Consider the following 284,425-nt stretch of genomic DNA (forward strand, 5'->3'; position numbering starts at 1 on the left):
TATTACCACCTTGTTGCTCATTTTCATCATACCATGACAGTCCCAGTTTGACCATGTAGGGACAAGAAAACTCCCCCACCCGACGTGGAGGAGGTGGAGGAGCTGATGATGGAAGCTTGATGTCTACTCAAGAATGAGGAAGAAGGCGGTCTTCTCCCCCTCCCCACTTTTCCTTTGATTATAAAACTGTAGCCCACTAAGTTCTCGGCGTGGCATCCTCTTGCCCGCCCACTTGTAAACCTCACGAGTGCTCTATTCTAATAAATCACTTCTTATCATGTTGCCTCTCACTGAATTCTTTCTGCGTTGAGACATAAAGAACCAGAGCTCCTTGGAGCCCCCCGAAATGCATTGTTATGGTTTCATCCCCAGTACCTAGCATACTGTCAGCCTCATGAGGAGTGAATGGATAGGTAAGAGATACTATGCCACTGTTAAAGAGACTGAGGTAGAACACCACCCTCACCTCCCTCAATCCCCTTTACTCTTTCTTATTCTTTTCTCTATAGCACACAACACCTTCTAATATATCATTCACTTGTTAATGATATTATTTGTCATCTCTTTCCTCCTGCTAAAATGTAAGCTCCATGAGGGCAAGGATCTTTGGCTATTTTTAAAACTTTTTAGTTTTTCTTTTTGTTGTTGTTGTTTTTTAATGTATTTTTTCTTATTCTTTTTAAAAAATTTATTTCATTTTCTTGTTTGTATGTTTGGCTGTTTTGTTCATGAATGTACTCTAAGAGACTAGAATAGTGCCTGGCACATGGCAATGCTCAATAAATATTGATTCAGTGAATGACTGGATAGATCTATATTTGCTGAATGTTTAGCCTATATTAGTGAATGAAAAAGCAAGTTGCCAATCTGTTTTCCAAAATGCCTGTTGCATTTATTTATTTTATTTGTTTATTTTTGGCTGCGTTGGGTCTTCATTGCTGCATGTAGGCTTTCTCTAGTTTCGGCGAGTGGGGGCTACTCTTCATTGCGGTGCACGGGCTTCTCACTGCGGTGGCTTCTCTTGTTGCGGAGCATGGGCTCTAGGCGTGTGGGCTTCAGTAGTTATGGCTCTCCGGCTCTAGAGCACAGGCTCAGTAGTTGTGGCGCACAGGCTTAGTTGCTCCGCGGCATGTGGGATCTTCCCAGAACAGGCCTCGAACCCGTGTCCCCTGCCTTGGCAGGCGGATTCTTAACCACTGCGCCACCAGGGAAGCCCGCACTTTACATTTCTATCAGCAGTATATGAGAGTTTCAGTTGCTCCACATAATTGCCAACATTTGGTATTGTTGATCTTTTTATTATTAACCGCTCCAGTGGATGTGTCGCAACATTTCACTGTGGTTTAATACGCAGTGCTGTTGGTCATCTTTTCATGTGCTTATTTGCTATTTGTGTATCTTTGATGAAGTGTCTACTCAAATCTTTTGCCCATGTTTTTTATTGGATTGCTTGCAAAAGTATGTTGGTAAATGTTTAAAAAAGACCCTCTAAGTGTAGTTCTGAAGTTTGATATTTTCATTTATATTAACGAGTAAGATGTAACTGAAACTTTAGAATTGACTTCTTTTCTGAATGGGATAATAGTTTTCAAACAGGAGAAGAATATTTCCTCAAGTTTTTGTGCTATTGACAATGTGAAATTGATCCACGCGATATACTTCTAAGTTTAATCTCTATTAACATTTTCTCCAACATTAAGTTTACACAGTAGCAAAGCAATAAGTCAAGCTCTGGTCTGTAGCATGTGCTGATTGCATTGGGTAAATATTCCCATTGTAGTCAAAATTCAGCTATCAATGTTACTGGGAAGAGATCTGTAGTAGCACACCATGATATAAGATTTTCACTATTTAGATACTATAAATATAAGCTACCACAAAAACACAGATGATGGTAAAATACAGCAAAATAATTAGGAAATGATGACTTTGGTTTTCAATATACTTTATTTCATTGTACGTGCGTATAGTTTAATTTTTCTAAATAGCTGTATTTAACAACCAATTTGCAAAATTCCTTTTATTTATATATATGTTTATTGAAGTATAGTTAATTTACAATGTTGTGTTAGTTTCTGCTGTACAGCAAACTGATTCAGTTATACATATATACTCTTTTTCATATTCCTTTCCATTTTGTTTTATTACAGGATATTGAATACTGTTCCCTGTGCTATACAATAGGACCTTGTTGTTTATCAAAATTCCTGATAAATTTAACAGTTGACTCTCCCAAGCCAGTATGAGGCTTCAGCATATTGGTTGTCTTATTACTGAGTTGGAAGAGTTCTTTATATATTCTAGATCAGTGCTGTCCAATAGAATTTTCTGTGGTAATGGAAATGTTCTATAATTCTGCACGGTACAACATGATCTCCACCAGCCACATGTGGCTACTGAGTGCTTGAGATGTGGTAAGTATAACTGACAAACTGAATTTTTAATTTTAATTAATTTAAATTCAAATTAAAATATCCACATATTTAATGGCTAGTATACCATACCCAACAGCACAGTACCAGACATAGAAAGAACTGACTCTCCCTTATTTGGGATAGTAATATCCGGGACACTAATTATAGTAAGAGTTATCGCATAGTGAATACTTTATATGGTCATAATAGTTAAAAGCACAGATTATGGAGTCAGACTGTCTGGGTTCAAATATTTTAGTTTCCTTCTCTATAAAATGGGAATACAAATAGTGCATATTGCACAGAATGGTGATGAGGAGTAAATGAAATAGTGTACGTGGAGTGCTCAGTACACTGTCGGGCTATCCCGTAAACGCCCAATAATCGGAGTTAGCTATTATTGAGTTCTTAGATAAGTCACTTCCTTTTTTGAGCCTGTTACTTCGTCTGTAAAATTGGGCTAATATTCTCCTCATACAAATGCTGTGCAAATCAGTAAAAAATCACTCGTAGGTCAGTTATTAAGAACCGAAACAATCTTTGGAGAAAGTTGCCATAATTTTCTAATGAAAAGTTGCCAGAATTTTTAATTTTCTAATAAAACCCAAAACCCCTCGAACGTTGCTGGCCCTTCCCCACCGGACCCTTCCTATTCCTTTAAAATCGGCCGGGCTGCAGAGAGACGACTGAGTGACAGTGCAATTGGCCAATCACAGGAGGCCACGTATGAAGCCCGCTCCAAGGCGTCGTCCAACCGCGTGCCGGCAGCGCCCGGAATGGGACTGTTGCGAGGCGGTCGGTTCCAAGTGGGCCAGGGCGCGGGGGGAAAGCGGGCCTGTACTCGAGGACTGCAGCGCACTGTGCGCGCGAGGACTGGAATTCCGGTCGCAGCTGCTGGGAGCTGCCCGGCCCAGCGGGACGGCGGAGACTGACCTGTGCCTAGAGCCCATCCCAGCACGCGGGGTCTGCCGCGAATCCCTGGCGTCCCCTCCGGCGCACTCTTGGAGCCACTTTCCCGAGCGGAAGTCCGCCTGTGTCTCGGGCCCTGGTGGGACCTGCTAGGAGGAATGGCGCCGCCGGGTGAGGCGTTGCGCATGGCTCGGCAACGGGGTCCCGCGGCCCGCAGGCCTTGGCGAATGGGCTCTCGCCCGCGGGAGACTAGTGCTCGCCACGCAGGAGCCGGCTAGGCGGGAACCCCTTCCCCTGCGGGGCAGGGGCATGGGCTCGGGCTCGGGCTCTTGGGGTGGAGGGTCAGATGAAGGGTTGGCCAGCGGGTGGGACTGCCGCGGAGGAGGGGTTGGGTAGGGGTGCGGCGCGGGGCTACGGGTCCCCCCGAGGCCCAGCCAGGGGCCGCGGCCGCGGATAACGTTCGGGCTGGCATAACTCATTCATTTGACTTGCGCGGGCTTCCGGGCCCGGAGGCGTAAGCGTGAGCTTTTGGCCAAATCGTCCTTTTTTTGGACCATGGTTTCCTCTTTAATGAAAGGGGCAAGACAATCAGTCAGCTCTCTTTGGGAGCTTAGAGCATGAGTCTTGAAGTTAGAGTCTCCGGTACAGACTTGCAGTCTGCCACGTATTCGTTAATGTGACCCTGTGCAAGTTGCTTAACTTCTCTGCCCCTCAGTTTCTCATCTGTAAAATAGGTTAGTCAAGTTATCTACCTCATGAATTACGGTGAGTGTTAAATCAGATAATCTCCTTGCATAGCGTAGAGCAGTGCGGCACTAAGTAAGCACTCAGTAAGCTTAACTATATTGCTAGGTATTTAGTGGGCACTGTGCAGGATGGAACCTCATGTAGTCTCACAACAACTTGGGAAACGTGTACTGTTATTATTTCCATTTGACAGACGGAATATCAGAGAAGGGAAGTAACTTGCCCCAGGTAACAGTGAATAAGTCAGTGAGCTCGCTGCTCCATTATTTGAGAGGTTGAGGATAATAGAGTTCCTACAGTTTGGTTCTCAGCTAGTTGTGTGTCTTAGGGCAGGTAACTATTTCTGAGACTCAATTTCATGGTCTGTAAACTGCACTCAGTTGGATGTTGTGAGGATTTAATGACTAAATAGATGCAAACTACTTAGCATAGTGTGGGCATACCGTACACATGCTAAGTGCTCAAATTTTAGACCCCGCAGTTGTTATGATTAATATGAGGTGGGAATATCAGGATTCTGGCACAGATGCTGTGTTAGGGGAACTTACAGTCGAGCTGGCAAAAGCTAGTCATAGTTACTCACTAGATCTTAAGGTATTGAGTGTGTGCATATATTCAAGGCACTGGGGATTTAGCATAAGTATCTTGATTCCTCTTTTACATCTTTCGACCCATTATCAATTCTGGCTTTAACTTTGAATTCTAGCCAGACTTCAACCATTTCTCAGTACCTCCATTGCTGTCACCCTGGCTTAGACCACCAACATCTTTTTTCCTGGGTTATGGCAGTAGTCTTCTATCCTTACTTCTCTATAACCTCAACACATTATTGTTTATTCTCAACACAAAGTTCCTTTTAAAATGTAAGTCGAGGGCTTCCCTGGTGGCGCAGTGGTTGAGAACCTGCCTGCTAATGCAGGAGACGCAGGTTCGGGCCCTGGCCTGGGAAGATCCCACGTGCCGCGGAGCGGCTGGGCCCGTGAGCCACAGTTGCTGAGCCTGCGCGTCTGGAGCCTGTGCTCCGCAGCGGGAGAGGCCGCGATGGTGAGAGGCCTGCGCAGCGCGATGAAGAGTGGCCCCCACTTGCCACAACTAGAGAAAGCCCTCGCACAGAAACGAAGACCCAGCACAGCCAAAAATAAAAATAAATAAATAAATTAATTAATTAAAAAAAAAAAAAAGTAACTGAAGTGAAAAACCAATTGAGGACACAAAACAAGGCAAAAATATAAAAAAAAAAAAAAAAATGTAAGTCGAGTCACTCCTCTGCTCAAGATTTTCCCGTGGCTCCCATCTCACTTTATAAAAGCCAAAGTCCCTATAATGCCCTCTGGATTTGGCCTCTGCTACGTCTGTTACCTCTCCCTACTTCTCACCCCTTGCTTAATTCTCTCCAGCCATATTGTTCTCTTTGCTAATGCAGAAAACACCATCTGCACTCCTGATTCAGGGTATTTGCCCTTGCTTTTCTTGGGATAGTTTCCCTCCAAATATCTTTATGACTTGCTCCTTCTTTTCCTTCAGGTTTACACACAATATCTTTATTTCTTAGGGCTTCACAGGCTACCATATTTAAAATTACAGCTCTTCCCGGATATTCCTTCTGTGCTTTATTTTTCTCCATAGCACTTTTCACCTTCTAAGATGATAAATAATGTTTCATAATTATTTTGTGTAATGTCTTTCTTTTCCAACTAGAATGTAAGCTCCATGAGTTTAGGGGTTTTTGTTCTGTTTCCTGTTGTGTTTTTATTTTTATTTTTATTTTTTTAATTTTTTTTAATTTCATGGCTGTGTTGGATCTTCGTTTCTGTGCGAGGGCTTTCTCTAGTTGGGGCAGGCGGGGGCCACTCTCCATCGCGGTGCGCGGGCCTCTCACTATCGCGGCCTCTCTTGTTGCGGAGCACAGGCTCCAGATGTGCAGGCTCAGTAATTGTGGCTCAGCGGCCCAGTTGCTCCGCGGCATGTGGAATCTTCCCAGACCAGGGCTCGAACCCGTGTCCCCTGCATTGGCAGGCAGATTCTCAACCACTGCGCCACCAGGGAAGCCCTCCTGTTGTGTTTTTAACACCAAAAATAGTGCTTGGTACATAGTAGGTTTTTAATAAATATTTGATGAATGATGATCCACATTATAGATCTCTTTCTAGTTTTTTTCAAGAGCTTTTGCATTCTTTAGGTTATTTAACACACACGAGGACTTAAATAGCACTAACACTCATGCCCCTAGTGTAGGCATCCCTTCTACAACATTCTGTAAAAACTAGTGGAGTGCGAACTCCATAGATAGACCTGGGTTTGAGTCCAAGATTGGCTATCTCCAAGCTGTTCTGGTCCTCAGTTTTTTTTATTTATAAAATACCTTTTTTAAGGGGTTCTAGTTCAAACTAAATTTGACGCTATAGGCAAAGGAACATTAATCATTAATGTTAACTGTGATTACTGTTACTTGGAAGGCAGACTGTTCATGAAGCTGCCTATTTGAAAGTGTTTTTTCCAAATGAAAAGTAGAAATGTTCCACTCCTATGATTTCTCTCTGTCCCCTGGGGCATAATGGATGAGGATTGAGTTTTCCATTTATTCAGCAAATATTAATTCAGTACTGCTATGTGCCAAGCAATGTGCAAGACCTGGAATTACTGGGATGAATAAAAGCAACGGTCTCTATCCTCATGAAGCTTACAGTTTAGCAGAGGAATCAGACATTACTAATTTTCGTTGTGAAAAAGTCTACATAGAAGTGCAGGTTGCTGTGAGCGGATATAGGAACAACAACAACAATAATGTAATAGAAGGAGTAGCTAACATTTATATAGCACTTATCTGTATATGTGCCAGTCACTAACATTTTCTGTATTAACGCATGTAATCCTAACAACCCTGAGGTAGATACTGTTATTATCGCACTTTACACTTGAGAAAACTGAGGCACAGCTGGTCACATTGTAACTGCCATGGCCACCTTGCTAAGAAGTGACAGAGCTAGGATTTAAACCTGGCCCCAGAAACCTCGTTCTTTGCTACTTTATAGTACCGGGACCTCATCCAAAGGAGGGCTGTTGGGAGGCTTCTTAAGGAAGAGATACTCGAAATCTGAAAGTCGAAATTAAGCAGGAGAAGGCATGCAAAAGAGCTGGGTGGGAAAGAACACGACTACTTAGAGGAACAGAGAGGAGGGCAGAGAGCAACAGATGAAAGAGTGGGGGAGGAGATCTGGTTGGGAGACGGGCAAGGCCACGGGGAGGATTCAGGATTGGGTTTGTCCTAAGAGGCATATGAGTTACAAATGTACTTGAGATGGGAATGCCATGATGAGTCCCTTGCTAGAGGCACAGAGCCTGCTGGGAGGACTGTCGTTCAGAGAGTTGAAGACCATGCCCACCACTTCCCCAAGGCATGTCTCCAGGTTGAACCTCCCAGTTCCCTCACCCTTCCTCACATAATTTGGTTCCCAGACCTTGGTGTGCCTCATCATTGGAACTTTGTATAGAACTTTGGAATAGTGTGGAGTGTATTTATTTAATAGTCGTTTCCCCCCAAGGTTCAAGCACTGTCTTCCTGTTGGCCCTGACAATCATAGCCAGCGCCCATGCTCTGACGCCCACTCACTACCTCACTAGGCATGATGTGGAGAGACTGAAAGCCTCGCTGGATCGCCCTTTCACAAGTTTGGAATCTGCTTTCTACTCCATCGTGGGACTCAGCAGCCTTGGTGCCCAGGTGCCAGATGTAAAGGTAAAGACCACTTTTGTCTTGGTGGTCTCATCCCTTCACTGGATTTCTTTTGTGTACTTCAAAACTAACTCTTGCTCATTTGAGGATAACCAAGGCTGACCCAATATAATTAATATTTATATCAATCTGACAGATCCCTTTTTTTTTGTTTTTTGAATGCCTAATATATGTTAGGACCGTGCCAGGTGTTTTAGTAGAATATAAAGGAGAGCAAGTCATAGATTCTTTAGAAACTTTTACTGTAGCTTTTACTGAAACGTTTACAGTGAGACTGTACTTGTTAAGTGTCCTATGTGTGTCCCTAATAAATAATAAAGGAGTTCAAGATGGGGAGCATTCACCTTTATTGAACACTGACAGTCACAGCATCAGGCATTTCGATATACTTTTTGGACCTTTGAGGAGGAAAATGCATCATAACTGAAACCTTTCTTGGATTTAGGAACAATCTTAAGCTGTGAATTTACATTTTATTCATTACAGCAGCACAGACAGCTAGGGTAAGGAATTAGCGCCAGGTTTCTCACATAAACCTTGTGTATTAGTTTTCTAAGGTTGTGTAACAAATTACTATAAACTTAGTGATTTAAAACAACATTCATTTATGACCGGATAGTTCCGTAGGTCAGAAGTCCAGGCAGGCTTGGCCAGGCTCTCTGCTTAGTGTCTCATGGGTCGAAATGAAGGTGTTGGCCAGGCTGGGCTCTTACCTGGAGGCTCTGGGGAAGAATCTACTTCAAGCTCCTTCAGGTGGTTGGCAGAATCCACTTCCTTGTGGTTGTAGGTCTCAGGTCCCCGTTTTCTTGCTGGCTGTGAAGCCAAGGACTGCTCTCTGCTCCTCAAGGCACCGAATTTCTTCTCATCTTCCCCCTCCCCATTTAAGTCAGTAATGGCATGTCAAGTCCTTCTTACTCTTCAAGTCTCTCTGACCTCCTGCTCCCAGTCGGAGAAAACTCTGCTGTTAAAGGACTTACCTGCTTGGGTCAGGCCTACCTGGATAATCTCTAAATTTTAAGGTCAGCTGATTTGGGGCTTTAATTACACCTGCAAAATCCCTTCATGGCAGTTGTCTATTAGTTTAAATAAATAATCAGTAGATGGATATCTAAAGATGGCATCTTTAGAATTCTGCCTCTCCTTTCTTGTATTAGTGTAGAAATGACCCCAAATCTGAATGACTTATGACTAAAGTTTATTTTTTGCTATTACTGTATGGCCATCAAGGGTCAGCTGGGGCTTTGCTCCATGTTTCTTCAGTCTAAGATTTAGCCTGGGGACTTCGCTGGCGGTCCAGTGGTTAAGACTCCACACTCCCAATACAGGGGGCGCGGGTTTGATCCCTGGTCAGAGAACTAAGATTCCGCATGCCACAGGGCGTGGGCACCACCCCCACCAAAGGAAAAATAAAAGGGATTTAGCCTGATGGAGGAGTCTCTTTCTGGACTGTGTACAAATGAAAGCATGGCTTTTAAAACTTCTGCTCAGAAGAGATACTTGCCACTTCTTTTATCTTTATTTCTTTGCCTAAAGCAAGTCCCTTGGCCATGCCTGGGTTCAACAGGTTAGGGAAATGTAATCTTCTGCAGAGGACAGTGCATTTTAGTGAGCAGTAACTTGTCTAATTAGCCGCTTAGTCCCTTTGCCTCAGGCCTGTCCTGGGATCCTCCCTGGCTCTCAAAGCTCCCTCCCTTTGCTTCCCTCAAGATCAATGGTTCTTCTTGTGAGGAGGGTGGTGAGTACCTGACCCACTGGATTGACAGTTTAGCTCACTTTTGTATGAACTACTATTGCTAGGTTGTTTACTGCCCTGGGCTAGGCCCTGGGCATGCAGTGATGGATCAACCAGTCAAAATCACTGCCTTCAGAGAGCTTACAGTCTAGTTCGACTTAAAAGAACAACAGCTCTTTTTGTTTCAATCTTTTATTATGGAAGTTTGCAAACATTCACAAAAGTGGTGGGAACATATAATGAGCTCTTCTCATACCATTTGCCAGTTTGAACAAGTGTTCACATTTTGCCATTTTTATTACATTTACTCTCCCTCTGCTTATTTATTTTATTTTTTTTGCTGGTGTGTTTTATAGCAAATACCAGACATATTTGACTTACATCTATACTTTTTTTTAACATGACAGTCCTTTTATTTCACCTAGCAAGATTAATAATAATTCTTTAATGTCATTTAATTCCCAGTCTGTGTTTAGTCATCTTGAGCTAACAAAAAATGTTGGTTTGAATCAGGGTCTAAACAAGGTCCACACATTGCATTTGTTGATGTTTCTCAAGACCCTTTTCATCTACAACAATTCCCGCCCCCATCTTTTATTTATGGAACAAGCCAGGTCACTTGTCCTGGAGAATTTTCCACATTCTGCTTTTGATTGATTGCATCCGCATGCTGTTTTTGAACATATTTCCTTATCTCTTTAATTCCTATAAACTGATAGTTAGCTCTTGAGGCTTAATTATAATCAGGGTCAGTTTTCTTGGCAGAAATAGTTCATAGGCAGTGCTGTGTGCTTCCTATCAGTGGATGCATAATGTCTGATTGTTTCATTTTTAGTTATGATAAAGTTGAATCAGTGGATTCAGGTGTTGTCACACTAATCTATCTCTTGTACACAGTGTATAGTAGGGACTTGTTTTTTATCCATTCTGGCAATCTCTGTCTTTTAATTGGGGATTTAGTTCATTTATATTTTTTTGTAACTATACTGTTGGGTTTAAGTTTACCATCTTGTTTTCTATTTGTTTATCCATTTTTTTCCTCCTCCTTTCCTGTCTTAGATTGAATCTTTTTTTTTTTTTAATATTCCAGTTTATCTCTTCTATTGGCTTTTTAGCTTACTTATTTTTTTAGAGGTTGCTCTAGAGATTGTAATATGCATCTTAACTTATCACAGTATACTTTGAATTATTATTTTGCCACATCACGAATAAGGAAGGGACCTTATAACAATATATTTCTCTTTAGACTCCCATCATTTGTACTATTGTCATACTTTTTACATTCTTTCAAGGGTCACGGCCTTGTCCTGTCTGTTGTCCAGCATCTCAGCTTCGTCTATTTTGTTCAGTTTTACAGTTATTTATGACAGGCTGGTAAATTCAGTACATTTATTTCTGTCCTGGTCAGAACTGGTAGTCCCTGTTGATGTCTTGCAATCTATTGCAATTGTTATTGTTTTTGATGCTCAAAATGTCCCATTTTTGCCAGTGGGCCAGAATGTCTCTCTGTGTGTGTTTTGTTTGTTTCTATGTAATCCAGTAGTCTTTGAGGGTTTCTGATGTCCTTGGCTTAAATATTTTCTGGCCGAGACTAGAATCAGTAATTGTTACTATTTATTGAATGTCTCATATGTGCCAGGTACCCTGGATATGTTATCTTGAGTTGTCTTCATTCTATATGGTCAGAAATATCATCCTGTAATAGAGGAGGAAATGCAAGCTCAGAAAGGTTAAGACAATTGTCCAGTGTCTGCCAACCATCATCTGAATAATGGCCCCCAGGGTCAAATCCAGCTTGAAGCCTGTTTTTGTAAATAAAAGTTTACTGGAACACAGCCACGCCCATCACTCACATATTGCTGTGGCTGCTTTTGCACTTTAACAGTAGAGTTGAGTAATTACTGAAGAGACTTATCTGGCCCCAAAAGCCTAATATTTACTCTCTGGCCCTTTACAGAAAGTTTGCTAATCCCTGCTATATGAGAGCTGTGCTTATTCAGATTTCTTCCTGACAGCTATCTCTTGTTGCTGCCCAATATTTCCTTCCTGTTTGTGACTGTTCATGAAACAGACTTCCCGCATGTTGTTGTTGTTGTTTTTTTAACACTTGATTTTTATTATTTTTTAATTTATTTTATTTATTTTTGGCTGTGTTGGGTCTTCGTTTCTGTGCGAGGGCTTTCTCTAGTTGCGGCAAGTGGGGGCCACTCTTCATCGCAGTGTGCGGGCCTCTCACTGTTGCGGCCTCCCTTGTTGCGGAGCACAGGCTCCAGACGCGCAGGCTCAGTAGTTGTGGCTCACAGGCCCAGTTGCTCTGCGGCATGTGGGATCTTCCCGGACCAGGGCTTGAACCCGTGTCCCCTGCATTGGCAGGCAGACTCTCAACCACTGTGCCCCCAGGGAAGCCCCCCTCATGTTGTTTTAGACCTTCCAGGTCAATGTACCTCCTAATAAAATTAGTTTTGTTCAAGAGAAAAGAGTACAGGCAGCAGAGTCACTAGCCCAAGTTTTTAATTCTGGCTCCATCTCTCTGTAAAATGGGAGTTGTGATGCCTTCCTCATGGGATCATTGTAAAGATAAAGTGAAATCATATTATGCCTAGTAAGTGACTGGCCCACGAAAGGCCCTTTGAATGGTAGCTATTATTATAATTAATATTTTAAAAGTTTTGCTTCTATTTATAATTTATTCAGGTGAGTTCAGACAGTGCTGGTGCAGATACTGTATGGAAGGCCCACAGTGTCTGTAAAGGGCTTGGGAAAGAGAGAGAACAGACAATTGGGAGACATAGGGTGGAGCAGTCTTGACCAGTAGAGGTTTTGTATCGTAAGGTGTAGGAGATAAAATTGGAATATTAGGCTAATGTTAAATTTTGGCAGATCTGAATGCAGGATGAGAGTTTTCTGCTGGTCTGTTTCAAAATTCTGTGGGACCATAGGATTCCATCCAGGGGCCTCCTGGAGGAGTGAGGAGTGAGGCACTCTCACTCTAACTGAAATGATACTTTTTAAAATTAACTAATCAATCAGTTAATTAATTTTTGGCTGCGCTGGGTCTTTGTTGCTGCACGTGGGCTTTCTCTAGTTGCAGTGAGCGGGGGCTACTCTTTGTTGCGGTGCATGGGCTTCTCATTGCAGTGGCTTCTCTTGTTGCAGAGCATGGGCTCTAGGCGCACGGGCTTCAGTAGTTGTGGTACGCGGGCTCAGTAGTTGTGGCTCGCTGGCTCTAGAGCACAGGCTCAGTAGTTGTGGTGCATGGGCTTAGTTGCTTCGCGGTGTGTGGGATCTTCCCGGACCAGGGCTCGAACCCGTGTCCCCTGCATTGGCAGGCCAATTCTTAATCACTGTGCCACCAGGGAAGCCTCAAATGATGCCTTTGTATCTGTCTCATGATTTAGAGCTGCACGTGGATTTAGGTTGAACTCATGCCCCTATAGGTGTTCTCTGCTGATGTAATGAGTTTGAGGGCACGTTGGTCAGGGCTGAAGACGTAGGCTGAAGCCATCCAGACAGCTGCAGTGCAGTGTGATTTGGTGGTAATTGCGTGATTAGCTGTGGACTTTTTGCTCATAATACAGACTCTAAAGTCACATTGGTTGGCTTCAAGATCTTGACTTCACAACTACACCACTGAGTAGCCTGTGCAGCTTACCAAACCTTTCAGAATCTTTGTTTTCTCATCTGTAAGATGGAGATAGTTATAGTACTCAGCTCACAAGTGATGGATGTAGGTTGGTTGGCATGGTGATGGCATGTAGTAATGGGTGTAATCAGTATTAGCTCTTAGTAGTACTATTACATGGTAGTAGTGGTAAATGTATGTTGATTGACATTTTATTTTTTCTCCTACTGTCATCCCCATTGCTTAATGCCTAATGAAGAGGGTGTTCCACAAATATTTGTTGAATGAATGAATTGTAAACTTTAGCTTAATAGAAATGAAAACTCTTTAAATGTGCCTCTTAATCGGAAAATAAATGGGTTAATCACGTACTTCATTCTAATCACTTATGAAATGTGCTGTGGTGATGGTGTGATGTGTACATTGTAAGCAGTGGAAGGAAGGGAGTTGTATGGACATTTTGGAGCTGGTGAATTTCCTTATTAGAGGTGCACACTAAAGAAATCCATTGAGAGAGAGTCTCTGTTACTGTCGCTTCCATGTAGTGGGACGTGTCCTGCTCAGCTGTTGTTGCTTTCAGCTGAGTAGAGAGAACTCCCTCAGTTCTGCTAGATGCACTGAGTTGGTTGTTCTCACAGATAGATCATTAGGGGAGATTTTGGTTATTTTGTCAAAAGAGACTCAGCAGCAGAACTGAGAGGAATGGGGTCTAATAAGAATATGAGAGTAGAGCGCAGCTCTGGGAACAGTGGAGTGTGGAATGAAAGTTGATTTTAGGTGTTATGAAGACTGAACATCTTTCATTTTGGTATCAAGTACTGTGTATGTATATTTTAAAAACATAAGCACATGAGAATGGCGATTTTATAGATTTTTAAAAAAATAAATTTATGTTATTTATTTATTTTTTGGCTGTGTTGGGTCTTCGCTGCTGCACGCGGGCCCTCTCTAGCTGCTGTGAGCGGGGGCCACTCTTCGTTGCGGTGTGCTGGCCTCTCATTGCGGCGGCCTCCCCTGTTGTGGAGCATGGGCTCCAGGCATGCAGCTTCAGCAGCTGTGGCACATGGGCCCAGCAGTTGTGGCTCTCGGGCTCTAGAGCGCAGGCTCAGTAGGTGTGGTGCACGGGCTTAGTTGCTCCGTGGCATGTGGGATCTTCCCAGACCAGGGATCAAAGCTATGTTACCTTGTGGGGTTAAGAATCCCCACAGGCGGATTCTTAACCACTGTGCCACCAGGGAAGTCCCTATAGATATTATTGCTTAGCTTTTTATAAGACTTAGGAACATTGAGGGTTATTTTGTATTCGTTTTAATGAAAATATTAAGTAAATGGGCGACATACTATGCAAAAATTGTGATGGTAGATTAGATTCTAATGACTGAAATCAGGACACATTAGACAGTGTTCACAGGTTGTCAGTCAATCAGGCACTTTCCTGATCTGTGAAAGGGGATAAGAATATCTACCTTATAGAGTTGTTGTGAGAATTAAATGTGATAATAAGTGTAAAGTGCTTAGCTCAGTATCTGGCACATGGTGAGTCCAAGGTAAGCATATCTGTATCCATTCAACAAGTACTGAGTGCTTGTTGAGGGCCAGGCACTCAGCCAGTTACTGGGAATAGCAGAGAAGCAGGCCTCCTTCAGGCAGTAATCATTTTATGGAGCATCTGCTATGTGCAAGGTATTATGCTAAGTGCAGAGGAGCTCATTATCTAGTGAGAGACAGGAACCATAACAGAGAGACCAGGTGTGAGTACAGAGACACATGTAACGTGTAGTGCCTGGAAAGTGCCAGGGGAGTCCAGAAGAGAGAGCTGCTCACTCACCCGGTCTGCTGAGAACACTTACTCTTAGTCCCAACCTTGTACAGGGGGAATTACCGTCTGTGCTGGCTGCTACACGATTCCTTTAGTCATTCATCAGATGTCTAGTGAGTTTCTGCTGTGTGCTGAGCATGATGCTAGGCACCGGAGATTCAGTATTGAACAACAAAGAGAGCGCCTGCCTTTTGGAATGTATCCTCTAATAGTGGAGATAAGCATTAGTCGTGTAATAAATACATACATGAATATTTATAACAATGGTAAGTTTTATGAAGGTGAGATGTATGGTGTTATAGGTGTGAAATAGGGGACTTTGACCTGGTCAGGGAAGGCACTTCTAAAGAAATCTCTGAACTTAAATCTCACTCTATATACCCCTAAATTACAACTCCTTGAGGGCAGGAACTTTGTTGATTTCATTTGTTGTGTATTTCCAGTACCTAGAGAGCACCTGGCAGGTGGTAGTACTCAATAGCTGTTTATTAAATGAAGGGATGATGGATCTGAATTTTAAAGGGAAAGTAGGACTTAACCAGGAGACGGGGAGGGAAGGGACTTTAGCCAGAGGAAATAGCATGTACAAAGGACCTGTGCAGTTAGGGAGCAGATTACATTTGAGAGACTGAGAGGAGGTTGTGTAAGAACAGAGAATGCGAGAAAGCTAGAGAGGAAGGCTGGGGCTAAGCCTCCGTGCCTTGCTAGTCAGAGGGAAGATTTTGCTTTTTCTCTAAAGAGAAGTTGATTTTAAGCAGCAAGTATCAGGATCTAGTTTTCATTTTGGAAAGGTTTCTCTCCTGCCTTGTGGAGGACAGACTTTCGCAGGGGAATATGGGGCAAGATTGAATGCTGGCGGGGTACAAAAGATAACACCTGGACTTCTGGCTTTTGCCACATGGATGGATGGTTGGGCCATTCCTTAGGATAGGAACACAGGAAGAGAATTAGGTTTGTGCAGGAAAGATCATAAATTCGATCTTAAAGATGCTGAGCTTAAAATGCCTTTGAATCATGTAAGTGGCCTTTGAGAGGAGTCTGGGCTGGGGGTACAAATCTGAGAATTATCTGCATAGCGGTTCTGGATGAAGCCATGGGCATGATTGAGATCGCCTAGGAAGAGAGGGGATGGATGAGAAGTTGGCCTAGGAGTTGAAAAACTCCAGTGTTAAATGGTCAGGCAGAAGAGGATGAAACTTGAGGAGCAGCTGAGAAGGAGGAAGAGAGCCGGGGGAGGGCAGGGGAATCCCGGAAGTGAAGGGAAGGGAATGTTTTAGAACAGGGAAGGCTCTATCCAGTGTTAAGGGCATGAGCATTGGAAAATGTCCTTTGGCTTCCATAATTTGGAGGTCACTGGTGGGAAGAGGGAGAAGGTAGCAGCTGGAGGGGAGAGAAGGATCAAGGTAAGTTTTACTTTCAAATCAGTCTTGAGTTTTGTTGATACGTTAGGAGTTACCAGTCGAGAGGGAGAAGCTGAACTGACGAGATGGATGGGCTTCCTGATGGAGAGAACAGCCCGTACTAAGCCTAGAGGCTTAGAAGTGCTTGTTGTGTTGTGGGGGCCGTGAGTTGGCTGGAGCAGAGGGGTGGTCAGAGCGCACGTGGAAAAAGCCGGCCCAGCTACCAAGACCTGGTGTGGACGGGGAGGCTGTCGCCAGCGTGTGCCGCAGTAGCCTGACACAGAGTCTGGCGAGATTACAAAGCCTAGGCTGAGAGGAGACGGGAGTTGGGGGCTGCTACTGGGGAGGAAAGGGCAGATGAGAGAGAGATTTACTGTCTTCTTGGTTGCTGATTCGGGCTGGGGAGTTGTAGGGAAGAATGGACTGAGAAAAGCACTGACGTCCTTCACTCAGGATATTTAGATAGTTGGGCACAGAAAGTTGGAGGGGAACAGATAGGGGATGGACGTTTAGGAGGCGATTTTCAGCCTTCACTTGCGAGGGTGAGTGTGGAACTAGGGCAGCAGGAGTTGGAGTTACAGATCCCCTGCAAGCGGCCAGCTGAAGCCTCAGATCTGGGTGGGCTTCCTGAGGGTCCAGAATATGTTTTGTGAGGTCCCTCATTTTTGCCACTATTAAAACTAAGCTGTCGACATTTTGAGCTTTGAAGCCACAGACCCTTGGTACTGTTTACCTAGATCTGTCTGTGCAAACGAGTAGGCATGATGCTGGTTTTATTCAGGAACTGGTCGTTTTTAATAGTCCCTTGAGAGAGAGAGACAGGTTGTATAGCTCAGACTCTGGAGCCAGGCTGCCTGGGTCTGAATTCCAGCTCCTCCATTAAGAGCTGAGTGACCTTGGACAAGTCAGCTTCCTCTCTAATGCCCCAGTTTTCTTGTCTGTAAACTTAAGGTAATAGGAGGACCTAATGCATAGATCCCTTTATTAAATGAGAAATGCGTATGCAGAACTTGTCAACAGTGCTTGGCACATTTTAAGTGCTCAAAAATTGGTAACAATGACCATAATCATTGTTTGGGGCCTTGGGTGTTGTTCTATTGCTAAAGCACCAGATGGCGACAAAGCACACGTCTTAAGCTTGCCCACATTCTGCTGAAAGGATTCCTTGAATAGGTTGTTTTCTTCAGATCCCTAATTTGTGCAGTATGAAGTATTTTGTTTCTTTTCTTTTTCTCTTTGGATTCTTTCAGACTTCTGGTTGAAACTCATTTGTTTGAGACTCTTATTTAAGTGTTATTCATAAAATTAAAAACAAAAGTTTTTTGGTTGAAGTAGCGCATGCATACAGTAAAATACCAGATAATACAGAACAGCTATTAGTGAAAAGCAACCGTCCATCCCGTGGCCCACCTTGTCCTACTCCTGGGAAGCACCCACTTTTAACTGTTTTTATTACCATTTAATTTTGAATAGCTGAATTTTATGTTACCTCAACCAAAGTATTTAGTGCTATAACTAGCTATTAAAATGTTATTTCTTGATATAGTAGGAATAGCATGGGTTTTCTTATGTGCCCACTCTGTGCCAGGCACTGTGGTGGGAGTTCCTCAAAGTCTCTGCTCTCAAGTAACTAGTCCCTGGGGGGGAGGTAGTTAGTACAGTGTGGTAAGTGCTTTGGGGGAGTGCTTGGGAGGGAAGGCACCTGTCCTGTCCTGGATGAATGTCAGTGAAGGTTCTCTGGAAAAGGTGACATCTGAGCAGAGATGAAGATGGGACCTGGTTTGGCAGGCAAGAAGGACAAGGGAGAGGTGCTCCTGGCACGGGGTGGGGGGTAGCAGGGTCAGGAATATAAATGGTGAGAGCATGTTATGTCTGGGGAGCTGCAGTGGGGTGGAGGGTAAGATTTTGGAGTTGGAGGTGGGGCTGTGGTGAGGAAGCTGGCACAGAGAGTGAGGGTCAGTCATGAGGGCATTTTTTTTTTTAATATATATATAAATTTATTTATTTATTTTTTTTTGGCTCTGTTAGGTCTTTGTTGCTGCACGCGGGCTTTCTCTAGTTGCAGCGAGCAGGGGCTGCTCTTCGTTGTGGTGCACAGGTTTCTCATTGCGGTGGCTTCTCTTGTTGCAGAGCATGGGCTCTAGGCGCGCGGGCTTCAGCATTTGTGGTGTGCAGGCTCAGTAATTGTGGCTCACAGGCTCTAGAGCGCAGGCTCAGTAGTTGTAGCACAGGCTTAGTTGCTCCGCGGCATGTGGGATCTTCCCGGACCAGGGCTCGAACCCGTGTCCCCTGCATTGGCAGGTGGATTCTCAACCACTGTGCCACCAGGGAAGTCCCAGTCATGAGGGCATTTTATGTCAGATCAGAAACTTTGAGTCTTGTTCTGAGAAGGATAAGGAACCACCCAAGGGTTTTAATAGCAGAGTAAGGTGGATACACTTGTTACCAAGACAAAGCTTGTGCTGCTGGCTGCATGACAGGCCAATAATCAAGAGATGAGGTGTTGGGGCAAGGAATAACGACTTTGTTCAGAAACCCGGCAGACCGAGAAGATGGTGGGCTCGTGCCCCAAAGATCTATCTTGTCTGAGTTAGGATTCAGGTTCCTTTTATAGTAAAAGGGGTGGGAGTAAAGTCAAACACTTCCCGGTTCCCATCAGCCTCCAGAGGGGTTGTGTTAATTTCTTCCTCCCTGCAGTCATTCACAGGTGGGCCTGGTCAGGATGTTTCCTGTGAGCTAAACAGAGATATTTTAGCTTAATGCTCATTGCCTGGGAGGTCATTCCGAGAGTTGGGTCATCATGTATAATTTAAGCTTACAGTCAGCATCCCTTTAGTGATTAACTTGTAATAGGACACAAAAGGTTCTTCCCTATTACACTTTTGCACCTTGTAAAGATCGCTCTTGAAGCAGTATGCAGAATGGATTGCATGACTTGAGACCAGTTAGGAGATGAGTGTAACAGTCTCCATGAGAAATGGCAGGGGCCTGACATAAGGCAAGGAGGGAAGCCAGAGAGTGGGGATCGGGTTTGAGAGACTCGACAGGCTTGGAGGGTGAGGGAAAAGTCGAGAATGAGTCCTAGGTTTCTGATTTAGGTAGTAGGTGCATGGTGATGCCTGTACATGAGCCAGAAGGTCCAGATGAAGAAATAGAAGGTTTCTAGCTTATGTTAGATGTGTTGAACCTGACTTAGCTTTGGAGACATCGAAGTGGAGACACTGCCATTTATTAGCTTCGTCACCTTCATTACATTACTTACCAACTCCAAGCATCAGTTTCTTATTCTGTTAAATGGGGATGATAGTATCTACCACAGGGTCCTTATGTTCATTAAAAGGAAGAGCATCATAAACACCCCACACAGGTTATGGCCAGAGCAGGTGATCAGTGGAAGTGGTTCCTTTCCTTCCTTTTCTAGGTTCAGAAGGACGCGAGTGCCTTCAGGTTTGTTGCTCTTTCTATGAAGTTAGCATTTTGGGATAATACAGTGTTCTGTTGAAAATATCTGCTTGAAAATTGAAATCTTGTGTAGCTCTCATACTTTAAGCCATCATGGATTGCTGAGAATTTTATTTGTCATCCAAAAAACGCGTACAGTTTTCCTAATCACTGTGTATTTCACCACTTATCATTGACTTTCTCCCCTGTTTAGCAAGCATGCACCTTCATTAAATCAAACCTTGATCCGAGCAACGTGGATTCCCTTTTCTATGCTGCCCAGTCCAGCCAGGCCCTCTCAGGGTGTGAGGTGAGTCCAGCTTCTTACATTTACATTTACTTTAAACTGTAAAGTGTATTTTTAAAAAGGGAAAGTCATGTCAGAATATTTTTTTTTTAGCAGTGAGACCCCCATTAAGTGTGGGTGGGAATTCCATTCTTGTGATTTTTTTTCTTAAAGAAATAGACTTTTTATTTTTCCCAAGTTTTCACTTTTCATGAGTTTTAAATAACTTTTTCCTATAGTTGCCTCTCTTCTGGGAAGTCTTATTTTTTTCTTTCAGTCTCCCTTTAACGTTTAAAAGTATTTAAAGCAACAGAAGAATGCCCCCATGCCAGATTTCTGGAAATCCATTTTTTTGAACACAGGAGAACCATATCAGTAGACAAGTGACTTGCCAGAATCTTTTCAAAAGTGTTATGCTGAGGTTTTACAGATATTTAATTCTGGCATCTGAGATGTCAAAGAGGGGTGATCACAGCCCAGGCGGGTGGTGTGACCTCGGCAGTTGCTCTGCCTGCCATCTTTGGTGTGCCTACCTCAGGCTGGCAGCACATGTTCTAAACTCTGTGTCTACCCATCCTTTCTTAGATCTCTATTTCAAATGAGACCAAAGATCTGCTTCTGGCAGCTGTCAGTGAAGACTCCTCCGTGGCCCAGATCTACCATGCAGTTGCAGCCCTAAGTGGCTTTGGCCTTCCTCTGGCTTCCCAAGAAGTGCTCGGTGCCCTTACCTCTCGCCTCAGCAAGGAGGAGACCGTGCTCGCGTAAGTCACAATCTTGAGCGCTTCTCAGGCTACTATCCTGAGAGGCTTCATCCACTGGTTCCACAGGTATTGTCTGGGCACCTGCTGTGTGCCAGGTGCTCTGCTGGCACTGCAGACGTCGTATTGTGCTAAGGCAGGTAAGGTCCGTGTCCTCGTGCAGCTCACCAAGACACAGGCTCCCTCAAGCTGCTCCAGCAGGGACAAATACTGAGTCCGAGCATAAACACACTGCCACAGAGACACGACTGCCTTTGAGGTTAGGGCTGAAGCAAGGGTAGGGGTGACCGAGGGAGAGTGAGGCCAGAGACCCACATGCGTCTCTTACTGCGGCTTGGCCAGGCCATGGTGAGATGTTGGCATTGGAGGCTCCACCCTGGAGGAGAGCTCACGGGGTCCCTTGGAGGAGTGGGAGACAGCACCTGGTGGGGGAAGTAGGGCCTCAGAGGGGAGAGTATTCTAGGGATCAGCCCCTGCTCCTCTGCAAAAGGCTCAGGTGAAGGAGAAGCACCTTATAGGAAGGAACTATACATTTAAATGTTGCAGCTGACTTAAGGATGTTTACTAAAGTTAAAAGTAATAGTATACGTAGTTTGTTTTTTTTTTCCTTTGACACTGAACTCCTCATTTAACACAGTATATGTATTTTTTGTTTTCTATGTGTCCCCCATTTAACTGCAACCCTGAGACAGATTGGAGCACCTGGACTCCTGTTCATTGTTCAGCAAGATGTTAGTGACACCAGTTCCCTACTGCAGAATAGTTCAGTTGTTTCCCAGGGTTTTTTCTTGTTTTTGCTAAGAACCAAAATGTTTCTAAACTTGAAGCTTTGTTAAGGGCAGGGCTCACAGTCAGTTGACTTTCTCCCTGTCACTCTCATGCCCTACTCATATTCACGTGGTCAGTAATCAGTGACTTTGGGGCTGGTACGTTTCTCAGGAATGACATTTTGCGCACCCTTTGCCCAGTGCTTGGCCTTTGTGGTCCTCCTGTTTCAGGTTACATTACTTTGATCTCGTCCCATAATCCCTTGTGGAATGCCTCTGCAACCACTACCATATCCCATATCTCCTGTCATGAGATCACTGTCAGTGCCTTACTCTGATGCCACCTTCTACAGAAAAATCTTTCCCTTTCTCTCTGAGCAAAAAAGAATATCTCCCTCCTCTAAACCCCATAACAGAAAGAAGTACAAAGAAAGTGCATCCATTTTGGAGTCAGTTAGACTTGGGTTTGAACACCAGCTCTGTTTCTTCCTTGCTGTGTGACTTTTGGCAAGTTAGTAACCTCTCTGAGCCTCATCTGTAAAACATTACCAACAATCCTTACATCATAGAACAAATGTCAAGATTAAGTAAGATAATACATGTGATGAGCCTAGTGCAGTGCCTGGTCTTAGTGGGCATGGGACAAATGGAGTTTGTGCTCTACAGCATTTCCTTCTTAGGTCCCTTTCTTAGGGAGCTGGTTACTTCCTTGGTTGTATTGTAGTTTTTTCTGTATTAGATTTTAAGCTTCTTTACTTATAGTGCTCAGAGAGCCTGGCACATGGTAGATGCCCAAGAAGGAGTTAATAAAGGCTGAAACTATACTTTTTTTTTTTTTTTTTTTTTAAAGGATTTTTCTTATTTATTTATTTTATTTATTTATTTATTTATTTTGGCTGTGTTGGGTCTTCGGTTCGTGCGAGGGCTTTCTCCAGTTGCGGCAAGCGGGGGCCACTCTTCATCGCGGTGCGGGGACCGCTCTTCATCGCGGTGCGCGGGCCTTTCTCTATCGCGGCCCCTCCCGTCGCGGGGCACAGGCTCCAGACGCGCAGGCTCAGCAATTGTGGCTCACGGGCCCAGCTGCTCCGCGGCACGTGGGATCTTCCCAGACCAGGGCTCGAACCCGCGTCCCCTGCATTAGCAGGCAGACTCCCAACCACTGCGCCACCAGGGAAGCCCTGAAACTATACTTTTGTGTTTCTATTCTATCCTCTTGTAAAAAGCTTCAGGTAGAAAGACCACACGCTTGGGGTGAGAGAACTGTGTCCAGACTCTTCCACTTAATACCTCTGTGGCCATGAGCAGGGTGTTTAACCTCCCTAAACCTCAGTGTTTCCATATGCAAAACAGGGAGAATGATATCTGTCTCATAGGGTTATTGTGAAGCTCAAACTGGCAGGATGCCTTATATAATATTGCTACTAATTTGCCCTATTTAAGCAAATCTGATATAGATTAGGACTCTTCTAAATGGGCCTTCTACATTTAACTGGACTTATTCTGGGAAACAAATGTTCATAAACTTGTCTAGAATGGTAAAAAACATTAGTAGCTTTGAATGAACAATTTGAAAAGATGCTTTTGTGGTCTCTCATAACCCAATTTCTTTGAATCATCTGCTGTTTATTAGCAAGACAGGATCTGCTTTCTTAGGGTTTGAATATAGTGCTCCAGAGGGAGAGAAATTGCTGACTGGAGTATAAGTAATTAAAGCCAATGACAAAACTTTTCAAAAGCTAAGTGGATTAATTTCATTCTAAAAACTTCTGAGGTTGTTACCAGCATGACGCTCACTCGTTCCAAAGAAGAGAAAAATGATATCTTAATTGAAAAGTTCTTTCTAGGCTATCCTAGCAGCCTTTTCTGGGCTCAGCATTTATCACGGGCAGATGTGGGATTTTTATCTTGTTTGGGAATTCAGGTTTCATTTTCTCAAGTCTGTTCTAACAACAAGCATCCCAGAGGGGTCATTGAACACTCTGGGGCTTCCCTCTCTGTGAATTGTGACTCCTCTGTTTACCAGCTTACCATCTTAATGGAATTCGTTTTCCATGGAGGGAATCTAAATTGCTCTGATTGTGACGAAAGCAGACAAATTCTCGCTCTACATTCCCCAACACACTGACTTGATAAATGGTGGTTTTACACAAAGGCCGGGTCATCTCTTGGGGATTAGGGAACCTTTCTGGGGTTGACCGGCAGTCGGCTTAACCACCAGGGGTCCTCAGCTTTCTCCTTTCCACCCTGAGAAGCATCATTTCTATTTTTCAAGTTATCCACATTAGGAGAATAGAACCTAATAAAAAACCTTATGTGGACGTACTTAACTACATTCCGCCTTAAAAAGTTTATCTTACAGAAATACACTCATAAGTGGATAAAAATATATGAATAAACCATAAAAAAGAATGAGGTATTGATACATGTTACAGAATGGATGAGGCTTGAAAATGTTATGCTAAGTGAAAGAAGCTAGACACAAAGGGTCACATTTGTATGATTCCATTTATATGAAATATCCAGAATAGGTAAATCCATAGAGACAGAACACAGGTTGCCAGGGGCTATTGGGGAGGGGAGAGGGCAGGGGATGGGAAATGGAATGAAGCTGTTTTAAGGGGTATGGGGTTTTATTTTGGACTGATGGAAATGTTTTAGGACTAGATAGAGGTGGTGATTGCGCAACATTGTGAAATATACTAAATGCCACTGAATTGTTCACTTTCAAATGGCTAACTTTATGTGAATTCACTTCAGTAAATTAAAATGTATATATACATATACAGCCATGAATAAGGGTTAACAGTTACAGCATTGTATGACCTAGTAAAACATAATGTTCATCAATTGGAGATTAAGTGAGTAAATTATGGTTCATCTAAGCAGTACAATATTATGTCGTTGTTAATAAGGATGAAATATATTTATATGTCCTCACGGAAAGATCTGTACAATCTAAATAAATTGCAGGACAGTTATCTTTTAGGGGTAGGCATTACAGGAATTTTAACTTTCTCCTTTAGTAATGTATTTGAATTTTTGACAAATATGTACTTTTATAATCAGGAGTAAATAGTAGGAAAAGAGAAAAAGAATAGACGCTGGTTTGAGAACCAGATCTTCTATTCCTTTCATCTTATTTAATGCCTAAAGGACGGGTGGCTTTCAGGTCTCCGAGCAGGATGGTGACAGCACAAGCGTTAGCTGAGTGTTTACCTAATGCTTCCTGTTTATAGTGCATTAATCTGGTTTCAGAAAAGTTGCTCCAAATTCTGCCCAACAACCTACATATGTGGATTCCACAGTGCTTCTTTGGTTTTGGAGTAAGAAAAGTAGAAAAGAGGCAGCCAACCTCTGCCCAGCACAGTGCCTCTTACAACATGGGGATGCCAAATATACCTTCATTCGATGAATTGGCTCCTCTTCTCCCTCAAAGTGTATCTCTTCTAAATCTAATTGAGTCTTAGTCTGGTGTTCAATATGTGGTGCCATTAGGAACCAAACAGATTTTCAGAGGGGGGTGACCTGGTGCACCCTCTCTTCTCTCCGCCCTCAGTACTTACGTGGATCCTGCTGCCCCGATTGCCTTCTCTCTAGCTGCAGTGAACTTTGTAATGTAATGGTCTTTTTTTGGGTGGGGGGGGCGCTGCGTCACGCGGCTTATAAAATGTTAGTTACCTGACCAGGGATCGACCCTGGGGCCCTGGCAATGAGAGTGCAGATTCCTAACCACTGGACCACCAGGGAATTCCCTGTAATGTAATGGTCTCTGTTACATCTTTCCCTAGATTGTAAACAAGCTCCTTCGGGGCCGAGGCTGTCTTATAGTTCTAAAGAACAAGAGCGGGATATTTGTGTAGGTATCCCAATACAGGAAGGGGAAATGGAGACTTGCCATTCATTGGGGGTCTATTCTCTACCTTTCAGAACAGTCCAGGCTCTACAGACGGCATCCTACCTGTCCCAGCAGGCTGACCTGAGAAGCATCGTGGAGGAGATTGAGGTACAAATTTATTTTGGCAAGTGAATTTCCCAGCTTCTGTCTTTGAAACCCTTTAGAAGAGTCTTGCAGATAGACATGAATGATTTGTTATGGCCAGTTACCTTTCTTTTCATATCCCTGGCACACTTTTGTTCTTTGTATCAGAGCAGTATTTCCTAGGGAATATTTGTTAGGCTCGTATAGTTACACCATCAGTTAGGCAACAAACCACTTCAGTCTTTTGTAGGTACAGTCTCATAGTCTACAGATTTTAGAGCCTAACAAACCTGAAATTAAAATTTTTTTCTACTTCTTACTACTTTGTAATCTCAGGCAAATTATTAATGTCTGAGCCTCAGTTTCCTTACGTGGTGGTGGTTAGGAACAAGCGAAGTTCTAAAGTGCCTAGTACAAAATTAGTGCTCAGCAAGTGGTCACTGTGGTTTTTGCTATTCCACTACCCTTTCCACTGCCCACGACCTCCTGCTGCTCCGAGACTGCTTCCATGGACCGCAGAGCCGGGGATGACAGGCACTCTGACAGTGTCATCGCTGGATGCCCCACAGGCACATTAGCTGCCTCGTCACGTTGCGCAGAGGAGCAGTATGTCTCTCTCCATCCTTTAGAGCATTGAATAAGAAAGAGAAATGCTCTGCTCTGGAGGTTGTATCCAAATGGATGGCCATCGAATCCATCTGTGTCACGATGCTTCCAGGGTGAACTGTGGCTGGGCCCGCTGGCCTTCTGCCCAGAGCAGTTGGTGCCTTCAGTGCCATGACTCCTGGGCTTGGGCTTGAGTCGAAGGGGTCAGGGAAGGAGCACTCCCAGAGCTGCAGAAGATACCGTTCTCTTCAAATGCCTATATGATATACTTTACTCTCCGCCTAAGCACCTTTTTTGAGAAAGCACTAAGTGACTGAGGTGGTCTGCGGACTTAGAGTGAGATTTCTCAAAACTGTGTCCGCACCGCGGTGACAGTGGTTTGTACATCTCATCTCTGTTATCACTTGACTTCCAATCTGCCTCTGTTTTGTTGTAACAGGACCTTGTTGCTCGCCTGGATGAACTGGGAGGTGTGTATCTTCAGTTTGAAGAGGGACTGGAAACAACGGCATTGTTTGTGGCTGCCACCTACAAGCTCATGGACCACGTGGGCACCGAGCCATCCATTAAGGAGGTGCCTGTCTATATAGCAGTTCTCGGGCGTGAAAACCAAAGGCATTGTTGGCTTTATCTGCTAAGGGTAGCTTTTTTCAGAGAGGGCAATTCAGTTAGCTTTGGGGTGTCTTAGGTTAGGCATTGAGAATGAGAAACAGAAAAATGTAAAGCCTGTTCCTGAGAAACTGGTTGTCAGTAGGATAGACATGTAAAGAAATTGTTATACTTGCTTTAAATGGGGTACGGACACGTCATGAGGTAGTGGCAAGAAGGCCAAGTGTATTACTCTCGATCCACCCCCCATTCCTTCCCGATGCTCCTTACTGCTTGTCTCATGAATGCTTTCCATGCTGGTGGCCTGTGCAAATCCTCTTTCTCTTGAGAAGTGCCCTGTACTTCAAAATTGCCTGTTCTCCTCTCTCCCCACTGACCCTCAGCAGTGCCTAAGTCTGCGCTAATCTGTGCTGATTGATGTAGTTCACTCAGAGGCATGTGTCTACCAGACGTCCACAGACGTTAATTCTTTTCTTTCTTTCTTTCAAGAGGAGCTTGTTAACCTGAAAGAACCTTTAGTTGGAATGTGTGTGGGAAGTCTTGTGAGTAGGACCCTCTTTGTACCACTTGTTTGTAAGGTTACCATCCCTTGATCTAAAGGACTTAAAATACAAGCTGCTGCTGTTTTAATTTTAGGAGGAAAGATTGGGGTTCCAAGTCAGAACTTTCACTTCTTTTGTGAATTATGAATGCATTGTGAGTTCTGTGCCGAGTTTCAAGTAAACAGTAAATAATTACCTGTCTTGAGTAATTTGAATTAATTTCGTATTTTCTCTGGAGGATATGATCTAATAATTTATTCATGTATTGGCATTTTTCTGTTGTCTTTTCCTTCATCCTAAGTTTAGGAGACCTAGAGATACCACGCTCTATTTAAATTTCTGTTATGGGTGAAAGTGCAAGAATGTGGGTCTTATGGTACAAATCATTTTGGGATTCTCCTATACACAGTACAGTACATGAATTGGCGATATTCTACATAAAACAACTTAAACTTTTTTTTGCTTTATTCCCAAGCTGCTACTAACCAGGTATTTGGCTGGGATAATTTTGCTGTCACTGCTTTTGACATAACGATTCTGGTGAACAGTCCCCCATTTTAACATGTCAACAGCTTACTGATGGAAAATGTAATTGGTACAATTAAAGAAAATTATTTCATGTCGACTGTGAATAACACTGTCGGGAACAGGGAACTCTTTTGTTAGATGGTAGATTTTAAAAAACAAAACTGATTGAAGTGGAAAATGTTTCCTCTTAAGCAAACAACCTCTAGAATTTTAATAATGCCTTTTAGGTTCTACTTTTTTAAAAAATTGCTTTCAGTTTTCCCCTCTAAGCAGCCCATTAGTTCTTAATGGAGAGTTATTTTAGTTTCTTTCTAATGTACACTTTGGCTGTGAAGTTTGGTCTTGTAAACACCAACTTAGCCCCAGCATACTGCATAGAGGTGGGTTGGCAAGGAAGGGAGCTTGGGTGGGAGGGTGAGGGGAATCAAGAAAGGACATATTTTATTGTGGAAGGACTTTGGAGACAAACAGACCTACATGTGAATTTTGGTCCTGCTTCTTTTTTTCTTTCCATCGTAACTTGTAGGAGTTACTTAACTTCCTTTAGCCTCAGTTTCCTTATTTGGAAACGATTGATATCAGTCTTTTCAGGATTTTTGTCAAGATTTGAGTTAGTGCTTGTAAAGCACCTGTCACAGTGCCTGGCACATATAGGTATGGAACAAATGGGTACTGCTGTAGGTGTTTTATAATATAGTTTCGTATCTCAGTAGTTATCTAGAAGTACCTTGCATTTGTATAGTAAGCATCCATAAATGGTTGACAAATAAATGCATTAATTTCAGTTTGTACTAGAAGATGGAAAAAACCAACCAAATTCAAGTTTTACGCTTAAATGCAGAATATGTGCTTCCCCCACCCCTACAAGTTTGGGTTAATGGCTAAAAGACCTTCCAAGTGAACACCTAGAAACAGATAAGGAATGACTTGAGCTAGGTGGGGAGGGAGGGGTGGTTGTCCCATCTGCCTGACTGCTGCATTTCCCTTTTCTTTCAGGATCAGGTCATCCAGCTAATGAATGCCATCTTCAGCAAGAAGAACTTTGAGTCACTCTCAGAAGCCTTCAGTGTGGCCTCTGCTGCCGCTGCACTCTCCCAGAATCGCTACCATGTGCCCGTTGTGGTTGTGCCTGAGGGCTCTCCTTCCTACACTCAGGAACAGGCTGTCCTACAGGTATGACTTCCATGCCCCACATGCGCTGCTTCGATTGCCATTTCCAGTGTAAGGCTTCCAGAAATCCAAAGACTGGTACACAGCTGACTGTAACCCCCGTGAGGACAGACCCCTTAAATGAAGAGCAAATGGGGATGGCCACTGGGTGAACTAGTCACAGAATCCTTCAAGCAAAAGTGTGGAGTCCTAACCACTGGATGGCCAGGGAATTACCATCAGAGTATTTTAAATAATATAGCTCTCACTAAATTAAGTGCTAGAAAATTGCATTTCTGGATTTGTAAGTCCAGATGTATAGAGAAGTCTTACTTCTAAAATGTATTTTCCAGTACCCAGACTTTCAAAATATGTTATTTTAAGACAGCGTTTTAAATTCCCAGGTAATTCTGGTACTTATAGTTGTTAAAATCAATATCGGGTCTCTTCCTTGGAGCCGACAGTGTATCTTTCTGCCTCTTCAGAGCATAGCCATCCCTCTCACTCAGCAATAAGCACGGACTGTTTTGGTGTGTTAACTCTCTGAACAGAGCAAAATGCACACGTTTAGAGTTTTCCATTCGTCATAATGAGGCATTTGTTGCTATTGTTTGGAAACCAGGTATAAGCTAAAATCTTTATAAAAAATTAGCATTTTATTTATGTCTAAACACACGGGTTCCACATAGGACAGTTCCATGTGTCCCCTAAGTTCTTCTGCTTCAGAGGACCCTACAGATACTCTCCTGAAGAAGTGCCCCGTATTCCAAAGTTGCCTCTTCTCTCCCTACCTACAAGTCACATCCCCTCATCAAAGACTGGGGTGAGAACTAACCTGATTAACATAGTTCACCATGAGTTAGGGGGAGCTAAGAGAGCAAAGTAGAAAAAAATACTGGCTTTTGAAGCTAGGTAGGCTGGGGTTTGAGTCCTTAGCCATGTGGCCTTTGGCAGTCTCGTAACCTCTTCGTGGCCTCAGTTTCTTCATCTGTAAAATAGAGATAGATTATGCTATGTCTCAGACGATCGGTGGGAGGATATATATAAGGGCCTAGCCTGGTATCTGGCAAGTAGTCGACTTTCAACAAATGAGTGTTATTACTGTTAGCCATATTACTTCAGTTTTCCCATTGCCCATACCGTCCTAAAGTATTTTTCTTGCTAATAATTTTTTTTTTTAAAGATACCGTAGTAGTGAAGTAGAGTGGGTAGATCAGGGGATCAGAGAGAAGGAAACATTAACTGTGTGATCTGGAGCCAGTCATTTTCTTTCTCTGGGCTCTGGTTTCCTCATCTGAAAAATGAGATCATTGGGTAAGATCATCTTTAAGATCTTCCCCACCTCTAACATTCTGTAATCTGTCCCATTCCCAAACTAATTGTGTTTTCCTGTATTTGATTTCCCATAGATAGTAGACCAAAGGTCAGTGATGGTTTCCTGAAACAAGATGGTTCTTTCCTGGCAGAGCTTGCTCCCTGTGGGTAAAGCACCGCCCTAGAGGGAAAATCTGTACTCCCTCAGCTTTTGTTGCTACAGATAATTTTAAAATTTATTTCCAGTTGCAGGTCACCAATGTTCTGTCCCAGCCTCTGACTCAGGCCACTGTTAAACTAGAACACGCTAAATCCGTTGCCTCCAGGGCCACAGTCCTCCAGAAGACATCGTTCACCCTTGTGGGGTAAGAACTGAGCACATCTCTGTAGGGTGCCAATATACTTGTTTTGGAAAGTTAGCCTGCAGCCAGTATAACCCAGATTTATGTGGTTATTACCACGATCATAAAACCAAATTTACCTAAATTTAGGATTATGCTTTATTTATAATAATATGAACATTTCCCCCATAGGATTAATATTCTTCTGTAGCCTTATCTTCAGTGGCTGTGTTATTGTTATGTAAATTTAAAAAAATTTAAGGATCAATTTTTATATGAAACTTTGTTAAGTATTAAATTAGTAAGTTAATGAGATTGGGAACTGTGAGTTTTAGAGAGAAAATGCATTTCTTACACAGTCGTAAAGATACATAGGCAATATGTGAAATTAAAAAGCAAAATCATTTTTACGAATGATCAGTAAAATGGTAAATGACATTGGGGGTTTTGCGATGTAGTTAGAGTTAAGAATTCTCTACCTTTTTTTTTCCCCTTTAAAATAAAAATTATTAATATTTTAAAATTAAAAGTAAGATGTGCCCTTTTTAGGAAATTCACAAAGCACAGGAAAGTAGAAATAATGCAGAAAATTACCTACAGTTATACTACCCTACACCAACCTCTTTGAACATTTCTACTCTTTTTTTTTTTTTTTTTTAATGTAATTGGTATCCTCCTGTAGACTTAGCTGTTTTGCATTTAATTGTGGAAGACTTACCCGAAGGAGGTGGGATTTTTAGGAGCTGAGAGGGGGAAAAAATGAAAAGAAGACTTTCGAGACTTGAAAAAGGAGGTCATTTTAGATTGTTTTGAAGTTTGCCCCTCATTATAATCTGTAACTGAGCAGGAGGTGGCCCAAGGCGGGTGGGAAGTTGAAAAGTGAAGAACTGGTGCAACCCTGGACCATCTCAAGGAATGCCTCACTTCGTAGGCCGTTTGTTATATTTGCGACTTTCCTATGTGAGTTCTTGCTAACCCCACTGTCATTCTTAACAGGGATGTTTTTGAGCTAAACTTTGTGAATGTCAAATTTTCCAGTGGCTATTATGACTTCTCTGTCAAAGTTGAAGGTGATAACCGTTATATTGCAAATACTGTAGAGGTAAGTGCTTTTCTTTTCGTCCCCATCGCCATGTTAATATACACAAGGAAATGACCAAACAGGCACATAGCATTAACCATCTGGTATATTGACTTCACTTATGACCAAGTTAACATGAATATGTTGAGAGGGATAGGTTTGAACTATGCTGTTTGACAGACTTAGCCAAGAACTTGATCATAGCAAGTTTTCTTTTATTTGTAAATTGTTCATTTTCCATTATAATTTAGCATTACTATCTTACATAAAATTTAGGAAGTAGAAAAAATTAAAATCACCCATAATTCCACTGAGATATAAATATTCTTGAGATGTTTTCTGTGGTTGGCCTTGATAGATTTATTTATTTATTTATTTTTAATAAAAAAATTTTTTTTTGTTTTATTATTCCCCATGATAGATTTAGAAAAGTGCTTGATGCTAATTAGGGGACCAAAAGCATCAAGTGACCTGTAGCACCATAGTGAGTCTGTCTGGGTAAAGTACAAAAGAAAATTGGTAATCCTTCCTAATGAACTATGTTTCAGATGTTTAGCTGACTCTAGTTTTGTTGAAGATCCACGTGGTTTTAAGGATGGAAGGCTATGCCTCATTTATCTGATGCTTTGTGGGAATGTGGTATTTCACATTAGTGGTTTTTCTAGCTAATTGAAGTTTGCCCCTTCAGGCACTGTGGCTTTCATTTTAACCTTTTTGGGTAGAAGTTTATTTAAGATGAATTACGTATTTTCCTACTTTTTTAAACTATGGGATATGGTTTAACCTCTTATTCTGGCTTAGGATCATAAGTGTGAACCCTTTATTGAAAGCCTGTGACATGAACAGTACAATTCTATGTGCTTTTGCTTATTTTATTCTTACAACAATCCTAGCAGATGCGTGGAGTCCTCTTCGTTTCACAGATGAGACCCAGAGGGGTAGAGTAACTTGTCCAAAACCTCCAGCCTGTCTGTGCTTGGGTGGATCCCCTGCACAATACTGGTTTAGTCACTGTGCCTTAGTGAATATTGAGCTAGCTTAGAGGCTGCAGAGCTGTGTGCAGCTCCAGCCACTGGCCTATTTATAATATTACTTTGTCCTTACTGCTGTCATTTCTCAATGTCTCTGCCACTGTGTCTTTGTTGCACCTACTTGACTACATTGTCACGCATTCTGTTGGGTCAGGGGAACTTGAAGTAGTACAGTGCCTTTCCCGAATAATTAAATATATGCTGTTTGTGACAGCTCTTTTCTTCGCTATTCAAATGTCATTTTCCCCTCACTTCTCTTTTTTAATGAAACTTTTTCATCTTGAAATAATTTCAATCTTAAGTTGTAAAAATAGTATGAAGAATTCCTGTATACCCTTTACACAGCTTCCCCAAATGTTAACATCTTATGTAACTGTAATATTATTGTCAATACAAGGAAATTAACAATGATACAATACTATTAATTAATCTATATAGCCTTAATTCAAATTCCACTAGGTATCTTACAAATGTCCCTTTTCTGGTCCCAGATTCAACCTGGGATCACATATTCCTTTAGTTGTCATGCCCTTTTACACTCCTCCAATTTAGGATAGTTTGTCTTTTGTGACCTTGACACTTTTGAAGAGTACTGGCCAGTTAGTTTGTAGAATGTCCCTCACTTTGGGTTTGTCTGATGTTTCCTCATAATTAAATTCAGGTCGTGCATTTTTGGCGAGAATACACCAAAAGTGATGCCCCTTCTCAGTGTATCCTATTAAGAAGTATATGCTGTTGATATGTCTCATTGCTGGTGATGTTAACCTTGATCACTTGTTAAGGTGGTGTCTGCTAGGTTTCTCCATTGTAAAGTTGCTGTTTATCTGCTTTATAATTAAGTGTCTGGTGGAGTGATATTTTGAGACTCTGCAAATATCCTGATGATCTTGCCTGTAAGAGTTATTAATGTGGTGTTTGCCAAGAGGTGATTTTCTCTTTCATTCTTTCTACATTTATTAATTGGAATTCTACTGTAAGAAAAAGCTGTCCCCCTTCCCCTGCATTTAGTTATTCAGTTACTTATAATACTTTGGATTCATGGATACTTATTTTACTCTGTAGGTTATAATCCATTACTGTCATCATTTATTTTTTTTGCTCATATTATCCCAAATTTGGCCTTTGGAGAGCTCCTCAGGTTGGCCCCTGTGTCACTTCCTTTTACTGAAAGGACAAGGCAGCTAGAAAGTTTGACCTTTTCAAAAGTGGGGCATTACTTAACATAGTTAGATCAAACATTTATATTAAAAGTTTGGCAGAAAGGAGGATATTTTCTGGAACTCTAGTCTCTCTGCCTTTTCTCTACCTCATGTCTGACCTTTTTGGGCAGGAGACATCTGATGCTAGTCCATTCACTAACACAAGATTTGGACAGAAATTATTGAACCTTGAAAATCCAGATTCTTTCAATTTTAGTTTCCTGCATTAAGGGGCCTTATTTGCAACTGAACACATTGAAAGGCAAACTTTTTTTTTTTTGGCCTGAAACCTCCTTCCTTCTACCTATACAATCTTGATAACAACATATCCAGTATAAGTGCCATACCCATACATCACAGCTGTTCTTAACCCTTCCTTTCTTTCCACTTCTGACTTCTGGTCAGTCACCATGCCCTGTTGATTCCACCTTTAAGTGTCTTTTGCATGATTCCTTTGTTTTTCAGCCTCAGTTTTCCTACTTGGGTAGATCCCAAGTAGGTAGATAGGTAGTTTCCAGCCAGTTTCACTGTCTTCAGTCTCTGCCCCTTCCATTTAATAAGCACCGTAAACACCACTAGAATGATAAAATCACAGTGTTCCCCTAGTTAAACATTTCTTTGGTTCTCTATTGCCTGTGAATAAGGTCTAGACTCCTCATTGTGGCTTTAGAAGGTCCTCCACAGAGCACATGTGCATCCTTCATTGTGGCTGCGTCCCCATCCCCTCAGCTCTAGCTGCTCTTGACCACATACTCGTCCTCATATACATTTTACGTGCCCAGTACACGTAAAGCCTTTGGACTTCTCTTGTTTCTTCCATGGGGAATGTTCTTCCCCTCCCTTGCTGAACTACTCATTCTGTAAGGTCTAGTTCAAATATTCCTCCTTCATCTGTGCTCCCATAGGATTTTAATTTAATTTAATTTAGTTTTTTATTTTGGGCTATTTAAAAGATACAGAAAAGAACAAAGAATAATATAATGATTGTCATATACCTACCGGCCACTCATCTCCCTCAAGCCCTAACATTTTGCTATATTTTTCTCCTTTGTTTTATTTTGGTAAGAAATAAAGCCCTATAGATTGAATTTAAGCTCTCTGTGTATTTCTCACTTTTTCTTCCTCTTTCCCCAGATTTGAGGTGTATGTTCCAATGCCAGTTTTTATATTTCTGCTACATATGTATTTTTAAGCAATTTATTGCATTGATTTGCATCTTACCAAAATTTATATGCTTCATTATACTATATGTATCCTCTTGCAATTTGCTTGATTTCACTCAATATTAAAGACAACTAGCCATATTTATGCACGTAGAACTAGAGCTATATGCATAAATATGAATAATTTTCATAAAATTGTCTTCCTTTTATGAATGCATCAGATTTATTAATTCATTTTCTGTTGTTGAACATTTAGACTTTCACTGTTACAGACAATGCTGCTGTGAATATCCTAGTACGTTTGCTTGTGCACATTTTGTTTATCTAGAATGAAGTTGTGGGATCGTAAGGTATGTTCATCTTCCAGCTTTATTAGGTTTTGCCAAATTGCTCTTTTCTTCATATTTGTACCAGTCTTTGCTATTATGAGTTTGGATAATCTGATGGATAGGAAATGGTATCTTGTTGTTTCAATGTTTTTCTTTAGTTTCTAGTGAGATTGAGCATCTTTTCTTGTGTCTTTGGCCCATTTAGGTTTCTTCTTCTGTGAATTGTGTATCTTTTGTCTTTTTCTTTTGGTTTGTTAGTCTTCTAATTATTGATTTTTAGGAGCTACATATATTCTGGAGCTATGTATATTAGTAAATCCCTAGTTATAAGCATCAGATATTGTCCCTCAGTGTTGCTTTATGGCATCTTTCAATGCACTGAAGTTCATTTCAGTGAAGCCTAATTTAAAAGTCTTTTTTTCCCTAGATTGTACTTTTTGTGTCTTCAAAAAATTCTATGCTGCTCCAAGATCAAAAAGATATTCTCTAATATTGTCTTCTAACAGTTTTAAAGTTTTTTTCCCCCATATATTTAGGGCTTGTCTACTTGGTTTATTTTTGTTACTGTAGTATTTTACACCCTGTCCATAATTGTTCTTACTGCATTGTATTACCATTGTTTGCTTATAAGTGTTGCTCTTTCATTGGGCTGGGTGCTCCCTATGGGCAGAGACCAAATCTTATTTTTTCAGTGCTTAGCTTCCATCTCAGACCACTTAAAAGAAGAAAAGAATGGAATGGTCTAAACATTAAAGATGTTTCCCCACATTCCAAGGCCCTTAGAACTATGGTAATTCATCTTCTAGGGGTGAGCCTTTTACCCTACACAAAGTAGCTTTTTTTTTTCTTTCAAATAACAGCTTTACTGAGGATATATGTAATTCACATACCATAAAATTACCCAGTAAAAGTATATAATTCAGCGTATTTAGTATATTTAGATGAGAGTTGTGCAACCACTACCACCATCTAATTCCAGAGCATTTTTACCACCGCCAAAAAGCAACCCTGTGTCTATTTGTAGACACTCCTTATGCTATAGGAATATATCCTCCTCCCAGTCCTGGCAACTACTAACCTACTTTTTGTCTCTATGGTTTGCCTATTTGGGACATTTCATGTAACTGGAATAATAAAATATGTAGCCGTTTGTGTTTTTAACTTAGCGTAATATTTTTAAGGTTCATTCATGCTGTAGCATGTATCAGTACTTTATTCCTTTTTATGGCTAAATAATTTAGTATTCCATCGTGTGGATATACTTCATTTTGTTTATCCGTTCATCACTTGATGGACATTTGGGGTATTTCCATGTTTTGGATATTATAAATAACGCTGCTATTTACATTCATGTACAGGTTTTTGTTTGAACACCTGTTTTCAGTTCTTTCAGGTTTATGCCTAGGAATGGAATTGCTGAGTCATATGATAACTCCATGTTTAACTTTTTGAGGAACTGGCAAACTCTTTCTCAAAGAAGCTGCACCATTTTACATCCCCACCAGCAATGTGTGAGGGTTCCAGTTTCTCTATATCCTTACCAACTCTTGTTATTTATTATCTGTCTGTTTCATTTTGGCCATGCTAGATGGGTGTGAAATAGTATCTCCTTGTGATTTGATTTGCATTTCTCTGATGGCTAATGATATTGAGCATCTTTTTATGTGCTATTTGGTCATTTATATATCTTTTTTGGAGAAATGTCTATTTAGGTCTTTTCCCCATTAAAAATATTTTATATTGTCTCTATTTCTTCCTTCCTAATGTATATACTTCTTTTTTCCTTTTCTTATTACATTGTTTGTCTTTTTATGTTCTTGGGTTATGAGTTCTGTATATATTCTTAATACAAGTTCTTTATCAGATATATGATTCACAGATATTTTCTCACAGTCTGTAGGTTGTCTTTTCCCTTTCTTGATGTTGTCTTCTGAAGCACAAAAGGTTTTAATTTTGATGAAGTCCAATATCTTTATTTTTCTTTCATTGATTGTGATTTAAGTGCCGTATCTAATAAACCGTTACCTAATCTGAGAGCATGAAGATTTACTCTTAAGTTTTCTTATAAGAATTTTATAATTTTAGCTCTTACATTTAGGTTTCTGATCAATTTTGAGTTAATTTTTGTATGTGCTGTGAGATAGGGGTTCAGCTTCCTCCTTTTGCATGTGGATGTGCAGTTGTCCCAGCACCATTTGTCAAAAAGACTGTTCTTTCCCTATTGACTTGTCTTGGCACCCCAGGTACTGTTTGACAGCTCCCCATTTGCTCTAGTTCCTGAAGAGAATAGGGCAGAGTCCCCACATTCTAGCCCTTTCCCCCTGATCCCTTTCCCTTTCCGGGACTCCCCCAATAAACTATTTTCGTGCCAGCTGCAAAAAAAAAAAAAAAATCAATGTGACCATAAATGGTTGCAGTTATATTCCATTAATCTATATTTTTATCCTTATGCCAATACTATGCTGTCTTGATTGTTGTAACAGCTTGGCTTTTTGTTACATCAAATTTGGTGTTTGCACAAGTGTTTCTATGGTCATTGGAAAAATTAAATAAGTACAAAATAACAGAAATGGCTAATAGCTGTTACTCATGCAATGATAATAAGCTCCCATCGAGGCCATTGCTGTCCTTTTCCTTCCCAGTGATGGAGTAAGCGTTAAAAATCTCCTCTCTTCATTATGTTAAGCTTTATGCATGTGTGTGCGTGTGTGTGTGTGTATGCCTGCCTATGTGCACATGCATGCTCTGACCTCTGTCACATATGCAACTTTACTTTGTAATTTCAGTAATAGTCATGCTTAGAGCCTCAGAGCGGGTCAGCAGGTCCTGTTTACTCTCCTGAGAGATGCTTGACATTGGTCAGAGTGCATTAATGGTGGTTTGGTGTGGAGGGCCTGTAATAGCACTCATTGACATTGGACTTGCTGTCAGGGGAAGCATGGGTTTTAGAAGCTGTCATTAGCATTAATTGCCCCTAATGCACCATCATTTTTGACAGTAATGAGCTAAACAGGGAGGTTATTACTCTCAGCAGAAAGACTGCATTTCCTGGCATTAAAACATTTTTTGAGGTGTATGTGGCGTGCAGTACAGGCAAAAGAAGGACTAGTTGATTCACTGTAAAGCAGGCTTAGCTGCGTTTAAAGTGGCTAAACAAGTCCCTTTCTTATTATAAAAACTAATCCTGCAGTGTTAGTTTGAAGGAAGAAGCAGCTAACCAACAGGGATCCTACTCTGAACTCTTTACAACAGGGTTTTGAAAAAACCTCAATTTGCTTTAAGAGAGTAGCATAAAAATGCTTTTCTTTTCAGTGTTTCCAGAGACCCATTTGTAGTAAGGTTTTAGGAGCGGAAGGACTTGTTTTAAATGGTTCCTTATTTAAGAACAGCCCTGCGGTGTTTCTGTGCAACACAGAAAGCTGTAACTTAGGAGGCCTTTTAAAATTAGGGCTGAGAGCAAACCCAAAATGACTTGAGTTCACTGCAGTTTGCCCTTTCATTATTCCATGTGTCTGTATTGTGAATGCTTATAATGTCTTCAGAACAAACATACAGTTGAATCTTGATTAGCAGGCTTTAGTGACCGTGTTATTATTGAAAGTTTATAGTCAGGATTCTAAGTAAAACCCCGCAAGTTGATGGCTTCCTTATCACTATAATTAGGATACACTGAGGAGCCTTACATAAGTCTTTAAACATGTTTGTGTTTATCCATCTGTTGAAAGGGAGAGTGATTGTCTTTTAAATCATATTTATTGGGTGGTACTTTCTTTTTGGCTGTACTGCATGGCATGTGGGATCTTAGTTCCCTCACCAGGGATCCAACCTGCATCCCCAGCATTGGAAGCGTAGAGTCTCAACCGCTGGCCACAAGGGAAGTCCCTGAGTGGTACTTTTTGATACAAAATCGTTTATAAAGAAGAAAGTATTTGTCACACAATGCCATTGCTCAGATAATCCCTATTTTATTTTTATTTATTTATTTATTATTATTTTTTTGGCTGCGTTGGGTCTTCACCGCTGAGCGCGGGCTTTCTCTAGTTGTGGTGAGCAGGGGCTACTCTTTGTTGCAGTGTGCGGGCTTCTCATCGCAGTGGCTTCTTTTGTGGAGCACGGGCTCTAAGGTGCGCTGGCTTCAGTAGTTGTGGCTCGTGGGCTCTAGAGCACAGGCTCAGTAGTTGTGGCACGTGGGCTCAGTAGTTGTGGCTCATGGGCTTAGTTGCTCCACAGTGTGTGGGATCTTCCTGGACCAGGACTTGAACCTGTGTCCCCTGCACGGGCAGGCAGATTCTTAACCACTGCGCCACCCGGGAAGTCCCAATCCCTATTTTAAAAAAAAAGGACTAAAATATGCATGTAGTTAAAAGAATTCAAACTGCAAAAAGGTATATAATGAAACATTAGAGCCTTCTCTCATCCCTTCAGTCCAGTCCCTCTCCTTAGAGCAGGGGTTCCCCACCGCCAGTACCACTCCGCGGCCTGTTAGGAGCCAGGTTGCACAGCAGGAGGTGAGCGGCTGAGCGAGCAAGAGAGGCTTCATCTGCCGCTCCCCATCATTCGCATTACCGCCTGAGCCACGCCATCCACCCGCCCACTCCCCCACCCCCACCCCCGTTCATGGAAAAATTGTCTTCCATGAAACTGGTCCCTGGTGCCAAATGGTTGAGGACCGCTGCCTTAGAGGAATCCATTAGTAACAGTTAACTGTGTATACTTTGAAAAAGAAGGATGCCCATATCATTGAATGTATGCACATCCTTTCTTATTTACACAAAAGTGATCATTCTATGAACAGTTGTATTCTTTGCTTTTGTTACAAAGTAGAGGCTCCCAGCTTTCCCCTTGGGGTCTATTCAACTTGATGGCCTCCCCCCACCCCTCATCCCCCCACTCCCCTGCCATAATTCACCCAGTTGCCTGGACTCAGTGACAGGCGATGTTAAATATAAATAGATTGCTGTGTATTCAAAAGTAGGTGGTGGTATCTCCATATCAGTCCATAGACACCTAGGTTGTTCTTTTTTTTTTTTTTTTTTTTTTAATGATGGTGGTTACCATAGAGCTTTAGTTTTTATTTATTTATTTATTTATTTATTTATTTATTTATTTATTTAAAAAATTTTTTTTTGGCTGTGTTGGGTCTTCGGTTCATGCGAGGGCTTTCTCTAGTTACGGCAAGTGGGGGCCACTCTTCATCGTGGTGCAGGGACCGCTCTTCATCGCGGTGCGCGGGCCTCTCACTATCGCGGCCCCTCCCGTTGCGGGGCACAGGCTCCAGACGCGCAGGCTCAGTAGCCGTGGCTCACGGGCCCAGCCGCTCCGTGGCATGTGGGATCTTCCCAGACCAGGGCTCGAACCCGCGTCCCCTGCATTAGCAGGCAGATTCTCAACCACTGCGCCACCAGGGAAACCCCGGTTGTTCTTTTTAATTGCTCCATAGTAGTTCAGAGTGTATGTGTATATATCATTATTTCTCTAACTGGTCTCCTCTTTATGGACATTTAGGTGGGATGATGATTTTAAAATCACATTTACAAATTAAATGAGTGAGTCCTTAAGAGAATGAGTCGCAGAAGTGAAGAGGGAATTACCTAGTTAATGTTGATGAAGATTGCAGAGTAATTACCCGTGAAAACAGATTATTTTTATAGCATGGAGTATTGCTAAACTCCTGCTTCTCCTGAAACTGGAGGACTGCCTAAGCCCTCCTGCTACACATTTCCCACTCCCCAAACAAGGGCTGCCCGAGGCTGACTTGGGTCACAGTTCCTTCTGCTGTGCTTCCATAGCACTTTGTCCATCCCTGCATTAAAGCAGCAGCCTGGTCTGTTATAATTTAGCTTTGCCTTTATGCTTCCCTTTAGGACAGGAAGTGCATCTTGCCATCTCTGTCTGTCCCTGCACCTAGGTGTTCCAGATGCTCTAGGGGGATATAGGGAAGTGGTCTCAGTGGGGTGTCTTGCTAAAAATCAAAGCTCTTTGGCTACTTCTTTGCTTGAGCCTTCCACTCCAGTTTTTCTTCAAATGGAAGTGCTGTCAGTGCCTCTGTGGGTTGAGCTTTATAATAGCAAAGTTGGCTCTGGTTCCAAGCCTTGTATGAGTTGTGAAGCTGTTTGCTCAGCAGAGTGCCCAGGAGCCAAAGTGGAGGATACCAGCTCTCTCCTTGGTGGTTTATTCAACTTGAAGGCCATTTGTTCCCCGCCCTCCCCCACCCCCCACCGTAGTTCACCCAGTTGCCTAGATTCAGTGACAAGCTATGATGCTAAATATAATTCTGCCAATAGGCGGCTGTGTATTCAAAAGTAGGAGGTAATAATATGCTTATAGCCTTCAGTAATCTTTTACATTTAGGGTTTTTTTTTTAAAGCAAAACAGAACACCCCTATTCAACCTGATAATTGAGGTTGTTGTCACAAAATAGTTATTATGGAGGCTGTTAAAAGGAATTACTTGATAACTATCTTTATCCCTTTTAAATTTTTCTTCTTTGCCCTTGGTTTGAGGTTCTCACACCTTGATAGTGCATTTTAGAAAAATGCTGAAGCTATCCTTCAATTATTTGCCCAGGCTTCTATCTCTATTCCTTGATCCTAACTTAGACTGTAAACCAGTGTATTTGGCAAGGATTTCTTTAAGCATTGCATTCAAGCTTATCAAATATTTGGAAGTCTCACAGATATGTTTACACATTAAAAGTGCCTTGGGATTGCATAATTTGCACATTCAAACTTAGATTTTAAATAAAAAATTTAAATAAAAAAAATAAAAAATTTCCCGAGTAGACTTTTAGCATGTTTTTTGTCTCTTTTGGAATTTTACGTTTATTTTAATCTAATTTTTAAAAATTTCTTGTTTACTAGCATTGGCTGGCCCCTCTTTGTGAAAATGTTTATAGGGAACGTATAGAATTTAAGCAACGTAAGAGTTAAGATGGACTGGTTTGTGCTTGTAACAAACTCCAAATCTCAGTGGCTTAAAACAACAAGTTTCTTTTTTGCCCATGCAAGGTATCGTTAATGTGTCAGCTGGAGACTCTGCTTCCCGTTGCCCTTACTCCAGGACCCAGGCTGAAGTAGCAAGCCCCTCTGTAGGTCGTCTATGTCCATGTCAGAGGAGAAGAGAATCACAAACCGACTCTTAAGCTTCCACTTGGAAGCAACACGCTTCTGGCCACAACCAGTCACATGGCCATACCTGACTCCAGGAGGGCAGGGAAGTCCATTTCTGCCACATGCTCAGAAGGAGAAGCAGAAGTACTTGGTGGATGGCACAGAAGACTGCCATAGCTTCTTAAATCTTCCTGGGCAGACCTATAGTCTGCTTGGCACAAACTTAAGTGTTGGCTGGGAAGTTGGACAGGAAGGTGCCTAAGAACATGGACTCTAAGTCAGGATGCCTGAGCCTGAACCCTGGCTCTGCCTTACTAGCTATCTGAACTTGAGTGAACGGCTTCATCACTCTAATCTTTAATTTCCTCATCTGAAATAGCACTACCTTAGAGTTGTGGTGAGGATGAAATGAGATCATCTTTAGAAGGCCAGTGTCTTTCACATAGTAAACACTCAATAAACATTAGCTGTCATTAGAATTGAGTACTTGTTGATTTAAATTATTTGAAGGTTACTACTTAAGGAGTTTCTCCCTTATTTATTTTAAAGTACGCATGAAGATACCTACTTTTTTCTTTTTGTTTCTTTTTAAATATATACCATTCATTCAAAGCCAAAGAAAGGAAGAAGGGATAAGAATCAAGGAGTTACTTTTAGGCCTCAAGATGGAAGAGGTAGAAATACTACCTGGATGGGTCAGTTTTACTAAAATCATTGAAGACTCCTGTCCTAGGATTTTTTTCATGCCTTTACTCACAAGTAAGAGAAAAATTTGGATATGTATATTAATTCCTGGTATACTCACCAGCTGACTTGGCGATTTTCTTCTGTGTTTCACCCTAGCTCAGAGTCAAGATTTCCACTGAAGTTGGCATCACAAATGTCGATCTCTCCACTGTGGATAAGGATCAGAGCATTGCACCCAAAACCACGCGGTAGGTGGGATGCCTCCTGGGCACAGGGAGAATCCAGGCTTGAGCTGGGCGGAGCATGCCTAGGCACCGAGCCCCTCCAGACGTCATTTCTGTGTCAGCAGTGACCCGGCTTGTACTCCAAATTTAAGAGGCTGTCATTCCTCTGGCACTGCATCAGGGGTGCTGCTTGGTATCCAGACAAATTTGGGGGTTGTCTATATCAGTGATCAGTCCCTGAGCAAACTGTTTATTAACAGTCCACAGCGAGGTAAGGAGCTTACCTCAGAATGTAAGTCTACGTCAGTCAGCTGTGTTACCAAGCACGTTGTTTAGTTCAGATGACAATTCTTTTTAAAACAAGACTTTCCTTGGGTTTTTTGTTTTGGCCTCACTGCATGGCTTTTGGGATCTTAGGTCCCCAACCAGGGATCTAACCCTTACCTTTGACAATGAAAGTGCAGAGTCTTAACCACTGGACCACCGGGGAATTCCCTAAAACAAGACTTTCTTAATGGAGGAAGCAGTGTATTAACTTATTTTCTGATGTCATCTCTTTATCTTCACAGTCTTGAACTTGCTTTTAGGGGCCTCATGGCAACTCTCTTTGGCCCACAGTGAGCCACTGCGAGTGAGTGACACTCACAGTGAGTGAGTGAGTATGCGTCTCACAGGTCCTTAGAAGTGAGATGGCAGATACCCAGCGCTAGGGCTGCGAGTCCCTTTCTCAAGTCCATGGAGGGCATCACTGATCAGTCACAGCATTTGTCCCTGCTGAACTCAGAATCTTTTTTTTTTTTTTTTTGGCCGCGCATGTGGCATGTGGGATCTTAGTTCCCCGACCAGGGATCGAACCCGTGCCCCTTGCATTGGGAGTACAGAGTCTTAACCACTGGACTGCCAGGGAAGTCCCTCAGAATCTTTTTTAACACAAACTTCTAGGTAACCATTAGTAATTGATCAGAGTTGGGCCAGAACATTGTATGAAGTCATTTCTCAGCCCTCTCCCAGATCCTCACTGGGTGCGGGGGGAGGGGGCATCTAGACATCTGGGTGTAGTTCAGACCCCAAATTTATTCAACTGGGGTGGCTATAGATGCCAAAGAAAGTAGGGGAACCTTCGAGGCTGTTTTGAAGATGGGATATTAGCCAGAGACTAGAAGCCAAGCATTCATTCCTTTTAAGTCACGTGGAAGGGCTAGGCTTTCTGCCTCTGGCTTGGATATTTTTATAGTGACATTGGAAATGAGAGCACTGTTGAGAATCCACTGAAATAATGTCTGTAAGAGTGCTTTGCAAAGTTTAATACTCTACATAGATAAAGAGTTGGTATTACTCATAAGTAAATATAAAGCCTAAGCATGAAACATGGCCCATTGTGAGCTCTATAATCATTTGGCTTGTTTTTTATCCCCTGGCCATCTTAACCTAAAATCCCAGCAGATAGCTGTGAAAAGAACAGTTTTCTCATCAAGCCTGCCTTTTGAGAGAATGACTTTTTAAAGCTCAATTTCAGGCAGAAAAATAAATTGAAACAGTGTCCAGGAAAAAAAATGCAGCATTAAAAAAAGAAAAAACTGTAAATACCCTTCTGTCCTTTGCGTCTCCTACCTCCTAGTCTCCCGACCCTGCTCACATATGCTGCTAACGACGATCCTGTGATTTTTTTTCTCCTTGTGGTTTTGCCAGCGCAGCCCTCCAGTCCGCTTGTGAGCTTGCATGGGGACACGTGAGCCCCACTGGTGCCTGACTTGGTTGAGTTGATATCCTTAGGTCCTTGAAGTGAAAGCCTGGAGCATCTGCACATAGCATTTTCCCCAGACGCTGATGAAAGTTTTCTCTGTGCTTTTCTCAGTCCTGGCTTTATCAGTCCAGTTTGCCCTCAGGCCACAGACAATTCTCCACTCTGTCCACAACAGAAAAGTGTTACAATTGGGAGAGGGAGGATTAGGCAATGAAGTGAAGTTTGTATTCTTCCCTCTTGTCTCAGAGATCTGCAGATCCTCCTCTCTGAAAACTTACCGTATAAATGTCTCTTTCAGGGTGACCTACCCAGCCAAAGCCAAGGGCACATTCATCGCAGACAGCCACCAGAACTTTGCTTTATTCTTCCAGCTGGTAGATGTGAACACTGGTGCTGAACTCACCCCTCACCAGGTCAGGAAAAAGCGCAGACGGTTCTCTTGGCCTGAAACATTGATGTACATGATAGTTGTTGATGTGGTATATAACACTGAGTCGAGAAAATTCCGAATTCCTGCTTTCAGATCTTCACTCTGAACCCTGAAAATCCATCGGGTTCTCCCACATGACACTGCCCCTCTTGTACTGGTTGTAACCCTGAACCTGGAATGCACTCTTCTTTTAAAGAGATTAGCTGGCATAGAAAAGATATATTTAAGGCAGATTAACACTTAATTGAGGCTTTTTTCTTTCTGACTAAAAAACATATATTAAAATAATTTTGAAAAAAGGAAAACCTAGGAAGTGAGCCCAAAGTATGCTTTTGTTCTGGCCAAAGCAGATTTTGTAGGAATCTGAAAACTAGCACTTTTTAACTTGTGCCTGCTTTGTGTTATGAAAGCAATAGGCTTCATTTTTGTTTTCCATATATAACATAATGATAATTATTATTTAAAAGATTTTCAAACCATATCTTTTCCCCAGAGAGTCTGATATGGCCCTTGTCCTCTCAGACACCTCCTTTCCTGCCTCTGTCATCCCACTTGATTGAGAATAACTGCTCTGAGCCCTGCCATATCCACGGTTGTATTGTAAAGGGAAATTCAGAGAAGTACTTTGAATGTGGAAAGATAGGAAAGAACGTGGGACCTAGTGGCCTTGGTTTAGGTGCTTTGTAGCAGTACTTTAGCAAGAGCTAGCAGACTTGTGTCCATGCTGAGGGGCAGCTTCAGAACAGACCATGGAGGTGAGTGGACTTAACTTGGAAACCTTTTTGCTTTCTGTTTCTTGTAGCTGCAGCTACTGTGCTTATGCCCAGGCCCCGAGTGGCTGCCGCCAGCACTGCCGTCCTGGCCCTTCTCTGCTTCTCCTCCCTCCACACCCAAGCTCCAGAGAGCTCGGTCAGGCCACTTAGCCACGACTGACTTTTCAGGCCCTTAGCACTTCCCAGCTCCTTCTCAGAATGGCATTTGCCAATGAAACAGCAGAAGGGAAGACAGAATATGAAGAGAAGTAATTACAAGACAAAATTGGTGGGATTAAGGTTAGGGCAGGAAGAGTTAGTGAGGAAGTGTAACTTTAACTGAATACTCGTCTCATCCAAGATTCAGTTTTGGAAACCCTGGCTTACAGACCTCCTAAGTAGAGATGACACTTTGTAGATGAGCCTGGCTGCTGCCTGTGCTTGGCTGTGACAGGAGGGAGATCAGGCGTCCAGGCTTCTAAATCCCATTCTTGGCCAAGACTGCTGGAGTCAGGAGGCTTCACAGCTCTGGGCCTCTTTCCCTAAACACTTTGATGGTTGTTCTTTGTTGCCTAGGTGTAGAGTAACAAATGAGATTTATGTTTTTTCTGTGGATCCAGCACTAGTTCTGTGACCATGGCAACTCATTTAAACTCCGTGCCTTATGATCTGTGAAATGGAACCAATCTACCTGCTTTGTTGAATTCTTTATTTTGAAACACTTGAAAGAAAAGCTGAGTGGATATTAAGTTTTGCTGCAGTTCTAATTTGCAGAAACCTTAGTTTCTTAGGCCATTGGGGGGATAAGGTGATTAGACTCATACCATCATTGATAAATGTTTGTTGACTAGCTAGTATATAGTGGGTCCTACGCTAAATGCTTTGCCTATGTTATTGTGACTCTTCACACAGATATACCACATGTAGAAGTTAATCTTTCTATCTTCAAGATGCAGAAATCAAGGCTCAAGGAGGTTAAGTAACCTGCTCAGCCAATAAGTAGTGTAACCAAATCTGTTTGTCTTCAATGCTCTCTCTGACACTGGGCTGCTCTGCTCCATTGGAACTCTGCCTTGCTATCAATCCCCAAGCCTTCTCTCCTAAGTCTTTAGCTGAAGGCACTAGGAAATTGAAAATGAGCTTCTTAAAGTTCCACCTCATTTCCCTTCTTTTCACCCTCTGGTGAAGAAGTTAATTGGGCAGCAAAGTGGCCAAAAGGCTGGCAGAAAGAAGAAATTACAGCAACAGCAAAGGGCTTAAATCATCCACAAACTGGGCATTCGGCCTACAAGTCATTGAGAATTGGCTGGACCCCTAAGTTAAATTTCTTATACTAGCAAAAAGTTATCTCTGATCTCTGAGCTAGTAAGCAGGGTGGGACGGCCACTCCTCCTGCTTTCTCGGGCAGGCCTGGCAGATCCGAGAGCTCCCACTGCGATGAAAGAGCTGACAGCCTGCTGCCTTGTTGATTTGATGTTGGGCCCGGAGGGAGTTTTGAAATTATCAGATGAAGGGTTGCGTTACTGTTCTATCCAGACATTTGTCCGACTCCATAACCAGAAGACTGGCCAGGAGGTGGTATTTGTTGCGGAGCCGGACAGCAAGAACGTGTACAAGTTTGAACTGGATACCTCTGAGAGAAAGCTCGAATTTGACTCTGCATCCGGTACCTACACTCTCTACTTGATCATCGGAGATGCTACTTTGAAGAACCCAATCCTGTGGAATGTGGTATGTGCCTCCATGTATCTTGACCCAGGCAAGAGCGGCTGTGCTGCAGTCAGCCCCAGACAGCTCCTCTCCAGGGCATGGGCTCCCTACCCTGGCCCGCCCTGCCACCCAGGGCGCACGCACTGTGAGGTGAGGGGCTGTGTGCTGTCCCCATTAGTAGTCGTAGGGGCATGCACATGGCCTGGCACGTCTTAGGGGTTTAATATATAGTGATTGAGGGAATGAATGATGTATAGATTTGCCCTCACGGGTTCTAGCAAATTTCTATAAAAGTAGTACTAGAAGAGGGTTTTCATAATACAGCAAATTACTATGGGGGGGGTACATAGATATGAGATAAAAGCTTTGGCCTTTGAGATATGGCGTGGCCTCACAGCGTGGGCCAGGGAGGGGCCTAAGATTTGAAATCCAATTCCAATTCAGGATGGTGTGGGACAGTGAATTGTGGGATATGCAAAATGCTAATTAACTAATAACCAACATCTGCAAGGTGTATTAATAGTTTACATAGTGTGTTTCACTTACATAACTCACTTTTGACTGGTGTGTTGAGAGAAAGCTTGAAAGACATGGCATTTGAACTAGGGAAGAATTGCAGGGGTTTATCAGAATAGTATCTGGGGGACTATAGATTGATTGCTGGGGTAACAGCCTCCAGAAAAGCTTGAGGTGCTTTCAGTGAGATATGAGTTGGGTCCATTTTGCTGGAGCACCTGAATCTGGTCAAGAGCAGTAGGCGGTGAGGTTGGAAAGGTAGCAGAGGCCAAATTGCAGGCCTTGAGTGGTGGTTGGCTCCCTTTGCAAGACAAAGGGGCAGCTGCATTTTCTTATGTTGTATTCAAAGCTCCTTTTCTTCTCTTGGACTTTGGGCTGCTTTTTGTATGAGAGCACATTTTCATTTCTTTTTTTTTTTTTTTTTTTTTTGGTCTGAGACTAAATTACACTTCCCAGGGACATGGAGCAGTTTCTGATTGCAACTGTAACAGCCTGAGTACCAGCTGGGATTTTTGTATTAGGTAGCTCTGTGGGGCTCACCAGACCAGTAGAAAATTGGAACTCTTGCTCTAAAAAGCATTTTCAACAAATACTTATTTTGTTCTTGAAATTTTTACTGCCTCAGTTTGTCGGCTAATGGATCAGAAGGGATTGGACTGCTTGGAACTTTTTTCAGTTATGGTCCTGGACGTGAGTTAGGAGATACTGTCCTGCTGATGAGTTTCACCTCCTTCTCTGCCCCTGTGCCTTTAATGGCTGCATTTATTTTTTTAGGCTGATGTGGTCATCAGGTTCCCTGAAGAAGATGCTCCGTCGACTGTCCTGTCCAAGAAACTTTTCACCCCCAAACAGGAAATTCAGGTAGATCCCAGAGGGGTTCTTCACTAAACATTGAAGAGAAATGTGAAATGGACACAGTGAGAGAGGGCAGCAGACCCCTGGACACTGGCTCTGGTCCCTTTTTTAACCTGTTTATATGATATTTTATAGTTTGGTCTTTGCCACCCTGTGGATCAGGCAGGGCAAATATCAGCCCCATCCTAGTGCTGAAAAAACAGGCTCAAGCTGCCCACTGACCAGCTCCCAGAAAACAGATATTTGGAGACAAAATCAGAACCCGAATCTGTTTTTCCTAAACATGCAGGAGGTTTAGCCCTCAGATCACTGCTTGATACTACAGCACAGATGGGTTTGGCTTTGTTCCCCTCTGCTGCTGCATAGACCAGGGCTGATGGAGCCCACAGGTGGACAACTCAACTGGAGAACAGGGCTTTCCTCCCCTAGGCAAGCCCTTCCTCTCTCCCGGAACTCACTTTCCTTGCATACAAATATTAGCAATCCCTGCCCAGCCCAGCCCATAGGACTGTTGTGAGGATCAAAATAGTTCACAGATAAGGAAAGAAAAGCTTTGAAAAGTTTCTAAAGCAGTTTACAAAATAAACAATAATTATTAAACAGTTTGAGCACTGGTTAAAGAAACTGAGGTAGAGCCACTCGGTGGACTGTTTTGCAATCGGACTGTTTTGCAATCGTGAGAAATGATCATACTGCAGTCACGGGGAAATCCCCATTTGAATTAATGTTGAAGTGTTCCAAGCAGACTACTTACTCTGATTTCACTGTTAGAAAAAGGACAAGGGCTTCCCTGGTGGCGCAGTGGTTGAGAATCTGCCTGCTAATGCAGGGGACACGGGTTCGAGCCCTGGTCTGGGAAGATCCCACATGCCACGGAGCAGCTGGGCCCGTGAGCCACAATTGCTGAGCCTGCGCGTCTGGAGCCTGTGCCCCGCGATGGGAGGGGCCGCGATAGAGAAAGGCCCGCGCACCGCGATGAAGAGCGGTCCCCGCACCGCGATGAAGAGTGGCCCCCGCTTGCCGCAACTGGAGAAAGCCCTCGCACGAACCGAAGACCCAACACAGCCAAAAATAAATAAATAAATAAATAAATAAGAAAATCCTTAAAAAAAAAAAAAAAAAAAAGAACATCTGCCTTTAAAAAAAAAAAAAAGAAAAAGGACAAGGGCCCAAAAGCTAGAGTAGTAGGATTTCTTTTTTAAAATCCTCCTAATGTTGTTATAGCATCGTTTAAGAATGTCAAATGCAGTTAAATAGTGGAAGGTATAAGCATGATGACAGAGGGTGCTGACTGATTTATAGGGTGGAGTAGGCAGCAGTGACTGCCACAGGCAATGTTAGAAGTCCCTTCATGACAGTGGCAGCAAAGAGGAGCTGAGGTTAAAATGTTGGGAACAGGAGTCTCAGGTGGAGGAGCTGCCTTGTTATGGAGCTGGGTTGGCTGGACATTGGCAAGCAAGAAAATTTTAAAATTTTAAATTATTATACACCAGTTAGCTAATTTAAGTTGGTTAGCAAAATATGATAATGCTTACCCTAGGAACCCAGAAGCATTATGAAATCCAGAGTCCTGCCTTGGATGTGTCACCCCAGCCATCCAAATACCCGGGCACCATCTTTGATACTAGGCAAATGCTGCTTGATAGGTTGCATTCTCCAACCTCTAAATAGCAATATGTCTTGGAGGGAAAAAGAGGGTTGGTCAGGAGTAGTGAACTGGTGTCCTGTCTTTGGAAGCAGACCTCTGGAAGCAGAAGCCCGTGTTGAGAAGAGGCAAAAGGCCAAGTGGCCACTCACAGCCAGGAGGTTTCAGCCTCTGGGAGGCATTTCCTCTTCTTGACTGTCATTGGCGTTTGGTTCCTAGTACATATACATGGCAGCCCCTGCTGGGAAGAGCACATTTTGAAATACTCCTGGCCTGTCTTCTTTTGGCAGCACCTGTTCCGCGAGCCGGAGAAGAGGCCCCCCACGGTCGTGTCCAATACGTTCACTGCCCTGATCCTCTCGCCCTTGCTCCTGCTCTTCGCTCTGGTGAGTAGCTGTAATTAGCATGGGCAGCGTGTGTCTGGCGCCAGACTCAGCAGATGTAGCTGTTCCAAAGGAGGCTTTGTGCTCTGGCCTCAGCACAGCTCCAGAGGGGTCCAGCAGCTGTGACCCAAACCGATGGTCAAAAAATTTTAGAATAACTAAAATTCCCCATTATGGGGGAGCAACGAGAAAAACTGATCCATTATCAAGGGGCCTGAGAAAGTACCCAATAACCATTAAAAATGGTAAAAGTGTATATAGATGGGGATGCTCTGTAGGAACGTTCAGATGAGGTCAAGTGTGAAAAAAGCAAGACCGGATGCTAATAGCTATAGAAAAAGTGTGTACAGGGGCTGTGTATTTCAGCACTGTTTGGAGCATAAAACTATAAACAACCTAAAGTCCTCATAAAAGCAAGTGTTAAATAAATTATGTACATCCATACAATGGAATACTATGCAACTCATTAAAAGAATGGATAGATTTATGTACTTAACCGATATGACAAGGTTGCCAAGATGTCCTATTGAGTGAAGAAGGCAAGGGGTAGGATAGTATGTTTAGTACAATGCTCTTTGTTTAAAAACCTTAAAAAGGCATCATCTATTAGTGTTGGTCACCTCTATGGAGGGGGCCTTTTAGGGAGTATAGAAGAAGGTCATTTTTACGTTTTATACTTTAATGTACTGTTTGAATTCTTTTTTTAACCAACTTTTTTTCCCCTTGTCTCTTTTTAAAAAATTATAAGCATAGATGCACATCCTCAAAGTTCAGAGAATTTTGAGAACTGTATGGAAAACTCATTAGATCTTACTTTTGGAAAGTTGCTTGTGTTCCTAATTCATTCATTGATTTTAATAAAAGAATTATTGGTCAATCTAAATCTGGAAGGCATGCCACAAGCTTTGAGGAACCAGACCTAGGGTATGGGCACCTGTTCCTTTGAGTGATCAGAATTTCAAAAAGCATGGAACCCACAGCCAGACCATGTGCATCCTCCCAACTGCCGGTGGGTTTATCTCACCAGTACTTAGAGAAATTAGCAGCGGTGCCAGTTACTTCATCACAAATACAGTTTCTGACCTTTCAGCCTCATGGTTTCACCTGTTTTAAAATAGAAAAGTTTGCTGTCATTAAAAATGATGTTCAGGTTTGAATTACCCAAGCGCATTTGAGAGCAGGTGTTGGAATGCCTTTCTGAAGAAAAAAGGGAACAGTTTTTCCTGAGGACTTATAATAGGGTGGTCGTCACTTGGAAAAATACCCTGTTCTTCAGGTATGCATGAACTTTTAAGCCCTTAGGGCTGTGTATTGGATTAGCATTGGCATGGCATGTGTTGCCTCCCTTTCAAGTTCTAATGTCTTTTTAATTTATTTCTCCCCATCGTTCAGTGGATCCGGATTGGTGCCAATGTCTCCAACTTCACTTTTGCTCCTAGTACGATTATCTTTCACCTGGGACATGCTGGTAAGCGCCCCAGGCTGCTAATTCCATTTAACCTCCTTTGACATTTTGCCTGCCTACGCAAAAGCCCTGTTAAGTAGACCCACAACCTATTAACTATAATGACTTAATAGCATAACATTTCCCTCTTCCTCCTGGCCTTTTACGACAGTTAATATGATGATAAACCTGTTTGGCCCATCAGCTTAGAACAGCTGTCATTATATTGGGTTTCATTGTACTAGGCTGCCGTTGGCAGGCCGTTTTACCCTTATTTAATAGCTCTGTTCATTTCCAGAGATTACTCACTTATTGTATCTTTACATTGAGCCATCTTCCTGAGTGAACAGCATTAATGCAGTTTCCAAAGGTTATCTTCCCCCAACGTATCCATCTTCACATTTGCTAGCGGCTGTGTCTGGACAGTAGTAGAAAACAGTCCCTTCCACAGTCAGACATGCTGTCTGCATTGTTCTCTTGAGAACTTAGAACCTAAATGTTACAAGACAGTAAATTCACAAATCAGTTAGGCATTTCAGAAACGTTTGATACTATTGAATTGGTGACCCTTGCATTTCACTGAGACTTTAATATTCTTTTCTGATTTCTTTGACTCTTTTAGGAGTCACCCTCTCCGTGTCCATAGTGTGCTGATTCTATAGGGGTCCACAGACGAATCCCTTGAAACTCTAGGCAAATGTGTATCTCTGTTTTCCTGGGGAAAGAGAGAGTCTGTAACTTTGATCAAAATTCTAACAGTGGTCCATGACCTCAGAAAGGGCTAAGAACCCCTGCTGTAGTTCATCTGTCATCCTTCTGGACAGAATTGACAGGATGACCTTTCTCTCCAGCCCAGTTAACTGAATTTGAGTGATAGCCCTCCCGGGTCAGGCTGAGAACAAAACCTGAATATAAATTTATTTAGAGCCATGACTTTTTTTGGCCAGAGTGCTTTTTGTGTACATTCCCTCATTTGATTCTCATCACAACCCTGATGGGGGTGACCAGGGTAGGAATTATGATCCTTGTTTGATGGGTGAGAGAATTTAGGCTCAGAGAAATTAAGTGGCTGCGAAGGGCAGAGCCTGGGCCAGAACCCAGGGTTCTCAGTGCCCAGACCTGAGCCCCTTTGACTAAACCTTCCTCCTCTGTCCTCCTTGCTTCCTTCCTAGTCACAGTGGCAAATTAGCCCTAAAAATTTTTTTAATGAAAAGAAAAATGATTCATTTCTTTAATCCTCTGGGATTTCATTCAGAATTTTAAAAATCAACTGAATCCCAAACATAACATGACATAACTTAAAAAACAAACAACAACAAAACCTGCGTTAAAGAACAAAGATGCAAGCTGGAACGTGGAACCAAGTTGCTGAGATCTGGTTTTTACCTCTGGATTTCTTGGTAGCCAAGGCTGAGAAGCAAGTATATTGAGCTGTTTATTTTCTGGCATCAGATAAAAGGAATAAAACAAGCTGGTCTATAAATACAGACCTCTTAGGATCTGCAGTTTCTGGCTTCTAACTGTCCTCTGCTCAGGGCAATGTCATTGTTTTACTTAATTGGCTATCATGACGCCTGTCCTTGTAGCTATGCTGGGGCTCATGTATGTCTACTGGACGCAACTCAACATGTTCCAGACCCTGAAGTACCTGGCCATCTTGGGCAGCTTGACGTTTTTGGCTGGCAATCGCATGCTGGCCCAGCAGGCAATCAAGAGGTAATGTTGGGGACGGGCTAGGGACCCAGAGTGGGATTAGAAATATTGTTGTCAGCTCTGTCCACCCAGCTCTTTGAACAACGGTATGTGGCAAAATGATTCATGTCCTTAGGGGCCAGTGTGACACCTTAATCCAGCCCAATACAGAAGCCTTTTTAAATCAGAAAAGAGCCTTGGTGATAAGTTTTAAATATGTTAAAACCACAACAATTTATGCCCCGGCACATTAAAACAAGAGAAGAAAATAATTGCTTTATGAAGATTAAAATGGGTTAGGACAGGTGGCAGAAGGTTGTTGTTAGTGTGCTGGCTGTGTAACAGTTTTCTCCTCTGCTACCGCAGAAAACCCTTTTCTGCCCTCCTCCCGCGCCCCCGAGCAGGACCCTTCTGCAACCACAGCAGCCTCCCGGAGCTCTTCCTCCTAAGTACGAGGTCCATGCTCTTCCCCCCAGAAACCACGTCGGGCTTTACAGAGGCCCCCAGCAGGGAGCACTGCTCAGTGGCCCGCATCATGTCCCCAAGAACCAGACAAACTTAGGTTCACACAAATGGTCAGGTCCCCCCGCAATGGCAGCTCGCTGGCAGCTTGACTTTCGAACCTGGATTAGAAGCAAATTTAAATGTCACGTAGGTGTTTCTCATTGATTTGACTTTATTAGAACTTGGGTGATTTCAGCCACGTAAAGGTCAATAAGAAAAGGTCAGAATTGCTTTCACCTTTGGAAGTTCACCGTTTCAGACGTGCCCTACTTTCTCGTCTCCAGGACTTTTGCTGGAAGAATGTGACACGATAGTGTTAGCCCCCCAGTGTGGCTGCCAGTTAAGTTGGTCACATCAGAGAGAGGCTTGCTCAGAGACTGTTGTGGGCGGGAGAGCCCCACGTCTCCTCCCTGCCTGAGCCTCCATGGAGCTCTCCGAGGGCCTCCCCGTGGATACCGGCCCCAGCGTGCTCCCTGCCCCGCCTGTGGTCGTCCAGATTCCGCTAGAGCTTCCCTTAGCACCAGCAGTGGCCACTGGCTCACTTCTCTGCCCCTCCAGCAGCCTGAACTTGGCGGCTCTGCACTGCGTCTGAGAAAGAGCCAGGACTCAGCTGTTTTCTCTGAGCAGAGCCCTGTTCCCTCAGAGCAGCCCGTCCAGGCCCCAGGGAGCCAAAAGGCTGTCCTCTGCTGAGTTCACTCTTTTCTGGAAGTTGCCCACACAAGACGAACAAGATTAAGGAGAGATGGGAGTGGGAACCATTTGATTTAGATCCTGCTCAGCGGGAGTTCCTAGTCTGGAAGGCTAACATTGTGTACACTTTCTGGGGAGGAAGACCATGGTTCTCATCCCACCCTCCATCCTATATAGAAAGTCACAGCCCACTCTGTTGCCGTCTTCCTGAGTCCTAGAGCAAGCTCTGCCCCTGGGGAAAACGGTGACTCTAACAGAAGCTCTGGTCGGGTGTTTGCCATTTCTTTCCTCAGCTTATTTCTCTTCTTACTGTCCTTTCTTGACTCTCAAACCCTCTTTCCTTTGGCAGGATCGCTGCAGAGCAGAGCAGTAGATTGGCAAAATATAGGACACTACGGTAAAGATGAAGGGCGACTCATCCCAGGAGCAGGGCCCCTTTCCATCTTGCCCACCTCATGCATGTCAGTTATTTATCTGATTTTCAGCACACTTGTTCCTCCCCATCCCTCCCTAAGCCGAAGCTGAGTTCTGAGGCCATTTCCCCACTTGCTGGACCAAGCTGTAACTGGACCAGGGCAAAAGCCAAAGCCCCCTGAGTTAGCCTAGCTGATGGTAACTTTGCAGCAGAGCAGCTCTGACCTGACTTTGACTGTAAGGCTCCATCCTCCCTTGTGTCCCACGGGGTACTTTATAGACACAGCCCCTCTCTGTGTTCATAGGAGAACAGAGTTGAGGATAGACAGATTCAACCTTGGACTTCTTAAAAGGGGACACACATCCCCCCCCCCCATTCAGGACATCTAAATTCATTAAATGATGGTCCCATGGCAAATCCTGGCACACCTTGTCACTGTTCTAGGCCTTTTTGTAATATTAACCTCTGATTGGGCCAAACAGTGTGGTTTGGTGAGACACTAAATTATGAAGACTGATGGCCACAGATCAAAGCCAGCATCATCAAAACCCAGGTTCCTAGAGCTCAGGATATATATGGTTCAGGGCAGCTCCCTGTGTGACTAAAATGTCAAGTGAAATATCACCCGTTCTCCATTGTGTCAGTCCTAGGATGAGGATGGGAGTGGAGGAAGGTGAAGGGAGGGAAGGAGAAGAGAGTGTCTGATGCTTCACTGATCAGCTCCTTTCGACCAAGGATTGGCAAAAGTTTTCTAGAAAGAGCCAGATGATAGTGCTTTAGACTTTGCTGGCCATATGGTCTCTGTTACAACTACTCAACTCTGCCACTATAATGTGAGAGCAGCCATAGCCCACGTAAACAAACCCGCATGGCCATGTTCCAACGAAACTTTGTTTACAAAAACAGGTGGTGGGCTGCATCTGGCCCGTGGGGCACAGTTTGTTGACCCCTGTACTAGACCAACAAAGAGGAGGGAGGTATTTGAGTTTTCAAGTCATGTTCCCTCTCGTCCTTTGCCATGGAAATGGCTTTCCCTGCCAAAGCAACAAAGCCATCTAATTTTCACTCCTCTGAAAATAGGAGTAATCAACAAAAGCATAGAATGTAGAGCCTTTTTCACTGATGTGTGAACGTAAGCTGGAACATCTAGTTCTCAACACAGAAAGCGACTACATTTGTTTTGGTTTTGTTTTTTCAGGATTAATTCATATACAGTAAAATTCACCCTTGTTAGTGTACAATTCTGTGAATCTTGAAAGACGTAGTAGACAGTCTTGTAAACACTACCTCAGCCAAGGTACAAACTTATTTCCACACTCCAACGAGCTCCCGTGTCTCTTTGTGGTCTGTCCCTTCTCCCCACCTGCCATGCCTTAGCCTTATCTATTTGGTTTTGTCCTGAATTATAGTTGCTCTCGCTGAGATTTGCTTTCAGAACTAGTCCTTTCTGCTAAGTATTGAGCTCTTTAATTCTTTAAAACTAACTGGATTGGTTTTGTTTTTCTTGATTTTTAGATAGTCTGCCCCCACCCTGCTACCCCCAAACCATACTGCTTGAGAAAGAGGAAAGTCACTTGATCATTTGGACATTTGGGGCTTCCTGAGGTTGGGACCTTGTCTTTTAGAGGAAAGTCCCTAGTACCCAAGTGTTTTTGATCTAAGAACAGGTATCGATTTGATCAGGCGTAACAGAGGGCTAATTTCTTAGCTAAGATGGAGGCTTGTGGGTCACTACCCTTTCTGCTGTTCTTATTTCATAATTAACGCTGTCCTCTCTGCATGAACATTTCGGAACACACACTCTTTCTTTTTTGGCCACACCACGTGGCTTGTGGGATCTTAGTTCCCCGACCAGGGATCGAACCCGTGTCCCCTGCAGTGGAAGCTCGGAGTCCTAACTACTGGACCGCCACGGAATTCCTGGAACACACACCTGGGAACCTCTGAATGCTGGCAGAGAATTAGGGGCACTCACTTTGATCCTCAGGATGAGTTCCATGCCTGTGCATGCGTGCCGCTTGGAATTGTTGATTAATTGGTTTGGAGCCTGCCATTCTGCAAGACCGCCTTGTCATCACATCAGCTCTCACCACTGGGGACAGCTGCCTGCTGAGGACGGCATGTGTGTGAGCACCTTGCTTCTGCTCACCAGAACCGTCTGAATCACTTACTTGGTGCTGTCACCCTCTGGTTGCACAGTGTCTGTCCAGATTGTCATTTCCCTTCTTGTGTTTCCCCGTCACTTACTGGAGTCTAGCGGGGGGCAGCTGTGGAGAAAGAAGGAATAAAGAGAGTTAGTGTTTTTATCCCCTCTTAAACTTTTTCTGTGAGCTGAGACCAGTTTTTGAGAATCATTCTTTCTTAAGTTTAGACATCGAGTCTGATCACTGACAAGAACATGACCACATGGTAGGAATGTGGTGCAGATTTCTGTACCGAAAGGTCAGAATGTCATCTTCCAAGCTACATGAGGGCATGTGTTGTTTGGCAGACCTGGAGTCTGGGAAACTGAAGACGAGCATTCTTCTATTCATCTAGTTGAAATGTACAGTGTCTTTTTGGCCTTGTACTGTGAGAGGTGTGCCTGGAATTACCTCATCTTGTGTTTTCACATACCACACTTAGGTATCATCAGGTGTGTTTCATTGTTTATTTAAGATGTCAGCTTTAGTTCGAGCTATCTGTCTTATATTCTTTTGTGAAATGAGATGGGGCATAAATAGAATTAATAGATGAATGATTGTTCCCTTATAAATGGGATCTCCTAGTACCTTGGTCTCTCTGTTGTCACCAGTTAGGAGCTGCAACACTGAATTGAAATCTTCAATAATTTTGTGTTTGTCTCCATTTTCTTTCAGAACAGCACATTAGTTCCAGAAAAAGGAAGGAAATTCTGAAAGCTGAAGTGAATATCAAGAAAAGGAGTCAAGAATAATTCATAGTTTGAGAAGAGGAATGAAAAAAAACCTTTATTTAAAAAGAAAAAAGTCAAAATCGTTTTGCTTGTTTTTCTGTTTGCCCAACACAGAGCAGGTACCTGTGAGCCCAGATACTCTGTTTCTTTGGCATGGTGCCCTAGCACGATGCTGTGAATATTCCAACTTACCCACATGTTGCATTGAAAAGTTGAAATCTGTAATTAATCTGTTATGGAATAAAGAGAATAACAGGAATGAAGACCTGAGAGTTTCTTCCGGTACTTTGGGGCTGATTGGATCCCCGGGGCATGTAACATGAGGCCTTCGTTGGGAAGTGTGCTTGACACAGTGGCCGGGGTGTTTCTCCAGGACGTTTTACGTTGGTCCTTCTCACCTCTTTCTATTTTTTTTTTTTTTTTTTGGCCGCGCCGCGTGGCATGTGGGAGCTTAGTTCCCCGACCAGGGATTGGACTCGTGCCCCCGTCACCTCTTTCTTAGCAGAGCTGAGGATTACCTGGAAAAGCCAGCATCCTTTCTTCATCTCCAGCACTGGATACCAACTATGTCCTGTCGATATCTGAAGACCCCTCTGCTTTTGCCTTGAAAGTTTGGTCTTGGCGTGCAGTGGGGAAGGGAAGGGATTATCTTAAAAGAAGGCTGAGCCCATGAGCTATCTTAGGTTCTTAGAGGGACACATGCATCTCAAGAATGCCCCTTTGGAAGTTGTGCCCGGGACGACCATTACATGGAGGTTATACGATATCACTTAGAGAAGTAATATTGAGCAGTGTTTATGTGTGCAGACTTCAGTGTTGGGCAAGCCTGCTGTTACCACTTACACGCTGAAGGACTTTGGGCAAGTGGCTTAATGTCTCTAAGCCTCCTTTTTTTTCTTCCGTAAAAGATAATAACAGTACCTCCTCATATGGCTGAAAGAGTTTCATGCATCTGAAGTGCTTGGCTCAGTGCTTGGCATCTGTCCTAATTGGCCCATAGTTATGTACTTTGGCTCATTGCCTCTACTATTAATTGAAACATAATAGTAGATAACTTTTGAAATGCAGGTAATCCTAGGAGTATTTATTGAGTTTGGGGGGTAGAAATTATTTTAATCAGAGTGCTTTCTAACATAGCTGGACTTGCCCCTTCAAAGTGGGGATTTTAATTGGGGAAAGAGGAAAGGAGATTCTGGAACTTTGGCTAGTTCTGAATGGGACTCTGCAGGGGAGAGACCAATATGGGCAATAACAGGGGTGCCTCTAAGATAGGAAGGAGACCTCACCTTTCCCAGAGGTTGCAAACCGGTGGCCCATGTTTTATTTGATCCATAGTGTTTTTTGGGTTTTTAAAATTGAGTTAGTTGCTAACATTTACAGATTGAGAAAATTCATATAAAAATCCAATTTGAGGACTTCCCTGATGGCACAGTGGTTAAGAATCCGCCTGCCAGTGCAGGGGACACGGGTTCGAGCCCTGGTCCGGGAGGATCCCGCATGCCACGGAGCAACTAAGCCCGTGAGCCACAACTACTGAGCCCGCGTGCCACAACTACTGAAGCCCGCACGTTTAGAGCCCGTGCTCCGCAACAAGAGAAGCCACCGCAATGAGAAGCCCGCGCACCGCAACGAAGAGCTGCCCCCGCTCGCCGCAACTAGAGAAAGCCTGTGTGCAGCCACGAAGACCCAGCGCAGCCAAAGATAAATAAATTTATAAAAATAAGTAAAATAAATAAATTTATTTAAAAAAAATCCAATTGGGGGTTTGGGATTCTCTGGAAAAAGAAAATCGGAGCCGGCAACATTGGGCCTGATTCCTGTATGACAACAATCAGCTGAAGCTGAAGAGCATCTGCTGCCTTTGGGTTGGGCCTGCACTCGCCAGTCTGCCACAGTCCTGCCCCCAAGGGTTCCACCTACTCTGGCATCGGTCCTCCCACCAACTTCGCGCGATTGGTACCTGCCTGGCTCCTGTAGACGTATGACTTTGAAAGCCTTGCTTTTACATTTTAGCTTCTTATCCCACCCTGATGGGAAAAGGTGATGTTGGTCTCCCACTGCTGTTGGGTGGCTCCTAGTGTCCCTGCTTATGGCTGCTGCGACCTCAGCAGCTCAGAGTGTGGGGAAGGGAGGAGAGCAGGAGACCCACCCACCTGGTACTGTCGCACCTTTAACCAGACCTGTATAGTTCTGGAAGACAGACTGGTTGAGGCCTGCTGGACAGAGGTGTAGAGAAGAGACAGTAGAGCCTGAGCATAGAAGTGCAGTGGCTGAAGGGCAGGAGATCAGGAAACGGCTTCCTGGAGAAGGGGCTGGCAGGGCTCAGGGGCGCCATGGCTGGTTCTGGGCTGGCCTGCAGACCTAGAGGAGCTGGGCAATAAAGCACAGCAGACATTTGCTACATGCCAGGCTCTGTGCTTGGTCCAGCTGTGGCAGTGAGCAAGACAGATTGTTCCCTGCCCTTCGTCCACTTATATCCCGGAGGGGACAAGGGAAAGGGAGCAGAGTAATCACAAATCTGAAAAGGAATATTTATCTAGAGGGGTTGGGAAGGCTCAAGCTGACAATCGAAGGAAAAGAGACAGTCTTTGCAGAGCTGGGGAAGAACATTCTAGGCAGAGAAGCAACATACGCAAAGGTTCTGAGGCAAGAGCTTGGCGTATCTGAACTGAAAGCAGGCCAGGGTAACTAGGGCGGAGCTAGCAAGGAAGAGAGTATCCTTGGAAGCCATAACAAATATGGATTTTAAGGGCCGTGGTAAAGGGGATAGATTTTATTTTAAGACTGACAGCAAATTAAGGGAACGTGAATTTTATGCTGAGATATAGCAGAGGCAGAAACAGCTCGTATGCTGTCTTTCTGGCCCTACCCACTGGGAGAAGCCTCTTGAAGGCTGCAGGAGAGAGTCTGCTTGCTTCTAGCCTTGTGGTAGATCTGGGGAGGCTGCAGCTGAGAACAGGCCTAATGAAATCCACTGGATTTGTTGCTCAAATTATTTGCTACTAGCAAAGATCCTTTGCTTGACCAAACTTTAGTCAGGATCCTGAAATTTCTCCTACGCCCATCTGTACTCTTTAAAATCTAGTTTTAGCAAGAACCCTGCTAAGCAGTTTAACCAGACCCTCCCACCTCCATGTCTGATCACCCTGATATGTGGTCAGATTCCTCACCCTCCACCATCTCCCAGGTGATGTCTGATCTTCCTGGCCTATCTCCAGCCAGAATCCTGTTAGGTCAGCTTAGCTAGAATCCCCTTACCCCTGATGTATCTTCTTGGTAAGTTTCCATCCACTGATCCCCACCCTGCTCCTTGGCTATCAGTTCCCACTAGACCATGCTGTATTCAGAATTGAGCCCACTTCTATATGAGGTCTCTTTCCCCCTATTGCAGTAGTCCTGAATAAAATCTGTTTTTACCTCTTTAACTGCTGTGCAGCTCTGGTTTTCATTTGACACCACAGTACTGCCTGGGCCTTGCCTTCTCTATAAAGAGTACTCAGCACAACAGGTCAGAGTCCAACCGACCTTTCTTCAACCCCCTGGGCCTTAGTTTCTTATCAGTAAAAATGGGATAATACCTCTGAGGGCTTTATAAGGATTAAATGAGGTCACATCCAAAACACAGACTACAGTGTGTGGCACTGACTTTAACTCAGAGTTTTCTTGGATTAGTATAGATATTACCATTGTTATTTCCTGTGTGTCATTGGCAGGAGCCCAGTAAGCAGTTTGTACCAGGTCCACGTTTCTTTGTTGGTTGGTTGAATTCACTTGCTTCCCCAGCTGTCATTTCCTGAAGGGCCTGGAGGCTTGAAACAACACAGTAGCACTGTCCTGGACTCAGGAGTCTGTTCCAAGCTTTGCCCCCTCCGAGCTGTAGGACCCGACCTCTTACCTCTGCTCTGCCCTCCCCCAAGGGCTGTGGTAGGGAGCACATGAAGCAATGGATGGGAAACCCCTTTGTGAACTTTAATATAAACATAAGGGATTATCATAAGCAACAAGTCCCCCATTGATTAGAGCATTTCTTTAGGGAAAAAAAAATAATAGCACTCCATCTTAAGTGGGACCCCAAAGGAACGGGAAGCTCCCAGTCCCTCTGTGGGGAGGGTTTAAGTCCTGTAAGCTGCCATTAGTGTCGTAGTTAATGGAGATAAAGCACCGGAATTGTTGCCATCGCGGTCTTTTCCTTTATAACGGCATTCACCTCGAAAACCACAAGTGGCAGCGGGGCCCAGTGGTCGTTATTTCATTTGAAAAACTCATTGGAAGTTGAGAGAGCCCTCAGTCTTTGCTTTTGTTGGGCCAGGCGGAGGAAAGAGCTGAGCAGGTGGGTCTGGGGGAAGGAAGGGGGGGCTCGGGCTGGCCTGGCGAAACCACCATTCAGCAGCCTCCTCCTTTGTTCTCCATCCTTGGCAGGTTCTCGGCCAGCCCGCTCAGCTTGGTTGAAGTGGACCGCGGCCCTCAAAGGCCAGCCTTCTCTTCTGAAGGGGGCTTTTGTTCCCCATTGTTGGTTTTGTCTCCTCCACGGAACCACGGTGGCCCCCCGCAGAGCCTTTCCCACGCTTCACATTATTTCTTGGAGGGCAAACTGGGGGCTCCCAGAGAGAGCAGGTGGTCTGAACCCGGTGAAGCCCCGAGCTGGCTTTACAGGCCTGGTGTGGGAGACGGGCCCACGGGGATGCGGGTCCAGCACTGTGTGTGCCAGGTCGGAAAAGGCCGGAGATGGGACTGCTCACCTCTGAGTCCCCATCAACTCTGAGATGCTACAAATCTTCTCGTACTTTTAATCCAAACACACATCCCATCAACCAGACGTTTCACTTTTTTTTTTTTTTAGATTTAATTTACTTATAGTAAGATGCACAAATCTTAAGTGTATAGCTCAATGAATTTTTACATCTAACTACGCTAGTGTAACCATTACCCAAGTCAAAATATAGAACCTTTTGATCCCGTCTCGGAAAGTTCAGAGTCTAAGAAGAGGCTATGTGTGGGGTGCTGTGTGGTGGTGTAGGTGATGTGTGTGGGTATCTGGCCCAGGTGAAACTGTTCATGAATAGAAAAAGTTGGGTAATCACCGACACAGGTACATCTGGTCAGTGGCTTCAGCTCTCTGCTTCCTTTTATAGCAAAACTTCTTCAAAGAATTGTCTCCACCAGTGCTGTCCAATAGAAATGTAATGCAAGCCCCATGGGTGATTTGAAATTTTCTAGTAACCATAACCAATAAGTAAGAAACAGGTGAAATTCAATTTTAATATATTTTATTTAACCCAATCTATTCAAAATATTATTTTAACATGTAATCAATACAAAAAACATTACTGAGATATTTTGTATTCTTTTTTCATACTGTCTTTGAAATCCACTTAAAGCACATCTCAGTTGATATTAGCCACCTTTCAGCAGCCATATGTGTTCAGTGACCACCATATTGGGCAGCCAGGTCTATACTCACCAGCTCTGACTCCTCTCCTGCCATTTTCTCTCTTTTTTTTTTTTTAAGATTTTTTTGATGTGGACCATTTTTAAAAAGTCTTTATTGAATTTGTTACAATATTGCTTCTGTTTTATGTTTTGGTTTTTTTGGCCATGAGGCATATGTGGGATCTTAGCTCTCCGACCAGGGATCAAACCTGCACCCACTGCATTGGAAGGCAAAGTCTTAACCACTGGACCGCCAGGGAATTCCCCTACCATTTGCTCTTGAACCCACTCGAGTCAGACTTTTGCCTCCACCATCGACCCAATTTGTTCTTGCCAAGGTCATCAGTGGTTTCCACGGTCATTTTCATGTTCAATTCTCAGCTGACTTGACCCATCAGCAGCATTTGGTACAGTAGATCATTCCCTTCTCAAAACGCTTTCTTCAGTTGGCTTCTGGAATTTCTCTCATGTAGTTTTCCTGTTATCTCACTGCCTGTTCCTTCTCAGTCTCCTTTGCTGGTTCCTCATCTTTCCTCCAAGCTTTAAATGTGGGGTGCCCCTGGGTAGTCCTTGGACATCTGCTCTTTCTGTTCCTCTTAGTGATCTAACCCACTCTCCTCACTTTAATGACCATCTAAAGGGTGACGGCTACCAAACCAAACCGGCTGACCAGACCTCTCTCCTGGCTCCGGACTTGTACGCCCAGGTGCCTACTCAACATCCTCACTGGAGCCTTTAAGGGGCATCTCAGACTCAGTATGTCTACACCCAAACTCCTAATACTCCCCCCACCACCAAAGCTCCTAAATGGCAACTCCATCCTTCCAGTTGCTCAGGCCAAAAACTTTGGAGTCATTCTTGACTCCTCTCCAATCCCCACACCGTATCCATCAGCAAATGAGTTCTACCCTAAGAATGTATCCAGAATCTGACCCTTTCTCAGAGTGACATTAAATACAAGTCAGATCACGTCATTGTGCTTAAACTCTGCAATGGCGCCCATCTCACCAACGGTGAGATTTTTAAGTCCTTACCATGGCCTCCAAGGGTCCGATGAGCTGGCTTCCCGCTCACTCTTGGCCTCCTTTCCTTCACCCGCAGCCTCGCTGTGCTCTAGCTAGCCGCACTGACCTTCTGCTCCTCCTCCCTCCACGCTCTTGCCTCAGGACCTTCGTGTTGGGTTTTCACTCTGCTTGGAATGTTCTTCACAGAGATATTCTCAAGGCCAACTCTTGAGGGACTTTACTCAAATGTCCCTCATCAGAGAGGCCTTCCCTAACCACCACACCGCATACATATTCACTAGAGATAAAATAATCCCCTCCAGCACTCCCATCCCCTTAATTTTTTTCCCTTTGCAATCACCACCATCTTACATATTCTATACAGTAAGTCCCCTACACATGAACCTTCAAGTTGTGAGCTTTCAAAGATGCGAACATGCGTTTGCATGTCCAGTCACGTAAGCTAGTTCACGTGTCTGGCGTACATTGTCACGTGTGTGCATCCTCTGTAAGTGGTTGTGCTTTTGTGTACTTTGCTGTGCAGTACTATATAGAGTACAGTAGTTCAGTATCTTTATTTCAAACGCAGGATGTCCGGAAGCAAGCGTAAAAGCAGCGGTGATGTAGCTGGTACGGCTAAGAAGCACCAGCTGTTGTACTGTACTACTGTACTTTTCAAGGTACTGTACTGTAAAATTAAAAATGTTTTCTTTATTTTTTTGTGTTTGTTCTTTATGTATTATTTGTGTGAAAAGTATTATAAACCTATTACAGTACGGTACTCCATAGCTGATTGTGTTAGTTGGGTACCTAGGCTAACTTTGTTGGACATAAACGAACAAATTGAGCTTACGAATGCGCTCTCAGACAGAACTCTTTCGTATGCAGGGGACTTACTGTATTTACTTGTTTTTATTATTCTTTCCCGTTTTTTTTTTTTTTAACATCTTTATTGGAGTATAATTGCTTTACAATGTTGTTAATTTCTGCTTTATAACAAAGTGAATCAGCTATACATATACATATATCCCCATATCCCCTCCCTCTTGCGTCTCTTTTCCACCCTCCCTATCCCACCCCTCTAGGTGGTCACAAAGCACCGAGCTGATCTGCCTGCGCTATGCGGCTGCTTCCCACTAGCTGTCTATTTTACATTTGGTAGTGTATATATGTCCACGCCACTCTCTCACTTCCTCCCAGCTTACCCTTCCCCCTCCCTGTGTCCTAGAATATAAGCTCTGTGAGGTCAGGGACTTTGTTTGCTCACAACTGTATTCCCAGTGCCTAGGACAGCACTTGGCACATAGTGGGAGCTCTAGAAATATTTGTTGAATGAATAAATGGTATTGCTCATAGGTGAACAAGTCACCAGTGGATGAAGGATGACTTTCACCCAGAGTAGACAAATATGGCTAAGAGCCCGGTTCTGGGCTGGACCCCCTGGGTTTGAATCCCAGCTCTCTCCTTGCCAGCAGTGACCGTGGCAATTCAGTTCACCCTTCTGTGCCTCAGTTCCTTGTCTGTGAAATAAGAAGGATGCCAATACCTCCCATTAGGCTGTGTGAGGAGCGCATGAGATTCTACACGTGAAGCTGCCCGGCTGACACTGAGTGTTTGGTAAATATTAGCTTTTTTTTTTTTAATATCTTGTAATACCACTTTGAGAAATGTAACTATGTAAAACATGAAAAAATTAGGTTGAAGATAAAAGAAACATTGAAATGCAGACCAGTATGGGGGAATTTTATTGTATTTATAAAGGAAAAGGTAGGTCAGAAATTAAATAGGATTAACCGGATGCAGTTGTGTCTCAGCTGCAGGGAGCAGGAAATATACGCAGAATCTTCATCCTTGGGAATTCCTGTCGCAGAAAGAAAGGTAAATCTCAGTCTGGGGGCACTGGAGTAAAGGCAAGACGGGACAGGACACCTGGAATTAGGGTGATGGAGATTCCAGTGTTAAGACTGACTATCTGCGTCCCAAAAGGACCTCAGTCTTAGCCCCAGTTCTCCCAGCCTACTCCCAGTGAGATCCTGGGCAGTCACTTGCCCGTGAAGAAGCCGCTTCTAATCCCCAGACAGGGTTAGATTAGGTTATTCTTTCCAGCACACACATTCACCACACCCTTTACATCTCTTACCATTTATCACACATTAAATAATCCACCGTACAAGTACTTGATTAATTTCTGTCTGCCTCAGTGTGTTATGAATTCCACGTGAGCAGAGACCACGGCTGTCTCATCCACCACTGTCCCCCCAGCCTAGAGCCTGGCCATCTTTGGATGATTTTTAAGGGATGGGAAGATGGATAAATCTGAACTTGTTACCTTATAGGACTGTTATGTAGACACAAAGTGTGGTGAGTGCAAAAGGATGCCATCTGCCAAATCATTCTACTCTGCACTCTTAAGGTGTAAGAACTCATTCTGCTGTTATGTTTTCTCAGGCCCACCGTGATGTCCTGATATGTGCAGCAGTTGAGCTGGAGGGGGAACAATGGCTGGCGCAGCCTCCAGGCCCCTTCCTGCTGCTCTATGACTTCGAGCTCTGTGAAGCCTCTGGCTTTTAACCTGCAGGAACAAAGCCTGCATTCTTAGGACTTGGCCCTCCTTAGGGCCACTCTGCCCCACTGGGGCCTGGTGGGAGCCATAAAGCAGGTGAATGATGACCTAATCCCAGCGTGAGAGGCACAGGGGAGGCATTATTCTTAGGGGCATTTTTAAAAAGAATTCTAGCCTTTGGGACCTTGGCGGTGATTGGAGCGAACCCACTCCCTTCACAGAGGAGGGAACTGGGAAGCTGACTTGCTCTGTGCTGAGAGTTGGCTGCAGAACCAGACCTGGGCCTCAGGTGTCCATCCTGCCTCCCAGGCTGCTTCTTGCCCCTCCTGCACTCTTTCTGTCACCCTGCTGCTGCTTGCATCTCCCCAGGACTGTACTTGGTGAGATGTCTGAGCTCTTGGTGTTTAATTAGGCTGGGAAGAAGGTGAGGCGGCACACGGAGAGCTCTGCTGGGAACTGAATTTGCTTAATAGTTTGGTCCAGAAGTGCCTGGCTGAGTCGTGCTGGGACACGTTTGTGCTCACAGTTCAAAGTCGGGCTCTAAAATATAGCAGAGTTTCTCCAAACAGTAGTGTCATTTTGGGGAAACTTTGTCTGCGAAGTGGAGTTCATGTGAAGCGCTCCAGGGAAGCAAGGCAGGTCTTGGGCCTGCCTAATCCCTGACTTGGGGCCAGATGCTGCCCCTTCTTTGTCTCAGTTTTCCGCCTCTGTAAAATGGGAAAACTCATTCCTGATCTCCCCTGACTCCTACTGGGATTGTGAGGGTCAGGGAGAGGGGAAATGACTGTCACTCCCATCTCTCCCTCTCACGAGCGTAGCTCACACTTGTCCACCCGAGGGTGTTGGGAGGGGCTGGTCTTCCTTTGGCTTTACAGTTTTATGAACTTGGTAAGGGATCCAGGGCACGCCTCCTACTACATCAGCATCAGAGTCCCCTGGGACCCTTGTTAAGATGATTTAGATTCCTGGATCCTATCCCAGAACTGTTGAGTAACATTTCTGGACACAGACACTGAGCCTGGCCTCTGGCTACACACTGGAGATACAGCAGTGGACAAGACCAGTCTCTGTCGCACATTTTCTCCCCTTCTTCTGGTTCTTGATGTATGGAAGGAGGGACCCCATTCCAGTTTGCTTGGTAGAGCCCCACACCTTTGGAGATGAGGAGTTTCTTTCCTTTTCCTGCCCACCCTCTGGGAAAGAAAACTCTGAGGTCCCTAAACACACACACATGCACACATGCACATGCACACATACACACATACACACGTATTCCCACCTGTGCTCCTGCAGCAGGGTCACCAGGATGTTCTCCAATGCCACCTGCTTTTGGTCTGTCCACATGCTGTCCACCTGACGGCCAAGCCGTACCTTTGCTCCTTGCTCCTGGTTTCTTTCTCTATTCAATTGGAAAAAGAGAAACAACTGAGGTTGCTACTTGAATAGGACGCAAAGAGGCCTGCAAAAGGCCAGGGCAAAGTTAGCAGAGCAGGGTGCGTCCCTCTGCCTATTCCAATATCTGGCATAGACTCTTGCACCCAACTGAATTAGACTCAGCAACATTTAAGAAGACAGTATCTATAGGAGTGAAGACAATAGACTGTGAAACACATATCTTCCTACAGATGACTTATTAATTACAAAGGAGAAAATGTTAACTTTACAGAGGAGAAACCTGGCAGACATCATGCTAACCAAGTGATCAAAGTTACCATCACCAATGGGACAAACTGACGTCATGTGCCTCCCGATAGGATGCACTGAGAAGGAGGCAACATCACTTCTGTTGCATAATATGAATGTAATCATGAGAAAGCACCAGGCAAGTCCAATATGAGGGACATTCTATAAAGAACTGGCCTTTACTAATCAAAAATGTCAATGTCACAAAAGACTGATGAACTGGTCCAGATTAAAAGAAACTAAAGAGACATGACAACTATGATGCCACCTGTGATGCTGGATTGGGTCCTGGATGAGGAAGATCAATAATTGTTATAAAGGACATCTGGGGACAACTGGTGAAATTTGAATATGGGCTCTAAGTGATAATTATACTGTGATTATGTAAGAGAGTGTCCTTTGATTAGATACTAGGAGACACACACAGAAGTACTTAAGGATAAAGGGTCATGATGACTGCAATCCACTCTCAAATGGCTCAGCAAAATAATAATAATAATACGTACCTGGGTTTGTGTGTATGTCTAGATATAGATACAAAATAAGCAAATATAATAAAAATATTAGGAACTGTTGACTACAGGGAAGGGTATGTGAAAGCCCTTTGTACTATTGCTGCAACTTCTCTGTAAGTTTGGAATTTTTTCAAAATAAAAACTAAAAAGTGGGTCTTCCCTGGTGGCGCAGTGGTTAAGAATCCACCTGCCAATGCAGGGGACATGGGTTCGAGCCCTGGTCCGGGAAGATCTCACATGCCACGGAGCAACTAAGCCCATGCGCCACAACTACTGAACCTGCACTCTAGAGCCTGCAAGCCACAACTACTGAAGCCCGCGCGCCTAGAGCCCGTGCTCTGCAACAAGAGAAGCCACCGCAATGAGAAGCCCGCGCACCGCAACGAAGAGTAGCCCCCACTCGCCACAGCTAGAGGAAGCCAATGTGCAGCAACGAAGACCCAACGCAGCCAAAAATAAATAAATTAATAAATTTAAAAAAAACAAACAAAAAGTAAAAAGTGTTCAGGCTGTAGAGTCAGGCTGTTTGATTGCTAACTCTGCCACTCTTTGGTGTGTGTCCTTTAGAAGCTATTAAATTAGCTTCTGTACGATGGGGGTAGAGGACCTGCTTTGTAGAGTTGTTGGAAAGAGCACATAAGAAACTAAGAATAGGGACTTCCCTGGCGGTCCAGTGGTTAAGACTTCACGCTCCTAATGCAGGGGGCCCTGAGTTCGATCCCTGGTCAGGGAACTAGATACCGCATGCTGCAACTAAAAGATCCCACATACTGCAACTAAAAGATTCCCACACGCCACAACTAAGAGTTTTCTTGCCACAGCTAAAGATCTCGTGTGCTGCAACTGAGACCCGGCACAGCCAAATAAATAAATAAATACTAAAAAAAAAAAAAAAAAAAAAGAAGAAGAAGAAAAGAAACTAAGAATAATGGCTAATACTACCAAGGGCTTACTCTGTGCCCAGCACTGTGCTGGGTGTGTGTAAATGTCCCAAGACAAAGTCTTTGTTTCTGGCAGGGTCACAGTCAAGTGGTGACTACCACTGGTGTTGTCACTGTTGGAGCCCATCACAGGGACAAGCACATAGTGGGTGCTCAGTGATCATTTATTAGTTAAGTGTAAGCTGAGGTTTGACATTGGAGCCCTTCTGCTATGGCGAGTCCAGAAATGACAGATGCTGTGCAAGGGGAGAGACCAAACTTGGTCCCTCCAAACTGCGATGCACTTGGGGTGCGGGAAGAAGTCACGAGAACGTCAGCTCACCCCTGCTGCCTGCTCATGATGTCCTGGAGAAGCTTGCGGGCAGACAGCTGGCCCAGCACCTTCCGGTAGCTGTTGGTGAAGATGGCGTCTGCGTACCTCGGCATCCTAGTGGAAGGAGTCAGAGGTCAAAAGGCAGGGTGGGAGGTCCCGGGGGGCTGTGCTCATGGGGTCTCTATAAGGTCCTACTGTGGCCTGTCCCCAGAGAGAGCTGGAACCTGGGCTGAGTGACCTCTCTGGGGCTCAGAATCTGCCTCCCTCCCAGAGATGAGCAGTGGAGGCTGCCCGAGGAGATAGCTGGGGACCAGCTGGTGGCTTGATTCTGCATCCCCTAAGTAGCAACCCTGGCAGGGCTGGCTTTGGGGTGGCAGGAATCCAGCAGGCCCTGTTGTCAGGACTGCTTACCTGAGGGGCTGGGAGGGTGGGGAGCCGTGGGAGCCGCTGCTGAGGGTGAGGGTCACGAGGAAGAACACCCAGAGCAGCATCCTTCACCCCTGTGCTGGCACCTGGGATTGACAAACAGGAAGAAAAGGTCAGGTGAAGCCATAGCCACTGGGATGCCTTTTGCTGGGTGGGCCCAGCCCTGGGCTTGGCTCCATGCAAGTTTGGTCCTTGTCTTTTGGAAGCTGTCGGGTAGGAAAAAGAACCCAGACACACCTGGGTTCAAGTTCTGCCTCTGCCAGTCACAAGCTCTGACCTCATTTTCTCCATCTGTAAAATGGGCATGATAAGGCTACTCTGCTGACCTCACAGGGTTGAACATAAAATGAATGATAATGGTGAAACTGCCCCTCCTCGTAAGGTCTTATACATGGGATTCAGGCCTTAGCAAGGAATAGGGGAGGAGCAAGCACCTTCCCTTAGTCACCTAAGTCACCCACCAGCCCAGTGTGGCACTGACGGTATTGAACAGGGCTAACAGCTCAGGCTCTGAGTCAGACAAATCTGAGTTCACATCTGGGCTCTGCCATCACTAGCTGTGCATCCCAGGACTAGTGGCTTCTCCTTTCTGGACCTCAGTTTCTCTATCCATAAAATGGAGTCAATAACTACACCTACTGCATAGGGTCCTTGTGAGCATGAGGTGAGATGAGGCACCTGAAGTGAGCGCTTGGCACGTGGGCAATTCTCCACACACCTCTGCTCCGATGACCTAATGCTCAGGAAGCAGGCTGTCCTGATTTTGTGAGGAGTTGGAGGAAAGGGAGGAAGGCTATACATCTTGCTCCAGATGCTTAGATTTTGCCCTGGAAGAGACCAGGGAACCTGGGGAGCCCGTGAGGCAGAATCATCTCGTAGATCACGTAATTATCCTTCACTGGGGCCTGCTGACGCGGTGCTCGGCAATTAGGGGAAGAACAGTCTACAGGGAGAGAGCCGCCTCGGCTGGGGCAGTGCCACTGCTGTCAGACCACGGTGTGGAAACGGCTGGCCTCGGGGTGACTCAGCCACCTCAGAGTTGGGTCTTCTCATCTCCCAGGGGCACCCCCTCTCAGCAGGATGTGCACTCGATGGGGATACAGACCCCTCCAGAGGCTCAGCCAGCCCCTGAGAGGGCAGGACCCCTCATGTCCCACCATCTCCCCGCATCGCTCCATTTCCAGCTGGTCCTGCTGAGGAGGGATTTCCGGCAGGTAGGGCCAGCCCTGAGGGAATCCACTTCCTTTCCTGGGCTCACTTGCCCTCTCAGGGCATCACCCCTCTTCTCCCAGACACTGGGGTCTCGACTAACCCAGGGATGCCCTGAGACTCCAGGAAGCACCCCGGGGGCTGCTCAATGCTGCCCGAGACCCCGGCACCTCCAGGGCTGGAGGGAGCAGCCATCCAGGCCTCAATCATCAGCCCCTCTTTGATGTGCACCCCTTCATCCTCCCCGCCCAAAGACAATGCTCCAGGTTCAGCTCAAACACTTGCTGCCGGTGAGTGACAGGGAGCTCACTAACTCCAAGCCAGTCTGTCCTATTTCCAGGCAGCTCTTCCTGTTAGGAAGTTTTTCTCGTTGCACCAAGTCCAAGTCCCCTTATCCTGCAAATACTTGTTAAGCGTTTACTATTCTGGTAAGGATTGGGGCTAGAGAAAAGATGAGACCGTGATGTCGGCCCCACGGGCTGCCCCTTTGACATCCACCTGCCGTGCCTCCCAGACCCTCTGTGCCTTCATCCACACGACAAGCCCTTTAGATGCGTTTTGCATCTGACTTAGAACTTGGCCCCCCAGACCAAGGATCTTCAGTCTTCTGTCCTCATCACACACTATCACACCTGGCCCCGCTTTCCCGACCTGGTCCACAGCTGGAGTTTCCTAAGTAAGGAGAATTTTGGAGGCAAAGGGGTCTCCTTGACATGACCACAGCTTTTTCTGTCTCCCAGCTGCATCCTGGGCTTTCTCACCTTCTTTCCTGCTGATCTTTAAATGACCTGAGCACATCCAAGCCCCCAGTCACCTCACTCACCTCTCAGAAGCCCTTGACACCTCACCCCCTCCAGAGCGAAGCCCTAATCCCTGTTTTTGGCCTAAGCTCCACCTCAGCCTCCCCACCCACTGCTCCTTCTCCCAGGGCTGGCACAAGTGATTCCCAGCCCCTGTGCCCACCCGGCCCGCACAGCCCACCCTCACACTCGCCCTCGGGAGCAGGTATCACGACCTCCAATTTTACAGCCAAGGAAATGAGCCCAGAGAGGAGAAGGGCCTTTTTGCATGGTCCTCCATCAAATTAATTTCAGAGTGGGCACTTCAGAACGGGCCTCCTGATCCGCACGGCGGCCTCTCGGAAACAAGCCCTTAATCACAAGACTCCCTATTCATGGGGTGCTTCAGAATTCATCACCTGCACATGGGAAACAGTTCTGAGAAGACTGAAAGCCTTTGCTCTTTGTTACTGGGTCTCTGGGGAAGAAACAAGGGGGACGAACAGGAACACCTGCTTGGTTGGCGTGTCCCTGTGCACATCCGATGGTTTTAGGGAGTTGAAAATAACCTGATATTGGCAGACTTTGGGGGGCAAGTCATAGTAAATCCAGTAACCCGTGGTCATGCAGAAGGAGGCTGGGCAACCTCATAATCTGGTCAACCAAGAGGCACAAGATTTGCCATAAACCGCTTGCCCCAGGGATGGGTCAAGCCACCACTGTAACCTCTGGGGTATGAGAACCTAATCCATGGGGTGGCAAAATCCCATTGGACAAAGAGGGAAAACAACAAGACTTATCCAGTTTCTGGAATGATGAGAATAGAGGTTGTGTCACTAGGACTAAAATAGCTGTTGGCAGACATCTTCCACCTGGCCAGTCTAAGGAGCTAGAATTCACTGAATTAAATCGAGCATGAGTCCAAGAGCCCCACTGACACCTCCTTGATGGCTCCGAAGGCATCTATCATTATGAGTATCAGTTAGCTCTCCGCAGTGCTTACAAACTAATTCTGTGATTAAATATATTTGAGGTCGTCTGGATTCAGGATAAATGGGCATTTGATTTACATCAGCTGGCACTTTTTGCCAGACTTCATGCCAGGAATGCTACAGGAATTCTGCAGATGAACCTTCAGCTAACAGCAGAGGTCAGGTCTCAAGTGCCAAACTAGCAAGGCCATTTTTGAGCTCCTGGAAAAAAAATCTTTTACCTTTCTTAAATATTCTGCTGTGTAATCTAAGAACCCCAAAACATTGACATCCTGATTCAGTTTATAAACTGTTTCACCGATAGTGTTCCAAGTCAAAGGAGATCTAAGTTTTTCACGAGGAAGCATCTTGAACGGTCATTCAAAAGAGTGACACCCCACCTCCTTCCAGAAAGGGTTTGAGATGGTTTACGGTAAAAGATACAAATACTTCAGGACCATTAAAGCCCGGGTCAAGAGACGAACGTGGGGGTAATGGAGTGCTCCAAGGGCAGATAATTTGTGTCTAAAACCTAGAGTAAGGAGCGCGGCTGCAATTGAGCAAGAAAGCAAAAGGTTATCTATTTCCAGGCAATTATGCTGAATCGGTTCTGAGCGATCGGTGCGCGGTATTGATTTGCACAGCCACTTGGTTCCTTTCTGGTCCATGGCAGAATCCTGTGCTTGACAGGAGACTCTAGCCAGGTGATGTCTTGCCCCAGAAGCCCACCTGCACACCCTCGAAGGAGCACTGAGACCTCATCTGCCCCAGACAGACACCTGGCACGTGTCTGCTGCCACCTCTCCAGGGATTGAGGTCCACGCATCCGAGATAACCTCAAAATGGCACCCACCGTCAAAAGCATATTCCAGAGCCCCTAACGAGGGGCCTAAAATGTACTCACCAGTCCACGGGCAAAGAGGATGGCAGTGGCCTCTTGGACGTGGTGTCTCTGAGTTGGTCTCAACTTTCTCACCCCCATCCAGCCCAGCCCCCAGGGCCGTCCCCGTCTCACCTCCGAGGTGGTGGGTCTCCCTCTGCTCTGAGATGCTGCTCCAGCTCCACGGGCCCCGCGCTCGGCGTTTGCTCCAGCGGCTGCGTGGCGCTCCCGTCATTTATACCTTCATTTTCCCGAGCGTTGTCAGCGTCAGAGAATCAATTACTCACAAGTCCACCAAAGGATCATTTTTAGCATCACACTGACAAACCCTAATAGGGGAAAGAGGTTTTGCCCCTTGCAAATTAAGGCTCGTAATGAACTTTCCCTTTATCTTTGCGAGAACAGACAGAGCAGAAAGTTATCATATTATTCCAAGAGGAAGAGAGAGTCTAATACTGCTCCTCTAATAATTGGAGTACTCCTTACAGTGAAACACCAAGGGTGCATTTACTCTCTGAGATAAATGAGCCTTTTTAAAAGTTCATATAATCTTGTTTTGTCCGTGTGCAACTTTATTGCACTTCAGGGCAGTCAACTTTACAGACTAAGTGTTTTGTGTTCTTCTCCCCTTAGTTAGGAGAGTTGTTTGCAATTTCCCTTATCCAATTATCAAGATTTTCCTCTATTTGACTTAACCCGCTGTGGTCACAGACTGGTGTAGGCAGCTAGCCCCGGGGGGCATCCATAGTCGCATGTCGGAGCAGCCAAACGTCGACAGTTGCCTCAAGAGGTGTGTGAAGTGAGAGGAAAGAGATGGAAATCTTGGGCGAGTGGTGTTTCCAGATTTCTCTAGCCTATAGCTAAAGAATCTTCAAGAATGGCATGAAAGTGTGCGAGGCAGAAGCTCTGGTTTCCCATATGGCTGTTGTCGAGGAGTGGAAATAGCCCTAAGGTAAGAGTCCGGACACCTGCTGTCCCTCCTGTGTCTGTCCAGCACGACCTCGGTGACCCTCAGCAAGCTACTTCTACCCTCCTAGCCTCAGCTTCTATACCATCAATTCCCACTCGCACCCCCAGCGAAACAGCAGAGAACGGTAGCTTTCAAACTTTTAAAAGAGTTTGAAATGTGGATTTTCTTCGGAAATCTTCTATGAAAGCGCGGTATATAAAACAGATTTTTTTAAACGGGGCTGCTCTGGTTGAAGAATGGAGACTGGAGACTGTCTTTGCCTGCCCCTGGGACAACTCTACGGTTCACATTTAGAACCAGTAATGTCTGAAGGAACCTCCTAGCAGTGACATTTGTGATCCTGTTTCTTAGCTTGCACTGAGCCATGTTTTTGGCAAACATATGTTGTTCCCCAGGGAAGCAGGGACTGAGTGGCATGTCGCCCTGAAGGCCTGGACAGGAAGTGGTCAGGTCAGGCCAGATCCCCAGGGACTAAGCGTAGGCTGACAGGTCACAGCAGCAGGTGGCAGATGGAGGAGTTGGGAGCCCCCAGGGCGATGGGCTCTCATACAGTCAGGAGGTGTGGGGTTATCTCAGCAAACACAAGGTGGGGACCACAGAGAGCTGGGCGCCCAGAATGGACACAAGGCCAGGGGACAGATATAGGACACACAGAATTGGCTGAAGAAACCATGGGACTCAGAATTCAACCCCAGCTGAAGCTCTGTGCCAGGGATTGAGCTAAAGACTTCATGCTTGATCTCAGTTTCCTAATCTGTAAAGTGGGAGTGAGGCTCATGAGGCTGTTGGGTGAGGATTAAATGTGACAGTGGATAAGGTACAGGCCTGGAATAGAGTAAGTCTCATAAGTTAGCTCTTACCACTGCTATCGTTGTTGTTATAAATGAGGAAACAGGCACAAAGAGGCTGCCCACTTTCCCACAGTCACACAGCTGGGCAGTGGTAGAGCCAGGACTCAAAGATTTCTGACTTGCAAATTCAGTGTTCCACAACAAGCTAATGTTCCATGGTCCACCAATTCTTATTTTCTTACTGGTTTTTTTTTTTTTTTTAAAGAACTTTAATGGTTTTATTGAAGTACAATTCACACATCATAAAAGTCATCTGTTTGAAGTCTACGGTTCAATGAGTTTTCATAAGTTTATCCAGTTGTGCCACCATCACCTCAGGCAGGTAGACCTAGAGAGGGACACACTAAGTGTTTAATTGCTCTGAGCCTCAGTTACCACATCTGTACAATGGGCACCATAATACCTGCCTCCCCAGGTTGTTGCGAGGATCAGAAATATGCTTGTAAAGTGTCTGGTACACTTGGCCAGTGTCAGCTGTTACTGTAGTTCTTATGATCAGAGCTGAGCTCTGAAAGCCGGGCAGGGAGAGCTGGGAGCCATCCTGGGTGATGAGCTTAACTTGCTGTAAATTCTTAAACCCATCAAGGAAGAGGATGGAGGGAGGAAGCCAGGAAGAGCCTTGAGACTGAGAGTCCAGCCCCCTCCACCAGTTCCGTCCTCATCCTCCGAGAAGGGTGGGAACAGCTCGCTCACCACCCGGCTCTCTTCCCAGGACGGGTTTTCATCCAGCGTTAATTAGCGAGATCGGGCCTGTGTGTAAGGGTTGGGGGCTTGAGCTGTGGAAAGAAAGCGCCCCAGAGAAAGGCTGGCTTTAAAAGGCTCCAAAAGGCTGGGGCAGTGCGGCTCCTCCGAGAGACAAGCCGTGCATTTGTGTTGCAAATTTGCAGTGTGCTGGAGCCAGCCATTCAAAGAGGGTGATGCTGAAGGCAAGGGGCTTGGGGGTGGGGAGGACAGAGGAAGTCGACAAAGGGGGCCTGTCCGAGGGCCTCAGACCCCGCTTTGTAAAAGCTGCTTTCATTGCCCTCCCTGGATGATGGCAGCGTTCCCAGCCCGAGGCCCCCGTGCAGGGATGGAAGGCCTGGACCCCAGACTCCCAGATTCCCTTGACACCCCCTCCCCCCACTCCGTGCCTTCTGGGACTGTTTTTATGGAGTCAGCGGCAGCAGATGGCACAGGAGTGCTCATGAGTGCTATGTCAGAGTGAGGGGCTAGTGGTTGGCCTTGCTAGGTGGCCTCAGGCAAAGTGATGTGACTTCCCTGAGCCTCAGTTTCCTCTTCTGTGAAACAGGGCCAGGGGGGTCCTTTCTCCTACTTCACGTTCTACCCAAGCAGAAGGGCCTGTGATTGGAGGGTGATCCAATCACCGTTAGAGGTTCATCTCTTTCTGGAAAAGTCTGCGTTTGGGAAGGTCATTAGAAGAGTTCTTTTTAAGAGGTAAAGTTGGGCTTCCCTGGTGGCGCAGTGGTTGAGAATCTGCCTGCTAATGCAGAGGACACGGGTTCAAGCCCTGATCTGGGAAGATCCCACATGCTGCGGAGCAACTGGGTCCGTGAGCCACAATTACTGAGCCTGCACATCTGGAGCCTGAGCTCCACAACAAGAGAGGCCACAACAGTGAGAGGCCTGTGCACCGCGATGAAGAGTGGCCCCCACTTGCCACAACCCGAGAAAGCCCTCGCACAGAAATGAAGACCCAACACAGCCAAAAATAAATAAACAAATAAATAAATAAATTAAAAAAAAAAAAGAGGTAAAGTCGATTATACTTAGCAAATCAGTTAAGTGACTCTGGGTTGCTCAGAAATGTTACTCGCATGAGCATTTTAAACAGTCACCTTGCTTGGAATCTTTGGGCCTGCCCCAAGTCAGTTATTATGGCTGTTAGTCAGGTTGGTTTTCTGGGTTGGTAGACACAGTGCAGGTGCCAGGGATGAGGCACAGGAAGGCTGTTCCCAGCTGATCCTTCAGGCAAGCTCTCCTTGGTGAAGATCTATGTGACCACCCTTCAAAGCACCCTTTGGATCCCGCCTCTCCAAGAAGCATTCCCTATTGGTCTTGCCTTGTGATTCATAGATTTTATATGTGGTAAAGCAACTCCTTCTCTGAGACCCTTGGGATGTCTGGGACCAGATCTGATTCATATCTGAACCCCCAAAGCTTTTAATTTCTTCCAGCTTTATTGAGATATAATTGACATATATAAAACTTTCTAATCAAGGTGCCGTCCCTAGACCAGTGGTATCAGCAGCTTGTTAGAAATGCAGAATCTTAGGCTCCACCCTAGACGACTGAATCAGAGGCCAAACTCCCTTTTGTTCCAGGATTCTAAAGGCATCCGGCACCTAAGATGGTCTCGGAACGCCCTGGGGTTCTCCAACCAGGGAGGAGGGCCGTGGCCGCAGGCAGCCAGGAGATGTCGCTCTTCCCCAGTCATTGGCCGTGTCGGGCTTTACGAAGAAAGCCAGAGGCCTCAAAGCCAGGGCTTTGTCCGTTTTGAAAGCCTGGGAGCACCGAGGGGTCCAGGTCAATTACATCCACCAGGCCATCCTCTCCTCAGCCACCCAGGCTCCCCATCTTTCTCTGCCCAGTTCCTGCCCTGGGTTCTCACCTGTGTTTCCAGTTAGGAGAGGCTGTGTGATCCCCAAGCCCAGCCCCTGCCCCAGGATCCCCAGGAGGAAGCCCAAAGAAAACCCAGCCCTTGGAGCCTCCCTAGGGCCTGGCTCATCAGGCAAGAACATGGCCTGGTGAGGACGAAGACATCTTTTGGGAGGCCCCTTCTCACTTGGAGTCTGAGTTGTTGCACCTCAGTGACAACAGGACTTGCAGACACAGAGAGAGAAAGTCGAGTGTCTATAGGAAAAACCCAAGGCCTGCCTGGCACTCTAGTTTCCAGTTTCCCATCTGAAATCGGTGCCCAGTGCCAGGGGCGGGGTTATGGCTTCACTTCCCCTCTGCGGTTGCCGTGCAGTTAAGGGAGCTCCATTAGCCGTGGATGCAGCAAACCTGGCCAAAGAGCACTTACTCCAGACTGGAAGCAGAATTTCTGGGGTTTCCCTCTGGGGCCAAAGCTCCCCATCTGGCCATTTCCTCCTGGCCTTCCCTCACCCTGCATCATTCTTCCTCTGAACATCCAGGCTACAGAGCAGAATGAAGATCAGTTTCCATGCTCAGCATCACCCTTGGAGCTGGAATTCTCCTCTAACCTGGGAATCCATCCCTAATGGATGGCGGAGACCTGGCTTCCTAACTCCTGTCATTCCAGCCTCTGGGTCAGCCCCGCTCACCACCACCCAATCGTTTACAGGAATCTAGTTGTCCTGGGTCACAGCAGCGTAGGAGTATCATCTCTGGATGCTTACTATGTGCTAGTCATGTAACATACATGATCTTCAATAACCTTAAGGGTTAGGAGCATAAAGTGATCTCATTTTATGGTGGAAGAAGCCATTGGGCTTGGAGCCACTGGGTAACTTGTCCAACCTCACACAGACAGTAAATGGGGAAGCCAGGGCTAGAAGCGGCACCCGTCTCCCTCCAGACAAGCCTTACCGCCCTCGCTCCAGCAGTGCTACCCGCTACCCCGGCCTCCGCATTTTTTTTTTTGGCCATGCTGTGTGGCTTGTGGGACCTTAGTTCCTCGACCAGGGATCGAACCCGGGTCCTCGGCAGTGAAAGTGCGGAGTCCTGACCGCTGGACCTCCAGGGAATTCCCCAGACTCAGCATCTGAAGGCTGATTTCTGCCAGCTCCTCGTGACAGAAATCAGATTTCCCTTTGAGCAGTCTCAGTAGGCTCTCTGTGGACCCTGTGAGGTGGAGTGATAAGTGTGATAAGTGAGGATTTCCTATGGCTGATGCCAGGGAAGTTATGATGGGAGATGGCCCTGTACTTTTCACATGGCGCTCATCATGGTGACAGTGACATTTCTGATTAATATCAGAACTTTGGTGATTTCAGCAGTCAACCTGGAATCAAAAGTCCTGGGCTCACATCGGACCCGATTCACACGTCCTTCAGGTTAGAGATGGTCTCAGGCACACACAGGCTTTCCAGAATACTAATCAACGGTGAAAATTCATCATTAGTTTATTTACATATTTCATCATTCATTTCAGGCTCTCATCTTTCCTTTGATAATTGATCCATCAGACATCATTGTAATAAAACCTTGCCGGGAGCTAAGCATTATGTTTAAGATCCAGGAGCCAAGAAATAGTAAGATACAATTTAAATTAATTAATATTTATTAAGTGCCTGCTGGGTGCCATTCACTGTGTTGGGGGCTCCAGGCATTCTGTGGACTTGCTTTGGTGGAGATTTCATTCTAGCTGGGAAGGCAGGCAGGCAGCAAACAGATAATTACATACAGTGTGATACACACGGTCTATACAATAGAGGTGTGTGCCTGGTGCTATAGGAGCAGAGTGGGTGGGGAATTCACTCCGCTGGGGAGCAGGAGAGGCTTTGCAGAGGAGACGACATTTAGGCTAGGCCTTGAAGAGACGGGAAACATGAACAGAGGCCTGGAGGCATGATCCAGGCAAGCAGTTTGCTGTGGCTGGAGTGAGGATGCTCGGCTTTTGTGTGCATCCGGCCTAGACCCCCCGATGCCGTTGTCTGGGGTAGGGCCCAGGGTTCTGCATTTTTCGCCAAGGCCCCAGATGATTATGGTGCCGATGTGAGAGATGGCAGTCTGAGAAACCCAAGCCTAGTGCTTCCTCTGCAGGGAATGCAGAGGACGATTCTGGAGCAATAAGTGGAGGCCGAGCTGTGCAGGGTGTCAAATACCTCGCTAAGGAATTTGGGCCTTTTCTCTTCTCAGCGATGAGAGCCCATGGGAGGCCTTCAAGCCCAAGAGTGACGGTTTTGGAAGGAGAGTTTTGCCAGCAGCCTGGATGGGGGACTGAAAGCAGAGAGGCCCCAGGGAAGGAGCCTGGGTAGGAAGCTTTTACTGCTGGCCAGGCCTGCGGGCCTGAGGGCCTGAGCCAAGGCCCACGGAGGAGGTGGGTGGGGCACCTGAGGTGGATTTGAGGGGGCTCTCTGGAAGATGGGACCACGGGCCTGAGGTAGACGGGATGAGGGAGGTGGAGGAGGGGGAGGGGCTGGGGGCCTTGAGGGGTGATCAGATGCTTTGGGGGGCAGATTGGGAGGAAGAGCAATGAGTTCCAATTTACAAATGTTGAGTTTTTCCGGACTCAAGGCACCTCCAGGAGGAAGTGGGTAACAGGCTCTTGGATCCAGTCTGGAGCTCCATCTGGGCTGGGGGTGCGGGGAGCCGGCACAGAGGAGGCAGTGGAGGTGGTGGGAGGAGCCACTAAGAGCCAAGGGGGGTTCCTGGAGAGAAGACACATTTTCAGGGCAGGTGGAGGCAGAATTGGAAAAAGTGGAGGAAAAGAACAAATTAGAAAAGTAGGCTCTTTGTTGCCAATGTATTATCTCCACTTTGCAGATGGGAAAACTAGAACTAAGACAGACACTTAAATGCCTTGTCCTTGGTCCCTGTGCTCATCAGGGTGGGGCTGGGATTTGAATCTAAGCCTCTTTGGCTCCGGCACCTATATATTCTCTTCTCTGCTGCGACCCCAGGAGGCAAATCCCATCCCCAGATATGAAATAAACAGATTCATAGATTGGGGGAGGGGCAGATGAAGCAAAAAACAAACTTGCGAGAGAAAGGCAGTGGAGAACAGTGTATTAAGGGAGCGTGTTTTTCTTGACCTCTCCCCACAAGAGTATTTGGAAGCAAATCCCAGACTTCATATCACGTCATCCATAAATATTTCAGTCTGTATCTCAACAAGATAAGGGCTCTTTCTTTAACAGCGTCACAATACCATTATCACACTTAAAGAAAAATCTAACGGTAATTCCTATTAAGTGAACCTATTGAGGGCAATTTGACAAGACCTCAGAATGTGCTTATCCTGAGCCAGTATTGTCACAAAGCCATGATAAGGAATTTAAATTTTCCCAAGATAATTACAGTGAGGGCTGAACAGGGGATTGGAAATGCAGGAGATTTGAGAAGATTTGGGGGCCCTGGAAAGGAAATGTTATAAAGGAAAAAAAAAAGTCTGGAAAGGTTTGCAGAGTACAAATGAAAAGAATCTTCTTCCTGACTTCCTTTTCCTCACCCAAGGGCCTGTAGTCATAAATGTGAAATAGGAACCAGGTCTAAAGTTAAACCAAACGGATAAAAATAACACAACAAGTAGCTGTTAAACGCAACAAGACAGATTCATTGGGCCGGTTTCCCACCAAGCCTCTCCAGACCGCTCACTTCTTTTTTTTTTTTTTTTTTTTTTTTTTTAAAGGATTTTCTTATTTATTTATTTATTTATTTATTTATTTTTGGCTGTGTTGGGTCTTCGGTTCGTGCGAGGGCTTTCTCCAGTTGCGGCAAGCGGGGGCCACTCTTCATCGCGGTGCGGGGACCGCTCTTCATCGCGGTGCGCGGGCCTTTCTCTATCGCGGCCCCTCCCGTCGCGGGGCACAGGCTCCAGACGCGCAGGCTCAGCAATTGTGGCTCACGGGCCCAGCTGCTCCGTGGCATGTGGGATCTTCCCAGACCAGGGCTCGAAACCGTGTCCCCTGCATTAGCAGGCAGATTCTCAACCACTGCGCCACCAGGGAAGCCCCTGGACCGCTCACTTCTTAGATAAGGACTGTCTTGCTGCTGCTGTGAGAACGTTAGCTTCCTGGGAGGTCATGTATATTGTTTATTACCTGGTGCATTAACTGGACTCTGCCTTTCCACTGAGCTTCAGGAAACCTGGTTTATAGGCCCAGCTCCTCTACAAACTTGCTCTGTAACCTTGGCCAAGTTACTTCACCTCTCTGAGCTGATCTGCATCATGAGAGCGTTAGACCTCAGGATCTCAAAGTTGCCTTTTAAGTTCTTAATTCTGTGATTCAATGAACACCTAATGAAATGGCGCTCATCCCCTGGAGTTTAGAAAGTGTTACCAGGGTTTGGTTCCATGTTACCTCATGTCTGCAAAATGCTTGGCTAACCTAGATGAAGGATGCCATGGATACACCACACTTTTATCATACAGGTTCATGCTCCAGAATCACCTGGGGTTGCAGTTGGCTGAGCCCCTGGAGGAAATCCAAAAGGCAGCTCCATATGAGTTCTCAGGAAACCAGCGGTGGATGGAGACCAGATGGAAACTGCACAGAGCCATCCACAGGTGGAGCTGGTTGCCTGAGGCCCAGGAAGCAAATTGTAGAAATAAGTTTAAATGACAGCCCAGTGGGTTTTTTTATGGCAGGTAAAGGGGTTGATGGATGGCAACCAGGGATTTGGGGCTGAGATGGAGCTAAAGGGAAGGGGTCAGTGAGAAGCTGTCAGCTCACGTTGCCATATGTTGCTGGGATTCTGGACCTTGGCCTGGGGAGCTGCATTCGAGCAGAATCTTAAGACCTGGGGTCGGAGGGGAGCCAGAGGAAGATACATGAGAACGTGAGCCAGAAAGGGTAGGGGAGAAACAAAACAGACCTCATCCTGGGCCAGAATAGCAGCCCTTTCCAGAAACCCTGCCCCCAACCCAGCTCCTTGCCATTCTGCTGGTAAGGAGAGGATGTGTAGCGCTCAGCTCCAGCTGCCCTGATTTCTTTCCTTTGGTTCCTCCAGTGTGCTCTGCTCTTTCCCATGAAGACCTTCTGCCGGAGCTGTGTCCTCTACCTGGAAGGCAACTCTCCTCCTCTGGTCAACTTTCACTTAGACCTCAGCTCAAACCTGCCGCCTCCAGGAAGCCCTCCTTGACCTCCCTATCTAAGACAAACCACTCTGTCTTTAGGTCCTTACACCACTACATACTTTAAAAAAAAAAAAATAGCACTCTTCACTGTTTATCATTTGTCATGTATTTATGTGAGCCTTTAAAAATTTTTTTTGAATATTTATTCACTTATTTATAATGAAATTATGGTCTAAATATTTACAACATATAGGAAAACAGAGGATACGTTTATACAAAGCCAGCCTGAAAAGTATTCAAAGGTGCAAAAATGACAGTTCAGGGGCTTCCCTGGTGGCGCAGTGGTTGAGAATCTGCCTGCCAATGCAGGGGACACGGGTTCGAGCCCTGGTCTGGGAAGATCCCACATAGCCGCGGAGCGACTAAGCCCGTGAGCCACAATTGCTGAGCCTGCGCGTCTGGAGCCTGTGCTCCGCAACGGGAGAGGCCACGATAGTGAGAGGCCCGCGCACCACGATGAAGAGTGGTCCCCACTTGCCGCAAATAGAGAAAGCCCTCGCACAGAAACGAAGACCCAACACAGCCATAAATAAATTAAAAAAAAAAAAAAAAAAATGACAGTTCAGTATCTCAAACTACTCCTGGTTCCGCAGACCAGCCCCTTCACTTCCACACATCAATATTTGACACAAAAAAGTTCTTTTGGGAAAATCTGTAATGCTAAGAGAAAGGACAAGTTGCAATTTCAGAATGTGATCCTTTTTTAAATTTCTAATTTTGAAATAATTTCAAGCTTTCAGAAAAATAAGGATGATACAAAGAACTCCCTCCCGTATACTTTTTGGCCCAGATTCAAGAATTAACATTTTGTCACATTTGCTGTATCATTTTCTGTGTGTGTGTGTGTGTTAAATATAATCATACATGTATAGATAATATATTGATTGTTATTTTTTTCTGAGCTTCTTGAGAAGGAGTTGCAGACATCTTGCCCCTTTACCCTTAAATACTTAAGCATTATTTCCTAAGTACAAAATCATTCACTTATGTAACCACAGCTCAATTAAACCGTCTGATTCTCTGAATAATGTCTGTTTCCTTTTACTTAAATGTAGGCTCCAAGAGGGCAGGGGCCACTCTTGCCCACCGCCCATGTGTGCAGCACCCAGCAGAGTGTCTGGCACACCATTGATGCTCTAAAAATATTTGTTGAATGTACAAGAAATCCTGAATTTGTAGGGACTTGTCACAAATATTGCATCCTGCCCCAGCCATGAACTTTCTCACTTGGGATGCTGTGTGCGTTGGATGGGGTTGGGTGTTTGGATTTGTCTGCTTGCCTCCATTTCTGTGGGGAATCAGCATCCCACTGGGGTAAATTATAGTGCCTGGAGATTTGGCTTCTGTCATTTTCAAATCCTCTCCCACCAGCTCTGGCCCTTGCTCAGCCACAGTCTTGACTGGCAGACGCCTTTCCTCTGGCCCAGTGGCACCTTTTGGCCATCACACCCAGTCAATTGGCCCCATGAGAAAGTTCTGGCAAAGACAGCTGGAATACTGGCCAATCTTCCCAAGCAATTGCTCGTATGAGATACTGGCCTCGGCTTCGGAAACTGCCCTCTAAGCCCTTGGCCCACCAGGTGCTTTGGGCTACCTTACAACCCACATGGGTCCTCTGTCAGGATGTTGTAACTACTTAGTTAACAGAGGAGCTGATAGAGGGGCTGCGTGTGCTTTACCCCTAAATACTTAAGCAGTATCTATTTCAGGGTGAGCGGGAGGTGGAGCCCACAGCTCATGGAATCTTGAGTTGGAGAGGCCTTTAGAGATCATTAGGATGGTGGTCCCCCCAAACGTCGGTTTCCATACCTCCTGGGAACGTGTTAGAAATGCCCCAGCCCAGACCTATCGAATCTGAATCTCCAGGGATGGGTGCAGCAATCTGTGTTTTAACCGGCCTTCCAGATGATTTGGCTACATGCTCAGGTTTGCAACCGCTGCTCTAGGCTGACCCCAACAGTATTCAAGGGGGGACCTCAAGCTCCAGGAGGGTCACCTTGATGCCTCCTCTCATGCAGGTACCTTCTCTGCTCATTGCTGCCTATCTGCAGCTTGCTGGTGGGTTTTTTTTTTTTTTTATGTTTTCAGAATCATAAATAAGCTTACCACTGGCTATTACATTACCATGGCAACCTGGCAGCTGGCTAGAAAGAAGCAGGTAGCACAGCTGCCTTGGGGTCTCAGCGGCACTAAAGTAATTGTGGATTTTCTTCTCTGTCGGCCTCTGCCTGGCCTCTTTGTTTTTCTCCTCATTTCCTCCTCCCTTCTTCTCTGTTTGGCCCTTATTGCTCCCTCATCTCATTAGGAGCAACGTGTGTTCTAATTGTTTTAGATTTTCCAAGGGCTGCCAAATCTAACCTCTCCTTTGAAACTAACAATAATACCACCAATGGGCCAATGTGAGCCTGGCTATTTGACTGCTTTTTTATCCCCCTCAAAATGTTGTATTAAAATGTCCTTGAATTTATGTTTTGATAAGGTACATGCACAGAGTGCAAAATTCTAAAGGTACAAAATAGCACACATTAAGAGTAAGTTGGGGGGCTTCCCTGGTGGCGCAGTGGTTGAGAGTCTGCCTGCTAATGCAGGGGACACGGGTTCGAGCCCTGGCCTGGGAAGATCCCGCGTGCCGCGGAGCGGCTGGGCCCGTGAGCCACAACTGCTGAGCCTGCGCGTCTGGAGCCTGTGCTCCGCGACGAGAGAGGCCGCGACAAGACCCAACACAGCCAAAATCAATCAATCAATCAATCAATCAAACATACGCATCTGATTCAAGATCCTCATTAAAAAAAAAAAAAAAAAAGAGTAAGTTGGACTTCCCTGGTGGTCCAGTGGTTAAGACTCCATGCTTCCAATGCAGGGGCCACGGGTTCGATCCCTGGTCAGGGAACTAAGAACCCACATGTGGTGCAACCAAAAAAAAAAAAAGAAAAAAAAAGTAAGTCACCCCATGACTCCCTGGGGTCCAGGTCTTAGCGATCCTTCTCCAGCATTTAGAGTTGCCTCATGCTTTTTAATAGCTGCATATTCCAGGGTGTAGATGTACCACCACTTCTTTAAGTGGTCCCCTGTTGATGGATATTTGGGTTACTTCCAGTCTTTTGCTATTTTCATCCCCATTTTACAGCTGGGAAAGCCGTGATTCAGAGAGGGAAGTGGTTTCTGGAAACTCCCAAAGCAATTGTGGGCCTCTGTAGGCATTGCTTAGCTACAGAATCTAAGAAGAAAGGAAGAGTTGACTGACTCCTGAATTGCAGACAAGAAAGAGCCATCCAGAGACCTGATTTCTTTTCTTGCCCTGCTAACGTCTTACCTAGTTCAGTTAAATTCTGCCAACATTGTCTGATGCCTGATATGTAATTAAATGATTGTTTGTGGAAGTGTTTAACCTCTGTCTTCCCTGCTAGATGATAATCTTTGTTAGGGCAACGATCATGTTTCCTTCCCTACTGCATCCCTAGCAATAGCAAGTACTATACTCCTGGCAAGCACTGGGTGTACCATAGGTGCTCAGTTAATACTTGTTGAGTGAATGAATGAATGTGCCAGGACTGTGTGTGGTTAAGACAATGGGCTTAGAGGCCTGGGTTTGAATCCTGACTTATTAGTTGTGTAATCCAAGACCCATCACTCAGCTTCTCTGTGCCTGAGTTTCCTCAGCTGTGAAATGGGAACACACCCTCAGTGTTGCTGGATCAAGTGAGTGATTGCTGTCAATTATCCATCACAGAGCTCTGTACACAGTGAGGGCTCAGCCATTTCTCTCAGCTTCTGCCAGGGTCATGTATGGCAGGGAAATTCTGATGGGGGAACCAAAAGATCTTTTAAGATGAGGTAATTTGAGCTGGGCCCCGAGGGAGGAGTAAGATTCCAGTTTATGCGGCTGGGGCCAGATCTCTTTACTGAGTCCATGCAACTATAAAATGGAGATGACGACACCCAGTTTCTGGCTCCCTCTGGGAAGATGGTCCCACCTAAAGTCCCCCAGGAGGAAGACAGCACGCAATTAAAAGGCACCATCATTATTCAGCTGGAAAAGCACCTTCACAGGACAAGTGAACTGAACCCCACCAAATATGATTCGCTTGTGCTGTGTGTAACTGAATATTTAGCATGGATTTAACCCAGGGAGCCAACTATGCTGTTGGTTTGAGTCAAGTTTAATGAGGCACTTCATAAACGTGGAGGTAATTAATACCATCCAGATGCTGGTTGCATGTGAAGCTTTTGCTGCTTCCATGGCTGAAGCAGGGAGATGAAGTTCTGGACTCTTTCCTCAGGGGGATTTGGAAGTTTGCTTCCAAACTTTGCTTCCAAACTTTGCTTCAGTTTGCTTCAGTTTACAACTTTGCTTCAGCTGTAACCTCCTCCTAGAGATTGAATGTCACCTACTCTGGGAAGCCTTCCATGATTGCCAAAGGCAGAGTCTGATGTTTCTCCCGGGTTCTTATGTCATTCTGCACACACTTCCTTTGTAGAACTCAAAATATCCTACTGTGTTAGTGTCTATGTCTGTCTCTCCCACCAGAGCCCAAGATCTTGTCTCTAGTGTTTCCCTGACATACAGTTGGCACTTAATGGATGTCTGCTGGATAAAGCTTTTCAGATTTCAAAACTGTGGGAAACCTTGGGTCTCAAGAACAAGTTATAGCATTTGGATTTTCCTGGGAAGGGCAAACCCTCTGTGGTGTTGATGTGTAATCTACCTTCTGATGGAAATTCTGTCTGATGACCTCTCTAATGAGCCCAGCATTGAAATGTGAACCACACCTCCTTTGTAGCAGACCTGCTCCTGGAAGATCGTACAGCACAGGAATAGGACCTGGGTACCATGGGTTTATAGACCCCCAAGTGCGGAATCTAGCCCTTAGTTCACACCTTGTAGAAAGCAAGAGGACAGACCTTGAACTATCAAAGTTGGTTATCTGCTAGAAGGCTCCTGGAGGCCCAGAAAAAGAGTCCAGAATACGGTGAGCCTCCACTGTTGTTTGGGCTCTGCTGGTTCTGAGATGAATGTATTGCTGGCCTTTCTGGCACGTAGAAGATGTCCTCGCCATTTGGAGGAAAGCGGCCCCTCGTTTTGGTCCTGCATTCTGGATTCATCAGGATGTACCATGCTCAGCGTTCCTGGTTTCTCCCTGGAGCTGAACCTAAGGGCAGAGAAGAATTCTTTTTTTTTTTTTTTTTCTATTTTTGAGCAGGTGTTTTTATTCTGCTAATACAGATAAAGCAGGCTTGGATATTTAAGTCCCATGTAATGTACTCAGTGTTTTAGACAATTGCTGTTTTTTTTTTTTTAACATCTTTATTGGAGTATAATTGCTTTACAATGGTGTGTTAGTTTCTGCTTTATAACAAAGTGAATCAGTTATACATATACATATGTTCCCATATCTCTTCCCTCTTGTGTCTCCCTCCCTCCCACCCTCCCTATCCCACCCCTCTAGGTGATCACAAAGCACTGAGCTGATCTCCCTGTGCTATGCGGCTGCTTCCCACTAGCTATCTATTTTACATTTGGTAGTGTATATATGTCCATGCCACTCTCTCACCCTGTCACATCTTACCCCTCCCCCTCCCCATATCCTTAAGTCCATTCTCTAGTAGGTCTGTGTCTTTATTCCCGTCTTGCCACTAGGTTCTTCATGACCTTATTTTTTTTTCCCTTAGATCCCATATATATGTGTTAGCATACTGTATTTGTTTTTCTCTTTCTGACTGACTTCACTCTGTATGACAGACTCTAACTCCATCCACCTCACTACAAATACCTCCATTTCATTTCTTTTTATGGCTGAGTAATATTCCATTGTATATATGGGGTAGAGAAGAATTTGATGGAACACTGCAGAACTGGGCTCAGGCAGGAACCCCACCCAAGGCCAGGTGTGGCCAAGATCCCTGCTCTGAACAAGGTCCTGGACTCGGAACTCACCACAGTCTCTGGTTGACCCTTGCAGCAGGCATTGCTGCCTGGGGTGGGGGCTTCTGATGGGTCGTGGTTAAGTTCAGCATCTTTGCTCCAGCAGGGACTGAGGAGAGGGTGTGTGCATCCCATCCATCTGCCTCTTCCTGCCTCTTGGGATTCCCACAAATGTGGGTTCAGATTTGGGGCAGCCCAAGTGACAAATACCAGCTTTCCCCCTATTCTGTGAATTCCATGTTGTCTTCTAGTACTCTTCAGAAAGGCTCCATCTCCTGGTCCCAGTTAGTCACTCAACAAACATTCATTTGAGCCTACATGTACCAGGCAGTGTGCTAGGTGCTGAGAGGCAGGAGTGAACAAAGGAAATAGAGTTTACATTCTAGAGGGGGAGAAACTGATGATAAATAGGCAAATAAGACAATTACAGATTGTGATAATGTTATAAAAGAAACAGGCAGGAAGCTGTGATAGAAAGTAAGGAAGGTCTACTTAGAAAGAGAATTTCTGTAATCTATACCCCAAAACTTAGTGGCTTAAAATGCCCATTTATTTAGATCATGATTTTGTGGGTCAGGTATTTGGGAAAGACTGGGCTGGGAGGTTCATCTCTGCTCCACGTGGTATCAGCTGAGGTGTCTGGGGCTGGGGAGTCCACTTCCAAGATGGTTTCTTTTTTGCCCACAACTTTGTAGTGAAAAATTTCAAACATACAAAAAAAGTTGAAAGAATTATACAGCACACGCTATACCTACCACCTAGATTCTACACTTAACATTCTACCATCTTGGCTTTATCACACACCTGTCCATCTTTCCACCTCTCCAAGATGGCTTCTTCACTCCCAGGTCTGGTATCTGATGCTCCTCTGATTCCCTTCCTCCCCACGTGGCTTGGGCTCCTCCCAGCTCAGTGGTCTCAGGCTGGTCGCACTTCTTACATGGTGACTGACTTCCAGGCCAGTTAAGTGCCATGCCTGAAACAGACGCAACATCTCTTCCACTGTACGCTGTGGGTCCAAGCAGTCATGGGGCAGAAGAGCCCCTGTGGGATGGGCAATACTGCTGGAGCCATTTCTAGAAAAAACAATTAGCTAGAAAGGGCGCTCACGGAAGCCCTTTCTGAAAAGTAGTATTTGGGCCGAGCCCTGAGGGATGAGAACGAGCCTGTCTTGTAAAGAGCTGGGAGAAGAGAGCATTCCAGGCAAAGACACCAACAAAGGCAAAGGCTAGGAGGTGAAAAAGCAAGTCTTGCGCCTCTACTTTCCTTTGCCCATATCCAAATCCAGCCCATCATCCGGGACCCACATCAAGCCACCTCCCTCATGAAGCCTTCCCAGATACCTCATTCTCTGCTGATGCTTCCCTTCATCCTAGAGCACTCATGCCTGGAGTGCTCATCTGGCTTGAGCAGCTTAGTTGGGTAGTGCAGTGGTTATGCGTGCAGTCTGTGGGGACTTGGGGAAGTTGCTTAACTTCTGCAGCCCTAGGTTTCTTCATCTGTAGATGGGAATAATACCTGCCTTACAGGTTTGCTGGGGGGAGAATATTGATATATGTAAAGTGCTGTGCACCTGGTGAATACTCAATAGATGGCAGCTATAAGTAATCATTTCAAACTGGTTCACCCCATTGTGTTAATCTAGTTTAGAAAATTTTCTCAGAGCAGACACCATGCCTTTTTCAACTTTTTCTCTTTCATCGTGCAAGCAGTGTGCCTCGCATAGATATTATGGATAGGAACAAGCACGCCACAGAGCTCTCCACCATGCTGCGGTGCTAATGAAGCCATGCAGGGCACAGAGATGAGTAAGACTCAGCTGGATTCCTCCAGAAGCTTCCAGAGAGTAAGAAAGTAGCTGTGCTTGCAGCAGCCATGCTGGGGATCTTTCACATTTGGATACAGAGAGTAACAGGTTTCAAAGCACCTGCACATCTGTATTAGTTCGCTACGGCTGCCATAACGCAGTCCCACAAACTGGGTGGCTTAAATAACAGATAATTATTTTCCCACAGTTCTGGAGGCTAGGAGTCAGAAATCAAGGCCGAGGACTGTGGGGAGGAATCTGCTCCATGTCTCTCCCGTAGCTTCCAGTGGTTTGCTGGCAATTTTTGGCATTCCCTGGCTTGTAAAAGCATCTCCCTGATCTCTGCTTTCATTTTCACATGGCATTCTCCCTTATGTGTGAGTCGTGTCCAAATTTCCCTGTTTAATAAAGACACCAGTCATATTGGATTAGGGCCCATCCTAATAACCTCATTTTAATTTGACTACCTCTGCAAAGACCCTGTCTCCGTATATGATCACATTCTGAGGTACTGGGGTTAGTTCTCCAACAAATCTTTTTGGGGGGACACAATTCAACATATAAGACATCTCTGTCTCCTATGACCCTCCTCATCCACACCCCACAGTGAGCCCCTCCAGGACAAGTACCAAGTCTTGTCCTAAATATGTCTCTTTCCTTCCTTCTTTCTGTCTCTCTCTCTCCCTCCCACGCTTTCTTCCTTCCTTGCTTCCTTTCTTTCCTTCTCTCTCTCTCTCTCCCTCCCACCCTTTCTTCCTTCCTTGCTTCCTTTCTTTCTCTCTTCCTTTCTTTTTTTCTTTCTTTCCTTCCTTCCTTTTCTTTCTTCCTTTCTTTCGTTCTTACTTTTTCTCTCTCCCTCCCTCCCTTCTTTCCTTGCTTCCTTTCTTTCTCTCTCTCTCTCTCTCTTCATTTTTCTTTGTTTCCTTCCTTCCTTCCTTTCCTCCCTCCCTCCCTTCCTTCCTTCCTCTCTCTCTCTCTTTCCTCCCTCCCTCCCTCCTTCCTTTCTTTTTTTTTGGCTGTGCAGCTTGTGGGATCTCAGTTCCCGAACCAGGGATGGAACCTGGGCCCAGGCCTACAGCAGTGAAAGCACCGAGTCCTAACCACTGGACCGCCAGGGAAGTTCCCTAAATATCTGTACCTCTCAGGTCTCAGCTTCTCCCCACTGTCTTATGCGCCAAGCCTTTCCAACAGCCTTTCCACCTCCCACCATGCTTATTCCTTTTGTGCCTGGCAAATTCCTATTCATTCTTTGTTTCTTAGTTTAAATGTTACCTCCACAGAGAGGCCTTCCCCAATCACCCTTTCTTGATTGTATCTCCCATGTTATTTATTCTATCATGGTTTCCTCTTATTTCCTCCCTACACACCTCATGGTTCATAAATATACATTTCTTTGTGATTGATTAATGAGGGTGTCAGATAACCCCTGGTCTGTAAACACAGTGAGGGTAGGGACCCACTTACTCACTATTGCCTTCCTGATTTCATAGTGTATGATCCAGAATAGAAACTCCATAAATGAATGTTGAATGAATGAATAAATAATACATCTTTGGATCCTCCATATCATCTCACATAGTATGGGATTAGTGGATGTTGAGTGAATTATAATTATTTCTGTCTGTGTCCTCCAGGAGAGAGTGAGCTCCCTGAGGCTAAGATTAGGTCTCATTCTTTTTTGAATCTTTAGCATCCAACACCTCCTCCTTGATCTTCTCTGTACTAGTTATCCATGCTGAAAAAAAATTACCTTGAAACTTAGGAGCTTAAAGTAGTAATATTTATTATTTCACAGCTTCTGTGGGTCAGGAATTCAAGAGTGATTTTGTTGACTGTTTCTGGCTCAAGGTCTCTCATGAGATTATATTCAAGATTTTGGCCAGGGCTGCAGTTACCTGAAGATTTGACTGAGGCTGGAGGATCCACTCCCAAGATGGCTCACACACATGGCTGGCAAGTTGGAGGTGGTTGTTGGCAAGAGGCTTGGTTATTATTCATGCAAGCCTCTCCCCAGGGCTGCTTGAGTGTCCTCACAACATGGATCCCTGATGAATGATCAAGAGAGAGCAATGAGGAAGAACAATGTCTTTTATGACTTCATCTTGGAACTCATACTCCATGATTTCCACAATACCCTATTGGCTATATCTGTCAGCCCTATTCAATGTGGGAAGGGGCTATACAAAGGCATGGATACCAGGAGTCAAGAATCACTCAGGTTCATAGTGGAGGCTGATTACCAAGTCCTACTAGATCTCCTTTCTCCCCATTACTTGCCCCACCAATACTCAGTCAGGAACTCTATACTGCCATCCAAACACTTATCACATTATATGATAATATGTTCAAACTTAAGCTCCACGAGGGCAGAGACTCCATCTGTCTGGTTCAACAACCAGCACAAGCCATAGAGTAGGTACTCGGTGAATGGTTTGAATGAATTTTAATAATTTGCTTCTGTCTGAATTACAAAACTGTGCTTGTTTGTCTCCTCTCTGCATTTCATTGTAGGCTCTTAGCTCAGGGCCTGGCATAGAATTAAGTCTTCTGTACAATGTAAATCAAAACTACAGTGAGGCATCACCTCACCTCATGGTCAGAATGGCCATCATCAAAAGTCTACAAATAATAAATGCTGGAGAGGGTGTGGAGAAAAGGGAACCCTCCTGCACTGTTGGTGGGATGTAAATTGATACAGCCACTATGGAGAACAGTATGGAGGTTCCTTAAAAAACCAGTTACCATATGATCCAACAATCTCACTCCTGGGCATATGTCCAGAAAAGATGAAAACTCTAATTCAAAAAGACACATGCACCCCAATGTTCACAACAGCACTGTTTACAATAACCAAGACATGAAAGCAGCCTAAATGTCCACTGACAGATGAATGGATAAAGAAGATGTGGTACATATATACCATCTACTCAGCCATAAAAAAGAACAAAATAATGCCATTTGCAGCAACATGGATGGACCTACAGATTATCATACTAAGTGAAGTAAGTCAGGGAAAGACAAATATCATATGATATCACCTCTTTGTTGAATTTTAAAAAGTGATACAAATGAACTTACTTACAAAACAGAAATAGGCTCACAGATGTAGAAAACAAACTTATGGTTACCAAAGGGGAAGGGGGGAAGGGATAAATTAGGAATTTGGGATTAACTGATACACACTACTATATATAAAATAAAACAACAAGGAACTACTGTATAGCATAGGGAACTATATTCAATATCTTATAACAACCTATAATGGAAAATAATCTGAAAAAGAATATATATATATACACATATATATGTATATATGTATATAACAGAATCTCTGCCGTACACCTGAAATTTACACAACATTGTAGATCTACTTCAAAAAAAAAAAAAAGGCTTCTATAAATGTGTATAAACATTTGCTGAAATGGGCTGTGATAAAGGGGCTTGAAGAATCGACGGTGTCTGGATCTCACTTCCGTAGTCCTCTCCGTTCAGCTCAAACCCACTGGGTTGGGACAAACATCTGACAAAGCCCAGCGGCCCGGATCCACCAACCCTAGCAACGAGGGCGGTCGGAGCTGAGCCCGCCGGTTGCTCAGGAGCGTCACTTCCGGGACCGAGGTCGCCAGGAACCACTTCCGGGGGCGCGGTGCGGCGGCGCTGGAGGTGAGTGCGGCGACGCTGTGGTCGGTCCCGGGCTTCGGGGCGGGGTGGAGTCGCAGACGCTGAGGTACGGAGAGGGGCTTAAGCTCGGGCGCCGCGGGCGGCGCTGTTCTGCCGGCCCGGGGGCCACTGCGTGCGCGGCGTAAATAACTTCCTGGGTCGCTCTTTCGGAAGTTACTTGGGAGGGGAGTTTGAGTCCCAGGGGGGCGGAGAGGCTGTCTTGCTGTCCCTCAGCGCTTTAGTTCTGAGCAGGGCCAGAACCCGGTGCTCCTCACAGTTGTGACCTGGCCTTTTTTCCCACTGACGGAGCTTTAGGAGGAGCCAGAGCCCTGGAGTCAGCCTGGCTGGGGTTTGACCCCTGAGTGTTCCCCTATTGCTGTGTAACCGTGGGCGAGCTCTGGTTGCCTCTCTGGTTCTCAGTTTCCTCCTCTGTAAAATGGGCGCATAGGGTTAATCTGAGGATTAAATGAGTTGGTGAATGCAAGGCGCTTAGTAAATGCACAGTGCGTGTTCGCTGATTTATTTCTTTTTAAGGGAAGTGGGAAATGAGTATGTGAAACCTCACTTTTTAAGTGGTGGCAACAAATTCGGATTTAATAATTACATTTTGTAGGACATCTGCCCACCAGCTTCAGCCTACTGGCTGCCAGTTTTGACTGCTCTAGGAGATGGCTTACCTTTCCATAGGACAAAATTCTAACCCAGTTTTGAGCAGTTCTTGGGAATTTGTTGTAATGGGACGGGTCTGGGTATACAGCCCATGGCTGTAAGGCAGTAATTCCTGACACTGATTTTCTGTTCTTCAGTCTCAGGACAGAATTTTTAAATCACTTCATTAGAAGCCAAGGATCCCCTACCAACATCCTTAGAATCTGTTTCTTTCAGTCTAAGAGAAGACTTAGTTTCTGTTTGCTAAGTCTGGACAGCTATACATGTCTCAGGGGTTATTTATTTATTTTGAAATAGTGACTTTTTTTTTTCCAATAAACTTTTTATTTGAGAACTATTTTATTTATTATTAATTTATTTTATTTATTTTTATTTTTTAGGGGGCTGTGTTGAGTCTTCGTTGCTGTGTGCGGGCTTTCTCTCGTTGCGGCGAGTGGGGGCTACTCTTCTTTGTGGTGCGCGGGCTTCTCATTGCGGTGGCTTCTTTTGTTGTGGAGCACGGGCTCTAGGCGCGCGGGCTTCAGTAGTTGTGGCACAGGGGCTCTAGAGTGCAGGCTCAGTAGTTGTGGCTTGCGGGCTCTAGAGCGCAGGCTCAGTAGTTGTGGCGCACGGGCTTAGTTGCTCCGCGGCATGTGGGATCTTCCCGGACCAGGGCTCAAACCCATGTTCCCTGCGTTGGGAGGCGGATTTTTAACCTCTGGGCCACCAGGGAAGTCCCGAGAACAATTTTAGATTTACAAAATTATTGTGAAGATGCTGCAGTGAGTTCCCATATATCTCCCACACAGTTTTCCCTATTATTAACATTTTACATTAGTATAATACTTTTGTCACAGTTAATGAACTGATATCAGTAAATTATTATTAACTAAAGTCCATGGTCTCTTCCGATTTGCTCAGTTTTCTCCTAATGTCCTTTTTCTTTTCCAGGATCCCATATTACATGATTTGTGTCTCCTTAGGCTTCTAGGACTGTGATAGTTCCTCAGACTTTACTCGTTTAGATAAACTTGACAGTTTTGAGTATTACTGGTCAGATATCTTGTAAAATGACCCTCAGCTGGGATTTGTCTGGTGTTTTTCTTATGATGAGATTGGAGTTATAGGTTTGGGGGAGGAAGACCACAGAGGTAAAGTGCCATTCTCATCATATCACATCAAGGGTATATACTTTCAATATAAGTTATCACAGATGATGTTAACCCAGATCACTAGCTTGAGGTAGGCAAGTTCTTCCACTGTAAAGTTACTCCCCTTCCCCCACTTTTCCATATTGTACTCTTGGAAGGAAGTCATTATGCACAGCCCATGCTTAAGGAGTGTGTAATTACACGTCACACTTTAAGACAGATTATCTACATAAATTATTTGAAATTCTCCATGGGAAATTTGTGTATTTATTAAATCATTTATATCAGTATAGTCTTGGATATTTCTTTTCATACTTTGGGTTATAATCCAGTACTACTTAATTTATTTTTTTGTCCAAATTGTTCTGGCTTTGGCGATTGGGAGCTCTTTGAAGTGGCTTCTGTATCCCTTTGACATACCCCGATCAATGTGTTTTGGGTTTTTTTGAACACTTTCTTACTTTCTGTTACAGGTTCATCTTGTGTATTTCCTGCATCAGTCCTAGAGTTAACCATTTCTCCCAGGAGCCCTGGTTCCTTTTATTGGAGAATGGTATCAGAAACCAAGATCTGGGTGCTAGGTGTGCTCATTGCTACTGGTATGCCCAGAGCAAAAGAGCAAGAGATGTATGTGTGTAGACTAATCTCCCTCTCCCTCTCCTCTCCCTCTCTACATATATATGTATATATATACACACACACACACACACACACACACACACATATGTATATATATAAATATGTAGCCTTCTGTATCTATATTAATCTAAATATGAGTTTATACTGATGTCTGCAACACTCATCCATTCCACATGGATCATTCTAGCCTCCTGTGGCTTAACTGTAACCTTCTACTCCAACTGTAACAAACCTAGCTCCCACCATCTACCATCCATTTACTTAATTGTTCAATTCCAGTGTATATGTATAGTTGTTTCAGAATTGGTAACCTATTTCCCATGTGGGAAACAACTTTATTAATTAGAGTACAGTGACATATACAGTTCCTTTTGCCTTTAGTCTTACAAACTCCATCCATTTCCAAAGTTACTGAGGTCAGCACCTGATTCCCCCACCCCTTCAGTGAAATCGCTTCATCCATTTCTAATACATTTAGATTCAGAATGTCACATTCTGCATTCCATCCTGGATACCTAAATGATTTTTTTTTTTTAATTCATGTACATTAAAGTTTACTCTTTGTGCTGTAAAGTTTGCTGGGTCTTAGTTGCAGCACGCAGGCTCTTCGTTGTGGTGTACAGCCTTCTCTAGTTGCAGGGGGCAGGCTTCTCTAGTTGTGGCGTGCGGGCTTAGTTGCCCTGCGGCATGTGGGATCTTACTTCCCCGACCAGGGATCAAACCCGCGTCCCCTGCATTGGAAGGCAGATTCTTAACCACTGGACCCCAGGGAAGTCCAGTTCTATGGGTTTTGACAAATGCTTAATGTCTTGTATTCACCATTACAGTATCATACAGAATAGTTTCACCTTCACGTCTTATTTTTAATTTCTCTCTTTCAGATTTCATCTCAGAAATCTTGTTGGCCCTCTCTTCAAAATATATCTACAACCTGAGAATTTACCGCCTCTACTGCTACCTGGTGCAAGTGTGTCTTTTTGACTATTACATAGTAGCCTCTTAACTGGTTTCCCTATTACCACTCTTGCCCCTCTACGTTCTGTTCTCAACACAGCAGCCACAGGGACCATTTAAAAATGAGTTAGATCATGTCGTTTCTTTGCTAAGAACTTTCCAGTGGCTCCTCTTTGACCCAGAGTTCTGCTGGTCCTACACAGCTGCTCACTCTGCTCTCTTCTCCTTGGTCATAAAGTTCATTCCTGCCTCAGGACCTTATCCTTTGCTGTTTCTCCACCTTGGGGTACCTAACAGGAATTGAAATGACTTGTTCTTTCACTTTTTTCTTGCCTTTGCTGAAATGACACATTCTCAGAGAGGCCTTTCCCTGACTACCTCATACAAAATAGTACCCCTTATCTCCCTATTTATATTTCTGATAATACTGCTGCCATTACATATCTATATGTGTGTGTTTGAGTGCCTCCAATTGGATGAAAACTCCATGGCAGGAACTAGAATGATGCTCAGTAAATATGTGTCCAGTGAATGAAAGCTTCAGACCACCGGTATCTGGCATTCACAGATGAGCCTCAAGGGGTCTGATAACCTTATGAAATTATTTGCCATGTCTGATAATAAATGGCTCTGTACTTTTTATGAAATTCTGATGGGGGTATGAGTTTCCCCCCATGTGTAAAAACCTTTGCTCTTAAGCAAGTCTGGAGCATCACAGGGTTAGAGACCTAGCGGGATGTTCCGCGTTGCCCTGACTCACTGGTATAGCCTAAGCAAGCACCGTGACTCTCCGCTCCCCCTCCTCCTTGTTAAATGAGGCTGTTGGTTGGGGCATCTGCTCTTACTTTAAAGGTGGGAAACAACCATAGGTTTCATCAGTTACCAAATATCTGAGTCAGGCCCTGGAAGAAACTCAAGATGGACCCTGGGTCCCTGCTGTCCAGGAGCTTATAGTGGAGCAAGTAAAAACATTAGACTGTGTAGTATTTCTCAAACAATAAGAAATACATTTTGAATTTTGACCCAGAACATCCTTGCTTGGATGTAGATGGATATAACTGGTTAAAAAAAAAAAAGCTTCAGGACACAATACTCACCCTTACTGATATGATATTTTCTATTGTCATTTACTTAAAGTACTGGTTAATAAAATTAAAGAGGAAAAAATGTCAGCTGCAGCCCCCTTAATGGTTTCCATGGCTCAAAAATTGGCCACAGCCTGCAGTTTGAAAACCATTGACCACCAGCTAAGTTTCAGTCATACCCACCAGCCAGTTTGAATCCTAACTTTGCCACTTCTCAGCCAAGTAATCCCAGGGTAGGCCACGTAACCTCTCCCAAGCCTCGGTTTCCTCATCCTCGTTAGTAATACCCGCCTCCCAGAGTGGTTGTGAAATGAATGAGATGCTGACTGTAAAGTGCTGTGCACATCTGGCAAATGATTCGCTTACTGCTACTGCTGTGACAGTGTCGGGGGTGGGGTGGGGGGAGCAAAGCCTTTCAAGGAGTCTGAGGGATAAGAGCCTCCTTTTTGGGAGCTGAAGGATGAGTAGGACTCTTGTGACTTCTGTATTCAGGAAAGGAAAACCCAGAAATCCTGGCAGGCAGACTGGGAAGTAAAGTGTAGGGGTACAGAGAAAATTAGGAGTTCTAAAGCAGACACAAGATGTATAGAGCATTTTATGTTTTCCAGAACTTTATTACAACCACTCTCTGGTTGTACCTGCGCTGTCCAATGTGGGAGTCCTCTAGCCACATTCAACTATTTATAAATAAAGTAAAATGAAAATGAAAAATTCAGTTCCTTAAGCTTCATTTAAGTGCTTAATAGCCACATGGGGCTGGTGGCTACCATATTGGAGAACAGAAGTATAGAACATTTCCATAATTGCAGAAAGTTCTCTTGGGCAGCGTTTCATTAGACCCTATAAAAGCCTTGTGAGAGGAGTAGATAGGCATGGATTTTTCTTTTAGATTGTATTCAGTTTTTTCAATGATATTCCCCCCACAATTAAAACTTATGAGCCCTTCACTTTAACAGCAACTATTTACATTTCTTATGGCCTCTTTTGATCTTTAGACAGTGAAATCATAGTTTATACATGGCTGCAGTCAGTGTTTATGTAATTATTTTCTTTTTTCATTTAATATAATTTTGCAAAGACTTTCTGCTGACCTGATACACCACATACGTACTTGCCATTTTAGCCAACGGGGAATATCCCATGGTGTACCATAATTGGGTTAACTGCTTCTTTATTGTTGGACACTTTAGTTGCTTCCTGCTTTTCAGTATTATGAATAGCACTGCCATGAACTTTTTTGTACCTGAAGCCTTTTTCTTCTTTTGAATTGTTTCCTTACTGTAGATTCTAGGAAGTGAGTTATTCAGTCAAAGGATATAATCACTTTTATGGCTCTTGTTATATTGCCTAATTGCCATTAAAAAAAAAAAAAGCCTAAATGCATTATAGCTTTGAATAGATATTATTGTTGTTGTTTGGCTTCTGAGAACATCAAGTCTGTAGGAGGTCAAGAGATTGGCCCAAAGTGTAGCTAATTGCTGATAGAAGCAGGGTTTGTGCCCCCGCCTGACTCTTGGCCCCATGTTTTTATTGTACTACAAATATTCTTAACAATGTTGCTGTGAGTAACATTAATAAATCTAAGTATTGATAAGCCCACTAGGCTTGTTACAGCCTTAAATGTAAAGTTTAGGGCCAAGGGCATTTTAAAAAAGTGTATATTTATGAGGTGCAACTGTGAAGAAATGAGAGAACATTTTTATACCTTGCTATTCACATGGTGTAAGGATATAGTGTCCTGTCTGGGCTGTACGTGTACGTTTCCTCCAGTAAAGCTGTTCTTGCAGCAGCCTTGGAATTCACTTCAGGGCCAGTTTCTGAGCCACCCCAAACAATCTGCCTAGGGTCTGAGCGTCATAACCTTGTATTTGACCAAAAATGGTATTCCTGGGCTTGAGGCTCCACCTGATTCACCACACTTGGATCCAGATGATGTTGGGTTCCTTCCAGAAGTCAAATCCTTCCTGGGAGGATGAAGATCTGCCAGCTCTGAGGATTTTTGGGGGGGGGGGGGAAGTGAGCCTCAGGCTTTGAAAGCCATTCCCAAAGGAGACCGAAGTGGTGGGAAACAGTGGCCACCTTGTCGGCTCGGGCACATCACCTTCCTAAGTGACTAGGTTGAAAGGTAGACAATGCGCATTTGCATAAACCCCAGTCTGTTCACTTGGAAGGTTGTTTTTGTCATCCTTTAGTCACTACTCCTTCATGTTGGAAAAATGTTGCAAAGCAGTGAAGCCGCAGAGCCAAAGTGGAGGAAGGTTTTAGGATAGTCTCTTAACCCAGAGCCATCCATAGGAATATAATGCAGGCCATGTGTGTAATTTAAAATGTTCTAGTAGCCACATTTAGAAAGTAGAAAGAAACAGGTACAGTTTGTGTGTGTGTGGTAAAATATCCATAACATAAAATTTACCATTTTAACCATTTTTAAGTGTACAGTGTGTGTAACCATCACCACTATTTCCAGAACTTTTTCATCATTCCAGACTGAAACTCTGTACTCATTAAACAATGACTCCCTATTGCCCCTCCTCCAGCCCCTGTAACCTATATTCTAGTTTCTGTCTCTATGAATTTGCCAATTCTAGGTACCTAATGAGTGGGATCATACAATACTTGTCCTTTTCTGTCAGGCTTATTTCATTTAGCATGCTTTCAAGGTTCATCCATGTAGCATGTATCAGAATTTCATTCATTTTAGTAGCTGAGTGAATGTCCTTTGTCCTTTGTCTATACCACATTTTGTTTATCCATTCATCTCTTGATAGACTCTTGGTTGTTTCCATCTTCTGGCTATTGTGAATAGTGTAGCTGTGAACATTGGTGTACAAGTATCTGAGTCCATGCTTTCAGTTCTGTTGGGTATATACCTAGGGGTGGAATTGCTGGATCATGTGGTAATTCTACGTTTAACTTTTTTAGAAATTGCCAAACTGTTTTCCAGTATGTCTTTTCACTCTCTTGATAGTGCCCTCTGATGCACAAAAGTTTTTGATTCTGATGAAGTCCAATTTATTTTTTCTTTTGTTGCCTGTGGTTTGGTGTCACATCTAAGAAGTCATTGCCAAATCCAATGTCGTGAAGACTCCTCCTATGTTTTCTTCTATAGGTTTAATAGTTTTAGCTGTTAAATTTAGTTCTTTGATCCATTTTGAGTTAATTTTTGTATACGGTGTAAGATAAGGGTCCAGTTCATTCTTTTGCATGTGTATATCCAATTTTCCCAGCACTATTTCTTGACAAGACTATCCTTCCCCATTGGATTGTCTTGGCACCCTTGTTCAGAAATCAGTTGACTATATATGTGAGGATTTACTTCTGGGCTCTTTATTCCGTTCCATTGGCCTAGATCCTTATGCCAGTATCACACTGTTTTGATTATTGTAGCTCTATACTAAGTTTTTTTTTTTTTTTTTTTAATTTTTTTTTTTTTTTAATGATATTCTTGTCTGCTTACATTCTTTTTATGTATGTATGTATGTATGTATGTATGGCTGTGTTGGGTCTTCGTTTCTGTGCGAGGGCTCTCTCTAGTTGTGGCAAGCGGGGGCCACTCCTCATCGCGGTGCGTGGGCCTCTCACCATCGCGGCCTCTCGTTGCCGCGCACAGGCTCCAGACGCGCAGACTCAGCAATCGTGGCTCACGGGCCGAGTTGCTCCGCGGCATGTGGGATCCTCCCAGACCAGGGCTCGAACCCGCGTTCTCTGCATTGGCAGGCAGATTCTCAACCACTGCGCCACCAGGGAAGCCCTATACTAAGTTTTGAAATCAGAAAGTGAATCCTCCAACTTAGTTCTTTTTCAACATCAGATGAAATTAATAATTTATTTAACCCAGTATATTATTTCAACATGCAGTCAGTATAAAATACTGTTAACAAAAGGCCATGAAGAACCTAGTGGCAAGATGGGAATAAAGACACAGACCTACTAGAGAATGGACTTGAGGATATGGGGAGGGGGTGGGGTGAGATGTGACAGGGTAAGAGAGTGTCATGGACATATATACACTACCAAATGTAAAATAGATAGCTAGTGGGAAGCAGCCGCATAGCACAGGGAGATCAGCTCGGTGCTTTGTGAACACCTAGAGGGGTGGGATGGGGAGGGTGGGAGGGAGGGAGATGCAAGAGGGAAGAGAAATGGGAACATATTGTATATGTATAACTGATTCACTTTGTTATAAAGCAGATGCTAACACACTATTGTAAGGCAATTATACTTCAATAAAGACGTTTGAAAAAAATAAAATAAAATAAAATACTGTTAACGAGATATTTTATTGATATGTTCTTTTTTTTTAAATTAATTTTTTTAAATTTTTATTTATTTTTGGCTGCGTTGGGTCTTTGTTGCCACGCACGGGCTTTCTGTATTTGCAGCGAGCAGGGGCTACTCTTCATCGCGGTGCACAGGCGTCTCATTGCGGTGGCTTCTCTTGTTGCGGAGCATGGGCTCTAGGCGTGTGGGCTTCAGTAGTTGTGGCATGCGGGCTCTAGAGTGCAGGCTCAGTAGTTGTGGCACACGGGCTTAGTTGCTCCGTGGCATGTGGGATCTTCCCGGTCCAGGGCTCAAACCTGTGTCCCCTGCATTGGCAGGCAGATTCTTAACCACTGCGCCACCAGGGAAGCCCTATTGATACAGTCTTATGTTCACACTATCTTGTAAATTGAGTGTGGACCTAACTGAACAGCCATCTCAGTTTGGACTAGCTGTGTTTCAACTCTCCATAGCCACATGTGGCTCAGAGCCACCATATTGGACAGCTCAGATTTAGTGGAAAGTTGCCTTGTGGCACAGATCCCTGAAAACACAAAGGGCTTTGGAGTCAGGTGGGCCTGGTTCCCAAGTAAGTTTTCCCCTTTCTCATTGGGGTGGGCCAAAGGAAGCCACTCGTGGGTGCTGTGGTAGAGGGGGAGCAGTTCAGTCCTACCAGGGTAGGAGGAGGGCAGTAAGAAAGGCATGCTGGGGGGTGGGGCACGAGCTCAGCCTTGGAGGTAGAGTAGGGGCTTCGCCAAGCAGTCGTAACGGGAAAGGGCATTCTTGGCAGAGTGTGCCACTTGGGTAGAGGCCCAGGATTTGAAAGAGCTCAGTGCTCCTGGAGAATTACAGGCAGGTATTTCAGCTCGACCAGTGTATTAGGAGTGGGGGACTCTGGTGAAGTGAGAGGCTAGAGAGGTGGGTTGAGGCCGGACCTGCCACCACTGGGCACCACTGCCCCTGTCGTCCATGTCCCGAGCCTCTCTTATTTGGGTTACTGGTAGTAGCTCCCTCACTGGTCTCCCTACGTCCACTCTGCACCCCCCCCCACCCCATTTAAAATGTAAATCAGGGAATTCCCCTGCGGTCCAGTGGTTAGGGCTCTGTGCTTCCACTGCCAGGGGCCCGGGTTCGATCCCTGCTTGGGGAACTAAGATCCCACAAGCCATGTGGCATGGCCAAAAAAAAGTGTAAATCAGATTATGTCACTTTTCTGCCCAAAACCCTTCTGTGGCTTTACATTTTACTCAATCAAATCAGAAGTGTTAGGGTCCTACAAGGTCAGTCGCCATTCCTTCTGATCTTACCTTCTTCTGCTCTCCCTCCTGTATGCCCCTCTGGCCATTTTGGACTCATATCCCTGCCCTGAGGCCTCTACACTTGCTTTTCTCTCTGCCTGGAATATGCTTCCCTGAGATGCTTCACTGGCTCAGTCTCATACTTCCTATCTCTGTCACTTCATTCCTGTCTCTTCTTCAGAGAGGCCCTTCCTGTCACCCTATGCAAAATAAAATGTTGCCCTTCTGAAGCTTTTTTCAAAACAGTTATCACTAGATGGCATGTCCCATCTGGATGTGTTCTTTGTACGCCTCTGTCCCTCTGTCCTGAGAGGTAGGCCCCGAGAGAGCAGGGATTTGTCTGTTTTACTCACTCTTCAGTGCTTGGTGTTCAATAAGTATTTGTTGAATGAGTGACTGGATATATAAATGAACAAATAAATAAAACCTGAAACAGAGCAGGCCTTCAGCAAACGTATGTTGATTTGAGATTTTTGTTGAAATGTTTGCATTTATTTATTTATCTCCTGTAACTTCATTTTTGGAAAAATTTCAAACATACAAAAAAGTTGAAAGAATGGTCCAATGACTCTCCATATATCCTCCACTTAGGTTCAAGAATTGTTAACATTTCATCGCAGTTGCTTTATATATTCTTGCATGTATGTGGGTGTGTTTGTGGAAGTGGAACCATTTAAACGTCAGTTGTAGAAACATGACATTAACTCTTTGCATTTAGAAGTTGGCTCTGGAGAGTGGTGAATCGGAGGGGTCCTCAGGCAGCAAGCTGGGGCCATGGCCTCCGACCTGGACTTCTCCCCTCCCGAGGTGCCCGAACCCACATTCCTGGAGAACCTGCTGCGATATGGACTCTTCCTGGGTGCCATCTTCCAGCTCATCTGTGTACTGGCCATCATTGTACCCATTCCCAAGTCCCACGAGGCGGTGAGTCCTTCCCTGTGAGCCTCCGCTCCTTAGACCGGGTTCTAGGTACTGAAAATAGATATCACAGTAATGAAGACTAGCAGGGATTACGTGGGGCTTTATTGATTTAGAGTGTCCCTAAATTCCCACCTGGTGGTATTGGGCCATATCGTTCATACCTTATTTGTTCACATGTGCGTTAAGCAGATTTTTATTTAGCACATACTTACTGTGTGTCAGACTCTGCTGAAAGATGTGGTGTGTGCCCTCAAGGAACTTCTAGTCTTTGGGAGAAGGGCAGATATGTAACAAATACACATGTTTCCCTGAGAAGTACAGAGTACTGTGAGGGTGTATAACAAGGGGGAAGGACCTGATCTTACACTGGGGCAGGGGCTGGGTTGTTCCCCCTCCCCCAAGGAGAGGGAACTGCATGTGTAAGGACCCGAGGAATGAAGGAATGGTTTAGGAACTGAATGCAGGTGACTGTGGCCAGAGCACAGAAAGGACACGATGAGAACAGCCAGAGGAGTGGCGGGTCCCCAGGGGTTTTAAGGAAGAGAGTGACATGATCAGATTGGCTTTCTTGTTGTTTTGACTCTCGTTCTATAGGTCTCTGTGTTCTGTAGCTCTGTACCCTCCTTCCACCACCCGACTCCCAATTTTCTCACAACCTTGGTTTGCTGGAGAAAGCAGGTCATTGTCATCTGCCACATCCACATCCAGGATTTGGCTGATTGCTTCTCTGTGGTGTCATTTGGCATGTTGCCTTGTTCCCCATATCTCCTGTCAACAAGAAATTCAGTTTAGAGGCTTGATTCGATTCAGATCAAGTTATTTAGTGAGAACACCTCATAGCTAGTGCTGTGTACTTCTTATTCCATGTCATCAATCAGCACTTGGTGTCTGGTTGTCACACAGAGATTCTAAGATATCTGTGGGTTCAGGTGGTAATAGCTGATCCCTCTGTTATTAAATCTTCATTTTATAACTCTTTCACCTGAATGGTTTTAGCATCCACTGATCATTGCTTAGATCCATTATTTCCTTTGGCCTTTATTAGCTGGAATTCTTCAATGAAGAAGACCTTTTCCTCATCCCTATATGGTTACTCTGAAATGCTGTTCATAGTAAAAGGCAGGATAAATGCTTGGTTCTTTCCCTTTATTAGTGTTCAGAACAGTGAGTTTGGGCTCTAGCAACCTCCAATCTTGACCAATAAAGCTTTGATTTTCAGTGGGAACCCCATGAAGTTGTATGAAATATTGTCTACCAAGGAAACCCATTAGAGACTCATTGCCTAGGGTTTTATTGGGGACAGGTGACATAAGCACCCTCTGCCTAGCACAAACCAAAATTCCAGACTTCCAGCAAGAAGGCAGGTATTCAGCATAAACCATATTGTTTCCACAAACAGGTTAGTCATAGTGAGCCATTCTTTTTTTTTAGATTTTTTTTTGTTTGTTTTGATGTGGACCATTTTTAAAGTCTTTATTGAATTTGTTACAATATTGCTTCTGTTTTATGTTTTGGTTTTTTGGCCACAAGGCATGTGGGATCTTAGCTCCCTGACCAGGGATCGAACCCACACCCCCTGCATTGGAAGGCGAAGTCTTAACCACTGGACTGCCAGGGAAGTCCCATAGTGAACCATTCTTATCAGTTCTGGGAATTGTGGGAACCACCCAAAATCCAGTTTCCCAGATGCCAGCCAAAGGCCGACCTTGCAAGCTGGCTTTTCTAAGGACAGCCGTTTTCTTTTCTTTCTTTCTTTCTTTTTTTAATGTAAACTCTATTCTGCACATCTACAACATACTTATTACAGTTTTCAAATAATTACGTGTTTTTTTCTCTACTAACAATAAGACTCAGAGTGAAATTTATGATTTCTTTGTGGTTCTTTTTGGGCCCCAAAATATGTCCCATAGTTCAGAGTACTATGTTTAGTAAAGTCTTTTCTTCACATAAGTATACTCCCACCCAGACATACATTAATTTGCTTCAATTTGTTTTTAATTTTTAGAGGTATTTCCTTTTGATTTAATTTAAAAATTATATAAAACTTTTATATACAACATTTCCCAAAGTTAAAACTACGTAACAGGATAGAGTCACAGAAGTTTCCTTTAATCTCAATATCTTCCATCCTTTTCCCTTTCTCCCTTGATAGGCAACCATTTTTATTTTGATTTATCCCTCCTTTGTTTCTTTTTGAAGAAGTACGCAAATGGATATGTGTGTGTGTGATATTTATTTTCTCCCTTTGATGCACAAAAGATAGCATCCTACTAAACACAGTTTTACATGTTTCTTTTTTTACTTAACGATATACAATATATTCTGAAGATACCTATCTTGGAGATGACTATGTCCCAGAGATCCTGCTGGTGTAACTGGGAGGAACCCTGGCAAAGGGGCAGGCTTGGGGTGGGGATGGGGAAGGAGCATTCTGGGTTCAGTTTTAAACAGGTGTCTTTAAGATGTCCAGGTGATTCTGTCAAGTAGGTAGTTGCATCTGCCGGTCTGTATCAGGAGGAGGGTCTGTGCTGAGTGTTGATCAACATTTGAGAGTCAATAAGATGTAATTAAAGCCATGAGAGAGGATGAGATCTCTTAAAAGGGAATATGGAATAAGATGGGGAGAGCCTTGAGGAGCTCCAGCATTCAGGGGACCAGCAGGGAGGAACAGCCAGCAAAGGTGGGGAAAACCTTGGTGAACATAGATAGGCATGTGGGCTCTGGATTGTTCTGTTCATCTACATTTCTTATTTTGGGGTTTTGAGAAGGAAGTCGTGATTGGAGATTTTCTGCCCACAGTTGTATCACACTCTAAAGACGTAATCCTTGTGCTCTGTGGCTCTGTCCTCACAGATGCAGCGTGCTACTGGGCATTATAAATAACAAACATTTTTATCGTCATTGGCCACTGATGAAGCCTGCCAAGAGTCATGAGGGAGGGAGGTGGTGAATGTTCTTGTTTTACAGGCAGAGATGTAGTCAGAGGTGCGTGGCCTTACGGAGAGCCACAGCTCACCTCCTGTTGTATTCTTAACCCTTTGAGGCTAGCCATAGAGGCCCAGGTCCATTTATCAAACTTTCAGAAAAAGGGGTGCCCTTTACTGATCTCTGAGGATTTTAGTGACATCTTAGGTTGAGGTCTTTCAAGGCAGGGGGTTGACAAAGGGCTCCACAGTATGCCTCCCCACCTCCGTGCCGCCCCCCCCCCAGCCAAACCTGCCGTTTAGACATTTAGAGGTTAATTTTGGACAACAACCTCATCTTTTATTATTTTTTTTATTATTACTTTTTTATTGAAGTATAGTTGATGTACAATATTATATAAGTTACAGGGGTACAACATAGTGATTCACAGTGTTTAGAGGTTATACTCCATTTATAGTTATTATAACATATTGGCTATATTCCCTGTGTTGTACAATATATCCTTGTAGCTTATTTATTTTATACATAATAGTTTGTACTTCTTAATCCCCTACCCCTAACTTGCCCCTCCCTTCTTCCCTCTTCCTACTGGTAACTGCTAGTTTGTTCTCTATATCTGTGGGTCTGCTTCTTTTCTGTTATATTAACTAGTTTGTTTTATTTTTTAGATTCCACATATAAGTGATATCATATAGTATTTGTCTTTCTCTGTCTGACGTATTTCATTTAGCGAAATACCCTCCAGGTCTGTGCATGTTGTTGCGAATGGCAAAATTTCATTCTTTCTCATGGCTGAGTAGTATTCCATCATATATATTTTATATACCACATCTTTATCCATTCATCTATTGATGGACAGTTCGGTTGCTTCCCTATGTTGGCAATTGTAAATAATACTGCTATGAACACTGGGGTGCATGTATCTTTTCAAATTAATGTGTTTTTTTTGGATATATACCCAGGAGTGGCATTGCTGGGTTGTACGGTAGTTCTATTTTCATTTTTTTGAGAAAACCTCCATACTGTTTTCCACAGTGGCCAATTTACATTTCCACAAAGAGTGTACAAGTGTTCCCATTTCTCCACATCCTTGCTGACATTTGTCATTTGTGTCCTTTTTTTTTCTTCTTTGTGTGTGTGTTTATTTTTTTTAATTTTATTTATTTATTTATTTATTTTTGGCTGTGTTGAGTCTTCGTTGCTGCACATGGGCTTTCTCTAGTTGCGGCGAGCGGGGGCTACTCTTCGTTGTGGTGCGCGGGCTTCTCATTGCAGTGGCTTCTCTCATTGTGGAGCACGGGTTCTAGGCACGTGGGCTTCAGTAGTTGCGGCACACAGGCTCAGTAGTTGTGGCTCACGGGCTTAGTTGCTTCACGGCATGTGGGATCTTCCCGGACCAGGGCTCGAACCCGTGTCCCCTGCATTGGCAGGCGGATTCTCAACCACTGCGCCACCAGGGAAGCCCTGTGTGTTCTTTTTGATGATAGCCATTCTGACAGGTGTGAGATGATACCTCATTGCGGTTTTGATTTGCATTTCTGTGATGATTAGCGATGTTGATCATCTTTTCATGTGTCTGTTAGCCGTCTGCATGTCCTCTTTGGAAAAACGTGCCCATTTTTTAATCAGGTTGTTTATTTTTTTGATGTTGAGTTGTATGAGCTGTTTATATATTTTGGATATTAACCCCTTATTGGTTATATCATTTGCAAATATTTTCTCCCATTCAGTAGGCTGTCTTTTCATTTTGTTGATGGTTTCCTTTGCTGTGCAAAAGCTTTTATGTTTAATTAGGTCTCATTTGTTTATTTTTGCTTTTATTTCCTTTGCTTTAGGAGACAGATGTAAAAAAATATTGCTACAATTTATGTCAAAGAATGTTCTGCCTGTGTTTTCCTCTAGAAGTTTTAAGGTTTCCAATGTTACATTTAGGTCTTTCAGCCATTTTTAGTTTATTTTTGTATATGGAGTCAGAGAATGCTTTAATTTCATTCTTTTACATGTAGCTGCCCAGTTTTCCCAGCAGCATTTATTGAAGAAATTGTCTTATCTCCTGTATATATTCTTGCCTCCTTTGTCGTAAATTAATTGACCATAAGAGTGTGGGTTTATTTCTAGGCTGTCTGTTCTGTTCCATTGATCTATGTGGCTCTTTTTGTGCCATTACCATACTGTTTTGATTACTGAAGTTTTGTAGTATAGTCTGAAGTGAGGGAGTGTGATTCCTCCAGCTCTGTTCTTTTTTCTCAAGATTGTTTTGGCTATTCGGGGTCTTTTGTGTTGCCATGCAAGTTTTAAAATTATTTGTTCTAGTTCTGTGAAAAATGCCCTTGGTATTTTGATTTCATTGATTCTGTAGATTGCCTTGGGTAATATGATCATTTTAACAATATTAATTCTTCCAATCCAAGAGCATGGGATATCTTTCCATCAGTTTGTGTCATCTTCCATCTCTTTTATCAGTGTCTTATAGTTTTCCAAGTACAGGTCTTTTACCTCCTTAGGTAGGTTTATTCTTAGATACTTTATTCTTCTTGATTTGATGGGAAATGGGATAACAATCCTTAATTTCTCTTTTTGATAGTTCATTGTTAGTGTATAGAAATACAACATATTTCTGTATATTAATTTTGTATCCTACAACTTTATCAGATTCAGTGATGAGCTCTAGCAGTTTTCTGGTGGTGTCTTTAGGATTTTCTATCTATAGTATCATGTCATCTGCAAACAGTGACAGTTTTCCTTCTTCTTTTCCAATGTGGATTCCTTTTATTTCTTTTTCTAGTCTGATTGCTGTGGCTAGGACTTCCAATACTATGTTGGATAAAAGTGGCAAGAGTGGGCATCCTTGTCTTGTTGCTGATCTTAGAGGAAATGCTTTCAGTGTTTCACCACTGTGTATGACATTAGCTGTGGGTTTGTCATATATGGCCTTTATGAGGTTGAGGTATGTTCCCTCTGTGCCCACTTTCTGGAGAGTTTTTTATCATATATGGATGTTGAATTTTGTCAAAAGCTTTTTCTGCATCTATTGAGATGATCATATGGTTTTTTTTTTTTTTTTAAATTATTTATTTATTTATTTATTTATGGCTGTGTTGGGTCTTCGTTTCTGTGCGAGGGCTTTCTCCAGCTGCGGCAAGCGGGGGCCACTCTTCATCGCGGTGTGCGGGCCTCTCACTATCGCGGCCTCTCTTGTTGCGGAGCACAGGCTCCAGACGCGCAGGCTCAGCAATTGTGGCTCACGGGCCCAGTCGCTCCGCGGCACGTGGGATCCTCCCAGACCAGGGCTCGAACCCGTGTCCCCTGCATTGGCAGGCAGATTCTCAACCACTGCGCCACCAGGGAAGCCCGATCATATGGTTTTTATTCTTCAGTTTGTTAATGTGGTGTATCACATTGATTGATTTGCAGATATTGAAAAATCCTTGCATCCCTGGGATAAATCCCACTTGATCATAGTGTATGATGCTTTTAATGTATTGTTAGATTCGGTCTGCTAATATTTTGTTGAGGATTTTTGCATCTATGTTCATCAGTGATATTGGCCTGTAATTTTCTTTATTTGTGATATCTTTGTCTGGTTTTGGTATCAACAGCCTCATCTTTTAAAATATAAGTGTGGTACAGAATATCTCATTTTCATTTATCTTGAAGTTTAGAGGAGTAAGGCTCACACAAGTGAATTGTCTTTGTAACTGAAGGTTACTGTATTACATTTTTTTGTTTTTGTTTCTGTTTTTGTTTGTTAGTTTTTCAATGGAGCAGTAGCAAAAAATACAGTACCATTAATTTAACTTTTTATTGATGCACCACCCCAGCAAATGGTCCTCAATTATGCAGGGATTCTACTGCCAGCTTTCCTCTGCATGCCCCCATAAGGGAGCCTTTTCTCACTCCCCGAACTATTAAATAAATGGAAAGGAAAAACAGTATTCTGTGTGTCTAAACAGTCTTACAAAGAGAGGGTGAGTGCTAAGACTGTGCTTAGAGGTTCTGCTTAGTAGCAGGCTGGGATTTGGAATTTGGATGGGGAGGGGAAAAGAAAGGGATTTTAACTTGGGGCTGGGGAGCTCTTATGGCAGAGGGGGACAGCTGTGGGGACTCTAGGCAGCCTAAAGGCAGGTGGGAGGTCCCTGAAAGTGGAACGTGGCAAGGAGGTGGGAGAAGGTGGAGCCAGAGAACAATCTTGCTCTCTCTGTCACTTCACTTAGGGCAAAATCACCCCTCTTGCTTAGCCTATAGAAGCAAGGTTTATTAGTGGCTTTTTGGGTCAGAAGATAATATTTTTGGCTCCAGATGATGGGAAAGGCTTTGAAAAGCAAAAGAATGTCTTTCCTGTTGTTCTAGTGAGCTGATTTTTTGCAACTAGTTTATGACTTCAGTATTTCAATACTTAGCAGATTATTTGAAAGCTCTTTTGGGGGTAATCAGGGAGGAAAAAAAGGAACACATAGAAATGCTTCCCACCCCACCCCCTTTCTTTTCCATAGTAGGAGCAAGAACTACTGCGTAAAATTAAAACTAAAGTCCCTAGAATCGTAAGCCAAATGAGAACATTTTCTCATTGACACCTCATTAAACTAAGACCTGAGAAAAACATTTGTTTGAGCCTGATTGAGGCCTGGGTCACACTTAATCCAAGCATTTTCTTTTAGGCTAGGTTCTAAAATATAAGAAGGTAGATCCTTGTACCGTTTCTGTCTATTCCAGGATGCAGCTGTGTTTCATCTCTCATGCCCAGTCTGATTGTTTGTATGGTGGCCATGGTGGAAAGGATTCGGGGGGTGCTTCTAGGCTCCAGAGTAAAGAAATTATTCATTGATGTCTGCCTTGAGCAAGGGACTGGGGAGTGGTAGCATGAATTGCCTGTCCTTGGGCTGGTGCATGATTCTCTATCTGGCTGCACCCACCTGGGGAATTTTCAAAGGCCTGGGCTGTACCTATAGAGATTCTGATTCAGTTGTTCTCTGAAGCCTTGGATCAGTGTTTTCTTAAAGTGCCCAGGTGATTCTGTTATGTAGCCACTGGTCTGGTCCTTAGACCATTTTCCTGAAGCACAAACCAATTTGGGGAGGACAGAAGGTGTTCAGTTCTACGTGTGTTAAGTTTGTAATAATAGCATGACATCCAAATGGGAAAGAAGGAGCCAGTGAGAATTTGGGGATGGAGACCTGGGAATTATTTTAACCAACATAACATTATTTCTTGAAACCCTAAGAGTGAGTTGCTAAGCTTTTCAGGGGAAATGAAGATTCAGGGAAGGCCTGAACTTGGGGCACGGCCGACTTTGAGGTAGTTTCTGTGCAATGTAGAGGTACTGAAAAGATGCGGGTGCTCTCCCCGAGCAGGGATGCAACTGGGCCTCTGGAAGGAGTGGGCACCAGGGCCCCATCACTCACCGTCTGCATCCCCTCTGCCTCCCCTTCTGTTCATCTCCTGTCTCTCACTTCTCTTGTCCTGCTTCCTCTGCTCGCTGCCCCTGGGGTAAGATGGAACATGGCCACTAACAGCTCCCAAAGTTTACATCTTTCAGCTGCAGCATCTGGAGGCTGCCTTTCTGCTTGGTCCCAGTTCCAAATTCCCTAGAGAAGGAACTGTAGCTGACCCAGCTTGGGACTGCTATGGCCAGCGTGGGGGAGGGGAGCATCCTGTGGTGTGACCTCTAGGGGTGGAGGGGAAGGTCATTTCCCAAAGGAACAGGAGTGCTGTGCAGACAAAACTGGGGGTCTCCATTCCTTTCGCTCTCTTGGAGATGGGCAGACTAGTGGGCAGAGGGCTAGGAGACTGTGGTCACCCTGAAAACCCCCGAGTGGTTCAAGGAGGGCACAGAGATTGGGCAGCAACGGCTGAGTGATGGAGGAGAGGCTGCTCAATGTGACAGTGATGCCGTGTTCAGGCTGCTCTTCTTCATAGTTTGGTTTCAGGAGAACTGAGTTCTTACTAGGGAGTCCCAGATCCCTAGGGCATCCCTAGATAAAGACTGCAGAAGTCTGTGAGCTCCCTGCAATTGTGTGCAAACATGTGATGTTTTCATGCTTAGGCACATTTTCTGGGAAGATAAGTCTATTGCTTTTCTCAAAGTGGAGAGAAGCAATTTTAATGAGGTGGGAGCCAAATTCCAGGAGTGAAGGAGTAGGTAGTGAGGAAGTAAAGGTCGGGAACCCTTCTACCCCTTCCCCACAGCCTTCCTGAGCTTCCTCCCAAGCCTCTTTTGTATCTTTTTCTGCCCAGAATGTTGATCCAGTCAACACTAAGCAAGCGGGTGTTGACTTTTAGTTCAGCGACTCACGTAGCAGGTAGTATTAGTTCATCGGGCAATTAGTCGTTCCTAGTAGTTTAAATGCTGACTATTCTCATGTCTTCATATGTTTATGTCACATCTGCCCAGCCAGCTGCCAGCCCCTGGGTAGGTACCTTCACTTCCACCCTGCCGTCTTTGCGTGATTGCCTCAGTCTCTTCTGTTGAAAGCTCAGAAACTTGGTTCCATCAGTTTCCTTAGAAAGAGACTGTTTTGGCTCTTAGAACTGGGAATTTCAAGGCACACCTGGGTTTGGAAGCTCGCAAGGTCTTCAGGGCTCTGTCTCTCCATCTCCTGGCTCTCTAGGAGTGTTGGCTTCATTCTGAGGCCCTTGCCACGTGTCAGGAGGATACAGCAGCCCCAGTCTGTGTCCTTATCGCTCATGATTTACAAGCAAGAGAAGCCATTTCTCTGCCTTTGCTCACTTTCCAGATCTCATGGAAGGCCTCTGCTTGGCTCTGGCTTGACCACATGTCCGTACTTTGCCCCATAGGTGGGAAGGGGCATTGGGTCCATTTCTGGCCAGGCCACATTTAACTGGCCACTCCTGTGGTCACAGTGACTCAGAGTCCCCCAGAACCACATGGGACAGGGAAAGGGCATGGCCCCGACAGAGAGTGGGTGCTGGGCAGGCAAAGACAGCTGATGCCCAGCACTGTGATCTGGCAGAGGAGAGCTCACCAGAGTTGATGGCAGGAGTGGTGGCTTTCTATGTGATGCCCACATAGACTTCACTGTCAACCAGAAAGCCCTGCAGTGTTTGGAGCCCTGAAAGGGATGGAGCCTTCCCGGGGGCAGCGGGGCAGTGGCCTAGATGTTCAGGGGGTCTTGATTTTAAACTAGACCCCCGATTGCCAGCGAAGGCTGCCGTAGTAAATAATTAACTTGGGCAGGTGTACACCCATTCTCAACACCTCAGGAGACAGTCTGGCAGAACCAACTTTGCAGTTCTGCCCTGTGTTTTTTTTTTAAGCTTGGGAGGTATTTGCAGTTGAATTGGGCGGCAGGGTGTTTTTTGCTTAACAAGCAGTTCTTGAGAGACTGCTGTGCGGTGGGCAGGGCGAAGGTCTAAACATGGTCTCGAGATGCGTACCGGCTCAAGGGAGAGACGGCGGAATACACACGGAGCCGCAGACCAGCCGGTGGGCAGGGCCTGCGGTGGTGCTGAATCGTGTCTGGAATGAGCTCCCCGGGCTGTTCTCTCTAATCACAGTTCTCCTCGCCTGCCAAGCGCATCCTGGACTCTGTCTCCGTTCGCCTTGTGGACCCCACATGGACGGCCTCCCCCGCTTGGTTTCAGCTAGTCCTGTCCTCCTCTCAAGGCCAGTGCTAGTCCCAGCCCCGCAAGGTCTCCCAGCTCCCACCCTGCCCAGGGCCTCGGGCAAGAGCGTGCAGCAGGACGAGCCAGAGCTTCAGCACTGGGTGCCTTCCCCTGCCTGAGCCCGTGTCCCAAGCTAGAATAGGAGGGCATTCATACCCGACCCACGCCATTCTTGAGGATCAAGTGAGGCAAGGTGCTTGAGGCTACCTGAGCATAGCACAGTGGTCTTCTTTCCCTGGACCATTTTAGAGGAGAGAAGAGTTTCAGTCTGTGTAGAATGACATTTTGTCCTGATTTATTGGACTAAATACACACTGAACTGTATAGCGGAAATCATAAAATTCTGTGTGCTTTCCCTGCTGGAAGAGATTTGATGCATTGTGGCACAGATTCGATTATTTGAATCTGATGAATAGCAGCAATATTCTGGCCTTGTAAGTGGCTGTGGAGCTGCTTCATTATTGATGAGGCCTGTGTCACAGAGGTGACACCTCTGCAGACCCAGGAACCACCTGGTGGGGTGGGGAGTGGGGGGTGGTTTCTTTTACTCCCCAAAGTGAGATTGCTGAGGGAACTGAAAATTTGCTTCAGAGGAAGCGTGATTGAAAGGTGGGGCCGTAGTGTTCAGGGTCTGCCGTCTGCCTGGCTTGTACCAGCAGCGTGCATTTGAAGAGAAATTGTCAGCCATTTATTAAGTCATTCTTACCAGCTAAGAATTAGGAGCTACAACTCTGTGTGGCTAGGACCCCAGCATCTGAATCACGTGTGTAACAGCTGCCTTTGCTTCCCTGTCCCTTGTGGGGAAGGCGGATGTGCCCCACTGGGTTAGTTGGTATGTCTTGGTGAACCTCAGTTTCCTTGCCTGTAAAATGGGGCTCACGGAGATGGGCTTATCAGGTTGATGGGAGGCTGAGCAGCTGATGTTTGTGAAGCACCCATGTGGTGCACATCATGAAGTGTGCGTCCTTTTCTTCATTACCCTGTACTGCCCGGCACAGAGGCTGCATGCGCTGGGCACAAATAGATTGGTGACAGGTGCTGAGCACCTGTGCAGAGCATGAAAGAGAACAGAGCATCTGGGAGATACTGGCTGGCCAGTAGCCCAGAAGTGACAGGGTGGGCTGCATGAGAGGGCATGCCCGGGGACAGGGCCAAGGCTGCAGTGGAATAGCTCTGGAGGCCACTCGGGTTCTTGGAATCTGATTTATACAAATAGGGACACCTGGAGGCTCTTGGAATCTGTCTTATACCAAGAGGGAACCAGCAACACGTTTAAAGCAGAAAACAGACTGGTCAGGACGGTCGTTTTAGGAGAATAGGCTCTGAAAGCAGTGTGGTGGGTGGTGAGGAAAACCTTGGGAGGGGCAAGCAGGAGACTGGGGGCTCTGAACCGGCTCAGTAGTGTGTGTCCAGAGGGCGACTGGGCGGAGTTGAGAGCCGCATGGAAAGCAGAGTGGACCCGCCACGGGGACAGATCGGATGTGGAGGCACACAGGGAATGGCGAGAACTCAGAGATGGCTCGGCGGTGTCTAGCTTGGGTAACTGGGTGGGTGACGATGCCAGAAACTGAGCTGGGGGAGAGGGGAGGAGGTCTGGGGTGAGGAGGAGACAGATAATGCGCTCAGATGACTCAGTGACTGTACTGTGTCCACGCACCCACAGAGAGCTGCTCTCAACTGTAGGAGCAAAGCCTGACTCGAGGAGTGCTAACCCACTTCCCTGACTCCTGCCACAAGCAAGGGGGTTCTGAACGACCCATCGGCAGGATCCGGAACAAACTGTTATTGTCATTCCACAGTCACCTGTGCTTCCAGGCGCTGCTAACTAGGGAGAAAGTAGATGTCACAGTTAACTCTAATTCTTGGTTGCCATCAGCGCCGAGGTCCCTAGGAAACCCGGGAGAGGCTATACCATACAGCCACTGAGAGCTTAGGATTATCCTGGCCCTGCCGCTCGCCAGCTGAGACCTTAGGCAGGTCACATAACCTCTCTGAGTGTCTCTTCTTTCGTCTATCTAATGGGGCTCCTTATGGCACTTTGTGAGGCAAAAATAAGATATATCCAGGCCTCAGAACACAGGGCCTGGCGTGTTGTAAATAATATTAGCAGCTGTTGTGGCTGTTATTATTAGTATTCTTATTGGTGGCTATATCTAGCCATGCTTTAGAGTATGAATATTGGGTTTAAAATCTGCTTGTGTCCTCTCTACTTATGGGAAAAGTGAGGCTTAGTCTAAAGTGTTACATCTTCATGATGATAAACAGCAGTGAAGTTCCCATGCTTATGGGAGATCTTGTGTTTTCTTTCATTTCATTCATTCATTCATTCATTCAGGAACAATTGAAGCTGTCCAAGGACTAGTAGGGGAGACCATCATGAGCACATGTAGCTTTGGTAAAATGAGTGGCATTGTAAGGTTCCTGGGTGCCTGGGGCGTAGGGGTGGAGGAGGGGATGCACCTGCTGGAGGAAGAGGAGCGGAGGAGGAAGGCTAGACAGTGAGTAGCAGCCCTTGGGCTGGGCCAAACCATGGGGAAAGGTTTACTGGGTGGCCAAGGAAAGAAGGGTGCTCCTCTTGTTTAGGGGTGAGCACCAGAAGCCCTGGGGCCTGGCCCAGTGTGGGGGGTGGAGGAGAGCCCAGGGGAGGCTGGAGAGGTGGTCTCCTTAAGCTGCCATCCCAGGAGCAGGACATGAGACTGTGGGTGATGGAAGCCACTGGAAGGTGTAAGGTGGGGGGATCTGCATTTTAGAAAAATTCTTTTGGCAGGTGCACAAGGCATGGCATAGAGAGAGCAGGGAGGCTGGTTGGCAGTGGGGAAACTGAAGTAGGGCCTTTGATGCTCAAGAGAGTGGCCAGGTCAAGGTGGAGGAGGTCTAATCAGCAGGACTTGGTGACTGATTGGACGGAGGGGAGGAGGGGGAGGGTGGGGGTGCCAGGACTCTGGTTGCTATGACCATGGGTGGGGAGGAGGGCCAGGCCAGATGGAGATGGGGCCATGCTCTGTCTGGGCCAGTTGAGTTGGAGGTGCCTGGGAGGTGCCAGTTCCAGTCATCTGACAGACAGCTGGGTCAGGAGAGAGGTCTGGGAGGTGACAGAAAGGATGAGGTGAATGAGAGAAGGTCTGTGGCATAAGGGAAGTAAGGGAAGCACTGGGGACACAGCTGGGTGTCCTCATCTCTGGATTCTGAACTGGCCCCACTGAAGCCAGAGGAGGCGCCCAGCTTGAGCTCAGAGGGGGGCTCCATCCCTGGAGATCCTGGTGGGCCTCGGCAAGTTCCCTGCGTGTAAACCCTTTGTCTAATCAGGCCCTGTTTGTCCAGGGCGTGCAGGGACTGACTGGTTTCCACTGGCCGCACAGGTACTGCACTGGGAATGGTTTCCAGCTCCCAAAGTCTCCAAAGGCATTGTGCCCTGTGGGGTTTGCCTTAAACAGTAGCCTTCCTGCTGGGCTCTGCAGCCATCAGCCTGTGCACTTGACACACTGGCTCCTCTGAGGTTTTGTTTTGTCTGTTCGTTTTTCTAATGGGCTAACCTTTTACTTTTCTTTCTTTCTTTTTTTTTTTTTTTGCCAAGTTACAAAAACAGTATCAGCACAAGGGGACAGGCTGGGGAAGTCCAGAGCGCAATCAGAGACCTGGCCAGGGGAGGGGCCGGTACCCTGGTTATCTTGGGAAGATCCCCCATGGGTGCCTGGGACTGAGCTGGGCCTTTACACCTGGTGTCTCAGCTGGCAGGCGGGCAGGGTGGAGAGCAGACAATGATGGACGATAAGAGGGAGCTGACAGACCTTTGGACTGGGCCTTAGGTGGGGACCGCCCCTCCACAGCCATGGTCCTGCCTCTTCTGTCTGATGGAGACTCGAGGCTGGGGCCAGGGGCTGACGGTGAGCAGGGAAGGACAGAGAGTAAAGCAAGCTGGCAGCTCGGGGCTGGCCAATTAAACACAAAGAAATACTTTTCTAGAAACAGCGTGCTCCCTCCTCGTATTCTTAGTCTGCTATTTGTTTTCCCATTTTTAATAAAAGAACACAAGTACCGAAAACATTTCCTTACTATTAGTGCTGGGACAGCGGGGGCAGGGGGCAGGGCACCTGAATAAAGGGGCAGCCACTGCTCAGCCCGTTTCTTCCATGAGGGGGTTCGGGGCCAGTGTCACTGGATGTTTAAAGTTTTCAAGGAAAGCAAGGACTCCAGATCGAATGGGAAATCTCCCAGTTGGCTCAAATTCTTAAAAGTAAACACTGCAGGCCAAGTGAAGTCTGCCTGTGGGCCGGGCGAGGCCTGTGGACTGCGGTTCGTGTTCTCTGGGCTAGATGGGACTCTGTTAACATCCTGCCTGGCTGTGGCACAGTGTGATTTATCACCCAGGGAGGAGGGGACACCCGACGGGACTGAGGCCACTCCAGAGTCTCCTCTGACATGAGCCTGTGAGGCTGTGACAGGCCGAGTCCCTTCCCCAGAGTCCACTGTCTTTATCAGCTCAGTGAAGGCCAGGGCTTGCTCTGTGGTTTTGAACCTTTTTTCATCAGCAGAACCTTTGTTTAAACCAAATCTTACAGGGAACAAATCACAATATACATGACAGATAAAAACCAGAGCTGCCCCAGATGTAGGGAGAGTCTGGAGTTCTGCCCTGAGGCTGCCCCTCTGCCCTTTCCCACAGGGCACCTCTGCCAGGCGCCACAGAACTCTGTGTGGTGGCCGCCCGGCTGCGCTTTCCACCCTTCCCTGCCCCGGCATCTGTGCTTGAATGGGCGGAGGAGAGGAGCAGGGCCGGCAGGAGAGCAAGCCACAGTAGGTCTGCCCAGAGCCGGCTCCCCGCCCGCATTCTGCCCAGTCCCTGCGCACGGTGGCCAGCCGGCCGTTGGGTGCACTTGCACTTACTGGGGGCTTTCCATGCATTTTTGCCTCCTCACATTAGCCCTCCAAGTTGTGCACCACTGTTTCCATATCACAGGTGGGTAAGCCAAGACTCAGGGGAAGGGAGTTGCCCACAAGGTCACTTGACTGGAACTGGGGGAGCCTCGATTCCCCCAGGACTGTGAGACTCCAAAGGCTGCCTCCTCCCCTCGGGCCTCCTCCCTTATCCTTCACCTGCCTCCCAGGGACAGTCCCAAAACATGTGGATCCTGGGACCTGGCAGTGATGGTTTCCATCCCTTGTGTCTTTGTGGCACGCTTCCGTTTGCAAAGTCCCCTCAGACATGATCTCATTTTGCTGGTGTCAGGCTTGATTTGTCTAAGCAGGACTCTCCTTTCTGTCACCACACAGGAGGCAGAACCATCTGAGCCCCGAAGTGCGGAGGTGACGAGGAAGCCCAAGGCCACTGCTCCTTCTGCAAACAAGAGACCCAAGAAGGAGGCCAAGAAGAAGCGGTAGAAGAGGCGGCCTGTGGAGCCCGGTGGGCGGGCAAGGGCCTTGGGGGCTGCCGTCCCGGGGCTCAACCTTCTGTTCCCTCACTTTGTCCCGGGCTCAGGGTCTGAGGTGGCTGGGACACCCTCTGACCACAGAGATCTGGACAGTCATGATAGTTCCCAGGCCCCAGTGGGCAGACCACCACTTCCTCTACCTTCTGCTTCCATGATGGTTTAGGGCCAAGGGGACTAAAACACCCTTTGAGCAGAGACTGTCTTGGAAGTCTCTTCAGAAGTTGGGTCAGCTCACAGAGTTGCATTTTCTTACTGAATCCTCGTGTCCTGCCTTTAGTCACCCACCTTATAGATTTACACTACATTTTCGAGTCATTATCTAATGCTGACAAGCCCACCTTGTAGATTTACACTACATTTTCGAGTCATTATCTACTGCTGACAAGCCCCGCCCATCTCCCATTATTTGTGCCCTGCAGATCAGATCTGCTAATCAGTCCCCTTTGTCTCTGCTTGTGCAGATGGAGCCGGGCCAGGCCTCCCCTGTTTGTTTAGGTCAAGGTGCCAAAGCCACTGCAGTGCTAGTGGTCCCACTAGTGAAACAGCCAGGCCTGAAAGATGCCTGGAGTGAGAGCCAGTGGAAGACCCAGCCAGGGTGATGCCCCATCCTCCTCCAGCACATGGAAGGGATTTGGCTGAGTGAGTGTGTTTTCTTGGGCCCAGACTTCCTGAGCATCTGAAATGGGGGAGGGCTTGTCAATCTCAGGCCAACCTCTTTTCAGCCCATCACAGCACACTCAAGGTGTACCTTTTGGCTTCTGTCTATGCCCCCTCCCACACCCCCCAGTTCTTTCAGGCCCTGACCGGTGAGGAAAAGTCATTTGGGGAAGTAAACGTTAATAAACGGCCCCACATGCTGAGCCGCCTGTGTGTCGCCTGTGCTGAGGGGGAGCGCTGGTCCCTCCCCTGTGGGGTGCGGGAAGGGCGCACCCCCAGAGAAGTGGGACAGTGGGGCCGGGGTTGGCCGGAGCGGGGGCCGTCTGGTCAGAGCAGCTCCGGGACGAATTTTAGGAAGGGTCCAGCCAACTGCTTCGTGTGGCCCTTAGTCACTGGAAATGTGGTGAACGTCCGTGCGTGTGTCAGAGTTTCCACCGGGGCCGGGCCCCTCTCAGTCCCTGGTTCCTGCTGCCTGAGGAAGACGCTGCTTGTCTTCACAGCAGCTTGAGGAAAACTGAGTTGGAGGCCTTACGTGGCATGGGGTGGGTCACACGGGTCCTGTCACGTGCCCTGAATCAGCCACCAAGGAGAAGCCTCGATCTGTGGTACCTCTGAAAGTCTGGCTGGTTTACAGTTTGCCGAACACTTTCCCAAATGTTGTCACAACTGATGAGGTGGAGCTTAAGGGATGAGTGTGTGTCGTCTCCCTTTCAGAGACGGGAGACCGAGGTCCTGACGACCTGAGGATGCCAGAACTCGGACTGGGGCCCAGTCCTTGGCCCTTTTTCTGACATTTAACAAATATTTAGTGAGTGTCGGCAGGCTGGTGCTGGTGAGGGGCAGTCTGCCACGGAGGGCCTGGCAGGATCCCAGCACCCCAGGTTTCAGGAGGAGCCCGGGGACTGGAGTGCCTGCACAACAAAGGGCCAGGCACAGGCAGATCCTAGCGGAAGGGGCTTCTGCTGAGTGTTTCTGTTCACAGACGTTTACTCAGAGTCTCTTAGATGCCTTATGCCACACTAGGGCAGGGGATGCAGAAATAAGGAGGCCTCCCAGAAGCCCAAAGTGAGCCTGGCCCAGTGGGAGACTGAGATGTGTACACAGCCTGGGAGTGGAGAGCTGTCCAGCGAGGGAGCAGTGGGTGCTGTGGGAGCTGGGTGGGGGCCCCCAGCTTGGCCTTGAGGAGGCAGCACAGCCGCCTGGCAGAGGAGAGTAACTGAGCTGAGTCTTAAGGGCCCAGCTGGAGTTGAGACCGGAAGGGAATTATGCTGGGAGAGTAGGGGCCAGACCTCTAGAGCAGACCCGTCCAGCTTCCGGGAGGGGAGACAGCTCTGGAATCACAGGAGCAGGGCCGCCTTGGTAGGTCTGACTCCCTTAAATTGTCTCCTGTAGAGGCTGTTTGCCAGAGAACAGCCCTAAGAAAGTAAGGTGGTCACCCTCTGCTCCACCAACCCCTCACTCCACACTTGCTTTGGACAGAGTTTGCAGCATTTGGCGCTCCTGGCTTCCAGAACCCCACCCTCGCCTGGTTTTCCTCCTACATCACTGGTTCCTCGTCATCAAAGGGGGCCCAGGTCTCAGTCCTTGATCTCTCTGCCCGCACTCCCTGAGAGATCTCATCCAGGCTCATGGCATTAAATACCACCAACATGCCTATGTCTCCCAAAGAAATCCCACCAGACCCCTCTCCTAAACTCCAGACTCATAAATATCTGACTTCCTACTCGGTATCTCCATTTGGATACGCAACAGGCATCTCAAAGTAAAGTCCTGACACCAGCAGCCCCAAGTCTGATTTTTGTGGTCTTCCCCTTCTTTTCTTAAAAATTTATTTTATTTATTTATTTTTGGCTGCATTGGGTCTTCGTTGCTGCACGTGAGCTTTTCTCTAGTTGCGGCGAGTGGAGGCTACTCTTCGTTGTGGTGCGTGGTCTTCTCATTGCGGTGGCTTCTCTTGTTGCGGAGCACGGGCTCTAGGCGTGCGAGCTTCAGTAGTTGTGGCACGTGGGCTCTAGAGTGCAGGCTCAGTAGTTGTGGTGCATGGGCTTAATTGCTCCGCGGCATGTGGGATCTTCCCAGACCAGGGGTTGAACTCGTGTCCTCTGCATTGGCAGGCGGATTCTTAACCACTGCGCCACCAGGGACGTCCCAGGTCTTCCCCTTCTTAAAGGGCATCTTAATCCTTTCAGTTGTTCAGGCCAAAAGCCTTGGAGTCATCCTTGACTCCCCTCTTTCTGTGACACTCCACTTTTGATCCTTAAGTGGTTCCTTGCAACTTGACCTTCAAAATCCAGAATGAAACCCATCTTACCACTTCTCTCTGCTACCATGGTCCAGCCACCATCATCTCATGGATATTGCAGCAGCCTGCTCATGGTTAGTCTGTTCTAGACACAGCAGCCAGGGGCATCCTTAAAACCCATAAGATCACATCCCTCACCTGATCCCATCTCACTCAGGTAAAGGTCAAAGTCTTCACTGGGACCCATAAGGGCCTGTAAGAGCCATTTTACCTTCTTCACCTGTCTGATCTTGTGAGAGACCACTCCCCCCTTGCCCACTCTCCTGCATCCTCATTGATCTCCATCTTCCTCAGGCAAGTCTGGCAAGCCCTGCCTCAGGTCCTTTGAACTTGCTGTCCTTTAGATACTGTGCCTCATGTGGTGGACAGAATAATGGTTTCCTCAAAGATGTCTGCATCCTAATCCCCAGGACCTGTGACTGTGTCACCTTACATGGCAAAAGGGACTCTGCAGGTGTGATTGAGGATTTTGAGATGGGGAGATTATTTGGATTATCCAGGTGGGCCCAGCATAATCACAAGGGTCTTTATAAGGAAAAGAGGGAGGGAGGAAAGTCAAAGAGAAGATGTGATAAGGGAGGCGGAGGTTGGAATGATGTGCGTCCATGAGCCGAGGAATGTGGGCAGCCTCTAGAAGCGGCAAAGGCAAGGCATGAGCTCTCCCCTGGAGCCTCCAGAAGAATGCAGCTCCGCCAACACCTGATTTCAGCCCAGTGAGACCCATTTTGGACTCCTGACCTCAAGAAACGTGAAATACTACATTTGTGTTGTTTTAAGCCTCCAAGTTTGCGGTAATTCGCTACAGCAGCAAGAGGAAATGAAAACACCGCACCGCCCTCAGAACATCACTCAGGGAAACCTTCTCTGGCCACCCAATTTGACATTCTAAGCTTTCGGGACTTCCCTGGTGGTCCGGTGGTCCGCTCCCAGTACAGGGGGCCCGGGTTCGATCCCTGGTCGGGACTAGATCCCACATGCGGCAACTAAGAGTTCGCATGCGGCAACTAAAAAAATCCCGCATGCCGCAACTAAGACCCAGCACGGCCAAATAAATAAATCTTTAAAAAAATAACTAAATAAAATTCTAAACTTTCCCCAAAACTTCTTACCCCTCACCCTTTATTTTTTCTCCTTAGTATTTACCACCATTTAACATATGTATTTTACTTTATTTATTGTCTTATACCCCAATTGGAATGTTAGCTCCAAGAAGAAAGGAATTTTATTGCTGTTCTTGCTTATAGATGAATCCCCAAGGCTAGAAAATTGCCTGGCACATAGCAGGTGCTCAGTAAATATTTGCAGCACAGGTGATGGTAGGAGAAGCTGGCCTGCCCTGACAATACAGCTTAGAGAATAAACATTATGTGTGCCCAGACACTTTACACGTCTGATATCGGTACATCCTCAAAACAACTCCACAAGGTTGTAGCATTAGCACCCACATTTTAAGATGAGGACATGGAGGTGCCTGGAATTGAACTCAGGCAGGCTGACTCCAGGGCCCACTCTCTGGGTCGTGCTGCTCTTTTCTCCCTGGAATTCTCAAGTGGGGAGGGGGTTCTCAGGGAAAGAAGAGCTTGGGCCCAGGTGCTGGGGGCTTTACTAACCAGAGGACTAAATCGTTAATGGTAAAATTATGCTCATTAATGAGGAAGAGACTGCAGGGGGGTGAAGTGTTTGCTTTTTTAATCTTATTGAGGTGAAATTCACATAAAATTAACCATGTTAAAGTATACAATTCAGTGGCATTTAAAACATTTATTAATGTTGTGCAACCCCCATCTCCATCTAGTTCCAAACCATTTTTGTCACCCCAAGAGAAAACCCCATGCCCATTAAGCAGTTTCTACTCATTCTCCTCTCCCCACAGCCCCAGGCAACCACCAATTCACTACCTGTCTCTAGGGAGATTTACGTGTTCTGGATATTTGGTATAAATGGAATCACACAGTACATGACCTTTTACGTCTGACTTTGACTTAGCGTGATGCCTCTGAGGTTCATCCGTGTTGTAGCGTGTATCAGCACTTCACTCCTTTTTATAGCTGAATAAAAGGCAACTTGAAGGAAGTTTTGGATCCAGACAGTCTCCTTTTGAATCTGGATCTCAAGGAGATGTAGCTGTGTGGTGTTAGGCAAGAGAATTCACATCTTTGATGTTCAGAGTCCACCAAATAGAGAGAGTACAACAACCTTGCAGGGCTATTGTAAAGCTATATATACTGTGTGTATATAAGGTACCTGGAGCATAGCAGGCAGTTTATGTAAATGGCATCAGTGAAAATGATTATTCAATCAGGGACAAGTTTATCATTAAAACATTCTGACCTCATGTCAGCCATGATCTTGCCCCCCAACTCGTTCGCTGGAAGACAAAACGAGTCCTTAGTCCCCCAGTCCTGGGAAACCCAAGTCAACGGGAGGGTTCCAGGGCTGAGCTCAAGTTTGATTTTGTATTTGTAGAGCTCTTTACATTTCTAGTAGATTCTGTCATCAGTTTTTCCCTTCCTTATATGTTCAACAGTCCTTCAAATCATGGAAGTTGAAAGCTCCATGGCAACGAAGGGGAGAGGAACTACCTTTAAAAACTTCTAAGTAAGCACATGACAGGAGTTCATTAGTCATGGGGCAATGCAAGTTAATACCACAGTGTGATACCAGAATGACTAAAATTGAAAAGACTGACCACACCAAATGTTGGGCAGGGTATGGAGTGACTGGAACGCTCATACATCGCTGGTGGAAGTGTAAAATGGTACCACCACTTTAGAAGACCATTTGGGAGTTTCTTTAAAAAGTGCAATATATATCTACCCTATGACCCAGCATTCCACTCCTAGGTATTTACCCAAGAGAAAAGAAAATATTTGTCCTTGAAAGTCTTGACTAAATTCTAGTTAGAAGGTTCACAGCAGCTTTCCTCACAATAGGCAAAAACTGGACATAGCCCAGATGCTCATCAACAGTAGAGTGGATAAGCTGTAGTGCGTTTATACGATGAAATACTGCACACCATAAAGGACGCATCCTACTCATACACATGATAATATGAATGAATCTCAAAACTGTTATGTTGAGGGAAAGAGGCCAGACATACCCACAAACATACAGATACAATATATACTGTCTGGTTCTATTCATATAGAATTCTAAAACAGACAAAACTAACCTGTGGTGATAGAGATCAGATCAGTGGTTGTTTCTGGGAGAGAGATTGCCTAGGAAGGGGCATGAGAAAACTTTCTGGGGTGATTGAAATGTTCTGTATCTTGATATGCAATCATCAAAAGTGAATGCTTAAGATCTGAGCATTTCACTATGTGTAAATCACACCTTAATAAAAAATTTTCTTGTGGGCCTAGCACTAAGCTGTGTGCTTTGTACACGTTATTTAACTTGTCAGCAATTCCCATAGGTAGATGTTATTGTCTCTGCTTTACAGATGAGAAAATTGAGGCTCAGGAAGTTTAAGTAACTTGCCTCAGAACACACAGCTAGAAAAATGAGATTAGAACACAGGTAGTATGACCCCAAAGCCCATGCCTCCGGGGTCTCCTCTTCTCCCTCTACCCATTCTCTGCCCTATGATTTTACAGATGGGGAAACTGAGTCCCAGAGAGGAGACTTAGCTCTTTGGCATCAGAATCAAACGAGAACCCAAATTTCTGGAACTTTCTTAATGCGTCACGCATCCTCACTTGGGCAAAGTGGTCAAGTTCACTCCCACTTCTGCCCAGTGGGGGCTTGGGAGCGAAAAGTACAATTTTTAAAGAGTTGAGTATAACATTCATATTGTAAGAGACCCACACTCAGGGCATAGAGATCCTGTGACTTCAAAATGGGAGATCGAGTTCTCCATCTGTCTTTGCACTGCTGGAGTAGTTCCCCTGGTTTTCTGTGAGTGGTGGAAGCTCACCATTCACTCTCCCTGCAGTTAAACCTTGCTCCCCCCTAGGTCCCCTTACCAGACTCACCTGCTACCTCCCTCCATGTCTTCTTGGGTTGCAAGATGTCCAAACTCTCCAACACATGCAGCAAGCTCCCCTCTGCTTAACTTAAGAGCAGCAAGCATGAGTTTCTCATCTTCCCCTTGACAGTCAGGGTTCTGGAATGGATTAGCACCAAGAACAACAAAAACAGCCAATCTGATTTGGTTTTAACCCACAACCAATCAGTCAACCCTAAGAGCGGCTGTTGTCAGGTTCAGTCCATCATGCTGTTTATGAAGCAGCGTTGTCCTTGGTGTTCGTTAAGGATACCACCTTGCATTTTGGGAGAATTTGGCTCAAACCATGATAGTTTGCTCCCCCCAAAACTTGAATCTCTGGGAGGAAAAATATATACGTCCCAGCTTGGTTTCTGTCCACTAAAGAGAAACTTCATCTTGAAATTTCTTTGTCTCCTCTTTAAAAGTTGCAGAATGTATTTCATGGTCTGCCTTTTCTCTGGAGCTGGCAAATGGTGCCGTGAATGAATCACCCTGCTTCTTGGGAATGTTTTGCTCCAAGAGCTCAAGGGGGTACAGCAAGATGATAAACAGCCTCTTAAGTGATCCCTCCTCCCCCCACCGTGGCGCCTGGGGCCTGTGAGTTCATAGAACTGGACTGTGGCTGAGCTTTCAGAGACTGCTGCGTCCAGCCTGGTTTTGCAGATGAGGAAACCTAAGCTTTAGCATTTCCGGGAGGGGAGCCGCGGAACAGGGCCAAGGCCATCTGAGTGTGATTCATCCGCTCTGATCGCCAGCCCATGGATTGTGCCTTCCCTTCATTGCTCTGAGCTTCAGCTTCCTCCTCTGGAAAATGAGGACGGGAAGCCTGATGTCCCTTTTGGTTTCCTATCATTCAGGGGCACTGTGCATCTACACAGCCGCTTGGTAGAGATGCTTAACCTGAAATGTAGTTCTCTGCCCGGGAGCCAGAGAAGGATCAAGGCCTGTCCAACAATCAGTTCAGTTCAGTTCAGATGAGATCCATTCAACAAACACACCCACACCTTCGCTCTGTCCAGACCCTGAGCTGGGCACTGGGGACACCATGATGGATCAGATGTGGCCTCTGCCTTCAATCTGTGGGGCCAGATGGACACACAGACAATCCGATAGACTGTGGCAAACCTGGTGATGTTATGCCTGAGGGGCTTTGGGGATGGAGGAGAGACAAGGAAGGCTTCCAGGGGGAGGTGACAATGCCAGAGGATTAACATCTGGTGGCACTGATGAAGGAGGAGATGACCAACGGAATGAGGCATTAGGCAAGCCCCTTCCCCACTGTGGGCCTAAGTCTCCCCAGAGCACACTTGCGGGGGATGGATAACTCAGCTGAGGGTCGTGGTCACCCCACTCTGGACTTCTGAGGTGGGGAAAGTGTTGATGTTAGTTTCTGAGCATGGAGGGCACCTGGTCCAGCAGCCAGGAGAGAATTCTTGTTCTGGCATTTGAGGCCTTGGCCCTCCTGGTCTCCTACAGGCCCACAGCCCCCGGGGAGCATCAGGGCACCACGCCCTACAGACCTCTCGGCTCTGACCAAGTCCTGGTTTGTGTGGGAATGGCCGGGGTTGAGAGAGGTGAAAGTGAGTCACTCTTGCCTCCCCTGACCCCATGCCCTGTCCTCACTCCACTGGAGAATTGCTGCAGGCGGGAGAGAGCTCTCCATGCTAACACAGGACTGAGGCACACCGCTGGCTGGACGATATCAAAAAGGAAGGTATTCTGAGGTCTCCATCTCTCTGGCAAATGGCTGGAGTCCCTGAACCCAGATGACCAGGGCAGCATCCCAGGACCCTCAGATCCCTGTTAGCTGCTCCCGTCTCTCTCTGCCCTTCCCAGCCAGGCTTAGGTGCTGGAAAGTGTGGGGACACTTGCTCTGTCCACCTCCTCCCCTCCCATTCCTTCCTGACCTCTTGTGATCCTGCCATCCCCCACCCAACTCCTCGGCCACCGTGCTGCCCAGGGGCAGCCCTAGCCGCTCTGTGGCTCAATACCCTGGAGACTTTTTGTTGTCCCTGCCTTCTCTTATGTGACCCCTGGTGACATCAGGCTGACCCAGGAGAACCCCCTTCCAGGAAGCCCAGAGCTCCGTTCGGAGGCCTCCTCCTGCAGTCTTTTAGATGTGAGCACTCCTTGGGGCTCTTCCTGGCTTTCTTCTCATCCTATATACAACATCCTACTCCAAGCCTCAGTTTCCTCATCAGTGAAATGGGCACAATAATGGCACCTATTCTGAGGGGTTGATGAAGGGATTAAATGTATCTGATGCAGACTGTGTTCAATAAGTATTGGCTGAAGTATTAATTTTTTCAACATTACCATGGATACCTAAAAGGTTTCTCCAACATAATTCAGCCAAAACTGAACTCGTGACTTTTTGCCCTCAGCGGGCTCCTACCCATCTCAGCAAATTGCAACTCCCTCCACTCAAACCAAAAGCCTGGGAATTAATCTTGATTCTACCCTCTGTGTGCGCCCACGCTCCCGATCCAAGCAAGGATGGTGGGTGCTTCCTTCAAATGCACTTGAATCATGCTCTCCCCGCCACCTCCCCTGCCCAGGCTAAGCCTCCTTCACCCCCTCCTGGAGGTGTCCCAGCCTCCTTGCTGACCTCCCTGCTTCTACCTGACCCCCTTTAATCCCTCTCCAGGCAGCTGCCAGAGGGATATTTCAAAAACATACATCAAATCTTGTCGCCCCTCTTGCTTAACATCTATAGGCTCCCCAGTGCATTTAAGTAAAGTTCAAGGTTCTCACCACAGCCCAGGAGGCTCCAGGCCCTGCTCCAGGCTCCAGCTTCACCTCCCACTATTCTCTCCCGCCACTGCCCCCACCACACCACTGTTCCACCCAGACAAGCCCGTTCTCACCTCAGGGCCTTTGCCTGAAAACTCTTCCCCCCAGATCCTTGTATGGCCACTCTTTTTATCCTTCAAACTTCAGCTAAAATTCATCTCCTCCGAGAAGCCCTCCCTGACCTCCTGTCCTCAGTGGTCCCCACTCTTCCCCATCACATCCCGGGCTTCCTCCCATCCTAGCAGGTAGCACTGTCTGCCTTTCTGAATCAACAGGTTTGTTCTCTGGTTTATCCACCACCCCTCACACCAACCTGTGAACTTCATGAAAGTGGGAGCTGTGTGTATTTTATCAGCCAGTGTGTACCCACAAGATGGTAAATATTTCATCAACTCCCAAGACCTTAACCAGGTCTCCACCCCTGGGCTCTGTGACCTTGGAGAAGTTTCTCACCCTCTCTGGGCCTTGGGTTTCCTGTGCCTGGCAGGTAGAGGGGCCTGGCTGGTGATGGACTCCTCCCCCTCGCCCTGGCCCAAGGTGCAGGTGGGAGGGAGGCTGGCCCTGTCACCTGCTGCAGACAGCGCTCCACAGTGTTTGCTGAGTTGAACTGAGTCAAATGGCGCTGCACCAAGGTCCTGGAAACACAGATGCCAGAACCTCCAGGAATGAGAAGACGGCAGGGGAGCTAGCTCAAGGCCCAGGGAGCTCGTTTACCTATTGGATGATTAAATATGTTTAATTATTGGGAGGTGGCTGTGGTGGAAGTCGAGGATAGACCACAAATCGCAAGAGGCGGCAAGAGGCCTGGTTCAAATTGGGGTTGGGGGGAGGTGACTTCCCCAGATCCAACCATTTGGATGGGAGAAGTCTCAGCCAGGGACCATGGTCCCAGAGGGCGCTGAGGCCTGGACCAGCACAGGGGCTGGCTTCCTTCCTGGCTCCTGCTAGGATCCCAAACCCCCTGAGTCCCTCCCTGAGCCAGCAGGGGTGTGGGGAGAAGGTGAGGCCAGACACAGGCTGTGTCCTGGGGCAGGCTGGCTGGCTCAGTTCTTGTTCTGGAAGACTGAGTGAATGTGCTAGCCTCAGGCAGGGGCTGGGACAGGCCTTGCACTGTTCTAGTGGACCTGGGGAATCCAGGCCTGAGATTCCTGTCCCAACAATCATGGGGCCTATTCAGCGTCAAGCCCTGGTGGGGGCAGTGCTGTGGCACAAGGATGACCCAGGTCCAAACTATACCGCCTTGAAGTTCTTGGCCTGCGGTGGGGGAAATGGATGGGTAAAATTGACATTCCTTGTGAGAAGTGCAGAGGGGGTCCATGAAGCTTTGACCCAGACTGGGCGGGGGTGGGGGGGGAGGGGCAGGGGAGGGGCCAAAGAATGTACAGGATTAACCAGGGAGGACAGGTGGGGAGAGGTACATCCCAAGTGGAGCAAAGAGCAAAGGTGAGACAGTGCTGCTGGTGGGGAGTGACCAGGAATTCAGCCCTGGGGGAAGATGCAGACAGCAGTGGAGAGGCTGTCCCGCCCTCTGTGGCCTTCTTTATGGGCTTTGGCCTGAGGCCACAGGGGAGCCCCTGAAGGACCAGAGCTGTGTCCTGGAAAGAGGAACATGAAGGCTGTTAGCGGATGAGTCAGGGATGGGGAGACCAGAGGCCAGGAGATCAGGAGGAGGCCAGGCTGGTGTCTGGACGCACCAGGCCCCAGCTGAGCATGGCGGAGGGACCCACGGAGGGGGCGGTTAAGGAGGGAGTAGTAGAGGCAGTCGGTCTTGGGTGTGTGGGTATCTGGGGAGGCTGAGGGTGCTGCGTTTCTGAGAAGGTGGAAGAGCTATTCCTAAGCTGGGGACCCAGGATGGGGGCCGGCCTCAGGGAACAGAGGGCGTGCTCTGCTTAGGGTAAGTAGAGTATCCAGGATGCCAGAATGGGGGTTGGGAGAGTGTCCTGGGGAAAGGTCTGGAGGATGACTGGACAGATGGACCCAGAGCTCTAGAGAGAGGCCAGGCCGTGGGAGGGGGACTGGGGTGAGGCTGGGTGGGTGGTCCCTTCTCAGATCGTCTCCCTCTGGCTCTCTGGGGGCAGGGAGCAGGCTTGGTTAAGGAATGTGAGGGAGTCAACAGCCCTGCGGGCATCCCGAAGCCAAAGAGGGTCAGGAGTGGGGGACAAAGGCCCCGTAGGATGGGCATTTGTGGGAGGCATGTTGAAACTCATTTGAGGTCCCGGAGGAATGGAGCTCCCATTGCCTCTGGCAGTGACCTGGATAAGCCTCCTTTATTGGCCTCTCTCCTTCCCTGTCTCTTCCTGACCCCTCACTGCAGCTTCTGGGATCACTGGTCTCAGGCTCTGCTTTGGGAGAACCCGACTAAGATAAAGTCGAGCGGGAGCCACCAGACTGTGGGCTCCTCCTGGGCTACTATTGGCTGTGTCTTTGGCCCCAAACCCAGGCCCCGGGCAGAGGAGCCCCCCTCCTCATTACCTGCCTCTGCCCCATCCTGGAAGGGTGTGCGGACGTAAACAGGGTGAGCCAAGGTTGAGGGAAAGGGGAAGAGCAGAGCCCCAGGATGTCATGGAAGAGAAGTGGGCACTTCCCCTGGGAGTCTCTCTCTTTCTCATCAGGCAGGGCCAGGATCCCAGGCAGAGGCACCTGGGGCAGGGGGTGGGGTGAGGGTTGGTGGCCAAGTGCATGGCCAGCTCACCCTCGTGGACTTTGGCCCCCCAGGAGCCCTGAGCTGTGGAGTCTATGACCAGGCCTTGCATTGGGCCTCCAGAGCAGTTAGGGAGCAGATCAGAGTCACAAATAATCTCTATCCCTTTCTATTGCCCCTGTATCATGACCTTATTTTCAAAAACTTAAAAAATAAAGACAAGCACAAAAGAAAAAACTATTAAGCTCATCTGTGGGTCTCCCCCTCCCCCCATCCCCGTGACAACTACTAGAAACATGGTAGTGTTTATTCCTCTTGTTTTCCCTACTCCCACATTTTTTTAAAAACAGAAATGGGATTACACTGTTAATACTATAACATTTAAATTTACTAGTATAGTATGAACTCTTTCGAGGGCAAAACATATAGATGTACATTGTTAATTTTAAGACTGTCACAGTTTTCTGCTTTTCTAATGGAACCTTAGGTTGGCTACACCAGAAATAATAATAATAATAATAATAACAACAACAATATCCATTTACTGAGCGTCTAGCATGTGTGTGTCACGCTAATCACTGAACAACCAAAGGAGATGTGTACAGTTATCCCCAGTTTACAAATAGACCAGTGAGGGTGAGAGGGGTCAAGTGCCTTGCCAAAGGCCACAGAGCTATCCAGGCAGGATTCAAAGCCCTGTCTCCATAGTTGCTCTTAACCATGATGTTTGGCCACCTGGTAAGTCCCCTCTCCCGGGCCCCCATGTTCGTTTCCACCCAGATATTCTGATGAATTGAAGTCCTGTGTATGCTTTTACCTGTTCCACTTAGAGGGAAGCTTTGTATTGGAGTCGGCAGCGTGGGTGGGGGCGATCCTTTCCATCTCCCCTGCCTGTCCCTTAAGGCTCCCTGGACATGACATTGAACCTCTTCCCTCAGCAGCTATGGAAACAACGCTGGCCAGAGAGGGGAAGGGACTTGCCCAAGACCATACAGTGTAGAGGCTGCACCAGACTTCCGATTCCCCACCCAGGGGGTGGACAAAGCATGCAGGATGCACAGGACATAGAGGGTAGAGGCCCCAGCTCCAAAGGACAGGGTCCGTTTCAGTCTTGCTCACTGCTACATCCGTCCCCGACCCTGGCACAGGGGCTGGCATGCAGGAGGCATGAATGAGTAGAGAGGATACAAGGACCAAGAGGGGTCTCTGCGGAAGGCTTCCGGGAGGAGTGGCGGATGGGCCGAGGAGGGCAAGCGAGGTTTGCACAAGCTGAGGGGAGATGGTGGGCGATACTGCAAGGGCAGATGTACGGAGCGGGGAAGGAGAAAGTGTACGTTGGAGGGCAGGAATGGGACACGAGACCAAGTGTCTATGAGTCTTTGAGAGACCAGAGCAGACCCCAGGAGGCTCCAGGCCCAGCATCTGGGGCAGTCCCCCAACCAGCACGGAGCCCTGCCCGGGGTAATTCCTGAACAGGAACAGAAGGAGGAAGTTGTATAAGCGACACTCAGCTGGTGAGTGGGAGGCAGGGCTGGGTTTCATTTCCAGACAGTACCGGAGTTTTTCGGCTCCGGTGGCCGCCCCCGCCCTTGCCCATCCCCTGCTGCCTCTGTCCTTGACTCAGGCAATGGTGAACCCCAAAGCCCACGGAGGCTGGGAAGGAGGCATCAAGGCTAAGAAATGGGGAAGTCCCCTGGAGTGGGAATGCCCTGGGAGAGTGGCCTGATGCTTCTCCTTCTCTGCCAGACCAGCTGGTGAACTCTGGAGGCCGGGGCTGCAGCTTCCACATCCTCTCTGCCTGGCAAATGCCTTTCCATCCTTCAAGACCCAACCCAAATGTCCTTCATCTAGGAAGCCCCCCAAGAAATCCCCACCAAAGCAGATTGACAAATCGCTCCCTCTCTGAGCTATCCAGCACTCAGACTGCCCTTAAAAATAAAAAAAAGAATCATTGTTTATTGAGTGCTTCCAGTGCCCCAGGCGCTGTGCTGGGTGCCTCACAGCCCCGACACCTTATTGGATTCTCTCAGCATCACTGAGAGAAGGTTCCATCACCAGCTCCTTTTCATCCAGCGGCACAGTGAGGCTTAGCAAGATCACATGGGCTGCAGATGGTGGGGCTGAATCTTCTGGACATGGAAGTTCATGGCTCTCTGGCTCTCCTGCTCAGGGTGTTTCAGCATCTGTTTCCCCTTCTGGTTTGAGAGCCCCCAATGGGCAGGGTCTGTGTCCCTGGACACCTGGCTCAGGGGAGGTACTGATCCATGGACAAATCTTTGAACCTCTCAACCTGCCTTCATCATGAGGAGGACCTAGACTGGTGTCTTGTATACAGCAGGCATTTGATAAATACTTGTGACATTGAGAACCCTTGATCCTAGTTCAGGCTGTCATAAACTTGCATATGACCTTGGGCGAATCTCTTCATTCCCCAGTCCTCAGTTTCCCAAGCTTTAAAAGGAAATGTTTAGGGACTTTCCTGGTGGCCCAGTGGTTAAGAATCAGCTTTCCAATGCAGGGGATGCGGGTTCAATCCCTGGTCGGAGAACTAAGATCCCACATGCCGTGGGGCAACTAAGCCCATGCGCCACAACTACTGAGCCCTCGCACCTCAAATAGAGAGCCCGCGTGCTGCAAACTATAGAGCCCATGCATTCTGGAGCGCTCATGCCACAACTAGAGAAGAAAAAATCCGCATGCCACAAGTAGAGAGAATCCTGAGCACCACAACTAGAGAGAAGCCCACACACCACAACGAAAGGTCCCGCGTGCTGCAACTAAGACCTAACGCAGCCAAAAATAAAATAAAATAAATCAATTCATTAATTTTTAGAAAAAGGAAATGTTTAGCAACAGCTCTCTTGGCTTCCTGTCTGTCCTAAAATTCTGTCCTTTGCTCTAGAACATGATATGGCATATACCCCCCAACCAATTTCCCCTATAACTAACATCTTACATCAATATGTAAGACTGTATTATTACTAACTATCGATGTATTATTATTAACTAATGTCCATACTTTATTCAGAGTTCCTTAGTTTTCCCCTAATGTCTTTCTTCTGTTCCAGGATCCCACCCAGGATGCCACATTACATTAAATCATTGTGTATCCTTAGGCTTCTCTTGGTTATGACAATTTCTCAGACTTTCCTTGTTTTCGATGACCTTGACAGTTTTGAGGAGAACTGGTCAGCTATTCTGTAGAGTATCTTTCTATTGGAATGTGTCTGATGTTTTTCTCGTGATTACACTGGGATTATGGGTTCTGGGGAAGAAAACAACAGAGGTGAAGTGCTATGCTCACCACATCATATCAAGGGTACATATTATCACGGTGACTTATCCTTGTTGATGTCGACCTTGACCACCTGGTGGAGGCAGTGTTTGTCAGGTCTCTCCAAGGTAAAGTTACCCCTCCACCCACCCATGCTGTCCTCTTGGGAAGGAAGAAAGTCGCTGTGAGCAGCCCACACCCAAGGAGCCGGGAGTTATGCACCCCTCCTTGAGAGTGGAGTATATAGTATTAGCATTTTTTCTTCTTTAGTATCTACTTTTCAAGCACTCCCACAAAACATTGCTACATTCCATCTTCCCAACAGGCCTGGGAAATGTGGGAGATAGAGACATTCCATGAGGTGGAAGCAGAGGCTCAGGGCGGGAGGGATCAGAGGTTGGGTCAGACTCTGTGGGTCTTGCCTCTCCCTGTTGGATGTGAAAGACGTCCAAGGTCTGGGCAGGACAGGACTGCAGAGCCTGAGCTCCAGACTCAGGAAGGCTTGAAATTGAGGTCCTGCCCTCCCTTGCCGTGACACATAGTCTTGCTGAGCCTCAGTTTTCTCCATCTGTACAATGGGGATAACAATAGCTCCTACATTGTAGTGCTGTGAAGAACAAACACCTTGCTACACATGGACCCCAGAACAGGGCCCTGCCCAGGAAGCTCCGCACACGGTGACTGTGGGCTGTTGCGACGATGATTATTTTTACAAGCATTCTTTGAAGACCTCCTGTTGCAGACTTGTCTCCTCTCTGCTCAGCAGGTTTCTAACCCCCTCTGCTCTGTAGGGTCACAGCTCTGGCTGCAGATTTCCGCCCTGCCCTCTGCCCTCCTGCCAGGCCTGGCAGATCAAGGGCCCTGGCTCCTTTTATCCTTTCTCACAAACATTCTGAGATATGGCGGAAGGAGGCCTGGGCTGGAGGGGGGCTGGCTCTGCTTGCCGGTGTCTCTCTGTGTGACCTTGGGAGAGTGTCGGTCCCTCTCTGGGCCTCTACTGTGGCCTGAGGGGAGTGATGTGATGAATGGTTGAGTTTCTTGGGGGGGCAGCCAGGTGTCTCCCCCATTTTCACGTGGACAGGGCTTTTCCTCCTGTGACACCCCCCTGTTTTGTCTCCAGACTCTCAGCTGAGAAAAATGTTTGAACAGCACGTTTCCAATCTGTAAATTGGCCGTACAGCCCCAGAAGGTGAGTGTGTGTGGCGGCACTCAGAGGTCAACACTGTCATTTGTTTGTCATCACTTGGGCTCCACCTGCTCAGGTGCCCACTGTCTCCATCCTTTCCCTGGAGGTGGAAGGATGCTGGAGGAACCTGCTGGCGGCTGAGCACCCCTGCCAGAGGCCGGCCTCTGAGGAAGCACATGCTCATTTGCTCCCAGCTCCTTTCGACTCTCATGGGGCTGGGCATGCTTCCCTAGTGTCCTGTGTCTTAGGCCTTCGGGCCAGTTTGGCCTCGCTCCTTGGATCATAGGTAGGTGCCCATGCACACACACCGATGTAAGCCGGGGTCTTCACCTCTGCTGGTCCTCAGTTGTGGTTGCCATCAGCCCAGAGGCCTCCAGACTGCTCCTCCCTGCCCCTCAATCTGCCCCCCACTCAGTGACAGCACCTCTCCCCAGGCCCTTCTCTGTTCACAACCCTCCATGGCTCCCCACTGCCTCCAGGACAGAAGCCAAGCCTGGCATTCAAGGATCTTCAGAGCTCCCCCCAGCCTCCCTTCCCACCTCCCTTCCCTCACCCCAGCCCGCCCATCACGTTGTGCCCAGTTAGTACTTCCTGGTCGTGGTTCCAAACACAGCAGTGTTTTTGGCCTCTGTGTCTTTGCTCATGCTGTTCCCCCACCCAGAACACCTTCTCTTTTGTCCCATTTTCACCTGTAACTGCTTCCTCCGGCTTCTATACTCTCCATAGATGACCTCCTTCTTTCACCAGCCCCCCTACGCCAACACACGTGCTGAGTTAGAACCCCTTCCTCCGGGCCCCACCAGCCCCTGATGTTTGTGCCTAGCACACTGTCACTCTTCCCTGCTCCTCCAGGCTGTGAGCAACTCCAAGGCAGACACGAGATCTGGTTTGTTCACTGCTGTATCCCTAGCATATAGCACAGACCCTAGCACATAGTAGATGCTCAGTAAATATTGACTGACGAGAGGAAGGAAGAGTAAGGCTTAGCCAGGGTCTGGTGGGTGGAGAGCATTCCAGGCAGGGGGACCAGTGGAGAGGCCTCAGGGCGGAATAAGCTTCTGTGATGGAGTGACAGCAGGGAAGCAGGCTTGACTAGGAGGGAAGGGGACCAGGGCTCGCAAGCGAAGCCTGAGCAGTTGGCAAGGGCCAGATCAGGCTGATGCACTGAGGCACTGAGGCACTGGGCATCTCTGTGTAAACTGTAAAGTGCAGTGCCATGAGAGGTGCCAAGCCCTTTCCATAGCCTCAAGCCAGAGCCTGCCCACTTTTCCACCTTATCCTGTAGCCCTGAGCCCAGTTCTTCAAATAGACAACTCACAGCAAACCATCTGGGGAATGACAGGGCTGGTCTGGAATTTCCCACCGAGTGCCTGTGATGGGTCAGCTTTCCAGTTGCTTTCCAAGGATGAGCTAGGCTCAGGGTGGGTGGGAGCCAGAGCCACCAGGGCCTTGGGTGAGGCGCAGGCGGTGCCCCTGATCCCGTGGCATGGGAAAGCTCTCGCCACAGGTTTGCTGCCAGTTGTGGTGGGCCAGGCCTCAACCCCCATGCTCCATCCTGCCCTCAGTTGTGGCTTTGACCCAGGTCGGGGGAAGGAGGGGAGAGGAGGTTTCCAGAGACAGAGAACTGTATACAGCTGGTGCTCACCGTCTCCACAATGTTGACATCAATAACATCTGTCATCTGCTGGGTGTTTTGGGTTGGGAAATTATCCCTCCTGGCGTTCCAGGCCCGGCTCAAACTGTGTATACCATCGGTGGTCAATAAGTGTTTGCTGTCCATTAATGATGATGAATGATTTACAGGTATTAAGCAATGAGTTTCTGTTTTACTAACTATCTTTTAAGCAAAATAATGCACCAAGAGTCACTTACTGATCCACCAGGCCAGACTGTCAACTCTTGCATCTGCATAATCCTGGAAGGTGGTAGGATCGTTGCTCCCACTTTGCTGATGAGTAAATTGAGGCTCAGAGAGGGTGGGGTCACAGAGTAGATGAATGGAAGAGTTGGAACTCTTGTATGTGGATCCCTAGGCCAAGTGCTCTCTCTGGCCAACTGGGCAGTGCCTGCCCTGTGCCAGGCACGGCCCAGGCCATAGTCCCTGCCTCTGGGTGGGGACAGATGCACCCTGAATTTCTTGGGGTGTGTCTCCATCAGAGGTTTGTCAGGAAGCATGTCCTGGAGGAGGTGGCACTTACTTAGGTCCCTGATGGACAGGGAGGGCTGGGCAGCTAGAGATGTGGGGTAAGCATTCCTGGTAGGGGTTTACAGCCTGAGTGAAGGCCCAGAGGGGTGGTTGAAAATAACGAACTCTTCCAACGCTCAATCATGAAACCACTGTGCTGGCCACATCCTCCTGAACGACCTCCTGAGAACCTCAGCCGCTGAGCCGAGCCAGTGGCGGCTCCAGATGGAAGGCTGCATCTGTGCTCATAGAGCCAAGATGTGTCCCAGCTGCCCCCACTCCTCCAAGAGAGCGGGTAGGGTATGAAAAAGGCTCAGACGTACTGGGTGTACATTACTTCATTTCATCCTCACGTGAACCTTCTGAGAGGACCACTGTCTTTAGCCCATTTTGCAGGTTGGCATAGTGAGGCTCAGAGAAATGGCCTGCTCAAGGTCACATATCCACAAAGGGGCAGAGATGGGACTTGAACCCAGGTCTGTGGGTCCTAAGTCTGTGCTTTTAAGCCGTCTGTCATCCCAGCTCTAGAAGAAGCTCAGAACTTTCAGTTGAACTCCTGGGGATGAATCTAGTGATATGCCAGTAAATATTTAACAACTAGCTTTCTGGAAGGAAAAAAGCCTTGATTTGTAGTGTTTGCTGATTTCCAAGGTGTTAATACTTCCACCATGGCTGATGTCAAGGTACCAACATGACATCATTGAACTTGGAGTTGGGAAGAGATGAACACAATCTGTCGGAAGAGCCAGCTCCAGCACACCACTGGATGAACATCCCACCCCTAGCCCAGGCCTCCAGTAAAGGCCTTCAGGCCTGTCTGAGGAGTGAATGAGGGCTGAGAAACCTGCTCCTCCAGCTAGGGGAAGCTGCAGTTAATCTTTAAGCCAGCCTTGCAAATATGTGCAGCCATTTCACCAGCCCGGGCTGGCTTCTGGTGCTGGCTCTGCTGCTGACTTGCTGTGGGGCTTCAAGCAGCCCTTTCCCCCTCTGGCCTCAGTTTACCAACCATAAGAGCTACGCTTTGTTGAGCACAACCTCAGTCACCCTCACCCTTGTCAGTTTTAACTTTCCCAGGAGTCCTCTGTGGCCATGTTCACTCCTGTATCATAGGTGAGGGGACCTGGGCTGGGGAAGTTGATGGACTTGTACAGGTTACAGTGGGTAGGCAACTAGTCTAGATTTGAACTCAGATCAGTCTGGCTTAAGACCTTGCTCATTCCTGGTCTCCTGGATACTATATTGTACCCTGAGGTCTTTGCCTCCCATACTCTAGGGTTCCCCTCCCAGCTCCTTTCCGGAGAAGCCCAGGCTGGTACCATTTGGCCCAGCTGGGCCTTACTTTCCCATCTGTGAAATGGAAGAACTTTCAGAGAAGGAAAGTAGAGGCAGATGGTGGCATTTAAAGCTGGATTCAGGCTCACCTTCCCCTGTGCAGTAATTCCAGGAGGACATGTGAAGAGCCAAGGGTGGGGCACCCACCCCCAATAGGGCAGTCCTGAAGCCTGGGTTGAGAGATGGTGGGAGTGGGGGGAGGGGTCAGATAGTGGTACCTGGAGGTTTTGTGGCTAAACCAGCATTTCCTCAATGTCCCCTCCTTTCTCTGCTGCACTCCCTGCCTCCTGTGTCCAGATGTACTCAGCCTCTTTATCTACTTGGAAGTGTAATTTCCACTAAATACCTGCTTCAGCCCCCTCCTAAGCAGGAGTATCTGGAACTTGCTGACTTCGGATGGGCTGCCTTAGTTACTTTTCTTTTTTCTGATGCACATTAAAATGAATGCATATCTATTTAGATAAATGTTGCTCCTTACCACACCGTCCTTCCTGCTTCAGTCCCCACTTTGGGAAACTCAGGTCAAGGCCAGGGTCCAAGGCCTGGTTCTTGTCAGGTGACTCCCTTCTCTGTGCCTCAGTTTCTTCATCTGTAAAATGGGGATAATCGATGGCCCGCCCAGCCCAGTTGGTTGGTAGGAATAGATCCTAAAATTGACCTGAACCGCTTAGCCTGGCCCCTGGCAAGAAGTGAGCGCTCCATCAGTGCTGCTGTTGATTATTACTAATAATTTCGGGAGAGGTAGATTTGGGGTAAATAGGGTGGGTGGGCTGTGGGGGAGTTAGGGAGGCATTTTGGCTTGAGGGCTGATGGGTGCCCCAAGGGTAGGGAGCGCTCTCAGGGCGGGGTGGGGGCGGGGCTTCTGTGCCCGGTGCCTCCGCCCCCCATTCCCCGGCCCGCCGGGACCCTTGGCGTGGGGAGGCCGTGCACGGGTCTCTACCAGGTCACCGGCGGGGAACTGTCCCGGCGCGCTTCCTCCTTCCTCCTCCTCCCGGCGGCTTGCCGGGCCCCTCCTCCCTGCTCGCGCGCTCCCTCCCTCCTCTTCCCCTCCCCAGGCCGCCGCCGCCTCCTCCTCCTCCTCCTCCCTTTCTCTCTCGAACTGTCTCTCCCGGCCCGGAATCCATTCCGGCCTGGGAGCCGGAGCGGCCAGGCCGCCGTGTGCCCGAAGCCCTGGCAATCCGGCGGTCGGTCCTCCGGTGCGTCTGTCTGCCGGTGCGTCCGCCTGCCCGCCGGCCCAGGTGAGCGCCCCCCGGCCCTCCGCCGGCCCCCAGTCCCGGCCCGCGTGAGGGAGCCCCCGCCCGGGGACCACCCTGGCGTCGGATCGCCGGGCCGCGGGGGCTCCTGGGCCCCCCTCCAACCCCCACCCCCCCCGGGCCGAGCAGCGATCTCGGAGCGCAGGGCGGGCTCACCGGGACTTGTCTGGCGCGGCCTTTTGTTGTGATGCCGCGGGGGGAGGGGGCTGGGTGGGGGGGCTTAGGGGTCCAGTCCGCGCGGGGACCCCCTCCGGCTCACCGTCCCTCTACGGGCCCCCTGAGAGCAAGCAGCGAGCCGGGCCTGAGCCCCCGGGCCAGGTCTAGGCCAAATCTGAAATCTGAGCCAGTTGGCGCCGCCTCTGGCCGCGGCTGCCCGGCCTGGCGCCCCCAGCCCTGGATGGGAGGTGGAGAGGGGGCGGGCAGGGTGGGCCTGGGGGCGCCGGGTTGGGGGTGCCGGGCCGGGGCACCAGGATCTCCCTGTCCTCGTGGGGCCTCGGGTAGGGCCTGGTGCTGCCGGCCTGGAAGGGACTGGCCAAACTGTGCTTGGTCCCTGCTGCCCACAGCCCCCAGCCTCGCCTCTGGACAGGCCCAGCCGCCTGTCTGCTCAGAAGTTGGCAAAAGTTTTGGGATTTCGCCACCAGGCTGGGTCCATTTGTCCGTCTGGGCTGGGGTTGGTGGTGGGTTTGAGTCCCGACAGGGGCCACCACTTACTTGCCCTGCTGTGTGTCCTCAAAGAACTGCCTGCCCTCTCTGAGCTAGGGGTCCTCATCAGGCCCCGCTGTGGGCCTGGCTGGGCTTACTGGGCTGGTGGAAGTATGGGCTGACAGAAGGGTTTCACCTGTGGGGTAGCAGTTCAGCCTCTGGGGCCTTCAGGCAGACTTGAGCGTGGACGGAGCCCTTGCGTGGCCCTGGGTGAAGCTTCCCGGGCTTCAGGGACTCTGTCCAATTGGGACAGTGCTCTCTGGGTCACCTGGGGTGAGTCCAGGCCCAGCCATAGTGCAGCTGAGACCAGATGATTTCAAGAATGGGCCAGGCTGGTCCTGTTGCTGACCCTCATCTTGGCCTCCTGGCTGGGGAGACAAGACCTAGGCTTCTCACCTCACTGGGTGACCTGGGCCAAGGGACCACCCCTCTGAGTCCACATGTGTGCAGTGGGGATCCTCTGGGGAAGACTGTAGGCACTTCTGCAGGGAGGGGCTTAGCATGTGGTAGGTGTTCAATAAATGAGCACTTCACTGGATGAATTGCCTAAAAAAGATGGGTGGGAGGTGAGGTGGCTGGTCGTAGTGGGGTGGATTGGTGCCCCAAAAGCCACCTCCTAACCCCTTGAGAAAGAAACAGCCCCAGCACAGTCTTGCCACCCAGCAGCTGTGTGACCTGAGACAACTCACTACTCCCTCTGGCCTCATTTTTGTTAAGTATAAAATGGGCCCATGATAATGATAGCTGCTAACATCTACTGAGCACCTCCTATGAGGTAGGGACTCTTGTGTGTCTCCATTTTGCTGGTGAAGAAACTGAGGCTCAGAGAGGGGAAGTGACTTGACCGAGCCACACAGTTTGAAGCTGCAATGAGAGCCTAGACCTCAGAGTCCCTGGTCTGGCTGCCCTTGCACCCTTCCAGTGATGGGGGAACTGGGGTTTCCCAGTATGGGACCAGGCACGAGGCAGTGTTGGAAAAGACTCTACTGATGAGTGAGTGATTGGGTGGAAGCCACGAGGCCCTTTTGGTGATGTGGTGATGTGGTCTTTCCACCCAGGGAAATGATTTACAGTGTGTCACCTCTTTCAGCTGACTGCCTGCCTAGGCCCTCCTGTGCGGCCCCTGGGCCTTTGCTCCTGAAGGTGTCCCCGCTGGGAGTGCCCTTTCCTCTAAGAGCTGCTGGTCTGCTCTTGCTCTTTAAGGCTTAGCTTAAGACCCAGCTCTCCCAGGAAGGCCCCCCAGCTCTCTCCTCTTCTCCCCTAGCTCCTTCCCAGAGCATGAAGTATCCCCAGCTCATAGCTAGTTCCTGCTTTGGCTTCTTCCCTGATTGTGACCGGGGGTTGGCGGGGTGGGGAGGGGGGCTTGTCTAGCTCCCCCAAGCCCCAGGAGCCAGGGAGGAGATGGCTCAGTGGCCTGTTGACAGACCGCCCATCCCCTGGTCCTCAACCCCGTTTCCCCAAACCTGCCGAGATACAAGCATCCATGGCCCTGTACTGAGCGCCTACAATGTTCTAGGAGCTTTGAACTTGGGCTGAGCAGTGTGGTGATGGGTTAGCAGTGGGAGCTGTAGGAGGCCTTAGGAGGCTTCCAGGAGGTGGTGACAGGAGGGAACAGCGGTTCCCTCAGCGAAGAAGGGGCAGAGCGCTCGTTCTTCCCTTCAGCTCAGACACGTCCCAGGGCCCCTGGGGTTGTGGGGAGTGGTCAGCCTGGGTGGGTCCTTGCTGGGGAATTGTGAACAGGTTCCTGGCTGCCCAGAAATTTAAGTCTAGAGGGTGAGCCAAGTAGCAAACAGGTTGCCAAATAAATTAATATATAATCACAGATGTGATAAGGGCTCAGAGGGAGAGGCGTGGGGTGCAGAGGAATCTCGAAGGAAGCGTGGAGGAGTTGGCCAGGCATGGAGCTAGGGGTAGGGCTTACCAGGCAGAGGGAACTCCACATGCAAATGTCCTGAGGTGGGGGAGCATGTGCTGTTATGGAGAAACAATGAGAAAGCCTGTGAGTCTGGAGCGTAGAAAATTAAGGGGAGTGGGTGAGAGGTGAATGAGGGGGTGTTGTCAGCAGGACGGGGCCATGTGGGGCCATATGGGCCTTGAGGAGGAGCTTGGCCTTCATCTTCGCACAGCGGGCTGATTGGTATCCCCGGTGTTAACAGCCCCATGTTGGAGACAGGGGTGCAGAGGTGACCAAGGCACCTGGTAGAAAAAGATCTGTGGGCTGGACTCCAGATATTCTGTGAGGGCCTAGATCAGATATCAAGAGGAGGAGGAATTTGAGGCTGGGCTTTGAAAGTAGAGTAGGAGTTCGGTAGCAGGAAGGCAGGAGAGGGTGAGAGCCAGGGGTTGGGGCAGTGCCACGCAGGGTGGCTGGAGGCTGGGAGTGAGGTGGGGAGCAGGGAGGGGTTGGCTGGGGAGATGGAGACAAAGGTAGGGTAAGGGCTCAGGACTCAGACAGGCTTGTGTTTAAGTTCTGACCGTGTCTGCCTGCTGTGTGTCTTTGGGTCATTCATTCTATCTTTCTGAGACTTAGCTTCCTTGTCTTGAAAATGGGAACAGTAAATATCTTCCTATCAGGTGAGGGTTAAAGGAGGGCCGTGTGCCCAGTGCCTGGAGCCAGCAGGTCCTCAGGAAATGGGACCTGCCTTGTATGGTGTGACACTGGGCGGGTCAGTTGGTCCAATAGGTCTGGGCTCCCCAGCTGTCCGGTGAAGGCTTTGAGTGGATGATTCCCACTGATTCTGAAGGTGCTTGTCTAGGAAAGGATGCTGGCGGCCAAGGCCACCCGTATATTGGGTGACTTGAGTCCTGCCTTGCCCTCTGTGTGTGAGGAGGCTGAGCTGGGAGAGTTCTGCTGGTGTAGCCCGTCTCAACCTCTTGAAAGCTTGCCTTTGGTGAGATTAGCCCCATTTTCCACATGTAAATACTAAGACCCAGAGGGGGAAGACACTTGTTAGGGTCTCCCAGTTGCCAAGTGACAGGGCCGCACCTAGGCTGTGGGGCTCTGGGCTCCTAGTCCAGGGCTGGGCCTCCCGTGTCTCTGCAGGCCTTACAGCCCCTTCAAAGGCCTCCACCCCCCTGCCCTGGGCTTTTTGACCAGAGCCTCATTTCCTGCCTGAGTTGTGTGGCCCCCGAGCCTCTATCTCCCTTTGGGTTCCCCCAGCCCTTCACTTCCCCTCCATTGCTCCTACCACCTTATCTCCATGGTAAACCACTCTGGTTTCCACTCGAGCCCCTAGAGGGGTGGGGGCCCCTTCCTTTGGGGGCATCTCAGTTTCCTCATCTATGAAGTGGGATAGTATGAGTCATGGCTCCCAGGATGTCCCAAGGGGACAGAAGTAAAGCGTTTAGCACACATTAGCTTGATAGATAGGGGTGGGGAACAGCCAGACACCTGCTTGAGTCCATTGTTTTCTGGCAACTGACACCCCCTTCCTGTGACTCAGTTTCTGAAGCTGTAAAATGGGCATGGAGGTTGCACTTAGTACAGCCAAAAGGAGGATGGGGTGAAGCTGTACCTTAGCCTCTCACCTGGTAGCTGGCTCTGCATCACTGTTCCTGGGGTGGGTGACCCAGTAGGTACCTCCCCTGTGTTCAAGGCCCTGTTCCCAGCTGTCTGTCCAAAGGCAAATCACTCAGCCTCTCTGAACCTCAGCTTCTGCACACCTCCCTTGTGAGGATTAAATCAGAGAATGTCTCCCAGCAGCTTGAAACTATTGGATGCCCAGTAAATGTTATGTCTTTCTTTTCCCCTTCCCCTCCCTTGCGGGGACTCAGATATTACCCAGTCTAGGGATGGCCCAGGGTTAGGGTTAGGGTTAGGGTTAGGCCTAACCCAGACCTAGATTACTGTGTTGAGAAACCTTCTGAGATCCAGTCTTGGCTTCATGGGAAAGAGTGCTGTGATAGATTAGTAATGTCTGCCCCAGGCAGAGGATTAGGCATCACTGTATGTATGCCATGAGTTTGTCATTCCTCATCTATTCTGACCTTCTCTTTTCACAGATGGGGGAATTGAGGCCAGAAAGACCCAGGACATATTGTCCAAGCAGGGAGAAAAATGCACATCTCCTATCTTTTCATCCAGGGCTCTCCCCACCCAGCCAGCCTGTTCCTTCCCACAATACAATGCAGGGGGTGGGGCGCTGAGTCAAGGAGTAGATGATTCAGGAAGATCCCAGAGGTGGAAGCCAGAACCCTGATTTCCCCACCCCTTTCTGTGGGACCTTGAGCAAGTGACTTCTCCTCCAACCTGAACCCCAGTACCTCCCCTCCTCTTGAAACTACCCAGAGAAGTTCCAGAATAAAATGAAAAGCAAGAGAGGAGAAGAAGCCAGGTGATCTTGCCCAAGTCCTTTCCTGCTCTAGTCCTCAGTTTCTTCATCTGTCTGGCATGGGATCTTCCCTCCTGAGGCTCTGCGATAGGGATCCTAGCCAGGGTTCTCCAGGGGCTGGCCCGGCTGGGTCCTCTTTGATGCCGTGTGAGCCTGGCGATGTCAGCGGGGCTGTGGGGGGCTGTTGAGAGACTGTGGGGATGGGTCCTTGGAGTCCTCAGACCTGCTGGGCTGTGACTCCCGGCTGGGGGATGGAAGTTGGGGTTAGGGTGGTGTCGGGAAGCTCAGCCTCCCTGTCAAGGTCTGATTATCTTTTCTCCCGCTGCTTTATCCAAATGTGTGGCCTTGACTTTTACTCTGTCTGATGTCGATGTCCTCACGTTGTGCCCTCTCCGGCCAGGTCATAGCAAGGTGACTTATTCCATTCTTTGTCCCATCCCTGGGGTGGGTGGAATTTTTGTTTCTATTACACAGAAGAGGGAAATGAGGCTCAGAGAGGCCAAGGGCTGGGGCCACAGTCACCCAGCGGAGTGAGATGTGAGCCCAGACTTCTGGCTTCTGGTTGATGTGAGGCATCTGAGTCCCAGTGAGTGTGCGCTCAGCTTGGCTGAGCTCTTTCCCTGGGTGGAGGCTGGATGTGTTGCTGGGCGGGCAGGTGATCCTGACTTTCTGGGCTTCCACCTCTGGCTGGTGGATCTCCACTCAGATCTGGAGGACTGGGTTCTTGAAGGGGTCCCCCAGCTTCCAGGATTGGCACATAATGGGTGCTCCATGGATGCTCATGGACTAAAGGGAGTGGAAGTAGCCAGACCTTTGGAGCGAATTGGTTCTGGTTCGAGTCCTGGCTCTGCCACTTGTTTGCTATGTGTGATTGCGGGAAAATGGTTGCTCTGAGCCTGAGTCTCCCCATCTCTGAAGTGGGGATGACAATGCCAGTACAGCTTTGACAAGGTGGCGTGAGGGTCAGGTGAGCGAATTTGTGTCTGCTCCGGCGCAGGGCCCCCGCACAGTAAGTGTTTACGATTTCTGAGTGTCTGTGATTATGAAGGTAATTCCCTGACGAGGCGGGAATTCTGGGCCTCTGCCGGTCAACTGATCCAGGAACACTAGGGCTGAGACTGGACGCCTGTGTCCAGGCTAGTCCTATGGGGTGGGGCTGGGGGGGGAGGTTAACTAGAGACAGACAAGTTTGGTGGCTGGACCTACTGGAAGCCGCCAGCTCCAGCCAGCCTCCCTGAGCCCACCTCCCGCCTCAGCCCTTGCCCTCCTGTGGCTTGTCAAGGCCTCCCAGTGCCCTGAGCCCTGGCATTCAAGGCCCCCTCACTGAATGGGTCCATCTCTCTGAAGGTGGCTGCCCTTTGAGCCCTGGGTGCTTTGCGTCTTTGCCCACGTGGCCTGGAGGCAGGGGCTGTTACTGCTCTTGTGTTTTGGGGAAGGTCCCCAGCAAGGGCCCCTGGAGATGCTGGTGGTCTGGGCCGAGCTCTTCCCTCTGCTTCACCCTGTCACCTCCCACACTTCCCTTTCACTCAGGTGACCCGTTAGCCTTTCTGAACCATCAGCTGCCTTCCTGCTGGCCCCGGGTTTTCCAGCGTCCGTGCTTTACCCTGTGGGTCCTGCTGCCTGGTGTGCCCTCCCTCTCCACACCCACCATGGCTAAGATGCCTCTGCCTCCAGAAAGCCTTTGCTGACCATCCTCTCTGCCCCAACCCGAGTCCATACTTTCCGCGCTCCCCTCCTCTGCACCTGCCTTGCCCATTCTCTGCCCTCCCTCATGGCTCTAGCACATTCTGCCTTAGATGGCAAGTCATAGGATTCTTTTTGCCTCTAAGGGAATACGGTGATAGTCATCACTCTCACGGGTGCCGCACTTTACAGTTTACAAAGCACTTTCCTCAATCACCTCTGGCCATCCCCAGCTGGGAGGGAGACAGACCATCATAAAAATCTTCATTTGGGGAATTCCCTCGCGGTCCAGTGGTTAGGACTCTGCGCTTCCGTTGTAGGGGGCGTGGGTTCAATCCCTGGTTGGGGAACTAAGATCCTGTAAGCCACGCAGCATGGCAAAAAAAAAAAAACAAAAAAAAACTTCATTTGGCAGATGAAGAAACTGAGGCCTCAAGGCAGGGTCATGCCAGAGACTACTCTCTCTGGGCAGGTGGAACTGAACCACCCTCCCCGCATAAGCCCTTAGTCCTTCCAGTGAGGAACTCCTCTTTCAGAGCCCTGTGGAAGCCTCGACTTATTATCAAAAGGAAGATCCGGAAGTTCAGAGAGGTGAAGTGATTTGTCTGAGGCCACACAGCCTGGAAAGCTGGCAGAGCTGGAAGGGTTCCATCTAGGAATTAGAGAAGAGGCAGGTTGTGCCCCCCTTCCCACTCCTTTGGAGTGGAGAGTCAGATACCACCCGGGTCCTAAAGGAACAGTGAGCCCAGTGGCCCAGCCCTGAGGATTCCTTCCATTGTCACCCGTTCCTTGAGCACATAGTTGAGCCCTTGCCCAGTGCCAGGCGAATGGCTGTGTCTGGTCCCCACAGCATCCCTGTGAGGCAGCAGTTCTGGCCCCATTTTACCAAAGAGGAAACTGAGGCTCAGAGGAGCAAAAAGGCTTGCCCAAGCCACCCAGTGCATGGATTTGGACCCAGGGCCTCCTCAGCACCGCAGGCCTGCCCTGCCTCCTCTGGGCTGAGCCCCACTCTGCCTCCGGCCTGACCCCTGACCCCTCCTCCAGCCCCTCCCCCCCAATCCTCTCTGGACAGCGTGAAGGCCAGGAGCCTCCTCTGGGAAGCCACCCCGCCCCTAGCCCCACGGGTTTCTCCTCTACCTCCATATTAGCTGTGTGACTTTGGTGAGTCAGCTCACCTCTCTCTGCCTCAGTTTCCCCATTTGAAAAACAGGCCTGATGGCAGTATCCACATCACAGACTTGTTCTAAGGATCGAGTGTGGCACTATGCGTGATGCTCTGAGCAATGCCAGCACGTAGTAAACGCTCAATAAATGTTAGCTGTTTCATAATTTGTATCAACCTGGGGAGGAAGGGAATCACAGCCCCATTCTCCAGATAGGAAAACTGAGACCCAGAGAAAGGAAATAGCATCCACCAGGCCACAGGGGGATGTCACAGCCAGACGGTTCCTGTGGCACATCTCACTTTCCAGATGGGGAAACTGTCCCCTTCCAGGACTCAGTTTTCTCATCTGTGCAGTGGGTCTGTGCATATGTGGGGGGAGATAGTTCCATCACATTGTACCAATGTGGCTCCTCAGTCCTCAGCCACCCTAGGGTGGGGGTCAGAGGGATGTAGGGGCTCTTGTTCTGTCCCCTGTGCCCTGTGGGGCTGTGCCCTGTGTTCTCTGGCCCTGAGTTATGCCAAGTCCCCAAGGCTGGGCCTGCCTAGGAAGCTGAACCAGGCCCTGCCAGGCCTTCTGGGTGCCCTCTGGCTGCCGCCACCCAGGTCCCACCACATCACCTGGTCCACCTGCCTCCTCTGCTCTGTGTCCTGGGCAAATGGCTTCTCTTTTTGAGCCTCAGTTTCCTTATCTGTGAGATGGGGGCAGGAGTCTTTTCCTCACAGGACTGTTGGGAAGATGTGATAAGCTCATTCCCCCCACATGCCTGCCCATGTCGGGCTTATAGAAAGTGCCCAGTCCGTGGCTACGGTCGCAAGGATTGGCAGGGTTCTGACTAGCAGCAAGGGGAGCAGCATTCCAGGCAGAGGACCCGGCTGAGCAAAGGCTGGGAGGTGGGATGGTTTAGGGAGCACCCCATGGGTGGGTGGGGGAAAGTGGGAGAGGACCCCCCACCTTCCAGGATTTGGACCAGCCCTGAGGGAGGTGGGCAGGGTGTCAGTGCCGACTGCGGTGGTGTCGACCTCCCCACCCTCCAAACTTTAGATTTCCTTTCTCAGCCTCGGGAGCAGCCACCTGCCCTCCCCACCCCCACCCCTGCCAGGTGTTCCCGGAGGCCCTGGAACCAGATGAGCCACAGTTCTATTTGGGGACAATTCTGCTGTTCCCGTTTCTCTCCTGTGCCCTAGTTTCAGAAACGACGTGGGTTTGGTTACCAGTTGGCCGTTGGTGGAAAGCCCTCTCCCCCACTCCACCCCTACCTTAGATCTGTGGGCAGTGTGGGCAAAATCGGACTCAGTGCTGCCTTTGGTAGCTGCTCCTGGCTTCTGCCCCTGGGCTCTCCAGGCAGGGAGTCGGCAGCTGGACTTTTGATTACCTGCTGGTGAGGTCTGGGCCTTGTGCTGGGTGCCGGGGACCCCAAAGATTCACTCTGGGAGTAGCCTACAACCTGGGGGAGCCAGACACAGACCCTGATCATTGCCCTACCATGAGGTAGGCGCCATATGAACTGGGGCAGCTATTATGATGCCAGAAGGGCTTTGCAGAGGAAGTGATACCTGGCCTGAAGCTTAAAGGGTGAGCAGGAGCTCATGAGAGGAAAAGAAGGGTGAGGGCCTACCAGGAAGAAGAGACAGCATGAGCAAAGATCTGGAGGTGGGAAAGAGCCTGATGTGTGTCCACGTAGCCTGGGGAGGTGGGGAGCGGCAGGTCAAGTACACGGTATTTAGATGATGACTCAGTTGATCAGGCAAGGCTTTGGCCTGGGGCTGCTGGGAGCAGGGCAGGCCTCCTGCTGAAGGTGTAAAGAGAGGACAGAGAGAAGGATCAGGCTGGGCCCAGGTGCTCAGTTACTATTGCCAAGTGAAGGTAGCCCACAGAGGCTGGGGTTCAAGATAAGGATCAAGAGCCCCTACCTGGGACGGAAGGTAGGGACTGGTCTGGAGTCTTGGAGGGAGTGGGTCAGGGAAGACTTCCTGGAGGAAGCGGTACATATGACATACCTGGAAGAATGGAATGGTTCTCTGGGAGCCGGTGGAGCTTCAGAAAGGCCTGAAGATGCAGTGTGAATAGTTGCTCTTGTTGGAGCTCAGAGGAGCGGTAGAGTTTGGCCCTGAGCGGTGGCTGGTGCCAATCAATGGAGGGCTGGGAGTACCTGCCTGGGGAGACTACACACTGCCCTCGGGCAGCGAGGAGAGGCACGGAGGAGGGGGGGTGCAGAACTGATTTCTCTGGTGCTGTGGGTAGTGCCCAGCTGAGGGTGGGTGCCCCGTCAGCAGTGCGGCTTTGGTGATGTGGCTCTGGTGACTGCCCTGAGAGCAGATGGGCCTGGAGAGAAGGTGGGTGGCGGCCAGGCAGGTGGCAGGTCTGGGACCGACAGGGGAGCGGCAGGTGAGGGGCGGGGGATGTCTGCCGCCTGGTCTGCCTGCCCGCACAGCCTTTCCCTGTGGACGCCTGCCTGGCAGGAAGTGGTGGAGACGTGTTGGGGCCGGCAGGCTCCAAAGGCACCTGGTGCACCGGCTGGGCGTGGGGCGAGGGCTCCGGGATTCAGGGCCCGACCTCCTTCCCTTGTTGGGCAAACTTCGCCAGGGTGGTAGTCTCCTGGTAGCGTGAAGGGTCAGGCATGGTTGCCCACTTGAACCTCCAAAAGGCCCCTCCACCCTGCTGAACCCAGAGGATCTATACTGCAGACTTGGTGAGTTGAGAGCTGTGGCTGAAGACTCTGGTGCCCGGTGGGCCTGGGTTTGAATCCCAGCTTTGCTCTTTGCTGGCCAAATAACTTTGCCTCAGTTTCTATATCTGTAAAAATTCGGGTCGTCCTAGAACCTCCCTCCTAGGGCTCCTAGGGAGGATTAATGAGATTTTAGAAGGCTGTGCCCAATACTGTGTCAGTCCCTGGGATCTGGCTTTGGAGCTGTTGGCCCAGCTGACCGGGGGTGCCGGGACCTGTTGGGAGGCTGAGGGGCAGTTTCCGGTCTGCCTCGGGCTCTCAGCACCGAGGACAAAGCTCCTTTGTAGTGGGACAGATGGAGTCTGGGAGCCCCCCCTCTTTGGGACCAGGGGGCCATCTGCCCCGCCTTCTCACCCAGTTCCCCTGGGGGAAGGAGCTTCCTCAGCCCGAGAGGATGGGAAATGAAAGTGGGGTTGTGCGGGAGGAGAGGCTGCAGCTGCAGAGCCCGGCTGGTGAGCTTGGATGCGCCCTTCCCTTCTCCAGGCCACCTTTTCAGAGCCCCGGGCATCCCTGCTAAGTCCCAGGCCCACTGTGTGTGCCCTGTTCACTTATCCATCCATCCATCTATCCATCTATCATCCATCCATCCATTCCTCCATTCATCCTTTTGTTCATTTGTTCATTCATTCAGTAATTACCAAGTACCCACTCCATGCTAGGCCCTGTACTTTGGGCCAGTGTCTATTCTGACCAGATGGTGCCCAAGCATCCCAGCTGTTAACTATTTTGAATATTATGCCCACTGCAGAGTATTCAGCTGTGAGTGAGACAGAAGTGGCCCCTGTCCTCATCAGACATGTAGTCATACAGTATGTTATGTTATCAGAGCCATGGTCCATGCTGGGAAGGAGAAGTTGAAGGTTCTCACTTGGGCTGGGGGAGGTCAGAGAGGCCTCCTGTGAGGAGGTAGCTTTTGAAATGAGACTCAAAGAGAGCAGAATTGGCTGGGCGTGTTGCTATTTAAAACGGTGGTCAGGAAAGACCTCTCTGAGCAGGAGACATTTGAGTAAAGCACCTGAAGGAAGTGAGGGAGTCAGGCAGGCATTTGTCTGGAGGAAGTATGCTCTGGGTGGACGGAACAGCAAGTGCAAAGGCTCTGAGGCAGATGTGTATTGGGTTCTCAGGGAAAGGGGAAGTGGCCAGTGTGGGTGGAGCAGGAGTGAAGGGGGTGGGGCTGGTAGTGTCCACTGTAGGACCTTGGAGGCCCCCCGCAAGGACTTTGTCTTGGAGTGTGGGCTGTGAGGGGTGTTAAGCAGGAGTGATGGGTTCAGATGGACATTTCAGAAAGGCTCTCTGCCTACAATTGGCCAGCCTGGAGGGCTGGACGAGGGGGTGACCGTGGTGGGAGGGAAGGAGGTGGATTCAGGATGTGTTTGGAGGTGAGACTGACAGGGCTTGGAACTGGATTGCATGGGGCACAGGAAGAATCATCCTTCCTCTCTTGGGCTGCTGGTGATGAGGGGCTGAGTCTCTGCCACAGACCACTGGGCTTCTGGTTCATGTTCACTCCCCCTCCCCCTAATCCATCTGGAGGCACGTAGTCCCAGGAGCTTCTCCACCTTTTCCTGAGGGTTGGACTGAGTCTTCCAGTTCCCGCGGCTTTAAACAGCGGTATCCCTTAGGCAAACCTGGCAGGATCCTACCCATTTTACAGATGAGAGAACTGAGGCTCTGAGTCGTATACCCATGGCCTGGGTTACACAGTGGGGGCAGGGTTGGGGCTTGGCCTCTAAGGACTCAGGAGGATCAATGGATTTGGGGAATATGGACCCTGCCATTTCAGGGGGTACCTGAGATTTCTTTCCCACCCTGAACTGTCTTGGGGAGATAGAGGCTGCCCAGGGGTGGGGTGGGGGGCCTGAACTCCAGCTTGCCTCAACTAGGCCTCAGTTTTCTCTGCTGGGAAATGGGCACAGTAACAGTCCCTACCTCACAGTGTTGTTGGGAGGACCGGATGAAACAGTGCATGTAAAGCTGGATGCCAGGCATAGAGTTAAGTGTTCAGTGATCAGCACGTATTTTTTTTTTAATTTATTTATTTTATTTATTTTTGGCTGTGTTGGGTCTTTATTGCTGCGCGCGGGCTTTCTCTAGTTGTGGAGAGCGGGGGCTACTCTTCGTTGCAGTGTGTGGGCTTCTCATTGCGGTGGCTTCTCTTGCTGCGGAGCACGGGCTCTAGGTGCTTGGGCTTCAGTAGTTGCAGCACGCAGGCTCCGTAGTTGTGGCTCATGGGCTCTAGAGCACAGGCTCAGAAGTTGTGGTGCACGGGCTTAGTTGCTCTGCGGCATGTGGGATCTTCCCAGACCAGGGCTTGAACCCGTGTCCCCTGCATTGGCAGGCGGATTCTCAACCACTGCGCCACCAGGGAAGCCCTCAGCAGGTGTTTTTATTATTGTTGTTTCTGTGGGGAGTAAGGACATGTGTGAGTCCGGGCTCTGGCCATGTCTATCCCCAGAGGTGGGCTTTGGGGGCAGGGCTGGAATCGCCGAGGTGGCCTCTTCTAGATAAATCGGCACCTTGGGATGGAGGGTCCCTGGAATCCATGCCCAGCACTGCTTTCCACCTGGGGAAACGGTCCTGAAAGGGCCACGATTGGCTCAGGGCTGTGCAGCACTGTGGGGCAGAGCCAGGCTTTACACCAGGTTCCCTGCTGCCTTGTCCTGCTCTGGTGCCGACCACTTCCCGGCCTTGCCCTTCTGTCTCGGGCTTCTAGGCTGTGGACGGGTCCTAGCGGGAAGGGATCCTGCCCTTCACAGAGCAGGTCAGGGCCTGGGGTCTGGAAAGGGATCCCCTTACTGCCCAGGAAGAAACCCAAGAGCTGCTCGGGCTGGAACAGTTCTGTCTCCATGGGGCTGGGATTAGTGGGAGCGACACCGTCCGCTTGCTTAGCTTTCTCCCTCCCTGAGCTGCGGGTTCCGGCTCCGGCAGCACCCCTCCATCTGCCCGCCGTGCCAGCCTGAGCCTGCAGCGCCCGCCCCGCCCTGGCCGCACTGGCAGAGCCGGTTTGAGGCCTGCCAGCCCTGAGTGTGTTCGCACCGGGAACACGGGACCAGACATGTTCTGGATGCCCTGGCCCACGGACGGCCCCTGGCTCATGCTTCACTCACTCCTGGCTCATGCAGCAGGCATCCCCGGTACCCATGCCGTGCCTGAGGCCGTGCCGGGTGAGGCTCGGGGTCTACAGCTCTCTCAGACTTGCACAGTGTCCCATATAACCAGGGTGGTCAGAGGCTCTGCCATGGGGACATGCCAGGCAGTGGCAGGAGAGTGCAGTGGTCGGGCATAGGCTGTGGGGCTGGGCAAACCTGGGGCTGAGGCCTGTATCTCTTTATCTCCTGGGGCCCTGGGTAGGACCCATTCATCCCTCCCTCCCTCCTTTCATCCCTCCCTCTACTCCTCCCTCCCTCCCTCTATCCATCCCACCATCCTTTTCTCCCTCCCTCTCTCCTTCCATCCCTCCATCCCTTCCTCCATCCCTCCCTCCATCCCTCCCTCCATCTACCCCTCCCTCCCACAAATATTTACTGAACACTACTATGCGCCAGACAATGTTCTAGAGGCTGGAGATACAGCAAAGAACCAACCAAACAAAAATCTGTGCTCTCACAGAGCTGACATTCTAGTGGGGGAGACAAAAACACAACAAATAAGGAAAATATGCACGTGGTCTGTTAGAACGTGATAAGTGTCATGGGTCAAATGTAAAGCTGGGAAGACTGGCTGGGTTGTACAGAATGGCTGTGATTAGATAGGATGGCGGGCCTGGGGGTGGGGGGGGGTTTGGGGGTGGGAGGGAGACCTCTCCCAGAAGCTCACCTCCCAGGAGGGGAGGCAGGAGCCATGTAGCTCCCTGGGGCAAGAGAACCCAGGTAGAGGGTACAGCCAGTGCAAAGATCGGAAGGTAGTGGCAGGCTGGAGTGTTGGAGGAACAGCAAGGAGGCCAGGGGAACAGAGCAAGCGCGGGGAGAATGACAGGAGGAAAGGGCCGAAAGATGCAGAGGTGTCCAGGGAGGGCTTCTGGACCCTTCTGATGTTGGCTCTTACCTCCCAGTGAGGCGGGGCCCGCAGGAGGCTTTCTGAGAGCATCTGGCTGCTGTGTGGAAAGCAGACTGGGGGCTGAGGGTGGAGACAGGCGGACCAGAGGGACGACTGCATTCGTCCAGCGAGGGGAAGGGGTGACAGTGGTTGGCCCAGGCTGGGGCAGTTGGTGGGGCGGCAGAGGGTCAAACGTTGTTTTGCATTATTTTATTTCATCTTCCTTTTAAAACTCTTTGTTATAGAAGCATATTAGTATAACAAACCCCATGAACCTGTCACTGAGCCCCAAGCACCACCCATGGCCTGGCCTGTCCCCTCCACACCTGTTCCATCCCACCCCCTTCCTGTGTCATTTTAAAGCAAATCCTGCATGCATGTCTTCCTTCACGTGTAAATCTTTCAGTATGTATCTCTAAAAGATAAGACTCATGTTAAGAAAGTAGCCACAAAACCATAATCTACCTGAAAGAAATGCACAATAGTTCCTTAATATCAGCAAAATCCCCTTCTTCCCCAGATATATTTTGAGGTGAAGCTGATGCCTCTGGACCTCCCTGTCTTTGCCGTTTTAAAGCGAGGTTCATAACGGCCCCTCCTCCCAGGCTGTTGTGAGATAATCCAGGTAAAATACTGAGCACCGGGCCTGGCATACAGTAGGTGCTCAACAGGTATCAGCCGCTACTCTCATTGGTTAATGGCAAATACTTACGGCACATTTGCTAGGGTCTGGGCTCTGTTCTAAGCCCTTTACAAATATGACTTCGTTTAATCCTCACAACAATCCTTGGAGGTAATTATTATTTTTATCCCTATTTTATAAGTGAGGAAATGGAGGCACAGAGAGGTAGAGTAACTTTTCCAAGGTCACACAGCTAGGAAGGGTCAGAGCTGGGTTTTGAACCCAGACAGTACAACTCTTTTGTTTTTTGGCTGTACCGCACAGCTTTCGGGTCACAGTTCCCCAACCAGGGATTGAACCCAGGCTATCACAGTGAAAGCGCCGAGTCCTAACCACTGGACCACCAGGGAAGTCCCCAAGCAGTACAACTCTTAGTCCCCATGTGATGGAGGCTATGTGAGCCCAGAAAAAGAGAGGTACCTCTCTCTGTTGGAGGGTAGGCAAGGTCAAGTATGACCTGTGGTCAGGCCCATAGGGTGCACTGGAGTTCATGGGGGGCACGGGGAAGTGGGTGGTGAAGCCTCAGGAGAGGAAACAGCATGTGCAAAGGGCTGGAGGCTACAGGGTAATTACGAGTCCAGGGAGGGTTAAGTGGTGGGGAGGAGGGAGCGTGCAGCTGACTCCCCTCCACCCTTGGCCTTGATCCCATGAACAGCCCGTAGGCGCGTTAAGGGTTTCGGCTCTCTTGCTGACCACTGTCCTCAGCCTCAGGCTCGGATGCCTTCTCCCTCAGAGACCTGCCAGAGCCCCCATTTCATGGATGAATAAAGGAAGGCCTGGACCTTCCCGAGGTCACATGTCCAGGGTGGCACCTGCGAGCTTTGAGTGTGGGGGGTTGAGCACAGGGCCGACAGCGTGGAGGGGCCTGGCCGCCAGGTGCTTCTGCCCACCCGTGTCCCTGGACGGAGCTCCTGTGTGGGTGTGGGTGGGGGCGGGGACGAGGGGGCACTGTGTGTTCCCAGAGCAGGGAAGCAGCCAGAGCTGCTGGCAGGAATAGTGGGCACCGTGGGCAGGGGCCGGCTGGCATCTGTCCCCCCAAGGCCTGTCAGCCATCAGCCAGCGGGGGTGGAACCACGGGGGCGGGGCCTGGGAGACATGACCTTGGAGAGGCTGGGAGAGAGCAAAACGTGTCACCTCAGTGTTCCCTGTGGTCACCACTGATGCTGGGGGTCTGTTAAGGAATCCTTGGCATGCTAGGGCCTTTGTCCAGGTGCAGATGCTGAGGCCCAGGAGGGGGCGTGGCTTGCCGAGGTCACATGGAGATTCTGATGGAGGCCTTCCACTTAGCCACATGGTGGCCAGCCCTCATCTGGCCGGGCCAGGTGGTACCTGGCTGGGTCCCTGGGACTTGCCTGGTCTGTGGTCCTTTGGGGCCAGCATCTCCTCTTCTAGCTCCTCCTCAGCCCAGCGCTCCTGGGCCTGGTGCCCCAAGAATCTTATCTTCAGTCCGGGTCCCAGTCCCACACCCTCATTCAAGAGCTGGCCTCCACCTTGCTGTGTGACCTGAGGCTGAGTGCTCCCCTCTCTGAGCCTCCACTTCCACATCTGTGAAGGGGGAGATCTCACAAAGCTCTCTAAGATCAGGGCTGTGGCCTCCTGGCCTGTGAGCTGCCCTCCCCATCCACCTGCCAGGCTGCCTGGCCTGGATTCTGGGGTAGAGGGTGTCGGGGGGGGGCAGTCAGTGAAACCTCCCAACCCTGCCAACCTCACCAGCCCCAAAGATGCTCCATGGCAGGAGGACCCAGCAGCCAACTTCCCAGTGCCCTTCCTCTTGGGTGGGGGCCTTGGAGAAGGGAGATAGTGGGTGTGGGGGAGATGGAGGCACCCACAGTGTGCCTGTCTTTCCCCCATTTTGCTGCTGGAGAAACTGAGGCTACATGACTTAAACTGACCTGGCTCTTTGCCTTTCTCTAAATGGTCCCACTTCTGGGTCTTTGGCCAAGTAATCCCTTCTGCCTGGATCATGCTTCCCCTTCCTGTTTTCACAAACTGCTCAGCCTTTGGACTGCAGCTGAGATGTCCACTCCTCTGGGAAGTCCACCATGGTTTAGGTGTCTCCTCTGAAGCTGATCATTGTGCTCTGACAGGATCACTGTGGGATGAAGCCTCAGTAACCTCCCCCCGTCCCTCCCAGCACACTCAGGGGCCTGAGAAAATCTTCATGGGCTTCTCTCTCAAATTTTCAGGTCTTTCTGACCTAAATTGCTGGACAGGTCTCTCTTGGGGCCTCCCTCCGACCTCCTCGTGCCTGGGCCAAAAGCCTGCAGCGACCCAGTTGAGCTGGAACCCACTCAGTCCAGACCTGCACATCTGACCTTCCTGCCTCAGGGCCTTTGCACTCTACTTCCTGGCTGGGGCAGCTTCCTGGAGCCCTGTGTGCTCATGTGTAAAATGACTGTGGCCATAGCTTGTTCCAGGGCTGTTGGGAGCATGGAAGGGGTAGTGTGAACCCCAGGTGGGAGGGCATGAGGGGGAAAGGTGTAGGTCTCCACACCGCCATCAGCACGCCCCATTCCACCCCACCAACCTGCACTGGAGCAGCCGATGGTGTTGAGTTCTGGGGAGGGGGCTGAGCTGGCCCTGGCCCTGGCTTCTTCCTTGGGTCCATCCCAGTGGCCCAAGGGGTGGCAGCCCCCCTTCAGGGAGAAGCTCAGAGAGGGAGGAACTTGGCACTTAGCTGCTAAGAGGCGGGATTTTAATCACATCATTTAACCTGTCTGTGCTTCCATTTCCTCTTCTGTAAAATGGGGTGATAAGAATGGCACATAGGGACTTCCCTGGCGGTCCAGTGGTTAAGACTCTGTGCTTCCCTTGCAGGGGATGCGGGTTTGATCCTTGGTCGGGGAACTAAGATCCTGCATGCCACACGGTGCTGCCAAAAAAAAAAAAAAAAAAGTGCTAAATGAATATTAGCTGTTGCTACTGCCGTTATTCTTATTACTGTCATTATTCATATTCCCCTGCTCTGAAGCAGGACTCTCTTCTATATTCCGAAACCACTTGTAGAAAAACACCTCAGCTGAGCACGTCATTATTTTGAGAGTCTGAAGGAAGAAAGGGAATCAGAAGATTCCTGCCTAGTGTGGGAGGCTCCAGGGGAGGCAGGAAAGGGTCAGAGCCCCCGCTTTTGGGGTGGGCGTGATGGGCCGGCACCCTCTCCTGCGCTCCTCCAGCCTCAGCTTCCTCCCCTGTGGACACGGGCCAGTGCTGGTGGTACCTGCGCCCTAGGGCTGTTGCGAGGAGGGCGGGGCATCAGCTGGGGACCCAGCCTTGGAGGTTCAGAAGGGTGACAGGTTCATTCTGTAAGTGGTCCTTCTTGGGCTGTATGGCCTTCGGCCAGCCACTACCCCCTATCTTGGCCTCCATTCCCCTAGTAGAAAATGGACTGGCTGAGGGCCCTGCTTAGTCCCTGGTGTAATAACTCCCTGCGAGAGCCCAGCTGGGACTGGTGCTCTTGGGGAGAGGGGCCAAAGTGGCCTGGGGCCAGGAGAGCCAGGATCCCCAGCTGGTCCTCTGCTGTCTTGGATGGTGGCCTGGGCACCTGACTTGGCTTTTCTGAGCCTCTCTCTGTTGCCTTCTCTGGGAGATGGGGCCTAATCGTCCCTGTGAAGCAGGGTCCTGGTGGGAACTGGAGAGCTAAACAATAACAATGGAAATAATAAGGTAGCAGTGGTGGTCGCACCCCGCTTTATCCAGCATGGCCTGCGTGCCCAGGGCACACGTGGTTAGCTCATTTGCTTTTGCAACTGTCTGGGGTGATTATGGGTGTCTCCATGGTACTGAAGGAGGCTTTGGTTGACTTGCCCAGAGTTCTCCCATGGGCCACAGCAGGAGCCCCCTTAACCAGGATGCTGCAACCCGCCTGACTGATGGGTGCCTGATGGGACCTTTTTGCTTCCTCCTCTCCAGAGGCAGGACAGATGGACTCAAATGGGCTGTGTCCCTCCTGCTGCCCCCCACCCCCATTCCTCACACAACCACCACCACCCACTCCTCCCACCCCGGGTTGGGCCGCTGTTATCAGGAAACATTCCTGGACTGGCTGAGAACAGCTTCCACCTTGGGTGCTTTTTAGAAGGGATGTGACTGCTGATACAGGCCCTGGCAGTGGCTCCCTTGGGGGATGGGCCCTGGGACCTGAGGCTACGGAGCCCAGGCAATCCGAGTCTGCCTGCTGATGCTGTCTCTTATGAGCTGTGTGACCTTAGGCAAGTAACTTGACCTCTCTGGGCCTCAGTTCCCTCATCTGCAAAATGGGGCTGACCACACAGGGCTGCAGAGGGTTCACCTGGGCTCAGAGATGTAGTGCACTTCTCAGCATGGTGCCTGGCACACAGGAGTCTCTCTACCCATCAACCAGGTGCTGTTATCATCTGAGAACCAGTTGTCCCTCCTCTTTGTTGGGGCCCCCAGTTTAGATGGCATCTTTCTGCACCTTCTGATGAGTGCACATTGGGATGGCCCTTGTGGGCTTTCTCTTCTGCAGGCTCGTGGGACATGGGAAGGGTGGAGCTGGGAGTGGACCTTTCCATAAGTTGAGAAGATGCTGTGTGACCTTAGGCAGCCTCTCTCCCTCTCTGAGCCTCCTTTTCCTGGTCTGCTCTATGAACACTTGGACCTGGGTGAGGCTCTGCCCCAGCCCCTTGTTGTCTTCACACTCTGTAATTCCTCCCTTCGATGGTCCAGCTACTTGGCTTTGTCTGTCTTTCCTATGACAGTGTCTGGCGCATAGTCGGTGCTCAGCTGAGCTTTGTTGAAGGAGCCAGGGCGAATACCCAGGGCTTTCCTACCTCCAGGCCTTTGCCTGCACAGCTCCCTCTGCCAGAGGCACAGCCCCCACTTATCTCTATTTGTGGACCTCCTTCTCGACCTTGAAGCCCTTCTCAAATGCTGCCTCCCCCAGGAATCCTTTCCCAGTTCCTCTCAGTTGGAGGGGATTGCTGATGCTCTGAACACTTGGTCCAAGGCTCTCTGGTGGCACTTGTTACAATGCACCTTGGTGTACGTAGTAACGTATTAATAACCAGCATGAGCCAGGCACCTACCACATGGAGTAGGACCACGCACCTACTGCTAGGAGCCAGACACAGACACCGTGGGGAGCCCTGTGCGTGTGTGCGTGCGGGGCTTTGTCTTATTTAATCCTTCACAACAACTTTGCAAGGCAGATACTATTATTGTCCCTCCCTTTGCAGAACACAGAGGCTCAGAGAAGTGAAGTGACTTCCCAGCTATGAGAGAGAGTGCCAGGATCTGATACCAGGTAAACCCGTCTTTTTTCTTTCTTTCTTTCTTTTTTAAATTAGTTTTTATTGGAGTATAGTTGATTTATAATGTTGTTTTAGTTTCTGCTGTACAGCAAATTGAATCAGTTTTATATATATATATATATATATATATATATATATATATATATGCACTCTTTTTTAGATTCTTTTCCCATATAGGTCATTACAGAGTATTGAGTAGAGTTCCCTGTGCTATACAGTAGATTCTTATTAGTTATCTATTTTATATATACTAGTGTGTATATGTCAACTTTTTTCTTAAAAAGGAAAGAAAAAGCATTAACACACACAGTAAAAAATAATTCAAACAGTACAAAAGAAGGCAGGGAAAAGTAAACCTCTCTGGCACCCAGGTCTCCTTGCTAGAGGCAGCCATGGAGCCATGGGGAGGAGTTTCTGGTGTGTTCTTCCAGGGAGTCCAGGCATATGTAAGCATGGATATTAGAAAAAATAATTTAAAAACCTCAAGTGATCATGCATGGTATACTCAGCTCTACATGTGACTATTTGCTCTTGACTGTGTGCCTTGGAGATCATTTTGTGCTGCTTCTTTCTTTTTCCTGATTGCGTAGTATTCATTGTGTGGATGGAGACCATGCTTTATTTAATTGGAGAAGACTACTTTTGGTTGTTTCCAGCCTTTTGCTTATTGCAGACCATTCTGCAATGCATATCTTCCATCGTATGCCTAGTGTTCATGTGTGAGGATACCTCTAGGATTAATCCCAAATTGCAGGGTCCCAGAATGTGTGCAGTTGTAATTTTGTTAGATATGGCCAGATGGTCCTTCGGAGGACCACAGAGGTAGCGCTGATGTACCTTTACACCACATCCTTTTCTTCCCTTCGCTCTCACCAACACAGGTTGCTCTAGAATTTGGGGATCTGCCAATCTAATAGATGAACAGTGGCCTCTGGTGTAGTGTTTTTGTTTTTGTTTTTTTTAAACACAGCTTTATTGAGATAGAATTCACATACCAGACAATTCACCCATTTAAAGTGTACAGTTTATTTATTTTGTATGTTTTTATGTATGTATTTATTTATTTATTTGAATTTTTAGTGGAGTACAGTTGATTAACAATGTTGTTTTAGTTTCTGCTATACAGCAAAATGAATTAGTTATACATATGTAAACTTTTTTTTAGCTTCTTTTCCCATATAGGTCATTACAGAGTATTGAATAGAGTTCCCTGTGCTATACAGTAGGTCCTTATTAGTTATCTATTTTATATATAGTAGTGTGTATATGTCAATCCCAACCTCCCAATTTATCCCTCCCCCAAAGGGTACAATTTAATGGTTTTTAGTATAGTCACAGAGTTGTACAACCATCACCACAATCAATTTTAGAACAATTTCATCACCCCCAAAAAGAAACTGTGTAACCCATTTAGTCAATCTCCACTGCCCCTCAGACCTTCCTCCCCCAGCCCCAGGTGATAACTAGTTTACTTTATGTTTCTGTAGATTTGCTTATTCTGGAACTTTCATGTAAATGGAATCATACAATACGTAGTCTTTTGTGTCTAGCTTCTTTCACTTAGCATGTTTTCAAGGTTCATCCATGTTGTAGCATGTATCAGTACTCCATTCCTTTTTCTTGCCAAATAATATTCTGTTATATGGATATACCACATTTATTTACCCATTCATCAATTGATGGACATATGGTTGTTTCCACTTTTTGGCTATTATGAATAATGCTTCTATGAACACTCATGTTCAAGTTTTTATGTGGATATATTTTCTTTTCTCTTGGGTCTATATCTAGGAGTGGGACTTCTGGGTCATATGGTAACTCTATATTTAACCTTTTGAGGGACTGCCAGACTGTTTTTTCAAAACAGCTACACCATTTCACATTCCCACCAGTAATGTATGAAGTTTCCAATTTCTCTACATCCTTGCCAACAACTTGTTGTTTTCTATCTTTTTAATTACAGCCATCCTAGTGGGTGTGAAGTGGTATCACATTGTGGTTTTGATTTGCATTTTCCTGATGACTAATAATGTTGAACATCTTTTCATGCAGTTACTAGCCATATATTTTCTTTGGAGAAATGTCTGTTCAGATCTTTTGCCCATTTTTAAGTTGGGTCATTTCTCTTTTTGTTTGTTGAGTTGTAAAAGATCTTTATATATTCTAGATACAAGTCTCTTATCAGATATATGGTTTGCAAATATTTTCTCCCATTTGGTGGATTCTTTTTACCTTCTTGATGGTGTCCTTTGACACACAAACGTTTTTAATTTTTTTAAATAAATTTATTTATTTTATTTATTTATTTTTGGCTGCGTTGAGTCTTCGTTGCTGTGCACGGGCTTTCTCTAGTTGTGGCGAGCGGGGGCTACTCTTCATTGCAGTGTGCGGGCTTCTCATTGCGGTGGCTTCTCTTGTTGCAGAGCATGGGCTCCAGGCCTGTGGGATTCAGTAGTTGTGGAACACGGGCTCAGTAGTTGTGGTGCACGGGCTTAGTTGCTCCGTGGCATGTGGGATCTTCCTGGACCAGGGCTCAAACTCGTGTCCTCTGCATTGGCAGGCGGATTCTTAACCACTGCACCACCAGGCAAGTCCAAACGTTTTTAATTTTGATGAAGTCCAGTTTATCTATTTTTTCTTTTGTTGCTTGTGTCATGACTAAGAAACTATTGTGATCCAAAGTGGGGAAATTTATGCCTGTATTTTCTTATAAGATTTTTAAAGTTTTACCTTGTACATTTAGATTTGTGATCCACTGTGAGTTAATTTTTGTGTAGGGTTTGAGGAAGGTGCCCAGCTTCCTTCTTTTGCCTGAGTGTATCCAGTTATTCCTGCAACATTCATTGAAAAGATTCTTCTTTCTCCATTTAATTATATTGGCACCCTTGTCAAAAATCAATTGACCGTAAATGTGAGTGTTTATTGCTGGACTCTCAGTTCTCTCCCATTGATTTATAAGTCTATCCTCATACCAGTACCACACTGTCTTGATTTCCAGAGCTTTGCAGCAAGTTTTGAAATTGAGAAGTGTGAGCCCTCAGGCTTTGTTTCTCTTTTTCAAGATTGTTTTTTTCTATTCTGGGTCCCTTGACTGTCCATATGAATTTTAGGATCAGTTTGTCAATTTTTGCAAAGAAGCTAGCTGGGATTTTGTTTGGGATTGTGTTGACTCTATAGATTAGTTTGGGGACTATTGCCATCTTAATAATGCATAGTCTTCCAATCCATGAACATGAGATGTCTTTCCATTTATTTAGTTCTTTAATTTCTTTCAACAATTTTTGTTGTTTTCAGAGTATACGTTTTGCACTTCTTTTGTTAATCTTATTCCTAAGTCTTCTTTTGATATTGTAATTTATTTTCTTAATTTTATTTTTGGATTGTTTATTGCTAGTGTATAGAAATACAATTTATTTTTATATACTAATCTTGTACCTTGCAAGTTGCTGAAGTTGTTTATTCTCATAATTTTTTTAGTGGAATCCTTAGGAATTTTTATATACAAGATTATGTCATCTACAAATAAAGAAAATTTTACTTCTTCCTTTCCAATCTGGATGTCTTTTATTTCATCTTCTTCCTTTATTGCCCTGGTTGGAACCTCCAGTACAATGTTGAATAGAACTGGTGAGAGCAGACATCCTTGTCTTGTTTCTGAGGGGGAAAGCATTCAGTCTTTCCCCATTAAGTATGTTGTTAGATATGGCTTTTTCATAGATGCCCTTTGTCAGGTTGAAGAAATTCCCTTCTATTCCTAGTTTGGTGGGTGTTTTTATCATGAAAGGGTGTTGGATTTTGCCAAATACTTTTTCTGTATCTACTGAGATTATTGTATAGTTTTTGTCCTTTATTTTATTGGTATGGTATATTACATTGATTGATTTTCAGAAGTTAAACCAATCTTGTATGCTTGGGGTAAATCTCACTTGGTCATGATGTATAATTCTTTTTATATGTTGCTGGATCCAGTTTGCTAGTATTTTGTTGAAGATTTTTACATCTTATATTCATAAGAGATAATGGTCTATAGTTTTCTTTTCTTATGATGTCTTTGTTTGGCTTTGGTGTTAGGGTAATACTGGCTTCATAGAATGAGTTGGGAAGTGTTCCCAAGTGAAGAACTGGTATTAATTCTTATTTATATGTTTGGTAGAATTCACCAGTGAAGCCACCTGGGCCTGAGTTTTCCTTTGTGACATGTTCTAAAATTACTAATTCAATCTCCTTACTTGTTTTAGCTTTATTTAAATTTTCTATTTCTTCTTAGTTTCAGTAGTTTGTGTTTTCTTACGTATTTGTCCATTTTATCCAAGATATCTAATTTGTTGGCATGGCATGGCATTGTTCATAGCATTTCCTTAAAATCTTCTTTATTTCTGTAAGATTTGTAGTTGTCCTCTCTTTCTTTCATTCCTGATCTTAGTAATTTGAATCTTCTCCCTTTTTTTCTTGTTCAGAACAATTTTCTTATATGTCAATTTTGTTAATCTTTTCAAAGAACAAACTTTTGGTTTTGTTGATTTTTCTCTGTTGTTTTTTATTTTCTATTTCATTAATTTCTGCTGTAATCTTTATTTCCTTCCTTTCACTTGCTTTAGGATTAGTTTGCTCTTCTTTTTCTTCTTCTTCTTCTTTTTTTTTTTTTTGCTAGTGTCTTAAGGGGGAAGTTTAGGTTATTGATTCAAGATCTTTCTTCTTTTTTAATATAGGCATTTACAGCTATACATTTCCCTTTAAGTTCTACTTTACTGCATCCCATACATTTTGATAAACTGTGTCATCATTTTCATTCATCTCAAAGTATTTTCTATTTTTTTGGGTGGTTTCTTCTTTGACTCATTGGTTATTAGGTGTATTAATTTTCACATATTTGTAATTTCCCAAATTTATTTCTGTTACTGATTTCTAATTCATTTCATTGTTATCAGAAACATACTTTGTATGATTTCACTCCTTTTAAATTTATTGAGGCTTGTTTTATGGCTTAGCATATGGTCTATCCTGGAGAATACTTGAGAAGAATGTGTATTCTGCTGTTGCTGGGTGGCTTGTGTAGTTTTAATGTGATTATCTTCTAAGTGAGATTGAGCATCTTCTCATATGTTTAAGTACCATTTCATTTGCTGTAAACTATCTGTGGTTATTTTTCTTATTTTATGGGAGCTCATTATATATTAAGGGAAAAAAACCTTTGTCTATCTACGAGTTACAAATATTTTTCCTAACTTTTGGTTTGTCTTGTGAACTTATGATGTTTATCAAGCCATGCAGACGTTTTAGATTTTTATGTAGATTGATTTATTATTTTAAAAAAGATTTTTAGGTTTTTTGGTCATGTTTAGAAATGCTTTTCCCATTCTGAGATTAGAAAACTTATTCTCCCACCTTATTTTAGAGCTTTATGGTTTTATTTTTGTGTGGTTTAAATATGATTGATCTGGAATTTATAGGCATGTGGAGTGAGATCGAGATCCAACTTTGTTTCCTGATGGCAGATCATTGGTCCCAACTCTGTCTTAAAAATAGTCTAAACAAAAAAAAATAGTCTACCTTTTCTCACTGTTATGAAATGCTACTTTCATAATATGTTAAATTTCCATATGTTTTGGGACAATTTTTGGACCCTCTTTTCTGCTCCATTAATTTATATATTTTTGTACTGATATCACACAGTTTTAATTATTGTGACTTTATAGTAAGTTTTACTACCTGGTTGGACTATTTTCTCTTCGTTACTCTTCTTTTTAAGGTTTTCCTGGCTATTCTTTCTTTTTTTTTTTTTAATTAATTATTGTTTTTGCCGCATTGGGTCTTCATTGCTGTGCGTGGGCTTTCTCTAGTTGCGGTGAGTGGGGCTACTCTTTGTTGCGGTGCACTAGCTTCTCATTGCGGTGGCTTCTCTTGTTGCGGAGCACAGGCTCTAGGCGCGTGGGCTTCAGTAGTTGTGGCACACGGGCTCTAGAGAGCAGACTCAGTAGTTGTGGCACATGGGCTTAGTTGCTCTGCAGCATGTGGGATCTTCCCGGGCCAGGGCTTGAACCCGTGTCCCCTGCATTGACAGGCGGATTCAACCACTGCACCACCAGGGAAGTCCCATTCCTGGCTATTCTTATAATTTACTCATAAACTTGAAAATTGACCTGCTTAGTTAGAAAAAAAATCCTGTTGGGGTTTTATTGGGATCACATTCAATTTGTAGATTTACTTAGGAAGAATCGATATTTTTGCAATGCTTAGCTTTCTTTTTTTTTTTTTCCGGCCACGCTGCACGGCCTGCAGGACCCCAGTTCCCCGAACAGGGATCAAACCCGGGACCTCGGCAGTGAGAGCTCAGAGTCCCAACCACTTGAATGCCAGGAAATTCCCATGCTAAGCTTTCTTTCATTTTATTTCCTGATTGCTGTTGGTATATAGCTACATTATTGATTTTTGGATATTACATTTAATTTCCTTCTGCTTTACTTAATTCACTTTTTGTTCAATAGTTTTATGGAAAATTCTCTTGGATTTCTCAGATCTATATTGATAACAGCTGCAAGTGATGATACTCATCATCTGTTTTCCAATTCCATTTTATTCCATCCATTTCTTTTTCTTAGCTCATCGCACTGGCAAGCACCTTAGAGCAAGGTTAACTAGTGGACATGCTTGTCTTTTCTGGACTCTTTCCCTGTGAAGTGGCTTTTGTAGGCCTTGGTTCCAATCAACTCTACCAGACAATCTCTCCAGGGCCATGCATAGGGCTTTACACACAGCTGGAATTTTGGAAGCGTTTGCTTAATTGTAAGAGTGGTTAGAAAAGACAGCAAGGATCTGAAGAGACATCTTCCACAGTGATGATAATAATAGCTATTATTTATTGAGCACTTCCTATGTTCCAGGTACTTTATCAGTATTACCTCATGTTTTCCCCTCAAGCCCAATCATATAGGAGCAATTACACAGATTCCCATTTTTGATAAGGGGTAAACTGAGGCCCCCTGGAGGCTGCATGACCAGGAAATGGCAAGTTGGTATCTGAACCTATTCTGGCTCCAGGCTTTCCATGATGCTTCTTCTTCCTTGGAGGGTCCAGAGATATGGATGGTGATGTCAGAGGTTGACCTCTGACCTGTCTTGCCTCTGTGTTAGGGAGGTGGAGATGGTGGAATGGTGGGGGTGCCTGGGGCAGGGAGGGTATCAGCACAGTGGGCGGGGCACCAGAGGTGCCTTCTGACTGTACTCTCCTGATCCCCGAGCATCCCAACTCTGCTGCACTCACTTGCTGTATGGCCTTAGGCAAGGTTCTGGCTTCTCTGAACTTTGGTCCCATCTGTAAAGTGGATGTAGTTGTAGTCCCTACTTCACTGTGCTGTGGGGACAATTGAGTATCGACTGCATGCAACATGCTCAGTTCTGTGCTTGGCATTCAAGGCCCTGCCACTAACTCTTGCTTCCTCTTGCGTTGCTCCTCTCATCGCCTGTAACGGTAATAACAGCAAACGACAGTGAGCGCTGTTTATCAAGCACTTATTCTCTGCCTGGCACATGGACTCTCTCACTTAATTCTCAGATGTTAAGTTTATTATTACCCCCATTTTATTTTTTATTTTTTTATCTGTTTATTATTTGTCATTTTTTTTATACATCTTTATTGGAGTATAATTGCTTTACAATGTTGTATTAGTTTCTGCTGTACAACAAAGTGAATCAGCTATACATATACATATATCCCCATATCCCCTCCCTCTTGAGCCTCCCTCCCACCCTCCCTATCCCACCTCTCTAGGTCATCACAAAGCACCGACTTGATCTCCCTGTGCTTTGTAGCAGCTTCCCACTAGCTATCTCTTTTACATTCGGTAGTGTATATATGTCAATGCTTCTCTCTCACTACGTCCCAGCCTCCCATTCCCCCACTGTGTCCTCAAGTCCATTCTCTACGTCTGCGTCTTTATTCCTGTCCTGCCCCTAGGTTCATCAGAATCTTTTTTTTTTTTTTTTAGATTCCATATGTATGCGTTAGCATACGATATTTGTTTTTCTCTTTCTGACTTACTTCACTCTGTATGACAGACTCTAGGTCCATCCACCTCACTACAAATAACTCAATTTCATTCCTTTTTATTACGCCCATTGTAAAGATAAGGCAACCGAGAGGTGAAGTGACTTGCCCAAGAAGATTTAGCTAGTGAGTAGTGGAGCCAGGATTTGAACCCAGGTCTGACTGGAGTCCTCACTCTCAACTCTTAAGCTCCTGGCCTCCCCTCCACTCTTAAGAGGTGGAGGTGACCTTCTTCAGAGTCAGGAAGGAAGGAGCGGCTATGACCTGACTGAACTACAGTTTTTTCTGGACTCTTCTGGATGTTGTAAGTATCTGTGCCTAGGGGCACAGCCTAGGCAAAGGCCAGGAGGTGAGAGAGTGTGGTGCCCTCCTGTAGGGGGCCCATGGGAGGAGGCCACAGCCCCAGCTCCACAGGGCCACGTGGACCCAGCTGAAGGGTTTAGGCCTCATCCAGAGGGGGATGATGGGAAGCTCTTGAATGTTTGTTTAAGTCTCATTGAAAAAAAAATTATGACAAGGTAATTTCTAAATGTCAAGTGACACAACATGTAAAGTAAAGAAGGGATTTTCCTTTCCCTCTTTCACACCTTTTGGATTAAATATTGTGAAGAATTTGGACTCCTTCCAGAATTTTCTCTAAACCTTACGGCACATGTGTGTGCACGTCTGCACATACACACACATACACATTCACATGCTAATTTCCTTTACAGAAATTATTGTAGTTCATGTGTACTATGTGCCAGGCACCCCACTAAGGCCTTGTCTGCATTCCCTTTTATCCTCCCACCAACCCTTTGACATAGGTAGCACTATTGCCCCCATTTTCTAGATGAGGAAACTGTAGCCCCGAGTGGCCCACAGGACATTCTACACTGCCATCTTCCTCTTCACTTAATAGTGTGTCGTGAGCATCTTCCCAGGCCACCCCGAGCTCTCATTCTGTTTGTTTATCTGCACCGCTGTCCACTTGATGAACAGACCATCATTTATTTGTCCAGTCCCCCTCTGATAAACACTTAGGTCTTTTCCAGTTTTCCGTGGACCGTGTTGAGCAGGGGCCCTATTTGTTTGTGTGCGTAACAGAGCTGCCTCTGGCTGCTGGACGAGGGCGCCCTGGAGGGGCCCCCACTGCTGTCCCAGGTCAGGACGACAGGGGCCTGGCCTGAGGGAGTGGAGATGGGGTGGGGGGAGGGCTGCATTTGAGGAAGATTGGCGGGGAGGACGGGCGAACCAGCCCTGAGATGGAGACATGGGGTGAGGGGAAGTCGTAGAGGGAGATGCCAAGTTAGTTTGGGACCCGCTGAGCACGAAGCGCTGGGGGCACCGATGGGGAGGCGCTATAGGGCATCCCAGTACCTCTCACGGTAGCGATAGCGCAGGCCCTCTGTCCGGAGCCTGTGGTCAGGAGCAGCTCCCCAGAGGAAAGGGGCTACCTTCCTCTGGGAGCCCCATACACACCGAGTATGGAGCTCCCCCAACTTCCTCTTGGACCCCAAGGATCTATCTCTGCCTTGGAGTGAGCAAGTGGCGGAAAAGATGTGGGGAGTTGTCCCTTCTCAAATGGGCAGCTCATGGTGACTTAGCGTTTGGGCTCTGAGACAGGGTCCTGCCTCAAGAACGGAGACCACGGTCCGGAAGGGCGGTCTCCCTCAAGGTCACACAGCACTGCGGCAGCCCTGCAGGGACTAGACCCCACCCTAAATGTGCTGTCCCTCCTCTAGCACACTCTGCTATGGCAAAGCGTGAAATCTTGGGCTTTCTCTAGGAACGGGGCTAGGCTGCCTTATCCACTCACACCCCATCTTGCTGTTCATGTGAAAGGGAGGTCCGGAGGGCAGGAGGTGGACCCTGTGAGCAGCCCCTGATTCCTGCCGCCCAGTGTGGTTTCATGTCCCCACTTTCCTTCATTCTCACCCTCGCTGTGTTATCTCAGGCAGGTGCCTCAACCTTTCTGTGCCTCTGCTTCCTCATCAGTAAAATAGGGACACTATTAGTATCTACTTCCTAGATTATCATGGGGATTTGATGAGTCAATATTTGCAAAGTGCTTAGAGCAGGGCCCAGTACAAGGTCCAGGCTCTGGGAGTGTTTGAATATTGCAGAATGATTCTTGGTCTCTACAACATGGCATTGCAGGAACAAAGCAGGATGCAAATCTTGTCTGTGCTCATTTAGTCTTTTGTCTATTCTGCAAATATTTCAGAGCACCTAGTAGGGATATGGAGATGGGTCCGACCCGCTCCTTCCCGCAGGGAGCTTAGAGTCAAGGGCACTAGATGGATCCCAATATACAGTCCTATGTTCATATGACGCCAGAAGGAAATGCACCGCCATGCCCAGGGGCTTGTCCTCTGGAGGCAGGTTGCCGGCGTGCCACAGCATCCCAAGCATGTTCCGTGTACTTCCTCATGGATTCTCCCAGCAGCCCTATGACATGGGTACTGTTGTTATCCTCAGTTGACAGAGAAGGAAACTGAGGCACAGGGTCCCACGCTGGGCTTGTAGGGCTGGGATTCACACACAGGTAGTCTGCTTCGGTACTCTGGCCCTTAACCTCGACCCGCCCACCTCTCCACAAACAGGTGGTACTTGTATAATCAGAATCAACCACAGGGACAAAAAACACCCAAAAAACCCAAAACAAAAACCCAAATCCCACAAACCAACAAACATTGCAAGCAGAGGCCCTGGGCCACTTTAGTCTGGTCTTGAAGGACCTCTTATGTTTTTTCTGAGTGTCTCAGTGGGGAGTGGTCTTCTTGGTTAGTGTAAGAGCTTAGGGGTCGAGAGCTTTTTTCTTTGCCCCCTCCCAAGTGGGCACATGCATCCTCTTGGTGCTGGAAGGGCCTTCAAGTTCCAGCCCTGGCTTTCCCTCCCCCTCCATGGCACATCAGCCAAGTATACTTTCTCCTGTCCTTGATTACCTCCAGTGACAGGGGGCTCACTCTTCATCATTTAGTTCATTCTAAAGAAAGTTTCGGCTCTTCGAAAGTTCTTCATTAAAATTTAAAAAATATTTTTAATGTGTTTTTATAACTTTTATTTCCTCTCAAAGTCCCACAAACAAGTCCCCTGTTGGAGCATGCACCCTCTGAGGCAGGACCTGGCCAGTTCATCTCTGTGTCCCCCTGTGGTGACTGGCAGAGGGCTTGCTGTACAGTTGGTGCTGTGAATACTATACCAGGGAGCAGGTGGGTGGGGATGTGGTGGTTGGGGCTCAGCCTCCATCGAGCCTGGGGCTGTGGGTAACCGGGTTAGTAGATCCCATAGGACACCAACTGTATGAGCGCTGATGGGCATCGTGACCTCAACGGATTGGGTTGCCATAGAAATTGGCCTTCCCAGGCCGGTTGTCATATCCCTTGAGCAGGTCTCCCCAGGGCCTCCCCAGCCCCACATTCTCTGAGCTGGATGGCCCCCAGGGAGCATGCAGGCCATGCCCCCATTGTGCAGATGGGCAGCCTGAGGCCCAGAGGGTTACAGGGACTGGCTAAGGTTCACATAGGGAGGGGTGTCACAGAGCTGGGCTTGGCGCTCAGGGCAAACAGTCTTGCCTGAGGCCCCAGCCAGTCAAGGGGACTTTTCTGCATTCACGGGTTCCCAGAGGAAGTTCTGGACTGATTTCAGGGCCTGCAGCATCCCCTGGAGAATAATTCGGAGCTTATATCGCCAGTGTGTCCAGAATCACAGTATCAGTAATAGCTGACGTGGCAGGGTGACCTACTGTGTTCCCAGCACTCTGCCTTGCCTCCTTCAGTTGTCACGGTCATTTCCAGATGAAGAAGTGGGGCACAGAGGGAAGTTAAGTCACTTGCCTGAGGTCACACAGCCGATTAGGAGCAGAGCCAAGATCTGAGTCTGGGGAGTCTGGCTTCAGAGCCCACCTTTAACTGCCATGCCATACACGGCCTCACTATCACTCTTGCTTTTGGGGGAGTGAAGGATATTTCAGGTCTGGGAAGCTCTTAGTATTGGGCCTGCCAGAGTCAGAGCCTGATAAATCATGACCCAAGAGACAGAACCTTGATGATTTCTCTTTCTAGTCATATCCTCTCAACAGTTCTGAGAAATCTGTTTTCTCCCTACTTTGCAGATGAGGATGCTGAGGCCCAGAGAGGGGAAGTGACTTGCCTAGGGTCACACAGCGGGGAGAGGTAGATCAGGGCCTCTAGTCCGAGACCGCCGACTCTACACCTGGTGTTCGTGCTGAGACCTCAGGCTGCTTCCCAGGTCCTCTGGGATAGCCCCTGCCTTGCACCAGGTGAGGTGATGACCCATCAGGGCTGCCAAGATGAGGGAGCTGGGAGGGGCGGCCATGGTGTGTGGGGAGACCCTGGCTAGGCTGCATGAGGACCTGCGGATGGCAACGTGGGGAGCAAAAGGGGGTGGCAGGGCTATGGGCGTCACTGGGGAGTTTGCAACTTGGGTTTCTCTGTGTTTCCCGATCTCTAGCCCTCCCAGATTTCTGGCTCAGAACTCTGTTAACTAGTGAATAGTCACACATTCACACTCATTCATTCAGCTGTTTAGTGAGCACCTACTGTGTGCCATACCCTGTGCTGGGTACTGGGAGCACAGCAGTGAACTAGACAGACAGAAGCCCATGACGATAATCATGTAATCACACGCACACACACACACACAAAACTGGGCCACATGTTATCAAGCAGAGGCACAAAAGGCAAGGGGACTTAAACCAATGAAGGAAGTTGGGGAACACTTCCCAGGGAGGTGATTTTGATTTTTTTTTCCTTAAGAGCTTTATTGAGGTATAATTGACATACCATAAACTGCACATGTGTAAGGTGTGCAGTTTGATAAGTTTTGACATGTGGATGCACTCATGAAACCATCAGCACAGTCAAGATAATCCATCATCCCTAAACATTTCTCTCCCACCCCCCACATGCTGTCTCCAAGGAGGCAACGTTTGGGCTGAGAACTGAAGGAGGCATGAGTTATTCTGCTCAAGTGGTCAGGGAAAAGCATTCAGGCAGAGGAAACAGCATGTGCAAAGGCCCTGGGCCTGGAGTGAGCTCCCAGCCATCTCTCCTTTCAGCTGCCTGCTGTATCCCTGCCCTAGTTGCAACTTTTAGGACCTTTCCCACTGGTGTTAGACAATTTCAGTCAGTCATGTATTCACTCAACAAACCCTCGGCCTTCTCCTACATGCCTGGGACATAGGCATGACTCAAGATACTATCCCTGCCCACGAGGGGCAGAAACAGTGACTCAGAGGAAGGTGGGGAAGGTTAGAGCTTCTGATTATGAGGTGTTTCTTCTGTGCTTGGCCCTATACCCAGGAAGCCCTTTATGGTTGCCATCACTATTCCCATTTTACAGATGGAGAAACTGAGGTTCTGAAAGGTAACTTACCCAAAGAGGCCTCTTTGGGCCTCAGTTTCCCCATCTGTAGAATGGATGGGAGTGCAGGCTAAGGGGCCTAGGCAACCCTGCCGGCTCCCAGAGCCCTTCACCCAGGGTCCTCTCTCGTCTCCAGCAGGACCATGGGCAGCAACAAGAGCAAGCCCAAGGATGCCAGCCAGCGGCGCCGCAGCCTGGAACCTGCTGATAACACCCATGGCGGCGGCGGCGGCGGCGGCGGCGGCGGCGGGGGTGCCTTCCCCACCTCACAGACCCCCAGCAAGCCGGCCTCCGCTGATGGCCACCGGGGCCCCAGCATGGCCTTTGCCCCTGCAGCCGCCGAGCCCAAGCTGTTCGGAGGTTTCAACTCCTCCGACACAGTCACCTCCCCGCAGAGGGCGGGGCCCCTGGCTGGTCAGTGCACCTGGGAGTGTGGGAGCCGGGTGGCCCTGGCCCCTCCCCCAGGAGGGCTGTGTACCCTGGGGGAGTGACGCCCCCTCTCTGGGCTGCTGTTTCTTTCGCTCAGTGACCGGGAGGAGTCTGGGGGTTACTTGGCTTTAGGGAATATTGGGGGTTTCCTGGAGGCTTTATAAACTGGAAAGTGTGGTGCACACTCCATTGCCTTTAGGGGTGAATCCGATGTAGCGTATAAAGGGCCCTAGAGATACAGGACTATAGGCGGAAACAGGCCCAGAGAGCCGGGGGTTTTCTCGGAAGCACGGGGACGGGTCTGAGGCATTGCTTTTTGCTCTGGTCAGCCCAGAGATGGATCAGGACAGGAGGCGGTGAGTGGCCAAGGGGGCGGGGCGGGTTAGAAGGGAGAAAGAGAACTGGGGTCTTCAGAGGCCCGGCCCAATGCCGAGATGCGCCCCTGCACCCTCTGCTGGCGCTTTGTGGGTATAGCAGCGCCAGGCGAAGGATGCTTAGAGATGCAGATGTGGTCCTGGAGACACACAGACATAAGACCCTCACACAAACACGTGCATTCTTACCCGGACACCCTCACACAGAGCCCCCCCCCACATACACACACACACACACACACACACACACACACAGTCAGCAACTCATTCAGAGACACCCATACAGGACATTTACACGTGCTAAGCTAGAGACGCTTTCGTAAACAGACACGCCATGCACATAGAGACACACTCAGGGACACATGGATGTGCACCCTCCAGGCACAGACACACACCCAACGCAAATGTACACAAATACAAACACACATATACAAAAAACCTCATACTCCCAGATGGAGACAGACACATGTGGTCAGAAGCCCTTCAAAAGCACACACGTGCCCAGCTAGAAATGCCATCCCGGAGACCCACAGACTCACAGATTCACAGATGCACATATGTGCAGTGAGAACACACAGGCACAGACACACACCCAAGTGAGACAGACCCACAAACATACCCATTCGTTTGTTCAAGAGATAGTTGTGGCGCCCCTCCTGTGTGCCAGGTCTCTTCTGGTGCTGGGGTCACAGCAACGTGTAAAACAGACAAAACCCCTGTGGGGGAGAGAAGCAAAGAGCAAGGTGTGTAAACCGTGCAGGGTGTTAGTGGGTGGTAACTGCTGTGAAAGAGCAAAACGGGCAGGGAGTAGTGTTGGTGGATGTGTGGCTGGAGGTTGTAACTTCAAATGGGGGGACAGAGAGGGCTTCGGAGGGGACAGTTACCTGCAGCCAAGATCTTCCCTGACACACAGAAGCATCCAGAGTCACATCTCCCCAGAAAAGAGCTGCGTCCCCAGGTGCAGTTTCCTTCATTCACTGCTTCATTCATCTAATGGTTGTTTCTTGAGCACGTACTATACACCAGGCTCTAGGAACAAAACAAAGATGTCTGTTATTGGGGACTTCTGGTGCTGTGGGGAAGACAGATAGCAAACAGAGAAGCCAACACCCAGCATCCCCTCAAGCCCAGTGGGCACACTCAGAGGTGGAGAGACGCACGTGCTTCCTACACGCCCTCACAAGCGTGCGGGACACACAGACACAGGGGGACATGCATAGAGGCCCACCCCCAGTGAATGGGACCAGGCCTCTGGGCTGGAGGTGGGAGACCAACCCCAGCCCCGCCCAGGGTGCAAGGCTTTCTTGTCCACCTCTCCCCCCAGCCATGGCTCTGGCCGTTCTGACACTCCCCACCTTCTGTGCAGGCGGAGTGACCACCTTTGTGGCCCTCTATGACTATGAGTCGCGGACAGAGACTGACCTGTCTTTCAAGAAAGGGGAGCGGCTCCAGATTGTCAACAACACGTGAGTGCCCCCCTACCCCACTGCCCCTCAGGACCCCAGCCCTGGGCCTGGTCTTGGGACAGAGCCACTTCTGAGCGTCCCAGGGCCAGCTTGATGGGCAGCAGGCAGAGCTGGGTGTCCAGGCAGCTGAGGTGCAGGGAACCGTCCTGGGGCCTCTGGGGGTGATGAGGCAGGTGCCGGCGGTCGGGGGTCTGGGACGGCTCCACGGACAGGGATCTTGGTGCAGTAACTGGACGGCAGAGCACAGCACTCCAGATCCCAGAACCCGCACGGGGGCATGTGATCAGCGCAGGACTGGCCCGGGGACCCAGGACTACAAAAAGCAGGGCCTGTGGAGCTGGAGGCTGTGCCCACAGAGGTGCTGGAGAGCCTGGGCAACCAGTAGAGTCTCCAGCTGTAGAGGGAGGGCCCTCATTGGGAGGGTTGGGGGACCCATCCTGGGGACCCAGTGTGAGAGGGGTCAGGATAGGGCATGGGGATGAGATGGTGGGATGGGGTGGAGGGTGGGGCACTGTGTTGGGCATCTCTGCTTCACCTCCAGGGACTCCAGCCTTGGGGTGGGGCATCCTAGGGCCAAGTTGGCATATGGGGGGGATGGGGGCCCCTGGGAGCAGGGATAGTGAACTGGCGAGGGGTGGGTGAGGCTCTGGCCATGGGGTGGCGTCCTTCCCCTCCTCCCCACTCCCCTCCTTTCCTTGCCTAGAGTGCAGTGAGGTGGGGTGCAACACCTGTCATGGCAGGTGGGGGGGTGCAGGCTTTGGGTCATGCGCCCAGGGGTGGTCACAGCTGGGGTGATCCCACTGGGGGCAGAGCTGCCGACCGAGGGGTACAGCTCCACGCCTGCTGCATTCCTGCCTTCTGAGGGCCTGCGTCCCCTCTCCGCCACCTCCCATCCCCCCAACAGCCTCGGGGAACCCCCTCCCCATTCCTGGCCCGTGCTTGCTCCCTCCAGCTCTCTCTCAGCTTCTCCCTCTCTGCTTCTCTCTCGCTGGCCCTAGGAGGAAGGTGGATGTCAGGTGTGTACACACTCCGTGGGCAGCGGGCTGGGTAGGGGCGCTTCACTGGTGGGGGTGGGCTGCCGCCGGCATGTGCTTCATATGGTCTCTGGCTCCCTTGGTTGCACCCCTTCCGGCTTCCCCAGCTTCTGTCCTCACCCCCAATAGTTTGACCAGATCCCTACCTTAATCCCAGGCTGAGAATGGGGAGGGTCCTCCCGTCACGCCTGTCACTCCCCATCTCACCTCTTCCCCATCCACCTCATGCTAACTCATCCCCTCCCTGTTCAGCCCACACTGAGTGCCAGCTGCATGCAGGGTCCAGTGCTGGGCCCAGTGAGGCCTCGGTGGAGAAGGCCATGCCCTCCTGGAGCCAGAGTGTGGCCGGGATGCCCAGTCCAGGCCAAGTGGCAGGCAGAGGGCGGGGCCGGGGTCAGCTCAGGCCTTAGGGCCCCTGCTGTGTGCCCCCCCTCTGATAGTGACCACAGGGGCTGGGAGTTTCAAGCAGGACCTTGAAGGAAGCACAGTGAAGTCGAGGGGATGGAGGGAGTGGTAGAAGGCAGTCCCCCTCAGAGAAAGGCAGCTCGTGGGAGGGTGCAGGGCTGGAGGGGACTGGTTGCCTTCAGGGCTGTGGAAGGGCGAGAAGGTTCTAGAGGGTAGAGTAGAATCGATCCATGAGCATCCTCGAAGGCCTGGCTAAGGAGGTTGGACGTCTCCACCGTCTCCAAGCATTTCTTGCTCCTTCATGCCTCCCTGCCCTTTGTGCATGTTGTTCTCTCTGCCTAAAGCGCCCTTTCTCCCATATCTGCCTGGCAAACTCCTATTCATCCCTCAAGATCCAGTTTAGAACTGCCCCCTTTGTGAGGCAAAGGGGAAAAGAGGTAGCAGGCATTTTTACCCATGTCCTTGTATTTGCTCTGCTGCCATCCCACCAGGGCTGTAGTGATGGGGGAGGGGCCATTTCCATTTTGCAAATGAGGAAACTGAGGCTCAGAGATGTGAAGGCCTTTGTCTAAGGTCACACAGCTACCAAGTAGCAAAGCCAGGATTGGAACTTGGGCAGCAGCTCTCTCCCTTCCTTACGCTGCTCTCCTGGGGGGAGGGGGCTTTCCCAGCTCCCCCCACGCCCTTCTGTCTGAGTTCCAATGCCACTCCAGTTCTCTTATGGTTCCAGCTGTTTGTATCTCCCTCCCCCCAAACTGGGAACTCCTTGAGGGCTTTTCTTGGGCCTGCTACATTTCTGGGTCCCCCGTCACCTGTTGCTCAGCACACTGTGGGTGCCTGGGTGGTGCTTTTGCATGAGATGAGTGAACAGTCATAAAATAACCACCGTCTCTTGTGCCTCGAGTGTGGGCCTGTTCTCGTGTGGAGCAGTTGCATTGTTTTATTTATACAGCACCACAGCCCTGGGAAGTGGAAATGCTTACTTGCTCCATTTTACAGATGAGGAAACTGAGGCCCAGAGAAGTGAAGTGACTTGCTCAAGGTCACACAGCTAGTAGTGGCAGAGGGGTAGGCATGACCCCGAGCCCTTGGAAGAGGAGCTCCGTGGAGGTGCAGAGGAGCCAGGAGGAGGGAAGGGCCCGAGCTGGGGAGGATGCCTCAGGTTAGAGGCTTTGAAGTACTGGAGGATCTCAACGAGCAACGATGGGAAGAGTGTCTCAGGGGGTCACAGCTTGAGCAAAGCTCTCAAAACTTTGATTCTGCCTCTTTCACTCAGAGTCAGAGGGCAGCCCTCACTTCTTCCTTTGTCCAGCCCCTTCCCTTCCTTCTTCCTGCCTTCCATGATGGGCTGGGGGCTGCCAGGAAGTGATGGAGTCCCATCTGTGGGAAGCCCTTGGATGGCAGTGAGGCACCCCAATTGGAGGGTGGGGGAGGGTGGGAGTGGATGGGGAGCCCTTCCTCACATCACAAAGCTCAGCTGCTCCTCTGGGAGAGTTGGGGGCTGGCATTAGAGGAAGAGGAGGGATAATGGGATGGGGGGGAGAGGCTTAGTGGAAGATGGGCCACCCACATTTGAGGTGCTCATGTCTCATACCTCACCCAGGGACCACCCTGCATGTCCTTCCACTGTTATTGCTTAAGGTCTATTATTGTGAACCCCCTACTCCAACTCCCCTCCCTGTAGGAATGAGCGACTTTCTGAGTCTAGCCTGTGACTGGGCTGGGAGTCGGGGAGGGAGAGCTTAAGGCTGAGCCTGTCTTTGGGGGTTTGGCCAGGGCTGGCTGGGTTGGGGTCCTCACAGTAGCAGCCTGGAGCTCCCACTCCCTGGATCTCCATGCCAAACGGTTTTGCTCCTAGAATCCTGGGTGCTGTGTGGCCTTGGGTCCGAGGAAGCCACTGGGGTCTGAGGTGTGACTGCCCTGAGCCCCTGCCCCGGTGTCTGAGTCTCCAGGAGTCAGAGCCCCTCTGGGTCTGACTCTGGGATGCTTCCTAAATTGCCCTTTCCTCCTACCCAGATTATTCCAGCAGCTTCTCTGGGGGAGAGCTCCAGCAGGCACTGACTTCTGCCCCCTTGCCCTGGGCACTCCAGTTCTACTCCCCACCGTGGGGCGAGGGACCCCTTCCTGCCCTCCTCACATGACTTGCCTTGGCCTCACCCTGCTCTCTCCCTACCAACCACGGGTCCAGGCCTCAGGGCTCGGAAACTTGACTGCCTGGGCCGTACCCAGCTGCCCTGGCTTGCCTGTAATCCCCAAACGGCTTCTCTGGCCAGTCCCAACAGCCCAAATGAGTTAAATAGAAGGACCCAAACTGGCATAACGTCCCAGGTTCCAAAGCTGCCACACTCCCAATCCACACGCCAGCCTGAATTAGCCACAAGGATTAGGCTCCAAAAAGAGGATCCTGAGGCTCAGAGAGGTGAGGTCAGTAGCGTGAAGTCACACAGCTAGTGACAGCAGTTAGGATGTAAAATTGTAGCTCGGGGACTCCTGGTCCAGTGCTTTCTCCTCTTGCCACATGTGGGAAGGTGAGGGGTCAGGCAGGGAATGTGTGATTCCCTTCCTTCCCTCTTCCTGCCTATCTGATAGGATCCAGGCCCCAGGGAAGGTGCCAGATGCAGTACATCTGCTCAACCTGTTAGGTTTACACCGCTGTTACTTCTGAGCCGGGCTCAGATCGGTATCCCCACCAGACTGGACTGATCTGTGAAGCTATGGGGCCCCTCATTGTGAGGGCAGTCGCCGATCCTTGGCTGAGACAGCTCACAGCCACCTGAGGCAGGTTTGAGCCTCCCAGACCATTGGCATGGGAAGATGGGGCTTGATATCTCCATTTCACAGGTGGGCAAACTGAGGCTCAGATGATAATCACAGTAGTCAGCTTACCCAAAGCCTGGCTTGATGCTGACTGATTTACACACCTTGCCTGCACGGAAGATTTTGTGAATATTATCTCCTTTTTACAGATGAGGAAACTAAGACCCAGAGAGGACAGGGTACTTGCCCAAGGTCACACAGCAAATCCTTATCGGAGACTGGAACTGAGCTGCTTTGGTTTTTTAAAACATTTTGGAGAGTGGGGAGGAGTACCATAGAGTTGCAGATTTAATTGTTTTTCTTTTTTTAGCCAAATCAAGATACTAACAGCTCATGCACGCTGAGCACCTACTATGTGCCAGGCCCTGTGCCGGTATTTTACATCCTCAGAGGGAGGCATGAGTATCCCCTTCCTGCAGATGAGGACCAAGGTCCTGCAGGGCCAAAGTAATGCAGCCTGCAAGTGGTGAGCTGGGCTGGCGCCAGGATGCTCTGATTCTGGCGCTCAGCCTCGGAGGTACCTCTCAAGCTGGGGCCAGGCTGAAGGTGGACCTTGGATCCTTAGTGAGACTGCAGTGCACCTCCATCCGTGCCCTTGAAATAAAACCCCCAAACTGGACTGCGAGCCCAGACTCACACATGGGCTGATGTTAGGCAGGTGGAGGCTCTGCTGGCAGAAGCCTGGGTAGTGTCAGCAGAGCTGAACCCTCACCCTTGCTTCTGGGGCCCTGCTTGGTTGGCCCCTGGGCACATGCTCCTGCCGGCCTTCCACTGTGAGTGGGTGGCTGGGGGCTTCCCAGAGGCCAGCCAGCTTGCACACTCTTGCTTTGTCAATTTGCCTCATTTTGTAGTCTCTGACCTAGACCTTGGCCCAGTCCTGCTGCCTCCTCCTCCATCTTCCCCTGGTTTTCCTGAGGGTGTCTGAGCCTCTGAGAGGCCTGGGGAGGGTGCAGGGGTCCAGGAGGCCTGCTGTGTCTGGCTGTGGGCACACAAGGGCCCTGGTTCTCACCCTTGCTCTGCTGTTGATTCGCTGTGTGGCTTTGGGCAAATCACCGCCCTTCTCTATGCCTTATTTTCCCCCTTGGTGAAATGAAGACTTGGGACTGGAAGATCTCAGCTCTTCCCTGTGATTTGAGTCCTTGCTGTGTAGCCTTGGGAAGTCTCTGCCCCACTCTGTGCCTCAGTTTCCCCAACTCTACAAAGAAAGTGCTGGGTTACTTCAGCCTGGGTGCTGTGTGTCCTTGGGCTGGTCCCTAGACATCTCTGAGCCATAGTTTCATCATCTGGGGGCTGAGGCCTGCCTTCCTGCTTAGCAGGGTGGCCTTGAGGGTCAAATGGGACAGACAAGTGTGGATCCCCCACCCCATATGGGTGCACACAGAGAGGTAGATGGAGGGCCTGGGCATCTTCAGGCTCTTTCCTTGAGGTGGGCCTCACCCTCTTACTCCAGGGCCTTCCCTCTCCCGCAGAGACCCCCATGTGAGCTCGTGCCCCTGCCTGAGCATGCGTGCGGTGATCTCACAGCCAAGTCAGACCGCACAGCCCCAATCTCTCTCTCTTCGCCTCACTCCATCCAGAAGGGACCCACACTCTCTGGTTGAGCCTCAGCCCACCTGGCTGGGCCCCTGGCTCTGCGATGCTCACCTGTACTCACCTGTTCTCAAAGAGCTCCCCCAGCCCCACTCTCTCCCGGCCTCAACTTCTCCATCTTCAAAATGGGCTGAAGAATATGGATCAGAGGCAGCTCAGAAAAACCAGGAGCCAGGGATCCAGGTTCAAGTCCAGACTGTGGCTGTGGGCAAGGGCCTTTCTCTCTTTGTGTCCCAGTGATGGGGAATGGGGGAGCACATCCTGCTTGCTGTGTGTCTTCTCAGGGTTGTGATGAGGTCAAAGGCAGCCTTGGATGGAGAAGCTCAGCAAGGTATCAAGCCCCACTGCACCCTGTAGGGAAGGCTTCCTTCTCATCTGGGAGTTAGGAACCTGGGCCTGGCTGCGTGACGTGACCTTGAGCAGAGGCCTTTGCTTCTCTAGCCTCAGTCTTCCCATCTGCACAGTGGGAATGGGAGGGGGCTGGACCCTATTTCCCAGGCAGCCCTTCCCATTGGCCTCTCCTCCCTCCCCATCGACCCTCTCCCTGTCCCCTTTGATTGCTTTGGATGCGAGGCCCTAGTGGCTGCCCCGCCTTGTCCCCCCTCCCCCGTCCCCAGCACCGCCTGGCGCTCCGCTCTCTCCCTCGCTCTTTCTGCCTCTCTCTCTCTCACCACCCCCATTTCTGCCTCTTCTTTCCTGTTGGGCTCTCGCTTTCTCCTCCCTCCTCTGTGTCTCTGGACCCCCGCTCCAGCCAGACCTGGTTCACATTCAGATGGCTGCAAAGGTACTTCTGCCCCCTCCCCACTCCCACCCAGACCCAGGGGACCCGCCCTGCCGGGGGCTTTTCCTGCCCATCACCCTGTCCCCATCACCTCCTCCTCCTCCTCCTCTTCCTCCTCCTCCTCCTCATGGGGCAATTAGTGTAGAAGGGCCCTGGGTACTGGGGCTCTGCCACCTCAGCTCCCTCTGACACGACTCGCTGTGTGACTTTGGGCAAGTCCCAGCCCCCTCTGGCCTCAGTTTCCCCCATAGATGGGTAGGCTGCAGGAGGAGGCCTGTAGTTTTCAGTCAAGGAGCCCTGTGGGTGTGACCCATGATTTGTGACAAAGGCAAGCATTGCTCTAGTTTGCAGGGTTGGCGCCTGGATTGTCACCAAGCCCCCAAAGAGCCACCCCTTGCCTCCACTCAGGTCTCACCAGCTCCCAGGCTTGGGCTTCCAAATCTCAGGACTTGGGGAGGCTTTGAAGGTCTGATTTGACATCCATCTCAGGAGGAATCTTCTCCTGTTACAACTTGCTTGCTCCCCAGAGACAGGGAGCTCCCTCCCTCAATCCCAAGGCGGCTCTTGGCATCTTGAGACTGCTTGGTCTATCTGAAGGAAAGCAGATCACTTCCTGTCCCAGGACTCTGCCCCATGAATTCGGGCGTCGTCGTCTGAGTCAGCTTTGGCCAAGAGGCATCTGGGGTAGGGAGGGGAAGAGTCCCAGGTCACCTCGGCCTGGCAGCTGTGAGAGGCCTGATCTCACTGTTCCCTGCACCGCACTCAGCCTCAAGAGCCCCCAGCACAGCACCTATGAAGATTGCAGGCATCGGGGTCCATTGCTGATGGTTCCCTTCTCCTTTGCTCCCTCCCTCTCCCCCTGCTCAGAGAGGGAGACTGGTGGCTGGCCCACTCACTCAGCACAGGACAGACGGGCTACATCCCCAGCAATTACGTGGCGCCCTCCGACTCCATCCAGGCCGAGGAGTGAGTATCGACTCTGGCCTCCTGCTTGCTTACCATCGCTGCCAGTTCAGAGCTTCTCTCCTGGGCTAGAGTGGGAGGTCTGGCTGCCCAGGGCCCCAGCCACATCCCAGGAAGAGGCACGGTGGGTGGGCGGAAGCCTGGACCACCAGCACCATCCTCCTCCCTCCCACCCCAGGTGGTATTTTGGCAAGATCACCAGACGGGAGTCAGAGCGGTTACTGCTCAATGTGGAGAACCCAAGAGGGACTTTCCTAGTGCGAGAAAGCGAGACCACAAAAGGTATGAGTGCTTCTGCTGACCAGTGGGAACTGAGCCTTTTGTGGGTTATTTGAGCTGGGTATTGTGGAATGAATAGGAGTTTGGTATATGGAGTGGGGTGGGAAGAGCCCTCCAGCTAGAGAAAAAGACAGGATCAAAGGCAGGGAGGTCCATTTGAGGAACACTGAGTCACTCTGGGGTGACCAGAGATGCAGCAAAAGATGATGCAACAGGTGCAGCAAAAGAGGCCAGCCTCTCTGGCCTCAGGTTCCTCAGGTGAGGAATGGGCACAGGTTGTCAGGGGGTCTGAGGGTCACAGAGCAAAAGGCTGTTCCCAGGGAGGGTGCTGATGCAATGGGCCCCTCTCCTTCCCCTTCTCCAGGGGCCTCGGGCTGGACTGGGTGCTGGGACCTGGCTTTGCCCTTCCCCCAACAGTCCTGGCCTCTCTTCCTCTCCTGTCCCTTCCCCCCACCAGAGAATGATCACCCCCTTTCTCTCCAGCCCCTCCGCACGTGGGTTGCAGACTCTCCATCACCATAGCTACGAAGCTCCTGCTTCCTGTGGGCCTGGGGCTCAGTGGGAGATGGGAAAACAGAGCATCCGTGTCATGTGTGTGCATTTATGAGAGGTCATGTGGCTGTGCATGCCGTGTGTGGGTCCAGGCATGTGTGTGCACACGTGGGGGTGGAATTGTCTGTGGGTTGCTGTGTGGGAGTGAATTGTTATGGGTTTGTTCTTGTGCCCAGGGGCCTAGGGAGTGTGGACCTGTGTGATCACGCAGCCACTGGACACAGGCATGCCTGCGTGTGTGCACATGTGGTCAGGGCTTGGCCTTAGACTCAGACGTGTGGCTTCTATACGCACATGGCCTGGCCATCTGTAGAAAGTCATGGTTGTCCAATGCAGGCTTTAGAGACCCAGGTACGGGTTCAAGTCCCAGCTCTGTGCCTGACTTGCTGGGTGACCTGAGGCTAGCTGCTTTCCCTCTCTGGGCCTCATTTTCCCTTCTTTACACTGGAGATTGTAACCCCCACCTGAGGACTGTCCAGAGGTTTTGTGGGCTGTGGGGACTGGGCTTCTAGTATGATGCCTGTGTGCTGCTTCCCGAGAAAGGCTTTCTCTGGCCGCTGGAGCCTCCTCCCCTACCCCTCGGGCTCAGCCTTGTCCCCTAATGCCACCCCAGGTATCTCTTAGGCTCAGGTTAACAGGCCTAGCCAGTCCTGTTGGGCAGAAGGAAACTTTTCCAGCCCAGAGCTCTTCCAGGCTCAAGGGAAACAGGGAGGGGGCCATTGGGATTGGCCCAGCTTAGCTTTGGCAGCCTTCAGGCCACACCCAGTACGTGGTCTTCTGCCCAGGATCGCCCCACCCTCAGCCAATCACTGGCTCCTGCCTGAGCCTGGAGTCTTCAGGAAGGGGCAGGGCCCGGACAGTGTGCCCGTGGGCAGACCCACAGAGGGGAGGCAGTTAGGCCAGGGACACACAGCCACTTGGGACCATTCCTGTTAGGCTCCCTGCCAACATTTATCGAGCACCTACTGTGTGCCAGGCCCTCTTATATGTAGTCTCACTGAATCTCCCCAGCAGCCAGGGAAGTAGCCCCATTGTGCAGCGGAGGAAACCGAGGCCCAGAGAGGGTTAGCCACTTGCTCGGGTCACACAGTTGGGATGCACACCTGGGCTTCAGAGGTCTTGCTAGGGCCAAGGGTTCATGGAAAGGTTCTCCGGTCAGGTGCCCCTTTGTCATTCGGCTCTGCCCCAGTGGCCGCCCCAGAACTGGGTGCTCAGAGACAGGCTGGACCAGACCTGGCTCTGCCTGTGCCTCCCTTCCGTCCCGTGTTGGGTAGGTGTGCTCAGTGCCGTGGCCCGTGGGTGCGCCGGCATGGTGGTCACAGCTCCTCTTTGGGCTGCCCTGCAGGCGCCTACTGCCTCTCAGTGTCTGACTTCGACAACGCCAAGGGCCTCAACGTGAAGCACTACAAGATCCGCAAGCTGGACAGCGGCGGCTTCTACATCACCTCCCGCACCCAGTTCAACAGCCTGCAGCAGCTCGTGGCCTACTACTCCAGTGAGTGCCGGGCAGGCCTCCCGGGCGGCCAGCTGGGCGCAGGGGAGAGTAGGCCCTCGGAGAGCATGGGGGGGTCTCCGCCTACCCTATGAGCTGCAGACCCTGAGGAGGGGGGCTTTGGGGCCAAGAAGGGCCAGGACTTCTGTCACCCTGAGGATGCGGGCTCCCGTTCCCCTCCCCCCTTCTTCCTTTCCCCTTTCTCCCTCCTCCCACTCCCCTCCTCCCACTCCCTCTTTTTTCCTTCTCTCCTCCCTGTGCCCTCTCTTCCCTGTTTCCCCTCTTCCCTCCCCCCCCCACCCTGCCCCTCTATCCTCTCTCCTCCTCCGCAGCTGCCTGTGAGGAGGGGGCTGCCTGGAGGAGTGAGCCAGGAAGGAGGGGGCATAGGCCGGTGTCATTTGTCCCTACAGCCTTAGGACCGGTTAGAACTGGTTACCGGGAGACAAGGAGGGGGCGGCTCTATCGATTGGATTGTAGCAGAGAGCGGGAGAGTGGCAGGTGGGGAGCTCACATGCGCAGGTCGTGAGCGCGGGCCAGGCCGAGTGTGCAGGAGTGTGGCCGATCCATCTGGATGTTCAGGGCTGCCCGGGTGGACTGAGGCGTCATGGCCTGGGTGCTCCCTTGTGGACAGCTCTCTGTGGGTGTCTGGGCCTGTGGCATGTGGCTGTGGCCTGGGCGTGCAGGCGTGGCCTTTCCTGATAGCGCCCGCTACTCCTCCTCTGTTGGCTAGGCCTCCCGACTCCCTCTAGGATCTGCCACCCCGCTCCGTCCCCTTGGCCACCACTGTAGGGTTCATTCTGAACCCCGTTCCCCCAGATCAAAACCCTCCAGGGGTTACCTTGGAATTTTAGGATAAAGACCCCCATGTGGCCTCCGAGGCCTTGGGTAGTCTAAACCTGGCTGGCCTCCCTGCCTTACCTGGGGCCCTCCTTCCCCCAGTCACTCTCCAGTAGCCCCCTGGCCTCCTTTCAGTTCCTCCAACCCAGGGGCTTATTTCTCCCTCAGGGCCTTTGCACATGCATGAGGCAGTGTGCCCTCTGCTTGGAGGGCTATTTTCCCAAGTCAACCACTCACCCTCCTGTGGATCCAAGCTCAGGTGCCACTTCCTCTGGGAAGCCTTCCAGGATGCCACCCAGCCCACCTGCTATTGCATGCACAGCTCTCCTCTGTCACACTCGTGGTCCTGGGAGGTGATTAAGGGAAGTTGGGTGTCATCCTGGACTGTGCACTCCCTGAGGGCAGGGTTCCACTGGGTCCCTGGCACCTGCCTAGGTAGCCCCCGCTTAAAGTCTGATGAATGAATGACTCAGGGAGCAGATGCATGAGGCAGTGTGGGCCTGTGTCGGGGACGGTTGTGTACACACAGGTATGGACGCCTGGCCTTGGGGGTGTCCTGTGTCTCCCCGAAGCCTGTGCGCATACAGTGTGTAAGTCTGCACACACACACACACCGCGGGACACGGAGACCCCAGCACGGACGCCGGGCCTGAACTCCACCTCCCTGCCTCTGTCTTCAGAACACGCTGATGGCCTGTGCCACCGCCTCACCACTGTGTGCCCCACGTCCAAGCCACAGACTCAGGGCCTGGCCAAGGACGCCTGGGAGATCCCCCGGGAGTCGCTGCGGCTGGAGGTCAAGCTGGGCCAGGGCTGCTTCGGAGAGGTGTGGATGGGTAAGGCCTTGCCCCGGCCCCGCACACCCCACCATGTGCCCACCTGCGAACCAGGCAGATGTCTGTCCAAAGTGGCAGCTCAAGGCCCCATGAGTCCCCCAGCCTTCACCTCCGCGAGTCCCATCACCTCTGCTGAACAGTGGGCCCTACTTTCAACATGGAGCTCCCCCAGCGGTGGCTGACAGCAGGCTGGGGTGTAGACCGCCACACCTCCGCACACCGTGGTACCTGTTTACCCAGAACCACTCAGGGCTGGGCATCGCGACTCCCTAGTCACGTGCGTGTGGCCTGGGCTGGGTGGCTTCACTCTGGAGGGCTATTTTCCCGAGTCAACCACTCACCCTCCTGCGGATCCAAGCTTAGGTGCCACTTCCTCTGGGAAGCCTTCCAGGATGCCACCCAGCCCACCTGCTATTGCATGCACAGCTCTCCTCTGTCACACTCGTGGACAGAGCCTCGATCTTCCCAACTGTAAAATGGGGCTGGTGATAATAGGACCCCCTAGTGGGGTTGAGAGAACGCTGGCCCCGTGTGGGTCCACATGTTAGCTTCAGCTGTGGGAAGAGAAGCCCCCGCTCACAGAAAGAGTACAGGGTCTGGCGTGTTCCAGGCCTGTTAACGATCTCCTGTCTAACTCTGGAGAGACAGCCAAACCGTCCTTGAAAACAAATGCCACGCAGCCCTGACAAAACCCAGGCCCCCTTCTGCTGATTGGTTTCTGCTGACACAGGAGTTGCGGAGGCAGCGGTGAGGCAGGCCTGGCTGTCGTGAGCCTGCACGTCCAGCGGGGCTTGGGGGGTGGATGGCCGTGTGCTGTTTTCAAGGTGGTTTCATCTGAGCTGCAGTATTCACTTGGCATCACCGCCACCACTTCCCTCCCTTCAGAGGAAGAGATGATGGAGGAGAGCAGAGGGGGTTCCTGGGTGGCAGCACTGCAGGGACAGAGGCCTGCAGGCTGGAGGTCAGGCCAAGTCAGGAAAGGGGAGGCTTTGAGATGGGGAGAGGGGAGGGGGATGAGAAGCCAGCTTGCAGGCACAGGCACAAAAAGAGGAGATGAGCAAAACCTGAAAAATCCATGGCGTCAGCCGTTCCTGTGGCTGCAAAACTCATTCCTGGCTTGGGCGTGTGGTGAACAGTCAGTGTGGGAGGCTCCCGTTCCTCCCTGGATGATCCAGGTAGACTCACGAAGTGCCTGGTACGCATGCCCAGAGGGCCTGTGCCGGGAAGGCCACAGACGGGGGCCCAAGCCCCAACTCGCACCTGGAGGCCCAGAGATGGGCAGGAATGGGCCCAAGGCGCCTCAGGCCCGGCTGGGACAAAACTCAGATTAAACACACTGGTTTAGAACACAGCTTCCCCCGAGGCCTCACAATTTAAAAACCAGATAATAATAAGATGACAGCTGCAGCTATTATTAACTGTGTCCTTACAGTGGGCTTGGCCCAGTGGCTAAAATCTCATTTAATCCTCAAACAGCCCACAGGTGGATACTATAGCCTCCCCATTTTCCGGATGAGAAAATCGAGGCTCAGAGAGGGGAACTGACTCACCTATGGTCTCACTGCTGGGAGGAGGCAGAGGTGGGAGCCAAACTCCTGCCAGACTGACCTCCGAGCCCTTCTACTTAGTGTGAAGCCTTACTGTTTGGGGAGTGTGGCTTGAGACAAGCTCTTGTTCCGGTGGCCTTGTTCTGAGGCCGGCTCTGCCTCACCCCCCGCCCCCACGAGTACGCGCTCCATCTGCTAACACCTGGGCCACCCAGAAGGAACATGACTACCCAGGAGAGGGCAGTTGAGTTGGAACCACGGTCCCCCAACTCTCAGTTGAGTGTGCTGCTTTGGGGGACATTTCTAATAATCAGCGTCCGAACAACAGCTCTTGTTTCGTGAGCGTGCCCTGTGTGAGGAGCGTCCTGCCCATTTGCAGATGGGGACACTGAGGTCCAGGAAGGGGCTGGGCCTTGGCTGGGCTTGTCACGTGGCCTGGGAGGCCAGCGCTGAAACTGGTACCCGGGCAGGCAGGTCCTGGTCCCTGTGGGGTGGGAATGGGGGTCCTCCACTGAGGCAGCCTGCACCCCTTTCCACGCAGGGACCTGGAATGGCACCACCAGGGTGGCCATCAAAACTCTGAAGCCTGGCACGATGTCTCCGGAGGCCTTCCTTCAGGAGGCCCAGGTCATGAAGAAGCTGAGGCATGAGAAGCTGGTGCAGCTGTACGCGGTGGTGTCTGAGGAGCCCATCTACATCGTCACGGAGTACATGAGCAAGGGTGAGGCCTGCGTGATGGCGCGGACACGTGGGTGGCCCCTGGCTGGGGTCCTCACAAAAGGGCAGGTGGGATGTGCTTCACCTACCCACCACATCTAGAGCATACGCCTTTAAAGGTGGAATGAATGGAAAGAATCAACTTCCCATGTCAATGGAAAGCTGAACCAAAGGTTGCCTTTCTCCGTTCATTTTGTTTTTAACGATTTCCCACAATGCATCTATGTCCCCCCGTTTGCTGGTTTTGTAAAGCCGTTTGCCATTCTGGGGCTGGAAGGAGAGCTCCCTGAATCCTCCAAGCTGAGCCACATCTGGGTCAAGTTCCTGGCTTGACTTTTACTTAGTTTTGAAATTAATTATTTTTCAAAATTCCACTTTTGGGAGGTATAATTTACATGTGATAAAATACACCCATTTTAAGTGTCCAGTTCGGTGAGTTTTAACAAATGGGTATGCTGTGTATCTCTTACCACAATCGAGTTATAGATCGCCGTCACCCCAGAAAGCACCCTTGTACCCCTTTGCATATAGTACTCTCCAGCCCCAAACCCACACAGCCACTGATGTGCTTTCTGTCTTCATAGAGTTGTTTCTTCTAGAATTTCGTATAGGTAAATCTTTTACACCCAAGGGTTTTCCTTCTTGTTGTGTGTATCAGTAGTTTGTCCCTTTTTATTGCCGAGTAGTATTCCGTAGTATAGCTGTACCACAGTTCTGTTTGCCTAGAGGCGGACATTTGGTTGTTTCCCATCCTGCTTGCCTTCTGAGTGACAAACACAGACTTTATTCAGACATGGGTTTGCACAAAATCTGCTGTGTGGTTAAAGTGAGGCCGGCCTGCCCCGGTGGACAAGATCTGGGAATCACTGCTTCCTGGCTCAGGGAGGACAGGGTGGGGGCTAGAGCTGCTTTCTCTCTCTCCAGGGAGTTTGCTGGACTTTCTCAAGGGGGAGACGGGCAAGTACCTGCGGCTGCCTCAGCTGGTGGACATGGCTGCTCAGGTGAGTCAGCCCCTCCCCGCTCCCACACCTGGCCTTGAGTTCTCTGACCCACCTGGCTCAGCCATGTCTGGCCTCTTGAGTGCCCCCTCCAAGGAACTTGTCTTGATTGCCCCACACTCACTGATCTCATCCCATGTATTACTGGGACCACTTACAGGTGCTGTGAGTGGTGGTTCGGGCAGAGGAAAGAGCCCTTACCTGGGCATCAGGAGTCACTGACTTGCTATGGGACGTCAGACCTCAGTTTTCTTCTCTGTCAATGTCAGTCACTCATCAAACATGTATTAGTATTTGCTTGCTGTAGGCGGTGCTCAACAACTACTTTTTAATTTAATCCTTAATACAATCAGGCGGTAGAGATGGCTAATATTCCATTTGACAGATGAGAAAACTGAGGCTCAGGGAGGGCACTTGGGACAACAGGCAGGACCTGACACTCATCTGTGTCTCTGGGAGCATCTGGGGCCTCTTTTGCGTGGTCACCCCACTTCCCTGGCTGCGTCTTGTCTTGTGTCTCCCCTTTGCCCTTTGTCCTATTCTACCTCCTCCTGCTGGGCACTGGTCCTGCTTTTTGTGCCAACAGTATTTATTGTAAATTGACTTCATTGCCTGAAGAACTGGGAAGGGTGGGGCATTTGGTTGGCTATCCACTCCTGGGGATAACACCACCCCTGGGCATGTGCCCTGTGATCTGGGAAGGGCAAGGGGTGGGCCCTGAACCAGGCTCCTGGGTTCTGCCTACAGATCGCTTCAGGCATGGCGTACGTGGAGCGGATGAACTATGTCCACCGAGACCTCCGTGCTGCCAACATCCTGGTTGGAGAGAGCCTCGTGTGCAAAGTGGCTGACTTTGGGCTGGCTCGGCTCATCGAAGACAATGAGTACACAGCCCGGCAAGGTGGGCAGGCTCCCGGCAGATGCCGTGTGGCCGTGGGGAGTCACACTCCCTCTCTGAGCCTCGGTTTCCTCCTCTGTCAAGTGGGGATAAGAATGGTGCCTATCTGGCAGAGCGGTCATGATGTTCTCCTGAGCTCCCCCGACCCTTCTTGGTCCTGCAGGTGCCAAATTCCCCATCAAGTGGACGGCTCCAGAAGCTGCCCTCTATGGCCGGTTCACCATCAAGTCAGATGTGTGGTCCTTTGGGATCCTGCTGACAGAGCTCACGACAAAGGGACGGGTGCCCTACCCCGGTAAGAGGGCTCCCCACAGCCCATTTTTGGTCCTTCTGCCCCTGCCCTGGTGACCCCTCTGCTCAGGTGACCTTGGGCAAGTCAAACCCCATCCAGGGCCTCAGTTTCCCCATCTGTATAGCAAAGAGGTTGACCATCTGATCTTAGGCTCTGTCTTTGGTCAGGGCTCCCAGCCTTGCGGAGGGCCTTACCCACGGTCACAGCCACCCTCTCCTAGGCAGGAAGCCCTCTTCGTTATCCCCATCAACTTCCCTCTGCTCCACTTTCCTCAGCAGAGCCAGCCGCTTCATGCTTCCCTCTGCCCACAGGGATGGTGAACCGCGAGGTGCTGGACCAGGTGGAGAGGGGCTACCGGATGCCCTGCCCTCCCGAGTGTCCCGAGTCTCTGCATGACCTCATGTGCCAGTGCTGGCGGAAGGACCCAGAGGAACGGCCCACCTTCGAGTACCTGCAGGCCTTCCTGGAGGACTACTTCACATCCACCGAGCCCCAGTACCAGCCCGGAGAGAACCTATAGGGCGTGGGCTACAGGGCCAGACTGCCTTCTTGGCTTGGATCCTGAGCTGGGTGGCCCCTGACGTGGGGTCTTGCCTGCCTCTGCCTGCCCGCGCCCCCCCCACCCCGTTGATCCTGTCTGTGGGGCTGAATTGCCAGTGACGAGGCCCCTCCCTCTTTTGTGGCATGGAAGGGCTTGGGGCCTGGGGCCGCCCTGGGGGCGGGGTCCAAGGCTGGCGCAGTGACTGTACCCTGGCCCCTGGCCAGCGCAGGCCTCCTCCCTGCGTTCCCTCCTGGAGCTCTGTGCGTCTCAGCAGGAGGAACTGGGAAGAAGGGCTGGGCTGAGGGCACCCTTTTCTTAGCCTCAACCTACTGCACGCACTGGCCCTTTCCCACTTCCACGCCACCCCAGGTCTGTCTGCGGAGCTAGCCAAAGAGCCTTTCCAAAGAGGAGTGATGGGCCACTGGCCCTCGGCCTGCCTGCCACCCTGCCCCTTGCCATCCATTTCTGAAACGCCTGTTGGTGGAGGCTGCTGGGTCCAGCCCCCTCTGCTGTGGCTCTCAGGCTGGTGAGGCCTAGCTTGACTTAATGCTGGTGGGTGGGGTGGACACCCCCCTCAAACCCTGCCCTTCTTACACCTGAGGGATCCTTAGAGATCTTCAGTTTCTTGTCCCCATACTACCCATGGGGAAACTGAGTCCAGAGAGGGGATGTGACTTGCCCAAGGCCACAGAGCAGTTCAGGGTTGAGACGGGATTGGAACGTGGTGCTCCCTCTGTCTTCCTCAGGAACCAACAAGATTGTCCTTGGAGGCATTGTGGACAAACCGGGGCAGCCCAGGGGACAAGGGGCCTAAGGATGGGTTAGAGATAGCAGAGAGAGTCCTGCTGCCACTGCTTGCTCAGTGGGCTATTGTGGGGGAGAGAGTGGAGGTAGATGTGGGGCTGAGCTAGAAATGAAAGGTACAAGGGTAGGGAGGCAGGTTTCAATCAGAAGGTGGGTGGTTTTTGACCTTTGGAGCTAGCCAATCATGAAAGGGAGTGAGCTCACAGGCTCTGGAGGCAATCAAGCAGAAATAGAAGATCCAAGTGATTGGGAGGCCCTGGCCTCAGGAAGGAACCCCAGGTCCTCCTTCCCCCAGTTTGTCCTGTGTCATATCAATGCCCGGCCCCTCCTCTTCTCCCCAAGTGGCACCCTTAACTCACAAGTACGGAAAGGAGTGCCTAGGCTGGGGTAAGGTGAGAGGACTGGGGTGTCTATTGCCACACACCAGGACTGGCTGTGTGCCCTCGGGCAGCCCCTGTTTCCTTCTCTGGGCTGCAGTGTCTGCCTCCATATGTGGCCATGGCCTCTGCAACTGCTCCACTCCTGTCCAGACCCTGTGGCCCGGCATCACGTGGTGAGCTCAGCCCATGGCATCAGGAGACCGTGTTTTGGCCCTTGGGCTATGTGGTGGCTTCTCCCTGGACCTCAGTGTGTCCTTCTTACATGGGCAGCCAACAGTTTGTAGGCATCTTGCCAAGGGCCCCTGTGTGCGTGTATGTGTGTGTGTATGTGTGCGTGTGCACGTGTATGTTCCTCCATGTGTGTCCATATTTAACATGTAAAAACACCCCCTGCTCTGTCCCCCAGACCTGTTGTACATTTCACCCACAGCCCCCCATCATAGCAATAACGTTCCCGCTGCCAGGGGTTCTCGAGCCAGCCAGGCCCTGCCAGTGGGGAGGGAGGCCAAGTGGTGCCTGCCTATGAAATTTCAACTTTTCCTTTCATACATGTTTATTACCCAAGTCTTCTCCTGTCCTGTCTCCGTCCCAGTCGAATCTGGACTCACTTACCCCAGCGCGCTCCCAAATCCCCTTCTGACTGCCCGGTGTCCTTTGTATAAGGTGTCCTAATACTGTCTTTTTTTTTTAAACAAACAGTGTTTTGTAGATTTCAGACGACTATGCAGAGGCCTAGGGGACCCCCGGCTCTGGGCAGGGCCTGGGGTTCCTGCGTTCCATGGCTGAGGCCTGTGGGGGGAGGGGGGATTTGGAATTGGTTGTAAATACTTTGCATATTGTCTGATTAAACACAAACAGACCTCAGAGTTTGGTCAGCGGTTTCTTGAGTATCTATTGTGTGCTGGAGAGTGAGAGGGGGTGGGATGTGAGGACAGACTGTGTCAGAGGGGCCTTTGTGCAGGCAGCATTGGTGGCTGGAGGGCTTGAGGCCAGGGAGGGACGTAATCAAATTGGAGATCTCTGGAATGCGGCTGTGTGTGCACATCCATCCCTGAGTTTGGGGAGTGACTGTGCCTGGCAGTAACCTTGCTTGTGTCTGAGATGCGCCAGGCGAAGCCCAGGGCTTGTGAGCAGGAAGTGTGAGCAGTTGAAGACTCTTTGCCCTGGGTGGATGGTGGCAGTTGACACTCTGGGGGCCCCGCAGGGCTGTCAGGCCCTTGTGGAGTCGTGGACATCCTCACAGGGAGATGCGGCTGTGTGCCTGCTGTGTGTTTCCCAGGAGTGCTGGGCTGGGTGGGTGGGGTGGTGGTGAGACTGGGTTAGCAAAAGCCCTGGGCACTCTGGAGAAAAATCCAAAGACCCTTCCTCTCCTCCCTTCTCCCCTCCACCAAGGCACACAATCTGGGAAGTTCATTTGCAGCAGTCTATAGGAAGAAATTTATTTTATATCAGATCACACACCGATCCATGTAAGTTACCTCTGGTCGTAATAACACTGTTTAATCTGTATAATTAAAAACAGATTTCAAAATCGGGATGTTTCTCTGTTCACTGTTATTTTCACAAGCCAAATACCACAGTGTCCGGTCAGAATGGACACCTGGAGACCCCATGGGTGTACATGTGTCTTGGGAGCAGAGGTAGGAGCATGGGTGTGAGTTTGCCCTCGTGGGTGTGTGCCTTTGTGCTCACTGGGGTATGCGTGTGGCCCTGTTTGCTCATGGGTGTCTGTGTTGGTGTGTGGACACGTGCCCACGTGGCCTGTGAGTCTGGATGCCCAGATGTGTGAACCTGTTTTTTCTGGCCCTGTGTGCAGAGATTTGTGTGTACTGCGGGGACACCACTCTAGGTGGTTCTGCCTGAATCTGTGGGCTCCCGGGGGGCGCGGGCCCGGATGTGTGTGGCGGGGCTCTGCTTGTCTGCGCGGGGCAGTGTGTGTGTCCGCGTGGATGCTTGTGGGCTCAGGGCGTGCACGGGGCACCGGCCGCTCCGCCAGGGCCCACATGCACCCGGGGGCGCAAAGACACGTGCGAGCAGCCCAGCCCGGGGACGCGCCCCAGCCCCGGCGGGGACAAAGCGCTCGTCCGTGCTACCGCGGCGGGTCGGGAGTGCGCCTGCGCGGCGCTGAGCGGCGGGTCGAGCCGGGGAAGAAGCCCCGAGACCCCTTTATCTCCATCTCTCGCCGGCCTCACCAAGTGATTCAATGCGTGTGTCTCTCTCTGCCTCCAACGTCTTTGTCTCTCTTTGTCTGTGCCTCTTCAGCTCTCTCTCTGGCTCTCTGGCCCTGGCCCTCTTGTCTTCACAATTTTTTGTGTTTCTTTCCTCTTCCCTAAACCCCCTCCCCCCGCACTAATTGGTCTTTCTCTGTGTGCTTCTGATTTTCTGTCTCCGTTTCTGTATGTGTCTGTTTCTCGCTGTTGCTAGTTTCTCTTTTTCTCTGTGCCTCGTGGCCGTCTCTATTTCTCTAGTCTCTCTCTCTCTCTGTGTCTGTGTCTCAGATTTTTTTTTCCTTATCAATCTCTGTACCCTCTGGTTCTCCTCCAGACCCTCTCACACCTCCGTGCCTTTGCCCAGGCTGTTTCCACGACTGAGAGTGCCCTTTCTTTCCTCTCTGCAACCTGGCAAACTCCTCTTCATCCTTCAAAACATCTCAAAGGCCACAGACCACCTCTGGGCGCTTTCCCTGACCCCCTGGAACTTGCAAGGGTGGTCACGGCAGTTCACACAGCTCCCCCCCTAGAATGAGAGCTTGAGGGGCTGGGGAAATTCTGGCTGATGCACCCAGATCTGGCCCACCGGGGTGCTGTCTGATGAGAGAAGGGAGGCAGGAGTTTGCTCGGTCTCTCCCACCTATTGTCTCTGGCTCCACTGGTTTTGACTTCCTCACTCTGGGTCTCTGTTCAGTTTGCTTTTGCTCAACTCTTCGAGAGAAAGACAGAGCAAAAAGGCGAGTGACGTCTACTCTGCTGGGACCACCATCTCACTGCCCCTCTGCCTGCTCCTCCTGCTGCCCTGTTCAGTTTCCAGCCCGCTTCAGGCGATTGGAGACACCCTGGGACCCCCTCGTCCCCTCCGCCTTCCCTTCCTGGTTTCAGTGGTTTTTCTCATTCTATGTGCATTTTTTTTTTCTTTTTGAGAAAAGTCAGATGATATTTGCCCCCATGGGAAAAAAAAATTCTTTATAGTAGGGTAAGAAAGATACAGAAAAGCACATACAAGAAGACGGTAATTTATGCTCTCTACCCCCTCCCTCCCACCTAGAAAGGATGGGGCATGTTTCTGGGTGGGTGTCCATCTGGGCCTGTCGCCTGTCCTCTGCCCACTGGCTTCAGTGTCTCCTGTCTCTCTGTCTCTCTCTGAGTGTGTCTCTCTGTCTCTCCATCCTCTGGCCCATAGTTACTGGCTGTCACTCTGGGTTGCTGGCCTATCGATTCTTTCAGATATTCATATGTAAAACTTATATTAAAGGTGAACCTTGGGCCCCATCCTGCTGCAGCCTTCTCGCCCATGTGAGTGCACCCGCTCGCCTGTGGATCTGTGTCAGGCGCCCTGTGCCGGCTCTTTCTCAGCCCCCTCCCTGCCTTCCTTTCTCCATGGTTTCATTGACCTCCCTTCCACCAGTGGCACTTCTAGTGTGTGCAGTGTGTGTGTGACGTGTGCGGTGTTTGGGGCACGTGCGTGTTCCTCATCCTTCCAGGCTGCGGTTCCGTGCTGCTGTTGGTCTCTTTGCTCATCCTCTGCTCCTTTCATCTCCTCCCTCCCTCCTAAAATTCCAACTAGACCTTGTGCTGGACACACACACACGCACGCACGCACGCACGCACGCACACACATGGTCCCTCGTCCTTTTCTCTCATCTCTGTCTTCTTTTCCCATTTTTCTCTTGGGGGCTCCAAAAAGCTGTGGTTTGCAGAGAGAAAAAGAGAGACTGACAGAGACAGAAACACGGAGATAGAGATGGAGATGGGGGCGTGGCATGGGGGTGGGGGAATCAGGCCGGGAGATGGAGCTCTGTCCATCTATCTGTCCATCCCAGTCTCCCCAGCCCTCCCCCGCTGGGGCTTTTCCCACCCAATGCTGGGCTGTGCTTCCCTCAGAGTATGTCCCGTGGGATCCAGTGCTCTGCCTTCTGTCCATCTGTCCAAGCGTCTGTGTGTCTGCCTCTGCCGCCACGCCTCCCCCTTGCTGTGGTCTCATTAAATGCCCTTCTCTTTCTCTGATTGTCCTGCGTGTGTTTGTGTGCGTGGGTACGTGTGTCTGCGGCTGGATCTCTGTGCCAGTGGGTCTGTCTCTACCTCCCACCTCCAACTTCCTGCAATTTTATTAAATATCCTTCTCTTTCTTCTTCCCTTTCTTGCCGCCCTCTCGGTGTGTGTGCATCTGTGTACATGCATGTCTGCGAATGAACCTCTCGGCCACCCCCGTTCCCCTTCCCCGGGATTCCTGGGACTTGGCTTCTAGGGTCACTTTCTGCTCACTCCCCATCCTGGCCCCAGACTCAGCCCCATGCTCCCTCCAGCCTCTGCCTCAAGGCCTGCCTCCTGGACAGTTTCCCTGGCGACTATCCCCTGGACACCTCACCTTTGACCCTCCAAACTCAACTCACCTCCTGTCCGCTCCTGCCCCCACTGGGGAGGGCCCCACCATTCAGCCTCCAGCCCTGGGCCGCACTCACCATCACTCACCCTCACTCTGCCGTGGCCTTCCTTTTTTTCTTCCCACCTCTGGCCCTGCTCAGAATCCTTTGTCTCTGGTGGAGGAAGCCCCATCTCCCTCACCTGCCATTCCAGGCCTTGCCAGGCTGGCTCCAGTTGCCCGTGGCACGCTGACTGCCTGACACGTCTTTCCGTCCTTCAGACTGGACATCCACCTCCTCTGGGAAGGCCTCCTGATTGCCCCTTCCCTGGCTTCCCTTGGCTCCAGCACTCCCTGCAGTAGGGTCCTTCCTAACCTTGGCCTTGTGTTATGTAGTCCCAGGCTGGGCACCCAACCAGGGCCCCATTATGACTTTCATGGGCCCTAGTCAGCTTTCCCTTCATGGACCCCTTTCTCCATAAAAAATATTTTAAAAAATTCTACTTTACGACAACATTGATATAAAGTTGAATATATTAACATTATATATGAAAACATTTTCTTTGAGTTAAAGTTCATTTTTCTTCTGATTTTAAAAGGAAACATTTTTCACGGGCACCTAAAGGTATGGTGGGCTGTAGATTTACTGAGTGCCTTCTCTGTGCTGACCATGGGCAATGGCTGTTGGGGGCAGGCTGTGTGTCCTCTGCACATTCCACCCTCTCTGAATCTCTCTTCCTCTCGACTCTGCCCCCTGCGGACTGCCCTTGACTTCTGTGTGAGTACATCAAAGCCACATGATGTGTGTATCACCTGGCCTCCTGAGTCTCTGTCCCTCTCTGTCCATTTCTCTCACCCTAACAGGTCTGTCCCTTGCTCTGGGGTCCCCTGTTCATTCATTCATTCCCCCAACAAACATGTGTGGCCCTGGTGTCTGCGTGTCTGCCGGGGAGAAGGGATCTGGCTCCCTGTCTCTCTCTCAGGCCTTCTCCCTCCCAGATCTTCGGGCTTGTTGAATTTCCAATGTGGGCTCTCTCCCTGTAGCCCCCTCCCCTTGCCATGAGCTGGGGGTGGGTGTTTCGTTTCATTCCCTGGGCTCTTCAGGCTCTTCATAAAGCACTCGTCATGGAGCGGCTGCCCCTGCCCGGCCGTGTGTGCGTGTGCGTGTGTATTTGCCTGTATCCACGAAGTGCATCACCGCCCCCCCTGCCCCCCTCCGACTACCCACCAGCTCCCAGGGCTCTGCCCCACCCCCATACCTCCATCTAGATTATTCCAGCTGTGACTGCCCCATCTTTCCCTCCCCCTCCAGGGCTCTCCCTCCCTCCGCCCTCCTCAGCCTTTTCCTTCCACATTCAGCCTAAATGCCTTCCAGCTTTGCTCTCACTCAGGTGTGTAAGCATTCATTGAACACGTTTCCGGTGGGCACCTACTGTATGCCTGACCCCGGTTGGGGGTTAGGGGGTCAAGGGGGAGAAAAATCTGCTGGGGAGCAGCCGTGGACAAGGCACTTAGTGTCCAGAAGGACAGATGAGCAGAACAGGTGCAGAAAGGCCCACGGTCCCAGTAGAGTAGAGACGGGGTCCTAAGCTTGAACAGAGCGTCCGGGAGGGCTCCCCTGAGGAGAGGGCTGAGTGAGGCCCGAGGGCAGCAGGTGGAGAAGCGGGGCGGGGAGGGAGGGTTGTGGCCGGGCGGGAAGCACTCCAGGCAGCAGGACAGCCATGCGAAGGCCAGGAGGTGGGAGCCAGCGGGCTGGGGTGGGACAGCCACCGAGTCATCACATCCCCTCGTTTCTCTGCCCAGCCCCCATTCTCCCCTTTTCTAGGGTGTGTGATTGTGTGCAGGGGAGTGAGCGAGAGGGAGACAGACAGACTTACAGACCGACACCGGGAGAGGGCGAGAGAGGTGCACGGAACTCCGCTCTCCCTGCTTCTCTCCAGCTTGCTCCTTCCCCCTTCTCTCTGGGGCTTCTGAAACCTTGTCTTTTCTCTGGGCTTCCTGCAATTGTTTATGTATGCACACACCTGTGTGGTGTGTGTATGGCGTGCATGGGCCATGTATATGTTGTTCATGTAGTATAGTGTGTGTGGTGTGTGTATGTGGTGTATGTGTGGTGTGTGTGTGGTGTGGTGTGTGTGTGGTGTGCATGGTGTGTGTGGTGTGTGTGGTGTGCGTGTGGTGTGTGGTGTGCGTGATGTGGGTGGTATGTGTGTGTGGTGTGTGTGGTTTGTGTGGTGTGTGTGTAGTGTGTGTGTAGTGTGTGTGGTGTGTGCGTGGTGTGTGTGGTGTGTGTGTGGTGTGTGCGTGGTGTGTGTGTGGTGTGTGTGGTGTGCGTCATATGTGTGGTGTGTGTGTGGTGTGTGCATGGTGTGTGTGTGGTGTGTGCATGGTATGTGTGGTGTGTGTGTGGTGTGTGGTGTGGTGTGTGTAGTGTGTGTAGTGTGTGTGATGTGTGTGTGTGGTGTGTGGTGTGTGTGGTGTGGTGTGTGGTGTGGTGTGTGTAGTGTGTGTGGTGTGTGGTGTGGTGTGTGTGGTGTGTGGTGTGTGTGTGTGGTGTGTGTTGTGTGGTGTGTGTGGTGTGTGTGTGGTGTGTGTGGTGTGCATGGTGTGTGGTGTGGTGTGTGTGGTGTGTGGTGTGGTGTGTGTGTGTGGTGTGTGTGTGTGGAGTGTGTGTGGTGTGTGTAGTGTGTGTGTGGTGTGTGTGTGTAGTGTGTGTGGTGTGTGGTGTGGTGTGTGTGTGTAGTGTGTGTGGTGTGTGCGTGGTGTGTGTGTAGTGTGTGTGGTGTGTGGTGTGGTATGTGTGTGTAGTGTGTGTGGTGTGTGCGTGGTGTGTGCGTGGTGTGTGTGTGGTGTGCATGGTGTGTGTGGGGTGTGTGGTGTGGTGTGTGTGTGGTGTGTGTGGTGTGTGTGTGTGGTGTGTGTGGTGTGTGTGGTGTGTGTGTGTGGTGTGTGTGTGGTGTGTGTGTGGTGTGTGTGTGGTGTGTGTGGTGTGTGTGTGGTGCATGTGGTGTGGGGTTTATGGCATGTGGTCCCTTGCTGACCCCCTGGCTGCTCCCTGAATCCAGCACGGGCTGTGCTGAGGGTCCCTCCCATCCATTCAGGCATCTTTCTTTCTTTCCTTCATTCCTTTGCTTGCTGTGTCTTAAAACCCCAATCTAGCCGGTCCTCAGAGGTAGCCCTGGGTGGCCTGGGTGCCTCTCTCTCTTCCTCTGCTCATCTTTCTCTCCCTCTGTCATTTGGCCTCCATCTCTGTTTTCTCCTTCCAAACTCCCTTCTCATGGTCGCTCCTTTGGTTGTAGACGTCTGTGTCCTTCTTGCATTCGTGTCTGTCGGTCATCTCTCCATCCGCTGCCTTTCTCCTTTTCTCTCTTTGTTTTCCTGTCTTTCTTTGTCTCTGTGTCTGTGTCTCTGGCTTTCTTTTTGTTCTGTTCTTTCTTTGTCTCTTTCCGTCTCTGCCTCTCAGTTTTAGCTTGACTCTACGTGTTACCTGCATTAATTCGTTTTTTCCGCCAAGATGTGACCTGTGTGCGTGTGTGTCTGTGTCCCAAAACATGTCCCCCCATTCGCTTACCCACCCCCCCAACACTTGTGCAGGGTCCTCAGGCTTGTGCGTGTGTCCGTGTGGCCAAGCCGGGGTCTGGCTCATCTGACCCCTGAGGCTCCGGCTCTCCTGTCCCTGTGGCTGGTCGATTTCCCAGTGTGGGCAGCGGCCGCCTCCCTCGCTCCAGTCTGGGGGGTGCCTGCCATTGGCTGGGGGCTTTGTTTCCTTTCACGCCCCCGGCTCTTCCTAGATCACTCATCGTGAAGCAGCTGCTCCTTCCCCGGCTGGTGTGTGTGTGTGTGACACAGAGTGACTAACAGGGACACAGTTGCCCCCTGCCCGGACCCCCTCTCTTTGGGGTCCTTGGCTGTTGTGCTCATTCTTGAGTCGTTTGCATTTGTCCCTATGCTCAGTCAACTCCCTGAGCCTCTCCTGTGCTGGGGGTGATTGTGTGTGGCCACCCTGTCTCCAAGGCAGTTCTGAAAGCTGCCCTGGCCCTGCGTGCCTGGATTCACAGAGAAAGGCTGTGTGTGTGCGTGTGTGTGTATCTGTGTGTGACAAGCTGTCTGTCACTGTGTCAACTCGACCACTTTACCTAAATCCTCTGCGCGCACTCTGGGGGGGCAGTTCCTTTGTATTTTCTTTCGGTCAGCACACATTGAGCACCCCCTGTGAGTGTGTCTGTGTGTGAGTGTGTGTGTGTGACAGATCTCCTCTCACCCCTTGCTCTCTGCTTGCCCTCCTTTTCTCCGGCTCCATTTTAATTTTTCCACACACACTGGAGTCTGTCTCTCTCCCCACCTCCCCCTAAGGCTCTCTTTATCCTCCCACATCCATCTCCAAGGCTCTGTCCAGTGTTTGCTTTCGCTCTGCAGATGAGCATCCTTCCATCCATCTAGCCATCCGCCTGTCTGTCCGAGAGTTATTTCTGGGCCCTTTTCCTACCCCTCTTCCTGGGCCCACTGTCATCTTGCCCTCTGGGCCGTCTCGGTGCCCACGCCCGCCTCTCTCGCCCCCTGCCCCTGGGTTATGAGCTCCAGATGAGAGCACGCGGCTGCTCCCGGGCCCCTCACCAAGCCCGGCCCCTGCGCCTCTGAAGTCCACCCCAGACTCAGCACCTTCCCAGCCCCCTTCTCCCCTCTGCTTTACCCCCACCTCCAATGGGTCACCCTGGCCAGGCCGTTCCACGGCTGGTGATGGACGCCTGCCCCAGGAGCCCCCATCCTCGGTGCCTCCGGCTCAAGGGGCCAATGTTGGCGATTTCCTTCCTGCCCTGTGGACCCCCCTCCCAATTCAGGTCTCTCTGGGGTCTCTCTCTCTTTCCACGTGAGGGTCTAGGCATCAGGCTTTCTCTCTTGGTAGCATTAGCTTTTTACTTCTTTTCTTGTCAGACTTTGTTGGGGTTTGTTCTTACCTGGACACTGTTACATCATTTGTGTGTGTGTGTGCATGTGTATATGTGTGTGTGTGTGCATCTGTTCCTCTCTCGCCACCTGACATTCATCTTTCCTTCCCTTTCTTATCCTCTTTCTCTCAGTAAAAAAAATTGAGGTATAACTTACATACCATAAAATGCACACATCTTAAGTGAAAAACCTCGATGAATTTTACCCATGTCTACACCTGTGGATCCACATCCCAGAGCAAGAAACAGACCATCCCAGCCCTCAGCAGCCTCCTTCTCGCTCAGGACTACCCCCATCCCTCAAGGGAACAGTTATTCTGACTCTAGTACTGTTTATTATCATTGTTTTAAATCCAAAAGTTGATCGGGATTTTTTTTTTTTCTCACTGTATATATGTGTGACATTCTGTCTATCCGTCTTGGAACTTTCTTAGGCGTAGCTTCCCTTCTGAGAGTCCCTCATCTTTGTTCCTTCATTCGAGCAACAATTATTGAATACCTCCTGAGACGGGGCTGTGTGTGTCTGACTCGCTCCCTCCGCCCCCCTCCCGCCCCCCGCTGCTCCACTCCCGCTCTCTCCGCTCTGCGCCCGTCTCCCAGTCATTATTGAATTCTGCTTCTATTCTGTGCGTCACTGCAGGGGTGTGTGTGTGCGTGAGAGTGTGTTTGTGTGTGTCCTGCTCGCCCACTACCTCCCCCTCGCTCCTGCTTCCCCCACCTCTGCCTCTCTCTCCTCCTCTCCCGCTCCTGGGGGCTCCATCTAGAATTTTCCAGGTGAGCCTGGCTCTATTTCTCTCTCTCTCTCTCCTCCTTTCTTCCCTCGCTGTCTCTGAGGGTGGGTGAGCGCTGGCTGGCAGTGTGTGTGTGTGTGTGTGTGTGTGTGTGTGTGTGTGTGCCGACCTGGCCCTCCCCCTCCTGCCCCTCGCAGCTCCCCAGCCCCCTTTGCAAACTCTATTTGGTCCACAGGCAACCCGCTGCCATCGGGGTCTCTAGCCAAGCTGAGCCCCAGACCCGTCCACCCACCGTGGTCCGTCTCCCCACCTGCAGAGCCCCCCCTCCAGGCCCCGACCTGTCTTTCCATCCCATCCTAGGGCTGTCTTCATGTCGGCCCCTCCCTCTCACTCCCTGTCCGGTGGCATTTTGTTCCTGACCCCCTGAAATGGCTCTCACTGTGGCCTCTCCCACCTTCCAGCAAACCGGGGTCTGACGCTGCACCTCGGGGACACCGTCCCCTTGACACTCCCCCTACTTCCCTGCCGGCTCCTTCTCTATGTCTTGCCCCGCACCGGCTTCCCTGTCATCTGTCACCTGTTGCAGTGCTCCGGCCTGCACTTGGTCCCCCAGAGTGACCCTCTGACATCAGACAAATTTGGTCGTACATTCAATCAACAAACATATTTGCTGCCCCACAGCAGGGTGGGAGCCATGAGGGGGACAAACATCACCTGCTGTGTGACAGGCCTTAAAGTCAAAAGCATATCCGTGACTGGGCACCCTGGTGTGGAGGGGAGACCCCGAGCCTGGTGGGCAGGCACCTGGCCTCACATCGTCTTCTCATCTTCATCTTCTCACTTCTATCAACTTCCCTGTCCTTCCGTCTTGCCCTTGTGGGTGTCCTGCCCGTCTCTCCCCCCATGTCAGTGTGTGTGTTTCTGTCTGACTCCGGGTGAGGGGCTGTGCGCCTCTGTCCATGTGAGGTCTGTCTGTCTGTCCCTGTGCACCAGTGCGTGTGAGTATCTGGTCCTAGTCTCTGTGTGTCCGTGGATGTGTGTGTGTGTGTGTGTTTGACTGTCTGTTGTCTGTATTTGTGTGTATGTATCTGTTTCTCTGTGTTGATATGTTTGTGGGTTTATCTGACAGTCTGTGTGTCCTGACCTGGGTTTCTGATTGTTTCTGCCCGTGTGAATGGGAGTGTCTGCTGGTCTCTGCGTGTGTTCTGCTGTGTGGCAGCTGTCTGTCTATGTGTCTGTGTGTGCGTGTGTCTCTGTCTCCTGTCTGTGTGCAGTGTTGAGTGTATGTGGGGTGTCTGTCTGTGTATCTCAGGGAAGGCCCCTCCTGGCCGTGTCTCCACGTGTTGCGAGGCTCACTGTGTCTTTGGCTGTGTCTCTCTGAGTGGAGGGATCTGTCTGGGTGATTTTGTCTGTGTGTCCTTCCCTCTCTCTCTGGGGGCTCCTTGTCTGTCTGGCCACAGATCCCCCCACCGCCTGCCCATCTGGCTCACGTGTCTCCCTCCCCCTCCTCTTCCTTCTCTGCATCCCCTTCCTGGGGGCTTTGTCGGGGTCACACGTCACCGTCTGCGCCTGGCAGCCTCGCCAGCCTGAGAGCCGGCGGTGTGTCACACCCCGCGAGCCCCGCGTGGGCTGGTGTGTGCGTCATCCCCAGCCCCTGGCGGCATAGGGGTCTCGCCTCGCCGCTCCCGCTCTCCCCTTGCCCCTCCCACTCTCCCTCGGAGGCTTTCTCAAGCTTTCTTCTCCTTTCTTCATGCGTCAGGCCTGCCTCTGTGTAAGTCTGTCCAAAGCTCCTCACTCTCGCCCCTCCTGTTGCTTTCCGGTTGCTGAGTGAGTTTGTTGGGGAAACTTTCAGGGTTTAATCAAATCTCCATCAACCAACCCTGCGGGGGGCAGAGTGGGCAGCGCTTGGGCCTGACAGGTCCTACTTGTCCTTCTGTTAGTCCCCCGTCCTTATTAGGGTCCATCTCCCTGAGGGGCGCCCCCTGCAGAACCCAGGCACTCACCATCACCCACACGGAAGGCCTTGGCTCCAGGCAGGGCTCTGCTGCTCCCTCCTCACCCCCAGCCCCCACCTGCCACCCCTTCTGCTCCAGCCACCCTGCCCTTGCCTCTCCTTGAATGAGACGTGCTGCTCCCACCCCAGGGCCTTTGCACGTGCGGTCCCCTCTGCCTGGAGCTCTCTCCTGAGATCTGTGTGCCCGCCCACCTCCCCAGGTCTCCGCTCCACAGTCCCCTCTTCAGAGAGGCCTCTCTGGTGACTTAGTCTAACACAGCATCCTCCGTTTTAGCTCTCCTTACCCCTATCCTGCTCCTGCTGTCTTTGTCTTCAAAGCACTTTTCCCTGCCAGCTGTCATCTTATTTTTTTTTTTATAAATTTATTATTTCTTTTATTTATGGCTGCATTGGGTCTTCGTTGCTGTGCACGGGCTTTCCCTAGTTGTGGTGAGCAGGGGCTACTCTTCGTTGAAGTGTGCAGGCTTCTCATTGTGGTGGCTTCTCTTGTTGCAGAGCACGGGCTCTAGGCATGCGGGCTTCAGTAGTTGTGGCACACGGGCTTCAGTAGTTGTGGCTCGCGGGCTCTAGAGCACAGGCTCAGCAGCTGTGGCGCACGGGCCCAGGTGCCCCGCGGCATGTGGGATCTTCCCGGACCAGGGCTCGAACCCGTGTCCGCTGCATTGGCAGGCGGATTCTTAACCACTGCGCCACCAGGGAAGTCCCCCAGCTATCATCTTATTTGTGGATTTCTTGGGTTATTTTCCATCTCTCACACTATCCTCTCTGCCGCTGTGCTGTCGCCCCAGGAGGGCACGGAGTGTCTGTTCAGTGCTGTGTCTCCAGGTCCAAGGGCACTGCCCGGCCCGTGGACGGCACTCAGTACATGGTCTCTGACTGACTGAACAACCTAGTTTCTAAACCCTGCCTGGCCAGGACGCAGGGAAGTGCCTCTTCTTGCCCACCGAGTCCCCAGGGAGGCAATCCCTAGCTCCCGCCTCGCTACCCAATCTGCTCTCACCTGTGCCTAACTGGTTCCGAAGTCCCGGGGCCTTGGCTGAATCACCTCTCAACCCCAGCGACCGCTGCTCACACCTCACCAGCCCCCACTTGAGTGGCTGATACCTGCCTCCTCTCTGGTCTCCGGTCTCTGATCTCACCCTATGGACCCCTTCACCACTTGGGGACCAGTCAACAGCTCTCCCACCTCATAGGTCCCCGAGGCTCCCACCTCCAAGAAGTATTCAAGCACACCCCCCTCCCATCTCCTCTCCTCATGCTTCCAAGCCCCTCCCCCGCCACACCCCTCCCACCCGCCCACGTGCCTGCATGCCGCTACCCCCTCTGCAGGTGCTGGTCCCTCCGCCTGGAAATCCCTCTCCTCACGGGCCTGCTTGGTGAACTAGTTTTTATTTTGTAATAAAACAAAAATTTTTTATTGAGGTGAAATTCATATAAAATTAACCATTTCAATGTGAACAATTTAGTGGCATTTAGTACATTCACAATGTTGTACGACCTCTAGTTCCAAGACTTTATTATCACTCCAAATAAAACCCCCTACCCATTAAGCAGTTATTCCCCATTTCCCCTCCCCCCTTCCTGTCCCCGGCAACCACCAATCTGCTTTCTGTCTCTGTGGATTTGTCTATTCCAGATATTTCAGATAAACAGAGTCCTGCCATATGTGACCTTTTGAGTCTGATTTCTTGCACTTAGCGTAATGTTTCTGAGGTTTATCCACGTAGTCACGTGTGTCAGGACTTTGTTCCTTTTTATGGCTGAATAATATTCAGTTGTAAGGAGAGACCACACTTTGTCCACTTTGCCTGTTTTTGAGTCTCAAAAGCCCTCCTGTCTTGGGACACTGGGCCCTCCCTTTCCTGGCCCTCCCGTTCCTGGGATGATCTGGGCCACCCCTGGCTGGCTGCACACCCTGGACTCCCACGGCTGCGTCTCCCTCCTTCCTGAGCCACTTACCATGACCACCTCTTCAATCTCACTGCCATTCCCCTTTGCCAGCCTGCTTCCTGCTGCCCCCTTGGCTGGCCGGCCATCCCCGCTTCCCCCAAATCAAACTCCCCAGACACCAGCACCTTCTCAAACATGCCTCTGACCACGTCTGTCTACCCACTGCGTCACTCCCTGGCTCCCCACCCCTACCCCAAACGAAGTCCAGGCCTCAGCCCCCACTGCCTGCCTCTCAAGCCTCCTCCCTCCTCCATCACCCCCAAGCCAGCCGCCCAGACCTGTCCCCTGGCATTCTCACCCCTCTGCCCCTAGTGTCCCTTCCTGACCTGCCTCAGAGTCACCTTCCCGGACTCCCTGTCCCCCAAGCAGAGTGAGTGTCTTTCCCCTGTGGCCTCTGGAGGGAAGGGGTTTCCAGAATAGCTCCTGCCCCACTGTGTACCGATGGCATCCCTTTGTCAGTTCAGGCTCTGGGTCACCCGTGCCCAGTATGGTGCCTCCCCCAGGCAGGTCTGGAGGGCGCCTGCCCCACACCTCCTCTGACAGCCTCCTGCCCCGTGTTCTCTCCCACCTTCCTCTCTGGAGCGTTAGGTGGCTTTGTGCTCCTTTTAAGCATCAAATGATCTGTGTGTGTGTGTGTGTGTGTGTGTGCGTGCGTGTGTGTGCGCATGCACGTGCGTGTGTGTGTCTGTGTGTGTGTGTGTACTGGTCTGTCTGTCCACCACACTGGACTCCTTGCTTTCTCTCTGCTCCAGCCTTGGGGGTCATTGTCATTCTTTGAACGTGTTCTACACACACACACACACACACACACACACACACACGAGACACACACACAATGAGAGAGGGAGAGGGAGACAGACAGAGGAGCCCCCTTCTTGGCCCCCTCTCTGCGGGGTTCTTGCTTTTGTGCTCACCCTGTGAGTCTCCTGTGCGCTGGGCTGTGAGTGTGTGTATGTGTGTGTGTGTGTGTGACTCTCTGCTCTTCCCCTCCCTCCAGCCCCTTCCCTCTCTGTCTCTAAGGCGTTGCTGAAGTCTGCCCTTGCTCTGGGAGAGGGAGGAGGAAGGAGAGGAGAGGGGTGCCCCCTCCCCACTTCCCTTCCCTCTCTGGGCTTTCTGTCAGACCCTCCACCTCTCAGCCTCCGTGTGTGTGTGTGTGTGTGTGTGTGTGTGTGTGTGTGTGTGTGTGTCCAGCTCTGTCTCTGACTCTGGGTCTCTCCTTCTCTCTCCCCATCACGGGCTCTTTATCCCTCTCTCCCTCTCTGCCCGGCACCGTCTCCATCTCTGTCTCTCCGCTCCCGCCACGCTCGCCCTTTTTCTCTGTCTCTTGGCCTCCCTATCCTTCCTCCTCGATTTTTCCAGATGTGTCCATGTCTGACTCTGTCTCATGCCACGTATTTCCCTCAGTCCCTCCTCCTCTCTCGGGCTCCCCTTCCTCCCGGCCTCTGTGTCTCTGAGTGTGTCCGTGAGTGTGTCTGTGAGTGTATCTTCACATCCGGGTCTCCTTCCACTCCCTTCACCTGCCCCTAACCTGCTGGAACCCCCAGGGGCGCCCTGCCTGGGGAGGCTTGTCTTCCCAATGGCACGCCCCAGCTGTGACTTCATCCCCTTTTGGGGCATCAGGCTTGAGGGGTCCTCACACCCCCGCCACACATCTGGCAGGAGCCGCAGATCTAACCCCACCCTCTCTTCCTGAGACCCCGCTGAGCTGGGGGTCGCTGTCCTTCCTCTAGTTGCTCAGGTCAGCCTGACCCTCCCCCCACCCCCACGGTAACCTGCCCTGCAGATGCTGTTCCCTAAGCACCCACCCACCTCTCCCCCGACCCCGGTCAGGGCACCCCATCTCTCCCCGGAAGGCTCCACTGGTTTCCTCTCAGGTCTTCCTGCTTCTCCTCCCTCCTCCCAGGGATCAGAAACAACACCCAACCCCCAGGCCCTAAATCCCTTAACTCTCTTTGTACAGAGAACAAAGCCAACTTCTGAGCTCTTCCAGGCCCTCAGGCTCTGGCTGCGGGGCCAAGCAGCCTCCTTCGCCTGTCTCTGCCTCTGTCTCGGCCTCTGTCTCTCTCACCACACCCTCTGCTCCTCCAAGCCTTTGTCCTGTGCTCAAGCTTTCCCCCTTTGCCCCGTGCCTTCTTCCCCATCTGTTTGACAAACTCCTCTTCCTTCCCCATCTCCCCCCACCCCCGGGCCCTGCTTTGAGTTTTTGGGCTCTGGGACCCTTCTCTGGGAGACCGTCCCCTGCCCGGGCCTCTGGGTCAGCCCAGACTTGCCACCCAAGATTGCAGTAGGCAATCTAACCCTAGGCTCCCGTACACACTAGGTGATCAACAAATGCACCCCCAGTCTCCTCCAGGAGCTTGTCCTCTTTGTGTGAGTGCGGGTATGTTTGGAAGTCTGGGGCTCGGAGCCTCAGTTTGCCTACTTCCTCTGCCCCCCGCTGCTCCCTGCTCCCCCTCCTCAGGTCTGCCCTCAGTCCTGGAGGGTGTGCGCATGTGGACGTGTCTGATCACTCCCTGCTTGTTCTCTGTAGCGTCATCTCCATTCAATCATCTCTGTACCATTTTTCTTTCTTTTCTTTTTCTTTCAAGGCACATGTTTTCTCCTGATCCGAAAAGTAATGCATCCATCTTCATGATAAATCATTTAGAAAATACAGAGAAGCACAGAGAAAACAATAGAAGTCCCCTATTGATCCCATTTCCTGGAGGAGGGGCCCCTGGGAGCGTGCTGGGGAGCGGACCCTGGGCTGGACTGTGGCCAGGGCCCCACCTCGCAGTGCCCCTCGTGCCCCCCCCCACCGCCCCTCCTCCTGTCTCTCACTCTCTGCCCCTCTCAGTCTCTGTCACTGTCTCCGGTCTGACTTGGAGCCCCTCTCTGCGTCTCTCTCAGCCTGTGCCTCTGTCTCTGGGGACCTGTCTCTGTTTGCATGGGCTCTGCTCTCCCCCTGGGCGGGGGGGGGGTCTCACCGACATCCACATTCATTCATTCATAAAGCCCGTCCTGAGGATGCCCAGACCAGGAGTGTGTGTCTGTGGGATGGCGGGTCTCCCTCCCGCCACTCAGGCCTCCCTGAATTTTGCCCCCGACTCTGTGTGAGCTTCGAGGGGTGCATGTTGGGCTTGTGTCCATGTGTCTGGCTCCCTGGACACCCATCTGCTTGATTGTCTGCTTGCCACCTCCCTCTCTCTGCAGCCTTTCAAAATTGCCATCTTGCTCTTGCCCCATTGTGTGCGCCTGTGTGCATGTGTGTGTGTGTGTGTGTGTGTGTTTCCCTCCACTGGCTCTCACCTCTCTCACTTCCTCTCTGTGGTTTCCTCACAGTTTGCTCTCCCTCTGTCTCCGTCGGTCACTCCCATTCATAAGTTCTTTTGCTCATTCAAAAAACAGAGCATCATTTTTTCTAAATTGTCTGCCAGGAACACAAGTTGCATTATTACCTTTGTAATAAGAAAAACCCATGAAAGTGATAACCACATCCACTATCAGAATAACGAGGGCATTAGGGGCCCGTTGTCAGTGGCTGTGCTGTCATGCCCTGGGCTAGAGGGTCGTGTGTGTGTCTGTCCATCCATCTCCAGGCTTCCCTGTCTGCCTCTCCTTCCTCCTCCTCTCCATCCTTTTCCTTCCTTGGAGATTTCTGGAATTTCACTCTGGCTGTTCATGCTGTGCGCCTAAAGAATGGGCCTGTGTGTGTGCGTGTGGGCGGGAGTACTGTGATCGTGGAGGAGTGTGTGAACGTGTGAGCCCGTGAGTGTGCAAGCGTGTGTGTGTGTGCATGTGCTCTACGCTCTCGCTGCTTCTTTGCAGCTTTGGCAGGCTTTGTCCCCCACTCTGCCGTGGATGTTTTCTTTCTCTCAGAAATGACATTCATTGTTTTCCTTTGGTTTCAGGGGTAATATGTGTTCACCACAGAGAAGGTGGAAAATACCAGAAAGAACGTGCAGAAGAATATGAAATAAAAATCCCCTGTAATCCCACTTCCCAGAGAGAAAGGAACCACTATTAATATTTGGAGATCTTTTTGCAATGTTCTTTGTATCTGTGAACCTTTTCTCTCGGCGTGAGTTTTTCTCTGCAAATTTGATTTCACTGTTTTTACTTATCTGTTCCTTCAGGAGCATTTGGGCGTCTCCACTCGGGACACCCCTATGTGTCTTCGTCAGCCTGTCTGAATGGTCTGAATGTCTTTGTCTGGGAAGTTCTGTCTGTCTGACAGTCTCCTCCATCCCTCCCTTCTTCCTTCTGGGGCTTTATCTGACGCGCGCGCGCGCGTGTGTGTGTGTGTGTGTGTGTGTGTGTGTGTGTGTGTGTGTGTGTGTGTGTTGAGAGAGAGAGAGAGAGGAGAGGAAGCTAGACAGAGAAATCCAGAGAAAAAAATAGCGGAGGGGGGTTGGTTAGAGAGAGAGACAGAGACAGAGACCCCATCCTCCCTCCCCTCCCTTCCCTCTCTCTCTTCGGCTGCTTCCCTCAGGATGCTGGGTGCCTTCCGTGTCCCACCATCCCTTTTTCTGCCCTTGTCACTTTGTTCTTGGGTTGCTTAAGGATGAAGAGCTGGTGGGTGCGGGTGGGGCTTTCGTGGGTAACGCAGTGGAGCCAGGACACGGGACAGAGGTTCTGGGAAGTTTCCTTGAGCAGCCCGGGAGATGAAGGTGGCAGAGGACCAGGTGCCGGGGCATGGAGGGGCTTCACCCTTGTTTCAGTCTCATGAGGGCTGGGGGCCGGGAAGTGGGACGTGGTTCATGCGCAGCAGGAGTGGGGGTGGTCTGAACCCTCCCAGCCTCTCCCCATGGCCCAGGTGGCCTCCTGCTCAGAGAACTCAGCCGTCTCCTCTCCATTTGGTTCTGCCTGTGCCTCCTGCCTCTCACGGAGACACAATAGATAAACAAGCCTCTGGACTTTGGTGCCCAACACCTGTTCACATCTTATGCTGGTCCTCAGAGCAAAATGAGGATAATAAGCGTTCTGAGGCTCCGCGGGACGGCTTGTGTCAAGGATGCTCAGCACGGTGCGGGCATGCAGCAGTGCCCAGTGCGCGCTGGTTAGTGCTGCTGCCACCGTGTTGGCACCCTCTCTTCCCTCTGGCTCAATCACAGCTCACCCTGCCCCACAGGTCCCTTCCTTCCTCCTCCCACCCAGGTGTGGCTCTTCTGAGGTGTCCAATAGATACTCAAGGAATTAGGGAGTGAGGGAAATCAGGGAGGCCTGTGGGCAGTGGGGATGGGGGAGGGAAGCCTGGTTGGGAAGCTTGGGGACACGAGTGACCTTCACAACACAGAGTGCCCACCTTGAAGGCTTTGGCTATGACCGTGCCTGGCCTGGGATGCAATTCTCCTTCCTCTGTCATTCTCTTTACCTGGTTCCCTCCTCTGCTTCTTTATGGTGCCCCTCCTGTCACCCCCAAGAGGGCATCCTGCCTTGAAGCTCCCATAACTTCCTGGGCATATCCCTGTTGCTGCTGTTACCATGTTCTCCTATAACAATCTATTTCTCCCATGTCTGTCTCCCTCACGAGACTGGGGGTGACACAAGGAAGAACCAGTCTGGTGCTCAGTTCCTCTCTGGAGCTTTGGCCTCCCCCACCCAGCACAGGGCCAGGCATGAGCGAGGCACTCCGGGGATGCTGGAGAGCGGCTGAAAGAATGAATGAACCTTTCTCCTCCACCTGCTGACTCGTATGCATCCTTCAAGGTCCAGCTCAAATGACCCTTCCTCACTAACGTCTTTCCTGACCCCGTATTAGTAAATGGCTTCCTCCTGGGCTCTCTCATAAATGTGGCTGTTCAAACAAATCTCAGGTCACATCACTGTTCTCTTTTTGTATATCTGCCTTCCTAAAGGCTGTGGGTATTCAGGGGCAGAGTGAGACAGAACATAACCACAGCAGCAAGAACAACAGCTAATCTCATATAGGCTTACTACACGTCTGAAACTGTCCTAAGTACCTTGCCTGTATTTTTCATTTAATCCTTACAATATGATTCTTGATACTATTATTATCCCCATTTTATAGATGGGAAACCAAGGCTCAGAGAGGTTAAGTGACTTGTCCCAGCTCACACAACAAGTAAGTAGTGGAGGTGAGTTTTGAACCAGGATGTCTGGCTCTAGAGTCACCCTCTAAGTGATATAAGGTGATATGTATTAAGCATTTTTCTCTCAAAGTGTCAAGGGCCCTGAAGTCTTTCTCTTTTCGGCATCTCCTCTCCTACCCTGAGCCTGCTGTCCCCTCACTCTGCCCCTTCTCCCCGGGCAGTGCATCCCCTGCTCCTGTACTCCACAAGGATAAAGACATGATGCCAGCACGTGTCTCCAGCTGGGCCTCTCCACAGATGCCTGAAACCCACCACCTTGTCTCTGTAGCCCCCAAACATGTTTTTCTCCTGTTCTCATTAGCGCCCACTGTGGGCAGCAGCCAGGAGCCCAGAGTCATCTCTGATTCCTCAGCTCCCGCAGCCCACAGCCATCTGTCTGGCTTCCTGCTGACTCTCCCTCCGGGAGCCCCTCAGCAGCCCCTGCGCAGCCCCTCCTGCAGCGTAGCCCCCTCCCGGCCCCCCACCTCTGCACTCATCCCTCCACTTCTTGCTCCAACACCTGTCACCTTCCCAAGTCCCCTCGTCTGTAAATGAAGCCACAGACAGCACGTTCCTCATGGGGTATCACAAGGATTAGATGAATTTTGAAAAGCTGTTATGGAAGGGCCAGCCTCACCATCCGCAGCTGTTATTAAGGATTAAATGGATAGCTGTTATTAGAGATTTTCTGAATGAATGAATGAATGACCCAGTGGGTGCGCCTTTCTTCTCTTCCTCGTCCTCCTCTCAGTACCCGTTTCCATCTCCTTGTCTCGCAGGCTGTACTTTTGGAAGGATGGCTACCCTCTGAAAAAAATTTTGGATCCCTCCAGCCAGCTTGCAAATCTCTCCCATCCTAGAAAAAGATCCTCCCCTTGACCCCATCTCTCCCCTAACTACAGCTCCATCTCTCTCCTCCCTTCTCAGAAAAGCTTGGGGGAAGAGTTGCCCTCCACCCCAAATAGCCCTACCTACCCACGCTGTGATCAGCAACCCCCCCATCAAGGTCATTGGTGTGGCCTCCATGCTGCCGATTTAATGGACATTTTAATTTTAGTCTTTGCAGCATTTCAACGCTGTTCTCCGTTTCCAGGACATTCATCCCCATCTCTCTCCTGTCTTTCTTGACCGGCCACTGAAGAAAAGCTGGAGAGCCCCTTGTAAGTGCTGATGAACTATTGGTGAGCCAATGGCTCAGTCTTTGGGTATCTTCTCTCTCTGTCCCTCTGGTCTTTCTCTCCTTACTTCCTTGGGAATCTTGATTCATCCAGTCCTATGACTTGAAAACCCAGCAAGCCTTATGCTGATGACTCCCAGCCTGAACCCTAGACTCTTATGCCCACATCTCCACGTGGGAGTCTACGGGCAACTCAACTCTAACATGCTCCAACTGAGCCCTTGACGTCCACTCCCCAAGCCTGACCCCCACCTCGCCTCCCTCACTTAAGTACCTGGTACAACCACCATCGGAACCTAAAACAATGAAGCGTTGCCCTCCCTCATCCCTAGGCTGTGTCCCCAGCCCTTCTCATTTCTCTTCCCACCTGTTTCCCTGCCCCCTGTCTCAATAACCACTCAAATACCATGACTCCTGAGTTTTTATTTCCTGCCTAATCATTATTTTGAGCCTCAGATCTGTATGATCAGCCATTTCCTAGATGCTTCCACCTGGCTATCCCTCCAGGCACCTGCCACTCCATGTGTCCCAAAGTGGACTCAGCATCTTCCCTACAGGTACTCCTCCTGCTGGGGTCCCTGGGTCGGTAAACAAGACCACGATGTGCCCTATCATGAGGGTGGTACCTCCGCATCACTCTTGACTCTGCTTTGTTCACTCCACCAGCACTGCTTGTTGGGATGGTCATTTTCCAGTCTCCCATTGTGTCCCCTCAGTCACTGAAGATTGTATTTCCTGGTTCTTCTCTCTGTTCCTAGTCCTGTGGCCATCCTTGATGACTTCACCACCCACATGGATGGTATAGCCAACACCATGCTCTTGACCTCCCAAGTGCTAACAATCTTGTTCTCTACTCGACCTCAACCATGATCGTATCTTTGACCTTGCAACAACAGCTCCAATTCCAAAGTCCCAACTTCCAGCCATCCTACTCCCAAGCCATCGCTTGTTGTCATTCCACCTCATTTACTAGAGCATGTCTTGGATCTCAGCAAGACCTTGGAAGTCAGCCCCCACCATTCTTTCTCTAACCCCTCTAATTAGCCTTTCACCCTGACCTCACTATTGACACTACTCTTGGCAAGGTCACCAGTGACCTCCGTCTTGTCAGATCCAACACTCAGTTCTCAGTCTTCATCTTCCTTGTCCCATCAGTAATGTTGATGTGGTTGAACACTTCCTCAGTCTTGAAACATTCACTTTTCTTGGCTCTCAGACATTTCTCTGATTTTACCTCTTGGTCTATTTCTTTTGCTGGATCCTCCCACTTCCCCCAATCTCTAAATGGCCCCCCTTCTCTTCTTCATTTACACAATCTCTCCAATTCAACAGTTTGGCATACTCTCTATTTTCTGACCACTCCCAAACTCTACCTTTCCCTGAACTCCAGACTCTACTGCTCATTCAACTTCTCTGCAGGGATACCCAACACGCATTTTAAACTCACTACACCGAAAGCTGAAATCATCCCATCTTCCTCGAAAACCTGTTCCTTCCTCATTCTTCCCCAGATCAATAAATGACACCACCCTGAAACCCTGGAAGTTATCCAGGAGTCCCTTTTAACCCTCATCATTTCATACATACTCGGGGTCAATTCACTGGCCAGTCTCACCGACTGAACTTCCAAATCATTCTGTTTTCTTCACGTCATTTGCTCCATCCTAACTCAAGCCCCCATCATTTCTCTGGAACAATAACCCAGCCTCCTCCCTGGGCTCCCTGCTTCTATTCCTGTGTCCAGAACCAGAGGGATCTTATAAATCAGATCGGGCCACTGCCTGCTTAAACCCCTCCAATGGTTTCCCACTGCATTGACTGTAAAACCCAAGCTTTGTGCCAAAGTCTAACATGATCTGGCCCTGACCATGTTGCCAGCTTCATCATCTCTTGCATTCTCCTCCTCTCACTCACTCAGTCCAGCTCCGCCCACCTTCTTGCTACTCTTCAAACATGGCAAGCTCATTCTTGTCTTAGGGCTCTAGCCGTTTTAATTCTTTCAGCCTGAGAAGACTCTTCTCCCAGAAATTCACAAGGCTGCCTCCTCCCTTTCTGTCACTCAGTTCTCAGCTCAGATGAAACCTCCTCAGGGAAGCCTTCCTTGATCATGCCTCCCCTCCCCCTGGGCTCTGTCTCACCACCCTGCACTAACCTCCCTTTAATTCTTATCAATATCAGAAATTATCTTCCTAACTTACTTGGCCTTTTTCTGTCTTCTGTACTAGAAGATCAGTTCTGGGAGAGGAGGAGCTGAATCTCCTACAACAGAAGCTCCCTGTTGTAATCTGCTCATTCAACAGTGTCTGGCACATAGTAGGTGCTCTGTAAATGCTCATGGATTACGTGCATGAATCTGAATGGTGACCACATCCTTTCAAGTCTGTTCCTTCATAGCTCTCCTCCTGTGCCCTCCACTCCAGCTCACCCCTCTGCCTCCCTACCTTGTTCTGCTGTGTTCGTCATTCTCTCCTAGCTTCTGAGTTCTCTCTCTGAGCCCTCACAGATTTGGCCCTCCCTTTGTGAGTGGATCATCCTGTGTGTGTGTGTGAACTCACACCCATGCCTGGGTGTGTGCATCTGTGTCTGTCTCACTGTGGGTTATACTTCTGTCCTTCTCATTTATTGGGTTTTGACCTAATTTCTAGTTTGCTTCATTCATTCATTCCTTTGTTAATTTATTAGTTTATTCAGTTATTCCATCTTTAAATATCTTGTGGTGGATGCTATGCTAGGCAGTGTATGTGTGTGATGTGTGTACGTGGACATATGTGAATCACTCCTATTCTGGGCCCTTTATCAAATTTTATTCTCATCTCTGGATTAATCTTCCAACCATCCACCCGTCCATCCGTCCATCCATCCATCCATCCATCCATCCATCCATCCATCCATTTACCTATCCATCCACCTACTGATCCCATCCATCTATCCAGCCAGCCAGCCAGCCATCATCTAACAAGTGCCAGATTGTGTGCCAGTCAGTGAGACTGGGAGTGTGTGTGTGTGTACAGTGTGCCTATATCTGTGTCCTGCTGTCTGAAGGCCTCTTCCCACTCCCTCACTGCCTCTCTTTATATCTCACTCCAAAGCCACATTCCTTTTCTCTCTACAGAAGAACTTTGTTGAATTTTTGCTCTGAGTCTGTGTGCCATTTGTGGTGTGTGTTTGTGTTTGTGTGTGTCTGTGTGTGTGTGTGTGTGTGTGAACATCTGTCAGTCTCTCACGTCATTCCCTCTAGGGCTTGGGCTGAGGTAGTTCCCAGTCTCTGGGTCACTGTCATTCACGCTTTGTCCAACTATTTGTTAATTGATCCACAAGAAGTTTATTAAACACCTGCTTCCTGCCAGGACTTGGGTTGGTCCGGGCTGTGCACGTGTGTGGTGTGAGCTCACGGCTGTCTGCTGTCCACCACCCTGCCTCCCCCTCTCCTGTCCCTGCACTTGCCTGCACAGCCCGGGCCCCCAGTGTGTGTACTGGGCCCTACCCCCTCCTCTGTGCATGCTCCTCCTGCAGCCTGCAGGCCAGACTCCCGTTTCGCTCACAAGTTGAGAACTCAAAGCCAATTCGCAGCTGACTCTGGTACCTCAAACCCAGCATACGACAAGCTCACCGCATCATTTCCGCACCTCTGATGGGTTTCTCTCCCTGTTCTCATTAGCGCAGAGTGTCATTGCCTGCCTGGGTCCGCAGCCAGGAGCCCCGAGTCATCTCTGAGTCCCCACTCTCCTGCCACCCACAGCCCATCTGTTCTCTTTCCTGTAGAATCTTCCTCCAAAAGCTGCTCAGCACCCAGCCCCCACTGTCTTATCAGCCCCTCCCGCAGCCGGCCCAGAAAATTGAAGCCTGGACCACTGCATCCATCCATTCATCCATCCAAGCAGCAAACTTGCCCCAAGCACCCACTGGATCTCTGCTGAGGACACAGGCCCCAAAGCCCTAGCCCATGTCGTGCAGGAGCTCATCAGAGTTCAGGGGAAAGACAGACCAGTCGTCACCGCTCTACAAGACGCTTGATGGAGATTCCCAAGATTTTCTGTCACTTTGGTCACTACACTCTGTGTGTTTTGGGAGGTGACATCTGTCTTATTTGCCTTGGCCACTTTTTCAGACCTTCTTCCTCCTTCCAACCCTCCAGAATTGGTGCTCCCCAAGGCTGCATCCTCCTGCTTCTCTCCTCTCCTTCCACGAGCTGTCTGTGCCCAGGGTTTCAGAGATCCTTCTCCGTGCAGAAACTTGCTCGTGCACATCCCCTGTCCCTTCCTCAGCCCCATTCGGATGCCCCAGCAACGTCACAGACTTACCAAGATAGGATCAAACTCCCCATCATCCCCACCCTCCTCCCAGATGGGAGGTTCCTACCTCCCATCTCCAAGACCAGAAACCCAGACACCACCTTCTCTTCTCCTTTGCCCTCCATTTCCAATTCAGTTCCAATTTTGTACCGATTCTTCCTCCAACATCTCTCTCCAGTCTTCCCCCTTGTTCCTGCCCATCCTCATGGCCAATATGGTTGCCCTGGCAACGGCCACTCTCTCCCTTCTCTCCAGGCTCCTCTCAGCAGGGGAACGTGCTCGCTTTCCTCTAACTTGTAGAGAAGCACGCCATCTTGTCCTGTCTCACTCCTGTCCACTGTCTCCATCCATCTGCAGAAGCCTTGGCTTTAGCAGAGCCGCCCCCAGTTCCTCTGGGCCTGCCATGATGCTCGGCAAATCCCTCTACCGACTTCCTGTTCACCAGATCAGCAGTCTCTATCCCATCGTGAAAAGAAAATCCATCTGCCCACTGGAGAGGCCCCTGTGGATGTCCCCTCCTCTCTGTCAGCAAGGCTGCAAAGGCCTCTTTCCCTTCCCCTTCCAAACCCATCTTTCAAGAATAAGGCACCATATCCTCTTTGATGAAGCCCCTGACAGCCTCTCTCCCAATATCCCATTATATCCCCATCATATCCCAGGAACATCCAGGCATGCCTTGGTTTGGGTGCCTTTCTGCCCACCAGACTGAACCTTGTGTCTGATTTCTTCTCCGATGTGAGCACAGAAGAGGGGCTAGGGGATATTTGGGTCTGGGGCAGGAGGAGGGATGGACAGACAGATGGAATTTGTACCCGTGGGTTTCCTCTTTCTCCTTGTTTTTTGTCAGTTTCCTTCTCCCCTCTCTGCCACCCTAAACTCTCTTTTTTTTTTTTTTTTTTAATAGATTTAGCCAGCTTATAACATCCTGACTTCTATTTATTTTGCTTTTTTTTTTTTTTTTTTTAATAGCTACTTTATTTATTTATTTATTTATTTTTGGCTGTGTTGGGTCTTCGGTTCGTGCAAGGGCTTTCTCCAGTTGCGGCAAGTGGGGGCCACTCTTTATCGCGGTGCGGGGACCGCTCTTCATCGCGGTGCGCGGGCCTCTCACTATCGCGGCCCCTCCCGTTGCGGGGCACAGGCTCCAGACGCGCAGGCTCAGTAGTTGTGGCTCACGGGCCCAGCTGCTCCGTGGCATGTGGGATCTTCCCAGACCAGGGCTCGAACCCGTGTCCCCTGCATTAGCAGGCAGATTCTCAACCACTGCGCCACCAGGGAAGCCCTAAACTCTCTTTTTTAATAAAGATTACTTTTTGGTCTCACCTGTGATATACAAATATATTATCTTAAAATATTAAAACATCACATATGAGACTAAAGTCCCTTCCCCTGTCCCCCTCAGCCTACATCCTGTTCCTCAATTCCTTTCCCAAGAAGAAACTAGCATTATCAAATTAGTGCAAAAAAATTCATCTCACACACACACACGCACACACACCACACACACACCTAAATAGCAGCTAAAATAATACCCAGTGGTGAAAGACTACTTTCCCTCTAAGATCAGAACAAGGCAAGGATATCCACTTTCATCACTCTTATTCAACATCACATTGGAGGTCCTAGCCAGTGCAATATAGCAAGAAAAAGAAGTAAAAGAACATACAGACGGGAAAGGAAGAAATAAAACCTTCTCTCTTAGCAGATGACGTTATTGTCTATATAGGAACTTCTAAAGAATCTACAAAAAAGACTAGAACTATTAAGTGAGTTTAGCAAGGTCACAAGATACAAAGTCAATCTACAAAAATCAATGAGCAATTGGAAATGGAAGCATATATATTCCCCCAGAAAATGCAGAATGTGGTTTGGTAAACAGTATTCAAAATACTGTTGTTGTTCTTGTTTTTAAAAGAAATCGCCTCATACTATGTATATTATTCTCTCGTGAGCTTTTACACTCAACAGTTCTCTGAGGGCTCCTTTTCCTTATTAGAACATATATTGAAGTCATTTCTTTTCCTCTGCTCACAGGATTCCAGAGAAGGGCTGAACTGGAGTTTATTTAGCTCTTCCCCTCCAAGGATGGACATTTTGGTTGTTTTTACTTTCTCATCGTTACAGATAAGGCTGTACCAAACACATGCTGTCTCCTTCTGGCTCCCTTTTCCTCGGGTCCTAGGGGCACTCCAAACCTTGCCTGTGCATTCAACCGTCTCCTGGCTCCCTGAGAGCTCTGTGTATCTCCTTCCCTGCCTCATTCTCTCTTAGTTTGTCCCTCATCTTTCCCAGTTCTTTTTGGACTTGGCCCTAGTTATTGAGTGTGTGTGTGTGTGTGTGTGTGTGTGTGTGTGTGTGTATCTGTGTTGCCTATTCCCCACCCTGTATGTGGATCAGTAAAGGTCCCATCAGGAAATCGATGTCACAATCAAATTAGGATAATCTGAGGAGGTTTCCTCTCTCTGGGGACTTTCTCAGGTTTTATTCTCACCCCCGGGCTACCCCATCCTCTCACCTACCAACAAAGACATATGGACCCTGTTCCAGGAGAAGAGCTTAGAGTGTGTGTGTGTGTGTGTGTGTGTTAGGGGGTGTGTGCCTGTGCATGTGCCCATGTCTCTACCTGCCTGCCTGTGGATCCCCTGAAGGCCCCACCTCTCTTCTTTTTTTTCTTTTCTAACTTTTTAATCTACACCACATCTTGCTCCTCTTGCTTCTGCCTTGATCTCTCTCGCTCAGCCATGTTCTTTCCCACTTTCCTGAGAAAGTGTTATGCATTTTGCTCTGTGTTTGTGCGTCATTCCTGCCGCGAGTGTTATGTGTGTTCATGCGCGTGTGTGCGCGCACAGCTCGCCCCCTCAGCTCTGTCTCTTTTTTTCTCAAGCTTGTAGCTTTTTACTTTCTCCATGTCTTACTGTGGGTGTGCAACACGCACAAGTGTACACGTGTTTGGATAATGCTTCTCTCTCTGAGGCAGGGTCACGATCGGGTCCCACCCTCTCTGTCATCCTTCATGACTCTATGTCCGTATGCCTTTCTGTCTATCCACAACACTGTTGCTGATCCGCGTACTAGGGTCTGTCTGTCCTGACCATCATTCCTCCCCGAGTCCTCCTGCTTCATACAGCCTCACATCGCGGGGCCCCTAGTTCTTTGTCCTGGATCTTTCCCTCTCCTGCTTTTCACCTGTTTCCTGGATGAGTTCACAGAGTACTTCTTGGCACTGACACCCCAGTGTCCTCCTTCAGCCCTCCTTCAGCTCGCACGCAAACCCAGTGCATCATCTCTCAGGTCTCCAAATGTGTTCCTCTCCCAGCTCTCATTAGTGCTGAGCATCAACACCACCTGGGGCTTCGCAGCCGGGAGTCAGTCATCTCTGACTCCGCTCACTCCTGCCGTCCACCCCCAGCTGTCCCCTCTTCCTGTCAAGACTCCTTCTGAGGGGCTGCTTGGCACTTCCCTCCCCACCCCAATCCCTTCAGCCTCTCAGAGCTTGGTCATCAGCTCTTTGATGCCTGGACCATCCATCCATCCATCCAATAAACTTGCCCCAAGCACCCACTGGGTCTCTGCTGAGGACCCAGGCCCACATCCTGCAGGAGCTCAGAGACCAGTTATCACTGCACTACAAGATGGGCGATAGGGGCTTCTCACAACTCTATGTCATTCTGAGCATCAGTGTGTGTGTGTGTGTGTGTCTGTCTGTCTGTCTTGGTCACTTTTACAGACGCTTCTCCCTCTTCCTGGTGTTGGTCCAGCAATGATGCTTCTCGAAGCTGCACCTTCCTCCTTCTCTCCCTCCTAGACTTCCTTGTTATTCACTTCTGGGGGTTCAAGGGCCCCCTCCACAAGATGCCGCCCCACCTCATGTCCCCCCCTTACCCCCAACCCAGGCCCTTTGTTCAGCGTAAGCTCCAGAGCCCAAATATCCACAGTTCCCTCCTTGGCTCCACTTGATGGTCCCACCAGCATCACAGATTCCCCAAACCAGGATCAAATTCTTCATCTCCTGACCAGAGCCATCCCCCATTTCCAGAGCCAGAAATCTGACCACCCTTCCCCTCTTCCTGCCCCCACCTTTAATCAGCCCCCAGTTCTTCACAATTCTTTCCCCAAAGGCTTTCTCCCACCTCCTCCTTGCTCTTCCCCATCCTCACGGCCAGTGTCGTTGCCCCGGCAACGGCTGTCCTTTCTCCCTCCTCCCGGGTCCTCTCGGTTGGTGGGTTTGCTCTCCTCCCTCGCACCTGAAGAGAGATGTTCCCATCTCCCTCCTGTCTTCCCCCTCCTTCCGTCCACAGATGAGCTGGGGTGGGGGGACATTAGGTACTGGTCATTTCTCTCCTGTCCTCTGCAGTGAGGCCCCCTGCCTCGGCCCCCATAGCTCTCCAGCAAGGCCTCCCCCACCTGCTCGGTGATGACCAGCCGGCCCATTTCACTCCTCACTCCCTCTGCCCCTCAGCGGCCCCTGATGCTGGGGGCCAGCACTGCTCACACCGAGGATGCCTGGTTTCCCCCCAGCTCTCAGGCCGTGCCTCCTCTGTTTCCTTTGGAGGGTTCCCCCACTACCCCGCCAGTCTCCGTGGGGTCTCAGGGTTCCTCAGAGCCCTGTCCTGGCTCTCACCTCTCCCCAGCCATGCTGAGCTCTGCTAGGCTCAGGCTCAGGCCACTCTGCCCAGCCTGCACCCCAAGTGTTGGCATGAGGGAGGCTCCCTTTGGACTGGGTGCCACAGGCCCCTCTCCTTCTCCAGACCCCCACCTCGGGCAGAGAAAAAGGCCTTGGGTCCGGGGTCCTCCCTGGAGGAGCCCCTGCTGACCCCTCCCTTGGGGCCCTGTGGGACCCAGCAAGCACTCCCCGGGCAGCACCAAGCACCGCGCTGGTGGTCATCTTTCTCCCGCTGGGCTGACCTTCTCTTGGGGTCTGCCCTGGAGGGAGGCTGGCCAGGTAGGTGTCTGTGGGTCTCTTCTCTTGCACTCTCTTGGTCTTTCTCCCCTCTGGCTTCATCTCTCCTTTTGGAAAATAATTTTTAAATTCCACGGGAGATATAAGAACCGATTATATTTGTAAAAAAAAAAAAAATTAAGGCTTTCTATATAAGACCGAGGTCTCCGTTGACCCCTGTTCCCATCCGAGCCTCAGTCAGGCCCCAACAGGACTCTCTACAATGCAGGGACTTTGAGGAGGGCCTGTTGACATAGGTACTGATGTGTGGGTTAGGGGACCACCGGAAGCCACGGATGGTGGCCGTGAATTGTTACCACCACTGGGAGAAGTTTCCAGAATCATGTAGAGAGGGCCGCCTCGAGAGGAGGAGGACACAGCAGCCTGAGGTCCAGGGGACCAAACATACTGACCTCCCCCATCCCTCCCTCCCTCTGATCATCCCACTGGCCAAGCTCGGCGGGAAGCTGGGGGGCTCAGGCTGGGGGTCCGCACAGCCCAGCCTCTTGAGGGTTGAGAGCTGGGAGGAGGCAGAGGGTGGAGCGTGGAGCTGCGGGGAGTTTTCTGCACCCTGGGGCACCCCAGGATCTATCTGTCTCTGGGGCCCTCCTCGGGCTTAGTTCTTGGCCCTTTGGTCGCATCTATCCACCTGCAAACGCACGTGAGCGTCTCCTCGGAGCCCGGGCCCGGGCCGGGTCGTGTCTGTGCTGAACTGTGTATGCGCCACACCTCCACCCCCTTGCCTCCCTTGGGGTTCTGCTCCCCTTCTTCGAATTTTGAAACTTTGACGTGCTGCTCCCTCGATTGCTGCCTCTAACTTCATCTCCTTCAGCTCTCCAGAGGAGCCTGATTGAATTTTGCTCTGTTTGTGCGTCATTTCTGCTCTGTGTGTCTGTGTGTTTGTGTGTGTGTAGCTGCTGCTTCCGCCGCAGCTTTCTCTCTCTTGTTCCTGAGGCTTGTGGAGTTTTTCTTTCTCTGTATCTCACTGTGTGTGTGTGTGTGTGTGTGTACAGGTGTGTTCATGGTCAAAGTTGATTCCCACCTTTTCTATCCTGCTTCACCTGTCTCCCTGTCTGTCCATCGTCCTTCCATCCATCCATCCATTCATCCATTCACCCACCCACTCATTTATGGGGTTCTTGGAGAGCTCTGGGCCAGGATCTATGTGTCTGTCCTGTGTCTCTGCATATTCTTCCCTAACTACTGCCCCTCCTCCACTCTCACACCTGGGGGCGCCTCGGGTCCCCTCCCGTGCGCACTCTCTCTACTCCGTACATATTCCATGGACCGTCTTGCCCATGCCCTCCACGTGTGTGTCCCCCACTATGCTCCTGGAGATGTGACCCTCTCTGAGCCAAGACTGGCTGGGACCCCCCTCAGGTGTCTTAACTCCAGAGCGTCACGTCACCCCCACCGCCTCTCCACACCCCTGGTGGGCATCGCTTTCTGTTCTTTTCTTTTTTTTTTTTTTTAATAAATTTATTTATTTATTTATTTATGGCTGTGTTGGGTCTTCGTTTCTGTGCGAGGGCTTTCTCCAGTTGCGGCGAGCAGGGGCCACTCTTCATCGCGGTGCGCGGGCCTCTCACTGTCACGGCCTCTCGTTGCAGAGCACAGGCTCCAGACGCGCAGGCTCAGTAGCTGTGGCTCACGGGCCCAGTTGCTCCGCGGCATGTGGGATCTTCCTGGACCAGGGTTCGAACCCATGTCCCCTGCATCGGCAGGCAGACTCTCAACCACCGCGCCACCAGGGAAGCCCCATCGCTTTCTGTTCTTAACGGCACTGAGTATCACTCTGCTGCTTGGAGCCCTGAGTCACTTCTGTCTCTCTCCCCTACCACTCATGGCCCACACGGCCCCCCTTCCTGCCAAGTGACCCTTGAAGAGACTGCTCAAGACCCTGCTTGATTCTTCAGCCCTGCCTCAGCAAGGACCCAGAAATTTGTACCTGGACGACATTCATCCACCCACTTACCCATCCACTCACCCACCCGTCCACTTGCCCACCCATCCACCTATACACCCACCCATCCAGGAGACATTCAACAAATGCCGTAGAACACCTACCACGTGCTCTGCTGAGGGTCAAGAGCCCAAAGTCCCAAGCTGTGTCCTGAGGAAACTCAAGAGTCCAGGGGAAGACAGACCACTTATTACGTCATGAGAAGATGAGGAGAGGCATAAAAGCTCCCTAGGTTGTGGTCTCTGAGTCTCACACTCAGGGTGTGCGTGGGGTCTTTCTGTACGTCCACTTCTGCAGATGGTCTCCCTCCTCACCCTTCCAGCATCAGTGTCTGTCAGGCTGTGTTCTCCCCTTTCTACTCATCTCCCCTCACCAATTCTCCCTGGGCCATGCCATCCACACTGGGGGTTACTGACACCCCCCCCTCATTCTTGCCTGTGTTTACCCAGGCCCATGTATCTAAACATCTTTCCATCCCCACTTAGGTGTCCCCAGCATCGCAAACTCACCAAGTCTGGGAGGAAATCCTTGACTTTCCATACCTCGTCCCTGTTTCCCCATCTCCGGGAACAGAAATCGAGGCCCCCTGCTCCTATCCCGCCTTTCACCTTTGAGTTTGGCTGATTCTTCCTCTGAACCCCCATCCCCATCTTCCCCTTCACTTCTCTCCATCACCCTTGGTCAGGGTGGTTGCCTTGGCAACGCCATGTTTCCCCTCTCCTGGGTTTTTCTGAGACAAACACGCTCACCTCCCTCCATTGACCTTTTGTTCCCAGTACCTCCTGTCTGCTCTCTCCTTCAGTCTACAGAAGAGCTTGGGAGAAAACAGTAGGCTCAGACTTTCTCCCCATCATCCCCAACCCCCCTGCAACCACCTGCAGCTGAACTGAGCCCATCGTGGTGCTTGACTGAGGCCTCCACTGCCCTTTAAACAGAATCAGGTCTTTACTCTCCCCCTCTCCCCTGGTCCATAGGGACCCTGCCTCTGGAGACTGGTTCTGCCATTTGGACCCCTGCTCCTCCCTTAGCTCCAGGGACGCTGAGGGTCCTGGTTTTCCTCCCACCTCTTGAGCTGTCTCTCCTCTGTTTCCTTTGGAGGCTTCTCTTCCTCCCAGGGCTGCGGCATCTCTGCTCTCCACAACCTTTCCCTACCTCCCTCACCTGCCCTGCCTGCTTCCTCCAGGTCAGTTCCACCCCTCCCAGGGCCTGGGGATTATTCGCACTTTGGCCACGTCTGACTGTGTCTGTGGTCCAGCCTCTTCCTGCTGAGCCGGGACCTCCACATCCATTGGCCGGAGGGGATGCCTCTCCTTGGCATGGCCATCACGGGCCTTCCCCTCCCCCTCCCATTGTCTATCCAGAAGAAGGCCCGTGTCCTCCCAAGAAATGCCGGCTGACCCTTCCCGGAGGGAAGCACCCCCAGGGGGTCTGGAGCACCCAGACACGTGTGGGTTTGTATGTCTTGGGACAGGGTCTTTGTGTCTCAGCACAGAGGAGGGGCTGACCAATAGCCGTGGCTGGAGGGGAGGATGGGCGGATAGATAGATGGAAGCTGTGTCTGTCTAGAGGATCTCTTATTTCAACTTTCTTGTTCTCTTTCTCCCCTGTTGCCTCCCCTCCTGTTAAAATCAGTATTTAATTACCTAAGTGACACACGAACACATCATCTTTGTATGAAAAAGAAAGTATCACAGATAAGACTAAGGCGTCCCTCACCAAGGGGGGGAAGTGGCGGGGGTGGTGGTGGTGGGATGAATTGGGAGACTGGGATTGACATATACACACTAATATGTATAAAATTGATAACTAATAAGAACCTGCTGTATAAAAAAATAAATAGAATAAAATTCCAAAAAAAAAAAAAAGACTAAGGGGTCCCTTTGACCTTCCTCGCATCCTGTTTTCCAGACACTTCCTCTGGGGAAACCACAGTCATTACTTTAGCAGGAATCATTCCATACTAGACACATATACACACACACATTCATAGATCCTTACAAATACATATATACACATATACGTACATGTATGCTTTTTTCCTATGGAAATAGAAAATATTTTTGGTAGGTTTTGGTTTAGGGTGTTTTTCTCCATAGAAATTCTATTGAGCTGTGACTATTGTTCAGCAAGATTCTTTTTTTTGGCCGCACCGTGCGGCTTGTTGGATCTTAGTTCCCCAACCAGGGATCCAACCCGGGCCCACGGCAGTGGAAGCGCTGAGTCCTGACCACTGGGCAGCCAGGGAATTCCCAGCGAGATTTTTGACTGAACAATTTTTGGGGGTCTCTTTTCCTCTCAGCACGTAAGGGTGTACAGCAGCCTTTTTATCAGCTGAATGGTATTCCAGAGAACAGACACACCATGATTTATTTAGCCTTTCTTCTGGTAATGGACATTTAGATGATTTCTACTTTTTTGCCGTTAAAACAAGATTGCCATGGACATTCGTGTCCCCGCTTCCCTACTCTGCCTTTGCACTCTCGTGCTGCCTTCCGGGTCTCTGAGTCACTCTGTCTCTCCTTGCTTTCCTCATTCGCTCAGCTTCTCCAATGTCCCTGTTCTTTCTGGCCGTGGTCGTTACTTTGTGTCCCCGTGTGTGCGTGTGTGTGTTCATGCAGGCACAAGTGTGTGTTGTCTGTTCTTCTCACTGTGGGTTTGTGTTAGTCAGGATCCCAACAGGAAAGAGATGGAACATTCGAATTTAGGAACATTTGAGGAGTTTATTTACAAAGGCACGGTGCTGTCAAGTGCGGTAGTAGAAGAACCCTGAGGGATTTTGCAGAAACCTGGGGATGATAGCGGTAAAACTGTGACCACCTCTGCTACATAGGGGATGAGGGGTGGGTGTAATGACCAGAACTTGGAGGCAATAGTCGTGGAGGAGGGCTGCCCCGAGAGGAGCAGTGACCTTCAGTCAAGGGACCAGCCAGCCGGAGGTGACCCACGGAATCTCTCTCCTCCCCCACCTGTCTCCTGCTAGGGCATCCCATGGGCCAAACCCAACTGGAAGCCAGAGGGCAGGGAGCCCACTGATGGTAGTCAGTGCAGTCAGTCTCCTGGAGCAGAGGAGAAGCGTGGAGGTGGGAACTGGAGGAGCCAGTAATAGACATCTAGAACTTTCTCTGTCTGGGCCCTTTATCAGGTTTTTTTCCAGTCTCTGGGTTGCTTCATCATCCATCCATCGATCCATCGATCCATCGATCCATCCATCCCCCTCCATTCATCTGCCCATCCCTCTCCACTCATCCATCCAGCCCCCTCCACACATCCATCCATCCACTCATCCATCCAGCATTTCACCCAGAGCCTCTCCCTGTGCCCTGAGCGGGGTGGGGTGTCTCGTGAGGTGCGTGTGAGCACACATGGGCCTGTGCCTCAGTGTCTGCCCGCCCCCCATCTATCTGCCTGCGTGTCTTGCCGCCCCCGCTTCTTTTCAACTTTCTTATTGACGTCTAATCCCCCTTCTCTTCCTGTATCTGACTGTGTCTTGCTCATCTCTGCTCTTTCCCTCTCTCCAGAGGAGAATTATTGAATTTTGCTCTGAGGCTGTGCGTCATTCCTGCTGCGTATATGTGTGTGCGTGCTTGGGCTGACTGCCCTTCCCCCGCAGCTCTCTTTCTTTTCTGGGGGCTTGTGGAGTTTTGTTCTAAAGCCTTGAAATTCTCTTTGATTCCCTTGATCCTGGTTACCACCCCCTTCCCTCACAGGAAACCTGTTATCAGGAAGGTGACCAGCAGAGTGGTCACACATGAGTCTTTCTCTTTCGGGTCCCATTATCTGATTTTATTATTACTCCCTGAATTTCTCCATCCATCCATCCACCCATCATCCACAAACACAGAGCAGCAGGTGCCAGGACCCATGTCCTTTCTTTGCTCCATCTCTCCACGTGTGAACACGTGTGTGTCTCATCTTTTCTGCTGAGACGTGATTAGAGCTGGCTCCTACCCTCTCTCTTGCTCTCCTTGCCTGTTTATCTGCCGGCTCCTCTACATGTTTGTAAACAGCTTAATTAGTTCAGTGTCTGTCTGTCCTGTCTGTCCTGTCCTTCCCCAACTCCTCCTCCTCCTGCTCTCACACCTCCCAGGTCTTCTGCTCACTACACATACATTCCTGGACATGCTTGTCCCCTGTCCTCTGTGCTGATCTCCCCACCGTGCCTCCGCAGCTCAGACCTCTTTCGCTTTCCCTCCAGCCACAGACTTGAACTTGAGGAAGCCCTTACCCAGCTCCTCAACTCCACTGCACTGTTTCTACACCCACTCAATGTCTTTCTGTCTCCATTCTCATTAGCACTGGACCACCACCCAGGTCTCCACAACCAGGAGCTCCAAGTCATCTCTGACTGTTCCTATTCTTATCTCCATGGCCCACCTGTTCCTCCCTTCCTGCTTCTCCCTCCAAAGCACAGGTTAAGACTCCCTCTCTATCCCCTGAGCCCCTGCCTCAGCTCAGATATAAGAATTTTATGCTTGGACCATATCCATCCATCCATCCATCCATCCATCCATCCATCCATCCATCCACCATTCCATCCTTCTAACCTAAATGAGCATCCACTGGGCTCTTTGCTGAGGACTTCAGAGTCCCAGGGGAGACAGGTAAGTTAACATGCCATGAGAAGACAGTGATAGAGCAGTCCCAAACCTTTCTGTCACTCTGAGCTGCATGCTGTGTGTGTGTGTGCGCACGCGTGCACGTGCACATGGGGAGAGAGAAAAGGAGAGAAAATGGGGAATCTGCCTATCTCTTTCCTCTCTTGGTCCCTTCTTCGCTGGATCCTTCCCCATCTTCCCATTACACTGGCATCAGTGCTCCCCAGGGCTGTGCCCTCTTCCCTCCTCTCTCTCTGGGGCCACGTCATCCATCCCCAGGGCTTCAGAGGCCCCCTCCTGTAGACGGCTGCCTCATTTCTGCATCTACTCCAGCCCCTGCTGAGGAAGCACTAGACCCACACATCCACGGTGCCTTCCTCAGCCCCAGCAGTGCAAACCAGTTCAGGGTCGGCCCCCTCACCTTCCCATCCCTCATTTAGGTTCCCCGTGGCCCCACCTCTGGGGTAAGAAATCCAGAGACCTCCCTCTCCCTACACCTTGACCTCCCACCTCCAATCTTCCTACCAATTCCTCCTGATTCCTCCCTCAGCTGTCACTCCCAGAGTCCTTTTTCTCCTCTCCTTCCTCAAGGCAACATCCAGCATCCAGATGAACAGTCACCTCTCTCCCAGAGAAACAAAATTTTCTCCCCGGACCCTTTGCTCCCACCCAGCACCTGTCCTCCTCTTCCCCTAGTCCCAGAAGAGCTGGGGAGGAATGGGATATCGCATGCATCCACCCCTCAGCCTTCCCACTGCGCCCGGCGCACCCAGTCAGTCCTGAGCCCACCCCAGTGAGGGAGGAGGCCCCCACTGGCCTCTTGTTTCCCAGATCCCACGGCCTTGCTTCCCTATTCATCTCCCATCCCACTGGGGGCCCCTCACCTCACTTCAAGACGCCCCCTCCTTTCTTGCCTCCTACTCTCCTCATGGGCCACCCTCTACTCAGGATTTTCCTCCCACCTTTCAAGCACCCCCTCTTTTTGTTTTTTAAACAATTTTATTGAGATATAATTCATATACCCATTGAAGGTCTACAGTTCAATGGCTTTTTGTACGTTCACATACTTGTGTATCCATTACCATGATCAAATTTAGGACATTTTCATTACCCAAAAAAGACCCCCCCACCCCTCAGCCATCACCTCCCTTCCTTCCCCATCCCCTCCAGCCCTAGGCAACCATTAATCTGCTTTCTGTCTATGAATTTGCCTATTCTGGACATTTCATAGAAATGGAATCATAAAATATGTGGTACTTTGTGACCGGCTTCTTTCACTCAGCTTAGTGTTTTCAAAGTTCATCTATGTTGTAGCATGTACCAGTATTCCATTCTTTTTCTTGCCAAATGCTATTCCATTGCATGGACAGACCACATTTTATTTATCCATCATCAGTTGAAAGACATTTCAGTTGTTTCCTCTTCTTGGCGATGATGCATAATGCTGCTATGAACATCCATGTACAAGTTTTTGTGTAGACATGTATTTCATTTCTCTTGGGTATAGACCAGGAATTGAATTGCTGGGCCAGATGATAACTGTATGTTTGATCTTTTGAGAAACTACCAGATTGTTTTCCAAAGCAACACTCCTTCTAGTGCTGAGGATTCCAACACCCTCACTGATACCTGTCATTTCTCCTCAGCCTCACCAACACTTGCTTATTATATATCTTTCTGATTATAGCTCTTCTAGCAGGTATGAAGCGATATCTCATTGTGGTTTTGATTTGCATTTTCCTGATGACTAATGACGTTGAGCATCTTTTCATGTCCTTATTGGCCATTTGTATATCTTCTTTGGAGAAATGTCTATTCAAATCCTCTGCTCATTTCTTAAATTGGGCGATTTGTCTTTTTACTATTGAGTTGTAATAGTTTTTTGTATATTCTAGATGCAAGTCCTTTATGAGATATATAATTTGCAAAAATATTATTCCATTCTGTTGGTTGTTTTTTCACTTTTTGGTGGTGTCTTTTAAAGCACAAAAGTTTTTAATTTTGATGACGTCCAGTTTATCTATGTTTTCTTCCATTGCTTGTGCTTTTGGTGTCATATCTAAGAAATCATTGTGGTCCAAGGTCACGAAGATTTATGCCTATGTTTCCTTCTGAAAGTTTTGTAGTTTTAGCTCTCTCATGAGCTATGGTCTATGATCCATTTTGAGTGAATTTTTGTATGTGGTATGAGATAGGGGCCCAAGTTCCTTCTATTGCCTGTGGAGGTCAAGTTGTTCCAGCACCATTTATTGAAGAGCCTATTCTTTCCCCGATTAATTGTCTTGGCACCTGTACTGACAACGTATTGACCATATTTGGGCAGTCCCTCCTAAGTTTCCTTTGCTTCCGCTTCTGCCTCCATCCACCCCTCATAGGTGTTGCTCTCCAGGGCTTGGTCCTTTCTTTCTCAGATTCTTGAGTTGCCTGATCCCCTGGAGGAGATTCCCGCCCCCTAGGTGGCACTACCTGTCCACACGCTAACCTCCCAGTGCTCCTTCTCTCTTGGACCCAGATGCTCTGCTGAGCCCCAGTGGCACATTGAAGGATGCCGTAGACATCCACGGGCACCTTCTCACACTTGGTGTGATCACCAAAGGCCTCATACTTTCTTCTTCCCAAATCCGTGCCCTCCTGCTCCCTCCCACCTGCCCACCTGCCCAGGTCAGAACCTGTGTTAGTCTCCTAGGGCTGCTATAACAGAGTACCACAAACTGGGTGACTTCAAACAATAAAGATTTATCCTCTTACCATTCTGGAGATTAGATGTCCAAGATCTAGGTGTGGGCAGGGTTGGTTTTTTTCCTGGGGGCTCAGAGGGAGAATCTCTTCCATGCCCCTCTCCTAGTTTCTGGTGGTTGCAGCTACCAAACTCCAATCTCTGCCTCTGTCTTCACATGGCCACCTGCCCTCTGGGTGATAAGGTCATATTCTGAGGTTCTGGGAAGGATATGGATTTGGGGGAACACTATCCAGCTCAGTACAGAATCCCAGGCTACCCCTCCGCTCACACCATCCATCCCACTGCAGCTCAGCCCCTCTGCCTCCTTAGTGACTAACTCCAAGCTCTCCCACTTTGCCCGGCCTCTGCCCCCAGGCAGGCCACCAGGCTGATCTCTGAACACAAGCTCCGGCTTCCTCCTGCCATGCCCACCTAGCTGCCTGAGCACCCTTCCTAGAAAACTTTTTTTATTATTGAAGTATAGTTGATTTACAATGTTGTGTTAGTTTCTGGTGTACAATTAAGTGATTCAGTTATATATATATATATGTATATATACTTCTCCATTATGGTTTATCATAGGATAATGAATATAATTCCCTGTGCTATACAGTAGGACCTTGTTGTTTATCCATCCTATATATAATAGTTTGCATCTGCTAATACCCAACTCCAATTCCATCCCTCCCCCAACTCCCTCCCCTTTGGCAACCACGAGTCTGTTCTCTATGTCCATGAGTCTGTTTCTGTTTCGTAGATAAGTTCATTTGTGTCATACTTTAGATTCCACGTGCAAGTGATATCATATGGTATTTGTCTTTCTCTTTCTGATTTACTTCACTTAGTATTATAATCTCTAGTTGCAGCCATGAAGCTGCGAATGGCATTGTTTTGTTCTTTCTTACGGCTGAGTAGTATTCCATTGTATATATGTACCACATCTTCTTTATCCATTCCTCTGTTGATGGACATTTAGGTTGTTTCCATGTCTTGGCTATTGTGAATACTGAGTACCATGCCTGGCCAGCTTGCTCCTCCCCAGCCTGGCTGTTACCTGGTGGCCTTCTACTGCACCCAGGCCCTTGGTCCAGCTTCAAGGTCTTTCTGCACCAGCTGCTGCCAACTCCCCCAGCCGTCTCTCTCTTGGTGGCACTCCTCCCGTAGCCCAGCCCCCCGAATCACCTGAGGTTCTTAGAAAGTCTGTTTCCCACCTCCAGGCCTTTCCTTGTGCTGGATCTTGGCCAGGAATGCCTTTCCCTCTGGTCTGACACACAGCTGGGCTTCTCTCGGGACCCAGCACTCTGTCCTCCCTGAAGGAGCCTTGCTGACCCTTTTCCTCTGGGGACACCCACCAGCCCACATGATCACCCCCTAGGGGAGGCCAGACACCAGCGTGGGGAGGTCTTTTCCCCACTGGATTGTAAGCTTTTGAGAGCAGGGTGCGTGATTCTTTCAACAGGCTGTGGGATGTTTGGGCAGAAGGATAAACGGATGGACACACAGATGTTGTATCTGTCTGTGGCTCTCCATCTTTCTATGTTAGTTTCTCCCTCTTTCTTCTGCCTTCTCTCTCTTTTTCTAAAAAAAAATAACTTTCATTACGGAAATAACACACAAACAGTTTTTGTTTACATACTAACATGTTACAGACAAGACTAAGTTTTCTTTGGACAACCCCCGATTCCTTCCGGGAGGGAACTCAGGGGATCAGCGTTGGGGGGTGAGTCCTCTGCACCCCCTTTCCTAGGTACTCATAGAAATGCAGTGTTTTTAGTTCTTTTTTTCCTCCTAAATCTAAATGCTACTGTAGGGACTTCCCTGGCGGTCCAATGGTTATGACTCCGTGCTTCCACGGCAGGGGGCCCGGGTTCTATCCCTGGTCGGGAACTGAGATCCCACATGCTGCATGGTGTGGCTAAAAAAAAAAGCTACTGTAAGTGTGTGTTGTTCTGTAATGGGTTTTCACTCGATGATCCAGCTTGGATTACTTTCCCTGGCAGCTCACGGGGAAGCTCTGCCATTCTTTGATCCGAGGCGTAGTGTCCAGAGGACTCTGACATGAGTGTTTACTTAGTTGATCCCTCGTTTGATGAGTAGTTAGCTTGTTTTCACTTTTTTCACTTTATCACCATTCCATACACCGTTCCAAACAACGGTGATAAAGTGAAAAAAGTGAAAACAAGCTAACTACTCATCAACGAGTAGTTGATGGAAGTTCCATACCAACCTCCAGGGCCCCTGCCTCCTCTTCTGTCCCCCTCTTCTAGGCTCTAGCCCAGACCTGTCCAGTGTACTGGGAGCTACGTGTATAATTCTACATTTTGTAATAGCCACACTAAAAAAGTAGAAAGAACACGTAAAAAGAAATAGGTGAAATTAATAATATATTTTATTTAATCCAAAGTATACAAAGCATCACTGTGTCAACATGTAATCAATATAAATATTTAGTAAGGAGTTATTTTACTTCTAAGGTACAAAGTCTTTGGAATCTTGTGTGTATTTTACACTTGCGTCAGATCTCGATTTGGACTAGTCACATTTCAAGTGCTCACGAACCACATGTGGCTCCTGGCTCCCCTATTGGACAGCATAGTTCTAGAGGGTTCTCAGCATTTGTCCTTAGCCTGTCCTTTTTGTCTGTCTGTCTGAGCATTCACATGTCAGCCGCTTGTGTCTCTAAGTCACTCTGTCTCCCCTGTCATCCCAACTGTTCATCCACCGTGTGCTCCTCTGTCTGTGCCTCCCTGAGGATTCTGCTCCCCATCCCTTCTCTGCCCCGTCTTCATCTCTATCAGCCGGGCTCCCTCCTTCTCTCCAGAGGGACCTTTGTGAATTTTGCTCTGCGTCTGCATGTCATCCCTGCTGTGTGAGTGTCCATATGTGCCACCCATCCCCTCAGCCCTCTCTTTCTGGATCTGTGGCATTTTCTCTAACTGTATGTCAGCCTCACTGTGTGTACGTGGTATGCGTATGTGTCCATACATGTCTGAAACGTGTTTCTCTCTCCGGGGCGTGGTCAAGGTCCCTGGTGTAACCTCCATCTATCCGCCCATCTTCCCGTCCGCCCACACAGTGCTCACTGAGCTCCAGACTCGGTCAGTCCTTGTCCTTCCCTCTCCTTCTTGGCCACCTCCTCCCTCTGCCTTCACGTGAGGTCCCTGCTCCCTGTCCTGGCCCTGCTCCTCTGGCTGACACCCCCGTTTCTGCCCCGCAGCCTGGACTCTGTTCCAACCGCAGCCTCATATTTGAAGCCAATGCAGACCTAGAGCTTCTCAAGGCATCTTCACACCCCAAGTGATCACCTCCCAGGGTCAACCAAACACTTCGTGGTCTCACTAGCACTGAATCGCCACCCTCCTCAGGCTCAGAGGCCAGGAGTCTTCTCTGATTCCTTCCTTTCCTGCCACCCATGCCCAAATGTCTCCCCCTCCTGCTGAATCGCCCTCCAAGTGGCTGTTCAAGATCCCAGCCCAACTCCTTAGCCCCTGTCATGGCTCAGGCATGGATCAACCACTCCATTCATTCTTCTACCCATCCACCCATCTGTTTGCCTCCCTTCCTCCCTCCCTCCCTCCTTCCCTCCTTTCCTTCCTTCCTTCCCCCCTCCCTCCCTCCTTCCTTCCCTCCTTTCCTTCCTTCCTCCGTCCCTCCCTCTTTCCCTCCTTTCCTTCCTTCCTTCCTTCCTCCCTCCCTCCCTCCTTCCCTCCTTTCCTTCCTTCCTTCCTTCCTCCCTCCCTCCCTCTTTTCCTCTCACCCATACATCATCCATCCATCCATCCATCCAACAAGCATGCACTGAACACCTACTGGATGCTCTGCTGAGGACACAGACCCCACAGCCCAGGCTACATCCTGGTGGAGCTGAGTCTGCAGGGAAGCAGTTATCTGTAATGAGAATATAGGGGTAAGTTCATCTCATGTTTTTATGTCACTCTGAGCATCGGTGTATGTGGCTTTGTATGTGAAAGAGAGACATGTCCCCACGTCTCTGAGTCCACTCCAGGCCCCTCTCCTGAAGCACCATGCATCCCATTGAGGACCCCACCAGCCTCATAGACTCACCAAGTCTGCTATCAGCTCTGTGTTCCCTCCATGTCCCAAATCCGGGACTGAAAACATAGATTAGCCCCTTCCCCTCTACCTGCCTCCCACATCCAACCCATGGCTGATTCTTCCCCCAAAGTCCCATCTTCTCCATCCTCCCAGTAAATGTGGTTGCCCTGGCAACAGCTGTCCCCTTCTCTCTCCCTCCCCTGGGCTCTCTCAGCAGGTAGACATGCTCACATCTCTCCCACCTGAAGAGTCATGTTCTCCCTTGACATTTTGTTCCTGATTCCCTCTTGTCCTTTCTCTTTTCATCCACAGAACAGTTGAGGAGGGACTCTCAGTTCTGGCCATGTCCACCCACTCCTTCCCCAATCCTTGGTCCTCTGTAACCTCCCATGGCAGCCATTCTGTGCTCACTGAGGTGGCCGGATGAGGCTTCCAGACTCCATGGCCCATTTCCCCTCACCTCCCTCATCCATCCAAGGTCTCTGACGACGGGGGTCTATCTTGGTGTCTGGGCCTCCTTTACTTCCCTGACCCCCACCTCTGGGGTCATCCCTCTTCTCTTTCCTTTGCAGCCTCCTCTGCTTCATCACCCCTCTGTGCCCATTCTCCTAGGGCCCCATCCTCCCACTTCCCTCTCTGTCTGCTCCCCTGGGTGGTCTCCCTGGAGGGCCTGGGTAAGTGGCCTCATGCTGACCGTGCCCGGCACCCTTCTCTCTCCCCGCTAGAGCTCTGCTGAGCAGGGTCTCAGGTGCTCTCCAGGAAGCCCATGCCTTCCTCAGAGAAGTATTTGCCCACCTCTCCCTGGGGCCCCCACCTTATCGGGTGAGGATTCCACACACCCGCGGCACCCAGGAGTGCGTGTGTCTGGGCATCTCCCCCAATCTACTTCCCACACCACTCCCCCTGCCTCCAGGGGCTGGGAGCTCCGTGAGGGCAGGATCTGCATCTGATTTCTCTCTCTGTCTCAGCACAGAGGAGGGGTTGATGGACAGACAGACCAAAGATCTGGAGGCCTCTTCCTTCTCCTCAGTCTCATGCATCCCTTTCCCCTCTCCAATTTTCTTCCTTTTCTAATTAAAAAAAAAAAGTTTTTAATTATACATGTGATATGTGAAGGCATCTTCTTTGCATAAACTTAAAGCATGATGGGAAAGACTGAGAGCTCTTTGCCTCTCCTCATCCCCAGCCCCGCTCCAGGGGAACCACTGGGACCCAGTCTGTGTGAGTCTGTCCGTCTTCTTATTTAGATAAAATGGAGTTGCTCTGGGGGGGGCGGGGTACCCAGTCTGTGTGAGCCTGTCTATCTTATTTAGGTAAAATGGAGTTGCTTTGAAGGGGGGTATTTTAAATATACGTGCTATTTACTGTGTGCAGGTTTTGCCAGCAAGCTTTCTTCCCAGTGGCGAGTCTTCGAGCTCTTTGGTGAACACGCCGACCCATGGGCACTGTGCTGGAGCCGGCTTGTTCCAGCTGCAGGAGCCAACGGCAGCCATCTCTTCCCAACTCTGTCCAGTGATGGCACGTTGGTAGCTTGAAATTGACCTTGGCGGTTGTATTTACACCCCAGAAATCAACAAAAGCTACAAATTGGGAATTTCCCCCCCAGAGAGCCAGCCCGCCAGCCCAGCCCAGGATGCACCCTGTTTTAAAAATCTGCTCTGGAGCACATTCCAGAATACATGTGGTTGATTAGCTCCCCTCCTGTGGATGGACACGTAGGCTGTTTTCTCTTTTTCACTATGACAGATAGAGTTGCCACAAACGTCCGTGCTCGGACATCCCTTCCTGCCTTTTTCTCTTCTTCTGGGTTCGGGGTTGGCCTCCAGAATGTGTCCCTGTAACCCAAGTATGTGGTTCTTTTCTGTCTGTCTGTCTTGAGTGTTCACATAGCTTCCTGTGCAGATGTCTGTGGGGCTGCCTCTCTCCTTCCCTCCTTCCTTCTGCCTCATTTTTTTCCCCTCCAGATTTGGCCCTTGCCCTGAGGGTCACAAGCGGTGTCTGCTTCTGTGTGGACCGTGGGTCACAGGGGGGCCCCTCTCTCTGAGGCTGCATAGCAGGCTTTCCCACCCACTCCGCCCCCCCCCACCCCCCGCCCGCTCTTCTCTGTGTGTGTGTGTGTGTGTGCGCGTGCGCGCGTGTGCACGCGATGTGTGCCTGCATCTGCATCTGCCTGCCTGTGTCTCCCTGAGGCTCCTACCTCGTCCTCTTCATTTTATTTTTTGACTTTATTATTGATGTGGCCCCCACCCCCGCCTCTGTCTTCATCTCGCTCCGCTCTCCCGAGGAGCCTTATTGAATTTCGCTTCGAGTGTGTGCGTCATTCCTGCTCTGTGTGTATGTGTGCCTGTGTGTGCGCGTGTGTGTCTGCTACTTTCCCCTCCAGTTCCTTCTCTCTCTTTCTGGAAACTTGTGGAGTTTTGCTCTTTCTCTGTGTTTCTTGGAGTGTGTGTGTACCTGTGTGTACACATATGTGAGTCACGTCTCTCCGGGGCATGGTCAGGGCTGGTTCCCACCCCCTCCCTCACTCTCATGGACTCTTCATCTGATGGCTCATCCATCCATCTGTCCACGGAATGTCTGGTGAGCTCTGGACCAGGGTCTTTCTGTCTGTCCTGTCTCTCTTCTCTTTCCGTGATGCCTCTCCTCTCACACCACCTGCTCTGTGCACAAACTTACCCACTGCCCTCTGTGAGGACACTTCAGTCTCCTCCTGCACTTCAGAACTGGCCCACCCCCATTCTCTCTTGAGCCACAGATTGGAGCCAGTGTGGACTGGTCCCCTCCACAGGTGCCTCAAACTCATCCCATCGTTTCCACGCCCCCAGCCAGCCCCTTTCCTGTTCTCATTAACACAGAATGCCACTGCTTCTCCGGCGTCGTCCTGCAGCCAGGAGCCCTGAGTTGTCTCTGAATACTCCTGTTTAGCCACCCATAGCCCGTTTAGTTCCCCCTCCCTGCCAACTCTCCCTCTAAGGGACTGCTTGAGACCCCCATCCTCTCAGCCACTACTGAGGCATCATGTGGATGGATGAGTGGACGACTGTACCATCCATCCACCCATCCATCCATCCATCCATCCATCCGTCCATCCATCCATCACCAGCAGACATCCATCAGGCACCTGGGAGCTCTGAGGATGGGAGTTCTGAAGCCCCAGGCTGAGTTCTAAGGAGTCCAGGGGGAAGAAAAACCAGTTATCACCCACTAGAAGATGGAGTGATGGGGACTTCTAAAGTCTCTAAGTCACTCTCAGCATCGCTGTATGTGTGTGTGTGCGCGTGCGAGTGTGTGGTCTGCCTTGGCCACCTCTTCAGACCCATCTCTCTCCTCCCGATCTTCCCTATCAGTGCTCCCCAGGGCTGTGCCTCCTCCTCCATGTGCTCTCATACACCACACTGTCCACACCAGGACTCCAGAGACTCCTTCCACACCAATGCCCTTGTTTCTGTGCTGGCCTCCCCCTCTCCCAGATCCTTCAGCTCCAGCCCCGTGCGTCTGCTGTTCCCTGCTCAGCCCCACTCCGTCATACCGCCAGCATCACAGACTCACCAAGGTAGACCAAACTTTATCCTGTCCACCCCTCATCTACACTCCCCCTCCTCCACCTGCAGGAACAAGAATCCAGGCATCACTCTCTCCCTGACTCCATCCTTCAAGTTTGTGCTGCTTCTTCCTCCAAAATTTCTCATCTTTCCTTGGCTCCTCTTCCTTCCCATGGCCAGTACGTTTGCCCTGGCAACAGCCATCCTTTCCCCTCTTTTGGGGTCCACTTTCCTCCAACACTAGGAGAGACGTTCTCCAATGATCCATTGTTTCTCCCTCTTACTCCATCCTCTCTCTCCATCCACACAAGAGCTGGGAAAGGAACCCTCAGATGTGATTGCCTCCATTCCTGCCCCACCCCACCCGAACCTTTGCACTTGACCACAGCTGCTCCTAGTCCATCGTGATTCTCAAGTGAGCCCTCCATAGACCTCCTGCTTGACAAATCCTGTGGCCCCTTTTGTCTGCTCACTTCCACTGGCCCATCAGGGGCCCTGATTGTGATGCCCATCTTTGCTTCCAGACCCTCTCTCCTCCCTCAGGACACTGGCTGCTCCTGGCTTTCCTCCCATCCCTTGGGCCACTTCTCCTCCATCTGCCCCCATCCTCCCACCCCCCAGTGCTGATGCTCTGCAGAACTCAGTTCTCCTGAGCTGGGACCTGCTCATCCATGTACCTGAGCAAGGAGGTAGGAGAGAGGGGCTCCCTATGGACATCCGAAGACTCTACCCCGCCATTCCCACACTGGTTTTCTCTACCAACCTCCTCACCCCTGTGTAAGTCACAGCCATCTTCTTGAGTCCTTCTGGCCACACCCAGTGCTGCCATAGAGCTGTTGGATCTCCTCCATAACAACTAGGGACCCTCCTCTGGCCGACCACCGCTGTCTTATCTGGCGGGCAGCCTCCAGTCTTACCCCTCCCATTCACACTTGGTGCGGCTGCCCAAGCCACCTTTCTACTAAATCTCCCATTCGGCAACTCACCCTTTACTGGCTTGACCCCTGCTCGGCTGGTACCCCACTGCCCTCCTGGTCAAGTTCAAGTTGATTGGTCGTGCTTCAAGGCTTTTCTGGATCAGACTCAACTCTCTCATTCTTGGTGACTTCTCCTTCTGCCCCATCTGCAGCCCCACTGAACCTCTTGCAGTGGCAGGAAAGCACAGGTTGTTTCTCACCTCTCCATCTTTGCTCAAGCTGGCCCTCTGCACAAATGACCTTTCTCCTGGTCTGTCAGACACCCAGCAAAGCTGGCTCAGGCATCTAATCCTTCTTGAGGAAGCCCAGTAGCCCCTCTCCCCTGAGAGCCTCCATGGTAACGTAGGAGCCTCTGGGAACAAGGTACATGGGTGTGGTGGTGATGGGGTTCTTTCCCACCAGACCACGAGCACCTTGAGGGCAGGGACTGAATCTGAGTTCTCTCTGGCTCTAGGTGCAGAGAAGGGGCTGAGGAATGTTTGTAGCTGGAGGGGAGGATGGATGGACAAACAGAAGACATGTCTGTCTGTGGGTATCTTCTCTTTCTCCTACTCTCTGTCTCTTATCCCCTTTTCTGTTGCCTCTTTCGTTCTCTTCCTTTGGAAAATTAATTTTTAATTATCCAAGTGATAGTGTAAATACATTCAACTTGAAAAAAGTAAAACATTACAGGAAGGACTAAAGTTACCCTAAGTCCTGGTTTCTAACTTATTCTCCCATATGGATCCACATTATTAGATTGGTGTGTATTATTCAGGTAGATAGATGGAAGGAGGGAAGGGAGGAAAGAAGGAAAGCTTCCATGCACAGCCTCTTTCTGCATCTCGCTTGTCTGGGGTCCCGTGTCAGGCTGTGGAGCGCCTGTTCTTCTATCCGTCTCTGTGTGCACACCTCTTCCTCTCTGGATCTCTGACTCTGAGTTTCCTTCCTTTTCCCATTATCTCTCTTATTGTTGCATTGTCCTTCTAGATTTGGTCTTCTCTCTGTGTCACAATTGTGTCCATGTCTCTCACCACAGGGCACACTTGTGGGTTCCTCTTTACCATTTTTCTCATTCTAATTCTAATTTGCTGGGTGACTTCAAACTCACCCTCCCATCAATTCATCCACCAGCTTGGACACCGAGCATCTTCCAGGTGTTGGAGCCTGGGAGGGCTTGCATATGTGGGTCTGTGTGTATGCCCTCCCCCTGGGCTGTGTCAGTCTCTTGCCTGTCCATGTGTCTGTCTCTCTGAGCCCCTTTCCCTCTGCCCCTTCCTTTCACTGCCTCTGGCTTCACCTCACTCAACCACACTCTCTCCCTCCTGCTCTCCAGAGGAGCCTTATTGAATTTGCTGTTTGTGAGTCATTCCTGCTGTGTGTGTGTGTGTGTGTGTGTGTGTGTGTGTGTATGCGCGCGCACGTCTGCAGCCTTTCCTTCACTCTTTCTCTCTTTCTGGAGTTTGCAGAGTTTTGCTGTGTGTGTGTGTTTCACTGTGCGTGTGTCTCTGTGTGTTTACATGTGTGTACCTGCCAGTGGGTCATGTCTCTCCAAGGCCTGGTTGGGATTGGCTCCCACCCTCGCTGTCACTGTCACGGTCATTTCATCTGTCTGTCCATCCATCCATCCATCCATCCATACATCCGCCAACAGCATGCGTGTTAGCTCTGGGTAGGGTCTGTCTGTCTCTCTGTCCTGTCTCTTCCTTCCCTCCTCCTCCTCTCACCCTTGCACACTCCCCGGGGGAGCTGACCCCCTGCCCTCTGTGCTGACATCTCCCACCTGCTCCTGCAGCCGAGACCCTCATCCTTTGCTCCCTATCTCTCGAGCCATAGACTTGGAGCCAGCATTGGCTGGACCCGCCCCAGGTGCCACAAACCCATTGCATCAGCTTCACCCCTGGGAGGTACTTCTCTTCGCTTCTGTACCAGCAGCCAGGAGCCCAAGTCGTCTCCGGCTCCTCCCCCTTTGGTTGCCCACAGCTGTCTGTCCCCTCTTCCCGTGGAGTCTCCTTCCTCGGGGCTGCTCCAAGACCCCTCGAATCCCAACCCCTTTAGCCCCCAGCTCTGGCCAGGCCCCAGCAACCTGTGTCGGGATCACTGAAGAGGCCTCCTCCATGGTCCTCCAGCCCCCACTGTCACCCCCTCCTCTTCATCCCCCATTAACTTCCAGAGAGATCGTGAGTCTTCTTTGCTCAAGTCCTCCCATAGCTCCTGTGTCACTCAGAGTAAAAGCCGATATCCTCACGGTGGCCCACAGGCCTTCCCTAGTCTATCTGCCCTTTACCTCTGCCTTCATCCCCTCCTCCTCTCCCCCTCGCTCATGTTGCTCCAGCCACGCCAGCCTCCTTGGTGTCCCGTGAACAGAGAGACGCCAGGGCTGTTACCTGAGGTTAAGACGTACCCTTCATGAGGGCACCTGGCTGAGGGTGTCCAGCCCTTGTTCTGTTCTCCAAGCCATGAGCTCTGGCTTGGGGTTCCCTTTGCCTAGAAGAAAGGTTGCCTTTTTCTTTTAAAGACATAGATACAAAAGCCCCTTTAACATTCTTGCCTGCTCTTCCACCATCTGTGTTATTTTTAAATCTATTTCTATTTACTGATTTTACTCCTAGTTATGGGTCACATGTTGTTCAGTTTCTTGGCCCATCTAAGAATTTTTGATTGGATGCCGAATGTAACACTGTGAATGTTACACTGTTGATGGTCTGGGTTTTTGTTGTCTTCCTGTAAGACGTGGCATGCGATTACATTATCTGTTAATTACTTTGATCATCTTGAGGTTCATTGTTAAGCTCTTTCAGGGTGGGTAGCCTTCACTCATGGGATACTTTATCCCTTCTACTAAGGCATGATCGAATGCTCCATTGGATCATTGAGGACTCAAGCTCTGGCTGGTCTATGCATGAAGGTCCCCCCACCCTGTATGAGATCTGGGCCTTGTTCAGCTGAAAATTCCCCTGTCTTTCTTTGCCTGGCCTCATGGAGTTTCACTCTACATATGCAAACCTCGCACTTAGTAACGATTCAAGGGGACCCCTAGGTAGATTTCTGGAGATATTTTTCTGCATAGCTTCCTCCTGTCAGGTACTCTGAGCCTCAATTTACAAATTACTCAGCCTACCTGAACTTTGATCTCTGTCTCAAAGACCAGCTCAGCAGTACCACGGGCTCTATTTGGGTTTCCCTTCTCTACACTCAAGATGTGTCCAGGTAGAAAGCTGGGTCAGTTGTAGGGCTCACCTTATTTGCTTAACTTTTTCTCAGGGATCACTGTCTTATGTTGCTTGTTGTACAATATCTAAAAATCATTTTTTCTAAAATTTTGTCTAGATTCTGGCAGAAGGGTGAATCAAGTCCTTGTTCCTCATTCAGGATGCCTTTTTCTAATTTGCATGGAGGCTCTTTATTGGTTAGTGAGGTGCTGATAGTCATGATCTGTCCACAGGGCCTTTGTACTGGCCGTTCACTTTGCCTGGAAGACTGTTTTCAGTCTTTGACTGGAAGACTGGTATCAATGTGGCTAACTTGCTCACTTCACAGGTGTTTGTTCAAATTTTATCTTCTCAGTGAGTTCTAAGTAGGTGGCGCCTACTTAGCGTCACAACTTGTAATCCTCATTACCCTGTATATTTCTCTCTATGATACATTTACTTTTTTGTTTTGCTTGTCGCCTATCTCCTTCCACCAACATGAAAACTTGATGAGGGCAGGGAATTTTGCCTGCTTGTTCACTTCTGCACCCCCAGTGGGGATGGGCTAGCACAACTATGGGGTTCATGGTGGATTTAAGTTGAGGTGGTGTTCTGTAGGTGTCCAATACATCTTGGAGCAACTGCTGGGGCTGGTCTAGGCTAGGGTGGGGAAGAGGTGGGAAGGTCTGGCCAAGCTCCAAGCATCTGGCCCTCACAAGCCTTCCAGGGCTGGATTAAGGCCTTTAGAGGCTTCAAGATTATGGCTCCTCTACCCCAACAATAAATAAAAACAATTGATAAATCATAAAGTAAGTATAAGGGAGGTCCACAGAGTTCTAATTTTTCTCATGTTGACAATTTAAATAATATTTCTGAGGTATAATAAAATTACTGAGGTATAATTTACATGCAATGAAATGTATCCATTTTAAGTGTACATTTTGATGAGTTTTGACAAACTATTACAGCAATGTAACCACCACTACAATCAAGATATAGAATTTTCCATCCCCCCAGAAATTCCTCTCAATGCCCCTTGATAGTCAGTCTCCTAACATTCCCCACCCCAAGTAACCAGTCATCTCTTTTCCATCATTATAGATTAGATTTGCAGTTTCCTGAGTTTCATGTAAATAGAATCATGTAGTGTGTACTATTTTGCATCTGACTGATTTTGCTCAGCATAATGTTTTTGAGATTTTATCCATGTTGTTGGATGTATCAATAATTTTTTCTTTTTTATTGTTGAGTAGTAGTCCTTTGTGTAAATATATAGAAATTTACTTAACCTTTTGCATGTTGATGAACATTTGTTTTTCTTCCCCCTAGTTTTAGGCTATTACAAATAAATCTACTATGATGTTTGAGAGCTGGTCTTTGTGTGTTTCATTTTATTCACATGTTTTTCATTTCTCTTGGGTGAGCATATAGGAGTGGAATTGCTGGATTGAATGGTTAGTGTATGTTTAACTTTATGAGAAACTGCCAAAATGTTTTCCAAGGTGGTTGTACTCCCACTAGCTGTGTATGAGAGTTCCAGTTGCTCCACATTCTTGCCAACATTTGATATTGTCAGTCTTTTTAATTTTAACCATTCTAGTGGGTGTGTAGTGGTATCTCACTGTGGTTTTAATGTGCATCTTTGGAATAACTAATAATGTTGAGCATCTTTTCTCGTGCTTATCTGCCATTCATATATCTTCTTTGGTGAAATATCTGTCCAAATCTTTGCCAGTTAAAAACAAAAACAGCTTGACTATCTTATTATTGAATTGTAAAAGTTCTTTATGTATTCTGGCTATGGTGTTAGGTAAGAGTTGAGGTCAATTTTTTTTCATACGGGTTTCCGATTGTTCCCGTACCATTTGAGAAAAATCATCCTTTCCCCATTGATTACCTCATCACTCTTGTCCAAACATCAATAGACTATATATATGTGGTTCTATTCCATTTATCCATAGGCCAATACCACATTGTCTGGATTACTATAGGTTTATAGTAAGTCTGGAAACTAGGTAGTGCAAGTCCTCCTACTTCATTCTTTTTTTCTCAAAATTGTTTAGACTATTCTAGGTTCTTTGCATTTCTATATTGTTTTAGAATCAATTTGTCAATGTCTACAAAAAGCCTACTAGTATTTTGATTGCAATTGTGTTGAATCTATACACCAATTTGGAGAGAACTGACATCTTAACAATGTTGATTCACATGCTGTGTGACCCTGGACCAATCACGTGTCATCTCTGAGCCTCTGTTTCCTCCTGGTCCCTGGGGGAGAGGTTTTAGTGAGCAGGCAAAGCTGAGCTGAGCAGTTCTGGGCACACAAGGGAGTGAATTCAGTGAGTATTTGGGTTGGGAGGCAGGGAGCTGCAAGCCAGCAGAAGGTAGCAGGGCCATGGGGGCTGCCCCAAGCAGGGGTCAGGTCCCTGGGCTCGGCCCTACCTTACTTCCATGTTGCAACACTCCGGGCACGTGGTCTCCTCTCCCTGGGCCTTAGTTTCCCCATCTGTAAATCAGAGGTGGCCAGGGTTGCCAGCAGATTAAACTAGACAGTGGATGAGCAGAAGCTAAGAAAACCATCTGTTTTCTCCATTCCACCTCTGGGCTGCCAAGTTCGGCAGGCGAAAATCACATCACCATGCTGATTGGCGCCAACACAGATTAATTTTCTCCAACCTCAGCTGGGTCTTAAATGCAGGTCAGCAACCCCTCAAGTGGTCCCCAAACTCTTTCCCTTTCCACCCTTGCAACAGCTGTTCTGCCTGAGCACCCCCCTCCCGTGCCCCATATTCCCCCAGGCTCAACAGACAACCTGGGCTCCCGCTCTATGGAGGAAACAGAGGCCTTTGCGGGGGCATCGGCTCTCCATACTCCCCTCCCAAACGTCTCTGGAGCTATCTGCCAGCACTTTCGTATGTCTAAGGCCAGCTGTCCCTTGCCCATCTCCTCTTGGGCCTCACACCCCCTTTCTTCTTCTTCCTCCGATTTCTCCCACTCTACCGGCTTTTTTCTCTCTGCCCATAAAAATTCTCAGCGGCTCCCATCCCACCGCCTCTGCCTTCAGCAGAACCCTCTCCTCACCTTCCTGGACAAGCATCTCCATCAGGATGCCTCCATCCCTGCCTGCCATCCTCACCTTCTACCCCCAAGTTGGTGTTCCCAAGGGCTCCCAGGGGCTCGCTTGCCCACTCGCCCTCTTGGGGGCTTTCGATGTTGGCCGCAGTTAAGCGGGACAGCTAGCGGGGGCCCCAGGCAGGATGCAACCTGCCCTTCCTGGGGCGCATTCGGGACCCCAGGAGGTTCACCCAGGACAGAGGGATAAAGTTTCCCGCTGAGAACTTAATTAATTCACCTCAGGCAGCTCAGCCCAACACTGAGGTATTGTATAAAACTAATCCTGCCACCTGGCCTGGATCCCGTCAACAAGCCCCTCCCCACGCCCTCACCGCTCCCGGCCTGTTTCTTCCCTCTGACAACAGCCTCCCTCTCTCCTCCCGCCCCTTCTGCCCGCAGTCCCTCTCCTCGGGCTGCCCCTTCCGGTCTTGCTCCAGGTCCTCCGGGCAACTGAAACCTTCCTGGCCAGTTTCATCGGCCTGTGCGGCGAGGTCACAGTCAGCGGCTTAACTCGGCAGCATCCGAGATCGCCAACCACCTTTTCTTCCTCAAACATGTTGCCCCTGGGTCTCCTCAGCGCCTATCTGTCTCCTGGTTTCCCTCCCCGTCTCTGGCCACCTTCTCCCCACCCTCTGTGGCTCCCCTTCCCTGCGCTCCAAGCCTCTAAGTCTCCTTCCTTCCACCTCCTCTCTCCTCTCTCCACGCCCAGTTTCTGGGCCCAGCTCTGAGCACCAGACCCTTAGTTAAAACTGCCCAGGGACTTCCCTGGTGGTACAGTGGTTAAGAATCTGCCTGTCAATGCAGGGGACAATGGTTCGATCCCTGATCCGGGAAGATCCCACATGCCGCGGAGCAACTAAGCCCGTGCGCCACAACTACTGAGCCTGCGCTCTAGCACCCGCAAGCCACAACTACTGAGCCCGTGTGCCACAACTGCTGAAGCCCATGCCCCTAGAGCCCGTGCTCTGCAACAAGAGAAGCCACCACAATGAGAAGCCTGTTCACCGCAACGAAGAGTAGCCCCCGCCAGCTGCAACTAGAGAAGCCCACACGCAGCAACGGAGACCCAACGCAGCCAAAAAAAAAAAAAGAAAAAAGAAAGGAAAAAAAAATCCCCCTGCCAATGCAGGGGACATGGGTTCGATCCCTGGTCCAGGAAGATCCCACATGCCGCGGAGCAAATGAGCCCATGTGCCACAACTACTGAGTCTATGCTCTAGAGCCCACGAACCATAACTACTGAGCCCATGTGCCACAACTACTGAAGCCCGTGCTCCTAGAGCCCATGTTCCGCAATGAGAAGCCTGCGCACCGCAGCAAAGGGTAGACCCTGCTCACCGCAACTAGAGAAAAGCCTGAGCACAGCAACAAAGACCCAATGCAGCCAAAAATAAATAAATAAAATTAATTAATTTATATATATAAAAAAAACTGCCCACTCTACCCATCACTGCCTCAGGGTCATCAGGTCTCAAACCAAACTCTTCATCTTTCCTCTTGAACCAGATCTTCTTCTTGAGTGTCCCATCTCAGTGGCTTCTGTCACTCAGTCAGTCAGCAGGATTTATTGAGCATCTGCTAGGTGCCTGCCCTGGTCTAGGTGCTGTGATGCCACACTGGGACTGGATAGTGTGGATGCTCTGTCTACATCCTTTCAGATCCCTTTTGACCAGTTTTTTGTGCCCCCCAATCCCCATCTTTAGTGTGTTTGGTTTCCTACAACTAACACCTGCAGTTTTGGGGGGGGCGATTATTCTTGTCAGGAGCTTCTTTCCCCACAGGTATTAAGAACCAGAAGTGCACGGGGATTTACAGCTCCCTCCTCCAGCCCCACTATGCACCCTCAAATCCCTTAGCCAATGCCTGATTCGTGCAGGAGTGGGCAAGCCCAGCTTTCTTCCTTCCAGGGGGGACAACTTGGAGGTGTGCCTGACCCTCCTGAGCTCCCTGTGGGATCAGGCTGTGTCTACCTTCTGTGGGACCTGTCTGAGATGGCAGCCTTGCCAGGCCTCCTCCCCTTCCCTGTCCCACGTCCCCATTCCCTTACCAGTTTGTCTTGGGATCACTTCCTTAATAAGCCACTTGTCCCTAAATTCTTGTCCTATGTTTTGCTTCTGGGGACCCTGACCTCAGTCAGTGGTGATCACAACAGCCAAGGCAGGACTTCCCTGGTGGCGCAGTGGTTAAGAATCTGCCTGCCAATGCAGGGGACATGGGTTCGAGCCCTGGTCCGGGAAGATCCCACATGCCGCGGAGCAGCTAAGCCCGTGAACCACAACTACTGAGCCTGCACTCTAGAGCCCGCAAGCCACAACTACTGAAGCCCGCGCGCCTAGAGCCCGTGTTCCGCAACACGAGAAGCCACCGCAGTGAGAAGCCCGTGTACCGCAACGAAGAGTAGCCCCCGCTGGCCGCAACTAGAGAAAGCGTGTGCAACAACGAAGATTCACCGCAGCCAAAAATAAATAAATGAATAAATTTATTAAAAAAAAAAACCCAACAGCCAAGGCTTACCAGCTCCTCCTGAATACGTTTGCAGCCCCTTTCAGATTCTTTCACTCTCTGCATCCTCAGGGTCACCCCTGGTGTGGCCAAACAATGCACCCACTCCTCCCATATCCCAGGATTCAGGCTCATCCATTCTGGTCCCCTCCAGCCAGCCCTCAAACACACATCTGACATCTGATCATACCCTTCCTCCACTCAAAACACTCCCAGTCAACCCAATAAGAACGCGGACAAAAGACATGAACCACTACGTACCCACAGGAATGGCTAAAATGAAAACAAAACAAAATAAAACAAAACTTAATGATATGAAGTGTTGTCAGGGACGAGGAGCAACTGGAACTCTCACGCATTCCTGGGGTCAATGCAAAATGGCACAACCTTTGAAAACTGTTTACAGTTTCTTGTAAGTTACGCATACACTTTACCATATAACATAGCAATCCCCTCCTGGGCATCTGCCCTAGAGAAATGAAAACTTTTTTCTACATAAACACCTCTACATAGATGTTTATAGCAATTTTATCCACAATTGTCCCAAACTGGAAACAATCCAAATATCCTTCAACTGGTAAAGAGATTAAAAAGATAACGACAAAAACTATGGTACATCCATCCAATGGAACAGTTCTCAGCAATAAAAAAGAACAAATACTCAAACACACAACAACATGGGTGAATCTCCAATGCATTATGATAAGCAAAAAAGCCCAAAACAGCTATACACTCTGTGATTCCATTTATATGATATTCCGGAAAAGGCAGGAAGAGAACAGATCAGGGGTGGCTAGGGGCTGGTGGTGCTTGAGGGAATTTGAGGGGTGGGGGATGAAATGGTGGCGGTCATGCAACTATGTGCATTTGTCAAAACTGTATACACCGGTTCCATTCATGTGAAGTTCAAGAATGAGCAAAACCACTCTTGGGTGATAGAAGTCAGGATGATAATTACTTCTGGATGGTGGGTGCTAACTGGGAGACTTCTAGGAGGGTGAAATTGTTTTTGTCTTGATCTGAGTGGTGGTTTCACGGATGTGTTCATAATTTAAAAATCATTGAGCTGCACACTTCAGATTTGCCCGCTGTACTTCTTGTGTACTAAGCTTTAATACAAAACTAAATATATTCAGCACTCATTGGTTTTACCGACTGTTGCAAGTGGGCAAGGGTGACAGAAGGTGGGAACACATGACCCCAGCCATGATGCTAGATGGAACCGGTACCTATGTGGGACCCCATCACCATGGAGAGGAACATAGAAGAGATCAAGCTTTCCAGGAAGAGAGGAGGTTTAATTAGGTGTTGGACTTAACACATGTCCAATGATAATCCCCCTACCTACACCCTTGGCCCCATCTGGTCCCTAGTTGTCACATCCCTACTCGCTCAATGTCCCTGATGTGTCTTCTCGGAAAACTAACATCTCAAATTTCCCTTTCCAGAGATCAGGTCCCCACTGGCCCCTACTTCCCCACCTCTCCCTTTCCTGCCTTTCCCTTCTTGGGGTGGCAGAGGGGGTTCCCAACCAGTTGTCCCCCCGACTCCCTCTCCTGACCAGCTCCTCTCACAGTGGTTCCCCAAAGCTTCCCAGCTGCCAAGCCCAAGGGTCACCATTCTTTCCTCATCTCCTCCATTCCAGCCTTTCTGCTCGCAGCCCACGGGTGACGGCTCCCATCTTCCCGAAAAGTCCTCCTCCTTCCATTGGCACACCATCCTCTCCTGTCCCCCTGACCCCATCTAGACCTTCTCCAGTCACCTTGCTGGGCTCCTCTCCCTGCATCCAGCACCCTGTTCTAGCGATGCCCAGGGCAAGGCCCCTGGATTCCTCTCCACAGTGTGTCCTCAGCTTCGTGGACTGTGTCCTCACCTTCATGGACTGTTTCCTCCTTCCCCGCCTGAGTTCTGGGTTAGATTTGGTCTCTGAGCTGTAGACCCGGCCACCTAAAGCTCCCTGGATGCCAACCGTGCCGGACACCCCTCGGTCCCCTCCCTGCTTGGGTGCACACAGATGGCTCAGGCCTTCCTGTTCATCTCTTCCTTGGTCCCCAGAGCCACTGACTCCAGAAATCCTGCTGGCCTTCTGGCTCCTCCAGCTCACGTTTGGAACCTGTCCTTTCTGTAACATTGTCTTGTCTCCCATTGCACTCTTGTTGGGCCTCCTCACCCCCTCTCTTGTTGAAAGGGCTCCCACATACAGATTCAACTCTGTGCCAGTCATTCTCTACAAGGCAGCCAGAAGGATCTTTACAAATGGAAGTCATATCTCAGACCCACGATGCTCCCCACTGCACTTAGAATAAATAATAAGCTCAACAAGCTTGAGGTACTTGCCTGTCCCCGCATCATCCTTGCTCTCTGTTGCAGCCACCCTGGCCTCTTTGCTGTTCTGGGAACACACCAAGCTTGTCCTACTGCAGGGCCCTTGCTCTAGAGGTCCTCTCTTATGGGTTGAACTGTGTCCCCCCAAATTCATATATTGAAGTCATAAGCACCATTATCTCTGAATGTGGCCTTATTTGGAAATAAGGTCACTGCAGACGTAATTAATTATGATGAGGTCACACTGGACTAGGGTGGGTCCCTAACCCAATGCAACTGATGTCCTTATAAGAAATTTGGACACAGATATGCAGACAGGAAAAAAAACCATGTGAAGATGAAAGTGGAGATTGGGGTGATATGTCTGTCTACAAGCCAAGGAACGCCAAAGATTGCCAGCAAACCTCCAGAAGCTAGGAGGAAAGCGTGGAATAGATTCTCCCTCAGAGCCCCTGGATGGAACCAAGCCTGCCAACACCCTGGTCTTGGACCTCTAGCCCCCAGAACTGTGAGCTAATAAATCCCTTTTGTTTAAATTTGTTCTGCTTGTTACAGCAGCCCCAGCAAACTAATACACTCCCTCTTTCTGGCATGCCTCCTTCCCCCGGTCCTCACATGACTCACTCCCTTGTGTCATTTACATCTCTGACCGAATGCCACCTCCTCAGAGAGGCCTTCCCTGCTTATCCCATCTAGATAGCCTGACCCTTCCCCCCCAGCAAGGAAGATCTCTGGCCACTCTCAGCCTTTGCCCTCGTCCTGCATTTCATCATCACACCAATGATCACTGAAGGCCGAGAAGTAGTTATTTGTGCACCTGTCTGTTGCCTGTCTCCTCTACTTGCTTATGAGCTCTATGCGATCAAGGGCTTTTGGCATCTTCACCTGTATCTCCTGCATCTTTGCCTGGCACGTGGGTGCTGCCGGTTAATATCTCCACTTGGATACATTTAGCCAATCAGAAAATACTTAGTGAGAGGGACTTCCCTGGTGGTCCAGTGGTTAAGACTCCGAGCTTCCACTGCAGGAGGCACGGGTTCGATTCCTGGTTGGGGAACTAAGATCCCACATGCCACAAGGCACGGCCAAAAGAAAAGAAAAAAAAGAAAAGAAAATACTTAGTGAGACTCTATGCTGGGGAACAGGACAGCCCCGGTCCCAGTCCTCATGGAGAACCCCATGTGCAGGTGAAAAGACCCATATTAACAAGCAATCTTATAAAAAATAAGATATGAAAGAGACAGACCAGGTGCTTGCTGTGGCCTTCAAGGAAGGCTCCCCCTGAGAAGTGATGTTTGGGCTGAGACAGAACCATCGTGGGCGTTAGCTGGCTGAAGCAGAGGGAGGCATGCACAAAGGGAGGTTTGTTCAAACAGTAGAAAGAGCATGTGCAAAAGCCCTGAGGCAGGAAGAATAGGATAATGTGTGAGGGGTTAATGGGCCCTTGTGGTGGGAGTGTAGTGAGTGAAGGGCAGAGTGGTGGGCGATGAGGTTGGAAAGATGTCAGAGGTCAGAATCATGCAGGTTGGATTTTATGCTAAGAGCAGTGAGGAGCCACTGATTGTCCAAAGCAGTGGAGATTGTTTTAAGCAAGAGTGGACCTGGGGGAAGAGGTCAGGGGTTATTATAGTCATGGGCAGAGTGAGAATAACAGCTGGACCAGGCAGTGGGGATGGAAATGAGGGGGTGGGTCTGAGAAATATCAGCAAGACTGAACAGGTTGGATTCGGTTCTGATTGTCGGGAGAGGTGTGAGAGGAGTGGGGTTGGTGACGACCCCTACATTTTAGGGCAAGTGAGACAAGTGAGATCAGGTGGGTGATGTTACATGGGTCTGGAGCCCAGCGCCGGGCTGGGTGGGCTGGATGTTTGGGAATCGGCAGCAGTGTGTAGATGGTCTTTACAGTGATGTGTGGAGAGGGTGTGAGTGAGCAAAGGGCTCTGGGTCACCGTGAAGGACTTCAACACTGCGGGGCTGAGGGGAGAAGAAGTCCTGGCAAGGGACATGGAGAGTGAGGGGACAGCCAGGAGAGGGTGGCACCAGGGACCCCAGACAAGGCTGTAGAAGGGACAACGGTTGATGGTACCAAAGGCGCCGAGAAGCCAAGTAAGGTGAGGGCTGAGAGGCGGCTGTGGATTTGCCGGGACCTGGATGGGAAGGGTTTCAGGGTCTTAATGGGAGTAGACCCGGCTTGCAGGGCGGGAGAAAATGGGAAATTTGCCACGATGTTGAGAGAGGCAGGAGCTGGAGGGGCGTGGGGTCCAAGGAGCAGCTACCCAAGCATGTTTGGATGGGGTTGGGGTCCTTTGCCCGGGGAGTGAGGGCTTGGAGATCCAGGAGGGAGGGGTGAGCCTGGGGGAGACCTGCTGACATCGGGTGGAAGGATTCAGAGGCAAGGTGGTGTCCACCCTGGAGCAGGGGCAGGATCACCCGGTGGGAAGGGAGCAGGCTGGAGAGGAAGGTCAGTGTTTTGTGGAGAGTGGAGAGTGTATGGAATAGCGGCTGGGAACACGGAGGGGAAGCTTCTAGAGGGACAGGGAAGGGTGAAAGGCCATTTGTTCCTGGTGAGATGGGGCCAGTCTGCTGGGTCAGGCAATGTCCCCCACCTGACATTCCTGTCCCTCGGGCCTCCTGAAGCCCAAGATGTCCTACATCGAATCCCCTGTCTCCCAGTGAGAACCGCTCTTTGTAAATGGTCCTCGCAGGGGACGCTGAGGTTACCCCCCAGGTCTCCCAGGTGGGACATCCCAGTGCTCTCCCTCCTGCACCCTCACCTCTGGCGGGCCAGCTCGTCCAGTACACCTCCAGCCCCTCCCCTCCAGCCTGACCTCAGCCCCATGAGGGCCTCAAGATTCATAACAGCCAGGTGACAGGGGTGGCCTCTGCGGAAGGAGCCTGGGGCACTCACCCTGTAGATGTATTCATTTTCAACTACAAATACTAAAATGTACGTAAAGAGTGTTAGTGTCTTAGAACATTTTCCCAGGTTCCTCCTTCTCAGGGGCCATGGCACTTAATGAGACCCTCGAAAGCCACTTTCCGAGGCAGCGGGAAAGGGGGACCGGCATCGTGAGGGCGGCAGGGACTGCACTAGCCAGAGCTCCCATCATACCGTGAGGTGGTGTAAGGCCCCCCTGTGAACCCCTGAACCCATGGACTCTACCTGGCTCCCCAAGGATGCACCACCCCCAGTTCAGGAGGAACCCAGGGCCCAGTCCTCACCCCTCCAACCTACCAGAAGCTTGTCTTTGGGGATGCCCACTGACCCCAAAAGCCCCCTTGCTCTGGTTCCATGATGCTCGTGTGTATTGGACAATGGGGTCCTATGGACAGCGGCCTGGGTCCTGGTGGCCTCCCGGGCATCACTATAGATAGAGAAGGTGGCCCATGGATACTGAGAGTCCAACGTGGTCAGGGCCGAAAATGGTGGAAGCAAGGAAAGGTCAACCAGTGCAAGCTCTCCTCAAAACCCTACCCGCTGTTTCTACAGCCAGAGGGACTGAGGCCCAGCGAGAGGGGCCACCTGCCTGGAGTCACAGAATGAGGCTGGGGGAAGGCACTGGGGGACACAGTGGCCCCTGACCCTGAGCCCATCTCATAACCCCTTGGGCCTCCTCTCAGTCCAGCCCCTGCCTCTGCTGAATGGGGGAGGGGCGCTGCTAAGGTGAGGGGAGCAAACACCCCCCACCAACTGTGAGAGGGGCCGGGCGGCCTTGGGAATGATGGCCCTGCTGCTGCAGCCTCACTTTCTGAGGCCACAGGCAGCCAGAGATTCAGGAACCTTCCGGGTGGGCAGCCTGGTCTCCGCCCTGCCTCCCCCTCCCCCTCCCCCTCTGCCTCCCCCTCCCCCTCTGCCTCCCCCTCCCCCTCTGCCTCCCCCTCCCCCCTCCCCCTCTGCCTCCCGTCCCTCAGCCCTAGAGGTTCCCTTCACGTCCCCTTGACACTCCAATTGGTTTCAGTAATTAAAAAAGAAGATTGAGCTGCATTTCAGACATTTCATTTCATGTCAGAAAACGTTTCTCAAGCAGCTGGCGGGATTAATTCGGCGGCCAGGTGTGGAGCGTTTCAAAGGCAGGGCCGGGGTTCCAGCTGTGGGGCTGGACAGACTCCGGAGAGCAGGAGCTGCCACCGGGCCCGGGAGCCCAGAGGGCCCAGGAGAAGGCCGAGCTCACGGTACTTGGCAGCAGGAGGACGATTTAATTTTGTTCCATTCAATGAAACACACATTCTCATCCAAAACTAATTTCCCTACACCCCACGGGCCCCCAGCTCCTGTGTCCCTCTGTTCCATCACTCACCCTGCAAGACATCCTTCCCCTAAGAGCTTCAATACTCTGAAATTTCTTTTTTCTGTGTATTTGCAGCATTCCAGAATTCCACATAGTGACTTTTTCTTTTCTATCTCTGGAAGGATATGCTGGTTGCCTTTACAGAGGTGACCTGGGGGACAGGGGAAGAGGGACCCGAGGGAGACTTTTCACCTAGCATCCTTTTGTAGGTTTTGAATTTTGAACCATGTGAATGCATTTTCTAATTAAAATTTTTTTAATTAAAAAACCCCCAATTTCGGGACTTCCCTTGCAGCGCAGTGGTTAAGAATCCGCCTGCCAATTGCAGGGGACATGGGTTCGATCCCTGGTCCAGGAAGATCCCACATGCCGTGGAGCACTAAGCCCGTGTACCACAGCTGCTGAGCCTGTGCTCTAGAGCCCACGAGCCACAACTACTGAGCCCGCGTGCCACAGTTACTGAAGCCCGCGTGCCTAGAGCCCATGCTCCCCAACAAGAGAAGCCACCGCAATGAGAAGCCCACACACCGCAGTGAAGAGTAGCTCCCGCTCGCCGCAACTAGAGAAAGCCCGCGTGCAGCAATGAAGACCCAACACAGCCAAAAATAAAAATAAATTTATTTAAAAAAAACCCCAATTTCCATTAAAAAATAATACTTTCCTGGACTCTGCATGTCTTCCTAGCTCCCCTCGTCCCTCCTTCCTTCATGGGCAGACCCTTGATTGCCTCCTTTTTTGGGGTTCCCATGCGTTCCCCTGAGACTGCTTGGCAAAGATCCCCACGGTCAAGTCACCTCCCCTCACCCCTGGGGACAGGGCCCACTGTCGGCCACTCCACCTTTGGGAGTGACACTCCTCTCCTCACCTGCCCTCTGGCCCTCTTGGCTTTACCACGTGGCTTGCGGGATCTTAGTTCCCCGACCAGGGATGGAACCCGGGCCGCCCCCCACTGGAAACATGGAGTCCTAACCATTGGACCGCCAGGGAAGTCCCTGGCCCTGCCTTTTCAATCTCCCTGTTGGGCCCCTCTTAATGCTGGCGTGGTCTGGGCCACAGTATCACGCATCCCTAAAGCTCCAGCCCCCTTCTGGACCCGGTGATCCCCAGGGTGCACCCCCCACTGGCACCGAATTGAGGCAAGTCAGGGCACTTCCCTGCCTGCGGCTGCTTCTACACCTCCCCGCCCAGCCCCCCACCCTACCCCCAGCCTAGATCCACTGGCCTCCTGATCCCCATTTGTTTATCTTGGGGAAGGGGCGGGGTGCTCACACCAACCTGTCCAGTTTGCCCGGCTTCAAATCCGTACTCTGCCCTTCCTTGCCATGGGCAACTTTCTCAACCTCCTGTGTCTGTTTCTTCATGTGTAAATGGCGATATAAATGAGTTAGTAGCTACCTTATAGGATAGTTACAAGGATAAATGAATTAATATAAGTAAAACTCTTAGAACAGTGTCCAGCACATTGTCAAAGCCAAAATGTGTTTGTTAGATAAAAATGTCCCAGACGGAACTCCTGATCTTCCTCTTTCAGTGTTCTCCACGGCTGTCCAGTCCCTTCGGAAAGCCAGAATCCTGGGGGGTCTTGCTTGACACTGCCCCCTCCTCCTCCAGTGTGCACCCCATCACCAACTCTGGTCCATTTTACCCCCTAAATCTCTTTCCATCTCCACCCCCTCACTGGCCCACGATCCCCTGAAGTTGTTCTTATTAAGCTCATCAATGTCCTACTAATTGCCAAATCAAAAGAAAATTTTCAGCCTTCATTGGTTTGGAATTTTCTGCTACATTTGGTCCTGCTGATCCCTCTCTCCTAGAAATGCTTCACTGGCTCAGTTTCCATGACAACCTGCTCTTGGCTCTGCTCATGTGGCCACGTGGCTCTGACATTTCCTTCTCTCCACTGCTTTTGTAGGCGCCCCGGGCTCTGCCAGCCCCTGAAATGGCGGGTTGGGGGTCCTCAGACTCTGGTGGGCTCTCTTTACCTCTCAGTCTTCCCAAGCCACAGCCATTGACATGGTGACCGCCTCTGCTCTGCGCCTCCAGGTGAGATGTCCACCTGAGAACCAGACTTCTAGCCCTGACTCCCTGCTGGTCATCTCCCCTAGGTGTCCACAGGCTCCTCAAAGTCAACTCTGAACTGTGGCAATGACCCCTCCCTGGTCCACCTGCTTCTCCAAGTCCCAGTGAGATCTCTGCAAAATAAAAATCTGGCAAAGCTGTTCCCTGTTGAATTTTCCAGTCTTGTTTTCCAGCAGTGCTTCTATCATCCCAAACTCCTGGGACACCCAACTGCCCCCAAGCACACACCTCACAGTTTCTGTCCTCCATGGAGTTCACGCTTCTCCCTCTGCCTAAGAACTCTTGCAGTCTCTTTTACCCTGGTCCCGAATCCTTGAGAAATCAACTGAAGTGTCACCTTCTCTAGGCATCTTTTTCGTGACCACCTCCCAATTCTGGGTCCCCAAGTGAGGGTTACAGTTCCCTTTATCTGTTCTTATAACACTCCAGGCATTATCTCCATGCTATTCAGAACACTTTGGTTGTAAGCAACAGAAACCAAGCTTGAAACAACTCAGGCAAAAAGGGAATATATTGGCTCAGGAAGGGCAAAAGTTCATCTGGGTTCCAGGGAAATTGAATGCAGAGATGAGAGATTGGGGATAAGTCCCTGATACCAAGTTGCATCCAATACAAGTCCTATTTATTAATTTATTTATTTAATAGCTTTATTGAAGTATAATTGACATACAAATACTATACCTACTTAAAGTGTACAGTTTGGAAAGTTTTTACCTATGTATACACCCATGAAGCCATCGCCAGTCAAGATAATGAATATAACCATCACCACAAAAGATTTCTTGTGTTCTTTTGTCATCTCTTCTTCCCTTCTAACCTAACCCTCTCCCTCTATTCTCCAGGTAGTCACTGATCTGCTTTCTGTCACTATGTATTAATTTGCAATTCCCAGAATTTTATGTAAATGGAGACAAATATACTCTTGTTTTGTCTGGCTTATTTCACTCAGCATAATTATTTTAGATTCATCCAATTTGTTGTGTATTGATAGTTTATTCCTTTTTAATGCTGAGTAGTATTCCATTGTATGGGTGGACCACAGATTGTTTATGCATTCGTCTATTGATGGATATTCAGACTGTTTCCAGTTTGTGGCTATTCCAAATAAAACTGCTATGAACATTCATGTACCGTGCTTTGTATGGATACATGCTTTCGTTACTTTGGGGTAAATATCAAGGAGAAGAATGGCTGGATCATACGATAGGTGTGTGTTTAACTTTTTAAGAAACTGCCAAATTATTTTCCAAAGTGTTTGTACCATTTAACATTCCCACCCACGATGTATGAGAGTTCCAGTTGCTCTGCATCCTTACCAACACTTGGTACGATCAGTCTTTTTAATTTTAGACATTCTAATAGGCATGCAGTGGCATCCCATTGTGGTTTTAATTTGCATTTCCCTAATGACTAATAATGTTGAGCATCTTTTCCTGTGTTTATTTGTCATCTGTAAATCTTCTTCGGTGAAGTGTCTGCTCAAATCTTTTGCTCATTTTTTTTTTTTTTTTTTTTAGGATCTTTATTTTATTATTATTATTTTTTAATTTTATAGCTACTTTATTTATTTATTTATTTATTTTTGGCTGTGTTGGGTCTTCGGTTCGTGCGAGGGCTTTCTCTGGTTACGGCAAGCGGGGGCCACTCTTCATCGCGGTGCGGGGACCGCTCTTCATCGCGGTGCGCGGGCCTCTCACTATCGCAGCCCCTCCCGTTGCGGGGCACAGGCTCCAGACGCGCAGGCTCAGTAGTTGTGGCTCACGGGCCCAGCTGCTCCGTGGCATGTGGGATCTTCCCAGACCAGGGCTCGAACCCGTGTCCCCTGCATTAGCAGGCAGATTCTCAACCACTGCGCCACCAGGGAAGCCCTGCTCATTTTTAATTGGGTTTTGAAAATTGATTTTGAGACTTCTTTATATATTCTAGATACAAGTCCTTTGTCAGATATATGACTTGCAAATATTTTCTCCCAGTTTGAGGTTGGTTATTTCATTCTCTCATCGGTGTCTTTCAAAGAACATAAGTTTTTAATTTTGATGAAGTCCAACTTATCAGTTTATTCTTTTATGATCATGCTTTTGGCATCATATCTAGGAAATCTTGCCTAACCCAAGGTCACAAAGGTTTTCTCAGATGTTTTATTCTAGAAGTTTTATAGTTTTAGATTTTACTCTTTTAGTTTTTACTTTTATTTTTACGCCTGAGTTAGTTTATGTTGGGTGTTTGATATTGCAAAGAACAGAATCCCTGCTAATGTAATCTGTCTAGAAGGAAAAGCTTAAAAATCTTCAAAGGCTCCTCATTGTCTTTAGGATAATATCCTAACCCCTGTGGTATGGCTCAGTGGTGATTTCCTACCACTGAACTTGGTCCTTTGCTCTAGATGTACTGAACAAATTGTGATTTATTTTTTTATTTAAAAAAATTTTTATTGAAGTATAGTTGATTTACAATGGTGTGTTAATTTCTGCTGTACAGCAAAGTGATTCAGATATATATACATATATACATTTAAAAATATTCTTTTCCATTATGGTTTATCTCAGTATATCAAATATAGTTCCTCGTGCTATACAGTAGGACCTTGTTGTTTATCCATTCTATATTTAATAGTTTGCATCTGCTAACCCCAAACTCCCAGTCCATCTCTCCCCCACCCCACCCCCAAATGGCAATATCTTGAGCTCAGTGGCCAGTGCAGCCCTTTCTTTGAGCTGTAGGGCAGGCTGAACCAGATAACCAGGCTGAAGCAAGACTCCACTTTCCTGCTTCTCCAGATACAAAGTTCTTTGAATTTGAGAAGACAACCAGGACCCCACCCTGCCATGTTCTATGGCTCAACTATTTATTTCCCTGTCCTCCACCAAAATTGTCCTGGGTCCCATGCCTTTGGGTTCAGGGTCCCAGCACATTTCCTTTTAGTCTTTTTAAAATGTGTTTCTGTTATTTGTTTGTTTCCATAGCTGAGATCATATCTGGCATACATTTTGCACTCTGGTTTCTCACTTGCTGCTCCACTTTCATATCATAAGAATTTTCCAGATCTTTTGGTAAAAATCATGATTAATTGAATAATAGTCCATTGAGTGAATATAAAATAATTTGCTTAACATTTCCCCAACAGTTGATTAGTTTTGTTGTTTCAATTTTTTTTTTTGTCATGAACAAGGCCATACCACATCTCTTTGTACATAAATCTTTGTCAATTTGAGATTATTTTCTTCTGATGGAGTGCCATAAGTGTAATTACTGGGTCAAAGGCTGTAGTAATTTACATTCCCAACAGCAGTATTGTCGGTTTCATCACACCCTTGCCAGCATGGGGTATTCCCATTAAAATTTTTTTCTTTACTCTGTGATGGGCAAAAAGTGTTATCTCACTGTTGTTTTAATTTACTTTTTAAAAAATAATTAGATATTGGAAAATAGGTTCAACCTATGAGCCATAAAAACTTAATCTTCTGTTAATTGAGTGTCCCTCTCCCTTCACATTTATCCAGCAGTGATGTGAATTTTTAAAACTCAATCTGTATGGATTCTTAAACACCAAGGATATTAACCCTCGGCGTGACATCTTTAAAAGTTGCTTTCAGTGTTCGTATACTTAAGTCTAAAATTTCAAACCTGTTTTCTCTTTCTTTTCTTTGTGAATGCTTCCCTTGCTTTTAAACCTAGAAGGTAGCACTTATCCAGAGTTTTGGATGAATATTCACTTCTACTTTATTCAAGTGTGATTTTTAATTTAAATCTTTAATCCATCTGAACTTGATATTGATGTATGACATGAAGTGGAGAATAAGGTGGATTTGCTTTTCCAAACAGCTTAGTGATCATTCCAGCACCTTTTATTGACTAAGCCTTTCTTTGTTCACTGCTTCAGGGTGCCCGTTTTTAACTGTGTGGTGTATGGTAATACTTTTCTCTTGTACTGTGTGTGCATAGAATTCCCTCTGCCTCACCACCCACCCCACTGTCCAAGCTTCCTGGGTGCACTGCTTGTGGGGGTCCTGGGTGACATTATATAGAGTCTCTGACTTGGCTTTTAGCTTCTGTGCTGTGGGTTTTTGTAAGCCCACAGCACAGAAAATGGTTGTGCAGACTTTTGTCTACAAGGGAGCCTACAGAACCAGAGCCATAGCTTTTCAGGGTGAGAGCTGAGGCTTGAGAAAGGAAAGACTCTGGATTCCACACAGCTTAGAGGATTTGGAGTCAAAGCTAATGCAAGAGGCATCCTGGGATAAATCATAATGGAAAAGAATATAAAAAAGAATGTATATATAGGTATAACTGAGTCACTTTGCTGTACAGCAGAAATTAACACATTGTAAATCAACTATACTTCAATAAAAAAAGAAAACGGCTAATGGAAGAGGCAAAAGTTTATGCATAGATGGTAGATTGAAAAGACGATTCACAAGGTTGTGCTTGGGCTCCATGAGGGGGGCGAAGGGTTCAACCTGTGGGCAGGAGAGAAATCCAAGGGGATTGACCAGAACTTTGGCCCCAGGAGAGGCTCAGCCCCTAAGCTGAGTCCCAAGGAGGAATAAGATGGGGTCCCAGACAAGTCTGGGGGATCCCAGAGCAGAAGTCTTAAGCCCAACATGGTGCTTACGTCACAGAGAACACTGGCAGAGCGCCTGGTGCAGCCTCGTGGGGGGCATCTGAGAGTGTCTGGGGTGCCCACAAAGGGACTAGAGGGGCCGAGTGAGCTGGTGGGCCGGGGAAGTTAGGGAAAGCTGGGGAAGATGCAGAACTCGTGGAGACAATGGCTTGTGGCTGCCAGCATGTGAGGATGGGCCCAGGAGAGGTGAGGTCCTGCCGTGTAAAGCTGCGCTGCCTATTTGGCTGGCCTGCGATCACGTGACATTCCCTGAGTCTAGGGCCTGGACCCACACTTGGCCACCGCAGCCTCACTGATGTGGTTTTGAGTTATGTTTTGATGTCCAAGAGGGCTGATCAAACCTCAAGCTTCAGGAAGCCTTCTGCTAAATGTCTTCTCTTGATGATCCACAAACTCTCTGTTCATCTTTCGTAACTTTTCCTTCTGATTCTGGACTTGATTTCTGCTAGCAGTCAGCTTTGGAACAGCAGCTCCTGTCGGAGCTCATCCTGGGATGGAGAGAGGCTGGGATGCTGGAATCAGAGGCAGGGACAGCCGGCCAACAACACATTCTGAGGTTTTCCACAGCAAACGTCCCATGCTGGTCTCAGCTTCCTTCTCTGTAATATGTGCGGCGACCCGTCCCTATCTGCCTCACAGCGTCTGTAGCAACCACATGGGATGATGGCTACGACCCCACTGTGTAAACTGTAAAGACCTGTGCCAGCCATCTCATCCATTCCTCCCCCGCCCCCTGCCAAAATCCCTCTCCTAACCTCTCATTCGCTCTCCCATGCGGAACTCAGCACACACACACAAATGTTTTTCTGATTGTTCCATTGATCACCAACTCTTTTTGGCTAAAAGGTTTTGATCCTCCATTTCAGATGTTTTATTTCAAGTCAGAAAATAATTTATTCAGCAGCCCCCAGCCCCCAGGCTGGGGGTGATTCCAAAATGAATGAGACAGAGTCCCGGCCATGGGCAGGATGAAAAATTCCTGCTAATGTGAGACACCGTTAAGTCACAAAGGTCACATACAAATTCCCTGAAAGAAAGTGGGATGCAGGTAAAAGGCTGAGTATTGAATTCTCTCCCGGGGGTTGGATGCACATTATTGCTCAGGATGGATCCCTCTTGTCCACGTGGCCTCATTTCCTCGGAGGCCTCATTTAGCTAATTGCCCTGTTCTGCAATGGCTCACATCCCACAGGTGCCTTCCTCTAGGAAAATTAATAGGCGGATATTGCTCTTCTATTAAAACCAAAGCCAAATGAAAAATCCTGCGCACTTTATCTACCCTTCCTCCTTCACAGGTAGACCCTGGATCACCCTCACCCCTGACCCCCCCCAAAGAAAACTGGCAAAGGGCCCCAAAGCCCAAGTCCAGAGTAGCCAATCAGCCTTTACCTCCCCTGACCCTCTGTCCGTGGCCCATGAGCAGCCACTCTGTGCTTCCGGAAACTCTTCTCTCTGGGCTTCTGGGGACTCCCCCCATCTTGCTTTCCCCCCTCCATCCCTCCTTCTCAGCCTCTTTTTTCTATATCCAGCCCCCTAAATGCTGATGCCCGCCGGGGCTAAGCCTCTGTCCTCTGCTCGTTCCCTCCATACTCTATAGTCTTTAATTTCACCCATTGCACGAGCTGCTTCAGTACCCCTGCACCCCCCATGCCGGAAGCCCCCTGCCAGTCCTCGTCTCCAGCCCAATCTCCAGAATCCAGAAGTCCAAAGGCACCTCATACTCCACATACTCAACAGACAACTCTGTTTGTCCAAAATCTGGTCCTTCACTAGAGTCCCGTGTCTCATGGAAAGACACCACCAGACACCTGGGCTCTTCCTCTCCCGCTTACTTGCACTTGTCCCCCATCTACAGGCTGGCCTTGTGCCTTGGAGACTTGACCTCCCAATGGCTCCTGAATCCTTCCAGCTCTCTTCAAGTCTACTGCCAACGTGTTAGTCCAAGCCACAGCCCTGGTCTGGATCATGGACGGGAAGTTGCCCTCTACCAGGTTTCCCTGCACCCCTGCAATCCTTTCCTCACTAGAAGCCAGAGTGATATCTTCAACATGCAAGTGGGAACATGTCACCACTATTTAAAAACTCCTCCATCCAGTGGTTAGGACACCACGCTCTCACTGCTAAGGGCCGAGTTCTATCCCTGGTCGGGGAACTAAAATCCTACAAGCCGCATGGCGTTGCCAAAAAAAAAAAAAAAGAAAAGAACCCCTCCAAAACCCCCTCCATCACTCTTGGGATCAAGCCTCAAACCTTCCCAGCCTGCTGAATTCTCCAGCTGATTTCTCACCCTCTTCACCATCACTCACCCGCCTTCTTTCCCGTCCCTTCGCCCGAGTCCTGCCCCTCCCACTGCAGAGCCTTCACCTGGAACACTCATTCTGATTCCCCTTAGTGGTTGATACCTGTTCATCTTTCAGGTCTCTCTAGGAAGCATCAGCAGACCCTCGCATCCCTGACTTCGGTCCCCCGGGCTGCTCTCGGCACCAGGCACCTCCCCTTTGTGATTATCATTTTTGTTATTATCCACTTACTCCTAGGACTGCTTGATTCATGTCTGTTTCCCCGTTTAGAGGATCAGCTCCACGTGGGCAGGCATGTGTCTGCCCTGTTCACACCGTCTCCCCAACAGCCAGCCAGCACATAGGAAGGAGATACTCAGAAAATATTTGTTGACCTGAGTTGAAAACCTTCCCCTGAGTCCACACTTCACTTTCTAGCTCCCAAACAATCCTTGAAACTTTTCTAATTATCTAAACTTAATTATCTAAACTTCGGCAAGAGGGGCGTCTTCGCCAACTATCTATTATCCTCAGGCGCTGCAGTCAGGGTTCTGCTCCATCTCACCCCTGAAACCACTCTTGCTGAGGGCTCCGATAACCTCCTAATTACCAACTTCAGTGGGTGTTTTTCCATCCCTGTCTTATTGGAATTCTCTGCAGGGTCTGATATTGTTGATCACCCTCGCCTTCTTGAAACGCTCGGCTCTCTTGGTTTCCATGACAACACCCTCTCCTTGTTTTTAACCCGTCTCTATGACGCCTTTTCCTTCCCAGTCTCATTAATCAGAGCCTCTGACTCAACCACCCTTGAAATGTTAGGGTCCTGAAGACTCGATATTGTGAAGATGTCAATTTTCTCCAAATTAATGTACAAATTCAATGCCTTCCTAATCAAAATCCCACCAGGGTTTTCTAATGGGAACTTAATAAGCTGATTCTAAAGGTCATAAGGGAGAGGAGATGGGCAAGAATAGCCAAGATAATTTTGAGAAAGAAAAACAAGTGGTGGGAACACAGTAGGAGGAAAAGGATTGAGTTTGCCCTACTAGGTAGCATAGGATAAAGCAGCAGTGATTAAACAATGTGGCCAGGAACAGACACATTGATCTATAGAACTGAAGAGTTCTTACCATATTCTAGGATGGGCATTTCAAATGATGGGCATTGGTTGTCAGGAGCACGAAGCCCCTATTCCTCGACTCTTTGACAGGGGCCCTCCCAAGCAGCCTCCCTCACGCTGGACCATTTTCTTTCCTTTTCTGATCATCCCTCCTCCCTACCTTCAAAACTTGTCTGATGCAGGTACCATTCCCTTAAGACTTGTTTTTTTTCTTGGTTTTTGTTTTCTTTTTTCTTGGTTTTCCTGTTATAAAAGTAATATATGATCTTGGAGGGTGAGTATATTGTATACTGTGTTCATTACGCTATTCTTATTCTCGTCTGTATTTTTGAAATCTGTTATCGTAAGAACAGTGATACCTGATCATTGCAGAAAATGTGTGCAGTGACTAAAGCATGAAGAACAGAAACATCTCGAATCCCAGCACCCACAGTCATGTTCTGTGAAAATGCATCTGAAAAACACATCTTTTCTTAGCCTTCTTACGCATTTGTTTACAATAAATACTTTTATCATATATATAATTTTGCGCCATCCTCTTACACTGATTATATGCTAAGCACTTCTCTGTGTTAGTCAACATTCTTTGTAATTATTATGTTTAATGGCTGCCTAATAATCTATTTAATGAATGAAACATAATTTGGTTAACCATTCCCCTGGGGTTGGAGATTTTGATAGCTTCTTTTTTTTTTTTCCTTTTTATTTTTTTCCCTCTCATAAATAAAGCCACAGTGCAAATCTTTCTGCACTAATCTTTCTTTCCTTTAGATCATTTTCTTGGGATGAGCTTCCTGTAAATGGAATTCCTGAGCCAAACAGTATGAACCTTTTTGAGGCTCTTCACACGTCTTAAGCAAATTGCCTTCTAGAAAGGTTTTGCCACTTCACAGTCCTGCCAGCTGTGCATAAGAGGTCCCATGCCACTAGGACCGAGCCAGCACTGCCAGCCTCTTGTTTTGTAGTGCCTCCTTCAATGGGCCCAAAGTGGTATCTCTCCATCCTAATTTACATTTATTTTATTATGACTAAGTTCAACATTTTCAACTGAATTTGCCTTTTGAACTTCATCTTTCATAAATGGACTCTTGCTGCCTTTTATTGCCCCAACATTTCATTATGAAAATTCTTACTGCTCTGTGAATGCTTTATTTATGAGAATTTTCAACACACAGAACCTAACATTTCCTATAGTCAATTATATTTGTATTTTCCTTTATAATTCTCTCTATGGCTGTGAAGGCTACAATGGCCTCCCTCAATCACAGTTTAGATAATGAATCATTTCTACTTTTTTTTCTAGTTAGTAGTATAATTTTTCCTTTTTTTTTTTTTTGCATTGAACTCTTTAAATCACCTGACATTGATTTTGATCGTTAGGACAGAGGGAGGGTAAAAATTGCTCTGGGTTTCCTAAATAGAATAAAGATCATTTTGCTGCCCCACTTAGTGACAAATCCTTCCATTCTCCATTAATTTGTGATGCCTCTGCTCTTCTCAGAAGGCGCAGTGATATTCTAGGGATCTCCATCTGGGTTTTCTGTTCTATTCCATTGAGATGTTTTTCTATTTTTGAAAAAAATATTATTTTGTTTTATACTGCAATATCTGTTAGGGTTAGAGCCCTTGAAATCTCTGTTTATTATCAGATCAGTTGCCCAAGCATCCAATCCCCACGTCCAACTTCCTTTTGGGTATCTCATCTTGGGTTTCCCACAACACCACTTGTCCACACATATACATGTTTTTCTAGCTACTTCTTCTCCCTGGAAGTCAGATCATATCATTGTGCTCCATAGGGGCAGGCCAGTGGCGGGTACGGCCCTGAAATCTGGAGGCGGGGTCAGGAGGTCTGGATTTAGCACTGCCCCTGCCAGTCAGGCACTGTGACTCTGGACGTCTCAGTTTGCTTTTCTGTAAAATGGGCTTGCCATAACCAAATGAGGTGGAGAACATCAACATAGCTTCATTCTCCACTCAACAAATGTGTGTGAGGAGCAGGAACACCAGAACAGGCAGGGAAGAAATGGTCTCTGAAGTAATGGCCTTCAGGGAGCTTTTAGGAGAATAAGTAAGAGTAAGGACTCTTTCAGGGGAGAGCCTTTCAAAACAGAGGAAAAAGGCCACTACTGAAGAAATGGTTACCAGGCCCATGAGGGAAATGAATGGAACGTTGAGGGAGGAAGTGGGGCAGGGATCCTGCTCTGGTGGCCAGAGAGGGCCTCCTCTGAGGGGACATTTAAGCCCAAAAGGCTGAGAGGAGGTAGGGGAGAGCTTTCCTGGGACGAGGGACGAAGTGAGCAAAGCCTGCAAGAGAGGAATTGGAGGAATTCGCTGTAGCCTGAGGATGGTGAGTTGGAGTAGCCAAGGGGATTGAAGAGATGGATGGGCAGAGCGGGCCTTGCTGGCCTCGAGAAAGAGCCCGGATTTTGTTCTAAGGGCGCGGGAAGTCACAGAGGGCTGCTGATGGGGAGGAAAATGACGTGACCTCTTTTACTTTTTAAGCGTCTGTTTTTACTTCTGTGTGTTAAGTGGATAGGTGAGGAGCAAGAAACAAGGCTGTTTTTCTCTTTCTGACTTACTTCACTCTGTATGACAGACTCTAACAGAAAAACAAATACAGTATGCTAACACATATATATGGAATCTAAGGGAAAAAAAAAAAAAGGTCATGAAGAACCTAGTGGTAAGACGGGAATAAAGACACAGACCTACTAGAGAATGGACTTGAGGATACGGGGAAGGGGGAAGGGTAAGCTGGGATGAAGTGAGAGAGTGGCATGGACATATATAAACTACCAAACATAAAATAGATAGCTAGTGGGAAGCAGCCGCATAGCACAGGGAGATCAGCTCGGTGCTTTGTGACCACATAGAGGGGTGGGATAGGGAGGGTGGGAGGGAGGGAGATGCAAGAGGGAAGATATGGGAACATATGTATATGTATAACTGATTCACTTTGTTATAAAGCAGAAACTAACACACCACTGTAAAGCAACTATACTCCAATAAAGATGTTAAAAAAAAAAAAAAGAAACAAGGCTGTGAGGCCCTTGCGGCAAGGAGATGGCAGGTGGGGGGAGGCGGGAAGCAGATGGGGGGCATGGGCGGAGGTAAGGGTCAGACTGGGGATGATTCTGGAGACAGAACAGCCAGGATTTCCTGGGACTCCATGGGAGGTGTGAGGGCAGGGGAGACTCAAGGCTGACTCGAAGGGCGGGGTTTGGGGAACCGGGTTGAAGCCCGGGCCTTTGGCAGAGAAGAGGAAGGCAAGCGGGGAGAGAAAGTTTTGGGGAGAAGAAGTTAGCATCCTGATTGGCTGTGGCAAGTTTGGGGTGTTGGTGAAGGACATCCGAGTAGAGATGTCAGCCAAGTAGTTGGGCAGGCCAGTCTTAAAAGGGTAGGGCTGGGGTCATTAGTACCCACCCAGGGTGAGAAGATAGAGGAAGATGGAAAGGGCCCAGATGTGAGTCTTGAGGGAACCCAACACTTAGGTGGTGGGTGGACGAAGCCAAAGAATAGACAGTGAGGGGGTAAGTTAACTGGGAGGTCTTGGTGTCATGAAGGCCAGGGAAAGGTGTTTTCAGGAGCGGGTATCAGCTGGGTCAGTTGCTGCCACGAGGCCGAGTGATGTAAGGAGAGAAAAGCTGGATCGGGCAATGGGAGTTGTTGAAAAGAGCAGGTGGGGACGACACCTGGCCAGTGGGCAATGCCATCACCTGTGAAGAGCTGGGTCCACGTTGGGAGGAGAAGTCCCAGCCCTTCCTCCTGTGCACATCCTCTGAGAGCCTCTCCTAGCGTCCAGCCATGGAACTAACCTGGTGACATTTCCAACCCCCAACCCTTCCACCCCAACCTACACTAACAGCTTCTTTTGCCTCTAATCTCACTCCCTCAGAAGTTCTCCCAACGTCTTCTTGGTAGAAAGAAAAAATTCGGAAACTCCACTTCAGACACTTGATTTCAAGCAGAAAATAATTATCCTGCCTCTACCTAGCTCGCTGCCTGTTGCTATGTACCAAAAGGCACACAAAAAAAGAATAAAGACGTGGCCCCAGACACGAGGCAGGATGAAACCACTGCTAATTAGAGCTGTAGTACTACTCAGAGGGCAGAGACAAAGCCTCCAGAAAAACATGGAGATCAGGTTACTTGGTAATATGTACATTATTTAGTTTGCCCCTTTCCACAAACACAACTAATCCCTTCACCTATACACTTAATCCCACTGCTCTGGGACCCCTTTTACCTGTCCCTGCTTTTCAAACTCAGGCTCATACAGCCCTCCGCTCTCCAAATGTCAACTTGAAAGAAACAGCACCTTCTAGAACCTTCTTCCCCCCCCCCAGGTCCCCCTTTTCCCTCCTGCTTTCTCAGCCAGTCTCCAGGTCATCCTCCACCCAGCTGGGCTTTGCCTCCTCCCCCAAAGTTGCAGTGGCAGAGGTCCCCAAAGTCCAGGTCCAGGGCGTGCCCTCACCTCCCCCAATGTCTGTGCACCTGGCCCACCAGGGGCTACTCTGTCCTAGAAACTCTCCTTCATTGGCTTCTGAAGCCCGTTTTTCCTTATCTTCTCTTTCTTACACTCCACTTCCATGTCCAGACCAGCCCCGTCCAATGTCAGTGTTGGCCAGGGCTTGGGCTTCTCTTTCACTGAGTACCTTTCCCCTCAATCTTATGCATCCCTAATGCTTTGCAGACCTCCTGGGAGCTGATTCTCTGAACTGACTGTCCAGTCCAAGCCTCCTTTGAGCTCTAGACCAACACATCCATCCTTCTCTTTAATGACCACCCTCCCATGTGCAGTGCAGAGCTCTACCTTGAGCTCCAGAACCCGAGAGCCAAACATCTACCAACATCTCAGACATCTCAACCCTGTGACCGAAACGAAACTCCTGGTCTGTTTTGAATCACTTGATTACCCTTTTCGAGTTGAAATTCCTAATCCTTCTTCCCCCCACTTATCCTCATTTGTTGTTTCCTACTTTTTAAAAAATTAATTAATTAATTTTTAATTTAAAAAAGATTTTTTTTGGGCTTCCCTGGTGACGCAGTGGTTGAGAATCTGCCTGCCGATGCAGGGGACACGGGTTCGAGCCCTGGTCTGGGAGGATCCCACATGCTGCGGAGCAACTAGGCCCGTGAGCCACAAGTGCTGAGCCTGCGCGTCTGGAGCCTGTGCTCCGCAACAAGAGAGGCCACGATAGTGAGAGGCCCGCGCACCGCGATGAAGAGTGGCCCCCGCTTGCCGCAACTGGAGGAAGCCCTCGCACAGAAACAAAGACCCAACACAGCCATAAATAAATAAATAAATAAATAAACCCAAAGTTTAAAAAAAAAAAACTTACCTGATAAAAGTAGAGCAATAATTTAAAGCAAATCTGATTATTTGTGAATGTATTTAAAAAATAAATAAATAAATAAATAAAAATAAAATAAAAAAGATTTTTTTGGTGGCGTTGGGTCTTTGTTGCTGCGTGCGGGGGTCACTCTTCGTTGTGGCGCAGGGGCTTCTCACTGCAGTGGCCTCTCTTGTTGTGGAGCACAGGCTCCAGGCATGCAGGCTTCAGTAGTTGCGGCTCGCGGGCTTTAGAGCACAGGCTCAGTAGCTGCTGTGCACGGGCTTAGTTGCTCCGCGGCATGTGGGATCTTCCCGGAGCAGGGATCGAACCGGTGTGCCCTGCATTGGCAGGCGGATTCCCAACCCCTGTGCCACCAGGGAAGTCCACCTATTTTGGAGAATGACAATGCCGCTATGGTAGGAGACACGTGGCAGTCACCTAGAATCTCCTCCTACTTCACCTGAGACATCCCATTGTGAGGCTGGTGTATCTTACCTCCTAACTGTTTCCATCATCATCACCAGTAGCTTAGTCCAAGCCATCATCTCTCATTTGGTCCACTGCAGTTGCCTGCTAATTGGTGTCCTCAAATCCACCCTTCCTTCCAATGATTCAATCTTCACAGAGCAGCCAGAGTGGTCTTTTAAAAATACACACCTTTTTCATGCCCACCTCCTACTTGAAATCATTCAATGGCTCTTAGAGAAAGATCGACTTTGATTTCTCCAGCTTCACCATACACCACGGTCCCTCGCTCTCTGACATTGTTCCTACCTGAGAGTCATTTCTCTTTGGTTCTTGCTAACAGAAACCACTCCAGGTGATATGGACTGATCTATGAGAGTCATGAAGGGCAAGCCTATTTCTCTTGTCAGTGACTGCCTGCTGAGTGGGCATGTGGTGCAAATCTAATCAATAAGAGTTGGTGGTGGTAGAGTCTTCTGGGAAGGGTTTCTTAGTCCTCAAAAAGAAGTATCAATTTAAGGAAGAACCACTTTCTTTCATCCATCTCTGGATGTTGGTATCGTGGATACAATGCCTGGAGTGGCTGCAGCCATCTTGTGACCATGGGGACAAGAGCCCATAAGCAGAGGATGGGAGAACTGAAAGATGGACAGAAATTGGGTCCTTGATGACATTAGAGCTGCCTCCCTTGGGATTCCTCATTATGTGTGATAATAAATCTCTTACTGTTTAACCATTTTTGAGTTGGGTTTTCTGTCACTTGTGTCAAAATCGTTCTTCCTGATAAGTGCTGCAGCCATGATGGCCTCTGGTTTCTGGAACATACCACCCTCCTAGCACAGGGCTTCACACATGCTGTATCCTTATATGCAAAGCTCTTCTCATTTCTAGTTAACGTCCACTCCTCTGATCAAATATTACTTCTCTGATCTAGGAAGATTTCTCCATGGCATCTATCAGAGTTTAAAATTAGGGATTTCTTTATTGTCTTGATTAATATCTGGCTTCCTCGCTGGACTGGCAGTTCTATGTGGGGAGAGACAAGGTCTGTCTTTGCTCAGCATTGTGTACCTTCCCACGCATCTGTCCCAGTGCTTAGATGAACCACTGATTCAGTCAAGATTCTGGTAGGGTGGTGCACCCAAAGGATTTAACTGAAATTATTTTAATGAAAGGACTATTCACAAAGTGTGGCAGGATTAAGGGTTCCAAGAGATGACCAAGGACCCAGAGATGAGCAACAGTTGGAAGCCATCAGTACCTCTAGGCCTAAAGAGATGAGAGGAGGGTGTGGGATTTCAGAACCTGGAGAGACAGCTGTGGCTTTAAGAAAGGGACCCCACCTGTGGCCATGAGTAAAGGATGGTAGTCACTGCCAACCCACAGCCCGTAGGAAGGCAGCCAGGAGAACCTTACTCTCCTTCCCCCTCAACTCTCCCACTGGTTCCTCCATTGGTCAAACTCAACTAGAAACCAGAGGGCAGAAAGCATGGGTGGTATAAAGGTTGGCCATCCAGGGCACGGAACAGGATGCAAAAAGAGAATGGCTCTGGAGGGGCCAGTGAAGAATATCCAGAACAGTCACCAAATGACCCTCTGGCTACTCAGTTCAATGCACCTTTCCCCTTTCTTATCAGTCTTAACCACCCTGCAGAATTTGACAGTGTAGACAACCCTGCCATCAAGTTTTTCAGGATCGGAAAGGGCATCACAGGGAGTCTTCTCCATGGCTCGCTCTCCTCCCTCGAGACATCTCCAATCATACCCATTTGTTCCCTTTCAGCTGGATTCAGAAGATGGATCCCAGCTCACAAATCATTCCTCTTTTCATCCTCTCCCTCTCTGCTGATGCCCTTTTTCAAGAAGAGACAATTCTAGGGTCTCTCATTTTCAAAACTCCTCCATGGATCACTTGCATTTTTCTTGCTGCCACCCAACTCCTCCCCTAGTCATCCAGCCTCAGGAGAGGTCTGCATCTCCTCCACCCATTCACTCCATTGCCCCTGTAAACTAGCTTTTACCCCTTCACCCCCCAAAACAGTACTTGCTGAGGTTCATAATAGCCCCCGATTGCTAAATTCAAAGGGCTTTGCTTCTTATTTTTCTGAGATTTGGGCCATATCAGAGGGTGGATTACTTTCTCCTTGAAACTCTTCACTACCTTGGTTGCCTTGGCAACCCCCTCTCCTAGTTGTTTATCTCATCCCTCAGGTCCTTCCTTCTCTCTCTCCTTTGTCGACCACCCACACCTCAGTCAGCCCCTCAAATGTCACCATAACTCACGATTCTGCCCTGCGTCCTCTCCCATTCTCTCCCTGGTGATCTTACTCACTCCTAGAGTCCCTGTCATCCTCTGTCCCTGGGTCAGCCTCTCCAGTCAAATCTCTTCCTGGACTGGGATCCAGCTGCCTGCTGGGCCCCACCTGGCTGTGCCCCCAGCCCAGCTCTACCCGAGACTGAGCCCATTGTTGCCCCCTTCAGACTACCCCCCATGCTGTGCTTCCCCTCCCAAGCACCTCCCCACCATCCACTGAGGGCCCCACCCAAGACACATGGGAATCACCCTTAGTTCTTTCATCCCAACAGCCAACCATCACCACGCATTTCTGACTTTATTTTCTAAAGTTTTTGGGTTCTATCCATCCCTCTTGCCGTTGCTCCAGGTCAGGTCTCATCCTATCTTACGTGGACCATAACCAGAGTCTCTTAATTGATCTCCCTACCCAGAGACTGTCACTTTCCAAATCTAGCCTTCACACTGGCTCCCACAGTGATTTTCCCACACCACAAATCTGAACACATCCCTGGTGTAAAAATAGCACCCACTGGCTGCAGGATGGTGTCCAAACTCCTTGATGCGGAGGGCATCCAAGGCCCTGAAGGGTCTGATCTCTATCCACTTCTGCAATCCACTCTTCTCATTCCATCTTTCTTCTCTAGTATTCCAGGAACACCAAATGCCCTGAAGCTTACTCTTGCTACTCCTCACTTCTGGGGCTTTGCTTGTGCTGCTTCCTTTGCTTGGAATGTCCTTCCAGTCCCTTCTACCTTGCTTATTCCTACTCATCTTTAAGAAATCAGACCAGTGGTCACCTGCTCTGGAAAGTTCTGTACATATCTATGTTTCATTATTGCACTTACCATACTGTATTATATTGGTCCACTTACATGCTGTGTAGTAGGACACTATTCTGTACGTTTCTCAATGTGTTTCCCACCCCCCACACACTTCCTTGCCTGTCACTGTTTTAATGCGTAACAAACAGGTCCAAACTTTAGTGACTTAAAAACACAATTTATTATTTCTCATGGTTCTGGGTGTTGACAGGGCTCAGCTGGGTGGTTCTTGCTTAAAGTTACTGATGCAGTTGTGGTCAGAAGGCAGCTGGGGCTTGAGTCATTCAAGGCTCAACTGGGCGTACTGTGCAAGATGGCTCATTAACACAGCTGGCAGCCAGGGCTGTTGATCGGAGCGCTTACATGTGGATTCACCATAGGGGTTGGACTTCTCACAACATGGCAGCTGGATTGCAAGAGGGAATGTCCCAAGACCAAGTGTTTCAAGAGGGCTGTGCGGAAGCTACAAAGCTCCCAATGATCTAGTCTCCCAAGTCCCAGAATGTCTTTTTTGTTATTGGCTCTATGTTCTAATGGCCAAGTAAACACTAAGGGCAGCCCAGATTCACAGGGAGGGAAAGTATATAGACTCTACCTCTTGATGTGAGGAGTAGTATGTGCATACAGGGAGGGCAGGAATTGATGGTGGCCATCTTTGGAGACTAGCTACCATGGTTACTCTCTCCCCATTCAGTCAGAGCTTTGGGGGAGGATTTGGGTTGTTACAGCATGAAGGCAATAAGAAAGACAGTCAGTGGTTTCAAATAGTCTCTTGAAACCTACAACAGAGACACGGTGTTTGGTTGTGGTCACTGGTCTTTTGTAAAAAGAACCCAAGAGACTCAGAACTTGAAACTGATGCCATGAACAGGAAATAGGGAAGAATGCAGAAGCTGTCTTTCTGCCTGTAAGGGATAAAAGTTTGACCACCTAGAGGGAGGAGGGGAATCACATGGAGACAGAACTAACAGTAGATGCTAGATCTCCCAAAAGAAATTTGGGGGTATCCCAGAGTAGAAGGGGATATTGCCTGGTTCCTCATGGTGTTTCCCAGGAGACCAACACCTCCCAGCAAGGGCTGGAGAGGTTCAGAGCCCTGATGGGAGCAGGTGTTTGACAGATGGGCCTGGGGGTGTCCTCCACAGTCCTCTGTGTCCCTGTAACAAGGTGATCATGATGAGGGTATAGGGTAGAGCGTGAGTGTAGCTGGTGGACTTGGAAATGCTTTGTGGTCAGGGCAAGGGTTCGGTGGGGATGTCTTGGTTCAGTGGATGGCAGTAGATAGAGCCTGGTGATCCAGAATCAGACGTACACCATGGGACCAGGGCAAAATAGGAGAGCCCAGAACATGGACCACCCTCAAGGAGAAGGGAAGCAGCGGTGGAAAGCGGAGAAGCTGGAAGTGGACCAAGAATCTACTTAAGAGAGACTCAGGGAATGTTCAGATGCGACTGCATTTACCTCAAACCGACTAAGTTTGTGCTACTGAACAGAAAAGGAGGGGGTGGGCTAAGAGTGACCTTGAGTCATGGAGAAATAAAGAAACTGTATTTTGGCAATACAGCTGTATCTGTTTGTGGCAGTTTCTGGGCCAGCAAACTGGGGCTATCTTCAACTTTTCATCTTCTCTCATCTCTTGTGCTTGGTTGGCCCCGGGGCTCCTATTTCTACTTCTAATCGTCTCTTCAATCCACCTCCTCGCCACCTGCCGCGTTGTTTAGCTCAGCACTGCATCCCTTCTCACCTGGACAGCTGAGTGGCGGCCTCTTAGATATTCTCCCTGCCTCCAGGCTTGTGGGGGGCCCCTTCAAACATATTTATTGTTTTCTTTACCTAGACCAGTGCAAACTCTCCTGGAAAATCATTTTGCTGTCCCGTTTTGAATGAAGTTCACCTTCTTATTACATTACCCACCTTATTGACCATCACTGATTGACTCTTAACCAAATTCCTGCACTCTCACCTCGGGATCTT

The 284,425-nt window shown here is 49.0% G+C and overlaps 4 protein-coding genes across 15 annotated transcripts; 3 read left to right on the forward strand and 1 right to left on the reverse strand.

Moving 5' to 3' along the window:
• The first annotated feature begins 3,206 nt into the window (after window positions 1-3,206).
• Window positions 3,207-59,476, forward strand: RPN2 (ribophorin II). Of its 2 annotated transcripts, XM_007193159.3 has the most exons (18): window positions 3,207-3,494; window positions 7,613-7,806; window positions 20,032-20,127; window positions 20,689-20,864; window positions 25,556-25,631; window positions 26,653-26,787; window positions 28,889-29,065; window positions 30,602-30,720; window positions 31,693-31,798; window positions 43,452-43,543; window positions 45,562-45,676; window positions 47,982-48,176; window positions 49,446-49,532; window positions 51,462-51,557; window positions 52,947-53,022; window positions 54,585-54,714; window positions 56,234-56,281; window positions 59,158-59,476. In XM_007193159.3, exons 1-18 carry the CDS (start codon window positions 3,482-3,484, stop codon window positions 59,168-59,170), a joined length of 1,944 nt encoding a protein of 647 aa, XP_007193221.2. In that variant the 5' UTR covers window positions 3,207-3,481; the 3' UTR covers window positions 59,171-59,476. The 2 variants fall into 2 exon arrangements, with proteins under 2 accessions (XP_007193221.2, XP_057384812.1); XM_057528829.1 differs by lacking the exon at window positions 56,234-56,281 and having other exon boundaries at window positions 3,208-3,494.
• A 941-nt stretch (window positions 59,477-60,417) lies between these two features.
• On the reverse strand, window positions 60,418-72,153 carry GHRH (growth hormone releasing hormone). The gene is made up of 5 exons (XM_057529718.1): window positions 72,074-72,153; window positions 71,672-71,776; window positions 69,490-69,609; window positions 68,102-68,219; window positions 60,418-60,435 (listed from the first exon to the last, which is right to left on the reverse strand). Exons 1-5 carry the CDS (start codon window positions 72,151-72,153, stop codon window positions 60,418-60,420), a joined length of 441 nt encoding a protein of 146 aa, XP_057385701.1.
• Window positions 72,154-96,848: 24,695 nt separating this feature from the next.
• On the forward strand, window positions 96,849-124,693 carry MANBAL (mannosidase beta like). 7 transcript variants are annotated; one of them, XM_007193152.2, is made up of 4 exons: window positions 96,873-96,903; window positions 100,220-100,305; window positions 107,654-107,859; window positions 123,676-124,693. In XM_007193152.2, the coding sequence occupies exons 3-4, from the start codon at window positions 107,710-107,712 to the stop codon at window positions 123,781-123,783; spliced, it is 258 nt and encodes an 85-aa protein (XP_007193214.1). In that variant the 5' UTR covers window positions 96,873-96,903; window positions 100,220-100,305; window positions 107,654-107,709; the 3' UTR covers window positions 123,784-124,693. The 7 variants fall into 7 exon arrangements, with proteins under 7 accessions (XP_007193216.1, XP_007193218.1, XP_007193214.1 ...); XM_007193151.3 differs by having other exon boundaries at window positions 96,900-96,967; XM_007193155.3 differs by having other exon boundaries at window positions 96,902-96,967; window positions 107,657-107,859.
• Window positions 124,694-145,095: 20,402 nt separating this feature from the next.
• SRC (SRC proto-oncogene, non-receptor tyrosine kinase) lies at window positions 145,096-200,350 on the forward strand. 5 transcript variants are annotated; one of them, XM_057529299.1, is made up of 16 exons: window positions 145,096-145,432; window positions 165,967-166,034; window positions 178,182-178,349; window positions 179,589-179,866; window positions 181,622-181,721; window positions 182,720-182,737; window positions 188,319-188,351; window positions 189,216-189,314; window positions 189,490-189,593; window positions 191,488-191,637; window positions 193,152-193,307; window positions 195,396-195,575; window positions 196,496-196,572; window positions 197,317-197,470; window positions 197,631-197,762; window positions 198,071-200,350. In XM_057529299.1, exons 4-16 carry the CDS (start codon window positions 179,596-179,598, stop codon window positions 198,277-198,279), a joined length of 1,683 nt encoding a protein of 560 aa, XP_057385282.1. In that variant the 5' UTR covers window positions 145,096-145,432; window positions 165,967-166,034; window positions 178,182-178,349; window positions 179,589-179,595; the 3' UTR covers window positions 198,280-200,350. The 5 variants fall into 5 exon arrangements, with proteins under 5 accessions (XP_057385282.1, XP_057385283.1, XP_057385286.1 ...); XM_057529300.1 differs by having other exon boundaries at window positions 179,592-179,866; XM_057529303.1 differs by lacking the exon at window positions 188,319-188,351.
• The last annotated feature ends 84,075 nt before the right edge of the window (window positions 200,351-284,425 follow it).

The sequence above is a fragment of the Balaenoptera acutorostrata genome, chromosome 15, assembly GCF_949987535.1.
Source record: "Balaenoptera acutorostrata chromosome 15, mBalAcu1.1, whole genome shotgun sequence".
Taxonomy (NCBI): Eukaryota; Metazoa; Chordata; class Mammalia; order Artiodactyla; family Balaenopteridae; genus Balaenoptera; species Balaenoptera acutorostrata.

What these genes read in the sequence shown, in the direction of transcription:
- RPN2 (XM_007193159.3), top strand. An exon ending in GCATCGTGGAGGAGATTGAG is followed by an intron (nt 25,632 to 26,652) that starts GTACAAATTTAT and finishes TTGTTGTAACAG; the next exon opens with GACCTTGTTGCTCGCCTGGA. An exon ending in CTGAACTCACCCCTCACCAG is followed by an intron (nt 45,677 to 47,981) that starts GTCAGGAAAAAG and finishes TGTTCTATCCAG; the next exon opens with ACATTTGTCCGACTCCATAA.
- GHRH (XM_057529718.1), bottom strand. Translation starts at nt 72,153, where the DNA reads ATGCTGCTCTGGGTGTTCTTCCTCGTGACCCTCACCCTCAGCAGCGGC. An exon ending in CCACCCTCCCAGCCCCTCAG is followed by an intron (nt 71,777 to 72,073) that starts GTAAGCAGTCCT and finishes TCCTTCCACTAG; the next exon opens with GATGCCGAGGTACGCAGACG. An exon ending in ATCATGAGCAGGCAGCAGGG is followed by an intron (nt 69,610 to 71,671) that starts GTGAGCTGACGT and finishes CCAATTGAATAG; the next exon opens with AGAAAGAAACCAGGAGCAAG.
- MANBAL (XM_007193154.2), top strand. Translation starts at nt 107,710, where the DNA reads ATGGCCTCCGACCTGGACTTCTCCCCTCCCGAGGTGCCCGAACCCACA. An exon ending in TTCCCAAGTCCCACGAGGCG is followed by an intron (nt 107,860 to 123,675) that starts GTGAGTCCTTCC and finishes GTCACCACACAG; the next exon opens with GAGGCAGAACCATCTGAGCC.
- SRC (XM_057529299.1), top strand. Translation starts at nt 179,596, where the DNA reads ATGGGCAGCAACAAGAGCAAGCCCAAGGATGCCAGCCAGCGGCGCCGC. An exon ending in ACATTCAGATGGCTGCAAAG is followed by an intron (nt 188,352 to 189,215) that starts GTACTTCTGCCC and finishes CCCCCTGCTCAG; the next exon opens with AGAGGGAGACTGGTGGCTGG. An exon ending in GGGACGGGTGCCCTACCCCG is followed by an intron (nt 197,763 to 198,070) that starts GTAAGAGGGCTC and finishes CTCTGCCCACAG; the next exon opens with GGATGGTGAACCGCGAGGTG.